At 35.5% G+C, this 285,065-nt stretch overlaps 30 protein-coding genes, 1 non-coding gene and 3 pseudogenes across 51 annotated transcripts; 14 read left to right on the forward strand and 20 right to left on the reverse strand.

Annotated features, from left to right (window-relative positions):
* Nucleotides 1-10,075: 10,075 nt before the first annotated feature.
* LOC114720752 (histone H2AX) lies at nt 10,076-10,814 on the forward strand. The gene is made up of 2 exons (XM_028906445.1): nt 10,076-10,354; nt 10,435-10,814. Exons 1-2 carry the CDS (start codon nt 10,151-10,153, stop codon nt 10,654-10,656), a joined length of 426 nt encoding a protein of 141 aa, XP_028762278.1. The 5' UTR covers nt 10,076-10,150; the 3' UTR covers nt 10,657-10,814.
* A 2,857-nt stretch (nt 10,815-13,671) lies between these two features.
* Nucleotides 13,672-15,235, forward strand: LOC114720754 (histone H2AX). Its single transcript, XM_028906446.1, has 2 exons — nt 13,672-13,966; nt 14,736-15,235. Exons 1-2 carry the CDS (start codon nt 13,769-13,771, stop codon nt 14,955-14,957), a joined length of 420 nt encoding a protein of 139 aa, XP_028762279.1. The 5' UTR covers nt 13,672-13,768; the 3' UTR covers nt 14,958-15,235.
* A 1,818-nt stretch (nt 15,236-17,053) lies between these two features.
* On the forward strand, nt 17,054-19,038 carry LOC114720751 (protein SLOW WALKER 1). The gene has a single exon (XM_028906444.1). The coding sequence runs from the start codon at nt 17,170-17,172 to the stop codon at nt 18,754-18,756; it is 1,587 nt and encodes a 528-aa protein (XP_028762277.1). The 5' UTR covers nt 17,054-17,169; the 3' UTR covers nt 18,757-19,038.
* Nucleotides 19,039-20,516: 1,478 nt separating this feature from the next.
* LOC114720759 (sister-chromatid cohesion protein 3) lies at nt 20,517-29,859 on the reverse strand. The gene is given in 23 exon segments (XM_028906457.1): nt 20,517-20,617; nt 21,777-22,073; nt 22,310-22,434; nt 22,524-22,701; nt 22,704-22,788; nt 23,381-23,518; nt 23,636-23,742; nt 24,001-24,145; nt 24,253-24,456; nt 24,541-24,678; nt 24,788-24,988; nt 25,080-25,241; nt 25,528-25,701; nt 26,794-26,921; nt 27,023-27,159; nt 27,261-27,439; nt 27,572-27,716; nt 27,824-28,060; nt 28,138-28,301; nt 28,401-28,493; nt 28,666-28,778; nt 29,356-29,575; nt 29,664-29,859. Coding segments are annotated over 23 exon segments (3,429 nt in total). The 5' UTR covers nt 29,709-29,859; the 3' UTR covers nt 20,517-20,603.
* A 1,602-nt stretch (nt 29,860-31,461) lies between these two features.
* On the reverse strand, nt 31,462-34,721 carry LOC114720770 (NPL4-like protein 1). The gene is made up of 2 exons (XM_028906465.1): nt 33,532-34,721; nt 31,462-31,943 (listed from the first exon to the last, which is right to left on the reverse strand). The coding sequence occupies exons 1-2, from the start codon at nt 34,510-34,512 to the stop codon at nt 31,689-31,691; spliced, it is 1,236 nt and encodes a 411-aa protein (XP_028762298.1). The 5' UTR covers nt 34,513-34,721; the 3' UTR covers nt 31,462-31,688.
* Nucleotides 34,722-49,018: 14,297 nt separating this feature from the next.
* LOC114720755 (uncharacterized) lies at nt 49,019-56,706 on the reverse strand. The gene is made up of 6 exons (XM_028906447.1): nt 56,485-56,706; nt 56,168-56,359; nt 55,417-55,977; nt 50,209-50,463; nt 49,895-50,086; nt 49,019-49,755 (listed from the first exon to the last, which is right to left on the reverse strand). The coding sequence occupies exons 1-6, from the start codon at nt 56,695-56,697 to the stop codon at nt 49,183-49,185; spliced, it is 1,986 nt and encodes a 661-aa protein (XP_028762280.1). The 5' UTR covers nt 56,698-56,706; the 3' UTR covers nt 49,019-49,182.
* Nucleotides 56,707-63,498: 6,792 nt separating this feature from the next.
* LOC114720746 (rho GTPase-activating protein 2) lies at nt 63,499-66,208 on the forward strand. Its single transcript, XM_028906436.1, has 4 exons — nt 63,499-63,872; nt 64,538-64,658; nt 64,766-65,116; nt 65,267-66,208. The coding sequence occupies exons 1-4, from the start codon at nt 63,556-63,558 to the stop codon at nt 65,873-65,875; spliced, it is 1,398 nt and encodes a 465-aa protein (XP_028762269.1). The 5' UTR covers nt 63,499-63,555; the 3' UTR covers nt 65,876-66,208.
* Nucleotides 66,209-68,032: 1,824 nt separating this feature from the next.
* LOC114720772 (uncharacterized) lies at nt 68,033-68,440 on the reverse strand. The gene has a single exon (XM_028906468.1). The coding sequence runs from the start codon at nt 68,438-68,440 to the stop codon at nt 68,033-68,035; it is 408 nt and encodes a 135-aa protein (XP_028762301.1).
* A 1,885-nt stretch (nt 68,441-70,325) lies between these two features.
* On the reverse strand, nt 70,326-75,276 carry LOC114720737 (RNA-binding protein BRN1). The gene is made up of 9 exons (XM_028906421.1): nt 74,928-75,276; nt 74,677-74,759; nt 73,699-73,750; nt 73,380-73,505; nt 73,183-73,262; nt 71,423-71,602; nt 70,929-71,259; nt 70,657-70,800; nt 70,326-70,576 (listed from the first exon to the last, which is right to left on the reverse strand). The coding sequence occupies exons 1-9, from the start codon at nt 75,094-75,096 to the stop codon at nt 70,449-70,451; spliced, it is 1,293 nt and encodes a 430-aa protein (XP_028762254.1). The 5' UTR covers nt 75,097-75,276; the 3' UTR covers nt 70,326-70,448.
* A 10,542-nt stretch (nt 75,277-85,818) lies between these two features.
* On the reverse strand, nt 85,819-91,805 carry LOC114720750 (mitochondrial substrate carrier family protein ucpB). Its single transcript, XM_028906443.1, is given in 12 exon segments — nt 85,819-86,345; nt 87,006-87,046; nt 87,454-87,510; nt 87,512-87,590; nt 88,165-88,214; nt 88,368-88,538; nt 88,622-88,764; nt 89,659-89,692; nt 89,694-89,733; nt 89,805-89,898; nt 90,942-91,055; nt 91,689-91,805. Coding segments are annotated over 12 exon segments (960 nt in total). The 5' UTR covers nt 91,729-91,805; the 3' UTR covers nt 85,819-86,248.
* Nucleotides 91,806-93,203: 1,398 nt separating this feature from the next.
* Nucleotides 93,204-96,404, forward strand: LOC114720749 (U1 small nuclear ribonucleoprotein C). 2 transcript variants are annotated; one of them, XM_028906441.1, is made up of 7 exons: nt 93,204-93,413; nt 93,518-93,576; nt 93,660-93,702; nt 94,907-94,948; nt 95,047-95,317; nt 95,731-95,988; nt 96,155-96,404. In XM_028906441.1, exons 2-6 carry the CDS (start codon nt 93,569-93,571, stop codon nt 95,982-95,984), a joined length of 618 nt encoding a protein of 205 aa, XP_028762274.1. In that variant the 5' UTR covers nt 93,204-93,413; nt 93,518-93,568; the 3' UTR covers nt 95,985-95,988; nt 96,155-96,404. The 2 variants fall into 2 exon arrangements, with proteins under 2 accessions (XP_028762274.1, XP_028762275.1); XM_028906442.1 differs by having other exon boundaries at nt 93,205-93,413; nt 93,514-93,576.
* A 300-nt stretch (nt 96,405-96,704) lies between these two features.
* Nucleotides 96,705-100,600, reverse strand: LOC114720747 (uncharacterized). Of its 2 annotated transcripts, none has more exons than XM_028906439.1 (7): nt 100,030-100,600; nt 98,461-99,838; nt 98,117-98,386; nt 97,953-98,033; nt 97,688-97,799; nt 97,534-97,600; nt 96,705-97,171 (listed from the first exon to the last, which is right to left on the reverse strand). In XM_028906439.1, exons 2-7 carry the CDS (start codon nt 99,220-99,222, stop codon nt 97,057-97,059), a joined length of 1,407 nt encoding a protein of 468 aa, XP_028762272.1. In that variant the 5' UTR covers nt 99,223-99,838; nt 100,030-100,600; the 3' UTR covers nt 96,705-97,056. The 2 variants fall into 2 exon arrangements, with proteins under 2 accessions (XP_028762272.1, XP_028762271.1); XM_028906438.1 differs by having other exon boundaries at nt 97,498-97,600.
* Nucleotides 100,601-102,340: 1,740 nt separating this feature from the next.
* Nucleotides 102,341-104,633, forward strand: LOC114720748 (zerumbone synthase). Its single transcript, XM_028906440.1, has 4 exons — nt 102,341-102,515; nt 102,869-102,940; nt 103,280-104,083; nt 104,197-104,633. Exons 1-4 carry the CDS (start codon nt 102,496-102,498, stop codon nt 104,222-104,224), a joined length of 924 nt encoding a protein of 307 aa, XP_028762273.1. The 5' UTR covers nt 102,341-102,495; the 3' UTR covers nt 104,225-104,633.
* A 590-nt stretch (nt 104,634-105,223) lies between these two features.
* Nucleotides 105,224-111,783, reverse strand: LOC114720771 (auxin response factor 2-like). Its single transcript, XM_028906467.1, has 14 exons — nt 111,081-111,783; nt 110,595-110,707; nt 109,998-110,093; nt 109,697-109,753; nt 109,346-109,492; nt 108,965-109,049; nt 108,121-108,211; nt 107,618-107,788; nt 107,366-107,482; nt 107,183-107,258; nt 106,933-107,101; nt 106,196-106,770; nt 105,822-106,012; nt 105,224-105,520 (listed from the first exon to the last, which is right to left on the reverse strand). Exons 1-14 carry the CDS (start codon nt 111,202-111,204, stop codon nt 105,421-105,423), a joined length of 2,112 nt encoding a protein of 703 aa, XP_028762300.1. The 5' UTR covers nt 111,205-111,783; the 3' UTR covers nt 105,224-105,420.
* Nucleotides 111,784-120,021: 8,238 nt separating this feature from the next.
* LOC114720767 (protease Do-like 2, chloroplastic) lies at nt 120,022-128,767 on the forward strand. The gene is made up of 21 exons (XM_028906462.1): nt 120,022-120,297; nt 120,573-120,749; nt 120,825-120,875; nt 121,307-121,380; nt 121,450-121,513; nt 121,954-121,998; nt 122,195-122,302; nt 123,180-123,257; nt 123,382-123,448; nt 123,560-123,618; nt 123,873-123,972; nt 124,541-124,620; nt 125,358-125,414; nt 125,760-125,863; nt 126,089-126,176; nt 126,265-126,350; nt 126,458-126,482; nt 126,569-126,640; nt 126,770-126,820; nt 127,916-127,976; nt 128,063-128,767. The coding sequence occupies exons 1-21, from the start codon at nt 120,109-120,111 to the stop codon at nt 128,305-128,307; spliced, it is 1,881 nt and encodes a 626-aa protein (XP_028762295.1). The 5' UTR covers nt 120,022-120,108; the 3' UTR covers nt 128,308-128,767.
* Nucleotides 128,728-130,644, reverse strand: LOC114720766 (probable indole-3-pyruvate monooxygenase YUCCA10; annotated as a pseudogene).
* A 5,854-nt stretch (nt 130,645-136,498) lies between these two features.
* Nucleotides 136,499-137,150, forward strand: LOC114720757 (classical arabinogalactan protein 26-like). Its single transcript, XM_028906455.1, has one exon. The coding sequence runs from the start codon at nt 136,619-136,621 to the stop codon at nt 137,021-137,023; it is 405 nt and encodes a 134-aa protein (XP_028762288.1). The 5' UTR covers nt 136,499-136,618; the 3' UTR covers nt 137,024-137,150.
* A 300-nt stretch (nt 137,151-137,450) lies between these two features.
* LOC114720756 (protein NETWORKED 3A-like) lies at nt 137,451-156,376 on the reverse strand. 6 transcript variants are annotated; one of them, XM_028906448.1, is made up of 6 exons: nt 156,275-156,376; nt 149,630-149,748; nt 145,713-145,766; nt 144,651-144,746; nt 138,983-139,121; nt 137,451-138,430 (listed from the first exon to the last, which is right to left on the reverse strand). In XM_028906448.1, the coding sequence occupies exons 5-6, from the start codon at nt 139,068-139,070 to the stop codon at nt 137,631-137,633; spliced, it is 888 nt and encodes a 295-aa protein (XP_028762281.1). In that variant the 5' UTR covers nt 139,071-139,121; nt 144,651-144,746; nt 145,713-145,766; nt 149,630-149,748; nt 156,275-156,376; the 3' UTR covers nt 137,451-137,630. The 6 variants fall into 6 exon arrangements, with proteins under 6 accessions (XP_028762281.1, XP_028762283.1, XP_028762286.1 ...); XM_028906450.1 differs by lacking the exon at nt 145,713-145,766; XM_028906453.1 differs by lacking the exon at nt 138,983-139,121 and having other exon boundaries at nt 144,651-145,766; nt 156,275-156,375.
* Nucleotides 156,377-158,092: 1,716 nt separating this feature from the next.
* Nucleotides 158,093-164,639, reverse strand: LOC114720760 (sodium/hydrogen exchanger 2-like; annotated as a pseudogene).
* Nucleotides 164,640-188,136: 23,497 nt separating this feature from the next.
* Nucleotides 188,137-191,898, forward strand: LOC114720768 (protein TRANSPORT INHIBITOR RESPONSE 1). The gene is made up of 3 exons (XM_028906463.1): nt 188,137-189,087; nt 190,063-190,552; nt 190,661-191,898. Exons 1-3 carry the CDS (start codon nt 188,624-188,626, stop codon nt 191,456-191,458), a joined length of 1,752 nt encoding a protein of 583 aa, XP_028762296.1. The 5' UTR covers nt 188,137-188,623; the 3' UTR covers nt 191,459-191,898.
* A 4,788-nt stretch (nt 191,899-196,686) lies between these two features.
* On the forward strand, nt 196,687-197,730 carry LOC114720736 (CASP-like protein 1E1). The gene is made up of 2 exons (XM_028906420.1): nt 196,687-197,011; nt 197,128-197,730. Exons 1-2 carry the CDS (start codon nt 196,779-196,781, stop codon nt 197,468-197,470), a joined length of 576 nt encoding a protein of 191 aa, XP_028762253.1. The 5' UTR covers nt 196,687-196,778; the 3' UTR covers nt 197,471-197,730.
* Nucleotides 197,731-199,105: 1,375 nt separating this feature from the next.
* On the reverse strand, nt 199,106-201,174 carry LOC114720740 (zinc finger protein CONSTANS-LIKE 13). The gene is made up of 4 exons (XM_028906424.1): nt 200,500-201,174; nt 200,200-200,412; nt 199,570-199,835; nt 199,106-199,449 (listed from the first exon to the last, which is right to left on the reverse strand). The coding sequence occupies exons 1-4, from the start codon at nt 201,085-201,087 to the stop codon at nt 199,359-199,361; spliced, it is 1,158 nt and encodes a 385-aa protein (XP_028762257.1). The 5' UTR covers nt 201,088-201,174; the 3' UTR covers nt 199,106-199,358.
* A 4,962-nt stretch (nt 201,175-206,136) lies between these two features.
* On the reverse strand, nt 206,137-209,458 carry LOC114720742 (E3 ubiquitin-protein ligase MIEL1). Its single transcript, XM_028906427.1, has 12 exons — nt 209,368-209,458; nt 209,172-209,259; nt 208,974-209,030; nt 208,811-208,843; nt 208,648-208,725; nt 208,481-208,524; nt 208,309-208,349; nt 208,149-208,231; nt 207,972-208,063; nt 207,817-207,886; nt 206,754-206,792; nt 206,137-206,481 (listed from the first exon to the last, which is right to left on the reverse strand). Exons 1-12 carry the CDS (start codon nt 209,418-209,420, stop codon nt 206,356-206,358), a joined length of 804 nt encoding a protein of 267 aa, XP_028762260.1. The 5' UTR covers nt 209,421-209,458; the 3' UTR covers nt 206,137-206,355.
* Nucleotides 209,459-211,155: 1,697 nt separating this feature from the next.
* LOC114720773 (putative B3 domain-containing protein At5g35780) lies at nt 211,156-211,992 on the reverse strand. The gene has a single exon (XM_028906469.1). It carries the CDS (start codon nt 211,990-211,992, stop codon nt 211,156-211,158), a length of 837 nt encoding a protein of 278 aa, XP_028762302.1.
* A 6,525-nt stretch (nt 211,993-218,517) lies between these two features.
* On the reverse strand, nt 218,518-219,282 carry LOC114720764 (glutaredoxin-C13-like). Its single transcript, XM_028906460.1, has one exon. It carries the CDS (start codon nt 219,108-219,110, stop codon nt 218,808-218,810), a length of 303 nt encoding a protein of 100 aa, XP_028762293.1. The 5' UTR covers nt 219,111-219,282; the 3' UTR covers nt 218,518-218,807.
* Nucleotides 219,283-221,899: 2,617 nt separating this feature from the next.
* On the reverse strand, nt 221,900-222,552 carry LOC114720763 (glutaredoxin-C11-like). The gene has a single exon (XM_028906459.1). It carries the CDS (start codon nt 222,493-222,495, stop codon nt 222,187-222,189), a length of 309 nt encoding a protein of 102 aa, XP_028762292.1. The 5' UTR covers nt 222,496-222,552; the 3' UTR covers nt 221,900-222,186.
* Nucleotides 222,553-226,019: 3,467 nt separating this feature from the next.
* Nucleotides 226,020-228,852, forward strand: LOC114720762 (deubiquitinase OTUD6B). Its single transcript, XM_028906458.1, has 3 exons — nt 226,020-226,139; nt 226,629-226,745; nt 227,598-228,852. Exons 2-3 carry the CDS (start codon nt 226,639-226,641, stop codon nt 228,472-228,474), a joined length of 984 nt encoding a protein of 327 aa, XP_028762291.1. The 5' UTR covers nt 226,020-226,139; nt 226,629-226,638; the 3' UTR covers nt 228,475-228,852.
* A 1,763-nt stretch (nt 228,853-230,615) lies between these two features.
* LOC114720774 (monothiol glutaredoxin-S1-like) lies at nt 230,616-230,936 on the forward strand. The gene has a single exon (XM_028906470.1). It carries the CDS (start codon nt 230,616-230,618, stop codon nt 230,934-230,936), a length of 321 nt encoding a protein of 106 aa, XP_028762303.1.
* A 6,027-nt stretch (nt 230,937-236,963) lies between these two features.
* On the forward strand, nt 236,964-238,096 carry LOC114720738 (monothiol glutaredoxin-S1-like). 2 transcript variants are annotated; one of them, XM_028906422.1, is made up of 2 exons: nt 236,964-237,268; nt 238,069-238,096. In XM_028906422.1, the coding sequence occupies exons 1-2, from the start codon at nt 236,964-236,966 to the stop codon at nt 238,094-238,096; spliced, it is 333 nt and encodes a 110-aa protein (XP_028762255.1). The 2 variants fall into 2 exon arrangements, with proteins under 2 accessions (XP_028762255.1, XP_028762256.1); XM_028906423.1 differs by lacking the exon at nt 238,069-238,096 and having other exon boundaries at nt 236,964-237,450.
* Nucleotides 238,097-240,670: 2,574 nt separating this feature from the next.
* On the forward strand, nt 240,671-241,288 carry LOC114720776 (monothiol glutaredoxin-S6-like). Its single transcript, XM_028906471.1, has one exon. The coding sequence runs from the start codon at nt 240,720-240,722 to the stop codon at nt 241,035-241,037; it is 318 nt and encodes a 105-aa protein (XP_028762304.1). The 5' UTR covers nt 240,671-240,719; the 3' UTR covers nt 241,038-241,288.
* A 1,825-nt stretch (nt 241,289-243,113) lies between these two features.
* On the reverse strand, nt 243,114-243,186 carry TRNAR-ACG (transfer RNA arginine (anticodon ACG)). Its single transcript has one exon. It is a non-coding gene; the product is annotated as a tRNA-Arg (tRNA).
* Nucleotides 243,187-243,704: 518 nt separating this feature from the next.
* Nucleotides 243,705-247,580, reverse strand: LOC114720735 (BTB/POZ domain-containing protein At1g03010). 2 transcript variants are annotated; one of them, XM_028906418.1, is made up of 4 exons: nt 247,239-247,580; nt 246,108-246,174; nt 244,542-245,738; nt 243,705-244,451 (listed from the first exon to the last, which is right to left on the reverse strand). In XM_028906418.1, the coding sequence occupies exons 1-4, from the start codon at nt 247,328-247,330 to the stop codon at nt 243,912-243,914; spliced, it is 1,896 nt and encodes a 631-aa protein (XP_028762251.1). In that variant the 5' UTR covers nt 247,331-247,580; the 3' UTR covers nt 243,705-243,911. The 2 variants fall into 2 exon arrangements, with proteins under 2 accessions (XP_028762251.1, XP_028762252.1); XM_028906419.1 differs by lacking the exon at nt 247,239-247,580 and adding an exon at nt 246,293-246,482.
* Nucleotides 247,581-253,352: 5,772 nt separating this feature from the next.
* On the reverse strand, nt 253,353-273,965 carry LOC114720743 (zinc finger CCCH domain-containing protein 32). 12 transcript variants are annotated; one of them, XR_003737992.1, is made up of 9 exons: nt 258,981-259,373; nt 258,695-258,837; nt 258,276-258,338; nt 258,007-258,126; nt 257,642-257,932; nt 257,203-257,514; nt 254,233-254,858; nt 254,107-254,154; nt 253,353-253,729 (listed from the first exon to the last, which is right to left on the reverse strand). XR_003737992.1 is itself a non-coding variant. In XM_028906433.1 (7 exons), the coding sequence occupies exons 1-7, from the start codon at nt 259,072-259,074 to the stop codon at nt 253,721-253,723; spliced, it is 1,032 nt and encodes a 343-aa protein (XP_028762266.1). In that variant the 5' UTR covers nt 259,075-259,373; the 3' UTR covers nt 253,353-253,720. The 12 variants fall into 12 exon arrangements, 7 of the variants coding, with proteins under 7 accessions (XP_028762266.1, XP_028762262.1, XP_028762261.1 ...); XR_003737990.1 differs by having other exon boundaries at nt 253,353-253,568; nt 253,655-253,729; nt 254,107-254,858; XR_003737993.1 differs by lacking the exon at nt 254,107-254,154 and having other exon boundaries at nt 254,323-254,858.
* Nucleotides 273,966-284,369: 10,404 nt separating this feature from the next.
* LOC114720775 (E3 ubiquitin protein ligase DRIP1-like) overlaps nt 284,370-285,065 on the reverse strand; it is a 1,845-nt pseudogene continuing 1,149 nt past the window's right edge.

The raw sequence follows: 285,065 nt of genomic DNA on the forward strand, positions 1-285,065 counted from the left end.
AAAAAGATGAAGGGGGGGGGGGAGGACAAAAATGCGGCGGGAGGTAGCTAAAATCCAGAACCAGAACCGGGGCGATTGAGGGGGATCATAAATTATTAGGAAGAAAGGCTGTAAAGGATTTTTTTTTTTTTGGGGGGGTGTTAAAAAAAGGGTTGTGACTTGTGAATGACTACCACCGTTGTAATATAATAATTAAATGGAGACAGGTTGGGGGGCATTTATGTAAAAGGGCATATGGAGTCCGAATGGAAAGTGCTAAAAGTAAATGGGGAGCGCCCTGCATTTGTTGACCACCTCTCTCTATTCATTGAAACACCCCATATGGTAGCTTTGTCGGTTATTTCTCTCAATGTTTTCTCTTGCGTCTCAACATAAATATAATTATATACTCATGAAATGGAATTTTGTGTTCTTTTTTGTTTTTCTTTTGTTTTGGTGGGGGTTGGATTTGCTAAATCTTACTACCTCTGGTCCTAATTATAAGAGCGAGTTGACTAATTTGAGAAGATTAAGGAAGTAAGTTGAGTTAGTTATTTATCCTAAATAGGTGTTGTTTTCCTAAAATATCCTTGCTAATTAAGTGTATTGATTAGAACTATAATTATTAGAAGGACTATTTTGAAAAGAATTGAGTAAATATGAGAAACAAAGTGAATTGGAGTCTTATATTTAAGATCAAAATAAAAATCAAATAAAATCTTATATTAAATAAAGTTAATGTTAATAGTAGCAGTAAGTGGGAAGCTTTCTTTGGGGGGAAGATAACGTGGGGGGCACAAAGGAGGGGGTTTTGGCGTTTTGTGGGTTTAGGTCAACAACTAGGCAGCCGTTTTGGCTTCTTTTGGCCCTTTTGTCCCTCTACTACCTACCTCCTCCTCTTTTTATCCCCCCCCCCTGTTTTTAACATCTTCCTTGCCAGCGTCCAATTAGGTTATAGACACACACACACACAGCACAGACACAAGCAATTTACTACTATTTATTAGTTCCTACTTATCATTCTAATTATGATGGGTAGGTATTAATAGTCTGAAAGCCGCTAAATTATAAAAGAAATTTCATGTCATCAGATTACACGGTTGTTACTCCGTAACAAGATTTTCTCGCTGTGCTTTTGTGAATGAACGGGTTAGATGATATACATGTGTACGTCATATATAGCTGGAGGAATGTTGGTGAAGTGCAGTGGGGGGGGGGGGTTGGTGACCTTATGATGAGGCTCTCGGGAGAAAGAATGGGGTTTATTTCCAATTGGGCCACGTTCGATGTATCGAGTCCATTCCTGTGTGTGTCATTTATTCACCTAATGTCCGGTACACTGCATCTCTCCTCCTACATAATACATTCCCTCTCACGCTGTTTCAAATGACTTGGAATACTTTTATTATTCTCCCCTCAAAGTATTTTGCCCCCTCCTTTACTTTAAAAACACAAAGCATCCTCCTCCTCCGCTAAAATCAGCATTTTTATCGAACGTAATGTAATTGCAGTTGTTGAGTGTTTGCAGCGTCAAATCATCCAAAACATTGAAAGAAATTATCGAACCCCGCACCTCCCCCCTTACCCTTGTGTCTCCCCCATTTTTCTGCACCCTTATTTTTCCCGAAAGAAGGCAGAATCCAAAAGTCTTTGACAGGACATTCAAAAAGGCATCACTTTTCACGCATAAAAATTGTTCTCCCCCCAAATTATTAATATTCACAACTCCTTTGACTTCCTGCATGCACATATAATTTTTTTATATTTTCAACGACATTTAAATAATTTATCAATTATCAATTTACCAGGCAAATCGGCATTACTCTGTCATGCAAGTTGTATGTTAAACTGCCATCATCACATTGTCGACCTCGTTATTGTTATTAAAAGAGAGACGTCCATGGATGGGACGGAATCAATTACTTGGAATTGCATCATTTCCCTCTCACCATGGCTAAAGCTACGAGGCAATTCTGGGGATCCCTGTTGAGTTTTATAAATCAAGTTCTTCTTTGACGAACGGCAGCCCTTTGATGTAAGGCAATACATTTCGAGCACATATCCAGTGGAAGCAAAACTCTGTCGCGCAGTGCCCGAAATCTTAATTCCCTTTAATGGTCAGACAAAATTATGCAGGAATCCTTAGCTATTAGTGTCTAAACTTAAGGAAGGGATGGATGTGAGAAATTATTTTTACTTTTTAATTCATATTGTTTTAAAAAATAATATATCATGGCACCTTCTTGTTAATCCTATGCAATATCAATGTCCTTATATGCACGGTGCGTTGTGATTTTATTTTCTAAAATGATGAAGATGATGATGGAGGAGGAGAGGAAGACGGGGGTGTCCCTCTCTCTATATATGAGAAAACGACTCTAAATGATTGTGGTGTGGATCCATCTGCGGATGCTTTTGTGGAGCAACCGTCAATCTTCAACACGCTGATTGAAACACCATTTCAAGAATTATTCCCCATATTTTCCTTATGCCACAACCATTATTATATCCCAACCACATTCGATATCAACACGTAGACCCTACATTGCCAACCTTCAAAATTTTCTTCTCTTCTCTTTCTTCCTTTTTCTGTCGGACTCAAACAATCTTTGCTTAGATTTTTCTCCCATTTTTTCCATTCACACACACACACACACATGTGGATCTCTGTTGAAACGCAGGCCCAAAAGAGGACCCATGTGCAACCAAATTTGAAAAGTGGATCAGAACACAAAAAATTGTGTGATGGGCTTGAATCACATTCAAGAGTCTTTCTTTTGTTGCTGGAAGCCACCTCGATTACGAGTAGTACAGCCATTGCACAGAATCCTGAATAATCAACATAAAAGGTCCCTGAAAGCAAACCCCGTCCTATTTTATTCCTGTCTCTTCTGACTGCACATGAAGGAGGAATCTACATTAGATTCATTGGAGTGAGTCTATTCAGCTATAGGAAACAGCCCAAGCACTAAGCCAATGCACAAGCTTCACCAAACCTCCTGCTGCTCCCTTTATGCTGATGGCAAATATCTGAAGCAATCCTCTATCTCTTTCACCGACTCTTTAGGTATTAATTAAAGAAAATATTCCAAAACAGAAGAATAGTAACGGACCTCAGACATTACAGTGGCAGCATGTAAGTGTCTTCCGTGGAATATAAATCCAGCATTCCAATTTTTGGCATGCACTCACGTTGACTTTGTAGGTACTCCTTCCGAGATATAAACCATTAGTTCTTGCTTTCACATATATCCTCCTTGGCTGTACACATAAAAGGTGAGAGACAAAACCTGGATTTCAGCTGCTTCATGTGAAATGTTAGCATTACGAAGCTTTCTTAACTTGTCTATAAACTCTCTTTGATGTCCAGCCTTTGCCTGCTAGCCGAGGTTAACCAAAACTTATAATGTGCTTCTTCAGAAATAAAATTTCTCATTGAATTGGATTGGTTATCACCCACCTGGGAGTCTCCGGATAAATATAAGGCCTAGGAGGACAACCAGACAGGCGATAATACCATCAAAAATATCAGCTAATTAGTCTATTTGAATTTTTTGAGGGGGAAAGATGGGTTGTGTTCATTCACTGTCTCTGTGTGTGTGTGTGTGTGTGTGTGTGTGAATATTATATATCTGTGAGAGCTAGTGTGTGCCATGTTACTACAGTTCCAAGTATGAGGGCAGCTGCATAAGAGGAAAATATAATATCTTAGTTCTTTAGGGTCAAATAATCTTCCTGAAGTGGTACAACTTCGTGCCTGATTCAATGTAGCTAGGCCACCTCAGAGTTCTTTCGGTGCTATTTCAGCAACATAGATAGGTACCAGATTATATTAGGACTAACATTTTCGAATGCACATACACAAGAAAAGAAAGAAAGAAATTCTGCCATTCACAACAAACCACACAAGAGAGAACTCCAATGCCGTACCCGCTGAAGAACCTCCCAACACAAAGCAGTAAAGCCCCCTGATATCAAATAAACAAGAAATTCAAATTATATTGGTTAATTAGTTGGGTATTAGTTGAGGCTCAATAAGTTCTTTTAAGTGAGAAAAAACTCCACATCCTTGAAAATTATATTGCATATGAAACAGAACAAGCGGATATTCTCATTTCCCGCTTGAGTTAAACTGTCACAGAGGAGATCAACTTCAATCTCTAAAGTCTTTATTTTCAGTTTTTTCTCACCCATTTCCGACCACATTGGTCTGCCACATGTCCATTTGTGATTGCACCAATTACTGCACTGACAGGAACTAACGAGCCAAATGAGGATAACAGCATATGAAACAGAACAAAACACAGCTTAATAACTAAGAAGAATGCATGCTTGACTAAAATATGGAATAAAGAGGATGATTACGCTCAGTAAAATCTTACATCTTGGATGTCCTGAAGATGCAGTAGCAAGAGTTTAAACAGGAAAATTTAGTCATTTACTTGAATTTTTTCAAACTCACCTCTGCTACGCATAATTCAAGATCCTCACTGATGGCTGACTGTACTGGTGCTGAATATGCCATTGAAACAACAATCGATTTATTGTTTTATTAGCTAGCACTTTTAGGTGGTTGGACTTAGCTAAACAGAAGAAGATAGTTTGAATTCATGATTAGAAAGACTGGAAAAGATAAAGGTGACTCACATAGGAACCAAATTCACATGAACCAACAACTACTACAAGAGTACTTGCTCATGAAAGCATATGATGCTATTGATTTTTCCCTCTAATCTTCTCCTTAGAGGAGTCTTCATCGTTGGTTGATCTTTCCTTTAGAAATGGTTCTCCCAACTCAGCCGTCATTCTATTCTGCATGGCTTCGACTTCATGGTTGATTGCCATGACTGATACAACTCAGACGAAATAAGCGCTATAGCTTTGAATAACAAAAGCAAGCTATGGGATCGGTTTGGTTTTGTTAAAAGTCAACGCTAAACACATTTTTCAAACTTTTGATCACGTGCTCTTTCCAGAGCCATGAGGTATCAGATGTTCAAGGGGCAAACAAGAAATTTTATACTACCTCCGGTCTTTAATATAAGACTTTATTTGACTTTTATTTTGGTCCTAAATATAAAACTCCAATTTATTTTATCTCTCATATTTATGTATTTTTTTCCAAGATAGTCCTCTTAACAATGTTAGTTATAGCCAATACACTTGATTAGCAAAGATATTTTCGGAAAAACAACACCTATTTATTACAAATAATTAACTTAACTTCTTTTCCTAATTTTCTCAAATTAATCAACTAGCTTTTATAATTAGAACCAAAAGTAGTATCCTGTTTGAATAGGACCAAAGACAAAACCAAGTCAATGAAGAATCGATCCGAAAGGAGGTTACGTCTCTGCAGTAGGGTGTAGCCTTGTGTGCATGAGAGGACGTAGCACCATGTGAGACAGCAGCGGCAAATAGTTCTCTTGCAAATAAATCTCTTTTTGAGAATTTTTATATTATACTGATATATAGTAACTTAAAGTGAGAATGACCATTAAAAATTTTGTAAGAGAATTAATCCAAAATAAGGACATTCAAGTTAAAAATTTGATTAACCAGACAAACAGTCAAGATTCTCAAACTCCCATTCTCGGCTTTTTTACTCAGATACGATGAACAATAAAATTTTTTGCTCAGATATGATAAGATCAAAACTATTTACCAAGACACTACACCTGAAATTGTTCAGACCGTGAATGACTTTAAATCGGTACAGAACTCGTTCTTGGTCTGAACAACTTTAGTGGGACCCATATCAAAAAATGAAAGTTGTTCTTGGTCTGAACAACTTCAGTGGGACTCACAATCTATATTTGTCTTATGCTTTATGTGAAATTACTTCCTTCCATGCCTTTTTTATTTTCATTTGACCAGATCAGACCATACTTTTGTTTTTTCTTGCCACATGCAAAGTCACTCAGGAATTAGCCTTTCATTGTTTTAAGCTCAACTCACGCGTAAGGATTCCTTCCCTACATATTCCTATCAGTATAGGACTCAGGGAGTGGTTATTCATTGTCTTCAGCTTTGTTTTGGCATGTGAGTGTATAGTGTAATTTTGGTCTATATAATGGCATTCGACATTCTTACTCTATATGCCTTCTCATCACTTCTCAAATTGTTCTTAAACTTGGCTGATTCCTTCCATGTAAATTTACCTTTATGTGCTTATCATTATTCAATGTAAATTTACTTTTCTGTGCTAGTCAAAGAATAATTATATTCGTTTTAGCCTCTAATTTCTAAAATATATACAATTGCAAGACCGCACACACCACCTATTTCACACGAAAGTGTGGAAGGAGAAAGAAGAATAGAAGGAATCAACCAAGTTTAAGAACAATTTGAGAAGTGATGAGAAGGCAGATAGAGTGAGAATATCGAATGCCATTATATAGACCAAAATTACATTATACACTTACATGCCAAAACAAAGCCGAAGACAATGAATGACCACTTTCTGAGTCTTATACTGATGGGAATATGTACGAAAGGAATCCTTACTCGTGAGTTGAGCTTCAAACAATGAAAAACTACTCCCAAAGTGACTTTGCGTGTAGCAGGAAAAAACAAAAGTATGGTTTGATCTAATCAAATGAAAATTGAAAGGGCATGGAAGGAAGCAATTTCACATGGAGCATAAGACAAATATGGATTGTGGGTCCCACTAAAGTTGTTCAGACCAAAGACAACTTTCATTTTGTGATGTGAGCCCTACTGAAGTTGTTCAGACCACGAACAACTTTCATTTTGTAATGTGGGTCCTACTGAAGTTATTCAGACTAAGAACAACTTTCATTTTTTGATCTGGGCCCCACTAAAGTTGTTCACAACCAAGAACAAGTTCTGTACAGATTTAAAGTCGTTCATAGTCTGAACGATTTCAGGTATAGTGTCTTGGTAAATAGTTTTGATCTTATCGTATCTGAGTAAATTTTTTTATTGTTCATTGTATCTAAGTAAAAAAGCCCCCATTCTCTCTATGCTATCGAACATTTGTAACATTAATAGGGAACGAACATCTCCCTCCTTTTCCAGTAAATACAAGCTCTGTGTGATATCGAAAGAAAACACTGTTTTCCATTGCTCCCATTAGGACATTGGTTGAAGTTATTGGATTGTACCTCCGAACTTGCCCATCTTCCATTTCTAGTCTGACGTCAAGATTCATCCTTGCACCTAGTATGCGAGCAGGATCTATCACTTCTGTTGTTATTTTGTAGACATTTGTCCATGACTCGTGATTAGCATATTGTTTCATAATCCACAGGGAAAAAACACAAGGTCCTCTATGATCTGCTATTGTCTTTTCTTGTATAGTAAGAAGAAAGTCTCCCGTTGTCACAATAGAATTCCAACTAAAAGGATCTGTACAAAGAGTTTCCGGAAGTAATATCTGTCCAAACACTTCATGTGTCAGATCAAATGTAAGTATAAAGTCATATTCTTCTTCTATGTGTGTGGCAGTCCAATGAAGCACACCATTGAAGAAGACGTGGGGAAAGGCAGGACGAATGAAGCATGGAGGGATGCTACATATGAGACGTTTCCATGAGAAAGAAAGCCCAAGCTGAATCAATCTCAGCGTAAATCTGAATCTTATCACCAGAACGATGAACAAGGTTTACAATCTTAAAGTCATTGCTGTTACGATCAAATCCAAAGCCTACATTATGTGCTCTTTCATCCCAAGTCATGACGCGAGGAAGCCACACATATTTTCGAACACTTGGGTTCCAAAGAATAAATTAAGTCTACTGACAAGACATACTAACCCATTATTGATGCCTATCACTTCTGTGCCTTTAAACTCATTGATGGCAGGACTCCCTATTGTGCGAATCAAATCAAATCGATCGTTATCCCAATGCAGCGAATACGTTAGTCGGTAATGTGGGAAATAAATATATGCCCTTTCACCATTTGGTGCCCTCTTTTTGCAGCGACAAACTTTAATGAGAGTACTTGGTTTTTGGAATCAAAATTTCGGTCTGAGCAGCGAGTTACGAAATCGGAACTAGTAATAAGGACATTCCAGTCTCTACAAATGAAGGCGCGTCGAAACAGGGTTGAGGCGTCTAGTCTGAGCAAAATTTCTTAAAAGGAATGCTGGCATTAGAGGCTGCAGCGTGTTTGCGACAGGGTTTTGCTTCCATGGAAACCGCTATGAGTTCGACAGCGTTGAGAGGAAGAAGAGAAAATATATAATAACAGGCGCCTGGGGTTTGGGGGTTCACGGCTTGATGGTAGGTCAGGCTTGGAATGGGGCCGCATCCGTCTGTCTATATTTTGCGATGGTTATTATTTATATTAATTGATATTAATTAATTTTATGATTTGCTTCAATTTTTTCCAAACTCACCTCTGCTGCGGATAATTCAAGATCATGTTTGGCACTATTTAACATTAATGCGATCAAAGACACACCCAAGTCGATGAAGATTTGATCCAAATCGTAGGGAATAAAATAACTTAAACAACAAACTGCTACTTACTATCTTCCGTTTTAATTATAAGAGTTAGCTGACTAATTTGAGAAAATTAAAAAAATAAGTTAAGTTATTTATTGTAATAGATAGGTATTATATTTCTTAAAATATCTTTGCTAGTTAAGTGTATTAGATAGAATTATTATTACTAGAAGGACTATCTTAAAAAAAAATGCATAAATATGAGAGATAAAGTGAATTGGGATCTTATATTTAGAACGAAATTAAAAATCAAACAAGGTCTTATATTAAGAACGTGCTTGTGCAGCCATCGTGCGAGACATCTGCAGCATGTAGCTCTCTTGTAAATATCTTGCCTGATGCATTTAATCAACAAAGATGGTCAATCCAATAAATTGGCTTACCGTTATGTTACCTTCCACTCTTAATATAAAAACTAAGTAAGTAATTTGAAGAGATTAAATAAATTAATTAAATCGGTTAATTGTATTAAATTGATGTTATTTTCTCCAAAATACCACCACACATCAATCATGCATTGAAATTACCCCTTTATAAAAACTCTTTAACATATGCAATCACTAAACAGATTAATTGGGAGTAAAATAGATAAATATTAAAAACAGATTGAAATCTTATAATTATGGTTAAATTAAATCTCTGAGTAGCTTTTATAATATTAAGAAGAAGAGGTGGGATTAAATATGACCTGCTGCCAATAGAGTATTATCCCTTGTGATTTGAAACGGGCACATGGCTGCTAAGTCTCGTGTCATTACTTTTAAATGTGGAATGTTTGGAAGTCAAAAGAATAATCTCCCAGCGAATCAAACTTGTGCCCTGCGTGGAATAAACTCTCCCGGCAAGAAGTATGAGCTGTGAAACATCACCAAGGATCGAGGGTAAGCAAGAGATCTCTTGTTTAGAAAACAGAATATGGCAAGTCACGACGTGATAGAAGATTGGAATAGTCAATCTTTTTGTAACTCGGCCTCCACTACAAAAACAATAATAGTTCAGGTCACAATGACCTTTATGTGGTACTGACATGATCTAGTTTGGGTTTCCAAAACACTATTGGCAAGTTGAGTGATGACCAATGATAATTGCGTAGATTTGTCTTTCACCTGAATTAAATGTATTTTCAAATATTTCACCTTCAACTGACAATGCTCACCTAGTTAAATTTAAGTTGAATCAACGTGTTATGCCATTTTATTTTCATTACATTTAATTTCAAGTGAAATTTATGGCCAATAAAAAAGAAGAGAAATCTGACGCCGGGAAAATGCCAGACCCTTATCTCAGAGACACAAAAAAAGGTGCCCGTCATTTCTTTAGTCCTGTCTAGAAAGTAGAAACGATGTTGTGGATCAATCATGTAACTTGGAATGGGGTATACCAATTTGCACCGGCGAAGCCTAGTGACCTCGGAGGCTCAAAACGACAATTCTTTTTGGTCCTGAAAGTGAAAACTGGATGACGAGGCTCCAAAGCACTGATAATGATATTTCCCGCTCCAAAGCGCCCACTCAAATAGTCTGCCACGCTGGCGATCCGCGAGCTCCCCCGCTCGGCTAATCACAGGGCAGCTCGGGGTTCTATATAAAGCTAAGCCTCTCACACGTCCTCATAAATCCCTGCCCTGCGAAGCTTCCTCAAGATCCTGCCCAATTCAGACTTCTCTGCAATTTCAAATTTAACATTCCCGCCATACCATGAGTTCCGAGGCTACCGTGACAGCGACCAGGGGTGGCAGAGGCAAACCTAAGGCCAAATCCGTATCCAAGTCCCAGAAAGCTGGCCTTCAGTTTCCCGTTGGACGCATCGCCCGTTATCTCAAAGTTGGTCGCTATGCCCGGCGCGTAGGGTCTGGGTCCCCTGTTTACCTCTCCGCTGTTCTTGAGTATCTCGCTGCTGAGGTTTGTGATTTTTGGACTCCCTTGTTTAGTTTTTGTTTTGTTATTTGAATTTTCGTATTGATTGTTCTTTGCGTATATAGGTTTTGGAATTGGCTGGGAATGCGGCCCGGGATAACAAGAAGACCAGGATCATCCCTAGGCACATTCAACTTGCTGTGAGGAACGATGAAGAACTAAGCAAACTGCTGGGGGCTGTGACCATTGTAAGTGGGGGCGTGCTGCCGCAAATCCATCCCACTTTATTACCCAAGAAGAATCTAAAAGATAAGCCTGAAGTTGGCTCTGCGAGTCAGGAGTTTTAGACCGCATCCAGACCTTAGCAATATATCTATGAAAAGTTTAAAGTAAATTATCTTTTGTTTCGTTCTCCTGTACTGATAAGTAGGATGGAATGGCATTAGAATTCAGCTCTGTAAATCCATATTTCCTTAAATGAAAGGAGTTTAATTTGTTTTGTCAATGCATACGTGTGCATTTTGCCGAAAAGCTACACAACATCGTTTATGACTTCAAAATAAGCTTGTTTGAACGGAAATACTGAAAATCGAGACTTGTTAAACCTCGAGTTTGAGTGAAGTCGGCGGAATTACTAAGAACACAGGTTGAAAGATATCCTATCATCTTTTGTTTTAATCGCAATATAACTTTGTATTGTTTTTATGTTGCCGTGAGCTTGCAAATGAATCGGTAGTTTCTATGGCGATCAACATTCGAATGAGGGCGCTTGTTTAGTGCTGATACAATTCTTTAGGCGGAACACGAATTAAGCTTTGCATTTTAAATTAAATTTTAATGTGTCCGATTTGTAACAGAAGGATAAACGATCCCCGCTCGATTCTTTTGCTGTTGGGCTAATTGTTATTTCATCTCAATTGGTGGCTTATTGGCTTATGACCCTTATTTCTCTTTTTAATTTAAAAGATATTTAGATGGAATTAAAATTCTGATTTCAAAAATATTTTTACTGTTTATAAAATAAATATATAAAAGAACTTGTCTTGATTTAAGACAAAACACTTTAAAAAAAGCATTTTTTATTAAAGTCAAACACCTTATATTTGTCAAACCTGATCAACACCCTCTTTGCCGCACAGTGTCAATGTCATGGCGGAATATGGCATTTACTTGTCCCAGAAAAATGTGGCATTAACCATTAAGGGCTCGTTTGGCATCACGTTTGGGTTTCCAAACATGGTCAAACGAGCTTCTCCACTGAGCTTCTCCACATGAGTTTGTTTGGATCCACATCTACACAATTTGACTTTTAAGCTCTGATGGGCTTCTGGCAGAAGCTCAATACAAGGGCTTTTTTTTGGAGCACGGTGGCGTTGAGGAAAAAAACGGTTACATATTTATTACCAACTTTAAATTTTATTACCAACCTGCTGCATGTTTATTTTCTCTCAGCTCAATCTTAAAGAGAGTTCGGCTTTACACAACACACACAACACATGATCTGAAGCCTCTCTCACGACTGCAAGTCCGTGTTGTTTTTTAGTTATTTGATGTATGGCATCTAATTAATTATTTGATGTATCGTGTGTAAAAATACTATGTTTGTATAATTTCTAATTTATATATTTATCCATTACATATATTTAATTAAGTATTTTATTATTTTTCAATTTCTTTCTAATATAACTTAAAATTTTTTTAAATTATTTAATTTTTAATACTTCATTTAAAATGATCACATTATATATATAATTTCTTTCTAATAATAAATTAAATTTCTTTATTTTTAATAATTTTCTCTTCCTTAATTCTTAAAAAATAGTCAAATTAATGAGATATATATTATTTAATAAAATTCATGTCCTTTTAAGTCATTTTACATGTAAACTTACTTTTACTTTTATCATCCAAACAAGTTTTAACCTCTCAAAGTGACTTTTTTGAAAACCCAATCCAAACATAAATTATATCACCCTATCTGACTTTTATTCAATCTGACTTCTGCAAAAGTCAGATTGAAAAAAAAGTTACTTCTCCACCACTAATCCAAACACACCCTAAGCTATTAAGGAGGCATTTGGGATCACGTTTGGGATCCCAAATGTACGTCCCCACCTCAAAAGCTAAGAAGCAGAGAAAATATTTGTTTGGGTTCATATTTGGCTAATTGAGTTTCTGAGGTTGAAATGGGCTTCTGAGAAAAGTAAACTTTTGGTGCGTTTTGAGGTGGTGTGGGTGGTGAAAGAAACCGTTGGAAAATTTATGGCTGTGTTAAAATTTTTTACCCACCTGACCTTCACCCTTGCATGAATATTCTCTCACCTCAATAATAAAACAAAATCACAAGTTCACAACACACACTCCTCGGTTGAAACACGTCTTGATGAAAGAAGACGAGAGCCCCTGTATGATTTCTAATTTATATATTTATCCATTACGTATATATAATTAAGTATTTTATTATTTTTCAATTTCTTTCTAATAATAAATGAGTTTTTTTATTTTTAGTAATTTCGTTTTCAATATTTCTTTTAAAATTGTCACATTATATATATAATTCCTTTATAACCATAAATTAAATTTTCTTATTTTTAATAATTTTATTTTCATTACTTTTTTTAAAATGACCACATTATACATATAATTTTTTTCTAATAATAAATTAAATTCATTTACTTTTAATAATTTTATTTTCCTTCTTAAAAAATAGTCACATTATATATATCTAATATTAGATATATACTATTTAATAAAATTCATGTCTTTTTAAGTCATTTTACATTCAAACTTACTTTTACATTTATTATTCAAACAAGTTTCAGCTTCTCAAACTGATTTTTTTTCAAAATCCAACCCAAATATAAATTACATTACCCTTCTGACTTTTATCCAATTTGACTTCTGTAAAAGTCAGATTGAAAAAAAAGTTACTTCTTCACCGTTAATCTAAACACACCCTAACATTGTTAGATATATAATCTTGATGACTTTCCTGTCTTTAATCTTGAAAATTGTGGCATGATTTAAGGATATCCTAAAGCAAGCTTTCATTTTGTATGCCTTTTAAAAAAAGGTTTAGCTGTGGCGTTCGAGCTTGTATTTGGTTGATAGTAAGAATGAATAAATTGCCTATTTGTATTTGGGTCAATCTTCTGTACAAGACATACTCCGTGAGTTGTGGCCCATTGATCTTTAGGCGATTCGAGTCTCTTCGTAACCCCAGGATGGCAATCCGAGCGTATATTTCTCTGAACCAATCAGATATCACCATTTGTTGCACAGGTTTGCGCCATTTGCGTATTTCCTTTTTCGCCCTCTCGCTTTTAAATCAATCCCTGAGCGCTGAGCTAGAGCTAGCTCCTAACTGAGAAACCCTCTGACGGAAGCGAAACCCAAAGTTACCTTCAATCTCTGATTGCTAAACCCTAGTTACGAATTTCGAAAGCCGTCTACGCGACAATGAGTTCGGCGGGATCGACCAAAGGTGGAAGGGGTAAGTCCAAATCCTCTAAATCTGTTTCTAGGTCTCAGAAGGCTGGTCTTCAATTTCCCGTTGGTCGCATCGCTCGCTTTCTCAAGGCTGGAAAGTATGCCGAACGTGTTGGTGCCGGTGCTCCCGTGTACCTCTCTGCCGTATTGGAATATCTTGCTGCTGAGGTCAGTCTCCAATTCCTGGTGCGATCTTTCGGCTTTTGTTCTCCCATCAATCTTTGATTGTTCATCTTGTTGCTGCTCTATTGTGTTCTTGAAAATGATAGTGTATTCGCATTAGAAGAGTTACGACTCTTCAATCCACCCAATGTAACTGGGGTTCTGTTTGTTAGTTGTCCTGTGTTGGATTCCTTGAATCCAAGTACTGCTGCTACCCTTCGTTTTTATGGGAAGGATTTCAGAAATTTCATATACGGGGAATCGGGGAGTTAATCTAAAATGATATTCGGTCTTTTTTTTTTAAATCATATTTATGATTGCGAGGGTGGATTCGATTTCCCTGTGATGACTACTGACGTAATTTATGTGGTACTGCTGTAGCATTTATCATAAGTCAGCAGGAAGCAATGTAAACATGACAAGATATGAATTATGATACTAAGCAATCAATTGCCGTCTAGGCATTTCCGGTCTATAGTATAATTTGCTTTGTCTTTGTATGTTTTTGACTGGAAAACTGAGCCTTGTTTGAATGTTCTGGTTATATGGCGTTTCTGTCTAGAGATTATTAATGAAGCCAAGATGGGGAGGCAATGGGAAGGTGTTTTGTTGGTTTGCTAAGTTAGGAACTTGGAACTGTCGTATAGTCTTCTCTAATCCTTTCTTGATATAAGCATATTTTTCAGTCTAATCTATGGGAGCATTTTTTCCCTAACAAACAAACTGATGAATGGTGTAAAGTCATTTATTTGTTTTATGTGTTTTTGTGTTACAGGTTCTTGAGCTTGCTGGTAATGCTGCTAGAGATAACAAGAAGAGTCGCATTGTTCCAAGGCATATTCAGCTTGCTGTACGTAATGATGAGGAGTTAAGTAAGCTCTTAGGATCTGTTACTATTGCCAATGGTGGTGTCTTGCCAAATATTCATCAAACTCTTCTGCCAAAGTCAATGGGTAAGGGAAAAGGCGATATTGGGTCGGCATCCCAAGAATTCTGAGATTCCACCACTCTGGAGTTAGATTTGGAAGATGGAGTTTGTTGCCACCTGATCTATCTGATTACATTTTACATATTCCTATGTGATAAGAACATACACTTCACATAAATTCTTTGCTGCCTTTTCATGCGGAAAACATGAACTTTACGGTGTGGATCACATGTTAGAAAAATATGATATTCAACAACTTAGGCGGTTTTTTAATGAATTGTAATCCATATGATTAGTGGAATGATATGCTACATTTTGGCCCCCGAAGAAGTTTTCACCTTGCTTTTTTAAGTTTTTCGTGTTTTAATAGTGGATTATTGTGTGAAGAGTTATGGTGAATGTATAACTACTATCTGGTTGTTGCAGCGGGAGCAATAAATAATATAGGTTCTCGCTTTGAAAATGTTTGGTCTGTACTTTCTTCTTGCTAACTTTTTCTAAAAGCTAGTGTGCGTCAGGACTGTTCTGGCTTTGTTACTTGGAGTCCCCCAGATTCTGCTAGCTGTTGGGGGCTTTCCATTTTCAGTTAAGTAATTGATTTTCTCAATTCATGGCTTGTGCATGTGTAAAGAAGAGTTGTTACAGCTTAACTGACCATCTGGCGCCACCATGTTATGCTATAATAATTTTCCTAGGAATGAAAATGAAAATAAAAGCCAATATTAAATATAGAAGGATTAAATTTTGTGAATCATAAATACCACTCAACATCAATTTATATATATGTATGTATGTATATATTCAATGTCCATATTTCACACGCTCACGGGGGTATAAGTCTGTTTAAAATACTGTAGATAAATAGTTTTTTGATTAGTAACGTTTTTTGAAAAAAAAAATTTCGTGTGGAAGACAGGAAGAATAAAATGTGGGCTGTAGTAAAAAAATATTGGTGCCAGATCCGGTGCAAAAAATTTGAGATGCAGAATTCATCCCTTCTTGAATAAACTTGTGGATGATCTTTGTGGTTGTTTATTTAGTCTGAAAAAACTATATTGTGAAACCAGTTATATGATCAGGCAAGAGAGAGGGGGAAAAAAAGGGAAACAAGTTCAGTGAAAAGTATATGGTTAGCTGATTTTAGGTTTCAATGCGGGGAGGATCTATATGTGTTGAAAGATCATTGTTCATGCAAAGGCTAACAAGCTCATTTTCCAGGCCAGTAAACTACAAACAGAGAGATAAACATAAACCAGGAAAAAAGAAAACCTGGAGCAACCTGAGTTGATCAACAACGATCATCCACGCCTCCATTGTTTCTCCATGCGGGCTCTTTGGGGAGAAGGCTGGCAGGAGCGAGTGGCAAAGACCGTTTCCTCCATGATGCCCAATTGCCCATACCACAACGCTTCCTTTTACGTCCTCCACGATTCCACACAGCCCTGTCCAATGCACAAATGCTCATGCGGGAAGGATTGCAGCAATTTTGTATAAGATTAAAAAAATATAATTTTTTGTGTTGGCAAACAAAAAAGTGTTTTTTTAGAAGCTACAACATTTTACGTAATGAATCGTAATGTAATGTAATTAGCTTTGATGTTCATGATGATTCCCTGGTGAATTCTTCCCGTTTTTAAGTGGCCACCCTCCTCGCCGTCGCAGCGATTGCTCTGCCGAGTGCCGACGGCAAGCCCTGCATCAACCTACTTTCCACTCCAGTCGGTTCGTCGTCCCTCCTCCGTTGCTCCTCAGTCTCTATTCTCTCTCTCTCTCTCCCGACCCAGTCATCGCCGGCACGGGAGCGGAATTGGGTTGACCGTAGTGGGCATATATTGGATTTGTCATCCAACTGACTAGAAACTGATTGTTTTTGCGCAAAAAAAAAAAAAAAGAGAGAGAGAGACAATCGAAAGAAGAAGCCACGGTTGAGCGGTCCTTTTTTTTTGGACCGAAATAGCATCGTGCTAGATTATACAGATATTACTATATATTTATTTATTGGATTAGTTTATATAAGAATTTAGGGTTTGTCCAAAATTTCCATGCTGTTTCTTGCATTTGTTGGAAATGCATTTTATTGTTACCCTTAATTATTTTGAAGCTCTAATTTTTGTAGCCATGGGATCATTCAAATGCCCCTCTTGGCACACCTCTGAGGCACCGCACCAATCGCGCTGGAGGGGATCTGATTTCTAATAATAATAATTTGTTTGGTATATATACTCACTCCTGATTTTCCCCCCTAAACCCTAAAACCCCTCCCTCACAGCTCGACTGTGCCATGGCGGAACCACATCCCTCAAAGGCATTCCCCGTGAAACCCAAGTTGAAATCGAAACCCAGAACCCCAAAGCAAACCTCTGAATCCAAATACTGGTCCTCCTTCAAGACCCACCAAATCCCCGGCCTTATCTCTGTTCGATCTGTCTCCTTCTCACCCTCTCCTGCTCATCCCTTCGCCGTCGCTCACTCTGCCCACCTATCAATCTACAGCTCCGAAACCCTTTCTACCACCTCCACGATTTCTTTCTTCAAAGATGCTGTTTCCGGCGCCTCCTTCCGCTCCGACGGCCGCCTCATCGCCGCCTCTGAGCTATCCGGTCGTATTCAAGTGTTCGACCTCAATTCTCGAGGCCCACTTCGTCAACTCAAGTCTCACGCTCGCCCCGTTCATTTCGTTCAATTCCCATTGCTTGATAAGTTCCATCTGATCTCCGGTGGGGACGACGCTTTGGTTAAGTACTGGGATGTGGCGCGTCAAACACCGATATCTGAGTTACGGGGTCACAAGGATTATGTGAGGTGTGGTGACTCTTCCCCTGTTAATATGGACACGTTTGTTACTGGTTCTTATGATCATATCGTGAAGCTATGGGATATAAGGGTTACTGATGGGAGGTCAGTGATGGAGGTAAACCATGGGAAGCCGGTGGAGGATGTCATTTTCTTACCGTCAGGGGGTCTAATTGCGACGGCTGGTGGGAATTCTGTGAAGTTGTGGGATTTGTTGGGTGGTGGGAAGCTTTTGTTCTCAGTGGAGAGTCATAACAAGACTGTTACTTCCATTTGTGTGGGGAAAATTGGGACAGATACAGGGGAGGAGTCCAATCAATCTAGGATTTTGAGTGTGGGACTGGATGGGTACATGAAGGCCTTTGATTACGCCAACTTGAGAGTGACCCATTCCATGAGGTTCCCTGCGCCTCTGGTCTCAGTTGCATTTTCACCAGATTGTTCCACACGGGTGATCGGGTCTTCGAATGGGATTATATTTGCTGGGAAGAGGAAGTCAAAGGAAAAAGAGGAGGAGGAGGAAAGTTTATCAAATCTGTTTTGGAGAGTAGCGCCAGTGGAGCAACCAAAGAGGAAAGTATTGAGGCCTTCACACTTCCGATATTTTCAGAGTGGGCAAGGAAGGAAACCATCTGAGGGAGATTATGTGATTGTTAAGCCAAAAAAGACAAAATTGGCAGAGCATGATAAGCTGTTGAAGAAGTTTAGGCACAGGGAAGCTCTGGTATCTGTGTTAAGCGCCAAAAGTCCTGAGAATGTGGTGGCTGTGATGGAGGAGTTGGTAGCTCGGAGGAAATTAGTGACTTGCCTTAATAACTTGGATGTGGGGGAACTGGAATTACTAATCATGTTCTTGCAAAGGTATTGTAGCGTGCCAAGGTATGCAAGTTTGCTATTCAAAGTGGCAAAGAGGGTTATTGAAATGCGGGCTGATGATATCAAGGCTTCTGCCTCCTTGAGGAGTCATATGAGAAATCTCAGGCGATCTATTGAGGAGGAGCTCCGGATACAACGGTCATTGTTAGAAATACAAGGTATAATAACTCCTTTGCTAACTAGTGCTGCAAGAAGGTGAAATTTTTTCTCTGGTGTTTTTGTTGATTCTTCTAGTGCGACTCTGGCGAATTTAGAACTTGCATGAGCATTTTTTTTCCACTTAGGAACGTTTGACTTGTTCTCAATGTTATCAATATATATGGACGCAATGGATTAATGCTTTTGAATCCCCGTTCTATGTGGAATGGTTCTTCTAGAAGAGTACGTGTTTTTTTTTTGGCCTGTAGAATATTGCATATTGCTGGAAGCTTGTTTTCATGAGTTATAATCGTGGGGTAGATGTTCCCACAAGTTCAAGACTTCCTTTTCTTTTCCTTTTTCTCCTTTTTTGGGCCAACGACCAAGCTTAAAGCTTTTACAGCTATTCAAGAACAGCTCGTAATATTATTATAGTATCATCTTGAACTCTAAATCATTCCCAAATCACGCATCCGCACAAATTGGCCTAGCTACTCGCAGGAATAGGAACAAAATCCAAACAAGAGGTCTCACAATGAACCATGATACTGCCTCCGATTTTAATTATAAGAATTAGTTGGCTAATTTAAAAAAATTAAAAAAATAAGTTAAATTAGTTATTTGTAATAAATATATGTTGTCTTTTCTAAAATATTTTTACTAATCAAATGTATTGGTTAGAACTACTATTGTTAAAAAAGTATTTTGAGAAAAAAATATATAAATATAAAAAACAAAGTGAATTAAGATCTTATAATTAGGAGTAAAACTCAAATAAGGTTATATGTTAATGACCAAAAGTAGTATTTTAGTTTAAAGTGAAATTCAATTTCGCCCGTAGCCGTTGCCTTATGTCCTCTAATTTGCTTTTCACGCTTTAATTTAAAAAACAACTGATTTCCGAATGCATATTTTGTGTTAGAAACTAAATAGATTTCAATTCTGAAAGTTGCAAAAGTCCTTTTTCAATAAAGTACCGGTTATTCGCTAAATAGCACCGCAAGAAAAGAGAGAATTTTTTAATAAATTCAATTTAAAAAAAAGAAAAAATGGGAAAAAAAGACCACCAAAATAAAAAAAATTGTACACAAAAACCTCATCATAAAATTTCCTTCTTTATATCTGCTCTATTTTAACAGTCTTTTTTAACTATTATTTCCTAAATAAATAAAAATTTAAATTTTCCGTAAAGATTTAAAATAAAAATATTAAAAATTAATTATAATTTTACTTTTTCAATTTTTTAAAATTTACTTATTAAATTTTTTCCTCCACTCTTCTCGCGCCAATCATAGGATTAATCCGCAGCGCATGAATCCCTTGCCCGCAGTGGGGGTGCTCGGTAAAGAGACAGATGTTCTCGAAAATGGTCTTCGATGTGTTTGGATGAAATCAAACCGTGGTTTAGAAAAATGATTCTGAAGAATAGATTTTGTAAAGAATATATTCTAGAGTGATTTTGAAAAATGAGAGTGTTTGAATAGTTGTTATCAGAAGCACTTTTTATATACACAAATTACTAAAAAAAAGACATAAGTTAATATGATAATTACAGAAAAATAGATTTTATAATATATTTTAATTTGAAGGAATAAAATTGTTAATAATATATTTTTTACCAACATAATTAATAATACATAAGATAATATAATTAATAAATAATTAATATGTATATATATTTATAAAATATAAGATTAAATATGTTTATAAAAAAAATAAACAAAAAAAAAAAATACATATCTTATAGGCTCTCACACTCTCTCTTTTTTCTCCAAAAACAAAAAATTTATTTCCCAGAAAAAAATAAACAATAAACAAGGAAGGGGGCAAAATAAGAGATATTAGGATATATGGACATAACATACAACCAATTATAATGCGCCCAATATGTACCCATGGACTGCAACACTAGCTAGATGCCCCTGCACAATGTAAGACAATAGTCACATGAAAACATTGCATCAGCCAAAGCGGGGGAGCATCAAGTTCAAGACATTTAAATGCAACATAACAAAAAGAATCCTAGCAGAATGTTGTAATCTTAACCAAATGATTAAATTGCTAAAATTCTAACAAAATAAAACAAAACATAATTTCTATGAAATAAACTAAATTGCGCAGAAGTTTTGAAACGTGCAAGTAATCCATCAACATCCAAAACTCAACAAGAAAGACTTCTGAATTTGTGCACATAGTTAGGCCGAGAACAATTTGTGCAAATAATCCCTTATCTTAATTAGTCCGTTAATTCATTGTGAGAGCGTGATATACTATTAACCACACCCCATTGAAATTTTATTCTGCGCAAATGATCCCATAAATTTTGTTTTGCATGTAGATCACCCGCTAAATTAGGTCATGTGCAAATACATTACTTTTCATGTTGAATTTTATTAGTAAAAGACTGGACAAATTAACAAAGGAGCTACATACATTGAAATTTTAGTCAGATTCGTTATCTCATTTTGATGGTTAGAAGTATTACATGCACATAACCTGGAGTTTAGATAATTATGTACTCCTCTGATCCTAAATGTAACATTCATTTTATCATGTAATTTACATTACAAAATAGGTATTTCATTTAGGACTAGAAGAGTACAATTGAGCAACCCGCCACGTATACAAGCAACTAAGCAAGGGCCAACAATGCAAAAAATATAAAAGCAAAATTTCATAATAATATAATGGAGGCTTTTGGTTTTGTATTTATATGACCTAATGATTTTTACTTAATTTACAAATAATTAGTATTTCTTTTCTTAATATATACTTTCACCCTCCATTATTTTAAGTCTAGGACTAAATGTTACAAAAATGTCACCAAAAGTTACCAAAAAAATACCGACCCTTCTGATCTGATCGCTCCAAGAAAACTAACGCACGCATAACGACCACAAAAGTGACCCTATTTAAAAACTTCAAAAAGCAAAAAATTTAAATAACACTATAAACTGCCTCGACATTTTTTTTTTTGGGGGGAAAAAACGACTTGAAGGCATCCAAACTTAAGTTTTAATGCGCAGTACGGTTATTTTTATTCCAACTGGGCAATACAGGAAAACGTTGAGCATTTCATACCTGATGTTCTAGAAGCAGATATATTATCTGTAGCTTTACTAGAACTACCAGTTCTAGTCTGGCCTTTGTTTTCTTCCCTGGAAGCTCCCAATGACCTCAACTTCGATGATGCTCTAATTGACTGTATCAAAGGAGCATCTTCATCCTCCTCCTCTTGCTTCCCTTCATCTTGTTCAGATGCACTAATTGATTCTTCATCATCACTTGAACTGTGTTCTTCAAAAAGTTTCTTTCCTGTCATGTTAGGCCTCTTACGTGGCCGACCCCTGCGCCTTACAGGAGTCCCTTCTTTCTCATCTGTGGACAACAGTTTTGTTAGTGCTGTCATGACATTCACGCTCTCTATTCAAAGTCGTATGATATGTTTATCAGCAGAAAAGCCGTGAATGCAGACATAATTGCTGCCACCGAGTTCACCCAAATTTCGAGAATATAAACCCAACAAAATGCTACTATTTAACGAAAGAAGCATTTGAAAGTACAGTGAACGAGAATGGTGCTAGAATTTTTTTTTCTTTTTTAAAACTACATACCTTGAAATCCCTCATTCTTTGCATACTTTTCACGTAAGCAATCAATAAATATGTTGTAGGGGCGCCAGCCACTGGGATCCTCATCAGTATTAACATTTTCTGTACGTCTTTGAACATCCTTCATGCTATTCATAGAAGGACGCAACAAAAGGAGTCATATTTCAGGTATAGGCTACAGGGATTCTAAAATCCACTATAAGAAGCAAAATCTTACACATCTAGCACATCTGATGCAGGGAGTTTTGCCACAAAGGGAAGTACCCCAACTTCCAAAAAAGCCAACTGTTTTGGGGCATCTACAAAAGCATAATCAACACCATCCCTTACAATTTTGAGAATGTCTGACCTGTGCTTGTTTCTTGCAGCTCCAACAAATGTTCCTGAAGCTGAGCAGCCAAATCCTTGCACCCGGAGAAAGATTTGCTATCTGAAGCAATCTTCTCATTTCTAGAGAGCTCCAAGACATGCCTTTGGTAGGCCTAGCACCAAAAAAGCATTAGTACAGTAGTTAGAAACAGAAAAGGGAAAACATAACCTGGTGATCTTGGAGTAAAAGACAGGCCCTCATTCACTGAGAAATATTACCTACATGAGGTAATTCAAATGCACAAGTCCAACAGGTTCTATTCAGGATCAAAATAACCACACTATTTGTACTTTTTTCTTTCCTAAACATAATCTTCTTCCAAATCAAAATCAAAAGGAATGCATAAAAACCGCTCAACAGGTTTATTCCATTGCTGAGTAAAGAAAGGCGGAAGTTTATATTCTCTTTCAACCTCATCATCGTGCAAAATAATCTGTAAGGCTCAAAGAAGCCTTACATTGACAATATAGACGGAGAAATGAAGCAGAACATGAAGGCACACTGGAATTTGCCCATTCAGTGTAGAATAAGAGCACAAATAAAAGGAAAATGGGAAGAGCCATAAAATAATGGGAAAATCATCTGCCGGACATAGGGAAGAAAGAGGAGTAACAGAGATCCTAACAGAATTTAACGAGTTTTCAAGAAAAATGTACAGCATCCAAGGAAAATCAATTAATCACTTTCTTTGTCACAAGTCCGACCTTTTTAAGTGCTTCCAGAAAAATGCCTGCCAGGTCATCATCTTTTTTCTTCAGAACAGTGATCAGATGCTTTACAATCTCAGCCACACTTGTCCCATGCATTACATAATGAGAAACAATCTCTGAAGCAAGATACTCCTGCAATAGAAATAGCCAAACTAGCAAAGAAATTATATCCCTTCCAGCACTCCTCGCATCTCAACATGTTTCTGCTAACTAGAACTCACTGTCATAAATTTAAAGCGGGAAAATCACCTTTGGAACAACATCATTGGCAATCAACTTTGCAGCAGCAATCATAACAGCATCTCTATTTGTCTCCTCAACATACTCCCTGTTCATGTCTTCATCTTCTGTCTCATCTGAGAACCAGTATGAAAAAAAAATGAATTCCAAGCATTAGTGGCCAGATAATCACACAGGAGATTCGTGTACCCTTACTCACCAAGAAAAGTTAGTTATTATTACTATTTAACTCTTGATAACTCGGAATAACAAGTTCATAATCATAAAGACAGCAGACTCATGACATTTATCAAAATATAATTCAATCTGCTTGAGAAACAGATGGTTCTTTGCATTATTAGCAAACCATCTTGCTGGTGGGAACTTGGAGTAACCTGAACTATTGAGCTGCTGTTGACACAGTTCCCAGAACTTCCGAAGAACATCTGCACCTGGTTGATATCCTAATCTTTCCAGCTTTGTCTTGGCAAAATTCTCCCTTCTAAATAAGAACCATGTTTCTGCAAGTACACAGCATACCTTTGGCAAAAACACATTTTATCAGGACAAATCTGGGGTCATGTCATACAATATATCGATGCTTGAGGTAGATAAAGGAAAAGAAACTAAGACCAAAATCCTCTTACCCTGCAAGTTAGTTCACTTGCATGTTTATTCCCTTCCTTGTAGTCAGTAGCTGAGTTAAGAAAGTAGCCAAGTTCGTCCAACAAAGTATTGCGCCTAGAGAGAAGAGAAGATAAAGATGCTTCTGAAACGGTTTCTTTGCTTATGATAGAATGCAGACCCCAAGCTAGGTGCATATACATGTTCAGAAGCAGGAAACCAACAACCTGGAAATATAACTAGCAATAGAATCATCAAACACAGAATGGCATGCAAAACAGAGTGGCCAACTCAAGAAATCATTTACACACCTCATCCTCCAGATTTCTGAAGTTTCGAAGTACCATGAGAATGTCTTCATACAGACTTTCAAAAGGCACGGATCTCGATAGTTGGAGTTCATACAACCTCTTCAAGTTTACAAGAAGAGAGTATTCATCACCGCCATCCTGCAATCAGCATATGTTTGATTTCTCCAATCTCAGTATGTGTTTCATTTCTCCAATGAGACTCAAAAAAATTTTTTTAAAAAAAAAAAGGCAGTCCGTCGAAACATACCACAACTTCTTTAATAGCAGACCTAAGTTTGGCAATCAGTTCATCCTCAAGTTCCTTCAACTTATTACGGGCAAAATCTTGCAGTTCCCCTAGACTTTCAGATGAACAAAAATTAATTGCCTTCACACAAGATCTCAATGGCTCCTTGTCACCATGTTTAAAAAATGCTTCTTCCACAAGCTGAAGGACATTTTTGAAGTTCTGGAAAAAAAAAAAAAGGAAGAAGAACTAATCAGTGTCTCGGAAACAATGTGAACGATCTAAAAATTGCCAGCAGCAACAGTTAATCCACCTGTTCCTGTCTCTTCAGGGAATAAAGCTCAAGGTTCATATGCAAAACAATCTCAATGAGTGACGGCACTTTTGCTTTATCTGAAATGAACTTCTGCAAGAGCAGTGGATAACTCTTCATCATGGCAACAGTTAAATCTCGTCTACTATTTTCAAATAATTCCTGTCATTTGTTAGAGGGAAAGAGATTAGCCTCAGGAAAAACACATGAACAGGAAGAACACATTACTCTCAGAAATGTTACTAGTGAAGTAACAAGTAAACAAAACTGGCTCACAATACGACCAACCTACAAATGCTTTAAGAAAGCAGATATTTCTACTTTGCAAATAAATATAAAAAGACCACATACTTTCCTTTGAAAGCCCAAATATTCTTAAAATATTTAGGATCAAATATTAAAAATTCCCCCCAAAAAATTAAGAATTGGAACTCAAGGAGGCACAAACTTTTTGGGCTTTGTTATAATAGGGCTTTCTATTATCAGTAGCAGGAACAATCCTCTCTCCAACAGCCTTTTTAACAGATGCACAGAGGAGTCGCACTAGATTTGTTGCATCACCATCAGTGAGCTCCATTGAGGGATTTTCATCTAGGAGCATAGATATAATGCACTTCCAATCCTGAAAGAAAAAGATCACACATGATCAGGCAACTGCCAAACATTACTTAGAAATCAATACGAAAAAGTAATATATCCTGGATGGAAAATTTTTTCTGGGAGCTGTCCGCACAGTCTGCCAACTACAACAAGGTATAAAACCAATTCAAGTGGAGAGATAGAATATAATATGTGAAAATGGAAGAGTAAGAACATATTTGAATCTATAGACCCAGAAATCTGCTTCACTTGTATCAGGAAAGAACAGTAGCCTTCAGTTTATACATCAACCTTGTTACGTAGAAAAGTGATTATTCTTGTAATGATTGCATTACTGTGGACAAAATTATTAGGCATAGCATCAAAATATCCAGGTTCCTCGTGAAATCCAACCCAACTGTTTAAATGCATCATAAGCCATCAACATTCCTGACCAGTCCCTAACCATGTTTGAGCAGACCCAGCTTGGAAAGATCGGCTAGGTTACTGAAAATTACATTTCAGAATCAGCATGTATGCTAAAATTAAAAAACTATTTCGATGTCTCCATTGTCCGTTAAATCTGGCTTTCCAAATTTATTAAATTCAAAAAAAAAAAAAAAGGAAAGAAGGAAAAGTAAACATGGGAATATTGGTGCCTCTTCCTCATATAACATAGTTAGGACTTACAAGGTAAAGGAATAGGTCATGGGGTTTAACACACCCTTGGGCATTCGGCTTATAATTTGAAATAAAACTAAGGGTTCAAAAAATTTTCAATGAATTTTCAAATGAAATAAATTTTCATGCTACTGAGTTCAAATTGACATATAACTAAGTGTACTTAGTAGATAAGTAAATGGGAAATAAAAAGAGAGGGGAAAAAAAGAGAGAGAATTAGCGTATCCAAAGTCAATACAGCCATTTGTTACAACATCTTGCCAATATATCCGAATTTGGACATCCTTCCTAATTTCCTTCCTATCCTTCAGGCAACACTCTAGTTCTAGAAAACTTAAATCCAGAGATACATGCACAGACAGCCACCAAAAAAAAAATGTCTTGATTAAGAAAGAAAAGCTACCATTTTTGTCACACAAGGAAAGTAATGTTCAGATGGATAATATAGGGATACCTTTATAGCCTTCATATATTCCCAAACATCGTCAATGACATAAATGCTCAAGATAGGATCTTGGGGGAATTCTTCCAGAATTCGTAACATTCTTTTAAGATGGACCTCAGAAGAACTGCCACTTTCACCTAGACAAAATATTATCCGGATCACATGCCTGCCATAGTCAAGATAAAGATATCCAGCTTAAAGTGAAAACGCTTGTGAACAGCCTTGTGATCTTTCATACCTGATTGGGAGCTATTAAATTTTTGCGCAATTAAGTGATCGTACACTAACGCTCCAATAGCATGCCTGATTTCTGGGGGATCATCAATCAACAAATCATACAAAGGAGCCAAGTCATCTTCAGGCAGAAGTTGATGCCTGCAAGGTACCAAGAAGCCAAATCTCAATATACAATATGTTACATAACAATTCACTAGTGAACAAGAAGTATATAACCTGAAAACTTTTTCAAAGCAGACCTTAAAAGTTGTTTAACAAGTCCTATGGCACAAACAGCCACAGAAACGTCTATGTCATCAGCAAGCTCAATCATCCTGCCTGAAAATCTTTCAGTAAATAAACCAAGGGTTGGCACATTATCATCCACCTCATAAAGATTTTGAAGTGCAGTTATAGAAGCCTTTCTTACTCCCGCATTCTACATAACAGATAATGAGAGAAAATGGTAAAACATCCACACAAAAAAAAAAAAGAGGCAAATAACTTGTGAATTGTGATATATGAGAAATTATAAATTCCCACGATCATCAATTTAGAACTTGCTCATTACTTTGTCATTCAACGTCCATCCAAGATACTTCAAGTACAAATCTTGTAAGAACAGTGATGGGTAAGATAGAATCCATACACCCAGTGACTCTATGCAAGAAATTCTAATAGTTGGGTCAATGTCCCTGTAGCGATGCACAAACAAACTGCAAAAGAACATTATATGAATGTATTAGCAACACTGATCAACAAACATGCTATAGTTTATTTTCCTTTAAATTTAATTTGTTTCTTCAATTCAGCAAATTCATACCCGGTAAATATTTTACGCATCATCTCTTCCAACATAGTTATTTTCTCATGTGTAGTCGAAAATCTTTTATTTAGAGATTCTACCCGAGGCCCCTCAGCTCTTTTCTTTTTTTCAGCATCCAGCTGCCTGCGAGTAGTCTCTCTCTGCGCACCAAGCATTTTAGCAACAGTTATGTATGATGTAACAAGTTGAAGACCCATCAACGAAGCAACTTGACGATAAACTCTTGGAGGGGTGCTGCATATGTACAGAGGCATATAAGTAATAGTATATGTTTCAGAAAATTTAAAAAGCTTTAACAATCATATACTAACCATGACAGTGCAATAATATAGTCCATGCATTTGTCAAACAAAACCTGATCAAACAATGGTCCATGTTGGCATTCACGGACCAAAGTATCCCAGAATGATTCAAGATTCTCTTTGAAGTTCTTAACTTCCTTCTTTTTCGAATTTTGATAATCTTCAATTTCACCCTAGAATTTCACAAGAATTAAAACATGAGCTTCAGGGTCTGAATTTAAAATAGTATGAGGACGAGTATGCAAGAATGAGCACAAGTAATCAGTACATACCTTTTTAGCACAGTTGACAAGAGCAACCACAACATCATCTACATCAGTCTCATCCAGAAGATCTCCTTTGTTATAATACTTGGCACCACATGCCTAAAAAAATTTGGATCATTCCATCAATCTGAAATAACTTCTAAAATAAAACATAAGTATTCTTTATTTGAGAATTGAAGCGCCAAATTTTCGAAGTTTCTTTGGATTTGTTTCATATGTCTACGTCTAAAACATCTCTAAACAAGCAAATACTAAATAAATTTTTAATTACCTCAAACAGCATTGTCAAGAGTTCAACCATTGCAGGTTTAGGATCCTTTTCATAGCGTTCAACCCAATTTTTTACAACATGGGGAATGAGCTTGCCATGTCCCTTGACAACCTCTGCAAAAATCATACAAGAAAATTAACCTCAGCCTTGACCCAGTTATGACAAAAAGGCAACTCCAAAGCTGATCAAAAGTCACTCTAAGGAAAAGAGGCTTCATTCAGGGATTGAGTTACAAAATTATCCACTCTTAATATAAATCCCCACAAATCATGGTGCAGTTCACCTCAAATGTTGTTAATGCACAGAAAATTTCATAACCCGAACTGATGCATTCCATTTACATGAGTCTGAAGGACCCATTCATAAGGTATGAGAAAGAATACCGGGCTTCGGCCATTTGACCCCACAAGCTATACCCTAAGTAACAAAGATATGCCTAATTCCAAGTGTAAAGAAGGATATGGGAAGTAAACCCACAACTTAAACACTCACGAGTCAGTCAGAGAAATGGCCAAAAGGATCGAAATGAAAGTGATATGAACAGAAAAGTATAAGCTGCCAGGCCCACTACATTGTTGGTCTAATAGTAACTTGCCACAAAGCCGCATCTAAATTATACGGCGTCTCCAACAATATAAATCTGATCAACACGGATGAATAATCTTTAATATGAAAGCCTCAAGTGTGTACCAATCAAGCTCTGATCACTGGTTTTGTGCGCCATCCCAGAAGCTCCATTTGTGGGACGACCTCGCTTAGCTTTTGGACGAATTTCATCGAAATCATCAGGAGAACTCTCCCTGTCCACTTGCTCGCTAGTATCGCTGATCTTGGCACGGTGATCGCCATCCCCGTCCTTTTCCACGTGGAGTTGCTTCCCAGTGTGTTGACCCTGAGCTCTACTCCTCTTCTGCATAATTCGAACAGCGGAAAACCAAATTACAACCAGCACGAGTATGTAAAGAGAGAGAGGGACAGAGATGAAAATGAAAACTCACGGTACGGCGAGGTGATGCTTCAGAGGGTGCAGCTGAACCTTCCATGACCTAATCTTTTGGAAACGGGGAATTTAGCGGAAATTTCACAGGCACGCTGAGAGCGAGTATTCAGAGACAGTCTTTTTCAAAAGGCATGCTTGCCCTAATCCCAGGATTTTTGCAGAACACGAACAAACAGGGACAGGCAGAATGTTTAACGCTTGCGAGCCAATACTCCAAAAAGAAGTCTCCCGCCAAATAGTTATATTTACCATTAGCCCATTTTTTCCCCAGGCAGGGAAAATCATATTCATATGTACAATTACAAGTTGTTGATTGCTGTATCAAACTCGTAAATTTAAGCAAATTTGTGATGGGAATGTAAACTTGGATCGCCAATTAGGATTGTAAACTCATAAGAATTTACTTTTATTAATAAATTAATATTAACAGTATATAATTAAATAATTAAAAAATAAAAATGACAATAATTTTATTAAAATATATTTTAAATTTAAATAATTGAAATTAAATTCATTAACATTCATAATTTACCATGCTTAACAAATAAATTTTTATGAAATTCATATACAAAATTACTAAACATAATTAAATTAAAAAATTTAACATGACTTTAAAAGCCAGTTAACATGATTTTGTAAACTACAAATGTAAAAACAGTAAACTCACAAATTCAATTGAGTTTACAGCTTGCATGAATTCAAGAGTGAATCAACATGTTTTTGCAAGCTAAAAACGTAAAAATATTAAATTTGGAAAGTCAACTAGTGAATTTAATAATAAAACTATAGATAGCTTTTTATTTTTATTTTTTTTACCAAATTGTTGTTGATAACTAGTATTAACTAATAACAATATCATAATTGTGATCTATAACTAACATTAACTAATAACAACCTTATCTTTCAAGAGAATAGCATGCGTTTGAATTTCTGCCACAAAATGACTAATTATATTACTCATGACGACATCATAATTATGATAGATGACTAGTACTACTTCCCGTCCTTAATATAAAATATCATTTGACTTGTATTTTTATCTTAAATATAAGATTTCAATTCACTTTATTTTTCATATTTATTTATTTATTTTAATAGAGTCATTCTATAATGGTAGTTCTAGTTAATAAACTTAATTAGCTAAAAGTAGTGTTAATATTTTTTCCCTAAAAAATTGGAAGTCGGCATTGACCGAAACCCAAGATAATAGTGATATCATTTGGTAAAATAATTAATTACATAAAAACAATCAGACAATATATAGTTATTTTATTTCAAATCATATAATGGTCTTTATTTTTAATAGCAAAAACATAAATTAAAGAAATATGTATTTTTTTACACCAAAAAGAAATATGTATTATTGACTAATGAATATTATGTTATATTAAAAATTTTATAATTTATATGGCTATAGATGTATAAAATAGGTGAGAATGGAAGATCCGCTATTGGCTCAAGCATAATTCTTCCAGAATCTGAGAAACAAAGAACTTCATGAAACGACAACGTCATGCATTTCTCGAAGGAATGGAACTTCTATTGCCTGTAACTGGCTTACTGGTATAAATGCAACTCTATCATTCCACGATGACAAAATGGCGCACTAAAATACTTCATAACTTTTCCAATTAGGAAGACTCACGAGAAATAATTATATAAAAAGTAAAAACATGGTTAAATTGCTGTTGCAGTTAGAGTATTGTCACGCTTTAGTGAGGATAAATCAAAATAGTCGTCTCCACTTGGTTTCGAACTCCAAAAGTCCCAAACAAACGAATCAGAATAAGAATTCACTTTTCCAGTGAAGAGAAATTCAAAGCTTTCAGCAGCATTTATAGATTAAATGAACCAATGTACAAGTAACCAGGCATACAAGCATTGTATAACTCAAAGCAGTCACAAGGCAGGAAGGGGCTCGGAAGCTATAAATAGCATTGTAAAGAAAATCACATAACAGCGGAGGACCTTAAACCTAAATGCATTAGAAGCTCATGGTACATCTGGTTTGCTGCACACAACATCAAGCAGTATTGGCCATGGACTCAATCAGGATCTGGTAACCTTCTGGTACAGCACTCTGTGTCTGCACGCATTCCATCAATGCCGGTACATCAGCAGCCACGTCTAAAACCCTTGCTAGGACGAGGAGAAGATGAAAATCAGATATTCTCTTTACAAATGGAAGATTTTTTGTGCGCTCAAGATGATTCTTCAGTGCCTTCATTGTAACTTGAGTGTTCCGGTTCTCAATGGGAAATATGGATGAAAGTGGACCCTGCATTGAGGAAACATCACGCATTAATAAGTGCAAATTGGGAAGAAGCTATGTTAGAAGGATAAAGTATAACTCTGGCCTATATGACACAGCAAGAAGTAGAAGCTGCAGCAACGTTAGATTGACATTCAGTACACAATTATTTACTCAGTACACCAAATTCCCAGGTTAATACATCATTCAATCAAAACCATACTATTCTCAGATCAAGTTATCAACAGCTCTCTCATTGACTTTTTTAAAGCCAGAATAAGTGACATGTTTCTCTGTTTGAGTTCGCCTTAAAAAAAAAGACGAAGAAGAAAAATCTTTCCAGATTTTGCATTGTTAATCCATTGATCACAAAATGTTTTCCTACAAGCCACAATCATTCCATGTGGCTCAGGCGGTCTAGAAGTAGAGGATTAGCCTCCTATTAAACGGCCAATCAAGGCACTAACTTAAATGCCGCCCAAAAGAGCATATGCACTCACGGAAAAATTTCTTTATCAAAACAAAAGAAGAAAAGTAAACGGTAAGAGTATAATACATCCTTTTATACTGTATAATTGAGGGCAAAAAAATAAAAGAGCCTGGCAAAACATGAAAAGAGAAGAATCGAGCATTTGAACAAGTTACCTATTCTCTCTGTAAAGTCCAAAGAGACACGCCTCTTTAAAGATGCCATCATATGAAAACCATAAGCAACTATATAATAACTAGATTTAACTTAGGTTAGACACAACATTGGTTCATATCCCATGTCCATTTTCTTTCTTCTTTTTTTTGGAAGGGGGGCCAATCAACCATATTTTCCCTTAATAAGAGTAACAAACCAGTGGTGCACTTTTTTTCAATACATTGGTCAGGGGATTCGCTATGTTGTTTCAAACAGAAAAAGGCCATGAATTCAGCAATAGACCTGGCAACAAATCAAGCTAATGCTGCTCTAAGGGAATACCAAAACAAGGATCAGTTTCTCAGACCAGACCAATTATTCTACGGAGCAAGTCCCTACTGTGACTTATAGCAGCTAAATCTCAAATATGGATTCAAGACCCAACCCTCCAATTGTCTCGTTCATGCCATTAAAAGATCGCTTAATGCATTCACCTGATTGGTTTAACGTTAAAGACTATATATATTAATGAACTATGGAAGCCTGTTTACACTTTATAACTCTCAGCACCACAACTTCATGGACCTCACGAGTTCAACGCTGAAGAACCTGAGCCTCAATCAAATAATCATCAGCTTCACTATGAATAATTGAAAAAAACTTACGATAGCACCACCAGGTAAGCTTGCTACAGCATTCATCTCATAACTACATAGGTACAGGTCAGAGCCATATGCGCAATCATTTTCTACAAACTGAACTCGATGAGTACCGTCACTCCAAGATACTGTCAGGTGCATGATTAGATTTACATATTTCACGCCAAAACAAGTTTAGTTAACACATAGGAAAAAATTATTTTTATTCACCTAATAACCTAAAAAATTCGACCCTAGGGGCCTAATATAAGAAATACAACAACTAGAGATGTTTCATGATCCATTCCCATTGATAACAGATAATGAAACAATGCAAGATTGAATCACATACCTGATGATCAAAGATCTTTACCACCACCAAAAAGAAGTCATTATCAACCTCTCTAGTATCTTTAACTCCAACAACTACATCTTTCTTCATCTTTGACAACTTGGGATCGTCATCGTTACCAATTTCTGTTTCAAACCATCCTTCTTTGAACAATTTAATGCACGTATCACTCATCTGAAAAGCTTCAAAGTGAACATCCGCACCAGCATCCTCATTCACCTCCAGCTTCACTACAGCTGTCACCCACTCATTCAACCCACTCTCCGCGTGTAACTCCGCAGCCTGAAGAACCTCCCTGTTTGACAAAGTATAATCTTTTTTATCCTGACTGATGGTCTGTGTGAATATAAACCCAACTTTCCTCATCCCCAACCCTACCGCAATAGCTTCCACTAACTTCTCCTCATCGGGGTCCCTGGATAACAATAAATTATCTTCCGAACCTTGCTGGGGTGGCTCGTATATGAAATTCACCTCAACCTTGCCCACCTCCGAGACGGTACCGTACATGAATCCCCCTCTTTTCACCGCGAAAGCGAGGGTCTCATTCACATAATGCTGGAACGCGTTGGCACAATCCCGATCGAAGGAAACCAACTCGCAATGCGGGTTTTCCTGTCGGCTAACTCGCATTTGTTTGGCGATTAGATCATCCATGGTCATCTTGCGGCCGAAGGAGCCGGCAGGGCTGAACGCTGGCCCAGCAACCCTACGTTCTCCCTCGTAGGCCAGAAATACGATAGACCCGTGAGAGAGATTGAGAGCAGAAAGAGGGGTATTGGGGTTAGACATATCAGTAAATCGGAGAAGATCTTCATGAGTTTTAGCAAGCAGGAGGTTTTGGTTGGTTGAGAGAGTTTGATTGTGTATGGGAATTTGAAGCTGGGATTGAATTAAAGACTGGAGTTGGGCCACTGTGATATGCGGGTTATCAACAGAAACTCGCTCCAGACCATCGCGACTTCGAATTCTGAGCATCATGGTGAAGAATTTGGGATTGTTAGAAGACCTTGGCCTTCACCGGGAAACTTGTGGAGGTGGGATCGAGCAGTAAAAAGGTTTATATAGATTAAGGAGTTGTAGAAGAAAGAGTATTTGAGTTGGAGTAGAATTTAAGTAGGTGAAGGTGAAGGATTCGGTTCTGGAATAGCGAAATCCTTGTTCGAGTGGGAAAGCTAAGCGAAAAGAAAAGAACTCTCGCCCATCAGGAATAGGATACCAAAGAAGAAGAGGAGAATTGGAATTTAAAGGACAGTCACAGGCGACGAGCATTGCCTCGGCTTTTAAATGGAAAGTAATTGCAGTTCTCAATTTTACCAAATTTTATCAAATTTTAAATTTCATCGTAATCTTGCTATAAAAAAAAATCAAATTCATCATAGTCTTTCCAACTTCTGAGATAAGATATGGTAACTAATATCCTAATTCTTGCCCCGTTGAATAAATAAACAAAAATTAATAATCTTACAAATTTAAAAGTTATCTCATTGGTATTATTGCGGATTAATTAATTTAGTAATTATGATAAAACATTTTAGATACATTAAATAAATAATTATGATGGTAAAAATTTTTGTTATTGAACATATAAAAAGTCACAACTTTGAAAAAAGTTATTTTAAATTATATAAATGGAATTTTATAACAATACTTTAAATAGACTCGGCCACTTGGAAAATTTAAGCCAGTGTGTAAAAGATAGGAAGTAAATATTTAAGTTTTTCATAATTAAAATATCATTAATAATTAAGAATAAATATTCACAACATAAAAAAATAAAAAAAAATTTATCTCAAGGTTTAAAATATTTATTTTAAGATTATAATTTTAACCGCTCTGTTGAGGTATTTTAATAAATAAAACTTATTTTTTGAAAAATTTTAATTTCTAATTTGTTAAATAAAAACATTTTTCACGTTGTAAGGATTAATTTCAAGCCTTGAAGGTAATTTCATTATAATGATAAGCTTAATCAAGACATATAATAGTACTAATTGGCGTGGTTTTTGAATATGTGAATTATCATCTTTCCTTCTTTTTTTTTTTTTGCCAAGTTTCATCATCTTTCGTTAAATAATGTAAAAATATTACAAATTATGATATTTTAAATTTTTTTTGACCAGCTGATATTTTTAATTACTGTGTTATGCAAGTTAAGGAATTAATACGAGACTTGATGAAATTAGATAACGATATCGATCTGAGATTTTATATTTTGTTTTATTTAGCTTGATCGCAAAATTTATTATAATTATTATAAATTGAGTCTGCATTTATTAGGTTTTCTATTCTTTTTTGTAGCAGTCATATTTTCTTATTTTTACTGCATTAAAAAATAAACACCCACATTTTATCGGAAAAAACTGAACATCAACAAATACTTAGGAAAAATTAATCGCAGGTCCCTATGTTTTATTGAATTTTTAATTAGTTTTTTATAATCCTTTAGTCAGATTTTTATAATTTTTTTATCAGGTTCATATGATTTTGCTTGGTTTTTAATCAGTTCAGGGTTTTTTTTCCTTTTTATCAACTGAACCTCTTGTAGTTTTATTTGAATTTCAATAAGATTTCTGCAGTGTTTTGCTCTTGATCAACGAACTAAAACTACAAAAATCTAATTAAAAATCAAATGAAGTCATGAGAATCTAATATAAAGAAAGAATAAAGAGCTAATTAAAAATTGATAAAACTATAAACACACGGTAACAAGAAAGAAAGTTCAAGATCTAGCTTGATTAAAAGTAAAAAATGAGAATAGATTGATTTTAGCTAATTTTAATTAATTATTTTAATTTATGTAAAATTTTTAATATATATTTATAAATACTCTCTTTCATTTTGGTAGGTACAGATATTTTTTTGTTGGAGGTAATTATATTCGAAGCACTATTTGGTACTAAATATGTACACCTCTCTCAGTGGAGATTTGAACATTAATTCATCACATTGTATTATAAATACTCTCTCTCATTCATAGTATAACAAGATTTCCAAAAAAAAATTTAATCTAAAATATAAGAAATTGACGGGGTAATTAATGATAATTTTTTACTTTTATCTTTTGCAACTCTGTTATAAGGAAAATAAAGGGTTTTAAATGTAAGAGAGGTTTTTTCAATTCTTTACTAAGAATAAAATATTTGGATTTTATCAATTTAAAACACATTTAATTATTTAATTAATATTTAATACAAGAATGCTTTTAATAGGAGAAAATTTGTGACTATAGAGAAAAATATTTATTAGTTGAAGCTCAACAAACATGTTATACTACTTCTGATCATTAATATACAAGAGCTAGTTTAACTTCTAATTTGGTCTTAAATATAAGACCATAATCCACTTTGTCTTCAATATTTATCTATTTTACCCTTAAGTAATTCCTATAGTAGTTGCATATATTAAGGATTTAGTATCAATATTTAATTCAAACATATATGATTAATAAGAGTATTTAAGAAAAGATAATATCTATTTACTTTAAATAACTAATTTATTTAATTTATTTAATTTTATTAAGTTAGTTAATTAAGTTTTATATTAAAAACCAAGAATTATGAAGCAGTAAATGAAATACTACTTTATTTCAGTCTGTAATTCTGTTTCTTCTGGTGACATTGCAGTCTGTAATTCAGTGAAAGTGAATGGCATCAGTGTTGGGATATCATTAGTGCATAATACTGTACAATTTTTTTTCAATTTTCAAACTTGGAATTTGTACTGATTGGTACATTGACTACTTTAAATAATTAAACTTTAAGTATACAGTAGTAATCCTCAATTCTAAAATAGCTGAACAAGATTACTTTTATATCCGTTTGAAATACCTGGATCAACAAATAAAAGAACACGGTTCGTATAGATATAGACGGGCGTGTACCCATTAGTTTACTTGTTTTATCTTTTTTTTATGGGAAAATTCCAATTAAATCTATCTAAAATAATGAAATTCCAATTAAGGTTTATACTTTTAACAAATTCCTAATTAGGCTAAGAGGCCTTATTAGGGATTTTCAAACGTTGCTAAAAGATCGGAATGCCTCTTTGTAATCAAAAAGGAAAATTGAATGTAGGTGTAAATCTAATTTTAGTTTTAATTATTCTAGTAGATTTACTAATGAGGACGTGGTCTTTCTTAGATTTTATGTCAAAGGTGTGTTTTGTAATTGTGAACCTTATGTCAACTCTAGAATTTATAGCCTTTTATTTTTTATATAATAAAAATTTGATATTGAATAAATGTTGAAGACCGGAAAATTGAAGATGAATTAATGAGTCTCACTGTAAGTTGTGAAATAGTAAAATTAATTTTGATAGATATTCAAGAATTCCATGAATCTTTGATTTGGTCTTTTTCTCACACAAAAAAAAAAAAATCTTTGATCTTGTTAATCTTTTGCATTTGAAATCGTAAAATTTTTATTAGTTTCCATATTTTTGCAATTCTATAGATATCTAGAAATTATTTATTTTTTTATCTTGAATTTTCAATTATTTTTTATTGGCTATAATCGTTATTTTTCTTTTTTTGTTTTTTATATGATAATGTTTTTGGCCAAATTTTCATGTGATAATGTTTAAAGAAAAAAACATGTTAGTTAAATTCAATTAAAAGAATTAAAACTAAAATTAGGCTTTTTAATTATGAAGGGCATTTTGCTCTTTTAGTAACATTTAGAAATCCCCAGTTAGGTCTTTTGGTCTAATTAAGAATTTGTTAAAAGTGTAGGCTTAAATTAGAATTTTTCTATTTCAAATGGATTTAATTAGAATTTTTCCTTTTTTTATATCTTATTATGAAAAAATAGCCGTCACCAATGGATCGATATTAAGTTAGATCAAACTAAATGGATCAATATCTTGATATCTAATCATCCAAATATATGCTTTCGCTCAATCACTACAAGAATTTGTAGAAGTAGCAGCGGAACCTTTCTAGCGGTTAAACAAAACCGCTAGAAATTTCAGTATTTCTAGCGGTTCCTATAAAAACCGCTGCAAAATACAGACGGTTTGACCATTAAACGCACATTTCTAGCGGTTACCCCCTAACCGCTAGAAAATTAGAGCTAGAAAATTCCCCGGGCTTTGGCGGGAACTTGGCGCCAAATTTGTAGCGTTTACTTTCTAGCGGTTCAGGCTAATAAACCGCTAGACACCGAAAAATTCTAGCGGTTGATGCATGAAGCGCTAGAAATTTTTTTCATTCCCCGAGGAGTTTAGAAATTTCTAGCGGTTCGGTCCTTAACCGCTAGCAATTTCTAGCGGTTCGGCTAGAACCGCTAGAAATTGCTAGCGGTTCAGGCCTAGAACCGCTAGCCAATTCCCAACGGTCATATGACCGTTGGGAATTTCTAGCGGTTAGGCACAAAACCGCTAGAAATTTCTAGCGTTTTTGTGCCTAACCGCTAGAAAGTCTCGGTCTATATATACCCCCCCACACTCTCACTTCTTCAATCGTTCTGGAAGCGAAGCTCTGCTGAATTTTTTTCACAAACATATTCGAGTTCTGATTCAGTTGCAGATCCTTATTTTCAGGTAAAAATAGTAATTTATTGATAAATAATTTTTATTTTATGTTTTATTTTATTAATTTTATTATGTTATAGCTTATAAATTAATTTTTTATTTCATTTATAAATAATTACTATTTGTTGTTATTAGGATGCCTCGTCGACACGGGAAAGACCCAGTTGATCCTGAGAGAGCTGGACCCAGTGAGGTTCATCATGATGCTGATGAGCCATTTCCCAGCATTCATGACTACGATCTGAGCGAGGAGGATATCCTCAGTTTTATGGAGCAGGATGGTGTTGAGCGGACTGAGGAGGCTCATTTTACTGGGGATGAGCAACCCCATGCTGATGCTGCTGACGAGGAGGAGGAGGAGGAGCAGGATCAGGGGAATGAGTATCCCCAGGCTGCACAGCGTCCTGCTCCGAGACGTCAGGCTGGTTATGAGGTGGAATTTGTCGGTAAGTATTTATTTAACTTTTTAAAGTTTTGATCAGTATTTAATTTATATAGAAATTATATTAATTTATTGATATATAATTTATTTCTTAATTAAATTTTGCAGACACTGAGGGGAACAGGTCCTATCGGAGGCTGACAGCCAGAGAGCTGTCTATGATGACGGGCGGACGAGTGGTTGTGCCGCTCAATGAGTTGGGCCAACCGACGAAGAAAGGTGGCCAGTTGTACAACAAGTACGTGCGCCTCCTTGGTCAGCAGTGGACGCTGTTCCCCATCTACGTGCAGGACTGGAAGAAGATCACCTCAGACAAGAAGCAGCAAGGCTGGGAAATGATGAAGGTAATATAAAATTGTTATTTATAATTTTTTTTAATTTAAATAAATGATTATATATTTTGTTTTCAAATAATTTAATTGTTTGATTATAATTTTTTATTTATTTAATTTGTTTGTTATTTATAATATTTTTAAAAGTAGTTAAATGAATATATATTTTTAATTTAAATTATTTAAAAGTAGTTAAATGAAAATAATTTGTTATTGATTTCATTAATTTATTACTTATAATAATTTTAAATTTAGTTGAGTAAAAATATTTTTTCATTTAAATTACTTAATTGTTTAATTATTATTAAACTTTGATTAATTTATATTTTATTTATAATATTGTTAAATTAGTTAAAAACTAATTATTTGTTTTTGATTATTGAAATTGCTTAATTATTTGTTTATAATTTGTTATTTAGTTAATTTATTATTTTAATCATAGAGTAAATTTATTCTGGGGGAGGAGTTGAGGGCTGACACGATCAAGAGGCTTGGGATGGCATGGAAGAACAGGAGGGCCGACCTGTGGAGGGAGAAGAAAGGTGACGGGACGAGGCCCCTCCAGGAGATACTGGCAGATGTACCTGGTGGAGTCCCGGACCAAGACTGGTCCACTTACGTCTATTTTAGGATGACGGCTGACCAGATGGTATGATAATATTGTATTAATTATAATTTCTTTATTTTTTATCCGACTTGACTCATTTAATTTAATTTTTTTACATTTTGCTTCAGGCTCTTTCTAGGAGAAATGCTAGGAGCGTCAGGCATCAGACGATACGTCATAGGGCTGGATCCAGGAGCTTTGCGATCACTTATGACGAGATTGTGAGTACTTGAAATAAATTTATTAAATATGTAGATGTATTTAATTTGTAACTAATTATTTCTTTGATTTCATTTACAGATGGAAAAGACGCAGCAGGAGCGGGGATACACGCCCACTTATGGCGAGATGTGGCCGATGGTGTATAGACCCCGAGACGGGCGTGCGTCGGATGAGGTTGAGGAGATAGCGGTAAGTAATAAATTAAATATTAATATAATATCACAGTGTAGATATCATTATATTATAATTAACTTCTTTATATTAATTTTGGTAGGCACGGATGACTCAGGTCGATTCCGAGTTGCGTGAGTCTCAGGGGTCTGCCTTGGATCCCACCGCCTCACTTTTAGCGGGTCGTGGCCGGCCGCAGCACCCTGGTCGAGTTAGCGGGCTTGGACTTGGACCTACACCGACTAGGTTGCCCCGCTCAAGTGGCGCTGGCCCTTCATATACTGCTGGGAGCTCTCATGCGAGTGCGAAGCGGCCGGGTTCCTCATCTTCAGAGGAATTGCGAGAGGAGCTCAGACAAGAGTTCGAGGCCAGGATCGTGGAGCGTGATCGTCAGTTCCAGGAGCGTGATCGTCAGCTCCAGACGCAGCTTGACCAGCTCTTGGCAGCTGCTACGGCTCTGCGTCATGTGGTGGTCAGTATAGCTCCAAACATCTCGGTTCCTGACATCCCCGACCTACACATGCCACCAGTCCCGCCCCTACCCCGCCATCCGCCAGTCCAGTCCCAGCAGGTTGAGCGGCCTGCCCACCGTCAGCCGGAGGATTCAGCAGAGGATGATCCCGATGATGCTGCTTCTGCCCCCCACCCATGATTTGCTTTCATTGTATCGGATTTTATTAGAATCTTGATTTTACGGTTTTATATATTATTTAGATATTTATCTAAATTTTATATTTATTTGTTTCCTTTATTGATTTATTTCTATAATTTTATTTATGTCAAGTACTAATTAATATTGAAATATTTATTTATTTATTACAACATCAACATTACAATTTATTAAACACGTTAAACATATTAATTACTCGAAATAATTCTATAATCATTTATTAATTTAATAAATATTTATTTTCGTAATGTTATTAATTTATTGTGCGGTTTTCTAAAAATAATAGCGTTTGTAGCGGTTCAAAAACCGTTAGAAAATTCAACTGGTAGAAAATTATCAAATTTGACCGAATTTTCTAGCGGTTATAAAACCGCTAGAAAATTCAAAACAGATGTAGAGAAAATTCCCGTTAAACCGCTAGAAATTTCTATCGGTTTGTAACCGATATTTAGAATTTCTAGCGGTTAATAACCGCTGGAAATTGAAATTTTCCGTTAAAACCGCTACAAATTTGTAGCGGTTTTGTAACCGCTACAAAAAAATGACCGTTCCTCCACCCTCCTTTATAAGCTGAAGCACTTCAACTGAATTTCATTTTAACTTCTCTTTGAGCTCTGTGGCATATTTTCACGAAATTTGAGCATTATTAGTCATGGATAGGTCGTGGATCAACTTGCACCGGTCGACTCCGCAATACTTGGCTGGTCTAAACTATTTCTTGGATTTTGCTTTCGCCAATGCTGCCGTAAATGGTAAGATTCAGTGTCCCTGTCCTAAATGTAATTTCAAAAAGTGGCATCCCAAAGATATTGTTAGGGAACATTTAATCTTTAAGCCTTTTCCGCGAGAGTACGTATTTTGGCACCTACATGGGGAACGGCTAGATATGGGTGCTGAGTCAGTGCCAGTAGTTTCACGGATGGGAGTTCGAGTGGATGAGGCCGATGCCGTGAATGATGCTGTGCGTGATGCTTTTGGTGTTCACGAAAGCTCGAATCCCAACGAAGATGAAGTAGAGGGACCTCAACCGGAGTTTCTAAGAAACGAAACTGCTCGGGAATTTTTTGACCTCATGACCGAAGCTGACAAGCCTCTTTATTCTGGGTGTACAAAGTATTCGAAGTTGTCATTCTTGGTGAGGCTGTATCACATCAAATGCTTGTGCGGTATGACTGACAAGGCGATGTCTATGTTGCTGGAATTACTGGGAGATGCTTTCCCCCAAGCTGAATTCCCTCCGTCTTTTTACGAAGCAAAAAAGATTATTAACAAGCTTGGCTTGAACTATAAGAAGATAGATGCATGCCCAAACGACTGTATGCTATACTGGGGAGATGATGCCAACAAAGAGATTTGTACGAGATGCAAGACGTCACGCTATAAGTCGGTACGAAAGGGCAAGAAGCAAAAGAAGAAACCGGCCAAAATTCTCAAGGTACAAATTATTACAGCGTGTTACTTGTTCCGTCTCTAAAAATATTCGGTATTTTAAATTTTTAATATATTATTTTCTTAGATACTTTCCTTTGAAACCACGGTTGCAAAGAATGTATATGTCATCAAAAATGGCTCAGCACATGAGGTGGCACGCGACTGAGGAAAACCTAGATGGTAGGTTAAGGCACCCACGAGACTCGGAGGCGTGGAAAGCGTTTGATGCGAAATTTCCAGACTTTGCCAATGATCCTAGAAATGTACGTCTTGCATTGGCAACCGATGGTTTTAATCCCTTCGGAAACATGAGCACAAGTTACAGTATCTGGCCGGTGGTGTTAATTCCATACAATCTACCACCTTGGATGTGCATGAAGCAGAGCTCCTTTTTGCTTTCCATGATCATTCCTGGCAAGAAAGCACCAGGAAATGATATTGACGTATACCTGCAACCGTTGATACACGAATTGCTCGACCTATGGACGAATGGTGTTGAGGCATATGACTCACATGACAAGCAACTATTCAATCTCCGTGCAGCCTTGATGTGGACAATAAGTGATTTTCCCGGTTTGGGAACTTTGTCTGGCTGGAATGTGCATACTGGGTTGGCCTGTCCTGAGTGCAATTTTGATTCTGTGCCATGTCGCCTTCCACACAGTCGCAAGTGGTGCTTCATAGGACATCGACGGTTCCTTGATTCCAAGCACAGACTTAGATTGCAACGGATTCGCTTCGATGGGAAACAGGAGAAGAGAGATCCTCCTGTTACTTTGTCTGGTATGGATATTTTGCGGCAGTTAGAAGATGTTCATATCGAGTTTGGTAAGAGTGTGGATCCCGAACGATTGGGACGACGATCTCGTGGGACATCTGATACGCAACCTATGCAATGGCGGAAGAGAAGCATATTTTTCACTCTTCCTTATTGGGAATCTAATTTGCTACGACACAGTTTGGATGTTATGCACATTGAAAAAAATGTGTGCGATAATGTGCTATATACGTTGCTCAATGAAGCTGGAAAGTCCAAAGACCATCTCGCAGCTAGAAAAGATTTACGGGCCTGGGGAATTCGTGAAGAGGCTTGGCCTGATGAAAACGACAAGTTTCAGCCAGCTAAATTCACCTTGACAAAGCAGAACAAGGATATCTTCCTCTCGACGTTGAAGAACATAAAAGTACCAGATGGATATTCTAGCAACATCTCAAGGTGTATCGATCTGCAGGCTCGAAAGGTTACTGGGTTGAAAAGTCATGACTCTCATGTTCTTATGCAACAGTTACTTCCATTGGCCTTGAAAAACACACTTCCTTCTGATGTATCGGTGGTTTTGGTAGAATTATGTTCATTTTTCAAGAAGTTGTGTGCGAAGGTCTTGGTAGCGGAAGAGCTTGATCAGCTGCAAAATAAAATTATTCTTACACTTTGTCACTTGGAGATGATATTTCCTCCATCATTCTTTACTGTTATGGTTCACTTGACTGTCCACCTTGTTCGAGAAGCAAAGGTTGCTGGCCCAGTTCACTATCGATGGATGTACCCTATAGAGAGGTACTAGATTATCTTTTATTCCCGCCTCTTTAAATTTCACATTGTTCTTTCATTTACTCGTAATTATTAATGCAATTTTAACTTACAGGTACTTGGGAAAATTAAAATCATATGTTAGGAATAAGGCATGGCCTGAGGGGTCAATAGCAGAAGGTTATTCCGGAGATGAGGTCCTAACTTTCTGTTCGAGGTACTTTGATGACATGGAGACATCTTTTAACCGCCCGCGTCGCGTAGATGATTCTCCTCCCGGTCCTTCCACGTCAACTTTATTTCCTCCTGTTGGGAAACCAGTTGGAGGATATGAATTCTTCAGACTCACTCCTACAGAGAAACTCCAGGCACACAGACACGTTTTGATAAATTGCAGCCAAGTTGAACCCTTCATGCAGTAAGTATATATATCATATAAGCTCACTAGCTTTTACACTTTATATTTGTTTCTTACTGACTCTTCTAACAAATTACACTTTACTATAGTGAGTTTAGGAGTTATCTCAGGCGTCAGCTACGGGGCCGTGCGCGTTCTGCTGACATTGATAAAAGAGTCCACAAAGAGTTTCCCAGTTGGTTTACACGTCGAATACGTAATGACAACAGCCCATACACAGATGAATTCAGAGCTCTTTCTCTCGGTCCGTTAGACCATGCACGAAGGTTTACCGCGTACAATGTCAACGGCTTCAAGTTCTGTACGGTTGCACGTGATCAGGGATTGCTCACACAAAACTCTGGAGTTTGCGGGACATTCGGAACGAGATGTTATGCTAGCAGTAGTGATGGCGATATGCGCTTTGGAGGCGTCACTTACTATGGAAAGCTAATTGACATTATTGAGTTGACTTACCAGCTTTTCACCGTGACACTGTTCAAATGCTCCTGGGCAAATACGACAACTTCACGGGGACTCGCTACTGACCATTTGGGCATCACCTCAGTCAATTTCTCAAGACTTATTCATACGGGGGCATCTGAAGATGATGAGCCATATATCCTTGCTTCTGAGGCACACCAAATTTACTATGTCGAGGACGAGAAACATAAAGACTGGAATATGGTCGTTCACCTCAAGCCACGGGATCTTTACGATATGGGTGATGGTGACATTATTTACGACAGTGAACCCTTCCAACCCTCGAATTTTGAAGACTTCTTTCCTCAAGGAGATGATAATTTGCCACTTATCAGGTACACGTCTTTTCTTAAATTATTTAAATAATTAACTACTAATTACTAATTTTTTCCAAATACAACATAAATTTAACAAATTTTTTTAAAATATGTCCTTTCAGGCCGGATGATGATGGAGAGTAGCAGCATCCAAAATAAATTATTTAACAAATTTTTCGTCCATAAATACATATGTATAAATTAAAATTCGTAAAAATTTTTTAAAAATAAAAAAATTTTCATTTGTAGCGGTTCATAACCGCTACAAAATACATACCTGTAAATTAAAATTCGTTCAGATTTTAAAAATAAAAAATACTAAATTTCTAGCGGTTAATAACCGCTACATATGTAACCGCTACTAATTACTAGCGCTTTTATATACGCTAGAAAATGAATAACAGCTACAAAATGTTATAAAACGCTACAAAAACACCGCTACAAATGTGTCGCTGATCTCTATAAATACCATATCTTCTCTACATTCATTTACTCCATCTCTTTTCCTTCCTCTCCTATTCTTCTTCATAATTCTTTCTTTTTTTCTTACTATCTCATATTGTGGTTTTTTTCTCTTTACTCTATGGTAAGTGAATTTTATTTTATAATTCATTGTATCTTTTATTTGTTTTTATTTAAAATTTACTAACATATTTATTTCTCCTTTCCTTTCAGATTTTTCTTCTCCACATTTGTCATGCCCTCCTCAACTGATTCAAATACTCATCAACTTAATACTATAGGTTCAATATTCCAAAATATATCATCTTCAATTCAACTATCTTATTAAATATTCAATTAAATTATCTTATTAGATTAAATTCACTTCTTTTAACACATTCATAATTTAATTACATATTTTTTATTACAAAATTTGAATATATAAAATGTAACATATAACTAATTATACAAATTAACAAAAATTCTTCAAAATAATTTATTTAATGGTTTTTAAAATTATAATATGAAAAACCATAAATTTTTTTTTCTGCGGTTCAGAACCGCTAGAAATATTTCGTCAAATTTAAATTTCGCGCCAAACTTTCTAGCGGTTAAAAACCGCTAGAAAAGTTTCCCGCCATTGTAAAAATTCAATTGGTGTGAAAATTTAATTTCCCAAACATTTCTAGCGGTTCTATAACCGCTAGTAATTTTCGCGCGCTACTGAAATTATTTAATTCCCGTTTTAGCAGGTTTGTAGCGGTTATAAAACCGCTAGGAATTTTTTCCGGGGAAAAGTTTCTAGCGGTTTTAAAACCGCTAGAAACTTTTCCCCGGAAAAAATTCCTAGCGGTTTTATAACTGCTAGGAATGTGTCTCCTTCAGATATTTTCTAGCGGTTCGGAACCGCTAGAAATTTTCTATCGTTTTGACCATGATGTGTAGCGGTTGCGATAACCGCTAGAAATTTTTTCTAACACCTGTTTTTCTAGCGGTTTCCTTAACCGCTACAAATGTTATTTGTTGCGGTTAAAACCGCTAGAAATGTAACACCATAACCGCTAGAATTAACATATTTTTTTGTAGTGAATCTAACATAATTTAATGTCGTTTAACATATATATCAAATTGATGGGCATGTATAATATGCTAGGTACTCATCCTGGTCTTTATTATAAAAGCCTTATTAGAAGACATTTTTTTTATCCTGTTTATAAGACCGTATGCTAGTTTTAATGAATATTAAGTACTCCTCCGATTCTTAATATAAGATTTATTTAACTAATTTGATTATATTAAATAAGTTAGATAAGTTAGTTAATTATAAGAAATATGACACGTTTTTCCTAAAACACTATAATCATCTTTCTTAATATCTCTTTTCCTCTTCTACTTGATTATGGTTGAGGAAGTATCTATAAAAACAATTTAAAAAAAATTGATAAATATGATAAATGAGTTTTATATCTAGAACTAAAACCAACTCAACAATTGGGTTCTATATTAAGAACCGGAGGAGTATTTTTTTTATCCATATATGTCAGCATTTAATAAGGGTAGTGAGAAAATAAAAACTAATATGAAGTTGGATAATTTATTGTAGTTAATGAGAATAATATTGAAAATCACTAGAATTTTATGGCAAATGTAATATTTTTAACTGTTTATTTAGTGATGATATGTGTGGACTAGTTAGCAATTTCTTCTAATAAGAGGAAGAGTGTAAATAACTTTCTACTCAACTAGTCATTAGTCTATTTCGAATCAACAGATCAAGGCCAAAGAAAATCAACAATGGCTAGATTAACGCATTTGCAATTGCAAGGGGGATGATTTTTATTCTTCACATGTACAAAAATAATATTACAAAATAACTTGCGCATTTGGAATGGAATACTTTTTTAATATAATTTGATAATTTGTCAAAGTTTATTTTTAAAAAAATAATCATATCCTAATAAAATATAGTAAGGGTCTTATATTTACAATTGAAGAAGAATCTACATACATATTTTCAATCGATAAAATCTTATGATGACACCTGAGACTTTGACTTTCACACATGTAAAATAAATGAGAACGGCATAAAGAGTTTTAGTATAAGGCAAGCCCCCAGATTCGTGAGCTTTTCTTAATAAATACTCCTCTAGTCCTATTTATAGAGTGGAGAGAAGGTATTTTTTAATCTTATTTGTAGGGTACTGAGAGAAATTTTTTGTATAGATGTACAATTTTACCCATTATTTATCATTGTGTTGACTTTGTTTATATTAGGTATAATATATATTAAATAGGGATAAAGTTGAAACGTCATTAAATTTTAAATGAGAGTTAATGAAGTTTAAGATTTTTCTTAATCTATATGAAACATGTTGGAAGTATCTTATAAATAGGATCAGAGGAGTAAGTCTTATAAAATTATTTCAATTTAAATGTAATACTCCCCCGGTCCTTAATATAAGACCCATTTAACTAGTTTGATTAGATTAAGGAAGTTATGTAAGTTAGTTAATTATAAGAAAAGTGACACATTTTTCTTAAAACACCATAATCATTTTTCTTAATATCTTCTCTCCCTCTTCTACTTGATTATGGTTAAGGGAGTATCTATAGGGGTAATTTAGAGAAAATTGATAAATATAAGAAATGGGTCTTATATTTAGGACCAAAACCAATTTAAGAATTGGGTCTTATATTAAGTAGCGGAGGAGAATATATAAATATATATAGTAAGCAAAAAAACATGGCCTTTCCACGCGACGGCGAGAGGTAGAGGAGGAAAATGGGAACCAGTTTGGGGGCTCCGGTACAGTCACAATAGCACGGAACGATACAAGTATGTATTCCCCGCTTCAGAGTCAAACACAAACAATTTTTTTGGGGTCAACAGAGTGAAACACAAACTTTATTCAATGAATAAAAAACATGCATAACTCTTCGAGCAACACAATAGATGAAATCAGCGACACAACACGCTAGTTTGACAATCCCACGTTTTCAACTGAAACTTCAAAACAAAAAAAAAAAAAAAAAACGAAGACAAAATCATGAAGGAATAAAAAGTTAGGAGCCAGTTTAAGAGTTAACAACCGAGCATTTCTTCCTAATTTCTCCACTGTTGCCGGTGAGAACCTCAATATTTCCGAGCCTCTTCATGGCCTGCGCGAACTCGGTGAGGAAACTCTTTTCGTCAATCAGTTCATTGGCAGTCTTTGTGGCCTGCTTGTCGGTCAAAAGGGCAGCATCTGACTGGAACAGTCCCTTGTTCTGGACAAGGTTGGAATAATAGCTAGAGTTAAATGTGGTCGAGCTGTTTGGATCCATTTCCACGGCGGTGGTGGTGTCACTGAGGCCCTTGCATTTGGACTTGAGGAACTCGGCGTATTTGGGGTCCAGAGAAGGGTCCTGGTCGCCTTTTCCTGTGAAGTTGAAGAGCCTCCGGCTGAAGGTGTTGCAGTGAGCTGTTCCGATGGTGTGGGCCCCTGACAACACCACAAGCTCGTGCAAGGTGAGGCCTTTTCTGGTGAAGATGGTTCTGAGCTGAGTGAAGTTGAAGAACGGTGCTGGAATGTTGATCAATGCTTCTTGGCTTATGGATACTCTCCCATCTCTTCTACCAGTAGGCACATCCCATAGAGGGTTCTTAAACTGCACACATACATCGAGAGAGAGAGAGAGAGAGAGAGAGAGATTACGTACGCATCACAAAACTAACCAGCCACCAACTTCTTATTGCTTTGCTAAATTATTATATCATTTATAATAACGTATTATATGCTTCACTTACCGGGATGGAGACGGCGTCTCTAGTGGCCAGTGCGAGGATGTCTGAGCAGGAAACAACTTCTGGGCATTGCGCCTCGACGGTTGCTTTTATGTCATCGATGGCTTCGAAGCCTTTCAAAGTCAGATTTGGGATTGAGTCCCTTTCTGCAGTGTTATTAGCAGTCGAGCTCAGCAGGACTGATGCATCACAACCCTGAAATTATACATATTGTTTTGCAAGCAGGTTATATATATACAGATGCCCAGAAAAAGCCATAAAGAGAACACGGAATAATGAGAAGTACAAGAAGAAGTTGTGAGAAATGAAATATGTACCCTGACGAAGCAGTCATGAAAGTGCAATCTCAGTAACTGGGCTGGCAAAGCAGGGTTAGAAGACACAAGCTGTGTGGTTCTTGTTTTGATGATGTCCTCAGCTTGAGGGCAAGAAGCTCTTCGGTAGAAGTTCTTCCTTAGTTTGTCCCCTTGTCCAACCACAAGAGAAGCAAAAAGTAGCAGATAAGCCAGTAAGCATAATGTAGACCTCATATTGGAAACGGTAAACCTCCTTAACGGTCTTACTTTTCTCCTTCACTTTCACAAATGGAGAACTTGATCGGGATGCATTAGCTGGGTGGCTATTGATGTCCTTTTATAGGCCTTCTTGTCTTCTTTTCTAAGTTAAGTACAGTTCAGCGTTTCACATTTTAATTGTCTAGTAACACTGATTCAATGCTGTACTTTCATCTACCGTGTTATCATAAATCATATACTTGATCAATTAAGCTGCCATAATTGGACGGAAAGAGATCAGATTTGGAATAATATAAAATGATATTTTCCATCTATGGAATAATCAATTACTCCTCCAGTTTTTAATATAATACCTATTTAATTAACTTGATTCGATTAAAAAAGTTAGGTGAGTTTGTTAATTATAAGAAACATAACATGTTTTTTCTAAAATGCCATAATCATCTACCTTAATATCCTCATTCCCTCTTCTAATTGATTATGATTGAGAGAGTATTCATAGGGATAATTTAGAAAAATTTGATAAATATGAGAAATAGGTCTTATATTTAGAATTAAAATCAACTTAATAATTAGATCATATATTAAGGGCTGAAGGAGCACTATTATATAATAGACCAACTATATATATGAGGAATGAATACACACACGGGGATACAAAATAAGGGTTGTTTGAAATATAAATAGTTGGATTATTATATATGGCCGGTCTGGTTAGCTGCTAGAACAGTGCTTGCTTCCTTCGGCCATAACCACAGCAGGCCACACTTCTTATGGAGTTTTATATGTGTCTTTAATTTGACTTGGCAATTCTTCTCTGCCAGCTGATTAATTGGTTATTATTAAATGCTACTATCATGCACGGTAAGATGCAACTGGGGGAAGCCCTGTCTTGGGGCCTGTCGCTCAACTTTTACCGCTTAGACCTTCATATTCTTCTTGCCTGGGAGTAAAACAGGCTCAAACATAATAAGCTACTAAATTCTTATATAGGGTTTGGTTCTGTTCTTGCCTTGACCTAGCAATCCCAGCTTTATATCACAACATTTCCATCTATATGGCTCGTTTATGGTTACCATATCTGAATTACTCCCCCAGTTTCAAGTACAAATCACCCACTGCTGAGTGTGGTTAATCCATAATAAAAGTTGTTTTAATAAATGGTCGGTGCATTTTCCTTGGATACTATTTGTTAAATTTATGACAAAATGAAGCTTATATATATATATATATATATATACACACGAATAAAAATCCATTCAATTAGACCTAAATCTGAATAATCGTGTTATAAAACAATTAACTGAATTTTCTTAATGTGCACGACGTAGGTTGGTGACACCTATAAGGGAGTGATATTGCCGTCCAAATAGAAATTACAATACCATTAAAAGAAGAAGAAGAACACAATAATATGACGAAAGTCAATGCTTTTGTGTGCGCTTAAAGCATCACAATGGCCTCCCAAGTTGGCTTATACAAAAGGCTTTTTTTTTACCCAACATATTGCCAAGATCCCTACTGATGAAATTAATAATGTATATTAATGGAGTTGCTTTAATTACTTTATATGTATATCAATATTTTCAATATTAATTAATTAAACTAATTAAATGCATATGAATGTCAAAGAAAACTTCAAACATGTTCCTGAAGGGATTGAAGCGATGTAATTAGGGCGGGCGGTGACTACTTAGTCAAGAAGATGCTTCATATGCATGTGACATAAGGACAAAAAAATGAAGAATGGTATTGGTGGCATCTAGGGATTCAGAACGTGATCTGGAATCAAATTTCTCCCTAATCGGTGCCATGTTCATTGCTATATGTACTTCGGATAACTACCATCTTTGTAATAAATTAATATTGGAGTACTAAATACGAATATAATCATCATCATAATAGATTACGCTAACGAGTAACGAGTAACGAGAAATATATGAAAACGAATTCCTGCGCTGAGTAAGATTTAAGGAATCGTGAAATAATTGACTGAATTTTTAACAAAACCGTATAATATTAATGCACCTTTCTCAACTTCAAAACAATTAGATTGTACTACATCTGATCCTTAATATAAGAATTTGTTTGATTTTTAATATAAGATTTCAATCTACTTTGTCTTTCACAAGATAGTTCCTGTAATAATGATAATTATATCCAATATACTTGATTAGCGAGGATTTTTTTAAAAGATAACACATATTTATTACAAATATTTAACGTAATTAGTTTTCTTAATCTATTCAAACTAGTTGATTAACTCTTATATTAAGAACCAGAGGTACTGCATAATACTATTATGATAAAGAGAGAGATTAATTTCGTATTTCACCAGAATCATGTCGCTTGTATTTTTCCTGAAGATAATAATGCATGCGTATATTTGGCAAAAAAAAAAAAGCATTCGTATAAATTTCACCTACGTCTAGTCTATGTATTCTTGTGTTATATAGAGATATATCATATATGTTATGATGATTTTTTTTCCAACGGGATGAACCACCTCGTGCTTTCAACCTATCGAAGTAATTTTATTGTGAGTTCTATATTCGATGCGGTGTCATTTTGTGTAATTTTATATACAAGGCAAGAGCGCTACTCGTCGGAATCTATAAACGAATCTCATTCTTCTTCTCTTTGTATGAATTCCTTGGCATTAATTAATTAGGTCCATCCAGCAACAAGCTTCCTGCATCACCAATCCAAGACAATTATTTTATTCTATCAAACCAGTAATTATCATCCAAAACCCTACTATATATTCTTCCGGTTCTCAATATAGAATCCAATTCTTGAGTTGGTTTTGGTCCTAAATATAAGAACCATTTCTCATATTCATCAATTTTCTCTAAATTACCCCTATAGATACTCCCTTAACCATAATCAAATAGAAGAAAGAGATGGGGTATTAAGAAAGATGATTATAGTGTTTTAGGAAAAATGTGTCACTTTTTTTATAATTAACTAACTTACTTAACTTTCTTGATGTAATAATCAAATTAGTTAAATGGGTCTTATATTAAGGACTGTAAGAGTATATTCAATCACTCATGTGAGCCGAGTCACATGGATAACGAAACCAATATGAATGGTATTTACAGTCTTTACGGTATGTTTGGTACGTTTGAATAAGTAATTAAGCGACTGGAAATGGGAATATTATTACTACGGGTATGTATGGATTAACGGAGGCAAAACAGATTTTTATTCTATTTGACTTTTAATGTGATTTATATTTGAATTGACGTTTATAAAAAATAAATTTGAAAAGTTGAAATTCATTTGGATGGATAATAAAAAAGTAAATTTAAATATAAAATGACAAAAAGGCATGAGATTTTATATAAGACTTAGATAACTAATTTAGAAAAATTGAGGATATACATAAGTATATTTAGAAAGATTATGTAACATATAATATAATTAAATAATTTATTTATTTAATTTGTTCAAATTAGTCTACTAGAGTTTATATTAAGGAGCAAAAGTAATATATTATCCATATGCAATTTCATAAATTTTAGAAAAATAATATATTAAATTAATTATAAATTTTATGAGTTAATTTTTTTCTTCTTAAAAAACCAAATTATTGGATAAAGATAGGACCCACTTAAATATATTTATCTTGCTTCTCATTTTCATTATTTTCTCGCTCCATGACTCCAAATGTTACTCCATGTTACCCGTGGCAAAAGCTAAAAAATTTAGCTTCCTACCACACTTGGCTCTTTTCACAAAAGTTGGTTAAACTAAAAGCCCACTCAAACAACTTACGATCTGGAAAAGTTTATAAATAACTTTTTAATAGTGATTTATGGAATACGAGACAAGTATACTGGAAGAATTTTGTCTTGGTTTATATAAAACGTACTTATAAGGTATTTTCACCACTCTACTGAATGGGGCCTAAATTAACTTCAAACCAGCGATGTACAGGCTCCAAAGCATGTTTCCTCATTTAAGCGCCCATCCAAACGCATGCTTCATGTTCAGTATGTTCAAAACAAGATACTTGTATTCTTGTATTGCTATATTTGGTAGAATATAAATAAGATATAAATATAATTCACCAAAAAAAAAGTAAGATATAAATGAAAAAGCAAATTATTATTGGCCTTAATGTCCTCTTTATACGTGTGGACACACCTAAACTCCATAAATATACTTAAATTATACTATTTCTGGTCCTTAATATAAGACCTTGTTTGACTTTTATTTTGATCCTAAATATAAGATCCCAATCCACTTTGTCTCTCATATTTATTTATTTTTTTTCAAGGTAGTCCTTTTAACAAAGGTGATTCTAACCAATACACTTGATTAGTAAAGATATTTTAAGAAAGATAATCCTATTTATCATAAATAACTAACCTAATTTCTCTCCTTAATCTCCTCAAACTAGTCAACTAGCTCTTATAATTAGGACAAGAGGTAGTAATATACACTGCATGAACTCTTTATAACATGTGCATGTGAGATGTGTCACCAATAAGACACGTGGTTTCTTTTAAAAAAACAAAATGTTGACTTCTTGTCATTTGATTTTTTTTTTTTAGGGGGGGGGGAGATGTAGAACGTGATGCATGGAAGTCCACACCTACAACACACGCACAAGCACCAACCCATTGTCTTATTCGGACTGATTTAAGGTGGTCAACGACAGCCACTCTGTTTCAATCTCTGTATTCTGTAAAGGGTACCTAAAACTGTTAGTTTTCCTTCAATAAACAACATATCATCGTAGATAGCCCCGGGGGGGGGGGGAACCACGCATGTCACTGCCAGCGATAGATCAATGTATTCAATCCGCCTTTGGGTCAAATATGAACTTTATTCATTAAACAACATAAATAACTCTCCCATCAATACAGATCCACAACAAATAAAATCAGCGACACGATGATATAGTTTGACAATGCCACGTTTTCAAGCGAAGATTGAAAACAAAGAACAAAGACAAAATCATGAAGGAATAAAGAGAGACGAAGCATTTTAAGAGTTAACAACCCAGCATTTCTTCCTAATTTCTCCACTGGTGCCGGCAAGAACCTCAATGTTTCCGAGCCTCTTCATGGCCTGCGAGAACTCGGTGAAGAAATCCTCTTGGTCAACCAATTCATGGACAGTCTTTTTGGCCTGCTTGTTGGTCAGAAGTGCAGCATCAGACTCGAACAATCCCTTGTTCTTCAGAAGGCTGGAGTAATAGTCAGAGTCAAATGTGGTGGAGCTTTTGGGATCCATTTCCACGATGGTGGTATTGTCACTGAGGCCCTTGCATTTGGACTTGAGGAACTCGGCGTATTTGGGGTCCAGAGAAGGGTCCTGGTCGCCTTTTCCGGTGAAGTTGAAGAGCCTGTTGCTGAAGGAGTTGCAGTGAGCTATTCCGATGGTGTGTGCGCCCGACAACACCACCAGCTCGTGCAAGGTCAGGCCTTTCCTGGCGAAGCTGGCCCTGAGTTGAGTGAAGTTGAAGAATGGTGGTGGAATATTGACCAATGCTTCTTGGCTTTTCGATACTCTCCCATCTCTTCTGCCAGTAAGCACTTCCCATAGAGGTTTCTTAAACTACACACACACACACATATTAGGCATCAGATAAGCTAAACCAACTCGCGTGTAGCATTACTTTAGTTCATATGTTATACTTTCTAAATCTCTATATTCACCGTTTATTTTCTAAAATGCACTATATAAATATATGCATATCACTTCTGTGAATGGAGTTAAATAAGGTTCAGATTGTTCAGGTACTTACAGGGATGGAAACGGCGTCCCTAGTGGCCAATGCGATGATGTCAGCGCAGGAAACAACTCCTGGGCATTTGGCCTCGACGGTTGCTTTTATGTCATCAATAGCTTCAAAGCCTTTCAAAGTCTGATTTGGGATTGCTTCCCGTTCTGCAGTGTTATTAGCAGTCGAGTTCAGCAGGACAGATGCATCACAACCCTGCAAGTATTTAAGTTTTGCAAAACAGGTTATATATATTTACAGATGCCAAAAGAAAAAATCCATAGAGAACAAAGAGCAATTAATAGTACAAGAAGTTGTTAGAAATTGTATGATATATGTACCCTAACAAAGCAGTCATGAAATTGCATTCTCAGCAACTGGGCTGGCAAAGCAGGGTTAGAAGAGACAAGCTGTGTGGTTCTTGTTTTGATGATGTCCTCAGCTTGAGGGCAAGACGTTCTTCGGTAGAATTTCTTCCTTAATTTGCCCCCTTGTCCAACATCAAGAGTAGCAAAAAGCAACACGCAACCTAGCAAGAATAAAGCAGGCCTCATATTGGAAATCTCCCGTTTACAATCTCACTTCTCTCCTTCACAAATATGGAGAACTACTTGATCGGAATGCATTGGCATTAAGGTCACTGATCTCTTTTTATAGGCACGCTTCGTCTTCTTTTTTAAGTCAAGTCCAGTTCAGCATTGCATATAATGTTAATTGTCCAAGACAGGCTTGATGCTGTCAAATAATTACCTACCCAGTATCAGATGCTACGGAGCGTAACTATATAATAACATATCCGCTTCAATTAAGTTGCTATGATTGGATGGAGAGAGATTCAGAATATCAATTTAATATGGAGATTTCCTTCGGAAGAAGAATCAATTATATGAGAAAACTCCAACCAGCTTTGATCGTGATGAATATTATATATTATATGCGCGTGTATGTGTGAATGTATATGTATAGATATATATATGTATATATGGACGTACACACACATTACTGTATGCATGTATATACTAAAATTATAGGGTTATTCGAAATAATTGAATTATTATGTGGCTAATATGGATACTTGTTAGATATAAACTGCTTCCTTCGGCCATGATCATAGCAGGCCATCATTCTTTTAAAGTTTTGTATGTTTTTAATTTGACTTGGCAATTCCTCTGACAGTTAATTGATTATTAAATATATCATACTTAGATGCAAATGTCGTAAACCGGTCTTTATGAAAGCCTTCAGGTTAATAATTAGAGCTTAAACAAATTCCAAGTTGAATTTTTATGTATAACACCGATCAGTTCTTCTTTTCTTGCCTAGCTATTCCAGCGCACTTCGTGGAAAACGCAGTATATAATATTTTCCCTCCACTTGGCACCTTCACAGTTACCATCATGTAAAGAGTGATGTGGAAGGGTTATTATAATGAAAATAGCAAATGTATACGAAGAGATCAGGAGTTAAACTTAATTTAGAGGTTCAAGTTTGCAGGCTAATGTTCGTCTACTACTTAGAACGAATCGAAGGCACAAATAAATGATCAACTACAGCCTGTAACTTGTTGCTAGCTAGGTTGACATAGTACATAGTTATAAAAAAAAAGTCAACGAAAACATTTACAAACAGGAAAGGGAGAATGTTTAATACTACCTCCTGTCCAATGAATGTGTGTTTTTTTTCTTAAAATATCCTTGCTAATCAAGTTTGTTATTTAGAACTACCATTAGTAAAGAATTATCTTTAAAAAAATAGATAAATATGAGAGGCAAAGTAGATTGAAGTCTTATATTTGAGACCAAAATAAAAATTAAATAAGATGTTATATTAAGATTGGAGGTAGTATAATAAAAATGTATTAATAAAAGAAAGAAGAAGAAGAACCCAGCAGTGACGAAAGTCAATGCTTTTGGGTGCGCGTCAAGCATCGCGAAGAGCCTCCTAAGTTTTGCTGTCCAGTTTTTAAATTTCTCCCTCTCTCCCTCTCTCGTAACGTGTCGTCCAGATCCATGTCATTGAATATGATTATAAATAAAGCCATATGCTAATTAATTACTTAATACTTCTTCTCTCTTGTAGAAGGTCTATTTTTTATTATAATTTATATCTACTATAACATGGGTCATATATTTAGAACCGGAATAGTATCAATCAATAATTTAATTAATATATTTAGTATATATGTAGTACTACATCCAGTCCTTAATATAAGAACTAATTTGATTTTTAATTTAGTCTAAATATAAGATCCCAATTCATTTTGTATTTCATATTTATCTATTTTTTTTCAAAGTACTCATTGTAATAGTTGCGTATGTTGAAAATTTCATCAAATGATAATTCTAACTAATACATGTAATTAGCAAGGATATTTTATAAAAATAACATCTATTTATTACAAATAACTACTCCCTTCCTCCCTTATTGAAAGATCCAATTTTTTGAATAGGTCTGTTTCTTTTTATAATATTTTTTTTTAGTTTGTCTGAGTATTTAATACATTATTATCTATTTTACCCTTAGTTTAATGTATTTAATACATTCTCTTTCTTTATTTATCTCACTATTACTCTCACACACCTACCCATTTATATATAGGGGTATATTTGAAAAAATTGCATTAGCTACATATTAATTATTTTTAACTAATTCTAACTGTTTTTTTAAACGGTACAATTTAGTTAAAAAGATCTTATAATAAGGGACGGAGTAGTAACTTAATAAGGTTTCTTAATTTGCTCAAATTAATTAATTAATAGATATTAAGGAAAAATGAAAACATGTTCCTGAATGGGTGCCGGTGGCGTTGAAACTTAGACATGAAGATGTTTGATCGCGTGGGGACAAAAATGTGGAGGAATGTTATTGGTGTGACAGGGCCTGAAGACGCGATTTCAAGATTCAAAGTTCTCCATGATTAGTGCCATGTTCATTGCCACTTCGGATAATTGTTAATAATGTTAATATTTTTTTCCAAAAAAAAAAAAAAGATATGTGCTTTGCTAATGGTCAACACGAGGTTTCCGGCGTCAAGTAGAACTGAAATGAACCGTGACCATAGTTAATGGAGGGTATTACCACTGGGGTTTTTATTACCAGTACAAGAAATTTTTTTGCCCCGAGTATAAATTGCCTGTAGGATATTTAACAATGAGTTTTTAATTTCATTGTTATTTAATTCTCCTAATAAAAAAGAAAGTGGGAAGAGAGTGAGAATTATTTACAAAGGCAGGGAGATGAGTTTTAATAACGATACATTTAAAAAAACAAATTTTATTGATTTAATGCATTTCTTGTAAGAATGAGTTACATTGACTTATAATAAGGTCAGAATAAAAATTGATATGTATAGCTTTTTCTGATAATTTTGACCAACTGAATGAAATTAGCAGTCGCCCTCCGTGTATATGCAAATATAAAATCAACAATCACGTTCTCAAATTTCGGAATAACCAGACTTTACGCGTGCCTTACACACGATTTGAAACCGATCATATCGTTATAGTTCATATATTTTCATAATATAGAATTGATGCTAATGCCGTTAGATACGTCTTAAAAAAGTGTTTTTTTTTTTGTTTAAGAACAAATTAGGTGAGTTGGGCCCGTCAGGATATACTTTAGATTCAGAAAATAATTATAAAAGTATTTACAGATTTTCTACTAATAAAATAATCACATCAACAGTAGAATTTAAACGTATAACCTTATAGGTTCTAAGCCCGAAGAAAATAGTTTTCAGTTTAACCTGAGGGGGTTGGCCGTTGGGCCCAAATTCGTAACAGGATGCCCAAGTGGTAAATATAAATTCTAGGCCACATGCCTGCACAGAGGCTTGCCTTTCATTCACCCACAACTCATGCAGCAGCTCCTCGTCCTCCCAGCCCTCAACGTATCTTGCTAAGACTTGCATTTAAAAAAAAATGCTTAAAAAAGTACAGCCTTAAAAAAGTGTCAAATGTTTGTGTCCCCAAACTTTATAGTATGAGAGAGAGAGATGGGAAAACAGAATCCTTAAAAGTGATAGGGATAGCGGGGTGGTGAGAAATACGAGGAAAAATATCAAGACAATTTTCGGAACAGGATGAATAAACATGGGAGGGTGAAGGTGGAGATGGAAGCAACGCTGTCGCATACATCGCACTGCCCAAAAACCAAACAAAATACAAAGAAATGGGTCCCTTTCCATGTCCCTCTCCGCTCCTTCTTATCTCGGATTCCACCAGTGACGCAGACCTCATTAAAAGCTCCCATGTCCATATGTAACATTAACATTACCCCAACCTTGTTGTCTTCTTATTCACATGATTCACACTCCCCCAGCGTCTTTCCCGCTGCACGTGTGCCCCCTTCTTTTGCCCTCCCCTGCCATCCCAAACTTCTTACTTTTACCCTTTTCTCTCTTCTTCATTCTTCGCTCCATTATACGCCAACAAAACCACTCCCTGTACCCCACACTCCATTAACCTCAAAGCATACTATATCCAATTCGTGATACAAGAGTTAAATATAATATCTAATTTGTAGATATTAAAAAAATTAGTTAAGTTAGTCACTCATAATAAACATGTGTTGATTTTTTGTCAAATATTGTTGTTAATCTTGTATATTCGTACTGCCGTTTGATATTGTTTGATAAAAAAAACTCTTAAAATGTGTAATTACATACTATATGGATTATTTGACAGCAAAATAAATAAATATCCGAGATAATATAGATTGGTGCCTTATATTTGCAATCAAATCAAATTTATAACTCGTTTTTACATTAAGTATGAACAAGTGATTTATCATATCTCAAAGACGGTTCTTCCATCACCATTCTTCATATGCCCCACCTAAATGCCTGATTGGAATCACTTTCGTCCCGGTGAATATCATAGTCTGGACATGGCCTACGTGTTTCCAGACATGTTCTAACTTTGCCCAATTCTACTTAAAAAGAGCATGCTCAAATTCAAAAATAACAAAATTGGATACGGGCAGAAAACATGCTGTGTTTGTCTGGAGCCAACCCGCGGCATATCATTATTACTATTTTTTTTTTTAAATTTCATGCTAAAACAGTGCCTTCCCTTCCCTTCCCTTCCCGTTCGCCTCTTCCCCAACACCAAATGGGGGCCATTTTATTTTATGTTTTCAAATTAGAAGGGGGCTAAACTAGTCTTGTGGGGGATTGAACCTACCATCTCCCCCATGCAAAGGCAGAGTTTTGTCTCTGGGCAATGCCCTTATGCGGTCATTTTATCATTTCTTTTTTTATATTAAAAGAACATGAGATTATGGTATGTTTGTTGGATATATGAATTGTGCAGTGAATGAGAGAAAGGTGAGAGAAATGGCATAGGATCCGAATGGTAATACAGAGAAAACAAAAGGACAAGCAGTTTTGGGGAACCAATAAAAAAAGGGACATTGAAATCTAAAAAGATAAAATAAGAAGGGAGCGGTAATTCCTATAATCACGCGAGGCACATAAAAAAGGCCCCAGAGTTGTTGGGTTGGGCGTACCAAAGTTGTCTGCATTCTCAGTCTCACTCTCAGCCTCAGACCCAAAACATAAAAGGCAAAGCGAGAGCGATGAATGAGTCAATCAAATCGACATGTCTGTGCTTGTTGGTCAACCAGATCTTCGCCTTTTGGCAACGGTCTTCCTTCGTTTCGATTACTACCCCATTTTCCAACCAGCCATCTATCTATTCTCTCGGAAATTGTTTTTATTTTTTTTTACTACTTATCTTATTTCTCTTCTTCCATCTGCATTAACTTTAATTCTGAACTAGTATCTTCTATTACATCTAATCTTATTTGGTTAGTTATTAAAATCTTTAAAAGAATGCATTCGAGCTTGACATTTGTCAGGGGGATAAAAACTGACATATGCTATGCTAACCTGCATGTTGCCATACAAATCACTTATAAAAATGCTAATCCATGGATCTTAGTGCAGAACAGCACATGGCGAAGGTAGCTTTGTCAATTTGCTGGGTGAATTATATAATCATAATGACAGGGCGGTGGAAAATTACGTGTACTAATCTTTTCACTCTTAGTAATATTTGGTGTATTTGGCTCACATAACGTAGATATTATTACATGCTCTATGACAATAGCATTTTCTCGAACGGTTAACCCCCAAGATTTCAAATAATGCCAACATAAAAACCTATGTTCCCGCTGGTCGCCTATAATATTCCGGTGGAGAAATCTGACGGCCACGAGCTAAGAATTTGTTCTTTCGTTTCTTTCTTTCTTTCTTTCTTCTTCTTTTTTTTTTTTTTTTTAAAAAGGTCACAGAGCTGGTGTAAAAGCTTTATGTTATAAAAATATATAATAGTAGCTATGAAAGAGGCGACCTTTGGTTATTAATGATGGGAAATAAAGAACCTCCATGATTGGTTTATGCATTTATAAAGAGCCAACCTTTCTTTCACCTGATAATAATTATCATCCTTTTTTCTGGCAGCAATCATTAACATTGCAGTACTTGATTAATAGTATTAATTAAACAGTGAATCATTCCTGTTTTGTAACAAATCCAAAATGCCATCCGTTCAAATTCAAAATAAAACAACATAAAATTATAGAAGTGTATCCATTAAGCGGTAGTTAAGGCTAATCAACTCCCGGATCTTTCCCTTTGGGAACAATGTTGTACCATCGGCAGCAATAATGACAATTGACAAGCGATTAAGTGTGAGTGAATTGGGGTTAAGGTTGTCAACCTCACGAGTTTAAAAAAACTCGTGATAATGATTTAAATTTGGATCATAAACTCGTAAGAGTTTATTTTTATTAATAGACTGGTATTAAAAATATATAATCAAATAATTAATATATAAAAAATGAGAATAATTTTATTTAAATATATTTTAAATTTAAATAATTAAATTTATATTCATCAATATTCATAATTTACTTTGATTTCACGTTTTTGTGAAATATATATATACACGAATCGTTTCTGGATTATAACTAGAACCCTATCACATTTAACATAAATTTTTTTTATAAAATTCATATATAAAGTTACTAAACATAATCAAATCAAAAAATTTAGTACGAGTTTAAGAACGAGTTAACATGATTTTGTAAGCTAAAAACATAAAAACGGAAAATTTGATAAATAAACTAATAAGTTTAATTGGGTTTATAATTATCACGAGTTTAAAAATGAATCGATTGAGAGTAGTTTAATGGCAATTTAGTAATTGCGGGAAGTATCTCAGGACAGAAGTGTCAGAACACTGTGGATAAAGGAAGGAGAATTTGAAATGAATGGCCGTTTGAAGTTCAAAACTCTTGAATGCAACCCAACAAAACTCATAAAATCCACAACCATCCCTCAAATTTAAAATCTCTTGCTGAAGACAGAGAGAGAGAGAGAGAGAGGGGGGGGAGAGAGAGAGAGAATGGCGGGGCTTGTGATGGTAACGAAGGGCGGAGGTTGCGGCGGAGGGAAAGGAGCGAAGAGAGGAAGAACTGCCGCGGAAGAAGAGCAGAACCAGTTGTCGCTCGTCGCAATCCTCTTGGCCGCTTTGAGGAAGTCCATGGTGTCGTGTCGGGTGGATCGACCCGACGAGGTTAGACCCTCTGTTCATCACATGGAAATAGGATGGCCCACGAACGTTCAGCACATCACTCATGTCACTTTCGATCGTTTCAATGGTTTTCTGGGTCTTCCTGTTGAGTTCGAGATCGAGATCCCGGGCCGGGTTCCCAGTGCTAGGTACTTCATCCGGTCCAGGTTTATTTCATTTTTTGAAGATTAGACATGGGTTCTGCTTAGCTTCCTTTATAAGTTCAGCTCTTTGGCGCTGAATGAGGAAAGCTTTGGTTATTGGTTCAGCTCTTTGGTGCTGAATGAGGAAAGCTTTGGTTATTGGTGGGTTTAAGCGTGTGTGCTGGAGGAGGAAGGAGGCTTTTGTGATTGAAGGAACTCTAGGGCTAGTAAAGGACACACTTCAGTGGTTAGAATTTAGAAATAGAAGAATAATGCATCAAATGACAACATTTAGGCCGTGCATTATCCTTCGATGTTATTCGCTTATATTAAAAAAAAAAGGGGTAATTTGGGGCATTTGTCCATTATATGTTTCATTTTATAGTGGGGAAGCTTGTGCTAGTCTTGGGTTTGAGGCATATATCCATTATATGCTTCATTTTTTTCCCACGTCGTTGTGGATAAAGAAGGCGGTTTCATTAATCAACGTATCAATGTCTCGGGACATTAGCTTAGTAGGAAGGTCTGTGCAGATATTAACGTTACATACTGTCTTGCATAAATTCAAGCATGTAATGTTCTGTGACATTTCCTGTTTCTTTGCGTTTCCATTCTCTAAATACAATTTCAGTCTTTTTCTAATTTGTGATTACAATCATCAAAACTTGCAGTGTAAGTGTTTTTGGCGTGTCGGCAGAATCGATGCAGTGTTCTTATGATTCAAAAGGAAATAGTGTGCCCACTATTCTCTTACTTATGCAGGAGCGTTTATACTCACAGGGGGGCCTAAAGGTACCAATTTCATGATAAATATTAGCTATTTGTAGCGCTAAGATGTTGCAATCACAAGCATTTAACATCATATAACGTATCTGTGTTTAACTTTGATGATTTTTCAGCGGGAAGGAATATTTCGCATAAACCCAGAAAACAGTCAAGAAGAACATGTGAGAGACCAGTTGAATAGGGGGATTGTTCCGGATGACATTGATGTGCACTGTTTAGCAGGCTTAATTAAAGCCTGGTTTCGAGAGCTTCCTTCAGGAGTTCTGGATGGACTTTCACCCGAACAGGTTCTTCAGTGCAACACAGAAGAAGAATCAGTTGAGCTCGTGAAGCAGCTAAAACCAACTGACGCTGCCTTGCTCAACTGGGCTATTGACCTCATGGCTGATGTTGTAGAGGAGGAAGAATTCAACAAAATGAATGCAAGAAATATTGCAATGGTCTTTGCTCCAAACATGACTCAGGTATTTGTCTCCTTAATCAGTAAAAAAATAAAAATTACTTCCTAGGTTCTACATTTTAGCTCTCCTATGATTCTATTCTTACATGCATGTTTGAACTCTTATTATCATCTGTTCTTAATTTTCCTGTCTGATTTTGGTCATCTGTTACAGATGTCTGATCCATTAACTGCTCTGATGCATGCGGTCCAAGTGATGAACTTGCTGAAGACCTTGATAATGAAGACACTTAGAGAACGTGAAGAAACAACGACAGGAGGATATTCACCCATGTCATTTCGTTCATCAGATCGCCAATCTGAGGAGGGATATGACAGTCAGCAAGAAATGGAGACGAGTGGCGAATTAAGAAGAAGCAAGTCAGATTATGATGAACATGCACACTACAGCCCCAGCAGTGAAGAGGAAGAAGGCAGTGCCGAGTCTCTGAGTGACATAGAGGAATGCTTCTTGAAGCAGTTGGATGAACACACAAAAGAATACTCAGAAGAACCTGCAGGAGATTTGCGGGAGGACTGTGCTAGCCCCATAAGTCGCTCTGGCAGTAACATGGAAACTGCTATGTCATTTACTGATAGCAAAACCGAGAATTCTTGCTTGAGTTGCTCGCATGGTGAAAGATCAAGGACAGCTCAGACTGCCAGGGGATCAAAAGTTGAGACCAGTAGTCCATCACTAGGATGTACAGGCAGCAATGATATGGAGATGATGGTTAAATTTACAGGTTCTGTTTCGCCAATGCCAATGTTTCCCTCCATTTAGGAACCTAGATTTCTGTTTAGCAGCGTTTGAGGACCATGTTTCAGATTTTGTCTTTACAAGCAGGGTTTGCTTGTGTAAATTAATACAAGGGGTAGGAAATGTTTGGTTGGTGTGGGCTGTGTGAAGGGTCTTGTTCAGTTCAGGGCTGAACAGGACCTGGTTCTTGTGTATGTTCCCCAGTTCTGAAGTATTCCAACCATGACAAATGAGAAGGGATGGGCAGCAACAACTTCATGTTTCAGAAGGGTGAAAACTCGGTTTTAGCCTGGGATGGATGTGCTATGTACGCTATGTATGATTAAAATTTAATGGATTCCAGTTCCACTTTTAAGCGTACCAAGGTTAGAATGTAGGAATCATATGACATCCCTTGGAATCATACCAATCATCCAAACCCAGACTAACTTGACTGAAACAAGCAATCTTGGAACGTTTTGGAGCATTCCAACTTTTCTGCTCCTTGACTAGCAGGAACTATCTTGCCGTTTCAATTGTATCATCGGCGACTAACTTGACTGAAACAAGCAATCTCTTCCATATCCTCTGTTCAACCTCTGAAAATCACACCCTCTCCTCTTTTTCCCAACCCCAATCCTTTGAACAGATCAGTTCTATTTCATTTAAACGATTTGAATAGACTGTATAATACGTGCGCATAATTTAGAATTCGGAATCTCTTAAGTTGGTGAGGTTGAGTGCAAATTATCAGTGATATGCGTTCATTATTATATCTAGTATGTCTTGTTTTAGCACGTTCAATTTTACAAACTTGGGGTCCAAAGTTCTGTACTTTATACCTCTATTTAAGTCGGTGTCAGTGGGTGGTCGGAGGATGCAGTTTCTGAATTCTGATGGGGTGGAACATACAGAGGCCATTTAAGTGGAAGTGCAGACACAGAGAGAGAGAGTATTGGGCTTATTTTTACCAGCAAGGCAATGATTCCTCTTAATGTTTAGTTTTTCCGGCATAATTTACAGAATATAAAAATAAATATTTTTTCGATTCTAAATATAAAATTTTTTTATAGTGTAAATTATATTATAAAAGAAATCTTATATTTAACTGTCTCAATTTATATAAAAGCACTCGTAAAAGCAAGTAATAAGCTATTTGTCTTTATCCCCTCAGCAACCCAGAAGTTCATTGAGTTAAAAGCTGTAAAATTTTCTTCTCCTCACTCCCTTTTTTTTTTTTGGAAAAAAAGGGAAGCTTTCAAGATTGAATAGTCCTTGCAGTTTTAATTATCAACGAGAGAGTTACCTTTATCTTAAGTTATATGATTTCCTAAAATTATAAAACATTAAATTAAAAAAATAACATGCTCCAGAAATTAATATTTATTTTCAATTAAAAATATATTCTTAATAAAAAAATTCATTATCAGTTATTATGAGTTTCAAATTACAAATTTACTCTTTTAATCTCAGAAGAATAATAAAAAGATAATTTGTTTTATCGGTTAGTTCAATTTATATTTAACAGGTACCCTGATGTTAAAAATAAATATAAGAACAATTCGGTCAAACTATATATAAGTAGCATTTTTTTGTTGTTTCGAAAGATAATATAACTTTCTAGTGTGATTCAGAAAATCAGAGCCAACTGACGGGTCGGCATTAAATATCAAAGAAACATCCCTAATTTTAATTTAGCTGACTTCATAAGATTGTAAGACAAAAAAATAGTTAAAAATAGACCAAACCAATAAATACATTAGCAAATATAATACTCTTCGGGTCTTAAATATAAGACCCGAAAGAATAACTATTTAAAAGATATTTGGATAGAAACCAAATCATGATTTTAAAAGTGCTTTTACGGTTTATAAAGTAAGTAAATATATGAAAGAATTTGTCTCGTTTTGTGAAAAAGTGCCTCTCAAAAGTAAACACCCTCTTAATGTATAGCTGATCACTCTACTGTTTAAACTTGAAACAAATCATCATCATCATCGTAAAGGACCAAAAATGCCCAGAAAGAATGGCAGCACTTATTACCTGCATCATATATACAGTTGGGGGCATCAGTTCAGAAAATTACATAAAAATGCGAGCTTTTAGCCATACCTAGAATCCACTAAACGCCTTCTTCACAGAACTTTTTAACCAATTACACAATACAAGCCAGAAGAATCTGTGAGATGATCTGATGGAGTTTTAAGATGCCAAGCAAGCTTCCCAGAAGAGTCTGTTCTTTTCCATCTCATCCATCTTCTTTGGACCTGAATCTCCACACACTCTGACCTTTTTCTGCACTTGAATCTCACAATCATCATCATCATCATCTTCCTCTTCTTCTTCTCTGTACGTTGTTCCATAAACACACACCTCCTCCTCATCTTCATCTTCTATCCTCTTTTCGTCAGGCTCGTACCCATTGATGAGTTGGTCAGAATTGACACTCTCAGATGAATCGTAGCAGCAAGACTGAGCATCGTCATCGTCACATATGGAAATTCGACAAGCAATATTAGGATCCTTGATGGGGTCACAGGAGGCTTCAGAATCCCCAGTGGCTTCAAAACGCAGGTAACAAGATACATCTACAGTGCCTTTCATGTCCATCTTGTACAAAAGAGAGAGAGAGAACGAATGGAAGGTTATGTGGAATTCTGCAGATTTTGTATGCGAACAAAGTGCACAGTCGAGAGAGAAACGTGACGCTTTTAGCGAAAGAGATACGACTCAACATTGTTGTGGGCGTCTTCTAGAAAGATAATGGAATGATTAGCTCATGCCCAATTGCGAGTACAGGGATTTTCACCCACCCTTCTAGAAGATCCATCGCACAAACGGATTACTTTACCATCTTGAGGAAAGAAACAGAGACAACCTTGTCCGGTTTCAAATAACTTGTGTAACTTGATATACATCATAGGGCATACAAGGCAGCCGCCCCACGAAATATTCTTTTGTAGTTTTAGACTTAATATTGGTCACTTTGACAACGGAAGCCTCCCATCTGAGATGGTCGAAAAGTCCGAGATGACAAAAACTTCCAAGTTATGAATAATCACAAAAAATCAATTAAACAAAATACAAACAACACGTTTAGGGCATGTTTTAGACAATTCTGTGTCCCTGTAATACAGAATGGGAACTGCAAGAAGCAAATTAGTGGAACAAGAAATGGGCCCACCGCACCACTGGTGGTGGCCTCTGGATTCTTCACAAATACTCCTTTGTTTTCCGCTAACCATGCTGACAATGGCATCAGCATGCCTCGCGTTTGTGGCAGGCAGCACATTTCAAAATTGCATAAACCTAACTTATTTGAAACAAGTTACTATTGATCACGATGTTGTTATGATGTAGTGTTTTTCTTAAGGAAGAAAAAAAAAGAAATTATATTAGTGGCCTCATATTTTATCACTATAAAGGAATAAAAAAAAAAATGCGCCATGAAAAATCACTGAAGCTATGAGGAATGAATTTAATTATTAGAAAAAATCTTAAAAGTAAACTACATGAACTTCTTATCATTTTTTAATCCGAAACATATTATTATATGCAATTTACTTTTTTGGGGATGACGTTACTTTCTTGAAATTTTATAATAATTTTTCAAACCAAAAAACAAACACAAAAGAAACCTAGGCCTGACGTGGCCCGTGCAAACGAATATTAATGTGCCAACGGGCCATTTGAAAGCAAAGGAACATTGAAAACATCGGCCTGCTTTCAACAAAAAAGCGAAATTCCAACTCAAGCCAGGCAGGGTCGTGCATTAGTTAAGATACTTGTAAGATATTTTAACCATTAAATTGAAGATTGATTGTGACAAAATTCAGCCTTCACGTGTTCCACGCTTCCTCGACCGCATAAAACTCGTTAAAGCGGCGTGATATGCTCAAATCATGCGAATCGAGTTCTCCGTCCTAATACTTCAAATGCTTTGAGCCTTTGAACGAAAATACAGGATTTTTCTTTGTAAAAAAAAAGTCATATAAAATTTGAAAAACAAAATTGCATTATTTTTATTGAAGTTGTGAATATATTAACTAAAAGTTTTATATTTTTATTAATTTTTTTGTGCCAACTTTATGCTTTTATTAAATAATGTATTGATGATTACGCTGATTATGACTATACCCGAAAGCCTTGAGCCACTATCTGTGCATTTCTAACCACAGATATCCATCGTCCACTAAATCCACTTGCTAAGAAAGGATCCTTCCCTCTCCCACCACCGCGCTGAGAAATAATTGCTTCCGTCAATCCGACCAAGAGGCATGGACCCAGGCTGAGGCTATCACGCTCAACAAGTGACGCCAGCAGAAGCAAATAATTTCTCACAACTACATGTCAATTATGAGAAGGAACCTACAAAACCATGATCTAAATTCTATAACTAATATTTGGTGGCTGAACCAATGGTTTGGTGCCAGAGAAATATGTGCCATCCTTTTTCATGGTTGAAACCAGAAAGTTAAAATACAATCAATAGGCGTGGAGGGAAAAATCAATCAATTAATAATCAATGTCTAAATGAACTTTCATGTTACAGAAATTACAAATCGTATAAACATCAGATGGATCATGAATTACAATGTGGATTCTACAATGTTTTGCATCAGTAAGGCTTATTCTGCTTGTTGTCCCTCTTAAGCTGAACCTTTAATTTCTTACCACTTAACTGAAATCCATTCATCATATTAATGGCGGCTTGTGCTGCTTCTGGAGAGTCATAACTTACAAACCCTGAAAAATTGTAGCACATAAGACACCAAAATCTCCAAGCAAACCCATCAAATTCACTAACAGAGAGCGTACAGGCTTACCAAAACATTTGCTTACACCAGTTGCTTTATCAACAAACACTTTGGCACTCAAAACCCTACCAAAAGGCTGAAACGCATTTGCCAGCTCTTGATCTCCATATTCAGGAGGTATGTGATAAATAAAGAGATTGGCACCAGGTGGTCCTGAGTTGGCGAAAGACAATGAAAAAATTGACACACTTATCGCTAACTAGACATTCAATTCTTTTTTCAGAAATAAAGAATAATGGAAGAACAAGGATGGTAGATGCATAAATACAGAGACCACAGACCTTCAACCTGACTAGAATTCTTATTGGCACCTGAAGATGTGGCAGAGTTGCTACTTCCACCTGCTGGTGAAACCGAACCGGGAGAGCTACTCACAGGCCTAGGACTTATCACTCCTCCAGGATATGCCATTGGATGCTGCATACCTGGAACTGCAGGATAAGAACCATAGTAACTTCCAGGAGGCACAGAATAATTTCTAGGGTTCATATTGGGACCAAGTTCAGGTCCCAATGCATTTCCTTGATTCATGTGAGGCATCATATTATGGTAACCAGGTTGATTCTGCAATGGTGGCAAGCGGTATGGCATGAGCCCATAACCCCCAGCAGCCTATCAACAGGACATTGTCATTGGTCAAATATACGCCCCCACAAAGATAACAAACTGATGAAGGTAAGATTTGTGACAGGATGATATGATAATGCTAAAGAAAAATTGCCTGAAAGTGTCATTAAGAGTATACATTGCATCACAGAAGATGTATCTAATTCACCTGATAGCCATATCCATTGTATTGTGGAACATAACCCATTGGCAAGGCTCCAAACAATGACTGATGCTGAGAGTCATTATGTGGCACATTAGAAGCTTGGGACTGTGCTTTCTGAGCCCTCCGAGCTTGTCTTTCCTTTTCTGTATCTGCCCATTTGACCACCAAAGGAACACTTGAACCCTATAGAAGGATAATCAGATAGCTATTAAATGGATTAACCCAAATGCCAATGTAGCAACATCATTGGCAATCATAATCTGCACCAGCTCATATCAGCCGAAAAAGATCAACTATATAAGCATATTGTATAAAGAAAAGGGAAGCATAAAGTCCAGTGTTTGATTTTAACTATTGACAGATAGGAGATGTAATCCAAGGTACATCCATGTTCCAATTGATTGCGTATGAGACATGAATGTATAACTCTAAGTTTGTTTTTGCACATTCACAAATATTTATGCCAGCGCAAGTGTATTCTCGTGTAGCAATCCCAAGCTCAAGATTTTTTAACTTAGGCCCACTTAATGCAGACAGTATAAGCCTCAGAGACCAGAGTAATTTCTTGCCCAGACTTGGCTTCAATTCAAGTCTCATCATATAAATAATGAGTAAGGATTAAGCATGAACAATCATCTTGCATATATTAAGGGCACAAAACCAGGTTTAAATTTCCAAATTCAGATAAGGTCTAATATACTAAGTATTAGCGCTTCTGCAATTACATTCAACACACAAGATTTAATGTTGATGTCCCTCACCAACAGGATTTTGTGGCTGAATGCCGCTTGAAGGTCCAAAATGCTGCAAGCACAATTTACAACTAAAATCGTAATTGTGTTTAAAAGCATGCTCTCTCCATTCTATCACACACGCACACACAACCAAAAATTTTATGAATCAACACCAATGAATAATGTTCATGGATGAGTAAGCTTGCCATGTGTGTTTGTCAGTAGTGTAGTTTAAAACCATGTGTTTCTCCACCAAAAATAAAATAAAACCATGCCTTTCCATACATCTTGCCAGTTAAATTGGATATTACAATTAGAGTGAGTTTGGTTCAACAGACCGGAGAAAAGAGGGGAGAGATTTTAATGTTCTCTTATTTGGTTTAGAGGGAAGAGGAGAAAAGGGAGATATAATTTTTTTTTTTTTTGGTTTAGGTGCCCTGAGGGATAGTAAATTGACCGTTATAACCCTTTCAAATTTAAGTTCTTTTTTTCTCTCTTTGCCCCGGGAAAAAAAAAAAACAATACGGTTATATTATAATTTATCTTGAAATGTAACAACTTTCACCTCACTTGTTATACCCATTTATTATTTACTAAGTATTTTTTATTAATCTATTTTTAAAAAATTATTTAATTAGTTTTATCGAATAATCTCACTATAAAGGTTGGCATCGGCTAAAGGGAAAGAAGGATGAGAAGAAGCTACAGAGAGAGAAGCACGGTAAGAGACAGGTGATGTTTTTGGGATATCATAAGGGTAATCTTGAAACTAAGAACACAAGGGAAGCAAAAATTTCAATCCCTCCAACCAAACATAAATTAGTTCCAATGTGTTGGCAAGTATTTTGATCAGCTACTGTAGTTGCAGCACGTACTTTAGATCAAATTTTTTCCTTGCTTACAGTTACAGTTATAATACAGTAGCGGATGGAAACATTTCAGCCCAGATTCATAGTGTAACAATTGACTCCATACAACTAAACAAATTATGTAATGTCTGGGATTCAAGAATAGTTCAATTAAACTAACCTCCATCTTGTATTTTCCATTGATTGCGTCCAGAGCAGCAAGGGCCTGTTCTTTGGTTTCATACTTCAAAAACGCACAGCCTACCACCAAGGAGAACATGTAATAAGCCTTTGTAGTTCAGAAAAACAAACAACCGGAACCAAAAAAAAAAGAAGAAAAAAAAAAAGAAAGGATATCTTTAACTTCTAAAGCAGCACCTTTACTTGTTTGCTGAGAACCTCTCAAAATCTGTAAATCCTTTATGGTTCCATAATTGGAGAAAAGAGCGGAGACTTCAGCCTCAGAAACATTCTTTGGAAGCATGCCAATAAAAAGTTTGTGTTCTGGAAAGGAAGCCAAGACTTATTTATCAAGGCACGTGTACGCATTCACATATGCCTCCAGGAAAAAAAAAAGGAAAAACAAAAAGAAGAAACAAAGCATAACAAAGGAAAACTGGCTCACAAAATTTTAAATAATTCTGAGAAAATATTTGATAAACAAAATTTTTAACTAACTAATGGAATTATATTACACCTAGTCTTTCCAACTCGCCATCCGCATACTTCACTTGCAACGGACTCGATGCCTGAATTGGAAACAAAGAATAGGGTGCTTCCCCGTTAAAATAAGAATTATAAGAGGATATAATATCATACAGTAATGCAAACAAAGACATTCGTAAAGTTATCATTAAGGGTGTTGAGGGGTAAGAATAAGGCTAGTCAAGGAATCAAAATATTTCAAATCCTGCTAAGTGTTCTTACAATTCCATGGATCACAACTCATAAGATTACCTTAGCAACCACCGGTGGGTCAAGACGCACAAAGTTCAAAAACAAATATTCTAAAAGAATAGTTCACTATGAATTCTCCAGTGATAATTTATACTGAGGAAGTGGTCTTAAAGCTTGGATCATTAAAAATTAACCCTTTCCTCTCCTAATGGATTTTTTATTTTAGTTTCTACATATCTAGTTAAAAAAAAATAAAGTTATTGCGCCCGCATTTCTCATGTAAGTTGGAGTAAAACTAACTTAAACTAAATAAAATGATGTTCCGTTTCCCTCAAAATCACCACATATGGGCTCCACGTCTATTCTTCCCATTCTACTGGGATTTTAAAGTAAATTCATAAGAAATTAGTAACCCACATTAATACTTACGGTTAGCATCTAGTTGGTGTTAAACTACACTACATTGTTGATGCAAATTTATCGTAAGAAGCCTAAAATAGGTTTCAGTTAAAGTTGCAGTCGTGAGTTCGGTACCCAAAAATAGTAAATGCCACGCATAACACTAAAATCAGATCATTCTTGTCCTTTTAAGATACCCAGAAGTAGGTGGCCCTGAGCATCAGTGAATATTACGGCACTAGCCTTTTAGTCTGCTTCGATCGAAGGCTTCACTTAGACATTATGAATGTTCAAAACAAATGCTAATCCAGGGAAGAGAAAAGAAGAAAACAAAAACCAAACACAAAGTAGGGTAACAGGACATGAAAGTTGAACCAACCCCAGGTAGCGTCTTCTTGTTATGACACGCATTGACCGCCTTGTCTGCCTCTTGCCTCGACGGACAAATCACGAAGCAACAACCTGCAACGGAACACAACGAAACAGCAAGAAATTAGGGTTGGAACGAGACGCAGAGGAGCAATAAGTCTACGAATCTGACCAATCTTGCAAATTTAGAAGAGAAGCACATTTGATCGAATCAGAGAGAGAGAGAAATGCCAGATTTGAAATTGAGAGAAAGAAGAGAACCTCGAGAGGACCGAGTGACCTTGTCCTTGATGATGTTGACCTCGTCCACCAGAGCGAACTCCTTGAACATTGTAAGAAGCTCGGCCTCCGTCATATGCTTGGGCACTTGACCCACGAACAATTTGACACTCTCCTCGCTAGATTTACTCTCCTCCTTCCCCTCAGCCATTAATGCCGAAACTCTCTCCCCACAGTCTCACTCTCGTTCTGTGCTTCTCTCTCGCGTACCAGTGTTTCAGGCTCTAAAATTCTGGTCCTAGCTATAAAATTTTTCCGTATCTCTCTCCAAAGTCTGGTTGTTTTCTCTCAAGAGTGCGAATTTTGGACTCGTAGCAGGGAAATTGGGGACTTTCTGAATGGCAAAGTTGGATCTTCAATGGATATAATTTTATTATTAAAATATTATACTAAGGGCATATTTCACACCGTTATTACGAAACTGCCATTACAGCTGTTCAAGAAGCTTGTCTTTTCTGGCACTTGGGTGTATCTGGCTCCCTGTCTCCTGCCCTTCCACATTTCCAAGTAATGGCTGCAACTATAAATAAGGAATCCATAAGAAAGTTAGTTTCTAATTCTGCCGTTACAGAAATTTTCGGTCTTAAAAGTTTATGTCTGAACAAATAAATAATCAAATCTCTCGCCTCTTCCCTTTTTTCAATTAAAAAAAAATTAATTCAAAAAATGAATAAAATTCTGATAATAAAATTAATTAAGAAAATTAATATACTAGTGACCAGTTTATTTATATAAAATTTATTTAGAATAACTTATAAACAATTTTTTAATCATGATTTATAAAACGAGATAAATATAAAAAAAAAAAAACTGTCTCAATTTACGTAAAAATATTCATAAATGTTTATACATCCCAGATCCAAACAACGTAATATTGTGCGGCTTGGACTTGAAAATGAAGGAAGAGCACAGCATAGTACATGGCACACAACTTAAACATTACGCTCCAACATCACGTTCTTACATTTGCAGCAAATACTCTTTAAATATACACAGGACCACCTTGGTTCTAACGAAATTGCCCGTATGGAAACAAATATAGTGAATTTCTGTCTAAAATACCCTATCTTGCACCGGTTTTTGGTTTTTCTTTTTTTTTATTTTTCTGCGTTTGACTTTGAACATTGCTTGAAGCACAACAATACGTAATCCTATTGGCTGCATGTACCACAACAATATAAAAATTTGATTTCCCTCAATTTGTATTCTTTTTATATTATTCTCTTGTTCTTAAATTCCATGCGACGCACTGGGATCCCAAGTCCGTTTGATTCAATTAGTCCCATTTAATTTATTTTTTTTGAAATAAATATATTATTATTTTTAATGTAAAAACCGTTGAGATCCTTTCCATTTCATCTCCAAAATTTATAAACAGATACAGTACGTCCCTACTTTTGAAGGCAAATAGTGCCAATTATAAATTATTTTTCCGACAAATAAAAACGACAACAAATTGACGATGCTTGACATAAAAATGCGGCTTACTTATTACATTATGCGCCAAACATGCCTCGGTGGTCCACCAGTATTATGTGAGCACATTGAGGCGGGGATTATAGGCCGAGTGAAGAAAGAGGAAAATCAAACCAACTAATTAAAAAAGATTAAAAAGACGATAAAAAAAACCTTTTTCTCCCGGAAAAAAAACTTTTTCTCCCGGAAAAAAATACTCCTCCGGTCCTTAATATAAGACCCAATTGGTGAGTTGTTTTTGGTTCTAAATATAAGACCCATTTCTCGTATTTATCAATTATCTTTAAATTACCCCTATGGATACCCTTTCAACCATAATCAAGTAGAAGAGAAAGATGAGGTATTAAGAAATATGATTATAGTATTTTATGAAAAACGTGTCATATTTCTTATAATTAACTAGCTTACTTAACTTTCTTAATCTAATCAAATTAGTTAAATAGGTTTTATATTAAGGACCGGAAGAGTACCACTAGAAACAAAAATAGTTTTTTCGCCCCAAAAAAATTATACTGCTGGCAGATACTTATAAACTAAAAAGTTACCTAATTAAGTTGTTTTTTTTTTTCATAAGTAAGAACTCTGGGATCCAACTTTAAAAAAATATTTTCCAGTGATGTGAATAAGAAATCGCAATTTTTTAAGTTTGATTTTCCTGACTCTGTTCCCCTAAGTGGCCTGTAAGACCAATGATGCAAAATGACAGGACACACGCACACCTTCTAAATGTGAAAATCATAATTTAAAGTCCCCATGTATCCTCTGAAAAAACTCTGGGATACTTAATTTTATTCTAAATAAAGTAATACTACACCCAATTGTTAATATGAGAGTTAGTTAATTAATTTAAATAGATTAAAAAATTAATTAAGTTAGTTATTTGTGATAAATATGTATTGTTTTTTTTAAGATATCTCAGAGTCAGAGTTGATTGGAGTTTTATATTTATGACTAAATTAAAAGTTAAATTAATTCTTATATAAATCAGAAATAATAATAAAGATACATCTTTACTTCTACGACTTTCTCCCTCAACTTGAGTCAAATATAGTTAAAAATTGAATTTCATATGTGTGCATATAAATTTTAATGCTGCTACCACCATTTATGAGTCGCAGATAAAGACTAATCTTGGCATGAAGTACCGTTTTAGTTTTGTTGGAAGTATCGTGTTAAGTAATAAGCATCCTTTTCACTTTTTTTAGTCATTACTTAATCAGGTGAAACGACATGAAGAAGGATTTTTTCTGTTCAGTAAATATTAAAAAAGAATTATACATTTTTAATTGCATTATATAATTATCACAATATTATTAAGAATACCGGCTATGTTTAAAATGTTTTAGTTAAAGGCATGATAACAAAAGCGTAAAAATTGTATTTATGTCTAATCGCACTATAATTTCTTATTTCATTACTTAAAAAACGCATGAAGAGTTTTTTGTTCATAAATATAAAAAAAATTATACATTTTTATTATTATATAATTATCACAATATTATTAAGAATACCGGCTATGTTTAAAATGTTTTAGTTAAAGGCATGATAACAAGCGTAAAAATTGCATGAGGTCCACCATGATCTCTGAGTGAGTACGATGAAATAAATACGGACATTGTTTTATTATCATAGATAAATGAAGACCAGGATTAAAAAATATATATTCTTCCGATCCTAAATAAAAACTCTTATGTTAGTATGTATAAAAATCTTATATTTAGAACCGGAAGAGTATATTAGGATTTAGTGGAGGAGCTTTTTAATTGTCCACCATATTTATAGTACTAAAGAAAAAGTACTCCTCCTCCGGTCCTTAATATAAGACCCATTTAACTAATTTGATTAGATTAAGGAAGTTAGGTAAGTTAGTTAATTATAAGAAAAGTGACACATTTTTTTCTAAAACACCATAATCATCTTTTTAATACCCCCTCTCTCTCTTTTACTTGATTATGGTTGAGAGATTTCACAAGATAATTTAGAGAAAATTGATAAATATGAGAAAGGCTCTTATATTTAAGACCAAAATCAACTCAAAAATTGAGTCCTGTATTAAGGACCGGAGGAGTATTTAACTTCGGGGAGCTTTAAATTAAATTTCACAATCTTGGTCTGCAAAAGCACCTTCAAAATCCTTTTTTTAGCACATACATTTTTCTATTAGATATGATTTTTTAAGATATTGTTGTCATGTTGAAAAAGATTAGCCAGCTCATTCTTAGACCTAACTCTGTTGGTAAGCATCTTCAAAATTTGTGTGGGAACTGAAAACACATTTATGGCAGCTAACATTCAATCCCAAATAGTCCCATGCTCAAAGTAACAGATGAAAATAATGAAAGGCATTATTGAGTGAGTTAATATTGGGTATGATTGTCATTTTCAAGAAGACCCGAAAAACTTCATGAGCACGTATTTTTTATATATATATATATATATATATATATTTTGCCTGACGCACGTATTTATATAACTCACACTGAATATTGCCAAAGTCCTTTTTTTTTTTTTTTTTCAGAATTCGCGCATTCATCACTCTTCAGTAGATAATTTTAAATTTACAACCCTACACATTAAAATACTCCGCCCAAACTTTTTAATAAGCAAGTGTTCACGTTACATAAATTAAAATGTTAGTTATGTATTTTTTTTCCAACTAATCAAACTTTAGTTACAAAATTAGGAGTGTTTGGATACTCTTAAAAGTGTTTTAAATTTTTTATACAAGTCCAAACAAATTCCTTCACTATTTATTTTGTTATTTTTAAACTTATAATTTGATTTTCATCCAAACATCTCTTTAATCAAAAGCCAAAATTTGTAAAATATATATGAGGTGATACAAGTTAAGATAGAACTCTTTTCACATAATTATCTTATACAACATTATTTTTAAAAAGCTGATCTAAATACCCCATAATGTTCTTTCTTTTTCTTTTTTGACCAGCATAATGTTCTTTCTTAAACATACCAATATTTATGTAGATGATGAATAAGAGATAAGGAGAGGCATTGAATATGAAAAGACATGAGAGAGAATGAGGAGAAAAATAATAAACGAGAGAGATATGCACTCAATTAAAAGTAAAAATAAAAAAATGCATTAAATTCTTCTTTTTTTTTTTCCGCCAGCGCATTGAATTCTTGAACCAACCCTAAATACTCGTGCTACCTATATGTAGGATTGAGAATCCCGGAGAATTTCGTGGTAAAACAAAAAATATATCCAGGGGAATTTGGTATCACTCGGATCACAAAGGCCGACTATTTACAATTTTTGAATGCCTTAATTATTCTCTATATTTTTTTTTTATTCTCTACATTTTTTGTTTGGAAATCACATAACTAATACGAAGCCAATCTTTTTTTGATCTTTAATTGTTTTTCTATTTAAATTTAAAATTTTATTTTTTAGAATTTTAATAAATTAATTTATTCCTCGATTTAAAAATATTTTTCATATTATTATTATTTGTTTTTTCCTTCCACAAGATGAAAGTGAAGTTAACATGATGGAATTTGGACTCCCCAATTGAGTTTTTCTAACCGAATTTTAGTTGAGAGCAATCATTCAGATTGTGATTTGTTAATGTTAAGATAATAAATATTTCTATTTATTATTATTATTATTATTATTATTTTATATTTCAAATGTTGGCACCTCCCTTCTTGACTGCTGCTGATCTGATAGCTCATACAATTCGAGGATTCCAATACTAGTAATATGATCATGGTAAAAAAAAATATACTGGTAATATGATGGGTTGGCGCTGGTTAAAAAAAAAAAAATGATAGCTTGGCAGAGTTTTGGGGGCGGGGTAGAATAGTAAATAAGGAAGGACGAGGGGTGTTTTGGTAGTTTAGCGGTGTAAACAAGGTACAGAGATAAGGACGCCAGACTGTCCCGCCAAGACCCCCACCAAATTGTTCAACCATCGTCACGCTCTCCTCTCTCTCCCCTCTCTGTATATTACTCCCTCCGTTCCTTATTATAAGAGACAAATAACCGAAGTACATTGATCAAAAAAACAATTAAATTAGTTAAGAACAATAATGTATAAAAAGTATAATTTTTTTCCAAAAATGTCCTCATTAATAAGGAGAGAGAGCATGAGAGAGAACAATAAATTATTAGTGGAGGGAGAGAGGAGTGTGAGTTGAGATAATAAATATGGGGAAATATAAATAACACACAAAAGTAGAGACACTTGTAAGTGTCTCTATATATAGGAACATGACATAAGCATCAAGTGCTCTTATAATAGGAACGGAAGGAGAGTAGTAGTATTTATTTTTGTAATTATAATTATATTTATTTTAAATCTGTTTTTCTAGCCAATAATAACAAAGTCACTATTCTCCTTTCTTGCAAGCTGGATGACCCCCTCGTCCTCCATTGGCCAACCTAATAAGACAAAAGCCCGACGACCCCACCTTTTCAAACTCTCTTTTCACATTTTTCATCTCAACTATTCTTTTCAGGAAAAAATACAATAAAATACCACTTGAATTCTAAAAGACAAATAAGGGACCTGACTAAGCAAAAAACAAAATGACAAATAAGCATGGGTATCAATCTGGAATTCATATTTTCGGCCAAAAGTAAAAACGCCTGATGAATTGCGAGAAGACCGAAAGCTGAAAGTGAGAAAAAAGAGGAGAGGAAGACCGAGCGCTGATGAAATGCGGGAAGAAGAAAGAAGAATGTTAGAAATGCTATTATCTTACTCCTCGCATCACCATTCTGTAGAGATTGTTGATTTTGGTTGTGGGAAAGAGGATTTGTAGTGAGAGAATGAGTGAACCGAAGCGGAAATCAGCAAGCATACGTAACGTAACTGCTGTGATGTGCCTGCTGGTTTTTGTAAATCCCATTACGTGAATGGTAAATTTCACTATAATGTAGTTAATTATGAATTTTACAAAATACATATTGTGATTACAACTTTTGTAGTGAACAGTGATTACTTTGTTAAGGGGTTTTGCAACCTGTTTTCAGGGATAAACAACTTGTTTGTAAAAACTAAATAAAAGTGACAACTTTTGTAGTCACGTTGAATTAACTGGTTGCAAAAGCCATTTAAGAAGTGGTCATTTTCACTATAAAAGTTTGTTGTAAATATCACTGTGTATTTTGTAAAATCAGCGTCAAATTTTATTGATTTTTAGAAACAAGTGCTCATCCCCTGAAAAGAAGTTGCAAAACTCATTTAAGAAGTGGTCATTTTCACTATAAAAGTTGTAAATATCACTATGTGTTTTGTAAAATTCAGCATCAAATTTTATTGATTTTTAGAAACAAGTTGCTCATCTCCTGAAAAAGAGGTTGCAAAACTCATTTAAGAAGTGGTAATTGGTAATTTTCACTACAAAAATTGTAAATATCACTGTGTGTTTTGTAAATTCAGCATGGAATTTTATTGGTTTTTAGAAACAAGTTGCTCATCCCCTGAAAAGATGTTGCACAAAACTATTTAAGAAGTGGTAATTTTCACTACAAAGTTGTAAATATCACTCTATGTTTTTGTAAAATTCAGCATGGAATTTTTATTGGTTTTTAGAAACAAGTTGCCAATTCCTTGAAAAGAGGTTGCAAACTCCTCATTTAAGAAGTGGTAATTTTCACTACGAAAGTTGTAAATCTCACTATGTGTTTTGTCAAATTTATAGGAAATTTTATTAGTTTTTAGAAACAAAGCTGTCCATCCCTGAAAACAAGTTACAAAACCCATTGAATAAGTGGTCTTTTTACTACGGAAGTTGTAAATCCCACTATACGTTTTGTCAAATTTAGCGTGAAATTTTTATTAGTTTTTACAAACAAGTGTTTTATCTCCTGAAAACAGGTTGCAAAATCCATTAACAAAGTAGTCACTTTCATACAAAAGTTATAAATCACACTATGTCTTTTGTAAAATTCATAATTAACTACATGTATAGTGAATTTACCATTCACGTAATGGGATTTACCAAAAAACCAGCAGGCATCACAGCAGTTACGTTACGTAATTGCTTGCTGATTTCCGCTTCGGTTCACTCCCTCTCTCACTACAAATCCTCTTTCCCACAACCAAAATCAAAATCTCTACAGATGGTGGTGATGCGAAAGAGTAAGATTAAAGCATTTCCAACATTCTTCTTTCCTTCTTCCCGCATTCATCAGCGTCGGTCTTCCTCTCTCCTTTCTCCACTGCGTCGGTCTTCCTCTCTCCTTTCTCTCACTTTCAGCTTTCGGTCTTCCCGCATTCATCAGGGCGTTTTGGTCTTTTGGCCGAAAATATTAATTCCAGATTGGTTCCCAGTGACCTCCTTGTCATTTTGCTTATTCAGGTCCCTTATTTGTCCTTTTAGAATTCAAGTGGTATTTTTATTGTCATTTTTCCTTCTTTATTCAGATCATATTTTTTTTAATTTAAATTAGACTTTTATCTTGAATGAACATGATGATCAGTATTATAAGCTTTTTTTTTTTTTGGGGGTGGGTGTTATTTTTATCGTATTGAGTAGATGGTAGAATGAATTAGGGATAAATTAATATACGTCCCTGTGACTTCATTTTATTATAAATATAAGGGCTAATGTCTGAAAAGGCTGTAAAGATTCAATTAGAAACCTTTAAGAACCTAATTAAAAATAAGGTAAAATTATGAAAACCAATAAGCTATTTTTCACATGACTTTATCAAAATAACATATTTACATGTTTATGGAAGAAAAAGTCTGCCATTCTTGCTATTCTCCCCGATTTTAAATATATGAGTTAATTAGGAAACTTATTGTGATCATAAATATAACAACATGATTCATTTTGTCAGCCAAATATATAATTCTTTTTTTAAACTATCTATATTGATTGCATATGTTGTGGGAACTTCTATTAAGATTAATTCTAATGTAAATAATTAAAAGTGTTATTTTAGGCAAAACCAATACACATTTTTAACAAATAACAAACTTAAGTAATTTTCTTAATCACTGCAAATTAGTTAGTTAGCTTTTATATTAAATAATGAATGTAGTATTTTCTTTTGCTGTTGTTATATATACAAAGGAAGGGTAAAGAGTCTCTTCGCTTCTCTTCCTCCCCATTTCCATTCACTTCCCATCTCAACGTTAAAATTAAAAGTTTAACAGTTCAGATTTCATGTTTTTGAAAATAATTTTATAAAGTATTTTTTTGTTGTTGTTTTGAATTATACTAACTAAAATTTAGTAGTCTTATTTGATTTTATTTATTTTTTAAAATTTAACATTTTATTCATAATTTTATAAATATGAAATCTGAACCATCAAATCTTAATTTTATGACTGAGATGAGAAGTGAATGAAAATGGAAAGAAAAGAAGTAGAGACACACCCTTGCCCTTGCCCTTGCCCTACAAGAGAAGCTATTGGAAATCAAGTGTGATGGGAAAAAATAAAGGGGAGGGGGGGGGTTATATTTTAGGATGAAGCAAAGGCATAGATGTGAGAGAGGATGAGAGTTGGCATTAAGCAGAAATGAGAGACAGCTGATGAGCATTTGCTGAAACAAGGAAAGGGGAATTCCCTTTCAACCCAAAAAAGGACAATAAAGCCTTTTTATTGTTCAGTTTGAAACCTTGTATACATGTAATATTCAAGACACTAATAAAACATTCAAACGTTACTTACATGCCTTTTCTTTTGAGGTTTGATGTTACAACACACCAAAATGGCGGCCTCCAAAGTTATGAGTAGGCCCCTCCCTTCAATGAGTTTGCCTCCACTTCCTATCATCACCCTCTCATTCCCCTCAATCCACACTCACTTGTTTTTTTCCTCTTATATCCAACCATCTCTCCTTTCCGATTTTTTGCATTTTTCAGATGTCCCTGCGTGCACAAGCACCTTCCCCTCCTCCTCTTCTTTTTCCCAAGGCCAATTTAAGTTTGGTTGTTATAATTTTAATTTTTGTTAAAATTCCGTATCTAAATTTTAATTTGATGCAATTCAATTACTATAATTTAACTTGATTCAATTAAAATTTGGTTTTTAAATTTTAACTTGGAGCAACTTAGTTCATATAGTTTAAATATTTTGAATATTAATATCTGCATCTTAGAAAAACTAAAATTATTTTTTAGACGATGAGAACCAATATTTTGAATGGTTGAAATATACAAACTAAACTGTATCAAATCAAGTGTTAGGAATTGAGTTTTAACATAATTAAAACTGTAAAGATTGATGAGTCAAATACCAAGAGAATAGAAGCTTTTGGACCATATCCTAAATTTTTTTTCCCTCTTGTTCTTTTTAGCAAATTATTTCAGGACTCATTCAATATGCATAGTGGAATGAATTGGAGAAAAATAATGGAATAAAAAGTGATCATAAGATTCTACAGAAAGAAAAAAATTAAATAATAATTACGAGAATAAATTAATATTATGCACAAATTTCGTCACCTTTCTTTTTCCATCATGACACCAAGAATGGCCTTTATTAAAGAAATTGTTGGAGTATGTGGCCCAGTGGGAAAATAAAGAAATTGATGAGGCAAAAATTAACTTGGTATTCAAGGTGTCCTTAATAGCACTCACATGATTAAAGATATGCAGGAAGATTGAGTGCGCTTGTCCCATTTCAGGCGATTGTTTAAGGTGAAAAAACCACTATCAATATGCATAAAATGAGGTCTGAGGGGCCGAAGGAGATCGTAATAATAATGACAATAATAATAATTATAATGATAACGATAATGAGTATTATTATTAAGTAGGAGCATGATTAAAGAGGGAAAGAAATAAATTATTTGGCTTTGGTCATTTTAGGTCTGAGGGGATTGAATTCTTAGATAGACGTAACGTAACAGAAAGAGGAAAGCATCATTGTGGAATCACTACGGCTGAATCCTGATGGCAGAAACTTCTTCAGCCTTCAAATGGTGGAAGTTGGTTGCACCTAATAATAATGCTTTTATCAACAAAACTCAAAGAGCCTCGCATTTCTCTCCACATTTTACCTGTTGGATGAAGACACAGCCATTTATAATATGCAGCATGAAAGGCCAGCATTTGATCCAATAGCCAACATCATCTTTGCATTTAAAGGTAGGTGTGTAAAAGTTTAATTTACTTTTGATTCTGATTCAAAACTCAATCAGACTGTACTAATCAATTATGCACAAGAAAATTTACGTTTGATTTAAAATTTTCAATTCTACTTGATTTTAATTTGATCCTTTCATTTTTTCCCCCCCACGATTTATTAACTTCGGCTGTCATTTTCATGCAATACTCGTGTGATGATAAGAACTTTATATGATCAGACCGATCTCTCTCTCCTCTCTCTCCTCGCCGCGCGCGCACACAATATCTCCTTACAAGTTACTTCCTCCTCCAATCACTCAGTAACCATATAGTTACCCAGACATTTATAAACATCAAATTAAATATTCAAATAGCCAACTTTGATCTGTCATTCATTACATAATTCTTCATGAGACGTACCAAAGTTGCACGTGTGACAGAGAAAAACCCAACCCCTTTTTTCCCTGGGCGGGTAATCCCAAATCATACCCATTTTTCCCCTTATACAATGAATAATTGAACATAGTAATACAATCACGAGTACCAAAGTCAAAAAGGGACCCAGTCCTTCACTCTGATTGGGCAGGAGGACTATACCGCGGGAAATGGGGAACATGGAGGCCATATGAGAATTAAATAGAGCCTCTTTATGAATTGTGCATATTAACTGCGAGCTAAAGAGAATAACAAACTGAAAGAATCTTCCCGAAGAGGGACTCGTTTACTAGAAGTCATTTGCTTGGGCACTTCAATAATCATTCGAGGCAGCCGGTCACTAGATTGCCTTCAATCCAGCAAGCTTCCGTAGCTCCTCGCATAACATAAACGTAATTGTGGTTTGAGGCCCTAGTCTTGCGAATATTGCAAATCCCCTGACAAAAATATATCTTGTGAACAAACTTGATATGCATAGTTATAAATAAATTTTTTACCCCACACAAATAAAAGCAAGTTATGCGTGTGTGTGATAATATTACTCCTCCATAAAGTGGTTATGAAGGTGATTCTAAGAGTTATTTTAAATAGGGGAAGTAAATCATATAGTTGCAGTAGTTTTGACTCATTTAAAACCCAATTCCTGGACTTTAACTCAGCACAACTCAACAATCATCAATTCATAATATTGTGACTTGGTTTAAACTCAGTCCCTAAACTTTGTTTGATACAACTTAGTTCCTATAATTTTAGTCATTTAGAATGTTGGTCCCTACATTTTAGTAAGATAAAATTATACTACAGTTATTTCTTGAACCTGTTAACACTAAAGAGATTGAGTTGTACTGAATAAAGTTCAACGACGGAGTTTTAATTGAATCAAAACTATAGAGACTGCGTTACAATCAAATCAAAATTATAGGGACCAGATGATTAATTTTTCCTTTTACAAGGTAGTAATCCTGACATGCTATTTTTGCTCCCAAGAGGCCAAGAGACATTACAAAAAATCACAGTAGCTCATCTTAAAAGATCCGGAGATGATTGAAGGCAAATGAATCGACTGTAAGAACTAAGAATGCAAATCAAATATAAACTCACCCTTTATAAGTCCTCTTGGGCCTTCTGTAAGCAGGACCTGAAGCCACACATCACAAATGCATTGCATAAGAAGGGATTACAACATCGCAGGCATGAAATAGAATGACGTTCATAATTAGTGTGCATACAAAACACAATATACTCATATTTGAGTAAGCCCATCGCTTCATTCCTCTGTATCTGGTTTTAATAGGGTAAAAGAATTACATGGGAACCAGTTAAATTCAAATTTGAGTGACTTGAGCCGTTGCATGCACACATACATACATACATACAGACAGACAGACAGACATATATGTAAGTATCTGTAAAAATTTTGTATCCATAGCCAAGGTACTCTAAGCCCAAGTTCGAGCAGGTAAAGAAGCGTGGATTTTTATTTTTTTTTTTTTGGTTGGGGAGTGGGGAAGCTGCTAGTTTGAGGACAAAGAAAAAACGTAATACCTGATATGCACAATGAAACGCGTTTTTATAGCCTCCAGCAGTTTTGGATTCTCGTTGTTGCAAACATGAGACGAGTTTTAATCATATCCATAGGAGCAGTTATGAGGGTGCTCATTATGCCTGCCACTGTACTCGAGCTTCATAAGATACAAAGCAACATTAGTTTTTGTTTATATCAAAATAAATTTAGACCAGATTTGATAAATAGCAAAATGGGGGCGCGAATTTGAATTCATAAAACAATATTCTGAATAAACTCCATGTGTTTTAGTTCACCAACTTCTGAGTACATGCATATTCAATACTTGTTATATTGAATAATAAATAAGGGTGCGTTAATATTGGCAGAGAAAAAGGGTGCTTTATTAAGAGAAAAAGGGTAATGTTAGATTATTTTTGTTGTAGGAAATGTCAATGTGCATTGTTTTTTTTTTTTTTTAAAAAAAGGGAAGAGTGTTATTTTTTTGAAACTGAAAGAGAAATCATGTATTTTGTATACCTCTGTGGAGGAAGAAAGAATAATTAAACCTATTATAATGAAAATTTATCACATCAATAATATTTTTTGTTAGTTTTTCTTCAAACCCCAAATCTTCTCTTTCTACTCAGTCAATTTTGTTGCTTCAACCGTAGATGATTGTCTCTATTCAGTTTGCCCACTGAAGGGAGAAAAGATTGCAAGAAGAAATCGAATCAAAAGAAAAGCCATACATCAGGTGCAGATTAAATCCTTCTTCAAGAGGGGTCCACTTGATTAAGATCTGCATCAATGAAAAGGAAACCGGATAACAAGGGGGGAAACGAGAGGACTGATAGTGAATATCAATGGGTCTGGAAAGACATAATATGATTCATGCTTTAAGACAGCCAAGTAGCACTAGTTTAATAAATCAGTAGTTTGATCACAATTTTACTTGCTTGGTTTCGTCATATGTAGCCAGCTGTGATGCAGTCAAGGAAGCTGCTCTGACCATAGCAGGGCCCATGCCCTTCCAAAGGCCTTTCATTCCCTCTTGAGATATGGTCCTTCGAAGCTCTAGAATAGGTCCTCCCTTTCTCTTGTCTGGATTCATTTGCAAACGCACCTGATTGTGGGAATATGATCTTGAAGAAAAATATATGGAAAAACACGTGCTTGAATGAAAATGGAAAATTACGCTACTTCTACCTTTAGAACCTCCATTGGATTGGTCAGTGCGGTTGCAAAAGCCCCAGAAAATGCTCCAGATGCAATTTTAACTAAAACATTGGTGGAGCCAAAAGCAAGATCACAGGCATGCTTAGAGGGTTCATACAAGCCCAAGCGGAGGCCTCCATAGACACAACTGACCTTGTCAATGAAGGTGTCAAAAAGGGAAGAGTGTTATTTTTTTGAAACTGAAAGAGAAATCATGTATTTTGTATACCTCTGTGGAGGAAGAAAGAATATTAAACCTATTATAATGAAAATTTATCACATCAATAATATTTTTTGTTAGTTTTTCTTCAAACCCCAAATCTTCTCTTTCTACTCAGTCAATTTTGTTGCTTCAACCGTAGATGATTGTCTCTATTCAGTTTGCCCACTGAAGGGAGAAAAGATTGCAAGAAGAAATCGAATCAAAAGAAAAGCCATACATCAGGTGCAGATTAAATCCTTCTTCAAGAGGGGTCCACTTGATTAAGATCTGCATCAATGAAAAGGAACCGGATAACAAGGGGGGAAACGAGAGGACTGATAGTGAATATCAAGGGTCTGGAAAGACATAATATGATTCATGCTTTAAGACAGCCAAGTAGCACTAGTTTAATAAATCAGTAGTTTGATCACAATTTTACTTGCTTGGTTTCGTCATATGTAGCCAGCTGTGATGCAGTCAAGGAAGCTGCTCTGACCATAGCAGGGCCCATGCCCTTCCAAAGGCCTTTCATTCCCTCTTGAGATATGGTCCTTCGAAGCTCTAGAATAGGTCCTCCCTTTCTCTTGTCTGGATTCATTTGCAAACGCACCTGATTGTGGGAATATGATCTTGAAGAAAAAATATGGAAAAACACGTGCTTGAATGAAAATGGAAAATTACGCTACTTCTACCTTTAGAACCTCCATTGGATTGGTCAGTGCGGTTGCAAAAGCCCCAGAAAATGCTCCAGATGCAATTTTAACTAAAACATTGGTGGAGCCAAAAGCAAGATCACAGGCATGCTTAGAGGGTTCATACAAGAGGCCTCCATAGACAACTGACCTTGTCAATGAAGGTGTTCAAACCCAGATACAAGGACCTTGGTCCTTCATTTTCAGGACTCGAAAAAATAGTTTGCCCTGAATAAATTATTCAATAGAAATTCGGTAATATAATATGACAAGCAAGTACATTTGGAGGACGGATTGAAGGAAGCAAAGTACCATCCCACTCAAAGGACCTCTCTGGCCAACAAGTTGCATTTGCAGCCTGACTTTCAGTACATCTGCAGAGGATGTAGAACAAAGGTAAAAATAAATTTTTGATGAATTATTTTATATCTCCAAAACCTAAATACTCAATTTCTTTCTTTGTATTTCCCCCTTTTGATAAGAAATGTTTGATTTCTTCTCAGTATGGCTCAAGCACAGGTAATCTTCACCATCTTAAAAGTTAAGATATTTTCTAAAGCTCAACAAAATTTCTGACATAACTTCTACTGTAAAAATGTGTACCCGAGAACAACATCCAAAACTAATACACCAGTGAATCCTCTCCTTTATCATTCATATAAAATCTTTCATGCAAGGCATAGATGATTCATTAGAAACATAGCATAAATTTTCATTTGCTCCGACTAATTTGCCAGGCTGACTGCTAATGTATAATTTCTTGATAAATAAATATTTTCCTCTGGATGAAAATCTAGACACAAGAATACCATCAATCCCCACGCTGCAAACAGAACAGGTCAAACCATTTTTTGAGAATGTGATAGCTATTCCCTGTCAAATTCAACCTACAGCAATAATTTGTTGTTTTCAACTACTCTAAGGGGGTGTTTGGATGAAAACCAAATCGTGGTTTCAAAAGTGCTTTTACGGTTTACGAAGTAAATATGTGGAGGAGTTTGCCTCGTTTTGCGTTTTGAGGGTTGTCAAACACCTCCTAAATCAATGATTTCTAAGTAGCTAATTAATACATGGTTCCATTCTCAGCTTCTCTTTCATCTTTCATTTTGCCATGCATCATGAATCAATGAACTGCATTCTCTGTTGATGCTACAAAGAATTCAACACCCAATTTTTTTTCAAAAAAGATTGTGACATCAAATGCAAAATGATCTAAATCAATGAAATCCCATCTGAACTCTTTTTTCTGCAGAAGAAATGATAAATCTTCGATACGACACTTGCAAGTGCGTTGGCAAAATAGGTAAACAGTTTATTAGATTCAATCATGGGCAAGCATGCGTGAACATTTCTCAAACTACGGTTCCGTAAACCAAAATCCACATTATTGAAAGGGGAAGAGAAAGATAGAAAGAACCTAAAGGATGAGTAATTGCAGTTGCCACTGCGACAGAAACTCCGCTAGTAGCAAAGTGATTGAAAGCCGAGGAAGGGGAAACAGCCCAACTCAACTTCTCGCCATTCGCAGGTCCTGAAGATTTTCCACCATCTCAGCAAACGCAATTAAACGTTTACAATGCAAAAGAAATGACTTGTAATGGTGGCAGAAAGAAAACTTAATACACGCTAATATAAGGGGTCAAGAAAGTTTTGAGCAGAAGTTGGTAGATAGAGGATCGACATGTTCTTCACGGAGGTAATAAACCCGCAGTCTACGCTCCCATCATCATGCTGTAAATCATTTGGAGCATACATATGCGACCTCAATCAATTCTTAAATGAGGGGTTCTCAGAGAAGAAAACGTACCATTTGAGTTCTATCTTTCTGCATCGTTCATTCGTCCCCCCCCCCCCAAAAAAACAGAAAAAAAAAAGACGCTAGGATATCGAATGCTTGCTCTAAAGCTACAGGGGAAAAAATGCTAAGCCTGAACCTTCAAATCTAAATCAACAGAAATAATAACAGATCCAGGGAATAAATCCTTAATTCAACTGCATTCAATTATACGAAATAGGTCAGCGAAGGCCACCTTCGGCATAATCCGAGCAAATCTCAGCGGAGGAAATCCATAAAGATTTGAAAAGCGGGGCATTTGCCGTAATGTGTCAGCAGTGAAATAACGAAGATTGAAAAATAGTCCAGCGAAAGAGAATCTAACATAACCTGAAGGTCCCAACTTGTTGGAGGCAGGATTTCCAGCCATTTCTGCTTTCACCTGTTTCCTGCTTTCAGTGTTGAAGATCAAAACCGTACATAATGGGGAAGAAAATAACGAGAGAAGATTTTGGATCAAACAAATCCTTTGCTTTTTGGGCAAAAAAAACAAAACAAGTCCTTCGCTTCGTTAGAAAAGGTCCATATAGGGGGGGGGGGGTTTAGAGATGGGTCTGGCAAATGGGTCAAGTAACCCTGAGAAAATTAACTGTTAAGCTGCAAATAATTTACAATTTATGATCTCATTTTTAGTATTTTTTCCTGACAAATTTTTTTTAGTATTAACTCTAGTTTCAGTTAAAAAAAAATTAAAATTCACTTTGTATCTTATATTTATTTATTTTAAAAAATTTTTGTAATAATTGTACATATAATTAGCCAATACATATGATTAGTAAGAGTATTTTAAAAAAATAATATTTATTTATTATAAATAAATAATTTAATTAATTTTTTAATCTATTTAAATCAGTTAATTAGTTTCTATATTAAGAATAAAAGGAAAAGTAGTATTTTATATAAACAATAACATATGATTATATCATGAAAAATCAAATACAATTATAGCGTTGTTGATATATTAAATGAATAGTGAAATAAAATATAATTACTTTATTTGACAAAAAAAATATGATTACCTCTTTTGTTTTGCTAGAGAAATATTATTAGTCAAACAAGTCTTTTTGGTTTTTGTTTTGAGCCTGCTTGTTTTTGTTCTTTATTTTCTTGTTTTATAATAATTTTATAAAATTAATTTTTAAAATAAGTGTTGAAAAAAATTTGTTTAAATAATAATTTTTAAAAAAATCACATTTAAAAAATTATAAAAAATTACACTTGACCGTTGATAATAGTAATAGTTGCTGTTAACAGTGATAAGTGATAGATAGCAAGTTAAAAAAAAAAGTATTTCTTAAAAATTTTGAGAATAAAAAATAAAAAAATAAAAAAAGGAAATTTTGTCAAAATTATTTTAGTTTATTTTTTAAAATTGTTTTTCTATTTTTAGAAGCAAATTTTAAAACCAGAATCCAAACAGCCCTTTCATCATCGATTCGGAGAAGGAACATTTATTTTTATTGAATGAGCCATTGCCAACCCTAGCGGACCTTTGCCTCCATTCTTCTCCGATTCCCATTCAATCTGCTGAGAGGTGCCGTCGTGAACTCAGCTGCCGTCGTGATCTTCTTCGACCTACATTGAGGTGCGTTCTTTCTTTCGCTTGCTTTTTTTGTTTTTTCCGTTCGCGTCACTTTGTTACCCCCTGGTTCGCTGTTTTGCTCTGTTTCCTGCTTGTTATAATTCGGGTTCCTATATATGACCGATGTGTTTTGTTTTTTGTCCTCCTTTATATGTATTTTAGATTTTATCAGAAAAATGAATTTATATTAAAAACACTTGTTTTTTTAACGTTTCTGAATTCCAAACAAACTAAATAACCCTGTAACCCGCCTCTTACGTGCCTGACGCTGCAGTGCCTTCTCTGCTTGCAGAACTGAAGTCGACGACCACGCCGGAGCCAGATGCGACTTCTGTTGCAGGGTGCATAGAAGACGTGGCGGGTCCTGTGTCGAAGTCTTCTAGCGGCCATCCCGTTTGTGGCATAAGCATTCCTTTCAGCTACGAGCCCAGATACGAATTCGTACCTAGGGCTTGATTTTATTGCAAACTCAAGTAACATTCTTCACTTGAGCTTGTCAATTTGGCAAAACTTTGGGTTTTTGGACTTCACTTCACTCAAGTTCTGATTCTTCTATTTTTTTGGCTTTTGTTGCTAGGGTTTTTTTTCTGGCTCAGCAATTGGCTGCAGAATTGTCATAGAAACATCGATGCCTAGGTATGTACTCAGTGTTCTAGGTGCTTGATTATAGAGAAACTTATCAACAGTTTTTTTCTTCTTCTCCCCAATCGGATCTGCAGGTACTACTGTGACTACTGTGACACTTATTTGACCCACGACTCTGTAAGTTCTGTGACTTATGAATACTCTGCACCAGTTCTTCACTGATGTAATTTTGATTGTGGTTTTGGGACTGCTTTACTATTGTTTACTCAAGCTTAGCTTGTCAATGCTGTTATTGTTTTCCGTTTGCAGTCAATCCATGTGTTTATTCTGACCAGAACGCAATAGAGATTGATACAAAAGGTAGACAATGTCCCTAGGTGTGTTTAAAGCGTTTGACCTCTAAAAAATCTTAGGGGCGGTGCATAAGAAGGCATAACCCCTCGTGAAGCAAGGAAAAGTGCAAACGCTCATTAAGTTGGTTGTTAAAGCAGGAAAAATGTCTGCTACATAAATAATAAAATAATACGTGTAAGTTTTCACATATGATGCATCAATGGATTTTATTCTGCAAGCTCATCAAGTAGATTGAATGACTTCAAGAAAGAAAATTAGGGGGGAAAAAGCCTTCGAGATTGGATTTATCTGTCTTGTCCATCCATTCAACATAATGGAGCACCTGTGTCCTTAAATCTTAGTGATTTTGCAACATAACTTGGGGCTCAAATTTTGGGCCATATTGCCCAATGGCTTTAATCATCTGCTTAAAAACGTCCATTCAAGCAACATTGAATGGAATCCTAGTTTGCCATATAAGCCTACTAATGCATTGATAAGCCAGAGTCCTTTTCTCATATAATTTAAGTTTAACTACTGCGACTCCCCTTTCCATAGTAAAGCCTACTCGTTCAATTTTTTGTCTTACAAAGGAATTTAGTGGACCCTTTTGCCTAGGCTTCTTTGACAACGGCACCACACTTTAAGCTTGTCTGCCTATGTTCTCGTCAACACTTTCAGTCTCAATTGAATCATCAATCGTTTCAAAACCAATTTTTAAAGGCGTATCCACATGTTGCTTGGTTCTGCTTTTTCCCTCCATGTATCCTTTCAACTCTTTCCTAACATGCTTCGGAAAAATGAAAAAAAGTGCTGAAGGTGGTTGCTCCACAAAACTAGTTGAAGGCAGCGCCTCTTATGATGTGAGATACTCTGAGGCACTAGCCTTCCATAGCACCCTGCCTTGTTGAGACAAGCATCTTTCACTACGTTCTTATGCCCACCTTTCAGAATGTTGTTCTTATGCCAGATGTTCATGTTTGGTATACGTCCATGAGAGTTCTTGCCTGCTTATACCCCTTGCTTACAATATTTGTCTGTATTGCAGCCATCAGTTAGAAAGCAGCATAATGCAGGTTACAAGCACAAGGTATTGTGCACATATAATTTCCTCATTATTGCATGATGTATATACTACATGACATCTCTCTCTTTTTTGCTCATTTTCTTCCCTATTCTTGATGCCAGGCAAATGTGAGAGCCTACTACCAGCAATTTGAGGAGCAACAAACCCAGAGTCTAATTGACCAAAGGATCAAAGAACATCTTGGGCAAGCTGCAGCATTTCAGCAGGTTGGTGCAGCTTTTAATCAACATTTGTTGACTCAGAGGCCTCGCTTTCCAGTCTTGCCAACTCCAGGAGTGCCGATTGCTGGAAATGCACAAATTCCAGGAAGTCAACCACTAATGCCAGGGATCAGACCTCCTGTGTTGCCTAGACCAGTTCCTGGCGCTCCAGGTGGATAATACTTCTAGGCAATCATTTCTTGACTCAACTTTTTTGGCCCTCCCTATCTAAGCATTGGTCTTGCATGGGTTGTCATGTAATTTGCATTTTACATTCAAATATCTGCAGTTACCTATGCTGTTGCCGGTGACTATAATTATGTACATAGTACATGATTTTCAATCATAATATATTCTGGTTTCCATTACTACAATTGCCTTTTCAGATGAATTTCAGTTTGCTTGTGTGACCATCTTTATTGGTGCTAGTTCTCTCAACAATTTTAGTTTTCTTCAAGAAGTTTTCATTGTTTAATCTGTCAATCTTTGTTAGTATGACAATCACCTTTCATCTCACGGCAAAAGGGAAATTGGTTGGTCATCTAGCGATGTGGGATTTGAATGATTTTCAATGGGTGTTCACAGGATATGCTTCTGTACCTTCCATGCCCCCAATGGTCCCTCCACCAGGTGCTCCTCTGGCCCCAGGTCAAGCAGCTCTACCCAGGCCTCCTACCCTAGCTCCCCCAGCCACTGCTCCTGGAAGTGCCACAGCACCAACGTCTAATGGTGCTCCTGTGGCTTCATCAGCTATGTATCAAGCCAATCCACCAGCACCATCTTCTGGCGGTTATGAGGGTTTCAATGCTAATGCTCAGTCAACTGAAGGCAATCACTGACGTGGTAATATTGATGCTATGCTGTAATTTACAACTCATAATGCCATAGTGATTTTATGATCATGTTCAACCTGTTACTTTTATTTAGTTTATTTTTATTTTTGTTTGGCCCCCTGTTCTCTGCATAATTCCAGAGTATTGTGATTGAAATTATTGTGTTCTTCCTACAGGTATTCGATCGACAGATTGCCCCTTTGGCAATATCAGAGTAATCACGTGCTGATAATCTTGGCGCCTAGAATGTAGAGATTAGTGACTGTATTTTTGGACTAAAGAAGGAATTTATGTATTTTACTGCTGATTACTCGTATTTATGTTGACCTTGTTTTGTTGATAAATCCTATCTTGATTGGAAGGGCGAGAAAGAATTGATATCCAATGCAGTTATTTTAATTGTCATTTAATTCTGTTATTCGGAAAGAATAGGATTTGCTATCATGCATGATTGTGTAGTGCTTCGGAGGTTTTATTTGGCAAGAGGCTTCTCTCCCATACAAGTTGCTTCATGCGCAGAGAAAGAGAGGTGGATTCCATATCCTCTTTTTTTGTCTCTGCGCAAGATGTGGAGAGGCTCATAGGCTATGCCCATCTGACTTATTTTGTCAACTATCAATTTCTGGCGTCCAATTATTTACTTGCGGTAAATTTTAGTGCTACATAAAATTTCCGAACTCCAAGTACGCTAATGAAAAGGAACCGGCCCAGCTGGTAGATTCTTTATGATTTCACTTGCAGACTATAATTTCATGCTAGGCGAATCCGACGTATTCAGACTGAGATGATACATACAAAGCAATTTATGGGCTGTGGTCAGTGTCTATATAATTTATGCCCCTTGTCTTTACCCCCATCCTCTGCTATAATTGTAATCTGCTACAAGTAGGATGTACAAAAAGGCCAGTCCAATTCTGGCCGAGGACCGTTATATTCCGAGGTACAAAAAACTGCATAGGGACGCACACCGAAAGTCAAGCAAATGAGAAAATAGTACCACTACAGAACGTCAAGGTATGGATCAATTCGATCAGTTTAAATGGGCTCCACATGGACAAGAAAGCCGTTATCTTTTATATCAGCTGTGAATTTGATGCACGTACAAGTTGCGACGCCTTTGGTAGGCCTTGCCAAAACGGCGGCTTGATGTGTTGTGGCATTTCCTAGCAACCTGATTTGCGAAGAGTGTATGCCTGCCATTGGCCAAATAAACACCTGATTTTCCAAGCAGAATAGACTATGCACAAGCATTTGCAATCCAAAGGATCCTACTTTGTGCTACAAATTGATTCAGTTATCAATCCAGAAAGTTACGTATTAGCTATCTCGATAACTCAACGCACTTGATGCGTGTTCTTTCCTTTTCTTTTCCCACTTTTAGACGCAACAAATTCCTTTGAGTGGCTGACAACCATGTGTGATTCTATTATTACATGCCAAACCAAGGAAAAGGATTCTAATGCATGTAGACTAAGGAAAAGACGACAACAAAGAAAACACAGCTCAGATTCTATCATACCTCTTCTGTTTTTTTGGCCAAAAGATTCTATCATACCTCTCAAGTTCCAGTTTCTGGGTCACTATTCCACTCAGAAGAAGCTCTGAACCGTAAACTGCAATTCCTGCAAGTTTCATGAATTTCTATATTGAGATCCCACATAGAATGATCTCAATAATTCTGACAAGATATAAATTGTCTTAGTGGATACCTCTCTGAAAGAACGGGCGGCATACTTCACGGTCTTCTTCACAAGAAATAATCAACAGATTATCTAACATCTCATCATTGTTGTCTGCATGAATCTGGCTTTCATCCACCAACTGAAAATGTCAACAGTTTCTTCAGAAATTTATGGTAAAAGACGAGTAGGGAGAAAAATAAAAAATTAAGTTGTCCAAAATGGCTTATCACCAACACGGCAACCACAACATAATATCATCGACTGCAGAGTGATATGCATTGGAAATGCGTACCTGACCGCGAGCAGCCGTGACTAAGCTTGTGATCACTGTGTTATCGGGTTTAATGTGAGGGGTAATGAAGACACTTTTACCCTACAGAGGCCAGCAAGAAGAGATTAAGACATGGATATCAAGGTGTTTGAAAATTTGGCTTAAATCTAAGTGTGTATATTCACCTTTAGAAGTGGTTTCTGTTTTGCTCGAGCAAGAGAAATAGGCATGGTAAAGCCCATCTCCTTTTCCTTTTTCACATCTCTCAGAATATATTTTTTCTCATCAACTAAACAGTTGGCTTGTCCACAACTCTCAAGCCATAAATGCGTCACCACCAAATTCCCAAGAGCCATGGTTTCCAACATATTCTTTGTACGTGTGAATTTGTCTGCTACAAAATGTGTAGCCTCCATAGGGCTTGATGCAATAGATACATTCATCCGTGCCAAGATCTGCAGGGAAGAAACAACATCTTCACCCTTATCGTTTAACAAGTCCCACAATGTCTATAAAAGCAAGATCTTACCTTCTTTTGCTGCTTAATGATACTGTCATCCAAATGTTGGCTTAAAAGAACTCGAACATGTGACATATCTTTTCGTTGTCTCAGATTTTTCCCTATCAGATCTGGTGCGTACTCAGAAACGCCTAATCTAATAAGCTCCTTTAAAAGGTAGGATTTTGGCAGGTTTTTGTTGCTTGGCTTTTTGTGATGCTTATAGCAAGTAGCATTGGCATTCGAAACCTCTCTGCCTACATTGATGGTGCCACTGCCGATACATTTAGCATTATAAAGAGGATGGATGTTAGGAAAACATGCTTTGTTCTCAATATCTTGGCCTTCTATATCTCCCCGAATTCTGTGATTTGCGATAGAGAAGATACTACTTTCATTTCCATTGACAATGATAGACTGAGTACCCCAACTTCTAGCTGCATCTGGATAGCTTTTTACGTCAGGACATTTTCTTTTCCCTCTTGGTCCTTTCGGATAATGCCACAAGTTAAGACTTGAAAAACTGCTGCTAGTGGACAGCCGGGGACAAAGTTGAACCTGACAATTCAAACTTTTCTTCGTAGCTATCTCAATTAAACTCGAAGGCTTCATAAGATATTCAGCCTTACGAACCAGCTTGAATGGATCGGCTGTTAAACCAGTCCTTGTCCTTTTGGATCTCACAATACCTCCATCTACAAAATTATTGTTCCTCTTTCTTTGTTTATTTGATTGATCTTTGATACTTGTGCATCGACTATCAGGAGGGGGCAAATAAGCTAAGGCCTCCATAGCTTCAGCAGCTACCTGGGTGTCTAAACCAATATCAGAGGCGTCCTCCGTATGTTCCACACCAGGATACGCGTCAATGTTCTTTCCTGCAGCATCTGACTGAACATCCAGCTCCTTGATAGAGTTATTATTCTCAACTGTTCCTAGTCCTTGAGCTAACTTCTCTTCGCATCCATTACTTGTGATACAGATTTCTCGATTCTCAGGATGACCACTTTTCTGTTTTCTTCTTGTGTATGTCTGTACACAGACCCCAAAATTAGAAGATGTTGCAATCCTATTGGAAGTACCAGCTCCTCTGTCCTTTCGACCGGCGTCAACCCATTCGAAGGGTCTTTTTTCTTCATGATGGATCTGAACTTGAATTTTCTCCGCCAAATTTCGTACCCCTCTCGCACTTATCAGAGGTGGTGATTTATCTCTACTGGCCTTTCCATGGCAAATTCCTGGAAATAATTCTACTTTGTTGACTGACAAGTAGTGATCCACATATCCCAGTGCATCGGCTTGGGTTAAATCTCCATGTCTGGAGACGGTATTTGACTCAACTTTGTAGATAGATGTTGATGATTTTTGTGATCAGAGCTCTCAGCGTCAGTTGATGTTTCTTTGTCCCCTTCAAGGATATAGGATGTTCTCCAAAAGTTAATCATCCATGAATGCCTTAGAACAAATTACTTCCGTATACTAATTAATGTTAGACAGAAAGTATATGTTATAATAACAGTAAAGAAACACTGGCAAACATGAGTAACAAGATGATTAATCGAATAACTTGAACTTCTGATGCAGATAAAAGATGCTTACCAGTAACAGATTTCCCAGAAGAAAGGATATCTGTGTTTGCTGCTTCCTTCTCCGCTTGCTTACTAGGTGAAGGTGGCCCAAGTTGCCTCCTCTGGAACTTTATTCTTGGATTTTTAACTGTTCGATAAGCTTTCTTGTTCCGCAACCCTTTGGAAACAGTCACAACTTCACTGCTGTGCATTTCTTCATCCTCACTGTCAAGCACTACTTGTTCAAATGCACTCATTGGACCAGTGGTCATGTTTTCTTCAGGGTTTGAACATTCAATGAAGTCAGAATCACGTTGAAGGTTTCCAACTGAGTTTCAACTAATGGACTAAGAAGCATTAGGTGACTAAGAAGCACTACTTCGAAGAGTCCAGTCTACTCAAATTGCTGGTACAATCTTTATTTGCAAATTTGAAATTACCTCCTGATTGTAGCCAAAGTGCCAAACAAAATTCTTGTCAGACAATTTATCATACATATCCAGAAGCAGCAATAAACGCATGCTTCTAGCATAAATTCACTCAAAAACTCATCTGTCAATTCACTTTGTGGCATGCCGGCCATGCCCTGATATTCCTTCTAGGTACTTGCTATTTGCTCAAACAGTGTGCATGTTCTAAAGATAGAGTCTGAATACATAAAACATTCTGTATTATTTTCTGATCGACTTATGAGTGGAATTCGTGGGATATATGTTCCAGAGTCTAGCGCCATTTGAAGCGGAAAAATCACAAATAGCGATATCGGGAAAATCTATATTTGGCTAGCAGTTGGAATACCAATATATACCCAAATGATTAAAGAAACAAGAGATTGTCTGGATAACGTCAACGAACACAAGAGGATCGAAATAACATTTTTGCTTGCAGTCCTTTATTTTGGTGTTTAAGAGCGAACAGAAAAGAAATAAAAACTACCAGTTGGGGATGACTGTGGAGACAGAATGAGGGGTATGCGCCTCAAGTATGTTCCGTGGCCAACGAACTCTGCGTGCGTTTGGTTCTTCCTCAGAAATTCGTCGAAAAACCTAATAGAGTCAAAAGGAAAGTACTGACGGCAAACAGAGAATCGATGGAAAGTAACATAAACGTTGCAGCCAATTCGACGAAATGCTTGAATTTGGAGGGAAAATGAAAATGGAAGACGCCGTCTCAGATAATCATCACTTCGACACTCCGCGGGAAAACATATATTTTATTGCGTTTAAAGTTATAATTAATGTTTTATAGTTTGTTTCTCCTATTTATAATTTTAAGTCTCCAACAAAATTAACTTAAGACATTGTTGTGATTTTTTTTGGGTGGGGACTTCAATTTTTTTTAGAAAAAAGAAAAAGCTCCCAAGAACTTTTAGTTATTTTCTTACGGTTTAAATTAATTGCTAATGAGACTTTGGCACTTATTACCAATTATGCAAAATTAAGGTATTTAATGAGGAATAAATCTGTCATATTTGTCACTTGGTCTTGTGCTCTCGTCTACATTTGGCGTTGATATGATTTATGATTATTAGAGTTAGAAGCAAAAATAGGTCAAGTAACTTGTCAGGATCTGGCTTATTTTAAAATAAAAATAAGCTTAGACCTTTTTGAAAGTTTGTCTAGTTTAATAGGTCAGGCCTAGACTTTTTGAAAGTTTGTTGAGCCTGTCAACATAACTTATCTTGTTTATTTATCTTAATTTTAATTTTTGTTTTGTATTTACATCTATTATTATTCCAATTTTTAACATATAATTACAACTTGTTTTTAATAACATTAAGTGTAATTAAGATTTAAAATAATACCTATGACATTAAAATTTAAATAAAACCATATTAAAAAATAATTAATATTTAGTACGCATATTTTTCTTTTTTATTGTTCTATGTATTTTTTATTATACATTTTGAAAATTTTAAATTACAGGTCTTTTTAAAAGACTCAAGCCAAGCCAGGCCTTTGTATGAGTCAAATTTATATTAGAAACAAAGTCTATAACGAGCCACAAGTCAGGCTCAAACTGATTTGTTGCCAAATAAATCTGTCCTATTAAGAGTAAAGTTTGACCTGTTTATTCTCACATCCCTGCTTAAAACCAAAATTGGTAATAGTGAGGTTTAAATTAAATTTTATGATTAAAAAAAAAACACAGAAGAGCTCCAGATTAGGTAATATAATATTCAACTTTGTCCCCCCGCCCCACAAACCCCCTAATGTAATTAATTGGTAGCCTTTTTCCTTTTTGGGTCAAAGGTGGGCCTAATTTAAAGTGATATCTTGTTTAATTTTCTGGGAACTATTGGGAAACGGTTGAATCATCTGTCATTCACGTCACATGGGCTTGTCGAGCTGCGTATTGCCACTTTCCAAAGCTCCAAATTTGAGGGCATCTCTTCAATTGACTGCCTGCGAACTCACCTGAAGCTCAACTCAAACTACTCTGCAAACTTACTTCCTTTGTTATTCTCTGGAATTGATCCATTCTTCTGCTATAGATCATGTTAAGGACAGTTTTGAGGTCGGCTTCTCCTCCTTCTGGTCCTTTTAGTTGGCTTTATATCCTTCTTTGTTACTAGAAAGTTTGTTGAAGCATGAATGGTTTTTTAGTTGTACTTTTGGTCTTTTCTCCATCTACAGCTAATCCCCTTTTAATTTTGTACACAAAATCGGCTTTCTCTTACTGGGGAAAAAAGGCTTGTAAGATTGTCTTGCCTTTCTGCTTTTGCCAATAGTTATATTGAAAGGACCAAGACCAACTTTTTCAACTTATAGTTTTGTATTCCCTGATCCTGTGAATTTTCCTTTCAACTTTGAGCAGTTTTGAGTTCTGAATATGTAGCTTTCAGTATTTTTTGGTGATTCTGAAAACAGTAAAAAGGTCTTTGATTCGGGGGCTTTGCTCGCTGAGAGCTTCAATAGGTTCTTGTCTACTCTGCCTAGAAGGTGTGGCCAAGTATCCTTCATCTTCTCTTTGGGTTTACAGCTCTTTTTTATCTTTTTATATATATAACCCTGCCACCATGTAAACGCTAATCGTCAGAAACAGAAATACCCCCCCCCCCCATATGCTCACATTGGCTTTTTCGGTTGTTGCCACCATGTAAATGCTAATCGGGACAGAAATATCTCCCCCATATGCACACAATTGGCTTTTTCGGTTGTTCTTTTGCTGTAGAGACAATGATCATTTGTGCATGAAACTTTCATAGCATGTTGATAAACCTTTGAGCTATGCAAACAGCAAATGTTTAGCATTTGATATGATATGATATGATGGTTTAGGAAGCTAGAAGACAAGGTTGCATTGATCACTGGAGCAGCAAGCGGTATAGGAAAGGCTACAGCAACAAAATTCATCAACCAGGGTGCAAAAGTCATAATTGCTGATATCCAACAGCAGCTTGGCCAAGAGACAGCAAAAGAACTAGGCCAAAATGCTACCTTCATAACCTGCGATGTCACTAAAGAATCAGACATATCCAATGCTGTAGATTTCGCCATTTCTGAGTATAACCGACTTGACATCATGTACACTAACGCAGGGATAGCCTGCAGAACTCCTCCAAGCATTGTGGACCTTGACCTGACATCATTTGACAAGGTCATGGACATCAACGTTCGAGGAGTCATGGCAGGGATGAAGCATGCGGCACGTGTGATGATCCCACGTGAATGTGGGTCCATTCTGTGTACAGCAAGTGTCACCGGGGTGATGGGTGGGATGGCCCAGCACACGTACTCAGTGTCCAAGGCTGCTGTGATAGGCATTACGAAGTCTGTGGCATCAGAGCTGTGCAGGTATGGAATCCGTGTGAATTGCATATCACCTTTTGCTATTCCCACTCCTTTTTGCTTAGAAGAATTGAGTCAGATATATCCACATTATGATGCCCACCAACTTGTTCAGCTTGTTCATAGTTTTGGTGTCTTAGAGAGAACGAATTGTGAGCCCGAGGATATTGCCAATGCTGCACTTTATTTAGCCTCGGATGATGCCAAGTATGTTAGTGGGCAAAATTTGGTTGTGGATGGAGGTTTTACATCTTTTAAGAGTTTTGTGTTACCTGCTCCAGATCATCAAGTGCGGTAAAAAATCTGCATTGCTTATATATCCAGAAGAATGAATATATATTTATATAAATAAAGTAATGAGCAACCCCTTTCATTTCAACTGTGAATAAATTCCTTTTGAAACTCAGTCAAACATGGAACTTGGAGCCTTCCTAGAGTAAAAGGGACAAGGTCTTAGCTCTGATTGTGGATAAAATGGCTGCAAAATCAGGATCGAGAGGAGATGATAATGGAGCTAGCATATATTCTGATAAAAGAACAAGAACAAAAACCATTATCTTCATCAAAGCTGAAGAATTGTTGAAATGACAGGCAATGGTCCCTCCCAGTGGAGGGATTCTTGTGCTAATGTCAAATTAGGTAACTCTCTGATTTGCACAGGACTTTTATAACAGCGTCTAAGAGGCGTGTTATCTCTAGTTCTTTGCTTGCCTCAATTGCACATGCTTGTTTTGCTTGTATTCTTTGTTAAGTGTGCGGCTCTGGAAATATGACTTTTTGTGTCGTTTAACTTCAGAGACTCTTGTGTTTTTCTTCGTGTTCACATAAATGGATGATAAAAAAATAAAATACGTAGATGAACCTCCTGCAATTCAGAGGCAATTTATTGCGGCAACTATTTGCAATAGGACTCTCATTTGAATTTGGATCCATTTTCTGATGGAGGGTAGCAAGTTATAATAATAAAAAAACTTAGGATAAATTAAACTGATTTTCTTTTGAACTTCTAGCCATGTATTGTTTGACAATGAATTCTACCTTCTTTTTTTTTTAATTTACGATATAATTCTCTTCCACTAGTTTGTTTTTCCTCTGATCTCATGGAAGGAAGACGCTTTAAAAACAAATTCTTCACATTTTATTTTGCATAGATAATTTTTGATGTATTATATTTTCGTTAGTATAATAACAAGCTGAGTAGAGATGTTCATTACTTTTAAAAAAATTAAATAGAAGGAAATTTATTTAAATTTAAAAAATTGAAAACCGTCTGCGAATTAATTCAAGTTTCAAAAAATTTCATGTAATCTCAACTGGAATAAACATACGTCATTTTCGTCTGACCAATCCAATACCCAAAAAATACTTAGAAGTTGGAAGCTGCAAATATATCTACTTTCCATAAGTTGAATGGTAATAATAAACTAGACAATATAAAATAAGTAACTTGTTATTGTTAACGACATCAGCTAAGTCGAGATCATCACATTACAGAAAGCCAAAATTTGTCCGGAAAAAGAAAGAAATGTAAAAGAGAAAAACATCACAAGGCTGCATCAATGCGATATGCCATTTGGTTCCATAGGCAACAAAATGGCTGCATTGTGCTGCAGGACTCGGAAACGTCGCGATTACAAGGTTGTTGAGTCTGCTGTGCTAGCAATAGCACTCCGGTTGTTGGAGTCCTCCTTTGGACAAATGATCATCTTTTGCACCATGGACTGGAAATCCCTGCGCAAGTTTATGGGAGAATTCAAACGAGCGGTAAGTAAGAAGTTCAACTGACCCCACGCATTTCATCTAAATTGGTCGAGTGCAATATGCTGATGGATTAGCTGCAAAAATTGCCCAAGTGACTTCCCAAAAAAAAAGAAGAAAAAAGAACACTTGTAGCTACCATGCATGAAGTTTTACTTACCGAACTTAGTTTAGTCAGTAATTTTAGATATAAGTTGAAACTGCAGTACAGAGACAATACCAAAGGTGGAAAATATAGAACTGTTTTCACACTATCATGGATTTCACACTTAACTGCCATGGGAAATCTCCAAACAGCATCATATCCCCGTCATCATCCATGGGAACAACATGCCATCCGCTGCTTCCATCTATTAAGCTTCCTTTGAAATCAAACATCAGGTCCAGTTCAGAAATGAGGTCATCGTATCCAGTAATATGTGAGAGGTCAATCGATCTACCAAGTGCACTTCCACGCTTAAGCACCTGAAATAGAAATGTTACCATTGTTGCAGATTATTTAGCATACCTCAAAAACTTGTTTCAGCTACAAGCTACCTTATGTCATAAGCACAGTACTATAAATCAACTGATCTTAACACAGCAATGAGTTACATACGACAGGATTCGAAGAATGCAAATCAATTTATAGTGAGAGAAGCAAATTACCTTGGTGCAAGTCCTGCTATTAACAGAGCTACATTTCTTGCATTTTTTCTGCGACGTAACACCTGAAATACCCTCTGATGGTTTGGAAACCGGGATAGTCGCAGAAACGCATGACTGAGACATTGGAGGAACATGAAGGGTTGAAGTACTGCTAGAAGCAGCAACTTGTGGTGAAGGGAGCTCCGGGTGGTTTAAGCTTATCCCGAATAGCTTGTGCTCAATTTTATTATCATTCTCATCCTTCGATTCAGAAGCCCGCCACCCCTGGGATTCAGAGTCACTGGAATTCACATTTGAGGGTGAAAGGTACCTGGCGACGGGCACATTATTACATGCGCCATAAGTGGTTGGGATTAGGGGCTGTTTGGGGTGACTTGAAATTGAAATGTCATCATCTGGAAATGGTGCTGAGCCACCAAGAGAATGGCAAGGAGGGATTCGCAGTTGAAAGTGCGGTTGATTCTTCGTCCTGTACTGTGAGTCATAGTGTGGGAAGCCTGCATCTTTGTAATCTTGACCTTGTAAGTCCCTTTCACATCTCTGAGATGCATTGTTGGCTGAGTTCAGATCGATGCCTGATAGTGACAGCCAAAAAAAAGACGACAAGAAAACTTAATATACAGAAGAAACATTTTATGAAATTTAACAGGTCACAGAGTACTACGTTATAAACAATGAGACATTATGACTGAATTTGCAGCTATGCAGAACCCAAAAATAGACGGATAGCTACTCACCATCCTTGGTAAAATCGCATAATCCAGACATCGATGGGCCAAGTAAACGTGACCTCTTTGGTTGCGGTAGGTTAACGGTATTCTTCCCGGAAGATTCCAGGGGCTCAATGTTCCAAGGACAAACCATTTCAGGACGCATATCTGTATCAAGCTTGGCATCCCATTTCACCTATGGAGAAATATAAACGTATCTTGAAGAGCTTGCAATTACAAGGAATCAGAAGTGAAAAATTGGAATGGACCGTGCTACCTTGAGACATCTCCATTCTGAACCAGGCCACCTCATGCCATCAATATCGTCAATACCTATTATGGTTCCTGCATATCTGGTTATTCAAACAAACCACAAAATATCTGATGATCACTTATACAGGCATTTACTTATACAAAAGGAAATACTTATAAATTGCTTATCAAGTTCCTTCATAATCACCTCTTTGTAGATTCTTCGGCTTCAAACTGCATTTGTATCCTCATTCCACATGAATATTTCATTTTAGTTGACTTCATGTACTGATCCAGTGGAATAATGAATTCAGAGGGACAAGTCCTGCAGAGTATGCGTCCTTCGACATAAATTTGGAAAACCATGCGCCCAGAAAAACAAGGCTAAGCATGAAATGCGAAAGATGTTGATGCTTAGCCTCTGACATTAATATGGGATGAAAAATCTTGAAGGACTTACCAAGGACGGTAGTAGACAGTAAACATGGATCCTGTAGCAACAGCATAAGAAGCAGTGGCCAATATTCCGAGTTGCATGCTATGGCCAGATATCACGCATGTGGATGGGGATGCTTTATTGTGTTGTTTAAGTGCTCGACGGATCCCAATACCAAGTTCTCCATTTTCTCCGCTGTAGTCATACAAGTAGCATCCTTGTCACTCGCCCTTCGAACATGATCCTCGTGTTTTACTTAAAAATAACCATACGGCTTCTTTATATTTCTCATCAAAATCTGTATTCTCTAGCTATGATGTCATTAAGATTGAGATCCCTCTTTGTAAAAGTTGATATCAATCCTAGTTGTTATAGATTGCCCTCAATTATGCTAGAAAAGCAATAGAAAAACACTGTCATACTTTAAATCTTTAACTGGGTTATTTTCCAACATTAGTTTAACAACAAAAAATATTCTCTGATCTTCACTAATATGCTTTAGAAGAATGTAATAGAAAAAATATAACCAAAGAAAAATGCATGTATCTCGGGGCTCAAGCTTTTTTGAATGCAGGAATGAACTCCAGCCACCCGTAAGCAGGTGTCGTTTCGGCTGACCTGCAATCGATTTTATAAACATCAAGCTCCCAAATAAAGATAGCCCGTATGAATGTATCAAAAATAAAATGATAGCTCGTGTGGCTATCCGAAAGAGAATATTTTTGCAAGAAAAAATGGAAGTGATCCTCAATAACATATTAATATTTCATCATTGATAAATGGAAACGGAAATTTCTGAAGAATCCTTCAACTAGTTGGGCGAACAGACTGCTTCCTATTACTCCTCATTTGAATTGGCACTAGGCAATGTATGGGATGAACTAGAAGTAAGAAGCTCAACAACTACCCTACCATGCATATTAATGCTCATTGAATTACTAGCTTCAAATTATTAAAATTGTCAAACAGTCAATACTCTAGTCTCTAGACCAAGTTCATGGGACAGGCTCGTAATGCTGTTAAGTTTCTGCATTCAACAATTTTACAACATCCGAAGCTATCACACGAGTCTTGTTTAATCTCTGCCATCAACGTAAGCCCGCTAGCTTGTTTGATTTTTAAATAAGGTACAATTTGACAAGTTTTATTGGGGGGGGGGGGGAAGGGATCAAAGTCGAAGTGCTGTCAAAATAAGTCAAAGTATAGCGAGTAGCTTAATTAGAGGCGGCTAAGACGCCCTCTATATCGTCAAGAATTGATGTGAAGCGATAATGGCTCTGTTATTAAACAAAAGAGTTGGACTCAATTTAATTATGGTTATGACCACATTGTTTTAACCAGATCAAGAGAGCGCAACGTAAGATAACTTACCCCGATAGGTATGGCGGAAGTTCCATACCACACCATGCAAGTCCTTCGCAACAAGCTCTTGTCCTGGTGGTTGCTGAGACATATCCTGCGATATTGAAGATACACAAAGAAACGGAATGGTCAATATGGAACCTCGCGTGTTAACAAGCTGGGTACAATGACCAGCCAAAATCAATAGGAACCATTTAGAATTTTACAAAAATGAACGTCATTTGTTGGCAGAAGTAGTTTTATATCCTTGGTGAAAATGGAAACTCCAACAAGCAGGTCAAAAAAGCACAACGGAAAAAAGAGTTCATTCAACAAGTTTGAAAATAACTGAAAAAGAAATAATTTGTCAGACTACGTAATTAATTTAAGGTCAAGGATAATATCTCCAACCAGAGGTGGGAAGCATTCCTCGGCAAGTTTCTTAGGAATGGAGAATCCACCATGTGCACCTGTATCTGATAGGGTGAGCGTCTTACTAAAGCATCTGGAAGTAGTTCTGGGCCTTAGTCGAGACTCTTTATCATCTGAACTAACTTGCTGCAAGTTACGAAAAAAAAGAAAAAATTTATTCATCACAATGGAGGCGGTTAACATCGGATAAACATGACACTATATTGCATCAACATCTGCAGCACGTTAATTTAAATTTCATCCAAAAGACAAGCTGTCAAAAAAGAAAATGGCACGGCTCAAGTGAGGGAAAAAAATACGGTAGAGAAAAGAACAAGGATAGCTGCCAACCTTTGACTCAGGAATTAAGGTAATTTGAGCGAAAACCTCGTCTGTGTTGGCTTCAGCCTGTAGAAACAGTATTATATTTATTCAATTTTTTTTTTTGGTGAATAGTACGGGGCTCTAAGGCCCAATATTATTGAATCCTCACTGATCTTGGGAGAGCAACACCCACCCAATCAGCAAATAACAACCTTCTTACAACCTGGGGAGGACTTTCAAAAATCATCTCCTCCACCCAATATTATTCAATATATTATTATTAGGTAAATAAGTGAAGAACACACATCCCTCAGAAATAATATTTTACCTTTAGTTGAACACCCATGACTCTGCAAAGGATTTTATAAGGCAAATCACTAGCAGGAAGTTCCATGTGACCATCTTGCCGAGTAAAGTCAGCCACCTGTTCCAGATGTCAAGATGAAAATACAGATTTCACTATTTAAGAGATAAACAAACAAGCAATGTATTAAATAGGAGGAACTTCAGCGTTGTAATTAAAAATCTTATTCCAAAAGATTTTAATCATCGTTTAGTTTTTATATAGAAATCCACACAATTCCTTGTCGGGTAAATGAAAATTTCACGAGATACTATTATAAAAATCGCATAGTCACTGTTCCATTAAATGACGAAGTAGAGAATAGTTAATATCGTCAATTAAATTCTCATAACGAGTTCCGTCCCGAGATGCGGCCTTGTCTTGTTTCCATAAATCCGATATGTGACAATCTCGGTTTCTCCCGGAAGTATTTTCTTTGTGAGCAGTTGTTTCGCCTTTCAACTTCGCTCCAATGTTCAGCTAGAAATCTCCACGCAGAATTTACAGAGTAGAATTAAGATAACTAATTGCAGAAAATAGCAGATTGGATGGGGTGGCCCAGAAAATGGCAAAGGAGATAACCTGTTCCAGGTGGCCTTGAGGAAAGTAGTAGACCAAGTCCCCAGTGCGAGGAACAATGACAGAAGCGCCGGCGCATGCTTGCCACAGTGAATCATTCAAAACATCTTTCTCACCTAAAATTATAACGACAATTGAAGAATTAATTAATTAACCAATTAATAGATGAACCAATCATTTCTGGAACGGGAGTCCTGACATTATCAGGGGTTGATTAGACCCTGTTAAAGGATGAAGTAAATTCAAGACATCTGAATGACGACCAATCGTCGTCGCGTCAGAAATGAGAGAAGCAAGAATGTCCCATAGGTTTCTAAACGTAAAACTCGATATAATCAATCAAAACTTCAAAGACAATCCATTCATCCAACGTATCCGCCGTTTGATCAGCAGGTTTCTTCTTTCCTTTACCCACCCACAAAATTAAAAGGAAAAAGAGAGACAAAGAAAGAGCAAAGTCCTAACTCTCATATTGGTTATTGTGATTACCTTCCCGGGAGAGGCCGCCATAGCTAAATGTCGAAGTTCCGTCACCATTTTTTGGGGAGTTATTCGCTGGTGGAGACCCTTTGTTCGCAGCAGCTATACCGTTCATTCTCCTCTGGCGCCTCATGGGAAGTAAATGCGGGGCAATGAAGAAATGGTTAAAGACCCAGAAATTAAGAACAGAAAGTTGCAAAGCGACAAAATAGAGTAATGAGAGGCGTCGGGTATCCAGCACAATCTAAACGTTTCAGTCCATAGCATTCAAGCTTTTCACACTCACGCACCCTGTTTCAGATTCCTCCCCCTCTCTTCCCCCAACGAGCCTCATCACCATTACCACGCCAGCCGGGGGGCCCTCTTCTCACTCTCTTCGTATTGCGTGATGCTGTTACTGTCGCAGTAACGCCTGTAACTCTGTACGTGCGCAATACAGTACGCGATAGCCAGGCAAGAGCTAGGGGGGAGAGAGAGAGAGAGGGTGGGGTGAGTTTGGCTTGCGTTAGTACTCCTGGTGCAGACTGGTTTGCTTTATTTTCTTGCGCTGAACGAGTCGCTGTGCAGCTTCTCAGATGTCTACAGTAACCGTACTTCCTTCATGCCTGCTAAAGCCACCACAAAGTCTCTCTCTCTCTCTCTCTCTCGTCTTGAATGATGCTGGTGGCGATGTTTGCTAATTTGCGCCGATATGAACGAAGCGCCTTATCGCCTGCATGCTCATGCACCGGCGATTCTTCTCTCTCTCTCCCTCTGTCTCTGTGACTCCGCCACTTCGTCTGATTCTGCTTCCTTAGTGCGCAGCCTATGTTCGTTAGACTGTCCTCACTCTTAACGGCCTCGGGCGATCCATCAATGGCCGCCGTTGATTCCAATGAATTCGTGCCTCACTTTGATTTTTGCCACATTAATTAATAATTAATAGGAAAAATTAATTGAAAATAGTAATATTTTAATTTAGGCACTTAGGATTTCAAAATCCTACTGAAAGTGGAATCTGATTTAGTATTTTGCAGACGCAGTTAAATAATTAAAATATCTTCTATATTAAATTAAAAAAAAATTATAAATTTGTTATTGTCAGTCCATTTTTTATTATTAGCTGTTTAGTATTTATTATTATCAATTTACAACTTGTTAATAAATAACTTGTCATTGTCAATATATTTTTTTGATTTAATATTCAACACTTATCATTATCAATTTACAACTTGTTAATAAACTTTTTGATATAAGGACATTTTTATCATTTAACTATATTTGCAAAATACCCGGACATCACTTTCTTTCTTAGGATTTTGAAGTCTTAAGTGTCTGAATTAGAATATTACAATTTTTAACTTCTTTTTATGTCATTTTTTCTAATTAATACTTCATTCAATTCAAAATACTTAAAATATAAGCATCAAATAACTCATTTATATATTTTAAAAAATTGGTTAAAAACAATAAATATATGAAAAATGTAACTTATTTTTTTTTAAATACTTTTATTTAAGAATAGAGTGTGTGGGAGAGAATGAGGGAAAAAAAGAGTGAGGAAAAAGGTATCAGAGAGACATATAATTAATTCAAGATAAAAATAAAAAAATATAATTTTCTGGTGTTAAATATAAGACATATTTTATAATGTAAATTACATTATAAAATATGTCTTATATTTAGAATCGGAGAAAGTATTAAATTATCCAACAAATCTATTTCAAAGATTTGATGTTTATATTTTGAATCGGAGGAGTAAATAATAACTGGACTTGTCACCAAAAACAAATCTAATTAATTGACGTCACAGACACTCATATTGTATGTTGAGTTTTAATTTATTGTTTACAAGAGAAATTATTTAATAATTTTTATGCCTTTAAATCTACATTATTATTATTTAATTAAAATATGAACAGCCATCAAACCATGATGCCTTTGTTTTTTTTTTGTGAAATGCGCACTTAAAGTATTTTCATTAAAAACCTGATAAATTATAAATTGACTGAATTTACCATGATATCATGTGAAAAATATGTGCACGCATGAATAGAAATGATACGATAGGTACTGAATTATGGGGAGAAAAAACACAAAGTTAGACACATACATTAACGGGTATTTTATGTTTTCTGTTTTGTCCCCAATAGAAATGTGCAATTGGGCTAACGATTATTTCTTTCCATTGAAAAATGGGCAATAAACACCACTAAAAGTCTGCGATATTTTTAATATTTGATAACAAAAGATATTCTTATTTTTTACTTATATTTGATCACAGATAAAGTAGCCCCCTTGAAATAACTTTGAAAAGTATGTTTTACCTTTAGATCAATAGATCCCTCAGCTTATAAAAAGAGACTTTAAAGAGAGAACATGCCGGTTCATACCCTTTTTTTTTTCTATCGCTATATAAAATAGAATAACATATATTTTTTCTTTTTTCCCCCCTTTAGTATTATCTTCCCTTAATTTTAAAAACATTAAGGATAATAAATGGTAAAGCAGGGTGTTTGGCATCTCTTAATAATTTACTTTTATATTTTACAGAATATTTTTACAATATAAAAGGTTTTTTTCCCCCCAAATATGTTCCAGTGTTATTGTTAGGTTCTGCTCGATGATTCTGGTTCAGTCAATACCCGGCGGATTTGGCCTCTCCGTACATGTACCAAGTCGCACGAGTCACTGCCCTGGATCGATCGAGCGCCGGTGCTTCGCGCCCTGTTGCCATTTGCAAACAAATTGCACGCTTAAAAACGGTACAGCTTCGTATTGTGGATATTATATTTTAAGCTGTTTTATTTTAAGTTAGGAACAAATATTTTAAAAAAAAATACTATCTCTGCTTTTTAATATAAGAATTAATTGGCTGATTTGAGTAGATTAAAAAAACTAGTTAAGTTAGTTATCTGTAATAAATAGGTTTTGTCTTTTCTAAAATATTATTGCTAATCAAGTGTACTGGCTAAAAATACTATTATTACAAGAACTATCTTTGAAAAAAATAAATAAATATGAGAGATAATATAATTTGGATCTTATATTTAGAACTAAAATCAAAATCAAATAAATTCTTATATTAAGAATCAGAGACAGTATATTTAAAGGGTTAAGACACAAATTTATCTGTGAAAATTTTCACTCATGAGTGATGGGATCTTACAAATATTTTTGAGTGCTAATTTGTTTTACAAGTTTAAAATCGTAATAATATAGCTTAATGTTACAAAACTAACATTGATCATTAAAATAATGATGTCGATTGTTAATATTTCCAATCATAAGGACAACATTGTTACAATTTCAAATTTTTTGAAGTAAATTTACACTCACAGAGTTCTCTAAATGTATAGCTAATGAGTGAAAACTTTGTAGATAACCTTATTTAAAATTAATATTAGAGCTTGGCTTGGTGTTGACTATTGTGTCACATGTCACCCCGATGTAGCATCTGAGAGGATGCAGAGAAGACACGTTGAATGAATTGAAAACTCGCGAATTTACAATTACAGATAACAATAATATTTGAATAAAAAACGACAAAATTATTTTAATGCAATCGCCACAGGGCTAGTTACCAGGAACTATTTTGATACTTATAAAAACCCATCAAATCCAAATCATTCATATCAGATTTAATTTTTTTTATTTTTTTTATTCAAAATAATTATTTTAATATGTATATAATCTAAAATAAGAATAATCTCTTAACTTTCATTTTTTTAAAAAATAATTTTTTCTATTTAAAAGTAACTAATTAAATATGTTAAATTTAAACCATTCAAATGAGATATAGATGGTTCAGATCTGATGAGTTTAAGGTACTCATCAAAATAATAAGCACTAAAATTGGTTCCCTAGTTATGATTTATGAATCATATAAGCCCTTGTATATAAATCGAATGATTAAGAGCAATTACAAAAAATGAAATATTGATTAATTGGGAATTAATTGTAAATTAAGGAATATTCATGTATCTTGACTATAAATCTTATAAAGTCGCCTGTAAAAATCAGAAATGTATATAAATTGTGAAAGCTCACTTCCAATTTTTACAACTGAACTTTCGGAATTTATAATTACACTTCTGTAATTTAAAAAATTTCATCACCCACAGTTTACTTGCAAATTGCAACTAATCTTCTCGTTTCTACTAATGAGGAGTTGATTTTCTTTGCCGACTAATGAGTTATTGATTTACAAGAAGCTTCAAACATTTATGATTGAACAGTACATTTATTGCCTAAGAACATTTTAGATCGTTTACTTTTAAGTTTTCGAATCTGTTTCGGAAGAGGGGTTGCAATCCCAAGGATGCTTTTGCATCTTGCCATAGGCAAAACGCAAGGGGAACAAAGCTTTAATGCCATTATTTCTGCAGTTCTACTCTTTTAATGTCATTTTTTTTCATAATTTTATTGTCTCGTTTCTCTCTTTTCACTTTTTAAGACGTACTGTTCTGGTACTATTTATAAAACAGAGAGAAATTTTTTTATTTATTTATAAGTTACTTTATTAAATTTTCAGCATGAATGTACTATTTTGTCATTTATTTATTGTAGTGTGAGTAGTTTTTTTTTAAAACGTGTATATATTAAATATGGGTAAAGTTAAAAAATTGTTATATTTTAATAAAGATTTAATATATTTTAAGGTTTTTTTTAATTTGTATAAAATATGTTGAAAGTATCTTATAAATAAAACTGGATGAGTATGATATAAAATGATTGTTTTGTATTCATTCAATTGTCCTCTGTTTTGCACTTATTTTGACCTATCTTCAACTTCTGGTAGCTGGACAAATTTTGACTGTCATCTTGAGCTCTTATCAGACCAATTTGATTGTTACATTAAATCCTGGCAAGATAAATGATAACATAATAATGAGGGGGGAAAAAAAAACAGATGAGATGAGACCGAGAGGTTCGGTGGGAGCCACCCACTCTCTTAACTACTGTTACAGAGATTTAGTGTCTGTTTAAAAACTCTATAATTGCTTTAAAAAAATGTCCTTCTCGAGGCTAATTAGCTTATTTTAATTAAGTGACTTAATAACTCTCCATGTATAAAATTTGTTTTAAAATGAATTAGTCGTTTGTTGGTTGGGTTAAATTAGCTTGTTCACATCGATTAAATACCTTATTGCCATCAATTTATATTTTCTGACAACATAAATTAAAAAGTAAGAGTCGGAAAAGCATGTGAAAAAAAAAAAAGATAATAGAGCCAATATGACCCATAATTAAATTTAAAGTCGTAACTCATAACATCTCGTCCCTTTTTTTTTTTTTAATGGAATTCACAGATAACTGGTCCATTATTATATATCTTTGCGGTTTCTTTCAAATCAGCTAAAGTGATTTTATTGTATTTAACGCACAACGCATGGGGTGGCCTTTTGGGGTTTGATTCACGCCACTTTTGTTATGCTTTTTGTGTCTGCTTTTCCTTTTCAATCACCTTCTTCCAACCCCCCCCCCCCCCCCAAAAAAAAAACTCCCTCCTTAACATGCCTCCAATCCCTCCTTCACGCTCTTCTCGTGACATCGCCTATCTCCCTCCCTCCCTCTCCTGTGTGTGTCCACAGCAGAATCATCAAACGGATTAGTTATTTTTTTTTCTCCCGTTGGGGGGGGGGAGGGGGGATATTCTAACAACATTGCATTCAAATTTAAGCTGTTAAGAAGTATAGTTTGATAATCATTCTATTGTCAAACACACTTAAGAGCCCTGCCAACGGATACTTCGTAGGCTTGTTTTGGATTAAGAGCCCCAAAACTCAGCTGTAACGTGGTCTCCTTGGTCAAGACAGAGACATCATCTTGAGAAGCGACTCGTCAGAGGTTGTGGCTCTTATCTCAGGTAGCGATAACGGTGCGCGTGCGGATTGGTTGGTGATACAGGAAATTAAAAGCATGCTCGCATGGGAATGTGAGGTTGAACATCAGGTTATTAGCAGAGAAGAGAACTATATGGCTGATGCACTTGCTAAGTTCGCTTTGAATGGAGCTAGAGGCCTTCAGATCCTGAGTCCTAGTTCGGTGACAACTGACAAGGATGATAACGTTTGTTATTGTTAGTTAGTTGTTGTTCTTCCAATTTATATATATATATAAAAATTAATAAAAGTGACTTTTATCTTGATTAATTTTTTGCATATTGGAATTGGGGTAAAAATTAATTAATATCATGTCATTTATGTTCAGATTACTCATCAACAAGATTCTCATATTGACAGTTGGATTTAAACTCACAACTTTATAAATTATGAGTTAACCTTTTAATTATCAACTGAGTTAACTTTTAATTTGTTAGCAAAGTAAAAAAAAAGAAGTTGTTTTAACTTTAAAATGACTTTTGGCCAAAAATCTGTTACTCCTAAAATCACACGAAATAATTATTTTCGTCTAACTACTTCTTCCCCCCCCCCAAAAACAAGAGGGGGGGGGAGTGCAGGCATATTTAAGTCAATAAATTAGAGAGCTACACAAGGAATTTGATAACTTGCATGATCTGCTTGATCCTTCTACCTGAGGTATAGATGTTCCTTCTAAATCTCAAGATCCAACACATTTTTAAAATTCATGATATTCCTCCCACATCCTTTTTTTTGTTACTATTAGAGGTAATTTTATTCGAGATACTATTAGGTACTAAATGTGAACACCTATTCCAGCAATGATTCAAACATTAGTTCTTTAAATTGTAAGGGACTAGCCCCTTCCACTAAACTTAACTCCTGTTGATATTCCTCCCACATCCTGTCTCAATTGTAAATAATTTTTTTTTCAATTTAACTTTTTTTTTAATCCACACAAACTTAAATTTGCAGGCTTTTGTTTCTGTTGGGCGGGGTATACTGTAGATTTAGTCTGGATTTTACCGGATCACAAATTGCTTTAGCTTTCAGAGTAGAAGTCAAACAGATTAAGAATCTATTTAGAATAACTTATAAGTAGCTTTTTAATCGTGATTTACAGAATACGAGATAAATATGTGAGAAGAATTTTGTCTCGGTTTACATATAGTATGCTTATAAATGATTTCAATCCTGATAATATACAGGGCATAAAGATCTTTTGCCTTTTGTATCGAAAGTTCTTTTTCCCTTTTCTTTTGGGCCAGCATTAAATCTCTCTGTCCTACATACACAAAGTCGTAAGCAAAATATAGTTACGACTTTTATCCCAAAAAAAAAAAGTTATGCCTTTTAAATGGTATATTTTATTACAAGTTGAAAAACTTATTACTCATATTGATGACCCAGTGCTGTGCAAAATGAAAAGGGCTCGGAGCATGCAAATTCGTTAAGAGCCATGCGATGACTAAAAAAATATAATTATTAATATGCTGACTTTTTTTAATCTTTTTAACATGCCTTCATTTTATTATAAGTAAGTAATGTTCTCTTAAAATTTAAAAATGAAAGATAGATAAAAATAAGATTATTCCTTAGAAGCACTGTTAAAAAGTATGAAATTAGTAAATGTAAAGGATCATAAAGCATTGTATTACTATTTTTTTAATAAACATTGAAATTACATTAAAACCAAAATAAAGAAGTATTTTCTCTGATTTTTAATATAAAAACTAGTTTGACATCTAGTTTGATCCTAAATATAAGATTTTAACCCATTCTGTCTTTAAAATTTATCTATTTTTTCAAGTTAGTCCTCGTAGAAACCGTAGATATTAAATGTTTCATCACATGGTGGTTATAGCTAATATACATAATTAATAAAGATATTTGAGAGAAGACAGCACACATTTATTACAAATAATAAATTTAATTAAATTTTTTAATTTATTTAAATCATTTAACTAGCTCTTATATTAAATACATGAAGTAATACATTAAAAAAAAATTACACGCATAATGTGCAAAATTGGGCCGCTGGCACAAGAAAAGATGGATATGCAAGATTGGGTAGTTTTCTTCCCTGCTTATGAAAAAGGTCTGTACCCAAAAAAAAAAAAAGGTAATACTCCTCCAGTCCTTAATATAAGACCTAATTATTGAGTTGGTTTTGGTCCTAAATATAGGACCCACTTCTCATATTTATCAATTTTCTCTAAATTACCCCTATGGATACTCTCTTAACCATAATCAAGTAGAAGAGGGAGAGGAGGTATTAAGAAAGATAATTACGGTATTTTAGGAAAAACATGTTACATTTTTTATAATTAACTAACTTACCTAACTTCCTTAATCTAATCAAATTAGTTAAATGAGTTTTATATTAAAGACCGGAGGAGTACCATTGATGAGTTGCATTTAATTGTGGAAAATCTCTCCGGCGCTAAGTAATCGCACAAGCCGAAAAAAAAAGGGGTAAAATTTGAGTTTTTTTTTTGGCACCGAAAAATTGAGCATTCATCATCAGTTTTTTTTTTTTTTATAATAGTGACATGTCAAAAATGAATTATGTGATTAGTAATAAACATAAGGACAATACCTATATAAGTTTGTTATATTCATTATATCAAGTTCTCTAATTACATATGACCATATATTTTATTTAAAATATTAAAATTTAATGATAATTAATTATAAATTCATGTGAAAGGAAAAAAGATATATAATTATAAGTGACTGAAGAATTTAACATAATAAATACTCCTCTGGTCCTAAATATAAGACCTTTATACACACTTGTATAAGGGTCTTACATTTAGGATTGGAGGAGTATAAGAAAATTTACCTAATTTTTTTTTGGTACACATAATCATCCGATAAACTGCCTGAGTATACTTCGGTCAAAGGAAAAGCAGGCATGTATATGTGGATGTAGCATAGATTTTCTGAAAATATACGTATTTTTTTTCAATTAACGTTGTGCCTTTTTCTGTCTACTTTAACAGTGTGATTGGTCAAAAGAACAAGGAGGCGCCAAAATTGGAGGCCCAATCCAGTACAGCGATAAGCTGATAACCATGCTGGCAGGAAGCAGAGGATAAGGAAAAAGAAGAAAGCAAAGCATGCTTTGAAAATTCACTTCGACACCAACACTCTCAACTTGCTTCTTCTCCTTCTTCTCCGGCCCCCTTGAAATGGCCGTTGCTGTATCGAGCTTATTCTCCGTGCTATCCTCCACCGTTAAGTTCAGCTGCTCCATTTCCTCCCAGTCTTGCTTCCCCTCCTCTCACGCACCCGTCACTTCCCGCGCCTTTGTACTCGGTCACAAGCGCAGAGATTCAAATTCGGAAGGAGCCTCCTCCTCACCTAAATCCAACACTCAAGTAAACCCCAGTTTATTTATTACTGCATTGATTCCTTCAATTTTGTTTTTCATCATTCTTTATAGTAAATTCACGCTTTCACAGTACGATCTTTGTCCACAAATGTTGCACATTCTCATGCGGTTGCTTAAGTTGAGCTTAGATGAAGATAAAACGAAGTTGAGGATTATTGGAGACACAGCAATGAGTTCTAGCACTTGAATATATGTTTCCCTTATCTATAATGAAAACGCACGTGTTATTCCATCTCAACAATCTTAAGTTTGTCATTCCTGATAGAAGCTTTTGCGCAGAAGAAGCATCCAGGGCGATCAAAAGATGAAAGGCTTGCTCTATATGCTGATGGAGGCAGTGGTAGAAGGGATATGGTGGGACTCCAACCAATTGCTCATAAACCATTTGGCATGCCAAGGAAAGATAAGGAGTTTCTGATTGATTCAAAGGAGCAGCTGGTACTAATATCTGTGAGGAATCTTGAATAGATTTTCCCTCTTTGACGTTTTAAGACAATTTTATTTTAATTTCAGGTTGAACCAAGCAGTATACAAGATGGAGATTTCCTTAACGCCGTTGTGAAGGTAAAGATTTCACTCTTTTACTGTTTTTCACTTAATACTAACTCTTTTTAAGGAAATCAAATAATCAAATTTCAAAGTTCCAACTCAAATATGGTGTTTGCACTTTTTTTTTTTTTTTCCCCTCCTTTCCCCAACTTTGTCAATTTTCATGTTTGGGCTGTTTCAACTTGGGACTTTTCATGCAGTCATCAGTTCGTCAAGTGGATTTAAATTCAATTTTTTTACTTCCATTTATATAGATTGTCAATAATTTCATTAAATAAAATATAATTAATGTTGTTAGCAGTTTATGGTGCCTTAAATCACTTTTCCTGGAATTGTAATTCAGCGGTCATCATCTTGATTTGTTATGTTATGCAGTGTTATTATTCCAATTGCTTTTTGTATGTAACTTCTCAAAGATAAAATCTTTCTTTTCGTAACATTTTAAGGTTTACTGCACCCATACCGCGCCAGATTATTCACTTCCTTGGCAAAAACAGAGACAATACACAAGTACTGGAAGGTAAATATTTGTAATCAACATATATGAAGGATCTGTTTCTCTTAATCTTACGGGCTACATCTTGTGCAGTGCATTCATGATTGAGGGTAGGAAACTTCTGACCAATGCACACTGTGTGGAGCATGATACCCAGGTAAATTTCTTGAGTACTTAATCTTTATCAGATCTAGTGACAGAAGTTTCACCACTAAGCTTTGTGTTAACTTCTAGAAATTGGTAGCCAAATAAGCCATGTTCATGAGATAGTTCATCAAAAAGTGGAAATGTGAGAGAAATTTGCCCCTAGTACATACTGAATGAAAAGAGAAGTTATAGAAGGTTATTTCGTAGATCTTATGATTGTCTTAATAACTGGCTATGCGATCTAGGAATGTAAGCCTGGAACTGCCAACTTCGGCTTGTTTATGACTATTGCAAATTTGAAACTCTGCTATAAAGTCATCCAGTTACTAAAATTATATACTGCTCTTCTTTCACCATTTCTGTATTCTAACATTCCAATTATTCTTAGTATATGATGCATATAACAAACTATGATAATCATGTTGTCTTCAATTTTTGGGGTGATTGCAGGTAAAAGTTAAGAGAAGAGGCGATGATACAAAATATGTGGCTAAGGTATTGCTCCTATTAAACGGTTGTTCCTTGGTCCCCCCTCATATGATGCTCCTGTCAGTTTTTGAGTGTTAAGAACAGCTTGCTTTAACATGGCTTGCTGCAGTTTTACTATGTCGGAATTGCATTTTCTCTATTATCTAGGGACATGGATATTTGGCACATGTTCATGTAGTCATGTTCAATGCAATATGTGCAGGTTCTGGCGAGAGGTATTGACTGTGATATAGCACTGCTTACAGTAGAAAGTGAGGACTTTTGGAGAGAAGTAGAACCTCTCAGATTTGGACGTTTGCCACATCTTCAGGTTTGGAATATATCTTTTCATTTTTGGAGGCCTTCATTGATTGTCTTGTTGTGAATGCTTTTTATTTCCTTTCTTGTGTCCTTCTTCAATGTAATCTCTCCTGAAGAGATGAGTGACTAATTTACTAATGAAATTGAAGTCAATTGAGTTACTGGTATTTCAGCACTCTCGGAGAGTTTCAGGTGTCTTGTTGGACCTAGGTTGAAACTTAACTTTATTGTGAAGTTTTAGGTAAATGATGATAGTCCTAACTTTATCATTAGATATTTAATGCTTAAAATCTGTTAGAAGTACTTAGAAATTTGACAAATAACATCCAGTGTATGAATTTAGAAACTATACTGACGGTCTCCTACATAATGATCCATTTATATTAAGCAGATGCAGCATGAAAAGGGAAGTTGAACCATATTCCCATTTTCCACCCTCTCTACCACATCTGTTGACAAGATAACTATTTGATTTCTTCACTACCCATGCCAACTATGTCAAGGGAACACCTGGAAAAGAGTGGATAGATGCTTGTGCAATAAAATAATATTTTATGCTAACCTGAAAGATAATTCTTAATTAAATCATTTGATTTCAATGATAATGTGTTTGAAGAAGTAGTAGAGATTGAAAGAGATTAGGTGTTTCTGCTCCGATAAGGAATAAGGAATAAACAATTGAGGCAAAATTCTTTTTGCTCTTTATGGGACAATCTTCAGCAACAGGGACCTAATAAAGTTTTGGTTCGAGAGAAAGAGCTTCATTGCTATCTTCAAACCCACTAATTTTTTCGGCCCTTAGTTTCCATCAATGTTGAATTTGGATTTAGGGTTCTATAGTCGATGGTTGAAAGATTTTATTGATTACAAATTTTCCATTCTTGTAGGATGCTGTAACTGTTGTGGGATACCCCCTTGGAGGAGACACAATTTCAGTGACAAAGGGAGTTGTATCTCGTATAGAGGTTTGGTAACCTGAATGTGACCATTCAAACCTCTTAATTAGATCAGTTGCGATATCAGATCAGTCCTTGACGTACTAGGACCTTACTAAGTTCTTACTGCCAAGTTATTTGTAAAATTTAATAGGTCACATCATATGCTCATGGATCATCTGACTTATTGGGGATACAAATTGATGCAGCAATAAATCCTGGTCAGTAGAGCTTACACTTTAGTTTCACTCCACCCTCAGGGTTAATATTTCTCTGATGATTTCTTTCCTATCTAAATCATGATGCCCATTGATGATACTGATAAATTTTAGGTAATAGTGGTGGTCCGGCCTTCAATGACCAAGGGGAGTGCATTGGTGTTGCATTTCAGGTAGTTATATGGCCTACTTTCAGTTGATATGTCAGTGGTTACGTGGCTTGAAAATTTCTGTGAGAAGTAGCTTTCCTGGGCAAGTTATTAGAATTCCATTTTGGGAGAATAACAACCCTAGTTGTGTAATGGAAAACTAGATAATACTGCATAATTCTGATCCTACTTTTTTTTAGCTTTTGCTATTTAATTAGTAGCTCACATATGCTGCCTGCTCTTTCTTTTTTCATTTACTAATGGGATTCTGTCTCTAGGTCTACAGATCTGAAGAGGCCGAGAATATTGGATATGTGATACCAACCACTGTTGTTTCTCATTTTCTGGATGACTATGAGAGGAATGGGAAGTACACTGGTAAGAGGCCCTTATTAAATCTGCTAATATTTGGTAGCTTTAAAGTGTCCCAATGTTTCTGGAGTCACTGCGTCAAATTGCATGGTTAATTTATTGTTATATGAAACCAATTGTTATTTTGTATTACTCTAAGAACATTTTCCCCCTATTTCCGACACCAAGTGGCAGCTACTTAGCTTAAGACTTCTGCATTCACAATTGTACCATTCTTTGATATCAAGTTTGCAGGAGTTCTTGGCAATCCTCTTGACAGGCTCAAAATATTTCACGTATTTTCTTCTATTTTATGTCCATACATTAATCTCTTAGTATCTATGCACAAAACAGGAACTACAGTTATTCTTAATTGGGAGTCACAATCTGTTTCCTTGTTGTTTTATATTCGTGTCCTATGATGTCTATAGCATCGTTTAGCTTCAGGATTGCATGTTCAAAATTAGTTTACAATCACTCTTTTTCAGTAATTATTTTCATCTGTTACATCCATTGTGATTCTAACATATAAATCAAACATAACATGCATATGTGTTGTTGCTGTTCTTGTCTGGATTTGTGTTTTTACTGTCAGGTTTCCCTTGCCTTGGTGTACTTTTACAGAAGTTAGAGAATCCTGCTCTAAGAGCATGCCTGAAAGTACAATCTAATGAGGTTGGTCTATATACAATTTTAAGAGGGTCGAAAGCAGCTTGCATACTAGCATTATAGCCACATTCTTGACATCACATGATCACATCTGATATTTTTCTTAGATTAACTCATAAATACCATGTTCTTCTTAAATATCACCTAATCTTGGTTGGTTGTGCATAAATTTTATATTATGGGCCTTGTCATGAGAATAAAATGTTATCCACTTCCATAAGAATGTGAATATGGTGGCTTTGTGTGTTTGAAGAGCAGGAAATGGAAGGAATTGACCATGGAAGGAAAAGTATTGGAAAACTGCCAGGTGTATGGTGAAGATAGAGAGTAGAAAAATAGAGAGTTTTGAAGATGGGATGCTATAAGCTTTAAACAATTGGAATTGGGACACAAGGATATTAATTCCTATTATATGGCTCATTCATCTATGGTTTGGAAAATATTACTTATTGTCTAGATGGACATACCGGAAACATTATTGTCTTCACTATTAATGTTCAATGATTGATGATTGAATTCCACTGATTTAATGCAGTAGTTATTTGTATTCCCCTCCATATAAATTGCCCATAGTCGATAATGTAATATATCACGTGTTGACATTTTTGATCGCATGGCTGCATATGGTTGAAAAGCAAATGTTTGTGTCAATGGTATTTCTGATTTTGTAATATGATGGAATATAAAAGCATAATTATGTTGCCCTCGTAAAGAGCTAATTATATGTTGTTTATGTGATACAGGGTGTCTTGGTACGCAGAGTTGAACCAACTACTGATGCTAACAATGTGTTAAAGGAGGTATATTGGACAATTTTGGCTTCCAAAAATATGGTCTCTTGAATGGTAACTGAATTGAGAGTCAAACAAAAAGCTTTTAAGAAACGTGGGATTCTATAGGATTTGAACTGTTTGTCAGAAATTCTGTTCCATGAGGGATGTCAATTTTCAATAGCTGCTAGAGTGACCTCTGTACCATCCTTGCTGAATAGTCTGTCAACTTATTTATTTTGAGATCTTTTTCGGATTCTTTTTTTTTCAAAGGAAAAGGGCTGGAGGTATGGCATGCCTGTGGACCCAAACTTGTGGCTACTTCAAACCCTTTGAAATGTGCGTTAACATTTTAAATAAAATCTTCTGTTTCAGGGTGATGTCATTTTCAGCTTTGATGATGTTCATGTTGGTTGTGAAGGAACAATTCCATTCAGATCAAATGAACGAATTGCATTCAGATTCCTCATTAGTCAAAAGTATGGTCTTCCTTTTTTCTGAATTACTTGAGATCCAGTGTACAGTTTATCACTACTTTTCACTTACTATAAATATTGCAAAATATTTTTGTGAACTTTGACCTTTAATTACATGTTTACCTCACTTAAATTGCTGTAAGTTGGTAATTTATCTGCAAGATCATGTTTCTGTGGGGGTACAAGTGTTTTGTTTTGTGGCTTCTCAAATTTAATGTTGTTTTACAGATTTGCAGGGGACACTGCAGAGCTAGGCATCATTAGAGGGGGAAAACCAATGAAGGCCAAAGTAGTTTTAAACCCACGAGTTCATTTGGTATGTTGTAGTAATCCAGCATTAATCAATATCGCTATTCCATGATGTGGAGTTCTTTCTTTTCCTAATTCTTATTTCTCTTTTCAAGGTTCCCTATCACATTGATGGAGGTCAGCCTTCCTATCTAATAATTGCCGGTTTAGTGTTCACACCCCTCTCAGAGCCATTGATAGAGTATGTTGTCTGACTCGTTTCTGTTCTTCACATTGGGCAATTTTTCTTCACTTTTCCCTCCTGAGGGTGCACGTCTAATTGAACGTTAATTATTGATCTTTTGGCAGAGAGGAATGTGAAGACTCCATAGGGGTAAGTTCAGATTTATTAGCACCTGAAAGTTGTTAATGTGATGCAATTAGTCTGTTGAGTTTTATTTTCCTTTCCCCCCTGGCCAGCTGAAGCTATTGACGAAGGCACGCTATTCTCTAGCAAGGTTCAAAGGGGAACAGATAGTAATCCTTTCCCAGGTTGGTTGCTGGAATTCTTCCTTGACAATATTTTATATGATGTTTAGTTGTATTGCTAAAAGTGTAGCATAGCATGTGGCACTGAGTTGTACGGTATGATTTTGCTTCACTCCTCTTTTTGATTGACAGGTCTTGGCGAACGAAGTCAACATAGGTTACGAAGATATGAGCAATCAGCAGGCAAGTCATTTATATGCGTGAGAATAACTGCTGCTAGTTTAGATATGTGATTGCATTGCATAGATGTATGTTCTCTGAAAAAAAAAGTAGGAGGTTTTGAAATTCCATTGCCCGCTGGACTTGAATTAAAAATATCCCTCACCTAGCATACTTCAGTGATTGTATTGTACTACCTTCAGTTCTTACTATAAAACTAGTTTAACATTTAATTTGATTCTAAATATAAGACCCCAGTTCACTTTATCTTTCATATTTATTCATATTTTCGAAAGTAGTCTTTGTAGGAGTTGCACAAGTTAAATATTTCATAGTTCTAACTAATATACATGATTAGTAGGGGTATTTTATAGAAGATAATGCCTATTTATTACAAATATGAAGTTAATGAACTTTCTTAATCTACTCAAATTAATCAATCAGCTTTTATATTAAGTACCGGACGTAATATTGTTTTAGACATAGACATATTTTCTCACAAAGAAAAGTTGCAGGTCTTGAGATTCAACGGGACTCGAATAAGAAACATCCATCACCTTGCTCATCTTGTTGATTGACAGGTCTTGGCGAACGAAGTCAACATAGGTTACGAAGATATGAGCAATCAGCAGGCAAGTCATTTATATGCGTGAGAATAACTGCTGCTAGTTTAGATATGTGATTGCATTGCATAGATGTATGTTCTCTGAAAAAAAAAAGTAGGAGGTTTGAAATTCCATTGCCCGCTGGACTTGAATTAAAAATATCCCTCACCTAGCATACTTCAGTGATTGTATTGTACTACCTTCAGTTCTTACTATAAAAACTAGTTTAACATTTAATTTGATTCTAAATATAAGACCCCAGTTCACTTTATCTTTCATATTTATTCATATTTTCGAAAGTAGTCTTTGTAGGAGTTGCACAAGTTAAATATTTCATAGTTCTAACTAATATACATGATTAGTAGGGGTATTTTATAGAAGATAATGCCTATTTATTACAAATAATGAAGTTAATGAACTTTCTTAATCTACTCAAATTAATCAATCAGCTTTTATATTAAGTACCGGACGTAATATTGTTTTAGACATATTTTCTCACAAAGAAAAGTTGCAGGTCTTGAGATTCAACGGGACTCGAATAAGAAACATCCATCACCTTGCTCATCTTGTTGATTGTAAGTTGTAACATCCTCTATCTATCATCCTCTGTTGCTTATTTAAGAAGCATCGCGTTCAAATTGTTCTTTCTGCTTGTGATCAGCTTGCAAAAACAAATATCTATGTTTCGAGTTTGAAGATAACTATATTGCTGTTTTGGAGAGGGAAGAAGCTGCAGCTGCTTCATCCTGCATACTGAGAGATTATGGAATCCCATCTGAAAGATCTTCTGATCTTTTGAATCCATATGTGGATTCATTGGGAGATGATCAACCACTAGACTGGGACTTGGGTGATAGTCCAGTTTCAAACTTTGAAATTGACTTTGATGGACTGCTCTGGGCGTAAATTCTCACTTTTGTGGTTGGAATATGAAATTCCTCGCGCATTAGCAGCAGTGCTGGAAAACACATTTCGGGCCCCCATGATGCGCTGCAACAGTACCGGCGCAGCTAACCTTGGTGGCAACGGGTGGAAATTGATCAATCTAGATTCTTACTAGGGGGATGCTAGAGGGGATAATTTTTTTCCTCCTTTTCTGTTCTCGCTCCAAAGTCTAAATTACATGCTTTTCTTTTTTTATGAATGGGGTGAGAAATGGGTTTTTGTCGTCATGTTATTTATTATTTATTTTACATATTTTCCCTTCTTTCTTTTGCTCACTCCTGCAATTGATTACAATTTTGCATGTATACTCAGTATTGTTTTAGGGAAAAAGTTGTGTACGCAAGAGGGGTTCTTTGATAAGCCTGGAGGGCATTGATGTAATACATAATAATTTCATCCTTTGTAGTTCCTGTTTCTCAGACATTGAAGTTTTTGTCAAAAGTCCATGAATCTGCATATTTAGGGCCCATTCCAAGATTAAGGTATTCTAATATCATAATCTAACCTTTTGCTCTATGACACAACTGAGCTAATATGGTTAGCTATATTTTCAGCATCTGCGGAAGCTCCATAGAAGCCTCTTCTTGATAATCCAACGCAATACAAGCCATTCTTTCCCTTCCAATGGTTGGGGTAATCAAGCTTGGGAATCCCATCATCATTTAAGAGATAATCGGCCCCCTATCAAACAAGCCGCGTGATTATCGGGTTCTTTATGAGTATAATATTGTAACGCAAAGATTAACAAGTCGTAAAACGCAAAGGTGAATCAGTTGGGTTGAATTGAATCCCATACCTTTAACCACTTGTGCGTTGATCTTTTGAAGCCAGTGCAGAAAACGATGGAGTCAAATGGTTGCGACCTGCCATTCCTGAACACGACGTCGTTGCCCTCCACGCTTTCTATTTCTTCTTGAACCACCTGCGTTCTCTAGTCAAATTCACTTTACGTTTCGAGCATGGAAGCAAAAGTGCAGAATCATTCGAGAAAAAACCCTTAATAATACTAAAAAGAATATAAAATCTACAGGTTGAATTATATCTATATTTTTTTAAAAAAAAAAGGGGCACTGTTTATGTTCCCAAGTGTCTACGCGAGAGTTTCTAAATTGAAGAATTCTTCCGTAATATGAATTCATGTCTTTAAAATATCATTTTCTCTTGAAGAATATATATCAGCATGCTGCCTGCAAATGTAGGCGAGCTAACAGACTAGAGGACTGTTCCTAATTGAATAACAATTAAGAAGGTGAAATAGATGCAGGCCATGATTGGCTTGCCTGTATCTCCCCAGATTTGATCTTCTGGTAGGTTCCAACATCAAGGACTGGATACTTGCCATACTTGGTCTTCATGAAGAAAGAAAGACCTTCCTGAGGCCTCTCGATTCCACATTTGAAACATCGCCATAAACCATTTTGCTAAGAATCACCAAAAGTGAGTCCACTATGTTCAAAGGCAAATATTTCAGTAGCATCAATCCAAATTCGCCATCTTCCTTGACAGCAAATGTACCTGCATTAATTAATTCAACCCCTCTCAGTTAAGCACACTGATCACAAACAAACCATGTATAAATACACACATTTTCCAGCTGAGATATAAAGAAATGACTTATATTACCGGGCTTCGGATCAAGATGGAAGTTCTGGCTCGATGGTTGGCTAGGTCCAATGCAATTTCCATACCAGAATTGCCAGATCCAACCACCAGAACATGCTCATCTTTGAACTCCTTCCCTGACTTGAACCCAGTTGAATGAATCACTCTCCCTTTGAACCCAGCTAGCCCCTTCACCTCCGGCACAAAAGGCTCGCTGTTTTCTCCCGTGGCCACCACCAGAAACCGCCCGGAATATTCCTCCACCTCCCCGGAATCTCCATTCCTAGCTTTCACCCTCCATTCCCGGCCACCCTCATCGTACTCCGCCCTCTCCACGGCTCTGCGGTAGAGAGGACTGATTCTGAAGTGCGACACGTAGTCATGTAAATACTGTAAAAACTGCTTCTTTGGTACGTACTGAGGATAAGATTGTGGGAACGACATGTGAGGAAGCTCACAGAATTGCTTTCTGAGGTGAAGGTGAAGACGATCGTAGGAATATTTGTTCCACGAAGAAGCAAAACAGTCATCTCTTTCGAGGATTACGAAGGGAATAGATCGTTGAGTTAAGCATGCAGCCACAGAGAGGCCAGAAGGGCCTGCTCCGACAATGATCACACAGTGATGCTGCATTATATATGTCGTGGGTAATGTTCAATGTGTGTGGAAGCAGTGCGAGAGATCAAGCATATGGAAGAATATTTGTAGCTTGAGAGAATATATATATATATATATATATATATATATATATATAAAAGCTACTTAGTTTCTTGCTCGTTTCTGTTTAATGGCTTGAATGATGTCGTGGGATGTGAGAAAATTTCTAAAGTGAGCTTCAAGTGGCTGCTGATGATCTCACCATACAAGAAATTGAAGGCATTGTGTCGGCTCGAGAGACACAAATTGTCACGCGGTTTATCTTTTCTTGATTATTTTCATACGCTCGCAATTTACTTTAATATAATACAGTTTTACTTTCTTTATTATTTCGATAATCTCTAAATTTCTCTTGTCTGCGGTTAATTAAATTAGCAAGAGAAGCGCCGACTTTGAAGGTGCACGATGTTACGTGAGGATGAGGATAGGTTGCTTACTTGGGAGATAAGAAAACAATTTGGAGGCAACTGTATGTGCGGCATGATATTATTCACATCATATTCAGTCACTTTTATTTATTTTTTTGGGGGCTACTGAATATATATATATTGGCTTCATTGAAAAATACGACTAAGCAGTAGTTCAACGAACTCGTTAGATTTGAGATATTTCTGTTTTCTGCTCAACTTCCTTCTTTTGTTTTTTTTTTTTGGGGTCAAGATCAAGTGACCTTAATTACTTTATGTGCATGCCTTAATTAAATTAGCTTTTATATATGAGAGTCACAATTTTTATTTTTTTTGGGACCTGCACATATTTTATGACTTAAAAATGATAAGAGTTGTTATCAGTTTATTATAAATGAATTGCCATATTAGTATATTCTGTTATGTGTGTATATATAGTGGACGTGATATATATATATATGTGTGTGTGATTGCTTCATGTCTATTTCTCAAAATATAAATGGCGACATCCAATTTTCAGTACTATAGATAAATATTTTCATTTATTGTCTATTCCCATTGGGAAATAAATAGAATTGAATTAAGCCGCATTCAATATTGGTTTAGAACATGTAGCACTTTGCTACTTATTATTTGTCATTTGTAGGGAGGAATTTTGGTCATTTTTATTCGTCACTTCTTGTACCTGTTTTAATGCTTCATCTACAATTGTGCCCTTATTAATTATAGTAAAGATAAAGAGAAAGAAAATGAATGAAAAAAAAAACTAATATTCAATGTTTTTCTAGTAATACCTAATGTCTTAAAAATATTTTTTCACCTACCTTTTTGGTGGGAAAACTAATGCTATTTAAGTACGTCAGATAACTGTTATAAATTGCTGCCGAGTGATGTTACTGGGCATTTAAAAATGTTATTTTTAACTGTAAGACAAATTATTAATTAAACTCTGTAACATTCATTATTGAAATTTCATTGATTATTTATACAAAACTGATTAAATATGATAATTAAATAATAAAGTATTTATGAACTCACAACATGATACAGCTGGATTGTGACTGTGCAACTGTCTCCTGTTGGTGACTGCAAATTATGAGCAAGTGAAGGCTGCCTCTTCAACACTTTCTGAAACCAATTATTGTAACTTGCTAGGCACTTGTATTGATTTTCCTTTTTCTTTTTTGACCCACATAACCCAACAGAATTATATACTCCCTTCAGTCTTAAATATAAAATTTATTTTACAGTGTAAATTACACTACAAAATGAATTAAAAGTGAAGGAGTATTATATAATTATTACAAAAAGCGGTGTTTGCTTTATTTGGATGGATGAAATGCAGATAAGACGCAATCCACAATACTAGGGATAGCCCAAGTGAATTTGAATGCTTTCAATAAAATAAAGCCCAAACACTAAGAAGGATGTAAGGGCTTCGGGTTTTGGGTTGGGCTTGTCTTATTCTGTAGCCCAGCTACCTTTCAAAACTTTAACTCCTTTGTGATCGTTGCCATAGCCCACGCTTATCACTCGTGCACGAAGACACATGTTATGTGAATGAGTGCCTTTTTTTTTTTTTTTAATGAGAACCTAAATTTTGTATTATTTTTTAAATTTTCCTTTTGAGTCAAAAATTTATTTTTCATAAAATTAACACCAGAACATTGTTTTCCTTTGTTTTTGGCTACCGAGAACTGTTTTCATTTTACATTCTATGCCTATTTTTTGGGTAAAAAGAAGTCAGTTTTATTAATCACAAATTCAGATTACAAACACTGATAGCAAAAGAAGGCCGAAGAGAGCAAACACTCAAAAAAAAAAAAAACACTATCAATACAACCTAACAAACTACTCAAATCAGAAAAGAAAACAATTTGCAAAATAGCGACTCATTACAATATTAGTATTGGTTTTGATAACAATTAATAAGTAAATGACCGACAATTTTTGTGAATGGATTCCTGTATGTAATTTTTTAATTTTTAACATTTTTTTTTATGATTTTCGTTAATGATTATGCTTATTGATTTCAAATACTTTCCATTTTTAAAAGCAAGGAGTATTTACAGACTCGTGAAAAAAAAATGCCGGAAGGGAAATGCTTTTTGCATAATGCTCTAAATCAAATTCTTGCTTCATATGCGCATTCCGTGATGATTGAAACCGATGCGGGAGATCCTTTTTTTTTCCCCTTTTTATTTAATATTTTATAAGTTATTTCTTTGAAAATTCCTCTAATTTCAACGCTACAAAGTTTACCAAACTACATGATTTTCTTTTAACATCAAGGAATTTTCTGGGGCTAGCTTTAACATCAAGAAATTGGGAAATTTTTCCCATGGAAGTAAAGTTATGTTAGTAGGAAGTATTAAAAATGAAAGATTGGAATTAGAATTGCATTGAGAAATTTATTAAAGAATGTTTAGTATAAGAGATGTTTGTATTAGATAGATGCTTGGTATATAGGATTAGCGAAACCTATGTATGTGGGATTGGCGAATACTATGGAGAGAAGTGGTATTTCCCAATCTCGCCTCTATGGGTTTGCCCAATCCCATATAACAAATAATTACTTATGTTAAGTATTTTTAATGATTTTTTTCAATTGTAATCTCAATTCCAATCCCAATATCTCATTTTTAATATTCTGTACCAAACGGGACTAAGAGACCAAATCTAGTGCATTGAAAGCCATTAGTACAAAGACAATGAGATTGCACTTGTGATCTTTATTATTAACATTTTATCATTATTGTTATTATTAGGCCAGAATACGTATAACTATAACCTTCTCAGACCCATGTCTAAAGTATACATGAAGTTTTCAACGTGTAATAGTGAAATTAATTAAGTGCATGACAAGATCCTATGATTTTGTTTTGTCTTCTGGCCTCTGTTTTTCACTGAAATTGAGTGAAAGCTTTATCATTTGGGTCTGAAAATTGAATAGGTGATTGTGCAGAGTCGCTAATGTTTTAATGACGTTTTCCTTTCTGTGTTACTTCTTACTAGTTATTTGGTGTTTATTAAGTCTTGTTTTTTTTAATTGTTATTGTTATTATTATTCACGTTACTTGCTTTCCACAACGATCATGTACGTTATGCTTGCAGTGGGTCTCTTTTTTGTCAAATGTACTGTAAAAAAACTTTTGGATTTATTATCATAGTGAAAGGAATAGTCCTTTAGGCAAACCAAAATTTGAATTTCTGATACAAGAAGTATTCACATTTAGTATCTGACAATATCTTAAAAATATTTCAAATCAGATTGTCCCCAATAAAATAATATTTATATATAGCAAAAAAATTTAAATTTTTTTTGGATGTACGCATCTTTTATTTACAAAGGCATGCTTTTTTGGGCTTGAAGAAACACTAAGAAAGGCGCTTAGGGCGCAAATCATTAGAATTTGAAAACAAAAAATGATGGATTTTGAGGAACTCTCAAGAAAAGTCATCGATGGAAGTGAGGAGTTGCTGGAAAAAGAAAGATGGCGTTAAATAAAAGTGAAAATTAGGGATTGCTTAGAGGAATGATAAAATTACCTTTAAGCTTTTTTTCTTTTTGGCCAACGGCCTATGTGTTTGAACTTGAAAAGTAAAAATTTCAATGTCATTTTTCTAGTAATTTTAATTAATCTTATATGGCATATAATCTAGATTAGATTTAATAGCAGGGAGTTTATTGTCAAAATTTAAAAAATGAGGGTGTCAATTTTAAACAAGAAGGGTGGCATTCCAAATTTAAGGAAAGTTAGGTGTATTTTGGCTTGGCTATTAGCATTAACAGTTTTATTTGTCCTGCTCTCTCTTTTTTTCCAGGTTCTCACCTATACCTAGTTTTTACTTTTAGGGTCTGTTGGTTAGAACGAATTAATTGGAACGGAAAGAAATAGAAAAGAAAAGAATGAAATAGAATAGAAAATGTCTAAATAATGGCATATTTGGTAAGCATTGGAAAGAAAAATGAGCTGATGAAAAATTTATGTTTAGTTAGATGAAAATGGATTGAAAAATTGTGCAATTTACCATGTTAGCCTTAATGGAAAAAAAAAAGATATTAAAAAAAAATGCTTTTCAACATTAAAGAATAATAATAGTATTAAAAAAAATTCAATAATCCAAAAAAATAAATTAATAAATAATCATTTAAATAAATAAATAAATAAAATACTCAATAAAATATAAAAATCATCATAGATTTTCATAAAAAAATCATAAATATTAATTTTTAATAAATAAATAAAAATAATAAATAATACAAATATAAATATGAAGATAACGTTTATTTTTAGTCACTATACTTCTTTCCTATATTCTCTCGTAGTTGCAGGAACTTCCTCTTTCGAAAGCTTGCAATTCTAAATGTCTCAAACGTTTTGTTTTTAGTCATTATATTTCTCTTGGCTTTTATCAATTCAGATTTTTACTTTTTACTTAAAACTTCTCGTTTCCAAGTCATGAGGTGGATCAAATTCAAATTTGTGAATGGATTTTTATTTCATTAAAAACTAGACTCAAATAACTTTTTAGTGATAGGTGACTTGCCTAATTGATATTTAAATTGATAAAGTTATGTCGGATGAAATTTAAGCTTCAATATAACAAGGAAAAGAGTTAGCAAAATTGAATTTGATACTGAAAATTGAAATATTCTTGTAGCAAATTCGAATCTACACAAAAAAATATAGATTCCCTTGTATCAAATTTGAATGTGCTCATTCACCAAAAAAAAAAAAAATTGAATGTGCTCATTTCGTATGAGTAGGAAGGATCAAATTACTTCATCTAAAAATGCCCACTCATTATTCAGTGGTTTTTTTTAGAGAGTATTTAAATGTGTTTCCTCTCATTTCTTCCTTTAGCTGTATAATTTTGATGTTCCATCCAGCTCTTTTCTCCTCTTCCATCATCCCTGTCCCTTGGTGCTTTCTCTTTAGGGGGTAAAGTTGTCCCAAAAATTTTTCCACAAAAAATGATGGGAAGCCATCTTCCTATATTTAAAGGAAAATGTCCCCACCGTCGGAAAATGGTTTCCAGGAAGATTGAGCTACCAAACCTCTTTAGTTGATGGCCACGAAAATGCACTTCACTTTATGCTCGTGTTCTCCGGTCTCATCAATCCCTCTGTATTCTTTTTTGAGGCAAGAAAATTTCGGATACATTTAATGGATACTAGAAAAAGGTAAACAATAGATATGTTAAATACACTCTTACAGCTTTCACCCAAAAAATACAAAGGTTTATTTTCCCACAACATACTCAAAAACTCATAAAATTTTTATTTTCCATCAACACATATTATTATGAAAAAAATTTGATAGAATCAAATATTATTTTCTTAAAAAATGAACAAACATAACATATAGCAAATAACAATACAACCACAGAAGATAATCAATAGTGAGGGCCATGACAAAAGATCAGAATAGTGCAGAGCGAACCCACCACCACTTCTCGTAATCCTCTTTTAATTCCTCAATCATCAGCCTCTTCAGATTCACTTTCTCCACCAGCCATTCTTTTCTTCTTTTTGATCCTTTTCTGTTCTTCTTTCTCTCACAGACACATTCATTACGGAGCAATTGATTTTGTGATCATTCATGGCTTCCTTTTGCTCATTCTGGGCTATACTATTATCATTCGCCTTAATGGCGGCACACCCTTGTCCATCATTAGCTCAAGCATCTCCATTAAGTACTCATGTTTCTACGATATCAGCATCACCAGCAAGCTCTGAAGAAGCTCCTATGTTATCCCCAGATATTGAGCCTCTGTTTCCAACTCCAAGGGGAGTTGCTTCTTCTCCTTCACAGTCCTCTTTGCCCACAATCCCTTCAAGTCCTAGCCCTCCCAATCCTCAAGTGTTGGACACTCCTGGCTCTGTACTGGCTTTTCCGCCATTGGCCTCCATGCCTGCTGCTTCCCATGCTTCATCTCGCTCTCTGATTTCTGTTTCATATCTGGCTTCACTGGTAATTTTCTTGATGCAATTTCGTTTTGTGTAACTGGATGCGGATGTTGCTTATACTTCAGTGCTGCTTTCGTTTGTTCTTTTATGTTCTTTGGGCATTTCATGTTAGGTATAAGGCATTGTTAACTCCTGGTAAAGTTAATGTCCATGAGGTTAGAGAATGGCGAGGCTTGTCACTGTCCATGTAATATTGTCTATTACTGAACTGAAAATTAAAAAGGAATACTCCCTCCCACATGGTCCTTTGTTGCTATTAATTGTTCTATGCAATAGAGATCCACTAAAAAGGCAAAATGCACAACCAAACTGACCTTAGAAATAGCATTAGCTGAAGATTCCTCGAGGGCCACCAATTTATCCGGTGTTGCACAAAAACCCTTTTGGCTCACTCTGTTCTTTGCGCACTTTGCATTAAACGAATAAAAGAAATACAGTTGATCTATAATAAAAGCCACTCGGGATTTATACTACAAGGCATTACGTGCGATCTGCTCTTTAACTATTGTAATTAAGAGAAACATGGTTTATTTACATTACAAGAAGCTCGGGATTCTCAGAACAGGAACGAAACTATTGAACTACTGGATTACAAGACCACGTCATGACAACCACAACTAGGAAGCTAGAGTACTAGGGTTCCGTTAACCATTGAGCAACTTCCATGACAAGGCTCCCTTGAGTTTGTTGAACCCAAATGGGTTACTCCACTTCTTGTTGTAGTCCTTAGCAACATAGATTCTCATCTTCGCATTCTCCTCCCTCAGCAAATCTATTGCTAAGCTCAGATGTCTTATTACCTTTATTTTCTCTTCGTCTTTCTCCTTGAGTTGATCCCTCTGTCCTCTATTCTCTTCTCTGAATCTTTTTATGTCTTCCCTCAATATCGTTACTTCATTAGACAAGGCATCTTTCAGCTTCATTTGATCCTTGTAAGCCATGTTCTCTTCTCTGAGTCCTCCCACTAGTTCTTTCAGGATCATCACTTCATCATTTATGGCATCTTTCTGGTTGAGTTGATCTTTATAAGCCCTGTTTTCTTCCTCGAGTCTCTCAATTTCCTCCCTCAACCTCATCAGTTCATCATCGTCAGCAAATTTGGTAGTTAATTTCAGCTCAGAATCATCAATTTCAGACTCCACAGATTCCTCAGCATCACAATGCTCGGAATAGCTATCATAACTTCTATCCTCAAGACCCTTTACGTTGTCTGGTTGGTATTTGGTCTGCGGAAATGGGGATACACCTGTCGTGAGGAGGCGAATTCCAGTATCAGATTTGACTTGATCATAGCGCTCAGCTAATGACCGCTGTGTCCGATAGAAATCTTCGAGCATGTGGATAAGTTCGGGTCGCTTCTTGTAATACATTTCTGCACGTTCCGCAAAAGAATCTGCATCTTCCTCTATCAGTTCTAATATTGTCTTGGTCTTTTCATTCAGCTCTGCCATCAACACACAATACACAAATTCATCAAATCACCCTACCTGTCTTAATCTCAGAGTTATTACTAAAATTTTATGTTTTAATGGCGATCAAGTATAAGTTCATAGTAAAGTCCAGAGAAATAAATAGGAAAAAAGTTGAAAGGTAGCACCCAGAAAATTATAAAGGAGGCCCCAAAACTTTTCACGTTCACGGTACTTGTGTTCCTCTAATTTCTCCATTCCCCGCTCCCCCCCTTTTTTAAATTTACCCGGAACTTTAAGAAAGCAAATAATGATACTTAAACTTTTTCCTAAAGCACAAACAAGGCTAACAAGAGACCGTTCACAGTCTGCTTGAGGCAAACTAAGAAATTAAAAGACAGCGAACCAGAGAATGATTGAGTGGTGGACCCGAGTCATTCATTTTCCACCACCAACCTTCATGCTATAATGCATCGCTGACCTGAGTGAACGCTTTGTTAAGTACTTTACACTGAAAGTGCCAAAGAGCAATAACAGAAAGTGCAGCAAGAAAGGAACAGATGACCGAGAAAGGATTTAGTAGGCACCAGCGATAGTGGATTGGAGCCAAGGGGATTGTCTAATGGTGCTATGATTGTCTAGCCACCACCAGTGTGAGGGTTGATCCTTCGTCATTTGAGCTCTCTTTTGCTTCACTATTCTCTAGTTTATCACCAAAAGCATGCTCTGTATGTATATGTTTATATAAGCTCATATAGGACGAAACAGAAGCGAGGATAGGAAATGCAGAAGCATTTAAGAGCAATACGGCTTAATCGTAAACCCACAGGCCACAGCCAAAAGGATAAAGAACAAAAGGCACCAAACTGATCGATCAGTTTCGGCACAGGGACAATGCGTTAATGCACCGACTATGAGACTGAATTCGCCTCTTCGTTGTTTACAAGAACGCAGGACATGACGTCAGAGGAAGGTCATTCCCGTCATTCCAACCCTCGTAGCCATTACCCAATATGGGAGATGGATGCAATCAGATATGGAAAAACAAAAAGAGAAAGAATCTGACGCAGGCTTGAATTAAAAACAATCTGAGTCTCACGGAGAAAATGGAAGGGAATTAAATTTCCGTTGAGATAATCATGATAATAAAAATAAAAGATAAAGACGATGCTAACGGGCACCGATGGAAAGAAAGATGAATGACTGCGATTTTGCAATAATGCGGAAGGGACAAAAAGGCAGTAAGAAGAAAGAGTGGGAAATAGAGGGAAGAGGATGGTTCAATTGTCAAGAATTAGAGGAAGGAAAAAGACGTCGAGGACATCTGAAACGTGGATGGGTAATGAACCGCCATAGAAAGAGAAAAAGCGTCCGCGTTCAGTGCTCATCCGGTGATCAGCAAACGATGAGCAATCTCGAGGTCTAATCTGAACAGTTTAGATTTAATATTTTTAAATAATTATTTAAAAATAAAAAAAATTATATTTTTAAAGAATAATAGTTAAGAGATTATCTTTATTTTTTATCCTATATATATTAAAATAATTATTTTAAAAATTAAAATTAAATCTGAACTGTCCAGATCTGATGACTATTGGGTGCTCATCAAAACTGATGAGCAGCCAATGCAAATCCGAAAAAAGGACAGAAAGACTGCGATGATGAAATAGGAACAGAACAGAGAGAGATAAATGAGAAAGAAGACAGGAAAATACCTGATTCCAATCATCCTCTTCACCACTGCGGTCTCTACGAGAGCAGAGGGAAAGCGCGGGGAGTAAACAAGTATGGGAATATGTAATCTGTATAATTCCATACCCCAAAAAAACAAGTTTTTTGTTTTTTTTATATTTACAATTGTTTTTCTAATTCTAAATATAAAACCCTTATACACACTAGTATAAAGATCTTATATTTAGAGCTGGAGGAGTAATTATTTTTCTTATACATGCCAACAAGATCAATTTGAAACCGAATTTTTTTCGCCGCCAAATTGAAATTAAATTTGAACTTTATTAAGTGAGTGTGTGTTATGGTCTCTCTTTTTTTTTTGCCAACTATATATATAATTATATATATTTTGCCATGTGTGTATATATATTATAGTCTTTTAAGCTAATATTTCCATTCTTCTAATTTCTACCGTACATTTCATTAAACTTGGTGTAACTTTAATTTTATTGCTTTAGTATTTTTTCCAAGAAAATGTATACTTAAATACAATTTTTTTTTTGTTACATACTTATACTGTTACAAGCGAGACAAATGCTAATGTCAATTAGTCAAATTTAACTTAGATAATTTACATATGCAAATCGTTTATGATGAAATTAATAAAACATCTTAATTATGAATTTGAAAAAATATTTTTTTTAGCGGAGTAAAACCATAAAAAATATTTAAGATGTAAAACTTAATCTGTTTTTATTGAAATGTTGACCATATATAGCTTTTTTTCGCTTCAGTTAAAAATTAATGAACCGCCTTCAAGACTTAAATATAGCGAAGTTATGCTGCCTATTTAAAAGATTCCAACTAATAAGGATTAAATTGAGTAAAAATGATTAATTTCTCATAATAGGATAAACTAAGGATTAAAATGCTCATGTTTAATATACAATTATCTCTAGTAGAAAGGGAACACTTGTACCTAGCAAAAAAATTCATACTTAAAACTTTGCTGAACAAGCATCATATTATTTTTAATTTCACGGAATTTTAGTTGGTTTTATTTATAACTTTCCTTCGTTAAATGTCATGCACATAAGAAAAAGCACGAAAGAATAAACATGCACGTTGATTATTTTAATTTTCATTCTATTCATTTTTTTATTTCCTCTCTCCCTCGCTGGCTCTCACTAACGGCCTGTTATCCAATAAATATTTCAAAACAAGAAATTCTTATGAGTGTGGGATTTCAAAATGAGATTTTGAAATGCAGGTAAAAAGTCATAAATGTGCGGTGCGTTGTCTAAGAAAACGTTCCCTGTGCTTCCGGATAAGTGCTCGTTTTGTTCAAGGAGTGTAGTTTTTTATATTATAAAATGAAATGTTAAAAACAACTTTTAAATGTGAGATAATATTTGAGTCTCTATATAAAAACTATAAATAAAAAATTATTGTTATTAAGTATTACTTCCGGTCTTATTTATAAGATCTCATTTGTAAACTATAAATGAGATTTTATAATTAGAATAAGAGATAGTAGTAATTTATAGAGAGGTATTTTCTCATGTTCAAAATATACGGTAAACTTTCTCCATTTATGTTTATTAGAAAATTAGTTAAAATCAGTTTAAAACAATAAAAATGCAATGCATGTATTTTTTTTAAAAACAACACTCTTATTAATAAAGATAATAAATGAATCAAAGAGAAAAGAAAATATATAGAGACAAAATTGGAAAAAAAATCATTAAATGCTTAAACAAAAATAAATATTATCTTGTAAAAAATCAAACCTCTTCAACAAAATTTATCTTATATTTTAAACTGAATGAAGTAATATCTTTTACATATCTCATTTCTCACAAGAAAAATGCTTTCCATTAGCACTAATTAAAAATTCTCTTACTCTTCCTTTTGGATGGGAAGAAAAATTAGAAGAAAAGAAAATAAGAAAAGAGAAAACTGGAAAAAAATGCTATTATTCCTCGTGGATGAAAGAAAACAAAAAAAAAATCTAAATGACTAAAATATATCTATTTCTATATCAAAATATATCATGTCTAGAACCAAATCAAATATCAAAATGAAAAGAATCGTACTTATTGCATCATCAAATTATTTGATGATTTCATATTTTTCTTTCTTTTCACTTTTTCTCTCTCTTGTTTTTCCCTACCCGAATAAAAGGTCAAAGAACACACTTTTCAAGGAAGTGAAGAGGAAAAGAAGTGCAGATAAACCAATTGTAGTTGTTTGTTCACAGTTAATAGATGACATTTTTGTTTTGAGCAAAATCATACTCACAAAAAATACATAAAAAAATTAAAGATTACAATATTTCTATTCAGCCACTTAAGAAGTCAAAATTCCAGAAGAGGTAAGTCTTACCTGATCTAGCATTTTGCAACTATAGTTAAATGACAAAAATACTCTTATATCGAAAAGTTTATTAACAAGTTTTAAACTGATAATGACGAGTGTTAAATAGAAAATGACAAAAAATATAATAATAATGACAAGTTATTTATTAATAAGTTGTAAATTAACAATGATAAATATTAAGCAACCAATGATAAAAAATACACTGATAATAACAAGTTTGATTTTTTAAAAAAAATATGATACAAGAGCATTTTAGTCATTTGATTATATTTACAAAATACCAGATCAGGCACCACTTCCTTCTCTAAGATTTTGACCTTTTAACTACCTGAATTAAAATATTGCAATTTTCCACTTTTTTTATATCATTTTTTCCCACAAAAAAAGACTTGAGAGAATAAGTAAAGTGAAAAATCTCAGCAAGTATGATAATCTTATAAAATTAAACTGCTGTTATAATTAAAATTTCTTTTATTTTTCATGTAAAGCTTTAAATGATTTGAGAGTAACTTTTCAAAATTAATACGTTTTTCAAATTCAGTAGTAAGTCATCGAAAACAATATCTTCAATTAAAAATAATAATATTTCCAATATAGATTTTAATATTTAAAAAATTTACAATTTTCGAGATTCCTTGGCGCAAAATTTTCAATACTTAAATGGAGAACCATTTAAGAGTAACGGGACTTGGGGAATGTTAAACACTTGATAAAAATGTTTCTAAGCAAGTCGAAAATACTTCATAAAATCATTTATAAAAAGCTAATCTAAACACCTCTTAATCGCGTCACAGGCTATAGGCAAAAGGATTAAGAACAAAAACCACCAAACTTATCAATCAGTTTTCATGCAGGGAACCATGCGTTAATGCAGCAAATGAGACCGAATACTCTTCGTTGATCCCTATTTTCCCCTCCTATTTTATTCTCTAATCCAAAGAGCGAAAAGTTCTTTTTTCTCCCTATTTTCTCTTTTACTTTCCTTTCTAATTGTCTCTCCATCCAATCACACCGTTAGATAATTTCCACATTTTTTTTGGCCAAAGAGCAATTTTCATTTTAGTCCTTTACCTTTAACAAGTTCCATGTTATTTTTTAAAATTTTCTACAGTTAATAACTCCCTAGTTATTAGTTGTTAATGGGATTAATATGTATATTTACCTTAAAAGTTTTCACTCAAGTTTTTTAGGTATAAATTTACCTTAAAAGTTTCAAATCATAATAATTTTAGCCCCTGTTAAAAAAACTAACATTAACCTTTAAAATAATAACATTGACAGTTGACTTTTTAATTGTAGGGCCAAAATCGGTACAGTTTTAAATTTTTTGAAATAAATTTGTATTGAAAAAAACTTCCTAGTACCTATTGCTCTTGCATGAAAACTTTTGAAATAAATTTATATCTTAACCCTTATTCATATTTTTAAATAAATTAACAAAAAATCATAACTTGTATACTCACCATCTAAACCTGTTAGTTAATCTAATAATTATTATCAAATTAAAGGCTTAAAATAAATTTTTACCATCTTTTTCACTATTTTAATTTAATACATCAATTTATTAATTTTTCAAAACTTTTGTTAAAATGTTTAAAATTAAAATTTTAGTTAAAACATTTTTAAAGCTTAAAATAAATTATTACTGTATTTAAAATATTTTAACTTAATACATTAATTTAAATTATATACGATTCATTTTTTTAAAAAAATTAGTAAAATGATTAAAACCACAACTTTAAACTAAGCTAGACTTTTTAAAGAAACTTTAAAATGAAATTATAGAACCATATTCTAATCCAAAGTCAGAAGCCTTCAGATTCCCAAAGGCATCAAGAACTAGATTTCCAGGCTATAACAGGATAGATAGCAGAATTATAATCAAGATTAAAACATGGTATACTAAATGGAAAAGAAAATTAATACTAGTCTTTAAAATAAAACCTAGTTGACTAATTTAGAAAGATTAAAAAAATGAATTAAATTAGTTTTGTTTTTTCTAAAATATCCTTACTATGTATGTGTATTAGCTAAAACTACTATTTGATGAACATTTAACATGTGCAATTACTACAAAGACTAATTTAAAAAAATAGATAAATATGAAAGAAAAAATGAATTGAGTTCTTATATTTAGGATCAAATTGAAAGTCAATCTAATGTTTATATTAAGGACTAGAGATAGTACCATATATTTCTCCTTACCTTTTAGGTCTCCACGGTACACACACTGTGACAATGAGCAACATCATCTATGAGTTGTTGAAAGTAGTGCCTGGATTCATTTTCTGAAAGCTTCCCCTGATGAATTTAAACGTCCAGAAAAGGTATAGAAACATGGAAGATGAAAAGGAAAATATGTATATATTTATATCAGCATGAACCAAGAATACATCTAATCTCTCTCATAATAAGTGGGTCATCACTTAATGTTACCAACTTAAAATGGACAGGCTTGATATGATCAACATTTTTTTTTTCAAAAAAAAAAACCATGATAGCTTCAGTTGTAATTCTTGACTCCAATGACAAATCAGTGAAACTATTTTGCTACTATCCTTACATTGACCACAGGGGTTCTGTTTAGAATATCCAAGATGCTTGGATCTGAGGTAATTATAAGCTGACCAAACCAACCATAGATGAAATTCTAATATCAACTTAACACAGCTCTAAGACATCAAGTGATCAGTGGTTGCACTATCACACTGTCTAGTATATCTAGATAGACAGAGGCTTTTGAAAGATCTTGGGCATGCTGCTATTGGAACAATTCATACGGAGGTTTTAGAAGGAATAAAAAGAGCAAGACTTTGTCGAGGCAAGCATCTTCGCAGTAATAGTCTATTTGGTTTGAGCTTACTGCAATAACTTCTTTCTTTTTTTTCCCCCCTGCCATCTAATGCAATAACTTCTCTTAACAAAGAACCCAACAATTTCTGTGCTACAAGGGGTTTTTTTCCTTTGTGATTCTTTTTTTTAGCATATGGGTGTAGTAAAGGTTTTTCTCTGAGAGGCTATTAGAATATATGTTCTCTTTTTTACTTGCCTTTTCTCTGTTCGGTCCCTACTCTAATCATCCACCAGTTAACCTTCTCCTTGTATTTGATAAATTATCAAAAGACTAGCAGGCCACGTTCTTTTGACAGATCATACACAGCCAAATAGAAGACGGAGCGTGGTTGGCAAGGTACAAATCATCAAGAGACTATCATAGAAGAAAAGAACTGTTACAAGAACAAACCAATGTCATCCGATGCTTCTTACCAGAATTCTGTGTTTTCTCTCCTCTTTGCTTTGAACAACAAATATTAGGTGCTCCTATATAAAAGTCAATGACCTTTGTCGGAGTACCCTTAAAAATAGAAGCTCAAATACAAAGCAAGTATATCTATTTACATCTAAAGACTGTCATTTCTCGAATAAGCCACATGCAATTTCAAAGGATTAGAAGACATGCAAAAATAACAAAGGCAGCTTTGCAAGCACTGTTCAAGCTTTTGGATCAATCTTGATTTTCCCAAATTTGTAAATACACATCAATCTCAATTTCCCCATATTTGAAAAGAGGCATCAAACTCAAGCTTCAAATGACAGTGATTTTTAATCATTGCAAGTACACATGCATAGGAAATGCGCCAAAGTATATGTAAGGGGGCTATAAAGTAACAATGACATAGTAGACTACTATAATTATATTAATGCACTTTTTAAGATTTAGCAACAAATAATATGAATATCAAAGAGCCTAGTAGGATTGCATTAAATATATAAGCTCAAATACCAAAGCAAGCACATCTGTTTACAGCAAAAAACTATGATATCAAAGCAAGTAATCTATTTACAACCAAAAACTATAATTTCCCAAATAAGCCACCTATGCAACTCCGAAGGATCACAAGGAATGCAGGAATAATAAAGATGGCTTTGCACACAAAGTTCACGCCTCTAAATCAATATGAAATTTTCCACATTCTTAAAAAGGCATCAATCTCAATATTTCCGCATTTGTAAATAGGCATAGAAATCAAGTATCAAATCATGCGGTGATCATTGATCTTTGAAAATATGCATGCATCGGAAATTTGACAAAGTATATGTTAGTGGCTAATAAAGCAACAAAGACATGGAGAGTCTAAGCTAAATAGCAAAACTAGACTCCTGTAATTATATTTATGCACTCTAAGATTAGGGATTGAATAATATGAATGACAAAGTCTCGCAGGAGTGCATTAAATATACAAACTCAAACACCAAAGTAAGTACATTTATTTACATAAAAAAACAGTCATTTCCCAAACATGCCACATACGCAATTATGAAGGTTCGCAAGGTATGCAAGAATAACTACGGTAGCTTTGTATGCCAAATCCAAGCCTGAGTCAACATAAATTTTCCTATATTCATAAATATGCATCCAACTCAAGCATCAAATGATGCTACGATCATCAATCTTCGTGTGTATGCATAAACTAAAAATTTGCCAAAGTATATGTAGAGGGGCTATAAAACAGCAAAGACATAGAGAATCAAAGCTTAAGAGCAAAAGTAGAACCCCTTAATTATATTCGGGCACTTTGAAATTAGGCATCAAATGATGAAAATGTCAGTGAGCCTCAGAGGAATGTACTACATGTACACGCTCATATACCAAGGTGAGTACATCTATTTACATCAAAAAATTATCGTCCCTAAATAAGCCACATATGCAACTCCAAAGAATCATAAGATTTGCAAGAATAGTTAAGGCAACTTTGCAGGCCAAGTTCATGCTTTAGAATCAACCTAAATTTTCCCACATTCATCAAGAGGCACCAACTTCAAATGTCCTACATTCGTAAATAGTTATCAATCTTAATCTTCCCACATTTATAAATAGCCATCAATCTCAATCCTACCACATTCGTAAATAGGCATTGAAATCAAGCATCGAATGATGCATTGATCATCAATCTTTGCAAGTAGGCACACATCGAAAATATGCCAAAGCATAGTAAGGAGGCTATAAGGCAGCAAAGACATGGAAAGTCTAAGTTGAAGGCACCCACAAGGTCCAAAAACTGTGTGCATAACTAAACATAAATATGCACATCTGAGCATCTGTGTCATAATGTCATCTTTTATGGTCTTTCATTTGAAGAATAGAATAAATGTGCCCAAAAAAAATCAAACAGTTGATGTACAGACACCTATGTGATGGGCTAGTGGCAAGCCAATTTTTCTGCAGTATACAGAATCATTTGTTATGCTGGGCTAAGGTAAGCTTTCTTAATAGTTTGGGGTTTTAGGTTTCGCTCAAGTATGAATGTCATAAAAGGCGTGGGATTTAACAGCTGCCTATATTAGAAAATGCGCAGGCAGAGAGTAATGGCTTGAAAAATGACTTCATCCTGCATAAATAATAAAGAAAAGGGCAAAAAAAAAAAAATTTTGGGGGGGGGGGGTGGTTTGTGAATGCGTCATTACAAGGATAAAGAATCCTTGAATAAATGCATGAATAAATGGTATGATGTACAATTGGTTAGACAGTCCTTATGTCTCTCTCAATCTGTGCAAACAAAAAATCCATGTCAGTCAGATGACTTTATGAAACTCTGTTTCCCTTTCCACGTGTACTTTTTCCTCTTGGGATACAGATGGTCGGAAACCCCAGGGGACTTTATCAGTTATCTGGATTCCGAACCTTTTATAAAAACATATTGCTCGTTATTTATAGAGAGAATAATGGCCTTAAAGAAAATTATTAGTGCCTTGCTCATATTCATGAACCCTTCCGATCAAACTTCCTCAACATCTGCAGACTGCCGTACAATTCCTTCAACTTTAGTTCTTGATAATTACACATGGCAAATTAAACAACAACCCTTTACTGAAGAAATCAGGGTAAACATTACTCATGCATACAACTTATTCTCTGATTGTAGAATCTCTCATTGTAGAACTAGATGAACAGCAATCAAGTGCAAAAAGCCCCAAAAACACCATGGCAGAGGCCAATGTTATGTGGCATATTGCCAGGGCTAAATTTCAAAAAATGTTTGAATGATAAAAGGTTTCACAGAACACAAAATAGAAGTAAATAAACAGGTGCAATACAACAATTATCAGCATAACATGATATCCAGGTACACAAATCAGCGAACTCCATCTTGATGGTGCAGATTAAGATCAAGCGTCTACTTATGACCTAGGGAATCATGGGGAGGGGAAATAAGATCTAGATTTTAGAGAGCTGTGTATTTAGGACTCTAGCACCAGAGTCACATGTTGGCTTCTAATTATTGGCATTTGGCAATAGCAAGGCCTTCAATTAGACACAAAGATTGTAAACATGGAGATTTGCTAGAAGGAGAAACCAAATGGATCTACTACTGAATCGAGAATATGGGAAGTTATAGGGGTAAAAGAAGTATACGGTTCAAAACAGTTGCATGCATATAGTTTGTATAGTTCAATAAATGATCTCAGGCATTGGGTTGAAAAGTGAGATTATACGTCGTGGCAGCATGAACTTAGTTTCAGAATTAAATCATCTATAATCACATAGTCATGTACTAGGAGACAGAATAACACATCAATGAAAATGTACAAGAGGCCCACTTTCCTTTCCAAAAAAAAAAAAAGTTCTGTTTTCTCTTAATCTCTTGTCGACTGCAGCATAAACAGTCATAAATAGTCATTTTTATGAGTGCAAAAGATTCCTATTGCTTAGTTTCAGTCAAGAGTAACATAAAAAACAGCAATAGTAGCATGGCGTAATACTGAAGCCACGTGCTGCCACAATGTAATAGTCCAGCTGTCACGTGAGTCTCATATAAATAATAAACTTAATGTTCCATGAGATGCTATTAGAGACAATTCACCTTATTTCTATTTCTGTACCTTAAGTAAGAACATGGGAACAACAGGCAGAATTTTCCACAAAGAGTCTCTTACTTGGGTTTAGCTTAGGATCAATTTCATATCTAACAAAATAGAGCAGGGCATAGCCTATACTCCAACTAGAGGCAAAAGAATTATGAGAACTAGCTAGGCCCATGTTAACCCTATTCAGCATGAATAAAGATCATCCATGGCAAAGGGAATAAGTCTAATTAGTCAGGTTAGTGATTCCCACCTGAGGGGCATTAAGTTAAATGAAATACAACTATATTACAAGGTCATGGCAGTAAAAGCCTCCTTACCATGATTATCAAGAAACCAAAGAGTTTTTCAGGGACGGATGGACCTCCATCAATATCCTGTAATGCTAGAAGAATTTGTCTTCGAGCAGCCAAAGACTTAACAGGCCGCTCATCCCTCCCTGGAAGCCCAATAAAAAAACAAGTGAATATACGGATGACAGGAAGCTGGATAAACAAACAAAATAATGATAAAGCATAAACTAAAAATACGAAGTACATAAAAAAACCACAAGGAAAGTTCATATATAATTGAATTGTGCTATTAAAATTGAAACAATAAGCTAAAATGTAACGGCAGTGAAGGACAAACATTGATTAAAGGACCCTTCAAGAGAATTACCCACATCACTCCTAAAAACAGCATTTTGACCCATGACACGAGCAACGCCCAGTGCTTGCACTAGGGCTTGTTCAAGAGTTGTCTTCCACTCATACAAGTCTTCTGACGTCTCAGCCTAACATTTGATAAAACAGTGAAGAATGTGTATATAACCAAACCATTCCAAATGGCAGGTAGAAGTAACGGTATCTGAATTTCCATCCTATCCTATTATATAGAAATTTAGTAGTAAATGAAGAGCCTTAACAGTGAATGCTCTCCCATCACTTCCACCAGGAAACAATACAGTGGGCAGTTTCTTGTCTTCTTTAAGAACACTGAAAGATAAAATTCATACTATAAGACAGATCATCAGAATGCTACATAAAGAGGATTTCGACAACAAAACTTAACTTCCTGAATTGTTTAAGTCAATACCCCTAATGTCGTATTTACTTCACCACCTTTCTGTGGAAAGGCACCCCACACTACAGATCAAAATAAGCTCCATAAGTTTATACTCTGTGGTCACCTCCTAATCTCTAACCACAAATGCGACTGGACAAAATGCCATTTGTCATGGAAATCAGAATAAACTAACGGTATTTTGATATTGATAGAGGGAGAAGTTTAATCAATCACAATTTTACCGTTTGCAAAATTATGGTATGCGCATATATCCAAGGCCGATTCATACAAAGAAGCAGAAAAAGAATTGAATGAAAGGGAAAAAAGGATTCCAAGTAAAGATAGGTTAGATTTGCAAGATACTAACCGGATCAATTTTAAAGAAAACCAATGATGTACGTGTAAGTATAAACCACCGCTTCTTCCAAAACTTCCAGCCTATAATATACATAAACCACTCAAAGCCACATTATTCACAGGGCCATGAACCATGCAGTTTTAAGCCTCAGATTTCATGCAACAAACTAGGCCCAAAATCTAGTTTAATTTATTTATAATCTAACAAAATCCATGAAAACAAAAGGTTACTAAAATTAGAAATAGCCTCCTTCCTCTTTTCAAAAGAAAGAAAACAAACAAGGAAAATGGATATAACAACAAAACTTTAGAAGAAATGAAAAGTGAGGAAAGCTTGCAACAACAATTTAAGCAACTTTTTGTGCCAAGTTCAAGCCTTTTAATCAATCTCAATTTTCCCATATTCGTATGAAGCCATAAATATCAATTTTCCCACATTTGTAAATAAGTATCAATCTCAATTTTCCCACATTCCTAAATAGGCATCAATTTCAATATTCCCACATCTATAAACAGGCATCAATCTCAATTTTCCGACAATCCTAAATTGGCATCAATTTTCATTTTTTTCGCATTTGCAAATAAGCAGCAATCTCAAATTTTCCCACATTTGTAAATGGGTAGCAATCTCAATTTTTCCGACATTGTAAATAGGCACCTATCTTGATTTTTCCCACATCCGTAAGTAGGAACCAATCTCAAATTTTCCCACATTCGTAAATAGGCAGGCACAAAACTCAATCGTCCCACATTCATAAGAAGGCATCAATCTTAATTTTATCACATTCTTAAATAGACATCAATTTCAATTTTCTGACATTCCTAAATAGGCATCAATTTTAACTTTCCACATTTGCAAAAAAGCAGCAATTTCAATTTTCCCACATTTGTAAACAGGTAGCAATCTCAATTTTTACCACATTCGTAAATAAGCATCAATCTCAATTTTTCCCACATTCATAAGTAGGCACCAATCTCAAGTCTTCCCCCATTTGTAACTAGGCACCAATCTCAATTTTCCCACATTCATGAGAAGGCACCAATCTCAACTTTCCCATTAATGAGAAGGCATCAATCTCAATTTTCCCACATTTGTAAAAAAGCATTGAAATCAAGCATCAAATGATGCAAGAGCGGCTACAGTAGAAATTTGGCAAGTTATATGTAAGGGGGCTACATAGCAGCAAAGACACAGAGAGTCTAAGCTGAGAAAAAGCAGACCCCTATAATTATTTTTATAGACTTTGACCATGCATCAAATGATAATAACCCTTGTAGGAGTACTGTGATTTCCCAAATAAGCCACCTACGCAATTTCAAAGGATCAACAGACAGCCAAGAGTAATTACAGCACCTTTGTATTTCAAATTCAAGCCTCTAAATCAGTCTCAATTTTTTCACATAGGTAAACCATCTCTTAGGCGTAAAGAAATCAGCGGTTTTTTTTTTTTTAAATTTCTGACATCCCTAAATAGGCATCAATTTTAATTTTCCGCATTTGCAAATAAGCAGCAATTTCAATTTTTCCCACATTTGTAAACAGGTAGCAATCTCAAGTTTTACCACATTCGTAAATAGGCACCAATCCCAATTTTTCCCACAATCATAAGTAGGAACCAATCTAAATTCTTCCCACATTCATAAGTAGGCACCAATCTCAAGTTTTCCCACATTTGTAAGTAGACACCAATCTCAATTTTCCCACATTCATGAAAAGGCATCAATCCCAATTTTCCCACATTTGTAAATAGGCACCAATCTCAATTTTTCCACATTCATGAGAAGGCATCAATCTCAATTTTCCCACATTTGTAAATAGGCACCAATCTCAACTTTCCTACATTAATGAGAAGGCATCAATCTCAATATTCCCACATTAGCAAATAGGCATCAATCTTAATTTTCCCACATTTGTAAAAAAGCATTGAAATCAAGCATCAAATGATGCAAGAACGCATACAGTAGAAATTTGGCAAGTTATATGTAAGGGGGCTACAAAGCAGCAAAGACATAGAGAGTCTAAGCTGAGAAAAGGCAGACCCCTATAATTATTTTTATAGACTTTGACCATGCATCAAATGATAATAACCCTTGTAGGAGTACTGTGATTTCCCAAATAAGCCACCTACGTAATTTCAAAGGATCAACAGACAGCCAAGAGTAATTACAGCACCTTTGTATTTCAAATTCAAGCCTCTAAATCAGTCTCAATTTTTTCACATAGGTAAACCATCTCTTAGGCGTAAAGAAATCAGCGGTTTTTTTTTTTTAAATTTCTGACATCCCTAAATAGGCATCAATTTTAATTTTCCGCATTTGCAAATAAACAGCAATTTCAATTTTTCCCACATTTGTAAACAGGTAGCAATCTCAAGTTTTACCACATTCGTAAATAGGCACCAATCCCAATTTTTCCCACAATCATAAGTAGGAACCAATCTAAATTCTTCCCACATTCATAAGTAGGCACCAATCTCAAGTTTTCCCACATTTGTAAGTAGACACCAATCTCAATTTTCCCATATTCATGAAAAGGCATCAATCCCAATTTTCCCACATTTGTAAATAGGCACCAATCTCAATTTTCCACATTCATGAGAAGGCATCAATCTCAATTTTCCCACATTTGTAAATAGGCACCAATCTCAATTTTCCCACATTTGTAAATAGGCACCAATCTCAATTTTCCCACATTTGTAAATAGGCACCAATCTCAACTTTCCCATATTAATGAGAAGGCATCAATCTCAATATTCCCACATTTGTAAAAAAGTATTGAAATCAAACATCAAATGATGCAAGAATGCATACAGTAGAAATTTGGCAAGTTATATGTAAGGGGGCTACAAAGCAGCAAAGACACAGAGAGTCTAAGCTGAGAAAAAGCAGACCCCTATAATTATTTTTATAGACTTTAACCATGCATCAAATGATAATAACCCTTGTAGGAGTACTGTGATTTTCCACATAAGCCACCTACGCAATTTCAAAGGATCAACAGACAGCCAAGAATAATTACAGCACCTTTGTATTTCAAATTCAAGCCTCTAAATCAGTCTCAATTTTTTCACATAGGTAAACCATCTCTTAGGCGTAAAGAAATCAGCGGTTTTTTTTTTTTTTTAAATTTCTGACATCCCTAAATAGGCATCAATTTTAATTTTCCGCATTTGCAAATAAGCAGCAATTTCAATTTTTCCCACATTTGTAAACAGGTAGCAATCTCAAGATTTACCACATTCGTAAATAGGCACCAATCTCAATTTTTCCTACAATCATAAGTAGGCATCAATCTAACTTCTTCCCACATTCATAAGTAGGCACCAATCTCAAATTTTCCCACATTTGTAAGTAGACACCAATTTTCCCACATTCATGATAAGGCATCAATCCCAATTTTTCCACATTTGTAAATAGGCACCAATCTCAATTTTCCCACATTCATGAGAAGGCATCAATCTCAATTTTCCCACATTTGTAAATACAGCACCTTTGTATTTCAAATTCAAGCCTCTAAATCAGTCTCAATTTTTTCACATAGGTAAACCATCTCTTAGGCGTAAAGAAATCAGCGGTTTTTTTTTTTAAATTTCTAACATCCCTAAATAGGCATCAATTTTAATTTTCCGCATTTGCAAATAAGCAGCAATTTCAATTTTTCCCACATTTGTAAACAGGTAGCAATCTCAAGATTTACCACATTCGTAAATAGGCACCAATCTCAATTTTTCCCACAATCATAAGTAGGCACCAATCTCAAGTTTTCCCACATTTGTAAATAGACACCAATCTCAATTTTCTCACATTCATGAGAAGGCATCAGTCTCAATTTTTCCACATTTGTAAATAGGCACCAATCTCAAATCTTCCCCCATTCATGAGAAGGCATCAATCTCAATTTTCTCACATTTGTAAATAGGCACCAATCTCAACTTTCCCACATTAATGAGAAGGCATCAATCTCAATTTTCCCACATTTGTAAAAAACGCATTGAAATCAAGCATCAAATGATGCAAGAACGCATACAGTAGAAATTTGACAAGTTATATGTAAGGGGGCTACATAGCAGCAAAGACACAGAGAGTCTAAGCTGAGAAAAAGCAGACCCCTATAATTATTTTTATAGACTTTGACCATGCATCAAATGATAATAACCCTTGTAGGAGTACTGTGATTTCCCAAATAAGCCACCTACGCACTTTCAAAGGATCAACAGACAGCCAAGAATAATTACAGCACCTTTGTATTTCAAATTCAAGCCTCTAAATCAGTCTCAATTTTTTCACATAGGTAAACCATCTCTTAGGCGTAAAGAAATCAGCGATTTTTTTTTTTTTTAAATTTCTGACATCCCTAAATAGGCATCAATTTTAATTTTCCGCATTTGCAAATAAGCAGCAATTTCAAGTTTTCCCACATTTGTAAACAGGTAGCAATCTCAAGTTTTACCACATTCGTAAATAGGTACCAATCTCAATTCTTCCCACATTCATAAGTAGGCACCAATCTAAATTCTTCCCACATTCATAAGTAGGCACCAATCTCAAGTTTTCCCACATTTGTAAGTAGACACCAATCTCAATTTTCCCACATTCATGATAAGGCATCAATCCCAATTTTCCCACATTTGTAAATAGGCACCAATCTCAAGTTTCCCACATTTGTAAATAAGCACCAATCTCAATGTTCTCACATTTGTAAATAGGCACCAATCTCAATTTTCCCGCATTCATGAGAAGGCATCAATCTCAATTTTCCCACATTTGTAAATAGGCACCAATCTCAACTTTCCTACATTAATGAGAAGGCATCAATCTCAACTTTCCCACATTAGCAAATAGGCATCAATCTTAATTTTCCCACATTTGTAAAAAAGCATTGAAATCAAGCATCAAATGATGCAAGAACGCATACAGTAGAAATTTGGCAAGTTATATGTAAGGGGGCTACAAAGCAGCAAAGACATAGAGAGTCTAAGCTGAGAAAAGGCAGACCCCTATAATTATTTTTATAGACTTTGACCATGCATCAAATGATAATAACCCTTGTAGGAGTACTGTGATTTCCCAAATAAGCCACCTATGCAGTTTCAAAGGATCAACAGACAGCCAAGAATAATTACGGCACCTTTGTATTTCAAATTCAAGCCTCTAAATCAATCTCAATTCTTTCACATAGGTAAATCATTTCTTAGGGGCAAAGAAATCAGCGGTCCGCAGCAAATCAGCAAAACAATTGAGAACAAATATAATAAGGGTGCCAGGAGAAGGAATTTACGATCGAGAAGTAGACGATTTCCAAGCATCAGTAAAATCGAGAATATCATATCAAACTAAAATGTCAAGAGTCAAATCCAGAAAAATGCTAGGGATCAGCGAGGGACGGGAAATGAATAGTAAATAAAAATGGCTTCTTTGATTTTGGAGAGAAGGAAAGTGTCCGACACATACCCCAAAATATATATACAGACATACCAGAAATATATATATGTATATATATCAGGAAAGTCGAACACAGAAAAAAGTGGTAAAGAAGACCCCCAAATGCGAAAAACGTCTACCGTTGCTCAGCCGAGTCACCCACCCACTGTTTCACCGTCATTGTATGCCTAGCACCGTCCTTCAAGAACGTTTCACGGTCAGGGGACTAATAATTTGTCCCGCGCCCGCGAAGTCGCCACCTCAGAATGACCGTTGGGACTTGGAATTAGGGTTTTTTTAACTTTCCATTTTTTGGGCCAAATGGCGGTTCTGCGCTGAAATAAAAATTAAATATTTATCAATTGCATTCTTATGATAATTATATTAGCGCTTATAAAATACTACTATCATGTTTATTTATTTTAAAAAATCTACAAATCATGGTATTCTCCGTAAAAATATATTTTTACAATGTATCGTATTTATGTATTTTTAAGAAATTTTAGAATAAATTAGAATTTTTTGCTAATTATAATTATTTATATGTAATAAGTAAAAAAGTTAACACTTTCAATGAATATATTCTATTGTAAAACATGTAACATACTAAATTATATATGATTTCTTTTTGTAAAATGTTACTTGCCTCCTATAAATCAATATACATTCTGGTTTTATTACTTATTTTTTTTATCAACAAAAGTTTTCCTCTTTTTTTTTTGGGACATGAACCAACAAAAATTTACTTTGAAATCAAGAAAGCGGGACATGACGTCATAAGAAAGAGCACAAAAAAATAAAAATATATGTTAAATATTTTTATTTTAATTTTATTCATTCGTTACTCTCTCTCTCTGCCTGCCAGTTATTGAATAAATATTTTTAAGACATTTAAAAGAAATATAATTTAACAGAAAAAATGAAGTAAAACAATCTAAGTATACTTATTTTATAAATTTTAATTTTTATTATTTTTCATGTAAAGCTTTAAATAATTTAGAACTTTTAAAAATTAAAGTTTTTCAAATTCAATAGTGAGTCATCTATAATAATATATCTAATATATATTTTAATATTTAAAAAATTATAATTTTCGATATTCTTCAATGCACAATTTTCTATGTTTAAATGGTTAGATATATTTATCTTATCCAAATAATCCGCTACTCTTCACCAGTTAATATGCATGGACACGAAGCCATCATGAGTAAGAAAATGGTAATTTCATACATCTTAATTATAACAATAGGGACAAGTTCACATTCTAATGCAAACAAAGCAGAATTTTGTTTTGAGTATATTTTTCAGCCCCTATTTCACCATGGTTGAGCTTTATATAAATATATATATGAGATATTCATGACAAAACAATAATCATTCGATCTTCAATATAGGACCTAATTATTAAATTGATTTTTGTTCTAATTATAAGACATACTTCTTATTTATTAATTTTTTCTAAATTACCCTTACAAATACTTTCTCAACCATAATCAAGTAGAAGAGGGAGAAAGAATATTAAAGAAGATGATTATGATGTTTTAAGAAAAACATCATATTTTTTATAATTAACTAACTTACCCTACTTCCTTCCTGATCAAATTAGTTAAACAGGTCTTATATTAAGAAATTGAAGAGTATCATTTTTGTATTAAGCCTAAGGTATTTACTGCTGATAATGATGATTAATCTCCCCCACCATGAACTTCCCAAAGAGACTTTAGTGTTAGTCACGGGACCTAAGTCTCCAATAATGATGTTTCTTCCAAGTATTGAGAATTAAAAAAGTTATTCAAATTTAAATTGAGAACGTGATATGGTAGTAATCTATTGTATAGAAATTGGACAGGATTGAGAATTCTTTCTCAAATAAAAATAGTAATTGCTAAATGTACATAAAAAGTTTTTAACCAAAAAAAATAAAACTCATATAAACCAAAAAATGTTTGAATCCTAGATTAATCAATGACGGTATCAAATACTCAATGAAGAGAGGGAGTCACAAGCATCAAAATGCAGGGCCGCTAGTCCCTTGACATCCCTCCAATGCCATTTCTTTATGGTAACTTCGTTAAGGATGACGGGGACAAAAAGCCTTCCGTGCTCCCCTTAAGAATTCTCTCTTACGGGCATAAAAAGTTAATAAAAAGGGTACTTATCCTCTTCTTTGGTCAGCCTAACGTGTTAAATCCGAAGTTAATTTTTGCCGCTGAACTTATCTTCATCGCTCCTTCACTCAGATCAAATTTTAAAAATCAATCAAATTAATCCCAACAGTCTTCAGTCGTAGTGGAGTCTCCACTTGTTGGAGAGGAGCTACTTCCGTTACATCTTTCTTCTGCTTCTTCTGGGGGATGACAAATACATACTACCACATTCCCTAAAGACAATACCATATTACACAGCCAAACAAAATGAATACATTAGTTACTGGGAGGAAAGGGGAAAAAAAAAAGTATACAGTAGTGACATATTTGGTAAATTATATACACACTTGCCACGCCAAACAAACAATTAGGAAAAAAAGAAAAAAAAAAAAAAGAAAGAAAGAATAGTATATGCAAAATTGAAAGTGGCCATTTTCATGGTGCAATCTATCCTTTGAAAAAAAATAATTACTAGATACTAACGCAGACTGCACATTGTTCGGATGGGAACAACAGGAGCAAATCCTCTCCCTCCAAAAACAGGACGCATAAATGAATCGTCGAAGATTCGCCAATAATGATGAACAGCACGATTGGAATCAAGGGGATTACCGATGTCAACGTTAGATTCGGAATCATGCCCGCTGGAGAGTAATGGTAGAGTCAAACGCTTACTGGGTAATGAATCTGAATCCGTTGAGATACCCGAATGCCTAGGGGGATTCAATAATAGCCTCATCAGAGGCTTGGTCAATAATCCTCCTACCTGCGTTTGCCCAGAAAATTCCCAGGTTAATAATGCCATCACATCTGGACATTAATCTTATTGCAGAACAAAGTCTAATGCCTTTAAAAGACAAAACTTCGATTGTTCATATGTATATGTGTGTTTGAGTGTGTGTGTGTGTGTGTGTGTGTGTGTAAGAATCTGAAAGCAAAGACCCTAGAATACCGCATTTGAGCTGTGGAAATTCAAATGGGCACTCAGTTACCAACAATTCTTACCACATTAGTTAAGAGAACAACTATGATGGTGCTGGTAATCATGATGGCATTTCCGGGCAGTTGAGTATGTCCTGATCTAGTAAACTGCGCATATGAAAAGTTACAAGCTTTTAGCCTTGTAAAAGATAAAATGAAGAGAAATATAAACAACTGGTCACAGTTCTCCAGTCTTACTTGGTGACGGCACAAAACTCATTATTGTACCTTATTGTATGCAAGTGCCACAGATACAGCACCACGCATGAGCCCAGCCCACCATATCACAACCTGTTTCATCATGCATAATTATTTCAGAACTGTTGGTCAGGACGTTTTTTTTTTGGGGGGGGGGGGGGTGGGGGATACCTCAAAGCACTTACCTGCTGCTTGAATGTAATTTTCTCGGTGTTAGACTTCCTAAATAAATTGGCTATGCTTGACAGGGGAAACACAAAAAAGCTGCTCTTCCAAGGAGAACCAAGCCTAGCAGCATTCCACTTGCTCCAACTAATGTCCAAGGACTTGAAAAGAATAGAAGTCAAATTACAATATTGCTTCCTCACGCCAGAGGTACAATATGTACAATTTTTCTTTGATAAAATACTCCACTGGAAAATGTCATTACAAGGTTATAGGACAACTTTGAAATAACGAAGTCTCAAACCAATACCTCTTGCTGGCAAATTTCCATTTTTCAATGTCCAAGGCATCCATGCCGACATATAAGAAGATAAAAATCTCAGAGACAAATGAGAAAGTTGCAAAAGCATGCCTAGAAGTACAGATAAACATCACAAGGAAGATGGTTAGTTTTGCTATTTTATTGGAGTTTAACGAAGGAAAAAAATATCATCTACACTAGCAAATCATAGCACCTAATATACCTGCTTGTAACTTTAGAACAATCAGAAACATTATGCCAAGTGTAGTGTGACATGGCAATCCCACAAAAGAACACGGTAAGGATCCCACTTAAATTAACAAGCTGGAAATTGAAGTTGCCAACGTTTAGATTATGAATATACTGGGCTGTTAAAAACATGCATAAACTGGAGAAGTGCTGACAAAATTTATAGCATTAGAATACTCACTTCAGCCAACATATAAGATAAATAAGCCATCAGAAGCATAAGAGCAATTTCTCGATCTGTAGAATGCCTGCAATTGAGTGTAAATTTTGTAGGTTCAGTTTTCGGCAACAAGATATTATAACAGCTGGAGCATGCCAATTTTCTGCTGATTACAGCAGGGAAGGACCTAATCTAAGCCAGTCAGATGAACGTTAAATCAATAAATAGCATCAGTCCTGAGTTGCTAATGCAAAATATCTGGCACAAGAATAAAGACTCGTTAAAGGCAGGTGAACAAGGTAATTTCATTGACGGGTTAAGAGCAGGAGTGGCCATTACATGTGATCATATTCAATGGAGTGGTCTATAAATTCTTTATTAGTTGCTGACTAAGAGAAATAAAGCATGACAAGAAAAAGACAAATGAATGAACCAGTGTAGAGAAATAAAGGATGACAAGAAAAAGACAACATGAATGAACCAGTGTAAAATAACAATGAACTAGTACCTGGCAAAACACAACTTCTTTATATATATGCACTGATCAAGCCAACCTAAAAGATCAGAAATATAGGTTTGTTAAAAGGGAAAAAATATAGGAAAGGCAAGAGTTTTCTTAATCCAGCAATCAAATGCAACTACTCAAGGATTTCCACAAAACAATATGGTGAGTATATCTGCCGGCAAAAGATTTTCAAATCCCAGGCTTCTATCTACATTTATACTTGTCAGTTTGTTTCTGTGGGTGTGTGTCGATGTAGGGCATGAATGATACTAAGAAAGAAAAGAGGCAAAAGTAATCCAGCTACTGATAGAGAAAAAAGGAGCAGCACAATTGTTGTCTGATTACAGTAATTAAAAGGCAGGACAGTAGTTCTCATTCATAAGCCAGTATGATGCCGTATATCGACCATGATTACGAGCATGCTACCATCTAGAGAGGAATAAAAGGAAAAAAAAAAAATTAAAAGCCAAGGACATACCCCTACTCCCAAAAAAGTGCTGAACAGGAACAAATATAAGAAATTGCCAAAAAACTGCAAGATATTGACCGAGGTGATATGAGAGAGGTCAAATCTCTGGATTGCGTTAAAAAGAACCACTGATGTTGCATCATTGACAACACCTTCGCCAAAAACTAAACTGTACAGAAGAGGTGTCTCTTCCTGATTAAGAACCTGCGACATCAGAATCAAACTAAGAAGCCGGTATCCAACTATTCAATAATATAAGCCCTCTACTTAGCAATTCAGGAGTTCATACCTGCAATGTGCAGACAGAATCCGTAGCTGAAAATACTGCCCCAAGTGCTACAGGTAGAGAAGAGAATAACAGTTACACAGACAAGAAGGAAACAATCAAACCTCATAATCTATTAGCTTTTAAGTGAATATGTTGCTTTTGAAAGGAAAGAACAAATTACTGAACACGATATAATTAAGCATTATGTATAAAAACCATCTGGATGCCTGATTTAAGTTTGGATAAAAAGAGAAACTCATGGGGGAAAAAGAAAAATAGGCTGCATATTTCCGAGGAAAAGAAAGAGAAAGCAATAATGCAACCAAAAAAAAAAAAAAAAAAAGCTACCTCTGACATCCAAATAATTTTAAATGTTTTGGTTGCAGGTATAGTTATACTATTATAGTAAGTAGAAACCTTTAAATAGCAAAGACAAAGTTACCCAAGTATAAGATGCATCCAATATTAAAGGTGTAAGGTTAAGAAATACCAAAATAATCTCCCAGATCCAATATACCAATGTCTAATCCTTTCAGCAATTGAATTGAACCTGGACAACAATATTAGACGTTACAAACATGCCCAATAGTATATATGCACTGCCAATAGAACAAGCCTATCATGCAAGTCTGGAAAAAAATAAGCCTATCATACTCAGACAGTTGTGTCAGGAAAAAGAATAGGAAGTAATTAAAATGACAATCTGTCTGACACATGAAAAGAAAACCCTCCATTGCCTGTTAAGTAATAACCTTCAAAATTAGTATTTTCTTTGAACAAATGCAACTGCTCTGTTTTTGAACTTGTAATAACTAATGCTGTTATTTCCACCCAGTTTTTCCCCCCAATTTGAGATAGACTGAAACCAATTAAAATTAAAATCGCAACACCAAGGCCTAAGTTAATCTATATATTAGAGATTAAAACGCATTTTGAGTCTGCTAGGAAGATGCTCAGGCGTGACAAAGAAACTTTCTCACAATATCCAACGTTTAGATAACATAAAATGTTTGAGCATACCTAGCGATATGATGACAAATGACATCATACTCCAATAACACCATACAATATTATTGCCATGAAGTTCTTGAAAAATTGCTTCTTTTTCACCTGAAATCTGATAAAATATCAAAGAACCACACTTAGAAGCAGAAAGATTAATGGAAGCAAGAATTTTTTATTTGATAACCAACCAGAAGAAGATTGCTATAACCAACAAAAATCCCAAATTGTGCATTGGAGATGTACTTGGGGCTTTCAAGAAAGAAAATGCAAGTTTTCACATATAGCAGAAAAAGCAATACATTGAGAGTACAAACCGTAAGCAACAGGGCAGTTTTTTTTTTTTTTTTTGTGGGTTAGGGACAAGGGAAATTTATTTTATTGAATTCAATTACCAATATCGGCTTAAATTAACATTCGGTATGTACATTGACACATCAGTTCTACTAAATGATTAACATAGTTTCTTATACCTTCAATTGTTAAAATTGTCATAAAATATTTGAGCTCAACCTGTTTTATAAGGAATACAGCCAATGTTGTGCTAGTTGGTAAAGACAAAATCACAAAGGTAACTGATTTTAAAATCAGCATCATCCCCAAAATCATAATATACTCAATATGGTGACAAATGTTGAGTAGAAATATGCACCACAGTTTTTTAAGGCAAACTGAAACCAACCCAAAAAAAAGGTTCATGTTCTGTGAGTATGCACTTCGTCCATTTCACTAGATTTTTTAAACTCATATTCTGACTAACCCAAAAAAAAGCTCAAGAATCTAAGCATGAGTCGCACTGCCTAATTAAGATCCAAAAGCTACACAGAAGATTGGTGAGAAGAGGTGGATACAACATGGAGAACAAAACTTACCCTGCATTAAATATGATAGGTGGAAGAAGATATATGAAAAAAGTTCTTCGCTAAACACTAAAATGCGTGAACTTTTCCCCTTAGTTGTTAGTAGAATGATAGTTCCACTTAAAAGGCCCTGAGAAAAAATGAAGGAAGAAAAGGAAAAAAACAAAAAAAAACGTTACATGAAATATTATGCATCCTCACTTTTCGATAGACATAAATGACGATAAAGATCCTCACAGATAATAGAGTATAGAAAGCCATCGTTGATAGATTCAAGTGTGCTCCTTACAATGAGTAATGCGATGACTGACTCAGTCATCCACCGGCTCTCTTCCAGAAGATGTCCAATCACAACACAGGAAAGCACGAGAACAACAAATAGTGTCATGGAATTTACAGAAGCATCTTCAGGGGAATCAAAGCTCCCTATTCGAGTGAAAAGGGAGTTCAGCATAGAAAGCATGGCAACACCTTCTCCTGTAACCAACTCAAGAATTAAGAATAGATTGAAGATACAAATAGTATAAAAGGAAGAAGAAAAAAAAGTGGGAGAAAATTTAGGCTCCCTTGCATAAGTCATGATGAAATTAAAGAATGAAAACGTCCAGGCAGAATCGCTGCCTAGGATTCGGCCAACCAAAAGAATCTGATTTGGTCTAACTATGGGGTTTCGTAATACACCAAAGCTCGACTAAAAATCATCTAGAATATTAACTAAATTCAGTTTAGTTGCAGGTCATAAGCTTATCCTCATTCATCTAGGAGAAAATCCCGGAACACGAAGCCATTCACTGAAACAATTAAACGAGAGAGAAAAAAGGCACATTGACTATGAGTTGTCATCTTTTTGAACGCGGATTGATCATTTTTATTATCCTATCAGAAGTCAAAGAAACAAATTGAGTGATAAATTATCTTGAATCATATCCATGACCTTCAATTCTGATTCTTCGGTTTCCTAACAACCAAACGGAATGTACCCGCCCAGGGCCTCTCAAAATCAAACAGCTGAACATTTATCAGGTGAACAGTCATAAACACTCATCATGCTTCAAGCAAATAGGGTAAAGCTTAAAAAGCATACAGTTAACTTGTGACGTAAGATTTTGAGCGATCACCTGAAACTCCGTCGTAGTAGGTCCCCGGGAAGGGAGAGGAGGAAGTGGTTGGAGAGGAAAACAGGGGAAGAGCTGGAGAGGAAGATGAACGGGCGCCAAAAAGAGCAACTAGTAATACATTGGTGGCAAAAGTTTAAGAACAAGAAGACCGATCTGGGCCGTCGATGTACGGAGGGCGGGACCCTCCAAAAATTACTTATTGTGTCTACGCTACCAAAGACACGTGGCAACTGAAAATTCTCGTTCAGGTTGGTTTTTGTATTTTCAGGGTTCAGGGTTTTATGTTGGGTCGTTGACTAACAGATGTCGCTAACAGATGTCGCGCGTGATTGAGAATATAGGATATAGACTCTACTGAATCCTCCTGTTTTTTTTTTTTCTTTTACCAAACTCTCCTTTAGGTTATTATTATCATTCTTCCTAGCTTTAATTTAATATAAGATCTATTTAATTTAATTAAAAAAAAAATTAAATTAAAGAATTTAGTTAATTATAAAAAATATAACATGTTTTGTTAAAACACTATAATTATCTTCTTTAATATCTTCCTTTCTTCTTCTACTTGATTATGTTTGAGGGAGTATTTATAAGTAAAATTAATAAATATGATCAATATGTCTTATATTAAAGACTAAAATCAACTTATAATTAGGTCTTATATTAACAATCGGAGAAGTATTATTTATCATCCATAAAATCTAGAAGATAAGGTAAATATAAAAATGATTAATCTTCTTCTTCGTCCTTTTTCTGTAACGGAAAAAAAAAAAAAAAGGAGTCATGTACATGATAGATGATACATCAGCCATCCACGTCAATATAAAATATATAAGTTAACTAACACATCACATATGTTAGGGTCTTTCTTTTCTTTTACATTGTGCATAATGCGGTTGTCAATTTTACATTGTTCAACAATTTTTATTTTTTTTAAATTAATTTTTTTGTTCCGTAACTAATAAAACTACCGGATTTAAATGCTCAGGATTCATGAGGGGGAGTTAGAAAGTTGGATTTTATTCATTTTAAGCTAAAAATCATATAAATCTAATCAAGTTTGTTTTTATTCCATTTAAAGATATAAGATTGACGTGGGGGTGTGAAATCTTTGATTTTATTTTGCAAAGAGACTAGTTTGATTTGATTGGGCTTGAATTAATCTGAATCTAGTGCTTTTTTTTTTGTTTATATGATAGGACAATAGATTACTATCTACACTTACCTCGGGTATCATTCTAAATTATATCAAAATTATTAATAAAAATAATTTATTATGTTTAGTGATCTTCAAAGGTGCACAGCAATTACATCAAAACGTTGATTAAACTTTAAAGGCCATAAATGTTTCGTTTGTGTGTGTGCGGTGTTTTACTGGATAATCGAAAATATTTTTTTAATTTCATATTCTGATTATTTTCAGAAATTTAAATAGACATAATAAAATATTTTTTAAATTACAAATTGCACACAATGAATGATATGTTATATTCACGGATCATACTTACACTTACACAATTTTATGTCCTTTTGGCCAATAAAAATTTTAAATAGGGATTTTTACTAATTTTTCCAAAAATCTTTTAGAAGTAGCTTTTCTCAAAAATAAAATGTTTTTAATGAGAAAAGATTAAATAAGTTAGTCCTAATAAAGGCTTCTTGTCGTTCAAATCAAAAAACCAAATGAAAATTATTTAAACTGTGACATGGGAAAATCAAAGCAGACCGCAGTTCTATTGTTACTTTCTTCACACACATATCATCCATTCTTTTTAGCTATAAGCACAAAATCCATCGTTTAAAGAATAGGTCAATTTTAAAAAATTTCAAAATGGACAGTATCTGGTATGTTTTTCGTAAAACATCATAATCATTTTTTTTAATATCTCATTCCCTCTTCTAATTGATTGTGGTTGAAAAAGTATCTGTAGGGATAATTTAGAAAAAAAAATTGATAAATATGATAAATGAGTCTTATATTTATGGTCAAAATCAACTTAATAATTAGGTCCTATATTAAAAACGGGGGAGATAGTTAAAATAACAAGAAAAGGCTTAAACTATTAATTCAGATACTAGTTGAAATAAGATAATTATCATTCATCATATTCCTCGGTCCTTAATATAGGACCTAATTTTTGAGTTGGTTTTGATCCTAAATATAAGACCCATTTATCATTTTTATCAATTTTTCTAAACTACCCCTATAAATATTTCCTCAGCCATAATCAAGTAGGAGAGGGAGAGGGGTATTAAGAAAGATGATTATGGTTTTTTTAGGAAAAATGTGTCACTTTTCTTATAATTAACTAACTTATCTAACTTTCTTAATCTAATCAAATTAGTTAAATGAGTCTTATATTAAGGACAGGAGAAGTATATAGTAGCTTTTTAGAATCTGAACTTGTTTGAATCTTCATAAATCTTTTCATTTATTCACTGCTCTGATATTAAACTTATGCAATCATGTTCCTCACATGCTAAATTATTTAAATGTGGAGTTTAGATGAATGCACATGACTGCTTACTAATTGATAACATGGTGCAATAATTAAGCGTTCAAATTAAAAAAAATTAAAAATTCTCCATCTCATTGGCCAAAATGGATGTATAGTAACAATTTTCTCTGGCAACGTCGTTGGAAGCTCCAATTTTGTTTTGACAGGATTGACATTGACTTTTAATTTGACGCCAAAAATATACTTTTGTTAGTGCTTTGATTATATATCAGTTTTTATTTTAGTCTCATAATTTGTAAAAGTGTCTCTTCAGTTCTTTAATCTTAATGCTATTAACAAAATAAAGTGTTGTTACATTAAGTTTAATTTCAAAATAATAATGGTTATAACGATAATAATAAGAATAGTTATAATAATAAGAATACTAATAATTCTTTAAATTTAAGTGACGAAATCAAAATCTTATACACACCATGCCTAAGATGTTTTGGCGATAGAATATTCCTATACCAAAGCTTGGGTTATTTTTTTCCTAGTACATGAAATACTTAATATATTTTCATGTTTCATGGCTTCCACGGCGCTTCAGCCCACGACTACGAGTCGGGTAATATCAACCTATATAATAAATAAAAATCAGTGTCAAGCCGAGCCAATGTCGTCTTCATTACGGCTCCTCTCTCATTTTACTGTTCTATGAACAGTGTCGACTTAATGAACAGTGCCGGCTCTATTTTTGTGGCTTCATCACCAGGGCGCACATTTGGCAGATTTGAATTTCAAAATTTGAAATTCCCTCCATCCACATGATTCATTATCCTTCTTTGGTTCTTCTTTTTACATTATCGCTAGGGCACACGTTCGAGCTCGTCCTTCCCCCATTGTTCATTCACTGAATTTTTCCTTCCCGATGTGAGGCAAATTTTCTTTTCAAAGGGGTTTTCATTCTCATGTTCAAACGGAAGCTTTATCCTCTCCCTAGATTGTAAATACCCCATTTTCAAGAGCCGTCCATGCTGCTTCCGTCAATACATTTTCAAGTTCATTTGATAATTCTTTCTTTTATTCTTCATCTTTTTCTGCTTGTATCATCTTATATTCCTTACTCAAGCTTCACTATTCTGCAATAAGCTTGTCGAACTCAACTTTCATTACGTTGCGGCAGGAAATCATTCCTCTGTTGTCGCTCCGGTTCATTGCCATTGCTGCTCATAGGGTATTTTGCATCAAAACCTTCTCCCTCTCTTCTTCATTGTCGGGAAGAGGTAGGATTGGTCCAGCTACTACCTTACGCAGCTGTCGCCGCCGCCACTTAGTTAGAAAGGTCATCCTTCTCCTTCCTTTCCATCAATACATTTCTTCCACGGGAATGGTACCATTTGTTTTATTATAACTCCCATTTAGTCAGTAGGGATGGTTGCTGAATAAAAATCCTGCTTTTGAAGCATATACGGATGATTTACCAATTTTTTTGAGAATAAAGAGACTCAGTACATGGAGAGGGGACCGAACAAGGAAAGAAGATTTTTATTCAAACTACTTTAGAGGGAGGGGAGGTCTTAGTTTGTGTAGTTCTATGAATTCCTTGAATGTATAGGTCTTTATTTTTACTCTTCTCTTTTTGCTGGTTTAATCATATTCAACCATGAAGAGGAAGAATGTGAGCAAGAAGAAGCTGACAATAATAATTTTCTCATCTTTGGGTGCAATCTCCGTGCTGTTATTACTAGGCATTTGTTGTATCTATCAAGTCGAGAGGAAGAGGAAGATGACTGGTAAATTTCTTAATCACGTTATTTTTCTGTTTTTTGTTTCCTTGTACAACTTTGGCTGCTGTTGACTAATATAATGGTATGCACGGTAATGTGCTAAGCCACTAAATTTGAAGGTGAATAAAAAAAAACTAAGACATATTTTACTTTTTCATTTCCATGGTGGCTGAAAAGTCTAAGTTTTAATGTTTTGATTATGTTGTTCGGTGATGCCAGTGGGGACATAGTGTTGACACTGGTGTTCTTCTGTATCTTTGTTTTTGGGCCAAAGGTGTGCTTCCGAATCTCAGTTCCCAATAAGTCCATACGAAAATGCCAGAAAGATTGCCAAAGATATCATCCTTGATTTTTCAGAGAATTCAGATACGGTGTAATGATCTTATACTGTTTTATCTCCGAGTTAATGCCACACGTGACCGTTTGAATGTTGCCTTTGAATGGATGAGATCAATGAGTAAGTTAAGCTTGCCTATTTGCTATGAACTAAACCATACTTGTGCAGAGTTGGTGATACACAATCCAAGAAGTTCTGAAATTCTCATGCATGTTATTATCATGATTGACAAGTAACTCCTGCTGCAAAGTGATGCCAATCAAAACAAAACCAAATACTCTTTGGAAACTCCATGAACATTACTTGCACGACAGTTAATGTCAGACTTGCTATTCAGTATGCTTGACCTTCCGAAATTTCTTAATTTTATTGCTTGATGTATCCGATGGTAATAATGAAAGAATCAACCACTCCTATGTATCTCAGTGTTGCCATTCAAATAAAAACAAGACGAGTGTGGATGTTATTTGCCAATTAATTTCAAGACGGTTTATTTATTTTTATTCAGTTTTTTTTTCCCCCTCTCATGTGATTATTGACCTTCATTCATCCTATATGCATTGGTATGATAATTTTACTGGAACAAGTATTATAGTTTATCCTGTTATGTGATCCGCTATATTGGTTACCAAAATATCTGGTAATCATAAAAGGTAGTGATTAAAGCCATATATACACGAAGGAATGAGAAGACGATTCAATTCTTTTAATTATGAAAAAGCAAAGTATGGCCATCTATCTGTATCTATTTGGGGCTAGCAGGGCTAGAAGGATTTACCCGTTGGTTTTAGATATTACAAGCTGTGGGGAATTATTATTTCAGCATGCGCCACTTATGTAATAGCAGGTAGTGCAGGGATTTCTTGAGGGATTCATGGAATGATGGAAATGGGATTTCGGCCACATACCTATTTATTTCAATGTGCACTTTGGGCAAAGATCTCACTTGCGATTTTGTTGTGCGGCTTTTTGTGCTTTCTTTTCTATCTCTTCATGCTGTAATTGTTAAATCTTGGATTTACTAATTATCATATTTATATTGAAGCAATTATCCACTTCCTCATATGGCGTTCTTACAGAGGAGAGATGATGACTGTAGGATTGTGACAGATATCCCTCAAATTCTTGGATTGAATTCGGCCTACCAGGATCTATTAGTTGAGTATTTGTAATCTTTACAGGATCTGCATATGTCCTAAGTCTGATCTGTCATTGGTTTCTGATCAAGTTTCTAAGGCAAGCATTTTGGTTTTCTAGGAACACAGGTTTCAAAAACCAAAATTCACCGGTCCCTTCTTTAAGGCACATACAAATGAAACAAAATTGCTCAAGATTTCTTTATTGTTTTACTCATCTTGGTAATCAAATTTGTAATTGAAGTTATAATATTGAGCAGATCAAATGCAAATCAAAAGCATCTAATGCCTTGAATGTACGTGAATCCTTCTAATAATAGTCATGTGCCTTCCTGTATGAAAAAGAAGAGAGTTTTCAATTAATTACTCTTTCATTTGCAATTACCATTAAAATTAAGAGCAATTATTAAGCTATATGGGCTTGTGATGCTTACTGTTAATAAAAATTAAGGTTTCCAACTATATGATGTTCTTTTATGGGTGAAAAGTATTGAATGATGAAGATTTTTTTTTGCATGATAGGGACAACAAAGGCCAAGAACTACCAATATTGATAAACAGAGGTGTTTCGAAATTTTCATACAACAAATTGAATAATTATTTGATATTTGATGGAAACATTGAGATTGTATGTAAGGAAGTTGGATAACCAATATGTGTATAATTTTGCGCTTGTGATGCTTACTGTTGATAGTTATTGTGACATGATGAAATTGGCTTTTAGAAAATCTATTTGACCACTTACGATTCAAGTAAAATAGAAAGTATGTTATATAGTAATTTTTTTTTTAAGTGATATTTTTTTGTATTTACTATTTGTGAATAAAGATTTTATTGTAAGTTTGATTTTTAGGAAGTACAAGGTTATTGAGATTGAGTTGAGATTTAGTTATACGAAGGTGATTGTAGCATTCTTGGTGCATAGATTACAATGATATTGTGTTGATAATTTGGAGTTGTGAAGATTATAATGAATTGAGATTATTACTCCCTCTGGTTCTATATATAAGCTTCAAATAATTGAATCATATTTAATGAACTAGCAATTAAAATTAGTTAAAAGTAATAAATGAGTTAGAATTTTTTTAAAAAATTTGCCCTTATTTATTAAGAGAGTAAATAAGAAAAACAATAAATAAAAAATGATGAAAGAGAATATATAAGGGTAATATTAATGAGATGGAGGGAGTATACAAAATAGGAAACAAATAATAAATATTTAGACAAACTCAAGAATAAAGTTTATATTTCGGATCAGACATTTTTTTTAAAATAAAAATTATAAATAAAACTGGAAGGAGTAATTAATTGCATTGAAGTAAATTCTTCCCGTGCATCGCACGGGGATCATTGCTAGTTTAATTAATCTAAACTTTTGTGAGTGAATATTTATTATTCCATAACAAATATAGAGGACAGCGCACATCATCACTTAAAATGAAGAGTTCATTGTTCAAGCGGCAGATCCTCAACAAAAACACAACGCATTTGTGAATTTAACAAGTTCAAATGCTTTATAACAATGTCGCATAACATATAGATTCAAAAGTACATTTCCTATTTTAACCACACACAAAAAAAAAAAGTGCATTTCCCATTTAAGCATCAAAAATGCAGGAATACAACCACACGAGATATGATTACCGTAGATGAACGCACGTAAGCCGGCCCATCAGAAAGGACGTGGGCCACCTGGGCCGGCGGTCCTCCTGGGCCTGGAGGTCCAAAAGGAGGTTGACCACCGAAGCAATCCTGGAGCAACCAGCACAGCAGAGGCAATACAAGCTGCATTTTCCCCAAGCAACGGCAGAAGCATTATTTGAAAAGAAATTTTTGTTAAAAAAAAATTCTAGATTAATTTAACTATAGCTCAACTCACCAAGAAGATACCAAGCTGCAGATGCCGTTTGCAAATCCACCAAAGAAACCGCCAGGACCCCAGCCCGACGACCTCCAGGTCCGGGACCCCATCCAGGGCCCCCAGGTCCCGGACCCCACCCAGGGCCCGGACCAGGACCTCCAGGTCCACGGGTCCGCCGCCAGGTCCGCCGGGTCCCATGACAAAACGGAGAGAATCTGAGTATGAAACAGAGTTACAGGATTGCACTGCAGTGAAGGATAGATGAGGGTAAAGGGATGGCTTCTTCACGTTATATAGGGAAGACAGGAAGAAGATAGTTGCGTGTTTCCTTCTTATCGAAGTAACAGAGTTTAAGAATGCTCGCCTAACATTGGATACGGCTTCTTAGGACGCAGCTACCCTTCAAAACCTACGAATCCAAACATGCAGCTTACAATGGTCCGTGAAGATATTTTAACAAGTAGGAAACTCCTGAACTGACATTCTGGCAGGACCTACCAGTCAAATGGTAGCTTGTCATCAGATCTGGTGAAGTCGAAAACCACTTGGGCCCAATAACAGGCTGCTCATGCCCCTACTACGTCGTATTGTTTCCAGATTGGGCCTAGACCGAATGACTCTGGGCTCTGAAAAGTCCATTTGCATGGTGCTCGTCGTACTGGCGCATAAATGATGGAGTGGGATGTGGCTTGTTGTTGCCGTGAACAGAACATGGGCCGCCAGGGCTGTCATTAATATCAGCGCTTGCTTAATGAATTGCAGAAATGGGAATGTAAATGATGGGGGTAAAGAAAAGGATGTGTGAGGACAAAGTGAAACAGTGATGCTTGTTATTAACAACACCAGAGAGGCAGCGAGGCCACTCCATTAGGGAAATTGAAAGCTCTTGACGTGGCCCCCACTCTCTCTATCCACCACACACGTATTACATGGCGATGTTCCTTGTTCCCCCCAAACAGAACTAAATCGCACCCATCCATGATTTTATCTTTCTTCCCTTTTAATAATACTACGATACATCATTCGGTTATTCTTCATATATATATATCACACACACACACATATATATATAGAGAGAGGAGAGAGGCCATGCTTTTATGTGTACTGAGAAAAAGGTTCGAGTTTTGGGGGGATGAGCATGGGGTTAAAAGAGAAGGTTGGAAGGGTTTGGAGCGGGGCATGGATGTCCGGAGCAGATGATGGGCGGGTGAATCACAGCCATTGAGTCCACATCAGGCGTGGACCCTATACGGACCCCACCCCCTTTATACGCGTACGCCCCGCACAAGAAATTCATCCCTTGAAACTTCACCATCCCCACTTCATCTTCTTCTTCCTTTTTTGCTGTATTTTTGCAATATGGCAACTGCACAATAAATCAACTATAAAAAAAAAAAATCATTCAGTGGTCACAATTACTTTTTATTCACAAGTCTCCTTTTTTTTTTTTTTGCCCCCTCTTTAGTTAGTTGCGTGAGGTGGGTGGTGTGGTCGCTGGGCATAAGGAAGGGGTCGGGGACTTTCGGAGGGTAGTTCCCATCGTGGTCCCTGTCACTCCCAATGTTTATTCACACAATTTCTCAATCATATTTCAATCAAACACACTCGCGTAGTCATCCTTTTAATGGCCATATATCACAGAATTCGTTTTTCCCCACCCAATTATTTCGTGCCAATCAGAAAGACATAGGAGATTGCATTTTCTGCTCTCTTTCTTTCATCAACTCAGAACGTACTAACGTGTAGCGTAACAGCTAGTTAATAAAGAAAAGAAAGGAAGGGAAGCAATGTGTCTGGGGCATGTGGAGAAGAAAGTAACAGGAAGGGGAAACAAAGTGGAAGAAGGGAGAAAGAAAGTCAAAGGAATGAGAAAAGGAGAAGTGGTGGGCATATTAGACTTGTCATGTTGTGGACAAACTATGAACAACCCTTTTAGGCTTTGTTTTCTCACTCTAACACACATAGCTAATGTAGGTTGGTACACACTTGCCTCAGCTATGCAGCAACCCTGCTGGCCTTTTTCACTGTGTTTTGTGAATCACAATGTTGTCAATCAGGGCGAAGAAGAAGGCCCAATTATTGAGGTTGGAGTTAGTCGTTATCCTTTCGGCAGAGGAGGTTGTTCATGTTAGGTGAATCTCACCTTTGACCCTCATCACATCCTTATCTTCTTAACCTGGCTTAATATATATATATATAATATATATATATATTTGTATAAAATACTCCTTCACCTTAACTTTAATGTAAATTCTTTAGCTATGTATAGTAAGAAAAATAAATAAATTATTTAATTATAATAAATATAACATAATCTTTTTAAAATAGCTATAATGTTGTCAGATCATTTATGGATTTATAAGTTTAATAAATTGATTTGAAAAACAAATAATAAAAAATTAATTCTCCTACTTCTACATTTAATACACGAAATGAGCAATATCAGTTCTATACAGCTAGCACCTTTAGAACGTGACTTTGACTATTCCGCCAATGAAAATACATGCCCAATTACAATCAACTTATTCCTGTTGATACACATGCCTCCCATCCAATGCCCACTTCACCAAAAGAAAAGAAAAGAAAAGGGGGAAAAAAAGGGTGTGTACAAAATCCAAAAAGTCATAATCCCCCACCTTTTTTTTTTTTTTTCCCCGAATGCAAAATGGCAGGAAAGGAGGGTCGCTCATTCTCACGGAGTACAGTACCAATGGCGTACTGAAAGAGATAATTAGCAAAAGCCAGTTTATGACTTTACTGCACATGCATGCATGAAGTCCAAGCAGTTCTATTCATATCATGATTGCTTATCTCATCCAAGGATCTTAAGGGATTTCTTAAAGAGAAATGGCCATAATTAGATTACCAGAAGAGGAGGGATAGCTAGGAACATGGAATGTGGAACACTAATTATTACCTCTGGTCGTATTTATAAAACATCATTTATAAATTACAAACGAGATTTTATAATTAGAACCAGAAGTAGTATATATTAGGTGATAATAGCACTAAGGTGCGTATGATCTTGTTTACAAGTTATTACTAGTAATTGTTTGTTTCTAATTTTAAAGTCTCAAAAAATATAGTCACAAAAAATATTCCAAAAAAAAAAGAGCAGCATGGACTTTTTTTTCCTCAAACGTACTCATCAAGTATGATACTTCTTTGGATAATTATTATAGGTATGCAGAGTAATTGCGTCCCTTAAAAAAAGGGTTTTTGTTTCCGATTAACTCAGGTTGTCATTAATATCCTAAAATTTTTTCCCTTAAACAAAAAACAAGAAGAAGAGAAAAGGGACGGGGGAAAATCGGCGGTGCATATCTCCAATAATAGATTCTTAATTAAATTTGAAGGCTTTGTTGCATAACGTGTGTTTCCAAATTCATGAATCATGAATAATGAGTCAATGAAACATAATATTTGTGAAGATTCTCTCCCCTCTCAAGTGGGCTCCATATTATTAATACACTAATCTATCATTTTTTTCATCTGTTCTGTAAACTCATAACGTGGTCAACAATGTTGGCCGTGCCTACGCATTTGACTCCAAAAATAAACTAGTATTAAATGATGAGATATTTTAAACTGATGATTAAATACTATATTAACTCACCACAGATATGATTTTTAAAAAAAAAATCGTAACTCTCTTCTATAAGATCTTATTATACAACAGAAACTCCCACTACGAGTCTATGCCACCTAATGTCACGAATCATGATAAGAGAGTTATGACATGATACACAGTAAAAGTTCAATGTTCAATCCCCTTTAATATAATTAAAAAAGCATCAATATGTATACACTAATTCCATATACAACATGGGTACCGTAATAAAATGGTGATAACAAGAGGTTTTTTTTAAAAAAACTTTTTTAAAGATTTGAAAAAGTGAAACGAAAGATGGTCTTGGTCTAATGTAAAAAAATGCAGCTAGACGCAACATGTATGAGAAAAACAAAGTGTGTGTGTATATATATATATATAGCACAGTTAATTAAAAAGATAGTTATTCCATATAATAATACGTATTAAAATATCAAAATTGATAAAGGAGGAAAATATAGTGACCACGCAACGAGTTTGAAAATCTCGTTTAGGGCAACTCTCAACAGATAATGGAAGATTCATACATCGAGTGCTACGTATGGGCATAATCTATCGAAACCTAAAACACCTATTAAAAAATAAAAATAAATATGTAGAAGAATACTCAAAATAAATATTGGACATCAATTATAGATTTTTTGTTTGACATAACACGTCATAAATCTTCTTCCATGCTTATGGTGTACTAACTCCATAGATCTTTTTATTTTGTTACATGCCCCATTTTTTCACGTGGACTGTACGTAAAAACATGCACACGCACACATATATACGCATATAGATGGAAAGCTTCCATTTATACCCTCGACACTTTTTTTTTTATAACCAAACTCGACATGTATATGAACATTATAAGCTTTTTAATGTGGCAAATTGAAACCAAATGTTATCTCCTACATGTATTCCTTAAATCTCGTAGCCTTTATTAGGTTTCCGTCCCCTTAATATGTTACATATCATGAAGAGGAGATCTTGAGTTTGTTCGGACTTTTCTTGATGCCATGGACATCACATTGTTGACTGTAAATGCCACGTGGCTGTAATATACATATGATGCCGTCTTGATTGCCACGTAATACTTAGTTGTCGTCCTGGATGCCTTTGTTGAATACTGGGTATCACCCGTGCTCAACTCATTGACAGAAAAGGAAAAAGGAATGGCCAACCCAAAAAAAAAAAAAAAGGAAGGAGAGGTGAGGAATGAAGGGGCGCTTGGGCTAATGAAAGGCCGGGCTGACCCCCAAAAAAAAAAAAGAATGACATGGACATCACATTGTTGACTGTAAATGCCACGTGGCTGTAATATATATATATATATAATGCCATCTTGATTGCCACGTAATACTCAGTTGTCATCCTGGATGCCCTTTTTTCTTTTTGGCACATCCTGGATGCATTTGTTGAATACTGGGTATTACCCGTGCTCAACTCATTGACAGAAAAGGAAAAGGAATGGCCTACCCCCAAAAAAAATTAAAAAAATAAAAAAAAGGAAGGAGAGGTGAGGAATGAAGGGACGCTTGGGCTAATGAAAGGCCGAGCTGACCCCTCCCCCCAAAAAAAAAGAACATGATAAACAAAGGAAGCTTTCTGTCACGTGCCGTTAATTTGTGTGATTGGTTGCACTTTCATTAGAAGACGGAAATTATTAGCCTCCAATTACGTCCACCTCATGGCTCATGCGTATGCCCTCCCCTCCGACCAACGTCGTTTTCCTCAAATTGCCTTACCTGCCACTAGGAGTGGAAACAGGCCAGGCGGCCTGTCAAGGGCCTACAGCCTGGCCTGTACTTGGCCTGGTCTGGCCTGGCCTGTTTTCCAAAAGAGACAGGCTCAGGCCTGTTTAAGTTAATAGGCCAGGCTTAGGCTCTTTAAAATGCCTGTTAAGCCTGTTAGGCCGGCCTGAGCCTGTTAGAAACTTATAATTATAATATATAAAAAATTAGTTAATGGTATTGTTAATGTGTACTTTTAATTTATTTTTTAATTTTAATATATAGTTAATAGCTTAGTTCTTCCTTAGATTTTGAAGTTTAGTTGACAAGTAAAGATAAAAATATAATTTAAAATAAAAATATCAATAAATAATATGATCTTAAATCTTAAAAATAAATAAAATAGGAAAGAAAATTTTTGTTCCAAGAATGATAGATTAATTAACTTATGTATTATATTAATTAAATCATGATACTCTCTTTATTCATTGTAAAATTAATAGTTTTTTTTTTTATCTGTCTTAATTTTTTTTGGTACTTAAACATAGTTTTGTCCCAAATTTTAACATATAATTCGAATTAGTTTTCAATAATATCCTTATAAATTGTAATTAAGATTTAAAACAGTACATATGATACTAAATTTAAATAAAGACAAAACTAAAAAAATTAATTATTATGTATACTTTTTTTATTTTAGCTTTTTTCTAAAAAAATAATATAATTTGAATTTTTTAAAAAACAGGCTTTTAACAGGCTTCAGGCCAGGCCAAGCCCTTATACAGGCCAGGCTCAGGCTGAAAAATAAGCCTGTAATAGGCCACAGGCCAGGCTCAGGCCTATAGCTACAAACAGGCCTGGCCTGTTAAGAGTAAAGCCTGGCCAAGCCTGGCCTGTTTCCACCCTTACCTGCCACTTTAGCCTCCACATACATACAATTCCCTTTGCTTAATTGCCTCTACTCCTCCTTCCCTTTATCTGTATGCATATTGTTTTTCTAATTACACCACATGAATATTAGAGCTTTCGTGCAACCCTCCCTGGAAATTGATCTCTAAATTAAATTCTCTCCCTAAAGTGTCTTTTATTTGCGCATTTAATTATATATCAAAAAGAGGACTCGCACATAGACATAGGTTTTTCTTTTTCTACACGCGTTTTAGCGGAGATTAAGAAGCCTAGAACACTTACCGCCCAAACAACTTGCATATGCAATTTCTTTTAAGGTCAACCACTTTTCCACCAAAAAAGTTGCAAACCTAATTTTAAACTTGATTAGTAATTTTGAGATAATGACAGTTAAGGATCTTCATTATCGTTCTTCTTAATCAGAGTTGACTATTGGATGATGATCTACCCTTGATGAATTGAACTAGCTAGATGAGCAGAACCCCCAAGAACTCAATTTGGAGTTGGGTTAATTTTTTATTTAATTAAATTACGCTGGCTGTTATAAAACCGAGATTTTTTTACTACAAAAATTTTAGGTCCCAAATTAAGGGTAATTATTGGAGTAAAAAGGAACTCTCAATTAATACTTCATCCATCCATCATTACATTGAATATCAGCGGCTTAATAATTCAATTAATTTGTTCAGTTATAAAAATAAGCTAACTAAATCATGCAACATTCCATATTGATATATTCTCTCCATGACCTACTTAAAAGGATAATATTCGTCATAAATTAATTAAAATTATAGCCTCGATTCAATATCATGTACAGTTGCTAAATTGAGAGGAAACATTGATTCATAGCTGAAACAACCACCCTAAATAAACAGATAAACTTAACTTTTTCATGGTAACTTTAAGAAATAACATTTTATAACCAAACTATGCTAATACAAACTCAAATTATATCACAATCATCTACATTAACTAATTATATAATATTGTTATCCGTGATAGAAAAGAGCAGCACCCAATCATACATCCTATCACGGATAAAAGAATTTTTCTTAACCTATTCAAATACAAACTATATAAGAAAGGATTAATCTTATCTAATATAGTTATAATACAACATATAATATAGCTCATAAATCAAAATGTTAAGAATTAAATCTTAATTCATACTTTATAATAAATTTATAAGCAAATCACATGCGAATATGCGATCCTAGGCCTCTGGCCGCCTATCAGCACACATACCACAATAGTACACTCAAAGGACATAAGAAATAATAATGCATGAATCAATTAAAACAATTTATCCTAAGGTGGCAATATACAGGATACAACATAGCTCATAAACCGAGGAGACGCTACAAGTTGCTAATGTAGCTTTACTCCTCCTGAGCCTTCCCTGACGTCCCTCCTTTAAAGCTTTCACCTGAAAAATGTTAAACAATAGGGATGAGACAACGTCTCAGTAACTAAATCCCTACCTATCACACACCCTAGCATGGGCTAGCGAGGTGTCAGGTGGGATACACAGAGTTAATAATAATTGATAAACATTTATTTAACATTTAAACTCACAATAATCATATAAGACAAATATTTCCACCACTCTCATACAATTTATCATTTCAAAAGAGATAACACACTTGTCATTTATTTAAAAGATATAAATATCAATGAATATCTCATGTCATATGCAATTCCTGAACCCAAATCCATCCTTATATCCTCCTTATTTCCGCCGACTGGACCCATGGGCTAAGTTCTTTCCATTTGACTGGCAACTCTGACAAGCTCACCACACGAATGATGTGGACCGGCCAAAGACCACAGAGCACTCGGTGGACCATGGGTCCCCCCTCGAAGAACTAGTGGGGTGTCGCAGTCCCTCGAAGAACTAGTGGGACAATAATAGCAGCCAACCATAGAGCTCCGTATGGAGGCTAATACCACGTGGCAAGTATATGAATCTCAATAACTCCAATTACCTCCTTTCCCCACCCAAAATAGATGCACAGGGTTCAAAATGACATATTTATATGCATAATCAACAGAATTTCATAATAGCACATCATAATCATGATCACCAATTTCTTACAATACAAACTATGTCAATCCTTTTTAAATATAGCATCCCACAAGACAGTTCATACAAAACATAATATACTTTTATAGAATTAGTTATAAAGCCGCTCACCAACTTCATACTAGAGCATGCAACAGATAGAAATTTAGTTACCTGGTCTCCTAGCTAACAGTCAACTACAACCAGAGTCCAACCTCGAAAATGCCACAATAGAGTTTATATCTACAAACAAAATTAAAATATTATCTCTATAGTATTAGAGTAGGCTACTCACAAAATTCTAGCCTCTACTCCTCCTCTAAAACCTTTAATTTTACTCAGAACTCTAGCCTAAAAGACATTTCTCTAAGGTTTGGAATGAGAACATATATATATGATTTAGACTCGATTCCTAAATTTTCCTTACTTAAATATCCTTTAATTATTAGATTATATTATTAGAATCATCAAATTCATAATGCAAATAGACAAACTATAAATTTATAACTTATATTCCATCTCCGAAGGATTTAGACAAATAGACTTAGTACGAACCAGGTTATTCTCACTACAGAAGTTAAACCCTTAATCTAACCGTTGAATTTAATTTCCTATCTATCATGATACTATCCTCCAAATTATAGCTCAATCTAACGGCGACTGAACTTTAAAACACTAATTTACTATTCAGACTCTATATGCTAAATCCAAAAGATATAAGTTAAAAACGTACCTAATAACTTGCAACTCGGAGATCAAAATGATGATCCAACCGTTGAAATTAACGATTTGGATGTCTCCAAATGGGCTGACCAAATTTCAGTCCGATCCAACGGTTAATAAACTCAAAACTAGCACTTTTCTAAGACTACCTCAGATATGTGCGAAAATTATTTTCTCACTTCAAGCTCCACTCACTATCTCCTATATATAGGCTCCTCAAACTCCTTCACTCTAAAGATTAGTCGATGTGGGACTTCTTAACATTGCTATTTTATCTACTTCATATCATTTAATCAATGTGGGACTTCTTGACATCGCTATTTTATTCATTTTCTCATACACTAACACACACACATAAAATCAGAATTATTTTAATTACATATATGTATATTTAACCTCTACCTATTCTATAAAAATTTGTTTAAATATTAGATATATAAAAACTAGGATGTTACAATAGCTGTCATATCCAGTCACGAATGGAACAAAACAAACACTATAGGTGGTGGGGCTGTCTTTCTTTTTCTTTTATGATTTTTATGGGCAATAAGAGATAATGACTATTTGACCAAGTTAGCTAATAAAATCGTACTAATCATTTACGCGTGTAATTAATTAAGTAGCTTGTCGTACGAAAATGATGTATTATTGAAATATATTTTAATAATAATTAATGAACTATGGTTGCAAGTGTTTTTTTATTATTTTCTTTAGTAGAATTGGACTAATAAGTTGGGTTCGGTGCGTCCTGAAATTTAGTGGTTAGGAAAAACTCATAAACCTACCTCAGTGGCATGAAACTCCCACGTGAAAAGTTGTCCTTTTGATCGTTTTGAGTTTTATTACTCGCATTAATTTTAACTTCAATCGCCCTTAGCTCTTTTTATTTTATGCATGAACTGAGTGTTATTTTTGTCCTCATATACTCTTTCCGATCCTTAACACCTTCATATAGGAATAGTTATTGAGTTGATTTTGGTTTTAAATATAATACCTATCTATCATATTATCAATTTTCTAAATTATCTCTATGGATATTTTCCTTAACCATAATCAAGTAGAAGGGGGGAGAGGATTTAAGGAAGATAATTATGATATTTTAGAAGAAACATGTCATTTTTTATAATTAACCAACTTATATAACTTTCTTAATTTAATAAATTAGTTAAATATATTTTATATTAAGGATCGGGAGGAGTACTACTGACACTGCAATGCAATTTAACGAAAACTGCGTGTAATTGTTAAGGACAAAAGGGGGGTTGCCACAGTGTTATCGCTGCAAAAAACAAATAAAAATGAGAGATATATATTCTATAAATATATAATTATTTAATTTAATATATTTATAGAAGTTACAATTTTTACAAGCCACGAGTAGTGCAGCTTCTTCATAATATATATGCAGTAGTGCAAATAATCTTTTTGGGGCGCAGATAGGGATAAGGAATTAACTTTTAGGATGCGGACAAAAACGTATAAACTGTGTTTTTAAGATATAAGCAAATCAATAAAATTGTTGGTGGCTATAATTTAAATATTGCCCCCCTTAATTCGTTCATGTGATCATATGATTTATCAGAGCCCACGGAACGGAAGACTTGCAGCTTGTATAACAAGAAAAACAATAAAATACAATTATAAATAACGCTATTCTTTTTCTCTTTTTTTCCCCAACATAGAAACCACTATTCATATCACAAATTCAAACAGTAATTACTAATACTGACGCGCCATAAAGAAACTCTGGTATGTTGGGTAGGAAGCCCAATAACATCAAGCAAATATCTAAAGTTGTGGGGTTTGATTTTCTATGAACATGACACGTGTATAAGTTTTTCCTCTCAATGGAACATAGGAGGGAAAAGCTAATATGTTGAACCTTAACTAACTATGTGATCCCCTACAACTAACAATTAAAGCCTGAAAATTAACCAATAACTAGCACTCATTTCATGATCTTCACGAGATCAAACATCTTATAGTGACTGCACACGTATTAAAATCCAATTTGCAACCATGAACAAGAATGTCTGTGAAAAAAAAGGTAAAATACATCACATGCCTCTAATTTTCTATAACAGTAATATTTTAATTTGGTATTCTAATTTTATAAAATATATTTTCAGTCATCCAATCCTGATATCATTAGTGTCAAATAATAAGTTGTTTTTACACCTACCATTGTTACTTTCAAAAGAGTTAAGTTAATATTTGACAATATTTCCACTTCAATATTTTTCATTTATCAAACTAATAGTCTTAGAATTAACAGAGTGAAAAGATAGTTTCACGGCAAAAATAAAAATAAAAATGAAAGAGTGACAAGTAATTTTGTTTTTATAAAACTGAAGAATCAACTGTTGTTGAGGTGGTAAATAGGCTCACTTTAATTAAAAAGAGAATATAAGTTTGAATCTTTAAAACATATTTGTTGAGAAATACAAAAATCCTTGTATTAAAGCCGTGAAAGGCAAAACCTTTGATCAAGTGAAAAAAAGAAAACAAGGCAGAAAATTAAAGAATGAAAATAGTAGGGAAAAAGAGAGTAAAATACCCTCAAAATTACTAAATGACAAATTAGGATAGGTAAATTTCAAAATCTCAATTCAGACCCCAGCTATCATTTTGGAATTTTGAAATGTTGTAAAATTACACAAATGCCATTTGCTTTTTTTTTAAATACTGCCACATTAGCAATTCCGGCCGCCGGAGCTCCGATGCCAGCGACCAATCACTGGAGTTCCGGCGACCGGTTACCGGAGTTCCGATGACTACTCTTTCTTATATATTGACTACTATTTTTTAGCTATTGACTACATTTATTTTTGAACTTTGATAACACGTTTACCGGAACTCCAGTGACTGGTCAGGGTGCTCTAGTGAGTACTATTTCTTATGTATTGACTACTCTTTTTTTAGCTATTGACTACATTTATTTTTAAATTCTGATGACTACTTGCTTGCTTATGTATTCACTACTCTTTTTTATTTATTGACTACATTTATTTTTAATTCTGATGACTACTCTTGCTTATGTATTCACTACTCTTTTTAGTTATTGACTACATTTATTTTTAATTTCTGATGACTATTCTTGTTAAGCTATGACTACTCCAGTAATGCGATTTACTACTCTTGTGTAGTCAATAGTTATATAAAAATATTCATTGACTTTAAAACAAAAGTTTCATAGTTAAAAATAAATAGTCAATAGTTATATGGAAGTAGTCACTGACAGTAAGGACAATGTTATCATTTTACAAAATTTGAAAATTCCAAAATGGTACTTTGGAGTCTGAATTGAGATTTTAAAATTTACCCATCCTAATTTGTTATTAGTAATTTTGAGAGTATTTTATTATTTTTTTTTTCAAAATAGTATTCTTCTTTGGAAAAAAAATTTGGGGGACGGGAACGGTATGCGATGGCCTGAAGGCTGAGAGGTGAGAGGGGGGAAGGGAACAAGGAAGGGTCAGCAAGCGAGGCGGCACGCGTTGCGCTCCATCTCCCAAGGGATCCAACCCTCGCTGCTCTGGATATGCGCCTTCACGTGTACCCGATCTCCCTCCCGCCACCTCATTCCCCCTTTTTTATTTCTTAATTCAATTTCGTACCATTCAAATTCAACGACCCCGGCTTTTTAAATATTGTCAGGAGCTCACAGTTGTTAATACTGATTTATTTAATCACATAATTAAATGCGGGGGGGATTTTTGTATTGGCGTGCAGGTATTGGGGGGCGGTTGTGGTTCCTTAAACAACAAAAATTACAAATAAAAGTTGAAGTCAATTTGGGAGTCGATGGAGGCAGAGAGATTCCCGGGGGAACCATGCGTGGGCTTCATACTCTAATCCTCTTCTCATTAATTCCCCTCTTTTATGTCTTCGTCATCTTTCTATTTTTCCAATCCTCTTTTACGTGCATCCCAGCTCTGCTTCCCCCCCCCCCCCCCAAATCCTTATTTTATTCATATTCACAGGGAACAAGATTTATCAGCTATTACCGTTTTAGGTTGAAATATGCTCCATAACTATTTTTGTCAAGGCTGCCTTTTTTTAAACTTCATTGCAATTTTATCATTTGATGTCATTTTATTCTTTAATTATTCTTTTAATTCAGTGTCTTAATTTTCATAAAATACTCAAATACTTCCCCCGGTTCTAAATACAAAATTCAGTTTATAATGTAATAAGATTTATTTTGTGGTGTAATTTAAAACATGTGGTGGTACATTTCTTTCTTCAAAGGCTGTTTTGGTTAAATAATAAATAATTAACATCTTAACATCAAATTTCCTTACCAATTATTTTAATTTGATAGTTTTTCTTACCTAGTTCCTCTTGACATACTGAGAAGGAAGAATGACAAATAAATCAGCTGACAATTGAAATATCTTAATTCAGACAATTAGGGTTTTAGAATTCATATGAATGACATTTCATTTAAAATAAATTCGTTATATCAGCGTTGATTTGATGCAACAAGTTTTGGCTACTTAACCCTTTCAACATATCATCTCAAGCTGGACTCTGTATAAATATGAAGAATGTCTTCGAACAATACTTGAATTTGATGCCATAAAAAAAATTTATAATCAATTTGAAGTTTATATAAAATCAGGTGCAAATGACATTTTAGACCTTCTAACAATATTAATTACAATTAAAAAATTAAATTTTTGAGAGTTAATTAACTAGGATTTTGTCCTTTTTTTAATTCCCAAAATCTAAGGCTGTCGATCAGCTGACGGTATTTAATACTTTAGAAGATCCTCAGATGTAATTTTCCTTTTTGTAAAATCAAGAATAAAAATATTTTAAAAAATAATGAAGCGAGAAAAAGAAAAAAGACCCGGAAGAGAGACCCGAGGCATTTGAATGGGGGGGGGGGTTGTGTGGCGAGCAAAAGAAAATCAGAACCATTGATCTGGAGGAGGGAAGGGAGGCAAAGGCCAGCTCAGGAGGTCAGCTTTTGGGAGAAAAGGAGACAGCCCTATGGAATCCATGCCCAGGCAGTGATAGGAACCACATAATACCACGTCGTTTTCATCCTCTGACACCCTTGTGCCCTCCTTTCTCTTTTATTATTGCAATCCCGCCCAATCACCAGCCCCATTTCCGTCATTTCCTCTTCCCCCCAATAATTTTACCCCTCCTTCCACCCCTCTTTCTCTCGAAACCAATTTTTTTTTTAAACCATTTGAGGAAAACCGATAACTCAAAAAAAAAAGAAGAGAATTTGCCACTGGCTTCAGGTTTTTATTCGGGGCAGTGTCGTGTTAGTGAATTAGAAGCCATTGTTTACCATGTGACCGTACGCAGTTTGTGTATGTCTGCGTGAGAGAGAGACGATGATTGTGATGCAACGTGCAACTCTTTGTACTTTAAAATCAATTCCTCCCCAAATTATTATTTAATAATTTAAATTCACACACACTTCCACTCTATTTTATTAGAACAAAATAAATAAATTTTATTATTTTTTCTCAAAATTTAATAATTTTAATTTTATTTTATTTTACGCATGCATATTCTTCAAAAAATAAAATTTTATATAATGATAAATAAAAAGTAAAATAATGCGTGAAAATTTTAATAATATAATTTATAAATGAGATAAAAAAAATTTTATTTCTCTTGGACTAAAATAGTATTTTCCATCTCCCTTTGTAGTCAAAATTGCCACCTCACGTTTTTTTCCCCCTTGATCTTTGGTTCCTCCCCACATGATCCATCTGACTCCTCAGGTTTAATCCCACAATAGTGAATATCCAGTCGCTCTCTTTACTCTTCCTCCCAACCTTTATTATTCCAAATTGCGTTCTACACACGATGATCTGCTAGTTTGACTTGTTTGGTTTTCATTAATAGATAGATAGATAGATAACTTGCTATGATGGGATTCACCACATCATTGACAGGCACGAGAATACGACTGAATATATTCTCTATTATTAATAATAATTAGGAGATTAAAGTAAATGGATACTTGCCTTGTTAAACTTGTGCTCTCATTGACTTGTTACCGCAAGTTACCAAAAGTCGTTCTAATCCCAGCACTTTTCAGCCATTTCTCCACTTAACCCCCAACCTTTCATCTGTTTGGTGAGCCCGATGCTGCGTTTAAAGTTAAAAATAAAATATTCCTAATTAACGAACCCTACCATTCAAATCACCAATCGCTTCATCAACACATATGCTTGTTTACCTGATTGGACTATTTAACTCGATCAGCACACGTAACGTGCCTTATCCCTTCCCCCGTCTAAAGACAGAATGAAGGAGTGATGATGTAGGAGAATATAACCCCACCAGTTTTTTATATATTAAAAATTGGAATTCATGGGTTACTTTTTTTTTTTTTTGGGGTGCACTATTATATTGCCACATAATTATAATCTGATGACATGCCTGAGTTGTATAATATGGGGTGCACTATTTTCAGTGTTGCCCATGTGACTGATGATTACGTAAAATTGCAGATTAGATACTCAATTATGCTCAGATATTTGAACAAAATGGGACAGTGGTAGTGAAAAATCATTTCTGTACTTGAAAATAAATTAGCTTCTCTCTCTGTAATAAATCTGCGGGGAAAAAGATGTTGTTTGACGGGTAAACGCACAGCGACGGCAGCCATGGGCATGAGAGAGAGAGGGGGCTGAGTGCCTGAGTGGGAGAATTAAATGGTGATCCATGATTGGACGGTCATGATGTCATGATTTCCAGCGCTCGCCCACTTGGTATCATTCCCTCTCCCCCCTCATGTATCTAACCTCCGTGGCTTAACTATTTTTTTTAGCTAAGCTGGCTTTAATATGATCCGTCACTGGTGGTCCCTACCGTATCCTATCCCACCTCTCAGATCCAGCCGTGCACCACAAATCATGAGATTCCCGTTCCACACTCATCTCGCTGCACATCATAACACTTTATCACAACCCCCCCTTCCTTCCCGTCCAGCGATAATCCTGTCGGTCTCCTCCATGACTCGCGATACATTCAAAATATCGTGAATGACATCCATTTTGGTCCCCGGCCCTTCCCTCATCAGCCGTCGCTCTTTCCTCTTTACGTACACCCGTTTTCTGCGGCTCCTCTTCCGTGGCCCTCAAACGGATAACATCAGCTTCTCACCCCGCCCATCCGACGGTTCTTGTTAACTCTCCACCACGTGTCGCTGCCGTGATTGCTCGTCACTTTCTCTTGCGAACCTCCCCTTCCTATTTAACCTTAGTTAATTTCTAACCTTATTGGTCACAACTTAAAATCCTTATCCTCTCTCTCCCCATCACTCTCCCCAACATACACACCCTCGCGCACTCTCTCTCCGGCAGCCGCGAACTTGTCAATGGCGCTTCAGATCTAACGGTTCCGCCCTGTTGCTTCTACCTGAGGAGCTTGTCCTGTTTGTGCCGGCAAGGTATTCATTTTGCTAAACGACATCTTTGATTCCTTGGGAATTCTCTGAGCCGCTTCGCAATGCAAAGAATGGCGTACTCGTTCCCTGAGGAGGTCCTCGAGCATGTTTTCTCATTTATTCAGTCGGATAGGGACCGTAACGTGATCTCGTTGGTGTGCAAATCATGGTACGAGATCGAACGGTGCTGTCGGAAGAGAGTTTTCATCGGGAACTGCTATGCTGTTAGCCCTGCGATGGTGATCAAACGGTTCCCGGAGATGAGATCCATTTCCCTCAAAGGGAAACCTCACTTTGCTGACTTCAATTTGGTGCCGGAGGGTTGGGGTGGCTCTGTGTGTCCTTGGATCGCGGCTATGGCGGAGGCCTACCCGCGGCTTGAGGAGATCCGACTCAAGAGAATGGTCATAACAAATGAGAGCTTGGAGTTGATCGCTAAATCCTTTAAGAACTTCAAAGTCCTCGTGCTGTCCTCCTGCGAGGGTTTTAGTACCGATGGACTTGCCGCAGTTGCTGCCAATTGCAGGTCTTTTCATCCTCACTTCTCTCTCATTTTCCATGAATTTTGTCTGGGCTTTGCTTTTGGTCGGAGTGAGCATGAGAGGGAGAGAATTTAGGTTCCGAACATTTTCTTGCTCCATAGAAGATCGCAAAGTTCGGATCTTTTCTATGGCTGGATGGTTACACTTGGCTGAAGTTTCAAGCTTTCGACAACATTATAGCGCTATGATGCTTTAAATATATGGCCTGATGGTACATTCTGTCGGTAGGCTTGTAGTACTTCGTTCTAGGGGAACATTTGATACTGTCTGCAGAAGGTCTAATCTGTACTATATCTTCTTATGATCTTTGATCAGTTGTTATATTGGTTAACTATAGTTTTTGTGACAAACTTCTTCTCGTTATGCGTTGTCTCAGCTTAATGCTATTCTGATAACATTGCATCAAGCTCCCCCCCTCTAGTTATCACAGATACTACTCCTCTTTTGTCAAGAATTCTTAGTATTAACTTTGGAGCTACCTCTTCAAAATTTCCAAATATTTGGGAGTTTTAGGCTGTAGTTTACTCCGGTTGTCCGGTCGTTTATTAAGGTAAAGTCGAATCCGGGTGAAACGCACGCTTACTAGTTTTGTTCTTCTAATTTCCTATTACACTTGTATTTGAGGGAGGGAGGGAGGATGGTGGGGCACCTGGAAAGGGGGTATTGGAGTTGATCCGGCAGCCACATGATTTAAGGATTCGTATTGTAATCATGATTGCAGTTGTTTGTTTTTCCTTGGTTGTGGGTTTGACATATTCGTGGACTTTTCAAATTTGGGTAGTTGACGTCCGACAGTTAATTTGAAACAAGTCATGCATATAAAATGAATACTTAAATATTTTGGCATGGTATGGCTCAGTTTGTTTAATGCATCCTTGATTCAGACGGGCTAGTTTGTTTGTAGAAAGTGTCTTGCCATTGTCACTGATACATCCTCTCATGCTAATAATATATTGCAGGAATTTGAGAGAGTTGGACTTGCGGGAGAGTGAAGTGGACGACCTTAATGGGCATTGGCTGAGTCATTTTCCTGATTCGTGTACGTCATTAGTTTCTCTCAACATTTCTTGCTTAGGTTCTGAGGTGAGCTTCTCTGCACTTGAGCGCCTGGTCGGCAGGTGTCCCAACCTGCAGACTCTTCGTCTCAACCGTGCCGTGCCCCTTGATAGGCTAGCCAACCTACTTGGCCGGGCTCCTCAGCTAATTGAGTTAGGTACAGGAGCCTACTCGTCTGACATTCGACCTGAGGTCTTAAACTTAGCAGGAGCATTATCTGGGTGTAAGCAATTGAGGAGTTTGTCTGGCTTCTGGGATGTGCTCCCATCCTACCTTCCAGCTATCTATCCTATCTGCTCTAGGTTAACATCACTAAACTTGAGTTATGCAACTATTCAAAGCCTTGATCTGATCAAGCTTGTCAGTCAATGCCGTAATTTGCATCGGTTATGGGTATGCTTGATTTTAGATGATGTTACTTTTCGTTATATGTTTTCATCTCTGGTGCGACATCCAGAGTCCTACTGTGAATTCTGATGCTAACTAAGGTTGTTGTTATAGGTGCTGGATTACATAGAAGATGCTGGCCTTGATGCCCTAGCTGCGTCGTGCAAGGATTTAAGAGAGCTCAGAGTTTTTCCATCTGACCCATTTGGGTTAGAGCCAAATGTAGCGTTGACAGAACATGGGCTTGTTTCTGTGTCCGAAGGCTGCCCAAAGCTCCAGTCAGTTCTTTATTTCTGTCGGCAGATGTCTAATGCTGCTCTAGTTACAATTGCTAGAAACAGGCCCAATATGACTCGGTTTCGCCTGTGTATCATTGAGCCTCGAACTCCTGACTACCTTACCCTTCAACCGCTGGATGCTGGTTTTGGAGCTATTGTTGAACATTGTAAGGATCTCCAGCGTCTATCTCTTTCGGGTCTTCTTACTGATCGTGTGTTTGACTACATTGGTACCTATGGGAAGAAGCTCGAGATGCTTTCTGTGGCGTTTGCTGGAGAGAGTGACTTGGGACTCCATCATATACTTTCTGGGTGTGATAACCTTAGAAAGCTAGAGATCAGGGACTGCCCATTTGGTGACAAGGCCCTTTTGGCCAATGCTGCGAAGCTGGAGACAATGCGATCCCTTTGGATGTCCTCGTGTTTGGTGAGTTTTGGAGCATGTAAACTGCTGGGTCAGAAGATGCCCAGACTTAATGTTGAAGTCATTGATGAGAGAGGACCTCCAGATTCAAGGCCAGAGAGTTGTCCTGTTGAGAAGCTCTATATATACAGGACGATTGCTGGGCCAAGATTGGACATGCCTGACTTTGTGTGGACAATGGAAGATGATTCTCAATTAAGGTTTTCATGATCAAACGAATTGTACCTATCGAACCTTGGAATTGACATGCCTCAAGTGTTGGAGTTGGGAATTTCAGGTACATGCCTTAATGTGGTGGTCTCAAGTGAATGCTGCTCTTGTGTAATTGCTGTTATGGACGCTGTTTGAGCTGGCCACGGAGAGGTACACAAGCTTCAGCTCCATTGCCGTTCATTTTACAGGCTGAATACCTAGTAGCGATTAAGGAAAACGGACGAACTTGTTATATGCATGAGATAGAGCTTGTTATAATTCTTCATAGTGTAATATTTTGCGGACTTGTGCAAAAATTATGCATGATATGTTTTCCGGAGTCAAGACAATGTCATTGTTGAACTTAACCAATTAAATAATGAGAATTCGTTATCTAATTCCCTGTTGCGATAGACTTTTTGTAATTCTGATACATTGGATGTCTGATAATTACTTTATCTTGTCCGACTTTCTGAGTAGTAGCTGGCAATAACAAGAAGAACGAGCTTTTATCATTTGCATTACCGCCTGGGAGGTAATTGCAGTACTCCAAAAAAAGGTGATATTGGCATATTGCATTTCAGTTGACCGAATCGGCATCTTTAGCCGCTTTCTCGTTGGAACTCATGTAGATACTCCAAATCCTATTGTGCTTGATGAGAACCCCTAAATGAGGAACAAAAAACAGAGTCGAAGGCCCACCTAAACGAGGTAATAGGGCTTAAAAAGACAGGGGTCAACGTGGTTTTGCGGGAACTTTGAAGGGCGATGATAATGGTGTGGTTGGTAAATTAGTTGGACTGGGTTTAGAGAGCTAATGATAAGTGATTATGCAAAACATTTTCCCTCCTAGGCTATCTATTTTTAGCTTAAAATGAGGTACTTGTTGGGTTCTGCAACGTCCCATTATTAGAATACTAGTTGTCTTTCTTAACTAAACCAATTGATAAGAGCATTCAAGCCAGATATGCAGTAAAAATCTTTGTTACGCGCATGTGAGAACTTGAAGAGATGGTTTTGAAGAACCTGCATAACTAGTCTTCATTTGTGGAACTGATCTGAATATAAAAAGCGCTAATATCCGTGGCAGGGAGCATCAGAGGTTACTTAAGGCGAAGAACAAAGAGGCAGCTTGCTTGCAGGAAGTGAGTTTCTGGCAATGGCATTTAAAAAAAGTGGGGAAGTAAAAGGTGGCGTGGGAGATATATGAGAGCCTCGACTGGTGAGCCACGTGATAGATTCGGTAACATTGGATGGTGTCCCGGCTTTTTGCTCTTTCTCCCACCTGATCCCTCAAAGTAACCCGCCCCTCCTCCTCCTCCTCCTATTTCCTGAATCATCCATCCCTCTCAATTACTACTGCTAAATCTCTCTCTCTCTCTCTCTCTCTCTGAAACTGGACAAGTGGGCTCAGGGATAAAGAAAAAGGCAGCGTCAAAAACTACTGCAGTGGGGAGTAAAAGAGGGAGGCTTCATTGGTGAATGATGGCCGCACGTTTCATGTTCATGATCATCATCATTTATATTCCCTTATTACTATGGTCCTTTTTAATCACTCCCTCCTCCTGATTTTTCACTGTTCCACATCATTCCTCGTTTCCTTCAACTGTTGCTTCCCTCCCTCTCATCATTATATTTCGGTGCCCCAATTGATGGCTCTCTCTATGATTATTGCAAAAGCGAGCCCAATGACACTGCCACAGTCCCTTTGGATTTGGCATCTGCATTTTACTGACACTGAAATTCCAATAATGGCATGCCACACCCCAATGATTCCTATCATGCCCTCTCCCCCCCCCCCCTCACTCTCCCACACAGCCAAGTGAATCATCCCATACTATGAAACTTCAACTTCATTTTCCTGTGTCTATATCACTTTACTGTTCTTCCTCAGATTAGTCATTCAAACTTGAGATTGCTAATCTTCCACGGCTGATCCTCAGTATCAGAACATGTCTAAACTTATCGTTGACTCCATGGACTAGTCGCAAGAAATTGGGCACGAATCTACATTGGTGGGGACACAGTTACTTAAAAAAGACAAGTTTTATATTTGATTTGTAGGAATGTGAAGGGAATTTGCGTTTCAAAACCACCGTTTTTGCTGGGAAATTTCAGGGAAGTCTGGTGTGCCGTTTATTTTTAGTTTTTTTTTTGCCAAAGTATTTTTATTTTTTTTCCCCCTTCCTTTCACCTAGTGATAGGAATATTTGGGCTTGCTTTTACACTGCTTTAAGTTTTCAACATTTAAAAATCAGCAAGTGGGTCACTTTTGATTACACTTGGGACTAGAATTTAAATAAGGGCTCCATGATTTTATCGTGGATACTCATTCAGTCAGTCCAAACCTAAATATAAAAATCTTTGTAAAAATACGAAAAAGTAATTAATATGGTTTTTTTGTATCTAATAAGTACATAGAGATCTGTAACATTTTTTTAATTATTCCTATTATTTAATTATTATAATTTAATGCATATAGATACAAAAAATCTTGATAAATAGGGATATTATGGGAAAGAAACAATTCATATAAAAGATGAAAAATGTGACCCTGTACCACATAACATTCTAACTTAAGTGGTTAGCTTAAATAAGAGACGCATATAAACCGTTAGTATAGTGAATTTGTGATATTCTAGTATCTCTCAGTCAACATCGGATAGATAAGTGTTGACAACGTTGGAAAAGTATGCTGCCACTCGGAAACTTCATGACTAATGGTGGTGGAATTATATTGATGGACTTGACTTGAAACTAAATGACCAATGAATTTTTTTTTTTCTTTTTTGCCAGACACCAATGAAATTTTTCCTCAAAAGCATATTAATCCTGAAGTCTGAACATTTGTGCAAGTTGAGATTTCTTCCATTTCTTCACGCACCGGCAGAGCATTCAACTATGGGGAAGACGATGTGCATAAAATTATGTGATGGGCTAACAAGTGTTCTTGAAGGACTACTCATTGCAATGGCCATAGTTCTCATTCTTCTGATGATCTGTGTCCTTCCACCAAGGCGAAATCTTTTGGCTCTGCGTCGCTTCCCTTAGCAATGATCTTTGATCACTTTTTACCACTTGGGTTTTTCTGGGATTTTAAGATGTAAGAAACTAAGAATCTTTGCTTGCTCAAACCTCTGCTTGTGTCGTTAGTTATTCTCAACTCTGTTGCTGATAAACATTTTATTATGAGTTACTTTTTCGGTCATGCTTTGTTCTGTTTTTGTTTGTTGCCAACAATCATGCTTGCTCTTTTTTGCTTTCCCTGTTCATACAGTAAAAAAAGGGGCTGCTTCTAGAGCCTAAATGAAAGTAGGGTTAAAAGTGCTGTTGGGAAATAATTTTACTTTGGTTCCTACTGCGTGAAGCCTGAACTAGCCTCGTAGAGCAGTAGCCTTTCACGCATTTTGGTGCAAGCTAGATTGTAAACTTTTTAGATTCCAAAGGCTTCCTTGATGATTTGCTGCTGATTTCTTCCCAACCCAAACTGTTAACTGGTAATCAACCTTATGCTTCTCAAATCTGCAATAGCAGTAGTGATGATTTAAATTTCAGCTCTTGCGTACAGACATGTTCTGATAATCCATCTTAACATCAGTTTATACTTTCGCTTAACGTGAGCTTGGTAATTAAAACTAGTTATGGCATAAGCTTCGATACACATATGACACTGTTGAAACTGATTATTTTATTGTCGAGTGAAAATTGTGATAATTTCAGTATAACATGATACTTCGCAATCAATATGCCATAATACATAGTACTCCTCCGGTCCTTAATATAGGATCCAATTCTTGAGTTGGTTTTGGTCCTAAATATAAGACCCATTTCTCATATTTATTAATTTTCTCTAAATTACCCTTATAGACACTCCCTCAACTATAATTAAGTAGAAGAGGGAGAGGGGGTATTAAGAAAAATGATTATGGTGTTTTAGGAAAAATGTGTCACTTTTCTTATAATTAACTAACTTACCTAACTTCCTTAATCTAGTCAAATTAGTTAAAAAGATCTTATATTAAGGACCAGAGGAGTATCTTACCATGTTTGAAGAGCGCATGGCTCTCTTAATAACTGCTCCAATATTGGATCCACATATTTAATATATGTGCCCGGTTTTAGCAGAAAGAATAAAAGTAACGGGACGATGAAAAACAAGGACTAAAGACAGTTCCTGAAATGGACACACTTTTCACTTGAATAGATTAAGATTTATGTTCAGCTGTGTCTCTAGGTTTTTTTTTCGGTAAAATAATTTTAGACAGGGGTTTGGGCTCAAACTTAAGTCAAGGGTCAAGCGCTTGAATGACTTCTTCTACGTGATACCAATGTTAGGCATAGTAAAGTTACGTTATATTTTTAGGTGTTAACCTAAATACCCTCATTCTAGGATAGGGAATCAAATCCCCTCTTTTTTGGGTGAGAGGGTGTTATTCATACTGTTGAACTCGATAGCTGGGTCTCTAGTTGAACCCCTGAATGGTCTATCGATAAAGTTGGTCCATTCTGTTCTGTACTCAGTTACAGGCTAATCTAAGTATCGGCGGACTCATCTTTTCTTGGAGCTTCTGCTCCTTTTTTTTTTTTAAAAAAAAACCCCTTCCCTCTCAGGCAAAGTCAACTGAGCCCAAAGATTATAGGCCGAGGATTTGCTTAAACTTTAAATGAGCAAGGCCCAATAAGAATGGGCTGGGCCTATTTTCACAATTACTGTTCTCAAATTGAACAAAGCTTGGCCCACCATATGTGGTTCACCACAGCCAGAAAACGTTACTCTAATTTACCCACCGATCGATGCTGGCAATAAAGAGAAAAATTTACCCACCCATAGATGAATTTAGAAGAAATGTTATATAGAAGTTACTCGTTTAGTATATCCAAAAATTATTATTTTTTCAAAACTATCCCTTTTAAATTCAAATGCGCTTTAGATTTTCAAGAAGCTACACATTTCCTTACAACGGTGAGCTGAAGAGAAAATTCAACGTGAAAATTGTATTCTAGTGCGTGAAAATTGTATTCTGGTGCATGAAAACTTGAAGAAAAAGACACTTACGTATATACACTAAAGTAAGATGAAAGAAATAAAGCAAGGTTGATAACAAATTTGGAAGTACGGTCTGATGGAAGCGGAGGCAGGGCATGGAGTGGGGATGGTTCATTGAATTAAATGATGGCCGTACGATGTGGCTTCAATGCGAATCAACTCCCCCACCTTTCTCATTCAACAACGTTTCTCCTTCAGCCTCAGCATCCGCCATTGTTATTTGAACCCCCTTCTCCTTTCTCTCCTCCTCATATACTCCTTCTTCTCTCCTTCTCCTTCATCTTCAACGACATGGTGAGCCAGAACAAGCCCACCCCCTTAGACGGCGTCGATGGCAAGCTGGTGGACAGCCCTGCTCCAAACAGGCTCAGAGCTTGCCATTTGTTGCTCCGATTCCTCGCCGTCGCACTCACTCTCATCGCTACCTTCATCGTCGGCGTCGACAAAGAGACCAAGACCATTACCTTTTTCGCCGGCTTGCGCTTGCAAGCCACTGCTCACTGGAAATACATGTCTGCTTTCGTGTAAGTTCTAGGTTTCTCCAAATGACTCATTTCTCATCAACCAAAGCATTGTTGCTTTGTAAGTTTGCTTTAGTATAAGCTTCCGCGCTATATATATTTATGTGTTACCGGATCAGGTATTTTCTGGTGTCGAATGCCATAGCATGCTCCTACGGGGCAGCTTCTCTGGTGATAACAGAGGTGGCGGCGAGAAGAAGCAACAATGGCAACAACTTGAAACTGAAGTTGGTGGTGACGATGTGCGACCTGGTGATAATGGCTCTGCTGTTTTCGGCCGACGGAGCGGCGGCCGCAGTAGGAGTGATCGGACAGAAAGGGAACGCGCACGTGCATTGGATGGAGGTATGTGATGAGTTCAGCGCGTATTGCCGGCACATGACCACCGCCGTAGTTATCTCTCTCGTCGGCTCAACGGCGTTTCTCGGCCTGGTGGCTCTCTCTGCTTTCAGACTCAACTAATACATGGAACATCCCCCTTGAAGCCCACTCTGTGTTTCTCTTTCAGGCCACCGGAACTCTCTCCCTGTCTTTGAAGATGATGCCATATCGTTGTTAAACGCTTAGTTAATGTAATGCTTTTGCTCTGTAGTAAATTCTCAGACCAGTTGGTGGATAGGTCTATTTAATTAGGTGCCGTAGCACTGCGTAATGTTGAATATATATAAAAGCTAGGTCTCTTTAGTTTAATTGATTCTGAATGTCCTCTATGGTTGATGATCCATGAATTGTCATACTTCACGTTCCGTTTTAGGTCAGTGTAGTAAAATCCTAATTACCAGCAAAGCAGAAGGGTTGTTCACTTGTTCAATGATATAAAATATACATAAAGATGGCGTCATGCGTGACCTTCTTTTTTTTTTTGGTTTTCTGTCTGGAGTAAATGAAAGACGGGAAATCTAGGGTGGCCCTGTCAAGAATCCAACCGAGATAGGTTGCTGGAATAATGAGTCTATTCTGAGCCCTTATATTAATTATAGTACAATGAAAGGAACAATGTGGGAACTAGACTGGGGGACAAGTGGATAACTACTGATTACTGAACAGGTCATTTCCTACATCCTAGCGTTTACACTCAGCCATCTTGACCCCTCGCCAAGGGCCGCCTCCTCAAAGAGTCTTTGGATGTAGTGGTTACTCTCATGGGGCCCAAACCAATCAGTCAACTATCATGATTCCCCTCTGCCCCTTTCTTATTCCAGATTTATGGGTCTAACTGCTTGGTCTCACAGCAGCTCTAGAGATATCCCGTCTAGAATGTTCGTTTTGGCAGAAATCCTAAGACTCCAGACATGAGACAGTGAAACCAGCCAATGCTAGTAAATTTCTAAACGAAATGATCTTGTGAAAAGAAGGCCCTTTTCACTGTAACATAAAGATGAATCAACAAGGAACGAAGAGGTGGAACTCAAATCAAGTGCAAACCTGCTCCTATCGTTTCTTCTAGCTCTAGCAGAGGAGCAACATGGGATTCCAAGGGTTTGATTGTTCAGCCACATGCTAACATGGTTGAAAAACAATTTATGTTTAATCATAGTGTCGTATATTAGGTGTTTAACTGCAGACGTGCTCGTTATCTATAGCATTTTCTGGTCATGTCCGAAGTCACGAATCAACATTATAGTTTCAAGATGTATGGTAGAAGTAGTGGGTTCGAGCCATAAATCGTTCCTTTGCATATTAGAACCATGAATATATATATATATATATATTCTTGCCGCCTAGTTCAACAGAGGTAAAACCATATCGGAGAGATGATACGTAACGCAAGCACGCGAGTGAGGTTGAGCTGACAAGAAAGGGAAAGGAAAACCTCTGTTTTTGCCTTAAAACGGGACCAAATAGGTTGAAAAGGCTTCTTTCCGCTCTGAATCTCCAACCCAAAGGGGCTGTTGTCTTATTAGCCCATACAGGCGAGTGACCTACTTATCAAAGCAGCATTCCAGAAGAGGATCTGGGGCTAGCAGATACAGTAATCGAAAGCATTTCTTTTATCTAACTCCCTTGACTGGTCTATATTTTAACTCGAAGGCAACAAAAGGGTTAGATTATGACGATGGAAAAAAGAGAAAGTTAGACTATGACAAGATGCAGCCAGATTATGAATCGTATCCTGAAAATTAGGGGGGGAAAACTGAGCTTTAGCTCCACATAATATCATTACATGGGGACACTGTACTGTAACTCTATGCATTTGCTAGCATAGCTACATGTATTATCTAAGCTTTAGCTCAAAGGATAATTATTCGACGCAACGTCATATACAAGTACACTATATACAAAATAGCTCGTAGAAATAAATGACAACCACCTTGTATCAGTGTTGCAGTTCTGACGTTATACCACAACTTCAGTGTTCTATCTTAGCAAAACGACCCTTGATTCTTGTCCTGCTTTCTGCCCGAACTTTTCGTGATTCATACCTTATGTGCCTGTCATATCTGTTATTTTTTTCACACAAAGGGTGTCAGCTTGACAAGTCAAATGATAATTTTTTTTTCTAGCATTAGAACATTTAAGCCCGGATTTATGCACATCAAAAGCAATGGATTCCCCTATACCTTCTTGTTCTCTTCTTCTCCTTGTAACGTAATAAGGCAGAGTCTCTTTCTTGACTTGTCAGCTCATACGAAGCAACTTTTGGGGTCGTCGATGAGTTTTCAGAGTTAAAAGAGTTCAGTTGTCCTCCACTGCTAAGATAGGTATGATTCCCACAGACAGTGGAAACTGAATGGAAGTCAAGAGCTTCTTCTTTATACAACGATGTATTAGGAGGAACAACTTGATTTGCAGTCTCACTATCTCTATGCCCCTCTAAAACATTTGTCTGCATATGTATTATTCTTTAGCAGAAATGTCATACCCACAATTAAGAAAGCAGCAACCAGTAGTTCAAAATCTGACATAAGCTAAACAATAACAATCCAAGGTTAACTGGGACAAAAACTACGACAGAGTAGGACATGTCAAAGCAGAATCTCAAGCATGCTTCAGTAGTGTTCTAATATTGAATGAGAAGTCAGAAATCAATTTCTCACCAATTACACATATAACAGAAATGGTAAGAACAGCACAACAACAAAAAAAACAGATGCAAATGCAACCAAAAGATAGAGTTCCAAGACAAGCGTTGCACAGATACATGTGTAAACCCATTATAATGATAAATGCCAACATAATAGAAGCTTTACCTCGTACGAAGGAAAAATATCAGCCTCGAATTCATGTTCAAAACCTGTGGACAAGCTTGCCGACTTTAAATACTGTTCAGGGACTATGGGGTGCCTGGAGCTCACTCGTTCAGTATCTACATCTCCAAAATTCAAGCTGGGCTCCGATTTTGCTAGCTCACGAAGCTGACTAATGATTTCTTCCTTGTGTTGCCCACAAGCAGCCTTACGGTTCTGATTCAACAAGAAGAACCTGAACAAGTCAAAATTCTGATAATACATGGACTTCCAATGTTTTTCAAGCATAAACTATTGATATACCTTAGGCAGAGGAGGAACCTCCATGGCCTGATAATTGTGAGACGAGCTTGTAGAACTTATCAAATCGTCAAGGCTAACAACAGCAGGAGCATCCCACACGAACAAGTCCGAAAGGCCCTCCTCAAGCTCAGATCCCACAAATCCATCGCCACTACCGACGTCACACACTCCACTATCCTCAGTCGAAAACAGGGCTTTCTTGCCCAAATCTTCAAAACCCAGAATCGATAGCAACTCACTCACGGAAGGACACCCAGTGAAGCCCTCGAGTGGCCTCCTATCGTGCACCAAAGACAACGAAAGGTTGTGCCGTTCCCAATCACAATTCTGGCAGAAAACGGAGCTTTCGGTAGAACAGAGTATTGTGGCCGGCGAATCGTTGCAGGCATCACAGAGCAGAGCTCGAGTGTGCTTCGAGAAGAGTTGGTTGGTAGAGTGAACTTCACGATCACAAGAGAAACAGAGCTTCGCAGAATCAGCTCGACAATAGAGAATACCAGTGGAGTCGCCACAGTAGTCGCATGGCCTTTGAGCTTTTGGCGCCCGATCTTTATCCGGCAGATTGGGGTGCTTCGGAGAATCACCCATATTTCCCGATGTTCGGAAAATGAGAAAGGCTTCAGATTTCTGAAGAGTAAAAGGGTGGGGAAATATGGCTTTAAAACAGCGCTAAGGAGAATTTTGGGATAAAAGCGAATGAATGCGCAAGAGAGGTTATCCTTTCTTGCTGATCAAGAACTAGGTTTGAAAACGATACTTCAATCTTGTTTTTTCCTACACTGCTAAAAATCATTTTAACACCAAGTTGGATACCATCAAATTCCAGTTTCACACTGCTAAATTGAGCTTTATTACACGAAGACTAGGAAAGATTCTTTTTTTTTTTTTTGGCTGCTTACTATTGCATAGCGTCATCACTTGCTCACCATTCAGGCACCCGCCAATCAATATCCACTCACTTTTCACTTTTGAATTTTATATTGGTTTGGTTGTAAGTCAAAGCATTATTAGGAATTAAAAATTAAAAAATATTTATTTTTGGTCTTTGCCTGGTGATCTTAAATTATAAAAAATTGCTCATTTCCATTCAAGGAACTTTATCTTTTCGAGAAAGAGCTCACGCTTTCCCCAAAAATTGAGGAGCCAAAAATAAGGAACCAGTTGTGAGTTGGGACAGGAATATTCTCCCTTTGACCTTATCAGCAGGATATGCTTAGTGGCTTTAAAATAAGGAAAAGTGATAAGAAAAGATATTACATAAATTTGTGTCTTTTTACATAAAATAAAATAATAAAAATAAATTTTATGAAGAATTAAAAATAAAATATTACGATTTTTTCCAGCATCACTTCCTTTTTATTTAATAAAAATAAATTAAGAATGTAAAAGTAAATAAATTTTACATAACCAAATAAATTTTCTCTGGTCATACCGTTGCATTGACTATCTTTCCCGTTGCAATTTACCATACCAACAAATGATAAAAATTAAAACTTGCAATGTTATATTCTCATAAAAGGTTTTCAATCATGCTTTAGTTTATAATTAAATATTAAATATAAAATAAATATATTATTATATATTATTACCAAAAAAATTTCAGCTTTGGTTTAGTTATCTTTTCCCGTCTGTCAAAAACAATATTATTATAAAAATAACGTAATATGTATCTTCATAATTTAAGAGTCACCCCAAGAATTGTTTGTAGAATGAAAGGGAGCTTCTTTGGGCAAAAATTGAAGAAAAAAAGGGAACTCCAGTAATAATGGGTCAAAAAGACAAAAAGATAAAAGATAAAAGGGATTTTTTTTTAATATACACACGCCCCCCTAAATGTGTGGGTGGTAGTTTTAGAAGACACTAACAGTAACCTTCCCCCCCCCCCCCCAAAAAAAATTTACAGTCTTCATAAAAAATGTTTTAGCTGTTGAAGTACATAATCATTATTTTTATAATTTAGTAAGCCCTAATATAAATTATAAATACTACATATCCCTCAATTTTTGTTGCCCCTTCTAGATAGAAGGATGAATAAGCAGGAACAGTAGAGGGGACGAGGATTTCATTATCAAAGGGCCAAATGGGATATTTATGGGGGTGGGGGCAACCAGACCTGTCTGCTGAATTCGCTGGAAACTCTGCATCATCCATCAGAAAGGCGTCCGTCCAAAGAGTGAGTCATCAATCAGATTTTGTGATCTTTCTTGATCTCACCTCTTTACTTAATCATTATCTCTTCCTCCAACCCTTTTTTGTCTTCAAAATTCAAAAGTCTTGCCAGGCCCCTCTCATCTCTTCACCTCCCCACTGTGATTTTGGATGTTGCTGTCAAACAAAACCGTGACAAATTTTTAACTCTGACTTCTTACCCATTCTAGCATCCACTCCCAAGCTTCCTGTGAAGATAAGGCTGGTTGCTCTTTCATTTATTTCATCTCTCATCATGCTTTCATTTCATCTCCATAAATACATAATAATGACCTTCTTCCAACAATTCACTATCCCACAGAAATCTAAAGACTCAAACTTTCCATAGTTCTCTCGTCATCATTTGACCTTCGCCAGGCATTTCTGCAATTCTACTGCTGATTTATGATGAGTGGGCTTAGTTCTGTTCAGGAGATCCTGAAGTAGAGTCGGGAAAACGGGCCGAGCCTGTCAGGCCGGCCCTTTTAGGCCATGAAATTATGAGGGCCGGACTTGATATTTTTCTCTTAAAATGAGAAATAAGTCCTGAAGGGCTGGTCCTGGAGGGCAGCGGGCCGGCCCTTTTAAGCCCTTTTATAATTTTTTTTATTTTTAAAATTTTTTATATAATATTAATGTTATTAATTTTTTACATTGTTAATAATATTTCAAATATTTAGTTATTATTATCATTTTAAAATTAAATTTATTTTTAGACAATAATTTATCCAATTAAATTTTTAAAAAATGGGTTAATTTGGACTTTAATAATGATTTGATTTATATTATATGCGTTGATATTTTTAAACTATATATATGTATTTGATAATAGAATATTTTTATACTTATATAACTTGTGATTCTATAATTTGAATTAGAAATTCATGAGTTTCAACAATAATGTTTCTCACATTAAAGTAAAATAATAGTTAGATTGTAAAATTTAAAAATAAAATTCTTATAAAGAAGAAAAACTTGATATTTTTGTTACGAAAGAAAAGCATGCTTATGAAGAAAAATAATTAATTATAGTGATGATGAAGTTTCAAAAGATTAATGATAATGTTTATTTATTGCACAATTGCATTATAGATAAAACTTTTAGATGTTGTTATCTTGTTAATGAATGTTTTAGATGTTCTTAGATGTTGATGAATATTTATATATGATAATATTTTATATTTGTGACTTAATTTTATTTATATTTATGTCTTTTATTAATAATTTCATTGGTTTATTTTTATATTTTTATAAAAAAAATTATAAATATAAAAAATAGTTTTTTTTCTTAAACGGGCCAAAAGCCCGCGGGCCGACCCTGGCCCTGTAGTTTAAGGGCCAGGCCTAACAAATTGGAGTATTTTTAAAATTTCAGCCCTGGAAGGCCGGTCCTTTTAAACCCGCCAGCTCTGAAGGACCGGCCCTGATTCCCGGTTCTATCCTGAAGAGAAGGTAGATATATGATACATTATCAAATGAAAACACAGTCCAACATATTTAACCCAAGAGGCAAAAATCAGACAAGAGAGAGGGGTTATAAAAGGTTTGCACACCTCAAGATCTTAATGTCTCCAAGTCTCTGACATATAGAATATTGAGTTCAAGCATACAGGACAATGGTATCTGATTAGGAAATCGGAAATCGATGGCCTCTTGTTTTTTTAGTGAAAAGAATTTCATTTCTCAAGAAAAATTATAAAGGCAGCACATGGCTGCGAAGCTGATATGTACAGTAGACAGGTGCGTGGTTCAGTTTGAAGGGGGCGGGTTAGAGATGACTGTACGGTTTAATTTTTTTTTTCGCTAGTTGTCTCTCTTCAGACTTTTACACCATTGCTTCCCCCACTCCAAAAAAAAAGCACATACACCTTCTAATCTTTAATATAAGAGTTTGTTTGATTTTTATTTTAATCATAAATATAAAATTTTAATTCATTTTTCCTCTCATATAAATTTATTTATTTTTTCTCAAGATAATCTTTGTAATAATAATAGTTTTAACTAATATACTTGATTAATAAGGATATTTTAAGAAATATAATATCTATCTATTACAAATAATTAATTTAACTAATCTCTTTAATTTATTTAATTTAATTAACTAACTTTTATATTAAGGACAGAAAGTAGTAGATATACAAAAAGAAACTCCGCGTATGCTTTATAGTTCGTCTTTGTATTAGGCCTTCGATAGTAAAATTTTGTCGAATCGATCAACGAATAGTTATACAAAAAGATGTAGCCTGCAGCAACAAGAAACGGCAAAGTAGAAGAGAAGAAAAGCAGCAACTTAAAATTCAAAAGAGGGAAATAGTTACGGTCATTGTTCTAATTGTGTGACGCATTAATGCTAAAACTTGATTCACAAGGCAGACCCTGTGAATCACGCAAAAGCAAAAAGTCTTTTGTATGACGGCTTGTTAATTAATTGGAGACTTGTTCATTTTACACATCGAATGTCTCGTAGGTTTTTAAATGATCGTCTCTTGATGGAACTTGTTCGACGACCGAATACTAAAGAAACCAGAGGCTTGTTTGCTCCACCGCCTTGGAGTAATAATCCGGATTATCATCTGAATTATGCGCTATTCACTGCATTCATTAAGGTTTTTGCACCTTCAAGATCTCCTTTAGTTGTGCATGTTTTATTAATGCATCAGATGCACCAGAGATGGAACTATAGGTTATGCTTCATAGTTGTTTCTATATACATGCACAATTTGAAAGATAAATAAAGGGCCAACCCTGAAAATCTGCTTCAAGTCTTTTTGTTAATGGTAACACGGAATTAAGCACAGATCGGGATATTGTGGAACTACGCATATGAGATCCTTTTCATAGATTACTGCTGCATGGTGTCCACTGCGAGGTATCTAGGCAATACGGCTCTCTTAATACTGGATACTTAAAAAAAAAAAAAAAAGCTGATAAACTCTGAATAAGAAGCCAGCTAAATCTCTTCTGGTCTGGAGTAAAACTTGGACTTCTAAGCAACGTTCTATACCTTTAGCCATGGAAAACAACAATATATAATCAGAGAATCCTGTGCTTTTGCTTCAGAGTGTACAATTTGAGGGAATTTTCTGTACACTGTTCTACAACTTTAGACTCCGTACAGTGACCACTATAAAGAAGAAGGGTTGTCCAGTGCTCCCAAATATCACTCATCCCCCCCCCCTCCTGAAAATATCCAAGGAAGTAAGTTGGCAACTGCACGAGGTTGAGACAAAGAAGATGTTGCTTTACACATATAAAAGGCTGCCCATGGTACCTCAATACGATTTATTCAGTGTTGATCCTAAATAACAGTGCATTGCAATGCGACTGGTGTACCTGTCTACTATTTATCCCGTCTTGACTTCATCAGCATAGATTTAAGCCCATACATTATTTTAACAAGATACAATTTTTTAAAGGCGATTTAATTACTCAATTTTTATTTAGAAGACATAAGAATCAATTTGAGATCTCTAAATTAACAGTTCTTAATTCTTAGATTATATAATAACAATCAATAATCAATGAATCAAAATACTTTTAATCAATAAATTGTACACTCTATACTGAAATAGTAATACAACATGAGGCCATACGTCAAACTGGAATGAGCAAAAATAAGTGAAAATGGTGAACTTGCAATCTGGTATGAGTAACTAAAACCATAAATCTTCATTGATCTTCAGGTGGTGATGAAATCCTACGGGTGTTGTACGAACCGCACCGTCTGCACTTGTGGCCTAAGACGTGAAACGACACTTCGCTGGTGGTATTGCAGTCATTGCACAGAATCGAGACCTGTAAGATATGCAAGCAACCTAGTGCTTAATTTTGCCTATGACATCACCTTTTTACTCGAATTCAATCTTCAGTTCAGTAAGCTAATTTGCCATTCCATATATACTCAGAAGTGTCCTATAACCATATGCGTATGATGCTATAAAATCAATTATATCATGCAGAAAACATTCCGTGAAGTTGCTTAGAATTCAAACAGGGATTTCGTCAGTTGTCTAGTTATACTCTTAGAAGACCAGCCAAGAGAGAACAACACAGATGTAAGTAACTACCTCAGTCTTGTACTCCTGAGGCATCGGAACAGCTTCAATCTGTTAACATTAAAAATAACCAAGTCAACACAGAATCCTCCATCTTCATAGATCAGGCCATGATCGTCAAAATCACACATCAAAGTTTGAAGTAGCAATCACTTAATGTTCAGCAGCAGCATGGAAAACTTCAAATAGTTAGGGAAATTATGAAAGGAAGAGCAAGAGAGACATCAAGTCTCCAGGGGGAGATGCCCCTTCATTATACTTTAGAAAGGGAAAAATAATATAAAAGATCAAGGAAGAATGCTGAATAATCCGTGCATGAAGATGCCACTTAATAACTTGTAATCCTTAAGCAACATCAGTAATGAGTAATCATTATGTGATCTTCATGGAGGTACACAATATAACTTCTTCTGCTATGTGTTCAATACTCAACAAGCTGGAACTTAAAAAAATTGGTTCTGACTAACTAATTGGGATAAGGAAGGCTTAGCACGTATTTGAATCTCAAAGGACAGTGATTTTGCGAAAGATTCATACTTCAGAAGTGTCAGCTAGAAGGGCTGAATGTAATTCAGAAAGGAATCAACCAGAGGTTAAAGCATACGATTCAGGGGGCTAAGGTGGATAAGGGCAAAATCAAAGAATATAATTAAGGAGTAATAACTTGGAAATAAAGTCATGATGAAAAATATTTAAGACGTTGCATGGAAAATCTATGACTTTTTGTTAACAAAAATTCATACACAGCAGAATCATTGTCAGCTTTTATCAAAGGCATGGATTAGAATCCTGAGTCAAGACAAATCCATTGGTTTAAAAAAACATTTTAAAGAATACAAATAGGGTAGCTGGAGCACAGATAACCTGAGCTAAAAGATTTTAATCTTTGCATTATTCCAAAAATGTTGGGATACCATTAAGCAAATATGCATTTCTTTGTTTCTGTCCTTTTCTTATCATGCCAACTATTGGAGACCTAAAATCTTCCAGTGAAATTAAAATTGCCGCCAACATCAGGAGATCAAGAGATCCTGTAAAGGAGGGGAAATTCGGTAAGAGAGAAAGGTCAGCACACCTCAAGATCCAGATGTCTCCAATTCTCTGACATATTGAATGCTGACTTCAAGCAGACAGGACAACGGTACCTGAATGGCAAATCAGGAGCCTTTTATCAATGATGAACTGTGTTTATCTAAAAGCAACAAAGAATTTAGTGCAAAGTGAGCTAACTGATTTTGGGCTGCCATCTCCCGAAAGCATTCCATATGCATTGTATGTCCGCACTTCATAACTGTGGTGCCTTGAATTGAATCGAACAGATACTATAAGAGAACAATACTGTCAGAAAAAAGATTTAATCACGATGGTTCTGGGAAAATGAGCAACTGAAAGAGCCAAAGTACAAACCTCATAGCAGACAGGGCACTGGCTCTTCATTGAGTTCTCTACACAAAAGTGCTTGCCTTTCAGTTCCACTGAATAGCACGATCCTGTACTTACAACACAAGATTTAATAATATATTCATAAAAACCAAGAAGCAAGCACAGTGTTGGTAAGAGGGCGCACCGCATTTCTGACAATGAAAGAAGTTATCACGACCACCAACCCTAAAAATAACAAAGTTTGTCATGACAAACAGTTCAACATTTCATAAGAAAATGTTTTAAACAATACACCTTAATCACAGTGATCCTAAACTCAATTTGTCATCTCACCATGTGAGTGCATGATTACTAACCTGCAAATACCACATTCCTCGCAATGGAATTGCCCTTTATCTGTCTGCAACAATAGAAACAATAATTCAAACGGGGATAAAAAAGATAAAGTAATGAAACCTCAGTGTAGTTCGCTTCATCGAGACTCTAGATAACTCATCTCCCCCCGGGGGGGGGGGCATCTTACATCATCGTCATAGAATTTGCAAATCTCGCAATAATATTCCCCCATGTTGACACCACAATTAGAACACACTTTAGCAACCTGAATTATGAAGTGATAGAAAAATTAGAAGCTAATTAGAGTCAATTCTGCTAAGTAAATCACAATAAAAGAAGGCATTAATTACCTCCTGCTCAGCATCACAGACTGAACATATAACCTGAAATAAACCCAACTCGCGACCATGTTTTAAAGTCAATACCGATGACAAATAAAACATTGAAAAAGTATATAAAATGTAAATAATTTAAGGCAGGGCAAGGAAAAAGAAGCAAAGGCGAGCTTCTTACCTGCTTAACATCACGCCTGACCAGCTCATGGCGCTCTTTGGGGTTGTCAAGCGAGCTCTTTATCACAAACACAACCGATTTCATTTCAAATAATGAAAAAAACTTAAGGTATAAATACAAAAGAACGGACAAGATACACAATCTAGAAATGAATATAAGTGAAGGTATAAACATAAGAAAGGACAAGGGAGAAGAGACCATGGCGTCGTTGTGGCAGTGGCGACATGGGAAGATCTGGTCACAGCATGGAGCTCGAATTTTGCACCTTCTCTTGTAGTGCTCGCATCTAGACACAGGGCAAGAACATTAAAGCGGGGGAAAAACATAAACAAGGAACGCAACAGAAATCAACACAAGAATCCAAACATTGCAGAGGTTGCGAGGGTGAAATTACCCATACTGCAAAATTCCAAAGCGCTCTGTGTTTTGCGTTGTAGGGTCTTCCATCGATTGGGGGTAGGGGGCGAAGAGGACGACGGCAACCAATTTAGGGGTGTTTAACAGGACAGAAAAGTACTTTTTCAAGAACACTTTTTCGCAAAAACTCTTTTACATATTTACCTTATACTATAAAAATATTTTTAAAATCATAATTTCATATTCATCCAGAAATCAGAATAGGGCCAACATATTGAGATGCTGCCGCAATCGTCATGCCGTAATTTTAAGACGTTGTTTTAGTTTTAACCCTTCGTTTTTTTTCATGTTAACGGGCTTTTGATATTAATTATTATTATAAATTATAATTATAATTTTTTTGATAAAATAAAATAAATTATAATTAAATAACTAGGTCAAAGTCTCATTAAAAGTTTTAGAGGTAAGGTGCATCCAGTACTTCAAAGTATTTTCTTAGATGCATTCAATAAAAAAAATATTTTAAGGTGCTGAATACATCATAAAATACTTTAAGGTGCTAGATGCACCTGAAAAAATATTTGGAGATGTTGAATGCATCTTAACCCCATTCAAATTAAGGCATTTGAAATTTTGAATTTTTTTATACATTAATTATTATTCTCTATAAACAAATTAGTGTAACTAATATTATTAATACTTTAAAATTCACTTCATCTGATTTGATTGGATACAAATATATCAATCTGAAAAAAAAAGATACAAATGTGTCAAGTATATAAGATTTTGTATCTAATTCTTCTCTTTTTGAAAATTAAATTTGTGCTTTGGGGAGATAAAGCATATTTGCAACAAATTTATCTTATATCAAATATCTCCCTATATGTACTGATTTTTTAAGTGAAAATCTTTATATATCATTCAAAGATTTATGCTGGACATATCTTTGCATTTTTTATTTTATATATAATCTCGTCTCATTGATTTTTATTTTTATTTAGTATTTTACTGTAATATATATATAAAGTAAAAATTATCTCGCCTAAGAGTTTGGACCAATTTATTGAATAATATAATTTTTATATGTTAATAGGAAGAGCTGCATAAGCAAAATATAAGCATGGAAGATATTCGATGGCCCAATATAAATACTTTATAAACAATTATTTCAATTGAATAATTTATCAATCAATTTCAATTTTGATTTGTCTGACGACGAAGATCAATTGGCCAGGAGAGTTAATTTATCTTATTAAGAATTTGTGAAGTTGACAAAAATTAGCTTCTTAAAAAACAGAAGAACTTTGAATGGTCGTGATTTTTTTTAATTAAACAACTATTTTAGAAACTTTGATTCTTGAAGGTTATTTGGCTTTGCTGACAAAAACTAGAAATTGAAAACAAAAGACATATGCAGTGTTTTGTAGGGTTATATGGGAAAGGAATCACGTAGGATTGGTAGTTTCCTGAAGACTCAAACTGAAGAGCAAGATGAGAATAATATAAACATCAAGCATCTATTAGAGACACTTATCTAATACATGGTTTCAAAATTAAAATTTCCATAATAACTTTGAAACTAATGTATATTCATAAATTTAAGAAGTGCCAAAAATTATAAAAATCGAATACTAAATCTTGAAATAATTATAAAACAATACTTAAATCAAGTTACTTATGTTTATTATATCGAGTTTTCTAATCACACATTAAAAAAAAAAGACATATAACGATATGTGATTGGAAAATTTGACATAATGACCATAAAAAAATTAATCCAAGTAATCAGCTCCGTAATTATACTGTTCCAATTTGTTGCCTCCTTTCACCGTCCAAGCTGAACAAGTGCCATGCAAAGCCTGTTTTGAATATCTCTGAATGCCCAGACCTCAACTGTTCTGTTTTGTTTGAGTCTGTCTTCAGAGACTATATTGTTCCAGCCACCATTCAATACATATTGTGAGCTCACTTTCCTTGGATCATCTTTGTTTGCATGCAAATTCCACTGTCCAAATTTTAGTATCGTCTCAGTAAGAGAAGGATCAGACACCCCATTATTCTTTTTCGGTTTATGAATCAATGGCACTCTAATGGTTTCTTTTTGCCTAAGTAATGTAATCTCATCGTCTTCCAAGAACTCAAAACTCTGTATCTGGTTGCAAGGAATGGTGAGTCTGCCATGTCCTTTACTTATATCTGTTTTGGTTAAAGTCTTTCTGATGAGACGAAACAATCGATCTGGTTCTGATCCGCCACATCTCACAGCAATTTCCCTTTGAAATTCTTCTGGCAAGCTTGACAATGATGCAGCAGCAGTACTTGAATCATCATCTTCTTCTTCTTCCCTCTTGGTCTTCTTATTCGTCAGACAATTTACCCATTCTTCATTTTTCATTGAATCAACCAGTTTCGTTTTCGAATTGCTATGTTTCAGCACCAGCAAAGATTTTTCCAGTGGTGGTTGGACTTGGATCTTCTCATCAGCACGAGATGACTCGTTGCTGATCAAGGTAGGCTTAGTGCATGTTGAATTGCCGTTAGCAGTTTCTTCCTCCTTAAACTTCTCAGCAGCAACTTCCAAGACATGTATCAGAATTTCTAAGGGGGTTCCATTTTTCAGTTCCTTGCCTTTAAAATCTTCGAGAGTTAATCGGTGGGGCATTTTCAGTTGAGCGATATAAATCAAGCAGCGCTTTTCTGTATTATTTTATACACACAAAAAGAGAAGAAAAAAAAACTGATCATAAATATTGTGATCAGAGTAAATATAATGCACCATACATGTAGAATGTGTAATTATTATAAATTTGGCATCGCAAGTTTTTCACGCTGTAATGTATTATAGATCAAGATATTAAAAGAAAGCTGCTGTGAAAAAAATAGACATTGAAAAAAGAACTCATCCTATAAAACATAAAGGTACACTATATGGCTCTTCACTATATATGTGTTATTTATGTGATTGAAGCATTTCGTTTTATTAGTGTGAGAAAAAAATAATAAAATCCAGAAATACTGCATAATATATATACTGGGTATACTACTTGAATTTTAATAAACTAAAAATATATATAAATGAAATTTAAAGTTTTGACTCTGTTACGGCTAAGTTTTTAAAGTTTGATTATGTATAACTTAGTCAATCAAATTTATTAGTCCTTTCAAGTCAATAGGAGTGGAAATATATTAGGCAGGAGTCTACTACGGCCTAACCTACACAAAGTCTAGCCTAACCTATTTAGTAGATAGGCTAGGTCTACTTAGTTAAAACCTAGCCTGACTTAACCTATTTTCATCCCTATAAGTCAAGACTATATAAGAATTGAATAATTAATTTTTTTTAAAAAAAGCCTTTTGTTTAACAATAGCTCAAACAGAATATATTGTCGAACCCACAAATCATAAGGGGAAAAAATGGGACATATTTTTTATAAAGCTAAAAAACTGTCAAAAAATTCAAACATATCTGCTAAACCTTCAACCGAAGAGAAAAACATGGAAGGGAAAAAAATGAAATAGAGAAAGTCGCCCTGACTTACCTATGAGAATGTACGATAGCTGACTCCTGCACTTCTTGAACTTTTATGAGAGACAGAAAGTAATCATAAATGAATGAACTATGAAGTGTTGAGGGAGCTTTAAGAATAAAAAATAGAAGAGGGATGACCATGAAAGAATGACGCGTTGAAGAGCTCCAAGATTAAATAAAAAGATTTAAACAAGCTCAAATTCAAATAGGATAGTATTACGGTGATAAATGATAGTTATCTTCTTTCAACTACTATGTGAATTAGTGCTTTCAGATTATTAAATTTATCTCATTCATTATTTAGAAATTATTCATAAATCAATAAATAAAATGTTATTCTGCGCGTATTGTGTGGCAGATCAGATTAAGATTGGGATTATCATTATTAAAAATATTGCCTTTTGACTGCATATTTAAAAAAAAAAAAAAAAGGGCAAAAGGATCTAATTTAGTACCCTTAATTTTCAATTAAATTTCATTTTGAACCTTTATTTTCTTTTAATTTTATAATATTGTTTTAACATTTAGGGTTAATACAAACTTTGATTCCTCAAGTTTGTCTGTATTTTGATTTTGATCTTTCAAGTTTCTTTTTATTTATAATATTAATCCCTATAATTTAATAAAAACTTAAGCTATTTTGCCCCTTGGGGGATTAAAACATATAATTTAAATTATGAGGGACCAAAATTAAAATAAGAGCAAACTTAAAAGATCGAATATTATATTAACCCTAACATTTGATATGCAGGGCGAAGTTAACCTAATATTTGACGCCATTAAAAAGGTAATGGGAGGTAGGGGTGTTCATGGGACGGGACGGGACCGGGACAGGCCCGTCCTGGTCCCGTCCCGGTGAACAAGGACGGGACAGGGATTTTGTCCCGTGTCCCGGTCCCGTCGGTACCAGGATGGAACCGGAACGGGACCGGGACGTCCCGCTTCCCCTTTTTTTTAAAAAAAAAAAGATACCATAATTTTTTATATGAATTTTTTTATGTTATAATACTTATTTTTTACTGGGCTTTTAAAGATAAAAACATTATGAAAAAATATTATGTAGAAAGCTTAATTATATAGCATAAAAGAGGTGTAAAAATAATAGTGTAAAAAAAATACCGTAAAAAAAACACTATATAATGACCTTATGAATTATTTTATTGAGGAAGGAGATTTTGTTGAGATAATACTACAACTTAAGAGCTACAAATCACCATAAAAATAAGAGTTATTATTAATAGGTAAATTGAATAATCTAATAATAATTTTTAATAAATAATTTTTAAAAGAAAAAAAAATTTCGGGACGGGACGACCCCGTCCCACATCCCGTCCCGAAATTTTTTTTGTCCCGTCCCGTCCCATCCTGAACTCACCGGGACCGGGACGGGACAAATTGAACACCCCTAATGGGAGGTGTTAACCCGCACATTATTAAATGTAATCATTACAATTAAAATATTTTTAAGTTTTAAAATAAATAACTACTATCTTACCTTGGAAAAAATATTTTAAGATATTTTAGTTGTAGATGTTAAAAGTTACAACTTAAAAAAAAACTTTTTTAACAATTATTTCAATAAAATACTTAAAATCAAAACCCAAGGTTTTGTAAGAATTTAATATTCACCTTTCCCTATAGTTAAAATATTTTTAACTCTGACCAAAATAAAAAAAAGGTGGTGATTATTTTCAAGTTTGCGAAGAAAAGGTCTAACAATGTAATTTCGAATGTTTTAATAAAATATCTGGTAAAGTTGAGAAATTTTTACGTCAAGAATTAAAATATTTTATGAGTGGGTGATTATTAATTAAGTCCCTGCTGCTGAAGCCACCACATGAGGAATGTCTTTGACTTATAAAATGAGCCTTAAATTTGGATTCTGCTACCATCCAGGAAATGAACGGTACAGAAATGGATCAGCCAAAAGGCTCAAGGAGCTAACATCAATCAGTTGATGCAGAAGCCGCGTGTAGGGCGAAAACTTGAGATCAGAATTCGGGGCTTGTGACCTTCGCGGGATCACTTCGATTCCCAGTTGGCTCTTTGTTGTAATTCCCGCAATGGTATCTGTTTGGGCTTGACAAGCCAAATTTGGGCCTCAAATTGACCCAATAAGTATTAACAAGGCCCATACATAACCCAAAAACAAACCATCCATCCTCTCCGGAGATTAACAGCCCAGTCTAAGCCCTTCTTCGCATTGTGGTCCCATGCGAAACAAAATGGAATGCTGACGTCTGATATGAAATTTTATTTCTTCGGTTTTAATTAAACTGAAATGTTATCACCCATGGTTTAAACTGTTTTTTAACCCTTCAGATCTCATACTCATAACTGTAATAAGCTTCACCCAGCTAATGAAACAATCAAAGAACCTAAACTTCACTCTCCTCTTCTTTACAGTCTTCGAGAACTGAAACGGAATTATAGATTATCTTAAAAATACATCTTCCTAAACATGATACGAAATTATTGGTCATAGCTTCAATTGCAGAGCCGATCCAAATCGGCGGCACTTTCCGTAGATGTCTATAGAAGAATTAGGGAATTATATGTCATACAGTTGGATGTGAATAGGCATAAATTGAAACTACAAGTGCCCTTGAGAGAGGTGCCTGTATTTTGGGGACTGCAGAATATTAAATTTGGTCACAGGGCGCATTTATGGTTTATCAAGGAATAGAGGGATTGATGACCTTTCTTGCTTCTTTCCTACATTCCTACATTGTTTTCCGAAGTTTTTCAGGCTCTATTTGGTAGAACAGTGAAAATCTCCAATAAGCTTGTTTTACGAAAGCAAAACTCTTCTCATATATTTACCTTGTGTTTTGTAAATCATTATTGAAAAGCTGCTTATAAGTTGTTTCAAACGGACGTTTAGTTTTTACCGAAAAAACTTATATGTGTCCGTCCCTTTTCTACTTTTGTTTGGACTACATTTTTTTGTTTGCTTCCTTTTTTTTTCTTTGAATCATTTTCTTCTACCTTGTTATTAGATATATATTTTATTTACATGATTTGATGTGTATTTATTCCTGTGTTTATTATTATTATTTATTTGGATTTATTATTTTTTTCTTATAGGTAATTGATATACCCATCTTATCTCAGAATACATATAATTTTTATCTGCAATATCTTCTCATTTTTTTTAGTGCTACCATGGTATCGGAGCTCCAACATAATATAAAGTTTGACTGTGTAAACTTTTTTTTAAAGAAAGAATACTGATATTAAAGTTCAGTTTGGTACAAGAAAAATAACAAACAAAAAAATAATTATTAAGCTCGATTTAAAAAGTTAAAAAAATAGGTTTAAAAATTTTTAATTAATTTTTCTCATAATTTTATCTTACGTATTTTTAATTAAAATTTGATGACCCCACTTCTTCAATATTTATTAGATCAAGCTCATTGAAATTTTTTCCCCTTCACTTCCCTTGTGCCAAAATACGCTTTCTAAATCATCCGTGAACACACGAGACCGATGGCGGCTGTTTCATGTGTTTATTGGTCCGACCACACAAGAAATCGCTTAGTCACGATTGAAGATTCTGACATGCAAATTTCATTTTTGAGCACTCAAATCAAAAAACGCACTGCAATGTCACATCTGCTAGCGTCGAACCCAAGCATCTTAGAGAGAATGTAAGAGATATATAGGGGACCAATTAATCTCTTGACGTAATCGCTTACTCTAGCAGGTTCCCTCACAAAAAAATCAAATTCTGTAAGACATATATATGCATTGTCATCTAGTTTTAACTAATCATCATCAATTATTTGGCCTCTAATTACAAATAATCAAAATTATGGTTTTAATTATTTTCAAGATAAAACCAAACATGTAACTGATCAGTATTGATGTTTTATAAAGCACTACCTTCTGTCCTTAATGTAAGAGGTAGTTTAACATTCAATTTGATCTTAAATATAAGACACCAATTTATTTTGTCTTTCATATTTATTTATTTTTTCAAAACAATCCTTATAGTTCCTGCATATGTTAAAAGTTTTATCAAATATCTAATACACATGATTAACAAGGATATTTTGGGAGAGATAATTCATATTTATTACAATAACTAACTTAACAAACATTTTTAATCTATTCAAATTAATCAACTACTCCTCTGGTCCTCAATATAGAAGCTAATTAGGGAGTTGATATTGGTTCTATATATAAAACTTATTTTACATGTTTATTAATTTTTTTTCAAATTAGCCCTATTGACATTCTCCTAACAATAATTATTTAGGAGAGGAAGGAATGGAATTAAGAAATATGTTTAAAGTGTTTTAGGAAAAACATGTCATATTTATTAATTTAACTAACATCTACTTAAATTAATTAATTAGATCTTTTATTAAAGATCGGAAGAGTAGTTTTTATACTAAGAATCGATGGTGGTAATTAGAGAATTATAGTACAAAATTATGGAGCCAGCACTTGTGACATATCAGCCAGGTCTCGTAATAAAATGGGACCTGATACTATATTACGTGTCAATAATCTCTCTCTTAACATGTAATTTGAAGCAGGTCATTTTATACTTCAACAGCATGTTGATAGCATTTTCATAAATATAATAACCGGTAATTTGTTAGTTACGTCATTAATTAAGCACTCTTTATTGAATATTGTACGCATTTTTCTTAAATGGCGAGCCCTAATAAACACCTCAGTAACGCTGTAACAGCATAATATTGAGTGGGGTTAGCGGGGACGGGAAGAGAATAAGTAAATGGAAGTTGAAAGAAAAGCGAAGAATGCGATACCCTTCTTTATGGGATGGGGATAAAGCTGAAGAATCTCTTGGCCGCACCTTGTGTGTGCAGAGAAAATATACGAATTTCCCTACTAACTTTTCAGCACACGATCAACGCAGAAAGATTGGATAAAGTAGTTCATAATTCATCAAGCATCCTTTAGGACTTCAATATTCTTCGGCTTATGCAAATCGCTTTCTTTATTATTATTATTTTTTTTTCGGGGCAATTTCTGGCCATCATCAGTAAAGAAGCCCTATACCTTATTGTTCTAGTAGTTTTTCTACTTTCCAAAGATATGGGAGAAAAATATGTTTTCCCGGTCTTTATTAAGCTACCAGAACATGTTAAGTTTTGCAATTCATCACTGTAAAGATGTGATTGGATATTGTAGAGTTAATTAACAAGGCATACTCTATTAATACCGTTTCAGCTGCTTAATGTTATTTACTAATACACAGAACCAGTTTCAGCGCTCATCATCTTGATAAAAACTCTAAATTTATCAGATTTTGAAAGAATGATAGTTAAGAGATTATTTTTATTTTAAATTTTATACATATTAAAATAATCATTGAATAAATAAAAATTAAAAAAATAAATCTGGACCATCCAAATGAGATATAACCAATATAGATCTGATGAGCTTAAGGTGCTCATCAAAGTGATATGGGCACCGAAACTGGTTCCCTAATACACGGAGTGAAGATTATATCACTGCATTTGCACTGCAATCAATCTTTTAATTAATGTGTTTTCTTACCGCTTGTTTTTTTCCCCCTTTGTTCATATTTGCTTCGGAGATATTTACATGTCATGATTTGAAGCTCACACTAGATACTTCCAAGTCATTAATTTATTACCGAAAACAGGTAGAGAAGGAAAGTAAACGAAGAAGAGGCGGAGCTTCTTGAGATTACATAAACATATAATGGTGCAACTTTCAGGATTTATAAATGAAACTCCATATAGAATATAATATACCAAGAGATTAAACTATAGCTAAATTGCTACAGAGAAAGTGATATATATATATATATATATATATAATCAAACATAAAAACGCAGAATACTACACAGACTTTTCAGAGAGCTTATTGGTAGGAGGAACACACACACACGCGTGTAGATGGGAATATTTGTGTGTTATTGTGCAGCGCGAACTGGTGAAGGGGGTTAAGCTTGTTTATAAGGTTGGATGAGTTGGGCGAGGGCTCCGCTGAGGTGGAGGGACATGACCTGGTTGGTGGAGCCCACGAAAATGCCTCCGATGAAAACGGCAGGCACAGGGGTTGAACAACCCAGACTCACCAGAGCTTTCTCCATTTCTCTGCCTTCAGGGTCAAGGTCTATTTCATAAACCTTGGGCCTCACCATCAGTTGTTGAAACAGAACTTTCACCGAGTGACACAGGCAGCATGAACTCTTGCTGAATATCACCACATCTTTTTCCGACGCCAACATCGTCACCTTCTCCATATCTTTTTTAACAATATGTTCACACAAACCCTAGAATTGGAGAATTAAGCTAAGCTACTAGCTAGGTAGGTGTGAGTTGATGGGAGGTTATCTTTGCACTTGCTTAGAAACCGAAAACCATCACACCTATCGAATCGAAGTCGGTCCAATGGTTGAGTTTGGTCAGGATTTGAATGCCTATAAGGAGGAAACTTGGGAGTCCAAGACTATTTATAGGGACTACTTAGGGATCTTTGAACGGAAGAGCATGTAAAAGGCTGTGCCAGCTTTAGTGATTTAGATGCTCCAGTAGTATAAAGCAAAACCCTTTGAGATCAGCATTGATATGAATCTGATTGACTAGGCCAGTTGGAATCTTGAAGAGATCACACTCAATTTACACGCATTGCTAGACGACATATAGTTTGGAGGTTAGTTTGTTAAACACGGAATGATCAAAACAGTATTTTCCTATGTAACAAGTTAGTTAATCATAGTTATAATTTATGGCAGACGTGTACTACTTATTCACCGATGCTAGCTCTCTCTGAAAAGGCAAGGAAAGTAGAAACTCTAGGCCATAGTTGGTCAAACAGATTCTCAATATATCGACTGCTTTGAATATTTACGCAGAAAGATTGTGACTGAGATGTTATACTTGCACTCAAACAACTTGCCTGATTCCTTCTCTCCCACAAGCAGGTTGTGGGATTCTACCAAGATGATGCTACAAAACACACACACACACACACATTCCCTCCATTCGTTATTATAAGAAGCTTTTGGACATTTTCATGCAGATTATTAGGAAACGTTGCACGTGTTTATTTGTCCAAAAACATTCATGTATTCCAATTACACCCCTATTCACCTTTGTCTTTGTATGAAAGAGATTATAAAATCTTGGTTCATTAATAAGTTGCGATATTATTGTTAAATTGTAGGGATAAAAAGGAAAATCATTTGATATTCTGATGACGTTACACCTTATAAATGGGACCAACTTTATTCTTCGGAAGATATGTATCTTATATATGATGTGTGGAGAGAGTTTGTGTGTGTGGGTGTGTATTATGGTGTACTCCCATTTGTGGATGACCTTACACGTGTATGACTGGAGTGGAAGGTCTTGTTTTGGTGAAAGGGAAGGGTTGGAGAGCACAACAGCCCTTTTTCCTTGAGAAGAGGAGGGAATGAATTCCCTCACCGTATAACACGATCCCACAAATTAATGAATTGAAGTATGTTTTTCCTTACCACTCAGAGAGCCTCCCTGATCATCTGGGACATGAATATTTCATGTAATACACTGAAAAACTGACACTTCCGAGGAAGAAAGACCCATTAGATTCAGAACACAGCAATATATATACTACCTCCGGTCCTATTTTTAGGACTTCGTTTATAGACTATAAACAATATTTTGTAATTAGGACCAGAGGTAATATGTACTAATATTCAAATATTATTTTGAACATGTATATGCTTCTCACTTGTTCTTTACTATATTTTTCTGTCCATATGTCGATATAAATCAAGTATACACACAAGGATATATAAATCATCCATGCTGTGCATGCATGTAGTTACTAGAGTTCAAAGAATTCCGACGGTTAAAATCATCCATGTTGTGCATACATCGAGTATATGCAAAAGGATGCATAAATCATGAGCACCGAAAAACTGATACTTCTGAGGAAGAAAGACCCATTAGATTTAGAACACAGCAATATATTACCTCCAGTCCTATTTATAAGACATTGTCTATAGACTTGTATGTACTAATATTCAAACATTATTTTGAACACGTATATGCTTTTCACTTGTTATTTACTATATTTTTCTGTCCGTACGTCGATATACATCAAGTATATGCACAACGATATATAAATCATCCATGCTGTGCATGCATGTCGTTATTAGAGTTTGAAGAATCTCAGTATAATTTTCACTGGACCTTTCTTTTAGATATTTCGTGAAAATTAAAAATATCTTAAGTGGGATTTATATACATTGTCTTTTCACTTAAACTAGTAAAACATTGAGTACTTATATAACTTCTGTTTTTTTTTAATATATATAAATACACACACATTTCCTTTTTAGTCCGACGATTTTAATGTAACCCAAGATTTTTCCTCGTCCTCATTCACGCTTTCGGTTTTCGATAATTTAGTTTATAAAACGATGCCCTGAATATATATCATATCTATTTATAGTGTAGAAGGAAAATAAAGTCGAACGGGAAACGTGTCATTGGGCTTTATGGGCATCGAAGAATAAACAAAGAGACACAACAAAAAGTTCCAGCATCACCTCTTTTTCTGAAGCTTAGCCACAAAAATTGAAATCATGCCTACGAATTTAAATAAGACCATCCCCTTGCACCAGATGCCCCAATTAGGAAGTGAAGAACAGCATCTACCTACTTTTCTCTTTACTACTCACTTAAAAAAAATGGTATTTTATATGTTTTCCATAGATTGGCTAGATATTTGATGACGCAGAAGATTCCTTTTATAATTATTTACTAAAGGTGATTTGAGGACTACTAGCTATTATTCCATCTCTTAATAATTGCGTGGGCATATTGAACAATGCATGAAGTCGGATGAAGTGTGTCGCTGAAGCATGTTTTTTAAAGGCTTTAGTATAATCAAAGATGAATATCTCAAGACTTCAAAGCTGCATTATTATACTAACTATATCATTGTTCAACGATATCACCTTTAGCGCGAGATCATCAAGTAATTAATTGACTGTAAGAGTAGTTATACCTTACTATCTGACTTGCAGAAAATATATACCCAAAAAAAAAAAAAGCACTGTTTTTGTATCGATTTGTATCATGTCTTTGCATACAATCAAAACGGGACACTCGAGAAAAAGCAAGAGTGTCCCTAGCTAAGCTTGACTCTAAAACATTCTTACAAGACAGAGCTCCATGGATATAGTATATACTTGCAGAGACCCATATATGGTATTAGTAGTATATACGACGTAGATATATATATATATATATATATATATTTATGTGCACGGAGCTCGGCTTCTTTATGTATATATAGTCTTTAGGAGTAGTAGTGCAAGTGGGTAGCTAAAACCATATGGCCTTAGCATCAATGAGCATTTGCTTGAGAGTGCCATCAACATGAAGAGAAATGATGTCTCTTGCAGAACCCACGAACTTGCCACCTATGAACACCGCAGGGACTGAAGGGTTGCAACCCAGAGCCCTTAAAGCCAACTCCATTTCCCTCCCATACGGTTCCTTGTCAAGCTCATGCACTGCAGGGCTTGCTCCTAGCTCGTAGAACAGCTGCTTAATGCTGTGGCTCATGTAACACGAGCTCTTGGTGAATATCACTGCTGCTTTCTTTGACGCCAAATCCTTCACTCTATCCATACCTTCCTGCTGCCGTCTGGCTAGTTTCTGCAGAATGATATATATATATATATATATATATATGAAACTTGATTGGTGAGTGTTTCTAGCTGTGCTGGACTTAAACAAGCGCATGTATCCTATTTATAGGGGCTGGTGTGAGGAAGTGGATAGCATTAAGTAACGGTTAAAGAGATAGGAGAGAGAAAGAGGGAAGAAAAGTAGCTTTCGCGATAATGGTTTGGATAAGAGGAATGCCCCTGCAGAATTGATCATGGTGACCCCAGGAATGAACAGGTTGATGCTTTAGCATCTCAGGCTTTACTGTGTATGATAATTGAAATGTTCTTGAGGGGTGGCGGTAGAAAGAGATCAATGCCGGAATAAGAACCTTGGATTAGAACAACGCATATATTATTGTTATATAGATGGGGGGGAAAACTCTCTTTCGGCCAAGTTCGGAGCATCAAAGCACATATTATTCTATGTAACATGAGTGTATATGCTAGCATGTTTGAGATCAAATAACAATGCTGCGTTGTCGATCAAATCTGCCACTGAGAGTGTGGAATCCAATATCCAATAGGGAATTATACATGGCCAAAGTCAAAGGCCTAGAAGAGGGAGGGAACCTTTATATTTACAAAGTCCAAGCTAAGCCTATCATTTGCATGCTATATATATCTCTCGTAGATAGATCAGCATCCCATATCTCATTAAAAGGGAAACGAACCAGAACAAATTACGAAACAAAGAGAATCAATAAAGAAAACGATGGTTATGCTACTGTTTTCTTTAACCTTAGATAATATATTGGGTGATTTATTGGTGATCTTCACACATTATTGACATGTGTTCTTACCATATAACACCAAGCTAGCTTAGCTATGCAGGTTCTGCTGAATGGTTCTGTGGGTTGCGTGGCTCGTCATCCGGAGAAAGATAGAGTTTATCCAATGTATCCCTGTCCCACTGCTCCTTTCGTCTCTCGCATCAGATTCATGGAATCCCAGAAAATATTTTTTTTAAGAAAGAAGTACTGGTAATTGTTTAGTAATGAAGTTACAAGAATCGTCTAGAATTTCTTACAGTAAATTCTGATCACTGACTTAGTTAATTTGATCGTTTGAAATTAAATAGAGATGCAGAGAAAAAGGAGTGTATGAAAACAAATCCCTCTCACACACGCGCACGTACACTGTTCAACTTGGGAGAATCAAATCATTAAATTAAAATATAATATAAAACTCACAGCTTATATAATAATGTATGGGATCGGAATTGACTTTAGTTTAAAGCTATCAAACTTTCGGCAGGATTTGAATACTGACGGCCATATTTTTATCTCTTTTGACTGCAAGAACGTCTGGACAACTTAGAAAAACTGAACTCTAAAACATGGGATGGTCATCCCGATTAGATATGGACTGATTTTTTTTTTTTTTTGGGGTTGATGAGTTTATAATAACTTTGCGAGTATAAAGGCCTTTTTTTTTCTCCCCCCCGGTTGGCTTAATCATTTTGAGGTTCGTGATTGAGAATCGTGGGATATATATATGTGAGGAAGCATATCCAGAACGTAAGGGTTCTTTGACATCATTTATGAGAATGGAAAGCACCAAATTATTCAGCGGAAATGGATGTCAACTTGAAAGAGATGATTTGATGGAAGGATAAGGTATAATTTTTTTTACTGTTCAATATTCCCAACCGTGATGGGCTGCAACATGCTCTAATAGTGAAACTCAATTTGAAATCCTACATATTTAGATATTCCTTCCGTCACCGCACACAAACTCAATAGGGAAATATAATGCCATTCGAAACCTTGGAATTTATACTTAGAGTCACACTCTTGATAAGATCTTTTTTTTTTATTTATAGTCTTCGGTTTAAGGTCAAATTTTGCTTCATAAAGTTTTTATGCAAGAGCTGTGGATATTGGGAAGTTTTTTCTTTTTTTGGTTGGAGGAAGGGTTTTTTGTCCCTCCCTGAATCAATATTGCCCAGAAATTGTCAAAAAAGGAGCAATAATCTCACCCATACCCATAAAAAACGTTAACGGTCAATGTTATTTTTTTAATGGTTAGGGCGAATTTGCTTCCTTCTTATATTTTTGACCTTTGAGGCCATATTGATCTTAAAAAATTTTTTTTTAGATACCCATAACTCTTATGTAAAAGCTTTCGGATAAAATTGAATCTTAACCCATACTTTATAGTAAGATTTCTAAATAAAAAGGTTTGAGGCGTGTTTCTTGACATTCAATCACGTGTTTTATATTATAAAACTAATTATATTTTGATATAATTTATTATATCTCTTGAATGATCTTTTGATAAAAGTATACTATGCATAAAAATTTATTGTAACATTTAATCGCATGATACTAAATTGTAATATGCTTATCTATTAAAATAATATTATGAAAAATTTTCAATAAACGAAAATATAAAACTGTGCCTAAATTTTTATCTATGTAAAAACTCTTCTTTTCTAATTTTATCTTGCTTTTGCTCGCAAGAAAATAGAAGGGAGAAAAAAGAAAAGCAAGAAAACATTTGAAATGAGCCGGAATTCTTACTTTCGTCAATCATTTTTTTGGTATACTTATTTTAGTAAATAGAGAACCATCTAAGCCCTTATACAAAATGGGCCTCCCTTTTTGTGATAATGGGCTCCTTATTAGCTTAAAAGAAATTGACCTCTCTCTACATTTTTTTTTGAGTGGGATCCAGTATAAATTAATAAAATGATTTTTAATTAATTTTGGTATTTGAGAAATTAATTTCCGACCGATACCAGATTCTCCCAGACCAGGACCGGCTTTCCTCCTCTTCTTTTACGGCCCTCTTCCCCTCCTCTGTTGGGTGCGAAAAAAAATGGACGCTTGTCATTTTTTTTTTTCCAAATCAATATTCATCACTTAATTTTTTTCAGTAGTACGCAGTATCTTAAAATAATTTTTAATATATATGACATTTTAAAATATTTTTTAGTAGCATCCAGTATTTACAAATTGGACTTGCAGTATTTTTTGTAGTAGGCAGTAATATTTCACTCAAAAATATTTTTTACTAACATCAAGTATCTTAAAATAATTTTTAGTGCACATGACACCTAAAAATATTAATATTAAGTATACTAAAAATTATTTTAAAATACTGTGTATATATGGATATTGGCTTTGAAAAAAAAAATGCCGAACCTCCATTTTTACGCCCAAAAAGTTGTAATTTTGGGTAGTGCAGGGGAAAAGAACGGTGAGGCGAGGAGGAAAGCCGGTTACAGGCCAAAATTAAAAAAGTGTTTGGGTAAGATCAATGGGTGTTTAGATAAAAACCAAACTATAATTTTAAAAATATTTTTACAATTTATGAAGTAAATATACGAATGAGTTTGTCTTATTTTGTGGAAAAGTACTTCTGAAAAGTACTTTTGAGAGTTATGAAATATCTCTCAAAATTATGATTTTAAAAGTACTTTTACGAATTCATTCGCTGCCCAAACACCCCCTAATTATAGCCCTTACAAAATATGATCTCGTGACTGACGCATTCACTTTTCTTGGTCTGCGTCTCTGCGAATAAGCCTTCCACACTCCATTCGACGCCGTCTACCGCTGTCACCCCTGCGTCGTTGCTCTCCGGCGAGTATCAAAAAAGGTTCGAACCCTAGGGCTTTTTCGACTCCCAATATCCGGTTAGATGGATTGGTTCAATCTGGCTTTGCATCTAGGCTTGGTTTTGTTCCCCGCGTCATTTTAATTTGGCTTTGAATCTGGTTGTGTAATCGTTTGAATATTGACGCTCTGGAATCTGGTAATATTTAGAGATTATACTTTTTCTATATATCCCCTGCCCAAAATTTTTCTGAGTAGTTTTTAATACTTAGAAAACTCAGATTCTGCTGTGCTCAATTCCAACTGGGTTTGTAATGGTACTGTGGTTGCAATGTTGAATAATTATTTTTTTTTGAATGTGTGATCTCCGCCCCTCAAACATCCATCTCACTTCTGTGTTTGTCTTGTTGAAAGGTCAGGAGTCTTTATAGCAGTATAATTGAGGGTGCCAATTGATATTTAATGTTCATATCGAATTAAAATTGCAGTTTTCCTGTAGTTTATTTCTTTAGCTATGGTTGTTGGTTTTAAGGGTTGCTCTGATGGAGGACACCCAAGAATTGGAAAATAAGGCGCATGAAGGAGTGATTTCAGGCAAAGAACCACAAAAGAAGGACGAAACCCTTGATGAAGTGCTTTCACGGCATAGGTAATACACTCCATATAATCAATGGTAGCAAGTCTCATTGTTTCTATGGATTCATTTATTCTTAAATATGGCTCATGTGATTTGCAATCACCTTCAAACATTGCTTTGTTTGCTCTGTTGCACTAAGTCATTTCTTTACACCTTTTTGGCCTGAGGCCAGACCTTATTATGCTTATACTATACCACTGCCTTCCCCCTCAGTCTTAGGATAGTGCTACCTTAGGTCTGGACTAACCACCATGTAAGAGAGTGCATTGACCGAGCCACCGGGTACCCAGGGGAGTTCCCAAATCTTTTTATTGGGGAACCTTCCAGTGCATATTTCTTGGTTTTCAATCCTATAATAACAGTTCAAAGGTTGCTGAAACTATGGTTTAGGTGTGCTTCACGGACTTAAGAGCTTAATGCATCTGTTTCTGTTCTTCGGGACAAGATCTTTTACATTCATTGTTTTCAACTCCTTTCTAACCTGTTTTCATCTTTGGAAAACAAGTAGAATCCTTCAAATTTTTATTTTAAAACAGAGCTTCTTATTCATTCAGATGGTTCTTCTTATCCATCTCTTGGGCATTGGGGGTTCTGAACTACCAAAGGTTTAGCAGTACACAATGACGTAGCATCCAAAGGCAGTGGATACCCTACCATATAACCTGTTATTTTCAATGTCCATAAATTGTTTGACTCTCAGAAGAGGCATGTGTTTTGCATTGTAATCATTGTATATGACTCTGAGGTACCTTTTGGGTTAGATTGTTAATTAAACCAAGCATGCTATCTGTGATTTAGGTCTAACTTTTATGGACTTTAGGTTCTTTATTGCTTCTGGTTATCCCATGATAAAAATGCGTGTAGGAAAGAGACATCGCAGCTGCAGAAGAAGGAAATTGAACTGAAAAAGGCAGCAGCTAGAGGTAGCAAGGCTGAGCAGAAAGCCAAGAAAAAGCAAGTGGAGGAACAGATTTCTCAACTTTCTGCCAGACTTAAGGAGAAGCACGCAGAAGAATTGTCTAGGTTAGGCTTTAGCAGTAGTAATGGAAATGAAAAGAGCAATTTGGATAGTTTGGTGAAGGCCATAGCTGGAGTCTCAGTTACCAGTCAACCTGATCATTCAAAGGTCAGCAAGGCCAAACAGAGGCGAGACAAGAGGGCTCAACAGGAAGTAGAAAGGGAGCAAAGAATCCAAGCTGAGCAGGATGACGTTGTAAGTGACCGTGTGGTTGAAAATGAGAAGTTGGAAAGAAAGCTGAAGCCTCTTGGTTTGACGGTCAATGAAATAAAGCCAGATGGACATTGTCTTTATAGAGCTGTCGAGGATCAGCTAGCCCTCCTCTCCGGGTCCACATCTCCTTATACATACCAGGAACTTAGAGAAATGGCAGCGGAATATATGAGAAAGCATGCACCTGATTTCCTTCCATTTTTCCTGTCAGAGAATCTGGTAGAAGGTGATTCCGATGAATCACTTGCCCAGAAGTTTGAAGATTACTGTAAAGAGGTGGAGTCAACGGCAATGTGGGGCGGACAACTAGAGCTTGGTGCCTTGACTCACTGCTTAAAAAGGCATATTATGATATTTTCAGGCTCCTTCCCAGACGTTGAGATGGGGAAAGAGTACAAATCTCAAGGCGGCACTGATTCCTTGAATTCCAGTATCATACTTTCATACCATAAGCACGCATTTGGACTAGGTGAGCATTACAATTCTTTGGTTCCAGACACGATAAAATAGGCATGAGGATGCTGATACTCGTGACTTGATTTGTAGTTAAGCTTTTTAGCGGAACAATTTATGCTTGAAATTGGAACTACTGAATCCCAAATGGGTATAACTGTACAGTTCTGTACCGTGCTTCCCAGCGGGCAATATATCAGTTAAACGACGATGAAATTCTCAATCCAGCCGATTCAAGTAGCTCAAACATTGTACAACATGTTACTTTCATTCTAGTAATGGATCAGTAATTTTAGTGTCAGATTCGCCAGTGTCATCGAAGTTTGTAAAGTCTGTCACATGGAACCGCATGATCGAGACTTGAAGGCAAACAACACATTGTACGAAGGTTCCAATTGAAGAATCCATTGAAAAATGACATGTGGTCTTTACATGGTGATCAATCTAAAATGCAAAGGCTAAGCATAATACTAGATTTTGGGCTGCAGAAAACAGCATCAGTCATTTGTTATAAATATGTAACCTGCGTCATTGAAGAAAATTGTGAAGTGAATATACACGCTGCCGAGCACTTAAAAAGGTGTTAAAGTGGAAGAATACAGATCTTGGTGGGTAACAAGCCAAGAGAGAGCGTTAGTGCCTATGTACACTGATTTAAGCTCATGATCCCGCATGTGGAGAACCGTCCTCGTTACAGTAGTACCCACCACCACCACCGCGTTTTATCAAAATATTCCCCCGTCTATTTTCTCATCGTCGTTCGCCATATATTCCTCTGATCCATATAACTGGACTAGACCATGCGTCACTGTGAGGCTTTGTGGTCTCAAATGCGAGATCAGGTTCCATTCGATTTTAGTGTATTTGAAGCCAATTAATACAAAATCTCTTTATTATCTTGGAATTTAGTGAAAACACCCCGATATGTTCGATTCTGTATGATGATTCTAAAAAGTAAGATGACTTTGCGAAATTTCACCATTTTGAAACTGATCTGAAGCCCATTTGATTTTAGCATGTTTGACGCCAATTGAGACAAAATCACTTCATTATGTCGGAATTCACTTAACTTCAAGATTCCAGACAGTTTTTTTGAATTTGGTGCTGCTAATTTAAGTTCGCCATTGCTCATTATCTAAGTGCAGAGCCCTTGACGTTTATGCACTTAAACATATCGTGGCTAGCGATATCTTCCAGCATGGTCATTACATCATGCAACTTGGCTTTAGGGGTTCAAAAGGGCTAAGCCGTTTTGTTTTTTCAAACAACATTTAATTCTCCGCAAGCATTTTAGTTTAGGAAAATTGTATTTAAGGATTTTTATCATATGAGAATTGATGTGGGCGTCATGTCAATTGCTGTGTACACATGCACGTGCGCACGCATGCTTGTGTGTTTCTCCACTTTGGAGCTCCAAAACACTAACGTCAAAAGATGAAATATTAAAATGTGAAGCGAGAGAGAGAAAACTCTCAAATAAGAAGGCCACATCCAGTACCAGTATATATATAATAAAAATTTTAATAACTATATTTAAAGCGAATTTCACTTCTCCTCTTTACTTATCCTAATTCAAGCAAGTTCATAAATAATAGAGCCTATTTTTAAGATACGTGCACCATTTGAGAAAACACGTCTACTATTACTAGATATTTGCCTCTTCCCTTGTTTTTTCTTAGTTGAAATTAGGATTGCGAATCTTACGATGAATAAAAAGTTGCTTAGTTATGTATCATCACCACTTTATCAATCGTACGTAGCAGATGTTCCGAAATACAGACATCGAAGAAACGCAGAGAACCCCATCATTAGTAACAGCAGCACATTGAAATCGTTTACGGGTTCTAAGATCTAAATCCTGATCGATGATAAGATTTGCCGATTTGGTGTGGACAAAAATAAATGCCTCACTGCACAACCATGAATCTTATTCTCCCAGAAAGTTTTGGAACCCTTGGATTGAACCAAAAAGCAGAAAGGAAGGAGAGGGGGAAAAAAAAAAAACCAGGCAACTTGTCATCCACAAAACGCACAGTGCAGGCCAAAGGGTCCAGTATTTTCAAGAATTTTCTAAAATTTTCTCTTCCGATTTTATTCTTTCTCCACTCCAATCCCCACCATATAAATAGACCATTGACAAAGCTCAGTCTCCATACATGACACATAGCCCACGATTCACAACTCTTTGAGCTTATCTCATGGACTTGATCACGAGCATGGTAGCAGAGAAGCCAGTGGTAATATTCAGCAAGAGCAGCTGTTGCTTAAGCTACTCCATTAAGTCACTGATTAGTGGTTTTGGGGCGAATGCTACTGTGTATGAGATTGATCAACTAAGCAATGGGAAGCAGATAGAGAGGGCATTGACTGAGTTGGGATGTCAACCAAGCGTACCTGCTGTGTTCATCGGGCAAAACTTCGTTGGTGGTGCCAACCAAATCATGAGCCTCCATGTTCGGAACGAGTTAGTGACTCTGCTCATGAATGCCAAAGCCATTTGGATTTGGAACAAGAAGTGATCTCTGGAAAAACCCAGTTTGTTGTATCATTGAAATATATATAAACTATATATAGGCATAGGCATGCATGTTTCTGTCTACTTACCACAAATTGAGAATCAGTGTTCTGTGTTTTAGAGACTAGAGTGCCTGAACTGGCACGTACTTTAATATTTTGCGTCTTCTAGCTAGGCAATATAAGCCGCCACCTTGATTGTATTACTTGTATACAACGATAATTGAATGCTTACAGTTTCTCCTCTCTCTTCACCTCTTTAATTCAATTTCATCTTCTTCTTATTCTTGTAGCTAGTTAGAATTTTGATGTTTCAATCACATACCCCTGTGTTTAATTGATTCTGCAGTCTGCACCCATCACGATGGCACTGTTTGTTCATATTATATATATTTTTTATAATCCTAATATAATAATGAAGGATAGAATACTGACATGATAACGATAAAACTCCTCGTACTTAACATTCTTGTTTCGGTTTTCTTTCTCTGCACTGCCAAGCATAGCCTAAAACGGAGCTCAAGAGGAAGAGAGAAGCAATCCTTCATGATTTGATGCTTTGGATAATTGAAGTGAAAAAATTAAACAAGCGAAACCTTCGCTTTAAAGTTGAGCCGTTTTATGAGGATTGATAGACCAGACAATAATATAGTACAGTTCAGGGGCTTTAATTCCCAGGCTGCAGGCACGTGGCAAATTGTGTGGCTCTACAAAACATTACGTACAATATTGTCTGCATGTGAACATGTTATTTTGATGTCGAACGTGCAATAATGCAATGGCTTCAAAAGATAACTTAAAGTAAGATCTCATAGGAGGATGCATAGGCGCTAAGAGATCATATCCTGAACTGATTTTTCTTTGATCAAAGGCCAAGGAATCTCTTTTTCTATTTTGGTTCACAGTACTCCTCCGGTCCTTAATATAAGACCTATTTAACTAATTTGATTAGATTAAGGAAGTTAGGTAAGTTAGTTAATTATAAGAAATGTGACACGTTTTTCCTAAAACACCATAATCATCTTTCTTAATACCTCTTTTTCCTCTTTTACTTGATTATGGTTGAGGGAGTATCCATAGGGGTAATTTAGAGAAAACTTATAAATATGAGAAATAAGTCTTATATTTAGGACTAAAACCAATTCAACAATTGGGTCATATATTAAGAACTAGATGAGTATTACTGATATAATGACAACGTTTGCTGACATGGGTGCGCGACATCTCTTGCACTATGAACTAAATCAAGCTTTATTAGTCCATTAATGCTTATCCAACGCCATTTTTAACATTAACAATGGGAAAAAGGTCACCGAAAGCAACATTTTGATTTTCTGGTCAAAGTTTGCTAGCTTATTACATTGCTCATCTAGTAAAGACTGACCTGTAAAATAGATTTTGATCGTCCTTTGAGACTTTGCTTTGATAAAAAATTTCCTCTTAGGTTTTCCCCATGATATTGGTCAACAAAAGATGCCCAGGAAAAAGGTTGTGATTTTGGGTAATTAAAGGAGGATACTCCACATAGATCTGAATCTTCAAAAAAAAAAAAAAAAAATCCCCAAACGATTGATGCCTAAAACATTCAACCTAGTTGAGAATATAACGCGCTCAAATATAACTACCCATCCAAGGGTGTGGTAAATAGATTATTTGGATGTTTCAACAGCTCAGGTTTGTTTTTATTCTATAAAAAAAGCAATATTTAAGCTTATATAAAAATAAAACATTTAGACTTGATGCAAAGATTTAATAGGGAAAAATGCATTAAACACTTAGAATCCGAAAATACAAACAATATTCTAGTAGTTCTTGTTTGGTATGTGTGAAGGGGGTGTCCCCAAGAAAAGAAAGAAGAATGAAAAAACAAATCTTTCTATATATATATATGGAATATTTGATACACGTTATCCAAGTTTCGAATTTATCCGATCTTATTTTTTAAATACACCGAACATCCTGATTTTTCTAATGGTATAATGCTACTTATAATCTTTTTTAATTTGTTTTGGGCGCAAATTTATCCCTGGCGTAAAATTACACTTAAAGATTATGCGTAAAATTGCAAAAAAAAAAAAAATCATGGATAATTGCACTATTAAAAAGATTGGAGTACTAGATGTACTTAAAAAATAAGATCAAAGGTAAATTTGCACATTTACCCTTTTAAGTTTTTAAAAAAAAATGATATTTCTCTCAAATAAAAGAAGTAGGCTCCTTTCACTGAGTTAAAGAAATGAGCTTTTTCTACCGCAAAACTAGAAATTTGTTGCCAATTTTATCCTTAGTTCTGAAATATTTTGACTATTTTATCTGAAAAAGCCCTTAGCCTTCACTGATTTTTTGAAAATATTATCTTTGATATTTTAAAAATAATTATGAAATTTTAAATTTAGAATTTTGGAAAACATGAATGGTAATATAAAAACGCTACAAGTAATTTTATAAAGAATAAGTAATACTGTTTATGAGTTAAAATATCTTAATTTTTTTTAAAAATGATTATTATATTATATAAATATTTAAATATTGCCTTCCATTATATATTAAAATAATGTCAACGCTTTCAATACAATATTTAAGTTCATGTTTTTATTTAAACACATCTTTATCTATCTTTGGCTTAAAAATCGCCAAGAAGCCTCTCTCCCTCTCTCTTTACTTTCAATTTTCTTCAAAAATTACTTTATTCTACCAAACATCACGTTGCTACAGCATCATCCGTGAACCCTGGTCTATACAATGAGCAAAGATTGGAGCGAAATATGTAACCTTTTTCTGTTTCCACTCAGCTCTGGGCCAAAGCAAAAGAAAAGCAGAGTGGGATTACCTTTAAATTAAATCAGCATGTTTTATTTTGCCACTCAGATTTGGGAATTTGGGACTTGAAGCGAATCTTATGATTAATTGCTCCATGGTACCCAATAAGATAAATCCAACGCGCCTCTCCAACTACTTAAGCTGATGCCCCCAAATTTCGTTGGTTAAAGCGAAGTTCGATGGCATTAGTGATTAAGTTATATGCATGCACTTCAACTTTGGCAAAAAAAAAGTACAAAAACGTTCTCATGCTTTCCAATACGTGCGGCACATTATTGCTCGCATTCATATTCGAAGGCCTGCTTGATGAATAACTCAAGGTTTGTCAGAGGTTGCAGAAGCATCCTTTAAGAAGAAAACTTGTAAACATTTGGTAAAGCTAAGTCTACGTCCGATAAATAAAGTTTTGGCTGGGTTCTTGCCTTGAAAAACTCGATCAACGTTTTTTTTTCCAAAGTAGCCCTTTTAATAATGATAGTCCTAGTCAATACACTTAATTAGTAAGGATATTTTAGGAAAGATAATATCTATTTAGGACAAATAACTAACTCAGCTTATTTCCTTAATCTCCTCAAATTAGTCAACTCTTATAATTAGGACCGGAGGTAGTATTAACTAATTATGACCCAGAAGCATAACGGATATATGTATTTATATATGGAGCATGTATAACAACCGAGACAACCGTTTGCCTCAAGATTGAGGCGTTTCATGGGAATTGACAGAACAGGAGTAGAAGTTTGGGATGAGGGATTTCTAATTCCCAAGCTGAAGGCACTGGGAAAAGCATACAAAATAAAATCTCTTTGGACGCGGAGCTGATAAGAAACTATATCAGCAACTCTTTCTGTAAATATATATAAAGCCAGGAATCTCTTCTTTTGTTATCTGCTTTTCGTGGTTCATGCTGAAATAATGACAACATTTACTGATGACATGGCGAAGCAGACTTCCGTCCTACCTTATATTAAATCAAGATCTAGTCCTTCTAATATTGTTTTCAAACACACCTCAAAAGGCATCAAAACTACACCACACACAGACAACACACAAACACACACACACATGTATATGAAGCGACAAAGATGGAAACACCCACCAATGGTACGTACGATGCTGCATGCTCATGCATATGTACGAAACACACAAGATGTACGACGTTCACGTACACCCAAGACAAGATCCTTAGAGTACGTAAAAATGCGCGTGCATGCACACGACACACGTCTACGCGAAACAACTTAGAACATACACGTGCTTGTGTAAGCCGTCCTTGTGCAATGCACGTGAAAGGGGGGTATCTAAGTTACTTTGTGTATGTTATTCACCACCGCATTCGTTTGTGATATATATATTCGTTTCATCTCTTCTTAACGTTGTCTTGTCTCTTTTCTCAACTACTTTTAGCTCATAATCTCATATATATTCCTCTTGTCGATATAAATATATATGTGTGTGTGTGTGTGTGTGTGTGACTTAACCACGTACGCGTCCCCGTGAGGCTTTGTGGTCTCAAAAGCTAAAGAGTGAAATTATATATGACTCCTTGGACCATGTTAATATTTAAAGTTCTTCGCCATTATTGCTTCCTGCAGATTTTCGCTTATTTTTTCTTGCTCTTTGGGCTTTGAAGTTTTCTGAGTTATTTGACTTAAGACTTCATCAGTCCTTGCAGATAGATGCTCCAAGATAGGCAGAATCAGAAGAAACGCAGAAAAAACTCCGTTATTGGTATATTATTGATGGGTTCTGATTTGTTACTGAAATGCTGCTGTAGTCTATCAATAATTATGGGAATTAATGAATGATTTGTAGGTATCTTTAATTTATTATGAGGGCTATTTTAGCTTTAAGACTGATTGTCTTAGTCCTTGATGAGCCTATAGTTCCAAACTCACTTATTTTTTTCCCCCTCATTATGAAAATATCAAGGTGTGATTGTTGATCACATTGAAAGAAAACAATGATGACTTGTTGAAATTTTCTCATGAAAATAATAGAAAGAAGCTAGCTCTCGGAAAAGGCATGAGAGAGAAACTCTGCGCAATTTGAGGGGAAAACTTTTTCTGAAATATATGTTCAAAAGAAAATTTAAAAGAAAGTAAAAAAAATGGAAATAAATTATAAAAATAAAATTCTATGACAATAATTCTCTTACTGGTGGTGTATTCCGAGAGACCTCTTGGTGATGAAAAAAAGCAAGAGAATAAAACTCCAAGGAAAAGGGTAATAACCATTATAATGTATGCTAATATATTATATTATTAACTTCATAATGTTAATATATTCATCTACCAAGTCATAAAATATTACATGCATGTATATATGTGTTATAAATAGATAGAACATATATCATATACGATATAATATATAATATATGTCATGTAAATAAATGGAGAAATAACGCGATATATAATTTACTAATTATCATTAAAAATGATACCAGGTGTTAATTAGCCTCACTTGAAGCAAGAGGTGGAGTAGTGTAACGACCTTACTTGAGTATCAAGTAGCATTGTAATTAATTAATTAGCTTCGCATGAATTTGATTTGGAGAGTGTTCACAGCTGAGCTAACGTAAACAAGGGTAGGTAGGATATTGGGAGAAAATACCATAAGAAATTGTTCTTTCATATTTTGCGATCTATTCTTTCAGAATATGTTCGCACAAAAAAAAAGGTGATTTTCTAAGAGCGTCAAAATAAGAAAATACCCAATCTAGTATTTTAATATAAGTCACCAATTATTCTATTTTTCTATAAACACTCTTATTAATTGAGCTGTAATTTTGAAAAAAAAAGTGCTGTAATTAATTATGAGAAATGATATGACACAAAAATTAAAAATAATTAAGATGAGTTGATTTTAATTGAAGGACAATCTATGTAAAATAGGTTAAAAGAAACTTGTATATATTAAAGTCTAAAGACTAGAAGAGCATCATGGTGATAAGATTTAGTATACGTTATTACCCACAACCAACCATGGATCTTATTCTCCCCCATAAAGCTTTGCATTCATTAGATTGAACTAAAAGATAGGGCAACTTGTCATCAGCGCCGGCCAAAAGGTGGTTCACCTTCGAGAGTTTTCCCCAATTTTCTTATCCGATCATATTCCTTGTTCCACTCCGCATTGAGCCACCATATAAATGAATAGCTCATGATCGATGAAACTCACTCTCAAGCTGACAACCCTTCATATATGATATAATGGACGTTATTAAGGACATGGTAGCAGACAAGCCAGTGGTGATATTCAGCAAGAGCAGCTGTTGCGTGAGCTTCTCCATTAAGTCACTGATAAGCAGTTTTGGGGCAAATCCCACTGTGTATGAGATTGACCAAATCAGTAATGGGACGCAGGTAGAGAGGGAATTGCTTCAATTGGGGAGTCAACCTACTGTACCAGCTGTATTCATAGGCCAAAAATTCATTGGTGGTGCCCACAAAATCATGAGCCTCCATGTCCAGAACGAGCTACCCACTCTGCTCCTGAATGCCAGAGCCATTTGGATTTGGACGCCAAAAAAGGATTCGTAGAAGTCCAGGTTGTCCCTGGTTGATCCTTACTAATTAATTATAGGCACACGCACGTTTCTCTGTAGCTGTCTGTCACAGAATGAGAATTGCACGCAGTTGTCTCTGATTATAGAGCTTAAACTATTCTGTACTTTGATGTTTTGCTTCTTCCAGCTTAGCTAGGCCAACAATGCACGCCATATATCACTCATGATTGTATTACTTAAATATTCGGGCTTCTTTGATTCAGTGTCTGTCCTTCGCCCCCTTTCCGTTTCATCTTCTTCTTTTATATTGATTCTGTATATGATGGCGTCGTTCATGCTATGTTTCTTTTAATTAGTTCTGGTATAATAACGAAGGATGGAAGAGTGATATAATAATGACAAAGCCATCTCTTCGTACTTTCATTCTCGTCTTCATTTTCTCTCTCTTTATGGCCAATTATGGTTAGAAGCATAGTTCAAGAAGAAGGAAAGCAATCCACCCAGATTTGATGCTTTGGACATATAATTGAAAGTGAAACCCATTGCTTCAACTTTGAGCCGTTTTTGAAGAACCGTTATAACAGCTGATAGAAATTGGGGTGCTTTCTGAACCTTCAGGCTCGTGCAAAATTCCGTGGCCACCATATTACGTACAATTACTATATGCGTGTGAACATGTGTTGTTTTGATGTTGTCATGCAGTGCAATGCATTCAAAAGATAAAGTAAGATCTTATTGGATGCGCAGTTAAGAGATTATACCCTGAACTGATCTTTCTCTAATCAAAGGCTAAGGAGTCTTTTTTGGTCCTCTTTATTGTCATTATGTTGGTTTTGAGGACCTTTAATAATGTCCCAAACCTCTACTACTTGCAACACCCCACCTTCGTCTTCTTCTTTTTTTTTTGGCTGCCTTTTGATCATTAACTTGTAGATGAACAAGAGATATTCTATCATGTTACAATCATAAAACGGTGCAATTTTATACTTGTTATACTTTTGTAAAGAAAAATATTAAAAATTGCATAATTTTATGGTATTTTTCTTTAAAAAATCGTAAAAAGTTGACATCGTAATGGGTTGTAAATTGATATTGTAATAGAAATAAGGGTACAACATGCATGCCTCATAAGTTACACCTCATTAATCTGCTAAAGAACTGTTTGATATCTAAAGTTTTGTTACAAAATTCACAAACTTCTCTCGTTTATATGACTTTTATACATCCTTGTTGATTCGTGTCAACATTCCTACGTCACAGGACCAGAAGTTGAGTGATCCAAAGGCATCAAACTGACTGTACTAAAGTTGAACTCCAAGAACTGATACATGCGACTGTACTTTAATCAATCTCACAGTTCATTATTTTTCAAAAGAGAAGTGGGGATACTGTTCTTCTATATATATCTTGATGAGAATGCTTAGCAACATGATATTCCAATTATGACAGTTACGCCTAGGGCTTGATGAGATGGATTTGAAGAGAAACGAAATTAACTTCATGTATGACAATGGATTATGAGAGATATACATGAAATCTGCAACAAAGAAAATATGAAGCTTCTGTTGCATGCTAATATATATACATATATATATTTATTCCCTTGTTCTGTAATGCATGATCAAAGTAACGTTCGCATAACCATATGAAGAAGAGCGATCATGTCTTGTAATGGATCATAAAGGCAGAAGGGGAAAAAGGAAAACTAATGACTCACCAAAGAAAACAGTAAGCTACCTGCCAGCCTGTTTTTCTGATCTTTTACCTTACATTTTTTTTTTTTAATGTTTCGCTTTGCGAACTTGATGCTTTAATTGATTTTAATGAAAATGTGATGAAGATGAAGGGATATCAAAGTCAACTGACCCTTGGCCTCAAGGTTGAGCCATTTTTATTATGAGAATCCGTGCAACAGACAACAGAATTTGGGATGAGGGGTCAACTGGGGTTCCTTCCCGAGCTGCAGGCACGTGGAAAATTCCTTGGCAACAACACTACCTTAATATTGTCTCTATATGAACATGTTATTTTCGATGGTGTGAAGCCAAGAAATTCCCTCAAAAGCAAAAATTGAGATCTCATTGGATGCTTACCGGATAAGAGATTATATGATGAACTCTTTCTGTAATCTAAAGCTAGGAATCTCCTCTTTGTTCTGTGTATTTTTTGTTCACTGTTAACTCTGTTACTGCTGAAATAATGACAACATTTGCTGACATAGTGTAGGTGAACGTTTAATTTTTATCCAACGCTATTTTTAACACTAAATGATGGGGGAAAATCACCAAAAGCAGTGTTCTTTTTTTTATTTTTAAAACATATCAACGAATTTTCATAAGTCATTTTGCAAATTGACTAATAATTCGAATAAATTGCTGGTTTTTTTGCATTTCTCATTCATTGTGACTTGCAAAACAGAATTTTATCTATCTCTATCAGACTTTTGCATGTCAACAAAAGATGCCGAAGAAAGGGTTGTGACTTGTGATTCTTATCTCGCAAATCTTAATTTTCTACCATATCGCAGGTAAAAGAAAGGTTTTAACTTTATATTCATATCAGTTGCAACTGCAGATTGAAGACATGACATGAACAAAGAATGGTGTGTCCAGAATTATGCATTGAGGTAGGCGTCAGAGGCTTGGGAAAAAGTTTATATTTTCTGATCGTAAATCATATGTTTTCAGCACAGAGCATCTTCCTTGATCAATACAGTGTGCGAAAAATGAAAGAACAAAAAAAGGAATCTTTTTTCTGTTTCCCTTTCCAGTACCCTTAAATGGATTTCCATGGTTAAAAAAAAAAAAAAACCAGAGCAACCGAAAAGAGAAAATAAAGAAGAAGAAGGAAAAAAAATAGCCGGGCGGGATTAATTGCCTTTAAATTAGCATCTTCTTTACCTCCCCATGATATCTCCTTTTCTATTTAGCTTTCAGAATTTGGGATTTGAACTCGATGCGAATTTTGCGAAGAGATGAAAAGTTGCCACCGCACACTCATTGGATAATCGCAAACTTATGTCTCCATCTTTTCAGATTCTCCCAAAACTTAACAGTCCTGTTTTCATGAAGAAACAGAACAAATGCTATGAATGATTAAATCGCAAGTATTTGATCATAAACAATAAATTTTATACTAAACCAGTATATTGTAGACTTGTTCTTACAATGGCAAATGACAGAGCTAGCTAACTTTCACATAGCCAGCATATCGGGCCAGATCCATTGTGAAACCCAAAAAAGCTACAGGAGGGATTACCAAAAAGGACGAGTTAGGAATCAAGTTAAGTAAAGAGTTTATTCTCTTGAATTGTTATTCTGTGAAGGAAATAATCCAATTTCATCAACCAGTGACCTACTATAAATAGATCAGCTTCTCATCACCACTCAACAACACAAACAAAACTCAGAGGGAAGCCTAAGCCTAACCCATCAATTATCTCCACCATAATCATTCAGAAATGGAAATGGTGGCAAGGTTGATTGCAGACAAGCCAGTGGTGATATTCAGCAAAAGTAGTTGCTGCATGAGCCATACAGTGAAGGCTCTGATATGTAGCTTTGGAGCAAACCCTACAGTTATAGAGGTTGACAAGTTGCCTAATGGGCAACAAATAGAGAGGGCTCTTATGCAGTTAGGTTGCAGACCAAGTGTTCCCTCGGTGTTCATAGGTCAGCAATTCATAGGAGGCGCTAATGAAGTGTTCAGCCTCAATATTCAGAATAAGCTTTCCCAGTTGCTTTTAAGTGCTAGAGCCATCTTCATCTGGGCACGCTAGCTATATGCATCTCTGCAGATTTCAAAATAAGCACTTTTTAATCTTCCTACTTCGCTTGTTTTCATGTTTTGATGTTTTGGTCCTAGTGACGGTATAGAGCTTCTTGGAGCTCTACTTTTTCCTTGTTATAGTATGGAGCTTCTTGGAGCTCAGTTTTCCTTTTGAGAGAGCATTGTACCATGTTACTTGAGAAACTTGTCATAAGACTCAGTTTAATGCGAATTTTAAGTATTGAGTTGCGTTGCTTCAGTCGCACATGATGGCTCCCAGATTATCATATTGATGCATGGATAAATTAAAATAATCCCTCAAGAAATCCAGTATATAAATATACCTCGCAAGTAAAAGGAATATAATACCTCTGTACGTATTTTAGAGTATTCCACTACGCCGTTTGATTACCTGATAGCAGAATGGATTAATTAAAAGGTCTTGTCAACAGTGAGTAATATGGAATTTAATTAAAAAAAAGAAAAACATCAGCGGCTTCTTATATATATTTATGCTATACTTTCAACTTATTCAGTGAAAGAATCTGATCTAAGGATATCTACATTGAACTTGATATGGTTGTAGTGTGATGAGGATTTTAAGTCTAGACTTACGCAAAACATGGTTGGAGTACGAATTTGGAAAATGAAGTTATGGTTAGGTCCATCCAAATAGGTAGTGATTAATAAGATAAGCTAGTCAAATCATGTAAAATTCGGCACCATATGAGCTTAAGGAGGTGTTTGGCAAGATAGAAAAGTGTTTTTAAAAAACACTTTTCCACAAAACGAAACAAATTCCTTTACATGTTTATTTCGTATACCGTAAAAACACTTTTAAAATCATGGTTTGACTTCCATCCAAATACTCCAAACGAAGAATGAAGATGCTATACATGTACTGCGCTTTAAAAACTTTCTTCACTAGTAGTACAAGGGTGTTTGTCTTTTGGCAAATAAATAGTACAAGGATTTCAAATGGAAAAAATGAATTAACACGTGGGATGCCCTGAGAACACAGAAAATAGTAGGACCAAAAAGAAAAAAGAAAGACATAAACGTCAATCAGAGGAATTTGTCCAAGAATCCATATGTTTACATATACTCCCCCGCTGTCACTGTATGTGATGCCAAGAACCGGCCCTGCACTAACGTTTCCATTCTATACTGCTTCTTTTAGCGAATATGCTAAACCTTCCTTTTCAATTTAGCCTTCCGCACAAAGCAAGGCTTAGGCTTCATGTTCTTTCATTCGGAATATATCTGTTTGTTTTGCTGCTTAATTTAGTTAATTGGGAAGTGCTTTTTAAGCGTGACTAATGGAATGGATCGCATAATTTTACACTAAAAAAAATAAACCAATAAGCAAAGTTAAGTTGACTCGGTAATTAAGAAAAATATCTTGACGTCTGAAGCCTTTGGAACCCAGATCAAGGAGTACGGTTTGCTTATAGCCTTTTCCACATAAAATCACCGAAAGCTTCAATTGTTTATATGTATATTACAAAAGCACTGTTAGACGGACTCAGAAGCCCATGTACTACTCGTACTTAATATAATATTTTGTTTGATTTTTATTTTGGTTTTAAATATAAAATTTCAATCCACTTTATTTCTCATATGTATATTTTTTTTAAATAATCCTTCTAACAATAATAGTTCTGATCAGTACACTTGATTAGTAAATATATTTTAAAAGAGACAACACATATTTATTATAAATAACTAACTTAACTTTTCTTTTTAATCTCTTCAAATTAGCCAACTAGTTCTTACCATTAGAATCAGAAATAGTATAATACAGAAGTGTTCAGTTCTCTCTGCATTTGATCAATAGATCTTTCACGAATTAATGTTTTGCCTCTTAAATTATGACATCTATAATATTAATATATTCCCCGTACTTTGGAAAACCTTTTTCTATATTTTTAAGAATAACGCACAAATTCATTGGAATAATGATTGCTATGCAGCAGAACGGTCCCGGACTGCGCAAAAGGTTCATGCCAAACGATGTCGTGTTGGTGTATTGTTTCCCGGGGAAACGCATTTATTTCTGAGAGGAAAAAGGAGAAACCAAAAAAAACGACTCCGCTGGGGATCGAACCCAGAATCTCTGGTTCCGTAGACCAGCGCCTTATCCATTGGGCCACGGAGTCATGTGTTGGTGAGTTTTTCATGTTTTTTATAATTTAAATTTAATATACAGTAATCTGGTTCCACAAGAATGCATTATACTACCTCTGATCCTAATTATAAGAGCCAATTGACTAATTTGAAAATATTAAAGAAGTAATTTGAATTATTTATTTGTCCTAAATATGTGTTGTCTTTCCTAAAATATCCTTATTAATCAAGTGTATTGATTAAAACTATCATTATTAGAAGGGCTACTTTGAAAAAAAAATGTATAAATATGAGAGACAAAGTGGATTGGGATCTTATATTTTGAACCAAAATAAAAGTAAAAAAAGGTCTTATATCAAGGACCAGAGGTAGTATATCTTCCATTGAAATCCATATCCTTAGCAGATCGTTACAAGCAATACCTTCATTGAATATGAATATTATCGTTCTGAGACCCATTTATGCCACCACTCTTCCCATCCCAAAGAGCAGACACTGAAACTGAAACTTTGTTGCCTGAGAGAGCGAGTTAGCTTGATATGTTATGAAGTAATGTCAAAATTCTCAATCAGAGATACTACTTTATTAAGCATCCACTCTCAAATAATCCAGCCCATGTTTGGTTGATGATACAATTTGAACACAACAAACTCAGCACCAAAATTCAAACTATCGACTGGAAAATAAACACAAAAATCACACTACGCATACTATACATCAATTCTGCCATACATATTTATATTATACATTCATATGATCATGAAACCGAGTGACGCCTTCTCTTTTGAAAAGGAAACCGATTGTCAGCACTACCTTTTGGTCCAATTGGCTTAATATTGTTGATCCGAAACAAAGCATTGAGCTTGCCAAGCTTTTTCGTAAATGACTTGAATAGCTTATTAGCAGGATGAGACCTCACAAGCTCCTGCTTCATAGACACGTGATCTTTCTCCAAGTCAGTCAGCCTCATCCTCATTCTTGCAACTTCAAGCTTCAGCTCTCTGTTCTCTCTTCTCACTGATGCATAGTTATCTCTTGGGGAAATGGCACCGCTCCCAGCACCACTTCCTGAACGTTGAGGAAATTGACCATTGAAACCCGCAAAGAATAACTGGTTGTGTCCCCCATTCATGGCGTTTCTCAGCCTGATTTGCTCAAAGTACAAGACTTGGACTGCCATTTGCACTGGAAGCCTTTCATTCTGAGCTGCATGGCTGCAAGCTTCTTGGGACAGTTTTTGACAATCTATGGTTTTGCAAAGCCGGTAGCGCTCTGAGTCCTTCATATTTGGATGAACCTATATGGAAATAAACATATGGTAATATACTCCCAGCAATACATAGAACTTGCAATGGATTTTTTTTTTGGGGGGGGGGGGTGTGCTTACCTTTAGGAAGATATCAACAGCTCTATAGAGTCCGTCGCTTACAATTCGGGCATGATCTGGGAGTAGTTCTGCAAGTGCTATGAACTTTGATGGCAGTAAGTTTGAGTCCAATGCTATTTCAGCAAGATAATTGTCTAGCAACTTAGACACCTTCAGAATTGAGCTTTGTTTTGGAGATCCGGGGCTGTCAAAGTCATATACCATTTCACTCTCATCTCTCAAGTGACTATCATCCTCATCTTCCTCGTCCAAGTTCAGAAAAATGGAGAAGATCCTCAGAATTGAATCAGTGTCATACATTGTACAGTGGGAATTCAGACCTGAGGTTGCAGGAATTAGGATGTCTTCAAGAATTGCCTGGTCAAGTTGAAGACCCATCCTCCTCTCCAAATCAGACCTACAAGAAGTAGATGCCGATGCTGCTATTGCAGCTTTCAGCAAACTTGATAGAAATGCCATTGGAACCGGACTCTTCCTTGACTGAGTTGGCAGTAAGTTAACCATGGCTTCGACAATGACCCTTTGTTTCTTCTGCAATTCTAAGTCCAGTGAACTTCCTTTTACCACTTTGGGGTCCCTAACAACAATCCCTTGAAGAGAACTGTGTGCATAGTTTATCAGGATCTTGCTGATCATGTCCTGCTTTAGTCCCTTTGACTTCACTGCAGAAAGGACTCGTTGGAAGAAATCAAGGTTAAGAGCATTCAGAGATTTTCCCCACCAATCTGAAGGTGTTTCTGGCTCCATGCTTGAGATGGTTTTAGAAGGAAAATTATGGTCAAGTTTTAGCAAGCCAGAGGTGAGCTGCTCTTTGCAGGCATTATTTGCTATTGCATTGATTAGCCTGTTCACGAGGTTGGTCTCTTCTGATATAGGCACAAGCATTTCACAGCGATGAAGAACAAATATTGAGCTTGAGATGTTTGGCAGCACTGTCTCCTTTAGATAAGCTTCAGCTCGAGTCTCCAAGTTTTTCTCAGCATATTCTTCAGTCATTTCCAGAAAATGGGCAACACAACGGAGCATAGCCACGTTTGAGAGAGTGAACTCAACAATAATTCCATAGCAGAACTTAGCAGCTAGCTCAAATGCCTCTGCTCCACCCGGTACAATTGGGAGACTTATGCGCGAAACCTTTGAATCTTTTGCTTCTAACAAGAGTTTCCGAATTTTTCCACTTTTAGAAACTAGAGGAAACTGCAAGGATAAACAAAGAGAAACCTCTTAAAGTTCACGACAAAGACTCCATATGCTTCCAACGTAATGATATATCAATTTATGCCTTCCTTTCAGTTTCCCATATGATTCAGAGAGAATTTTTGCAATATTGCACTTCTCTCTCTTTCCAGCTGAGGCATCAAGAGGTCATAAAGTATTCTTAACCTTAAGAATTACTAATGTCTGGTAGTCTAATGTGTTACATGGATAAATGAAATAATACAATTTTCAAGGATGTTATTGGTAAAAATCGGATTTAAATCAAAATAAGCAGCAAGGCAAAATCGTCGGACTAAGAAACCCACGATGAATACAGTAAGGATGAGATTGGCAGTTTGTTTTGTGTACCTTGTGAAGTGCAAAGCTTGATGCGCCAATTTCAACGGTAAGGTCGCTAGAGACATCAGAGATTGGCCTGTAACAAACAAGTCCATTTGAACTATTGTAGGAGACAGACATGGAAGTTTCAATATATAGAAACAACCGCAAGCATGCATATTATTATTCGGTACCAAAACGGAATAGTCAGAGACCTTGCCAGAGGAGCGTCATGTGGCAGGTACTGGGAATAATTAAATGTACAAAAATGTAGTTCAAATTTATGGGCTTTAAAAACCACAAACCAAAAGACAACACAATCTTCCTCGATCAAGGTGCTAGGTGAGAATGGCCCCAACTCAATTATTACAGAATAAGTGGGACTACTTAAGCCGTACAGTTTCACGAGTTTAAGCTTAGATTGAACATGGCAGGATTGGTTCAACCATTATAGTGGAACCCATCAACCCAAAATCATTGACTACCCAGGATAAGAAAGGTGGGGGAAAACATTTGAGCCACTCTAGCATTGTCAGATAGATGGATATAATTGTCCTGTTCTATGTGAAGAAAGATTTTCACAGAGTCGGTGATAAATCTTATATAACATCTGCTGCCTAATTATTGACAGACAAACATTAATTGGCGTTTACGTTGGTGACAGATAAGAGTTGGACACTGACTATACAGCTTCACGTCTTTGTCGGCTACATAAAGGACTACATCAACGTCAAGGTTACGTCCTTCTCTACAATCAGTGGTTTTAATTAATACCAGAACAGTGAACTGTTACTCTACAATAAATTTTTACAGGCTGTGATGGCAAAGAAATGGAAAATTGCTGGGCGAACCTAAGGCGAGTTCAGGAAAGATCGAAGGGAAACAGACCCTTCAGAATCCAACAGAAAAGGGACAATGAAATAGACCCACAACATGAAACTGCAGGGAATTCTCCGCGAAGAGCTAGATTCCAAGACAAGGTCGTGTGCTCTGTGAAAATGACTGCTAAAAATAACACTTACAGTTATTGGATCATTTTAAGAAGTTTTAACACCAACAGATCAGTGGTCTGGCACTTGAATCAAGCACCTGACATTCTAGATAGAGAAGCAGAACTGCAGTGAATAGTAAAGGATTCAAAGAATAAGAAGGATTACATACCATTCAGTGGCATGCCTTATGCTTGAATTTGGGCGAAAGGACCTCTTCCCTGAAATACTGGGCTTCAATTCAGCAACAGTAACAACACCCATCTCAACGAGACCTGGCAATTGTGAATATTCTACAGTCCACACCACCAACCCCGCTAAGAAGTGTCACACTACAATATCAAAGATCCACTCCATTACCACAAGAAAACTACCACTCCATTACCACAAGAAAACTAAGTATATCTCGTTGTTCTTCTGACAGATTCTTGGAGGACCACTTCCTGAGCTTCCCTCCTAGTATGTCTGGGGAAAGTTGCTGAAGTGAAAGTCACATGAACCCATGCAGGACTAGAAGATGGGGATGACTCTGAAACATACTTTACGGAATGTTTGTTTATAATTTCAACTTAATTTAAAGTCAAGGCAAACGCAGGTGTGCTTGCACTTTTCGGTGAAAGGTAGTGCCTAAGTCACCTTTTCCCCTTTTCACAATGGTTTTTTTTTTTTTTGGGGGTCATGAGACACTGCTGGAATCCTGAAGAGTTGCAGTGCCTTTTGGGGTTTGTCATCATGGCTAACGAAAGCTATTAAGCTACCCATACAAAGAGATTAACATAAAGTATCTCTAATATTATGTGTAAAGTTCATCAAAGTGGGTAATTACAGGATGGGTTAGATCAGCTCAAATGCATAATATGAAAGCACTAACAAGTGAGAAAAAGAAGGGTGAAAGAAGAGGAAGGGATGATGGATGCCAATGGAATTAACGTGAATTAAATTAATATCTGCTCATGATATGGACAGTGGTGTGGTCATCACAATTACTGTGAGTGCGACAACTGTGGGAGTAATCATGTAACTGGATTGCATTGGTTTGGTGGTCATAATGAGGCCATCAATTCCTTTTGTGTATGGCTGAGTAGTCTCTGGTAGGGTTCATCATTAAAAGTTTAATACATAAAATTTAAATGCTTTGATAAAGTGGTTAGTTGTGATGGACTGTGACTTTCTCCATCCATCCTCGTATTATTTTACCTTTGTTTATTTATACATGTCACTATTTTATCTTAGCAGACGAAAACTTAACAGTTGGCACGTGGTCCTATGTTACTCTGGCAGCTTTCAAGTTGATCTTTCTTTGGGTGTGAAAATGGACCGCATTACTTGTTATTTATAAAGAGTAGAGTAGTATGATTTATTATGTTTTTGAGGAAAAATAACATAAAAAGAAGTTACTAATTGTAATATTCCAATTCAGGCATTTAAGATATTAAAATCTCAAGGAAAGAAGTAATGCCTGATCTAATATTTTGTAAATATAATTAGATAACTAAAATACCATTGTGTCAATTTTTTTTAAAAAAAAACTATCGGAGTTTTATATATTGACGAGAAAAATAGATAAAACAGGATAAAATTAAGATTCTGATTTTTCTTCTGTTCAAACTTGTTGTCTTCTCATGTCATTTTATTAGTGCAACATAGTAATTGGGTAATTTTTTTAGGGATTTCTAAAAATGTCTTTTGTTTTTATAAAAGATTTACATGTACTTTTTTTTGCATAATTTCTGGTCCTTTTAAGTTTTAACCATTCTATCTTCAAAGTGGACCTGGTATGATCCAAAACACAATTAAAATATGCACTTGAAGGGGAAAAAACAGAACAAAAGCTTCCTCTTTTATTTGGTGGGAAACCATATGTTGTTATTTGCTCTGTTGTGGATTTGCAGGTCATGCAACGCAGAAGATTCCTGCATGAAGTGTGGAGACAGAGGAATCACGTCTCCATTAATCTGTGCCAATTTGTCTAAACTGAGACTAAAATTGTGTTTCCTTTTTTCTCTCTTTTCATTTCAATTTAGAAAGTAGCTTTGCTTGTGCTCGCTAAAGTTCATGAAAATAAATAGTAGTTTAGCTAAAGAAAAAATGCTAATTAAAGTATAAGCATCAATTATGAAGCACATGTGGAAAGCTCACAGAATTAATCATGGACCTAGTTTCATTCAAGAAAAGGCAAAAATGGGTTCTATTACAATTTAATAATCTCACCTTACAAGCTTTAGTTTTTGTATTATTGGTGACCTCAGATTAATAATTCAGGTTGAATAATTAAATTTAAACAGTTCAAATATAATATTCAAAATAAGTACAATGGGATCATCTTTGAGATGAGTAAAATCTCGTTGGTGAATGGCGTAAATTTAACTCCAAACTAAACACATTATTTCTCTGATTGGAAGGACAATTAAAGCTGAGAAAAAAATAATATGAAATAAACTAACGAATAAATGTTTCTGTAAAAAAAAAAAAACAAATGAGTTGATGCATTTACCAAACAAATGTATCTGGCGTGTTTACATAATCTTGTTTGTAATTAACTTAATTACACTAGGGTTCATAAGTTATTACTCTTTCAATTTTTTTCCCTAAAAACCATTTTGCCTCTTTTCATTTAGTGATGCCAATGCTATTATTATCAGCATAAGTGCGATGTGTGGAAAGATAGTGACCACAATTATAGCTCAAGGAAGACGAGTGACCCCATCCTTTTACAAAGTGGGGACTAGAATTAAATTGGACACTTCATCGCCTTCATGACATTATTATTATTTTTTTATACACTCATGGCATCATAATTAATAATAATATTTTACTTCAACAGATTGGTGTGTATGCACTACAATTATTTATTACACTTAAACTCGTGAATTTTCAAACCAGACGTCCCTCCATAATTAAACAGAAATAAAAATAATAAAATAAAAACATTGTTATTTTTTCTAATTTTAAATATTACGTATTTTGCGTGCTGAATTTTGGGCCCGTTGATTTGTCTGGGCCGTGGGCCCAATTGGGGCGCTGTAACGGAATTGTTGGGCCGTACGAGATTCTTGAGCAATCAGCATGGGTCCCAGTCTCATCAAACAAAGAGCAAGCGTGCCTTCTCATTCAAGGAACTTAGCTGGTTAGGATTCAATCAAACTCGCTTTATCATCAAAATAAAAACCAAGTTTGGGAATATTCATGATGGCCCTAGTTTTGCATGTAGAACTAAGGTAAAACTTCAGGATTTGTTCTTTTCCCCTAAATTGCTTTGTGCTGGTCACACAGATTATGTTTGCTGTTGCCGAAAATTGACCAAAAAGGAAGTTGAATTAGGGGGTGTCGTCAAAATTGTTTGAAGGTAAAGCAGTTGGGCTTTGGGGACTAAAGCTTATGGCAATGATTAGCTTTTTCAAATTATTGGTGAAACAGATAAAGGTGCAAGAGACTAACTTAGAAACTATTCATGGCAAATGAGTTATCTTCTATGATAGTTTAAGCAATTTGCCTGGAGAGATTAAAAACGTCAATTTCTTCTCCAAGTTCAGACACAACCTAATTTTCTTCTTATTTGGGAAAGTACTTCAAAATTATCTTGTCACAGCCGTTTAGTATACTAGGGGAATTTGTTTTTAAGTATTTATTAAGTTCTGTTGTAATCACCATTCGACAGTTATTACTTTTTGAATGATAGAAACATGATGGTTATTTTCCTCTGAAACTAGTTTATTTTTCATCTATTTTCATGGTATGTATTAAAAAAAATTCTACTTGCCGCAAGTGTTAAACAAGTCTTTGTAATAAAGAAAAGAGTAATATTTTATGGAAATAAAAAAGGGAAGCAAATTTAGGGACAAAGCAGATGAAAGGCACATAGGGCATGATGGCAATGCCACTTCCTGCTTATACACACACACATATATATTCTACAAGATGCAACGGAAAAAAAAAAATTGGGGTGGGTATAGCATTAATTTTGAAGATTGAGCAGGCACTCGTGTATTTCAGATATTGATGTTTGTGGGTTTTTAAAGTGCGAATGATTATTGCAGGTGGGAGTATTGTTTTAGGGATAATAATGAAAAGATGCTACCACATAGAGTAGAGGCATTGAAAAGGGCACACCTGTGGCTGTGTGTTCTCCCCAATCAGAGGCAGGCATTAGAGTTCCGTTTAGTATAAAATATTAAAATTGAAAGATAGAGAATGAGATTATAATTAAAAAATATATTTAACATGAGTAATTACTTGTTACATGGATTATACAAACCATTGAGATGGGATTGGAGAATACCAGCTCCCATCATGGTATTCTTCAACCCCACATATATGGATTTGTCTAATCTCATATAGTCAAAAAATCTTACATGTTAAATATTCTTTTAATCAATTTTTTTAACTTCAATCCCAACTCTTATCCCTCATTTCTAGAGGTTTATGATACTTACAGCAGCTTAGGATTAGGAGGTCAGCATAACATAGACCCTACAAAGGAAAAAAAAAAAAAGGAGGGAATTGACTAGACCCAAGCCTGGGAAAGAAACCTAAGCTTAGGACACTACACAGATAATAGAGATGGAGGCTGAGTGTTAAAAATAAGCAGAAGAACTTCACTTTGTTACGAAACCTTGCTGGGGAAGGGTATAGTAATCTGCTTAATTATGGCTGGGAATGTTTTGAAGCAGGCCTACAACGCCACACTGGGGAATGCAAAACTCTCAGATATATTGATAGAGAATGAGCAGGCAGGCTGGCTTATAAAATCTAATAAGATAGAGATTGGAAACCCAACGCTGCACGTGAGTGTGTTTATTTGATTCAAAGGCACGTGACATGTCTCAGTGAGCCTACTACAACCCTCTGATACACTACCACTTTCTTATATTGGAATGGAAGGGACATGACATGTGGCATGAGCCCATATAGTTGGCATTGGATCTCCTCCAACCCAAAAAAAAAAAAAAAGGGGGCTCCCTGATTTGGGTGGAAAACCCTTCCCATAGGTGACACCTACTGCCAAACACAAGAAATAGAGATTCTCCCGCTACCAAACTTACAAGAGCAGATGAAATTCCTTTTATTGCATGCGGCATCAAATCTTTTATTATAATTATTATTAACAGAAAAATGCATCACCACCGGAAGAACATTACAAAGTTAGTAGGTCACGAAACAAGAAAAAGCAGGACAATCACTTACAAAAACCGAAGAACTAACCTTGGATCACAAACTCTCCTTTCTTTGATTCCTCTATCAGGGAAGTTTACAAATAATCAGTATCAGGAAGAGGCTGGCCGTGTACCCCAACTCTCAACGGTGGGATGTAATCGTCTCAGATATATTAGGTTTCTCATCCATCTAACTTTATTAGTTTGGTTGTAGTCCCGTTGTTGGGTATGTTTGGAGTCTAAAACGTGCTTAAACTTAATCACCTTACTTATAGCTGAAATTCCTTGTTTGGATAAGCTTTTAGCTTATTTAGCTTGTATTCACCTTACTTAAGTCAAAAAACCAGTGAAAAGCAGAAGCAGAAAAGAGATGCTTGTGGATTCCTGCGTTTGCTTTGGTAAAAGGCCTGAGGACATTTATTGCAAATTTAATACCAAATTTGCCCTCTGGCTTTTCTCTCTCATGCATTGATTTTGTGCATTTTCAAAATTTTTAATAACACAATTTTTTAAAAAATTATCATATTATAAATAACTTTTTTTTATTAACGGTTTTTTCCTATATTTTACCATATGTAAACGTAATACACGCATATGTATCACTCCCTCCTATTCATATTATAAGAAATTTTTTAAAAGAAATTTTTTATAAGGTTTATAAAAAGCTTTGATGGTTTTAATGAACATTAAATATATTTTTTTGCATATACGCCCATGTTTAATGAGGGGAGTGAGAGATTAGTAATTAATAAAATTTATGTCTTTTTTGATCATTTTACAACTAACTTTACTTTTTCAATAATAATCCAACTAGCTTCTATTTTTACAAATTAGCTTATTTACAAAAACTAATCTAAATATAAATTACATTACCTAATCTAACTTTTATTCAATCTAATTTTTTTTAAAATCAAATTAAAAATAACGGGTCAATATCATCAATTCTTTCAATCAATTTAAACCTTACTGAGAGCTTTGGACCCTCTCGTCGGGGAGGGAAAAAAAATTCCTAAGTCAACCCTCCCTCCCTCTCCCTGTTATCTCTTTTTTTTTTTTTTCAATTAAAAGAGTAGATATGAAGAGCACGCAGCAGCTGGTTAAAAAAAAAAAAAGAGAGAGAGAGAGCACGAAGCAGAATCCAACCCGCAATTTCCAACTCATAGAAGGGTTTCTGACCTATACCAATTCTCACATTTAACCACTACCTTACCGTTCAAGCATTCTTTTTTTTTTTTAACGTTATTGTCTCATTAAAACCGAAAATCTTACATATGTAATCTTCTCAGAGTTGTATTAACAAGAATGGGAACGACAGAAAGGTAGAACACCAACTGCTCCAAAATTAGATTCTGCGTAACATTCTGTTTGATTTTAACTTAAGAGGCGTAGGTATCGGTTTCTTAGAGCGTAAGTCAAGAGTCATTTCCGTTGTTACCTTTTCAGCAGTTAGATTCTTAACAGGCGCGGGTCGTGCTCTCATTCTCCCTGGGACCTGGTGGTGTCAAATAACCTGCAGAGAGAAATTTCCACATCATATTATGGAGTCGTGTTCTGCCATTCGATTTATATTGAAAAATTTACCAAAGGTTTTATTAAGAAAAAGCTATGAAAATAAATATATTATTTTTCACATGGATATCTACAATCCAGCAAGAAACAAGAGGTCTAACCCCTCGTACCAAGCTCCCTAGCATTACGCAAAAGAAATTGTACTCTTTGCATTAAGAGTGTGTGAGGTGAGAATAATCCCAAGGGCAAACACATGCCAAAAACAATTTTTAGTTCTTAATCAACACTAAAAATGAACATCACATTAACATGTAACGAGGAGAGAAACTGCCAGTTATTTTTCATTGCAGTGGCAAAACTGTAATCTGGGCTCTCAACCTGCGTATGGAGTAGTGCATGGCTTTGGTCTCGCATAAGAGCCCCCATCTATAATATACACATGGTATAATAAACATCACACTAGTACCAAAAATAAAATAACAGAATCCACGGCCGAAGACAAACCTAGGGAAGTTGTTTTCTGTTAGAGATTATTTCGGATGATATATAATCAGATGAGAATAGCATTGAAGAGAATGACTAATATCGGGTAACCAGAACTTGATGAATCGTCGGCTGTGACTGTGAAACTATGAACAGTTGCCACTAGGAATTCACTAAGATTACCAACAGAAGCAATTGAGCAATGGAAAATCACGTCCAATAGATAATGAGGAATCAGTTTAGCATTAGACTGATCATCGTATGTCGCCATTTTGTCTAGTACTTCTGCTACTGCTTAAAGGAGTAGGGCTTTGACTTGAGAGTTGCACATCAGAAAGAGAGACGGTTCCCCCTTGTGAGAAAATTAAACTGACAGAATTGCTTGAACCATTTCCAGAGGATGGCATTCTAGTGGAAAAAGATTCCATTTCTGAGCCTGACATCAGTTCAGGCTGAAGCTCTGAAGATGCTGTTGAAGGAGACAGGGTAGAAAGCAAGGACCCAACAGGGTATGGAGTTACCGGCATATCAGTGAGAGAGGATGCGGAGGGACTGTATCTCACAGACGCCAAAGGATGGTCAAATTTGCAAGTGGAGCCAAATTTGCAATGCCCGTTTTGTAAATAAAAAACACAAGGTTGCACCCCCTGTTTTCTAGAAAAGGAATTAATTAAGAAAAGTTCCCAAAAGAAAGAACATTAATTGTATAGCTGCAAAACAACATAAGAATGTCATTAAAACTTAATCTTCATGTTATCCAATTGCTAACTTTGATATCAAACAAGAGCATAAATGAAACAACAAATAACATGATATAAATAACTAATGAATCAAATCCATTTACAAGTCACTATTCAGCTATGGCTAATCATCATCCAGGCATGATTAACTAAAGGAACGTAAATACAAAGCATGTGTGAGGCATAAAATCAATACATGAAGTGTAATCATGAAGAAGAAAAGGGCAGCCTCAGCAAATAACTCAACAAAACCGATTACAAAGTGGGGAGGGGAAACAATTATAGTGCATTCTTTCGCACATGAATGCAACCTAGTCTTCCATAAAAATCAACCCAAGTTATTTCTTTGATGCTGAGACAAGATGCTAATTCGCTTTTATAAGACTCGAGGAAAACAATGCTTCATTGTCAACAATCTAACCATATCAATCAGTCAGCAACTGTTGGAACCCAACTGTAATTCAGTGTTATTTATGATTCAAAAGCAGAGATTCACCTCAAACCAATGTAAGAATAAGAGAATAAAGCTCAGGGAATTTAAGAGTTGCAGTCTATTAGGATTACTTTTCAGGAACTTAGAAAAATACATGAAAAAGGAAAGGGTGCTTTTGTGGGTCAGAACTTGGACTTCCTATTTTGGAGAAAGAAGTAGAAAAATAGGGTGGCTGTAGGGAGACGACAGTCAAAGGCTATGAATGGGTTATTTGGGAGAGTGCCAAGGTCATTTTTTGGGGCCTATAAATCATCCCATTTGAATTCAGCCAAGGGAGAAAAGGATTTGGAATTGCACTTGGTCCTTGGGGAAGGAGAGAGCCAGCTTCTTGAAAGATTGGCAACCTTGTTCTGTTTTAGAGTGTGGTGTCATTGTGTTGTGGTCTGTGTTCTGTTTTGTCTGAGTGTATAGCTGTTAGTTAATTGTTGTTTGTGTATTTAAGTGTGAGAGTATGATGTGTGTTAAATCACCCTACCCTTGAAATCTGACATATTATGCAGTAGCGTTATAATCAGTTTTATTTATTCCAGTCTTTGTTATCTATTTCTAGATTTTAAGTCCTCCTATATATTAGAGGGTCCTATCACAGTCACAGATAAAAGAATTGAAAGGGCTCTCACACTGCCGTTCTAGCACTCAAGAGGCTAAACTCTCCTCAACCAATTACCTACTTCCTACGCTCCCCTTTCCTCCCTATATCCCCTTGTCAGAGCGAGTTACAACTCCCTTGTCCTTTCCCTTCTCGCTCGCTCTCTCTTAGCTCACCATTTTCTTTCACACTATTCTTTCTCTAAAAACATGTTTTGGCACTGAGCCATATCCCATTAGCATCTCCAATCACTAACCAAATTGATAAGTCCAGCTATAAATAACAAGCTACCATGGTGGCCAAAAAAAAAACCTACCTTACTTAGGTGACCTCCAATATTCTATCTATATTAATCTCAATGGCATCAAATACCATCCAATGACATTATATTTGTTCCATTTCTTATGCTCTCTCGAAACACGCTGCTGCACAGCAGTCTTGGAAGTAATCAGTCACAGCACTTGTTTTCAGCAAGTACGTAGCATCAAATCAAATTAAACGGCAAAATTAATAAATCTCAAAACCTCAGTTACAGAACGATAAAATGCAGAGATAAGAAAAGGCTAAGAAAATCTGGGCAAATACTAGCACGCACGCAAGTGAATAGAAAACCATATAAATGGTCTTCGTGATACCGGCTAGGCATTTAATTGCAACCAAATCATAAATTAGCTTTGAGGCATATATTAAAAGAACATAATCCAAATTCTAGAAAAGGAGGGGAAATACCCAATTTTTTAATGTGATTAAACATCAGTACATCCTTCAATGCTCATAATTTTTTTTTTTGGCCAAAAAACGCTTGTAAAAGCAGCTCACTCCATTAAAAAAAAAAAAAAAAGTCATAAACATGAACAGCAACAGAAGTGGTCAAGAAAAATGAAAATAAACAAGTAAAGCCATTAGACTTCAGATTAAGTCACTACTGCAGCTGAAATGCGAGTTTTCCGTCAACAAAACTACAGCCCCAAAATGTGTTAAGCTGCTTCCTGTGTTCCCCATCCCATTACGACGCAAAAAACTTGAGCGCAACCAAAATTTATAATGTTGTACATGTACATAAACCTCTGACAGAATATATACACATCCCTCCAGCTAAAAGTTTCATCAGTCCTCATAGGAGAACAAAGCAAGTTGAAGACATCTTTGATGTAAGTGACCACACTTACCGGACGCAAAGGAAGACCAATGGGGCTGAGATGTGGCCGGGTCACAGTCCGGTCCCTGGGATGATGAAATCGACATGCTGATCCATATTTGCAGTCCCCTGTTCTCAGATAGTATTGGCATTCAGGTTCACCAGGTCTTTCAGGAAATATCGGTTCATTCAGGCCACTGCCTGAAAGGCCAGTAGTTGATGGAAGAGGAGTATATGGCCTAGCAAAAGCTGATGTTGATGAAGACAACTGGGTCACTCCATACAGAGAAGTAGCCCCAACACCAGATTGAGCACCAGGAGATAACACAGGACTCAGAGGTGCCTGTGCCAATTGCACAATTCAATTATCCCAACATATGAGAGTTCTAAAGAACATTGACAATTTATTCAAAAAGGCAAGAAAAAAGGTAAGAAAGGATGACTAGCTCCATAATGCAGAGTGATTATACCGTATAAGGACTCCATCCTGGAAAGGGAACAACCCCTGGAGAAAGGAGGACATGACCATAAGCCCCTTGCACATATGAACCAGGCAATATTGAGGGCCTGGCCACTCTCAAATTGTTGGATGCGCCCCCATACTGTTCAGCCAGAGGGACCGTAGGAGACTGCACCTGTTGATAAAACTGAGATGCAGAAGCCGGCATTGATGTGCCAGCTGGATGGGGATGATGGAATTTACAAGTTATGCCAAATTTGCACTGCCCCGTTTTCAAATAGTAGGAGCATTCTTTCTCACCCTGTAAAAATTAACACATGATTTAACTATTGCATGATTTGCCATCAATTACATGAGAAGGAAGAAGAGTCAAACCGGGCGTAAAGGGTATCCATAAATATTTAGAGAAGCTTGGCTTAATGATCCACCTCCATGTTTTGGATGGTGAAATTTACAGGATGCACCAAATTTGCAGGTTCCCGTTTTCAAATAATACTGATCATGAGAAGAGGTCCAGATTAATCCAACCAGAACAAAGCTATTTTAAATACAATGTAAAGATACGAGCAACAATTGGCCAGAGAAAGCAAAAAGTGTGAGGCAATTCCAGGAATCTACAATGCAAAGATCATAAAGAACAAAACCTGACATGAAGGTTCCCCCACTCGTTCTGGGTACTCCCCGGTAGCTCTCACAGCTGCTGCAACCTGAGTAGTTTTAGCTCCGTTGAGATTCATACAAACGAATATAACCATTTTAAACCCCATGGTGACATGAAAATTTATTTACATTCACTCTTTATTCTTTGTCCTCTCATTGGTAAGAATTTATGCAACATGAAATAAATATCCTCTCAACCAATTCTTGTTTGAAAGATCAATTAACAAGAAAAGAACTACGTATCTCAATCACGTAAAAATTAAACATCCATAAAGCTTTCAACACATTCCACTGAAGTCAGCAACTCGGAAAGGGTATGTCTACTATAGAAATATTGATGCAGCATCAGGGAGACACTATGATCGAACCAAAAACAAACCATATTAAAATGATCTATGTATACCGCAGCACGATCACGAGGATGATTGTAACGGCACCTGCTACCGTATCCACAGAACCCGGTTCGCATGTAATACACACAATTGGGTACGCCGGGTCGCTCCGGGTAAGATTCGGTGCCGCCAATAGTTAAGTGCCACATCGATTCTACAAGAATACCAAATTTGAAACAAAAAGCGTCATAAACCCCAACTTAACTTCCGCATTCAGGAAACCCTAACTGAGCAAGATCGTAAAAAGACCAAATTTGATACAAAACGTGGTAAGTTGAAACTCATAATTCTAAGCACCTTCAAGCCCAGGTTCGCCACCTGATGTGCGCCATTCAGATTGACTGCCCGCTTGCGACCCATTCCTAACCGGGTTCCGACCGTACAACTCCATGGAAATGGTTGTTTGTACTAAGGATCCAGAACAACTCAGACCTATGGTACTGCACAGGAAATTTACAGTAGTCTAGAATGTTCTGAGAGATCGGAGACGCTTTTGCCCCTTGCCCGGCTGCGTCGCGAATCCGAGTAACGGAGATGCGTTCCCACAGGAACGGAGTCTCTGCTCTTTCTTTCCTTTCCACACTCTCGCTCACCGTCTCACTCACTCGCGCACACTCACATCTCTAACTAGGACTGTAGTGTACGGTCTGGCTTCGGGGTTGGGTTTCAGCTTCTTCCCATTTCTTTTATATTTCTAACTTGATTTTTCAAATTTCTGCTTTCGTTTTTGGCTCAAGCCTTGTCCATGTGCGGATGTGCCTTGGTCGTTGGGTACCCGCCAAATAGCGCGCCCCAGGAAAATATTGGAAAAGATATAAATATATATATATACACACACACATATTTATATTATGTCCACCAGCTGACTTGTGTCTTTTTGGTTTATTGCTGGGGCAATGGGACTGGGACCTGTTCAAATGCTGTTGACAAAAATATATAGAAATAAATTTATTTATATAAATCTCATAAACTCATTGAAATATTATGAATTTTTTTACAAATTAATGGTAATTAATTTCACCTTTATTATTTTAATTATTCAAAAACCCTTTCTCTTGTAAGGGAATAGACTCACACAATGTCTTATTTCTGCAACTTTTTACGTTAAATTAGACGAGACGGAATAAGGACAGGCTCGTCCCATTGAACAGGGACGGGACAAAACTTTTGTTTTGTGTCCTGGTTTCGTCCCAATCCCGATAAGATCAAGACAGAATCTCGTCCTTCTTTTCTTTTTTTCCCCCTCTCGGTTTTGAGCCTTCAATTCAATCTTTTATTAGGCCTATCCAAATTTTGATTAAAATTTCTTCTTGTTCTTTTTTTTTTTTGGGCCTAACATATTGCTTTGAGCCAAAATCAATATCGATATAAAATTTGGGCCTTTGAAAATGGACAATATTTTTAATAATTTGTAATAAATTGGACACTTTCAGTATCAAAAATTAATTCTGCAGGCCAATTAGATGATAATCTGACGCCACAAATTGGATAAAACAATAGATGCAAAGATTAAATGCTAAAAGTGTAAGCATCTGTCCATCTTCCTTGAATTCCCTGCATTATTTTAACATATTTACAAAAAAAAATTTAAAATTATATATCCCGGGATGAGACAACCCGGTCTCCTGTCCCATCCCATCCCAAAGTGATCAGGATTAGAACGGACCTACCGGAACGGAACAATTTAAACACCCTTATGTTAAACTAACTTTTTTTTAATATATTTACCCGTTTTATCAGGAAAAACCACACGCCTTCAATTTTTTTTCTTAGTTTTTATATACAACCAGTTAGTGCCCCCATAGGGGCAGTATTTTTTTTTTTTTTTTACTACTTGAAATATGAAACTCACAGTCTCTTCTGCAAACTCTTGGCCCGTGCTTAGATGAAGAGAAAATTATAGAGGAGAGAAAATGAGAGGAAACATAAGAGAACGAAATGTATTTTCTCATGTTTGGATATTTGGATGGGAGAGAAAATGCAACAAAAAAAAGGAGGAAAAAAAAAAGATAGATTTCATGTACTCCTCCGGTCCTAATTATAAGACCCAATTGACTTATTTGAGGAGATTAAGGAAGTAAGTTAAGTTGGTTATTTATAATAAATAAGTGTTGTCATTCTTAAAATATCCTTACTAATTAAGTATATTGGCTTAAACTATCATTATTAGAAGAATTATCTTGGAAAAAAATGCATAAATATAAGAAACAAAATGGATTGGGTCTTATAATTAGGACCAAATAAAAGTCAAATTGGGTCTTATAATAAGGACCGGAGGAGTATTATTTTATATATATATTTTTCATATATAAAGAAAGTTGGGAAGAACACGAGATTTCCGTGATTCCCCCTCCTCTTATATTTTTTTGTTCTTGAATTTTTTCTTTCCATATTTAATTTTTTATTATGTTTAAAAAATTATTTACTTTTTATTTTTTTCAGGAAAACTAATTTTGAAATTTGTATAGTTTCATCAAGTTTTGAATCGGGTCCTAAGCTTTTTCTTTATTAGATCTTTTTAGTTTATGCCATTAAAGTAGTGAGTCCCTTAAAACTGTTAAATAAAAACTAAAGGTGCTATAACTTCCGTTAAAATGTACACATCTGGCAAATACTTGGATCATCTTCGGCCTATCTGGTTTGGCGTTTTGGAAAGGAACAAGAATAGCTTATAAGTATGATAAGACGGTTTATAAATTTGAAAACTGTGTCACGACTTTTAATCAATCTGACTTATGACTCAAAAGCTATTTTTTGAAGCATGATTATAAGAGCACCTAAAACTTACTTATAACTTATGTAAAAATAGTTTTTTAGAATTAAAAGACATTTTTATTCTTATGTTTATGTTGTTCTTATGCTTCTTTTTATAGATTCTTTGTGCTTCCCAAGCAGTTCTTAATTATTTATTTTTACTATTATCTTAAGTGAAAATAATTTTTAATAGTTTTATAATATTTTTCATTTTTAATATTATTTTTCATTTTATATTTATGTAAATTAAGCAAAGTATATCATCCAAATAATTATGTAATATTATTTGATTCAAAAATTTTCACGATTTCTAATTTAAATATATTTTATTCATTAAATGTAACTTTTTTCTATTATAATAATTTAAAATTATTATATTTTGTGAATTCATATTTTTAATCATTTTTTATTGTTTAATAAAAGTTATGTCCATTGTGGTCGTTCTATGAGTTAAACTTATTCAATCATAGTCCAAATAATTTTTTTACTTTACAAACAAACTTTTATAAAACTCAATTTAAACATAAATCACATTACCTAATTTAACTTTTATCTAATCTAATAATTTATTTATTTTAATTGATAATCCAAACATACCTCTTGACAGCTTGGACTCTACTGTGTATGTATGCGGCAAAAAAAAAGTAACTGAAAACAATTTTCTTTTACCTCATCGTTTGCAAACCAATTGTTATACTAGTCTTGGACTTTAGTGATTTAGTAAATTTAAATAGATTAAGAAAACTATTTAAATTATTTATTTATAATAAATAGGTATTGTTTTTCTTAGAATATTTTTACTATCTAAATTTAATTTTATGCTTCCAAGCAGTGATTATTTTACTATCTATTTTTTGTAATAAATTGATTTCGACCAGATAACCGTTTCATGTATATTTTACTTAATATAATATATAAGAATATTTTTATTTTGATCCTAACTATAAGGCTCTAGTTTACTTTTTTTTTTATGTTTATCCATGTTTTTAAAAAAATTATTATAATAATAGTAGTTCTAACTAATACACTTTATTAGCAAAAATATTTTTAAAAAATAATATCTATTTATTATAAATAAATAATTTAACTATTCTTCTCACCCTATTTAAATTTACTAAATCATTGAAGTTCCAGACCGGTATGATAATCGGGCAAAGGAGCAGTTCAGATTGTGACGTTGTGTTGACCAAAAAAAATAAAGAGGATTGCGACGTTGTGGTTGTGGCTTCGGAAAAGAAAAAATATCAGTTCTAGAAGCTATGCAATTGCATCATATACCCCCCGAGGCCTTCAATGGCGGCTAACTACGCAGGAAGGAGCAGAACAAGCTAGGTTTCTTTTTAGGAAAAATTAGAGAGAAGGACCTAAAAAAATTAGTATTTATTAAGAGGGATCTTAAAAATTGTAATTAATTTGAAAGATCAAAAATTAAAATAAAATTGTACAATTACCAAACTATACCTTATCAAATCCCTGTATTATCTCCAACACCCTTCTATCTCGATTTGATGGTTAATTATCAATTGAACTTAATTTCTCTCTCTCTGCGTATCTCTTTTTGATACACTCAAAGCTTCTATCAATAGCAATTGTCTTCTTGTAAATCCAGAATAAAGAAGACAAATTAAAAGGAATCAACTAGCAGACTATTTATTGGACTGTACGTATATTCTGAACATTATTTTTCCTCTTTTAGTTTGTTTGTACCGAATGTTTTCTTATTTTCTCATGGCCTCTATATAAAGACTTTTTGGATTAATATAAAAGTATATATTTGTACCTTCATTCAATCCCAACTATACATACATATGAACACAATCACACTATATATACAAGGCTTCTTAGATGAATATAAATATAGTTCTTTCTGTTAACCATAATATGAAAATCAGGTAAATACTACCGCTTCATAACCTAAGCTTCACTAATTATTTTTCCAACCACATCAGAATGAGGGGCAAAATCGCAATCACGCAGGCTGGAAATTTTTCCAGCCATGCATATCGGAATGAAAGGTTAGTAGATGTAGATATGAATGACTAAAAAATAGGACTCTATTTTTTTTAAGTGCTGTATTTAGTTTTTAATTTTAATGGGGGCAATTTAGTAATTATAAATTTATATTTCAATTGATAATTGATAGTCAAATATTGAGATGGGTGTTGGAGATAATGTAAGGATTTGGCCAGGGATAATTTCGTAATTGTAAATTCATATTTTAATTTTTGGTCGTTCAAATTAATTACAATTTTTATGATCACTCTTAATAAATACTCCTCCAATCCTAAATATAAAACCCTTTTCGTAGTGTAAAAACTTTTTTTGTAGTGTAATTTACACTACGAAAGGGATCTTATATTTAGGACCGGAGGAGTACTAATTTTTGTAGGTCCTTCTCCTCAATTTTCCCTTCTTTTGTGTTCAGGTAAAAAAAATTCCACGTAGATGTTCATTATGCGTTCAGTTGTTGTGCCATTGATCTCTAACAAAAGTTTTAACCCCGTTCCAATCCTAAATATAAGAACTAATTGACTAATTTGAATAGATTAAGTAAACAAGTTAAGTTAGTTATTTGTAATAAATAGATATTGTCTTTCCTAAAATATCCTTGCTAATTAAATTTATTAGCTAGAATTACCGTTATTACAAGAATCATCTTAAAAAAATGAATAAATATGAGAAACAAAGTGAATTTTGGTTTTATATTTATGATCAAAATAAAATTTAACGTGTAAAATAATAAACTAAAAAGGCCCAATGAAAAAAAAGTTCAGCAACCTAATTCAAAACTAGATAAAACTACAGAAATCTCCAAATTAGTTTTTGAGAAAAAGATAGAAAAATGACAAATGAACTTCATAATGCTAAAAAGGTCTGTTGAATTTGAGAAATCCTAATTTACTCTCAAGAGACTAATTTGGCATTTATCAATTTACTGAAATGACTATATTGCTGTTCATTTTATTTATTGTTTTTAAAATACCAAAGCTCTCCATTGGCCGATCAGTCGCAGGAGCTCCAGCAGCGGCAGTCACCGGAGCTTCGATGACCAACCGACAATTGGTCACTGGAGCTCCACCGGTCGGAAATAATTTTTTTGAAAAATTTTATGATTTCAGTATAACGGTTAACAATTTTTGTAACACTATTAACAATTTCAGTATCGCAGTTAACGACGGGTTTTCTAGGAAATTCAACAAGTTTCGACGGCTAGAAACAATTTTTTTGAAAATTTTTACAACTTCAGTATAACAATTAACAACTTTTGTAATGTTATTAACAATTTCAATATAGCAGTTAACAATAGGTTTTTTTAGGAAATTTAACAATTGGTCGCCAGAGTTTCGGCAGGTGACCGGAAACAATTTTTTTGGAAATTTTTACAACTTCATTATAACGGTTAATAACTTTTGTAACGCTATTAACAACAGGTTTTTCAAGAAATTCAAAAAGTAGCATTTTTACAACTTCAATAATGCCGTTAACAAGTTCTGTAACCCTATTAACAACTTCGGTATAGCATTTAACAATATGTTTTCTTAAAAATTAAAAAAAAAGGCATTTTTACAATTTTAGGAAATTTTTTTTAAAAAAATTTTTTACAACTTCAGTATAACGGTTAACAACTTTTGTAATATTATTAACAATCTCAGTATAGCAATTAACAATAAATTTTCCAAAAATTCAAAAAGTAGCATTTTTACAACTTTAGTAATGTCGTTAATAAGTTCTGTAACTCTATTAACAATTTCGGTATAATATTTAACAATAGATTTTCTTAAAAACTTTAAAAAAATGGCATTTTTATAACTTTAAAAACTACTTTTTTTAAAAAAAATTTAGAACTTCAATACAACAGTTAACAATTTTTGTAACGCTATTAATAATTTCGATATAGCAGTTAACAACAGGTTTTTTTGGGAAATTCAAAAAGTAACATTTTTACAACTTCAGTAATGTTGTTACAACTCAAAAACCTATTGTTAACTACTATACTGAAGTTGTTAATAGCGTTACAAAAGTTGTTAACCGTTATATTGAAGTTGTAAAAATTTTCAAAAAAATTGTTTCCATCCGCCAGAGCTTTGACGACCAATTGTTGAATTTTCTAAAAAACCTATTGTTAACTGCTATACCGGAGTTGTTAATAGTGTTACAAAAGTTGTTAACTGTTATACTGAGATTGTCAAAATTTTCAAAAAAATTGTTTCCATCCGCCGAAACTTGTTAAATTTCCCAGAAAACTTGTCGTTAACTACTATGCTGAAATTATTAGTAGTAATACAAAAGTTGTTAACCGTTATACTGAAGTTATAAAAATTTTCAAAAAAAATTGTTTTCGACTGGCAGACCTCGGTGACCAATTGTCCCGACCGGCCGGCCAGTGGGAGCTTTGGTATTTTAAAAACAATAAATAAAATGAAGGGCCATATAGTCATTTCAGCAAACTTATAAATGCCAAATTAGTCTCTTGAGACTAAATTGAGATTTCTCAAATTCGGCAGACCTTTTTGGCATTATGAAGTTCATTTGTTATTTTTCTGTCTTTTTCCCTTAGTTTTTCCTCTCTTTTTTTAATCACAACAATCTTTTTATTAAGTAATTTATTTTTAAAATACAATAACCTAAAATATATATAAACCAAACAACTTGATTTTAAATTATTTGATGATGTTAATGTTATTATAATATTTAATTTGATTTAATTTTAAATATAATATATTTTGATAAATATATTTTAGTTATTTAGATATTTATTTATTTTCATCCATCTCTATTTCCTTGCTTCCGTCCAAGTAAGAAAAAGAATAATATTTTCTTTTCAGCTTTTTATTCTCCCTATTTTCTCCCCTCCTTTTTTTTTTTTTTCTCCTCCTAATTTTTCTTAGTATCCAAGGAGCATCAACCAAGGGTCTTCGAGGGTTGGGCCCATTGCTGGCATGATCGGTGACCAATTAACGCTGATATTAACTAGCTGTTGTTACGGCTGATTAAGTAAAGGGAAAATGCTCTACCTTTTTTAAATGTCTCGATTAAAGTATTAACATATTTACAGGTCAAATTTTATAGATTTAAAAGTAAATTTTCACAAATTTAAATGTCAAATTATTAAATTTACAAGTAGATCTCTTAAAATATTATTCCCTCAATTTTAAATGTAAGAAATAAATAATTAATTATAGAAAATTGGGTGATTTACTTGTACTCATAGGTCATCCTTTTAAATTTTAAGAAAAATTACGAGTTTTACAACCTGGAAAGGCAAAGAATAGCTAGGCTCACTTGTAAATTTACAAGGACGGCTTGTAAGTCTATAAAAAGTTAACAAAATCAATTTGCACAATTTACACAAAAAGCAATAAAGAAATTATGTCAAATTTATTATATTGATTATGTCAAGTTCTCCAATTACTCATAGTTATGTGTTCTTTTTTGGCTTTATGTAGATTTATAAGTAAATGCTGTTAAATATTAATATTTAAAAAATAAGACGTGTTCATATATGATTTGAAAATTTGACATAATGAATATAAAAAACTTAATATAAGTATTATCCTAAAAAAACTTATGCAAATTCACTTATAAACCTACAATAACAACATGTAAATATAGGGATTAACCAACAAATACGGAAGTAATAATATTTTAAAGGCTAAAATACTTATTTTATCATTTAACTTTACATAAAGTTTCAATTTTATCCCTCAATATTAGAAAGTATATTTTTAGTTCTTTAATGTTAAAATTGTTAGTGTTAAATGATAATTCTTTGTAACAATAGTCATGATTGTTTTGAAAATTAAACTCAATATATTAGTATTTTAGAATATTTTATCAACATTCAAAATTTCAATGTTATTATTTTTTTGTTCACAGTTTTAGTGTTAAATGACTAAAAATATATTTTTAAAAGATAAAAGATCAAATTGAAACTTTATATAAAGTTAAAAAATTAAAAATATAATATTTTTGAAGGTTTAGGTGATTTACCTGTGAATATATTGTAGTAAGTGTCAAAGTACTAATATTTTAATAAAAAACTAAAAAGAGTATTCCCTTAAATAGGCCGTTAACAACAATTGGTCAATATCAATAGGAAACAAACAGATCGTCATTCAATGCAAGTCAAATAAAGGATTTATGGGTCATTTTTAATAAAAAATTTATTATAACCAAATTTTAAGAAAATTCAGAGCATTTTAATAAATTTGTAAGATTTATTTAGCATGGGTAAATTCTTCAGGTTAATTTTCACAAAATAGATTAAACGCGAGTTTTGACAGAGAGAAGGGCATCCGAGACTGGCTCTTTCGAAATGACGCAAATAGCCTCAAGATTCCAGAGCGATGATTATTACCTGGAAGTGTGTTTTGAAACGTGACAAAAGGAGGATTCGATCTTACCGTTCTAAAAGGATACATTGCAGAATTGGGCCTATTTGACATCTAGAGATGTTTTGGAATATTAAATTTCATCATCCGTTCAATTCCCGTTCTAAACATTCATCTCTTCAGTTTCCTCTTTGGGAATATTAAATTTCATTATTCTTTTTAATTCATTGATTTGTGTAACTTAGGATCTGTTTGGTGTGAGAAAAACAGAAAAAAAGAGAAGAGATAAATTTTTTTAATAAACTCAATTTAAAAAATTAAAAAAAATACAATCAAAAACTTTTAATTAATTATTATTATTATTTTATATTATTTCTTCTCTTTATTAAAACTTTAAAATCTCTTTTTTTTTTAATTTTTTAAATAGAGCTCACTAAAATTATTCCTCTTCTCCTCTCATATCAAACAATAATTTAGAAAGTGTTTGGATAGTATGAGAAGTACTTCTGAAAAACATTTTTCCACATATCAAGATAAACTCCTCCATATATTTACTTCGTATACCGTAAATCACTTCTAAAACCATATTTGATTTCCATTCAAACACTCTTAAAAGGTTTAATTTTAATCACCAACGGTATTCCACAAGAAGCAAGTTAAATTGCATCCATTGGCATTCCATATGATGATTTAAGGAGCCACAATTGGTCCCCCAGTCCTTTGCACATTTTACCGTTATATCCGTCCATCCATGCACTTCCGCAAAACCAGAGGAGTTACAAATGCCGTTTGTAATGAGCTGTATTTCCAGTTAATTTTCATTGTAGCAGTTAAAACTGTAATATGAGCTCCCAGCCTGCATATAGGGGTAGTTAATGGCTCTGGCCTCGCATAAAAGCCACTATCTTTTTATAGAATGAAAAAGCGCATAAAAGCCTCTATATATATAATATACACATGGTATGATAAATATCACACTAGTGCCAAAAATAAAACAACAGAATCAATCCAAAGAAGGCAAGCCTAGGGATAGTTGTTTTCTGTTAAAGCTTATTTCAGATGATATAATCACATGAGAATAGCGTTGAAGAGAATGACCTAATATGGGCTAACCAGAACTTGATGAATTGTCGACTGTGACTGTGAAACTTTGAATTGCCACTAGGAATTCACTAAATTATCGACATAAGCAATCCGGTGTTGGGAAATCACATCCAATAGGTGATAATGAATCGGTTTAGCATTAGACTGATCATCGTATGTCACCACTTTGTCTAGTGCTTCTGCTACTGCTTAAAGGAGTAGGGCTTTGACTTGAGAGTTGCACATCAGAAAGAGAGACGGTTCCCCCTTGTGAGAAAATTAAACTGACAGGATTGCTTGAACCATTTCCAGAGGATGGCATTCTAGTAGCAAAAGATTCCGCTTTTGGGCCTGACATCAGATCAGGCCGAAGTTCTGCAGATGTTGTTGAAGGAGACAGGGTAGACAGCAAGGATCCAACAGGGTACGGAGTCACTGGCATATCAGTGAGAGAGGATGCTGAAGGACTGTATCTCACAGACCCCAAAGGATGGTCATATTTGCAAGTGGAGCCAAACTTGCAGTGCCCGTTTTGTAAGTAAAAAACACAAGGTTGCACCCCCTGTTTTCTAGAAAAGGGATTAATTAAAGAAAGAATTCCCAAAAGAAAGAACATTAATTGTAATGCGGCAAAACAACATAAGAATGTCAACTTAATCTTTGTGTTCAATTACTAACTCTAATAACAAAGATGAGCGGAAACAAAACTAACATAAGATAACATACATAATTAATGATAAAAATCCATTCAAGTCACTGTTTAATTATGACTAATAACCACTGAGGTATGATTGACTAATAAAACGTAAACATGAAGCATAAATCATTAAAGGAACCGGGTTTCTGAAGCAGAAAAGGGCGAACTCAGCAAATAACATATCAACACCACTTAACAATAACTATGGGGGGAAGAAAAAGAAATGGTAGTGCATTCTACGCACATGAATGCAACAAAGTCTTCCATAAAACTCGATTAAAGTTATTTCCTTGATGCTGAGATAAGGTGCTAATTCTCTTTTATATGACTAGAGGAAAACAGTGCTTTCTCAACACAAGTATCAATCAGCCATGCAAGTGTTGGGACCTAGCTGTAATTCAGTATTATGAATGATTCAAAAGCTGAGAATAACCTTTAAGCAGTGTAAGAGGATAAAGCTCGGGGAATTAAAGGGTTGCAGTCACAGCCAAAGAAACAATGAAAAGGACTCTCATACTATTGCTCTAGCAGTCAAGGGGGTAAACTCTCTTCAACTAATTGCCTACCTCCTATCCTACACTCCCCTATCCTCCTTATGTTCCCTAGTCAGAGTTAGTTGTGATTCCCTTGTCCTCTCCCCACCTCTCTCTGCCAGCTTGCCCTTTTCTTTACTCTTCTTTCTCCGATATGTTTTGGGGCTGGGCCATATCCTATTAGCGTCTCCAATCACCAGGAACAAAAGGATCCAAATTAATAAGTTCAGCCATAAATCACCTGAACTTCAATACTCCATCTATAATCATCTTTGTGGCAACAAATAATATCCAATAACATTACATTTGTTCCATTTCTCACGATCTCTCAAAACATGCTGTTACACGGCAGGCTTGGAAATGAGCAGTAAGAGCACTTGTTTTCAACAAGTAGGTAAGGTCACATTAAACAGAAGAAGTAATAAATCTCAAAACCTTTACAGAATAATAATATGCAAAGATCAGACAAAGACTATGAAAATCTGGGCCAGCACTAGCACACATGCAAGTGAATCAAAAATCATATAAATGATCATAGCGATGGCAGCTGGGCATTTAATTGCAAAGAAAATATATATTAGTTAGAGGTACATGCTAAAAGAACATAATCTCAATTCTAGGAAGAGGGGAAAGCACCCCATTTTTTAAATGTCACTAGAGATCACTAACATCCCTCAGTGCTCATAAAGCAGCTAATTGCATAAGGAACAGCCCTCAAAACCACAACTATACACAGCTAACAGAAGTGGTGCAGACAAGTAAAAATAAACGAGTAAAAGCCAGTAGACTTCAGAGCTCAGATTAAGTCACTACTGCAGCTCTGATGCAAGCGTTCTGTTAACAAAATTACAGCCCCAAAATGAGTTAGAACTGCTTTCTGCGTTCTCTGTCCCATTACAAGCCAAAAAACTCGAGCGCACCCACAATTTATAATGCTGTACATGTGCATAAGCCTTTGACAGAATATATTCTCATCCCTGCTCTTCTTTGATCAAGCACTCAAAAACGGGGCTTGATGCTTTGGAATCCAGAAAAGTGTTAAGTGCACGATTGATGCCTCCATGGGTTTACTTGTCTCAATCATACTGCTAAGATGCATGCCCCAAAGTAAAAATGCACGTATTTACTATGAAGTTCTTTAGAATTTATGAAGGTGTTTAATTTGCACTCAACACTAAACTGTATAGATAAGGAATAAAAAGGAAGCCTTTGGATTCATGGTCAGTGTGGAGTCCAAGAAAAGTTCAGGAAAAAGGAAATTACAAGCGAAGCGTGTCAATGACAAATTGACAAGTTTATGTAATTATAACTGAGTCCAGTTCTTTCATTCAAAGCTAGACATAAGTGATTAAACATTCAACATACCACTGAAACTACACCACCCCCCCCCCCAAAAAGGGACGAGCTTACTTGCACTGTTGCACACATCACATATATCTAATAAAATCCAATAAATTCAGTAATAATTTGCACAAAGATAAGCACTTAGGCATGAACAACCAAATTGAAAAAGCTTTCGATACCATCAAATATCATCCATTCAACCTAGCATATAACTTAATTTAACCAATCTTCCAAGGAGCACAAAGCAAGCTAAACATGATTGGATTGAGTATGTGACCACACTTACCGGACGCAAAGGAAGACCAATGGGGCTGAGAAGTGGCCGGGTCACGGTCCGGTCCCTGGGATGATGAAATCGACATGCTGATCCATATTTGCAGTCCCCTGTTCTCAGATAGTATTGGCATTCAGGTTCACCAGGTCTTTCAGGAAATATCGGTTCATTCAGGCCACTGCCTGAAAGGCCAGTAGTTGATGGAACGGGAGTATATGGTCTAGCAAAAGCTGATGTTGATGAAGACAACTGGGTCACTCCATACAGAGAAGTAGCCCCAACACCCGATTGAGCACCAGGAGATAACACAGGACTCAGAGGTGCCTGTGCCAATTGCACAATTCAATTATCCCAACATATGAGAGTTCTAAAGAACATTGAAAATTTATTCAAAAAAGAAAGAAAAAAGGTAAGAAAGGATGACTAGCTCCATAATTCAGAGTGGTTATACCGTGTAAGGACTCCATCCTGGAAAGGGAACAACCCCTGGAGAAAGGAGGACAGGACCATAAGCCCCTTGCATATATGAACCAGGCAATATTGAAGGCCTAGGCACTCTCAAACTGCTGGATGCCCCCCCAAACTGTTCAGCAAGAGGGACTGTAGGAGACTGCACCTGTTGATAAAACTGAGGTGCAGATGCTGGCATTGACGTGCCAGCTGGATGAGGATGATGGAATTTACAAGTTATGCCAAATTTGCACTGCCCCGTTTTCAAATAGTAGGAGCATTCTTTCTCACCCTGTGAAAATTAACACATGATTTAACTAGTGCACGATTTACCATCAATAAAATGAGGATGAAGAAGAGTCAAACCGGGCGTAACGGGTATCCATAAATATTTAGAGGAGCTTGGCTTAATGATCCACCTCCGTGTTTTGGATGGTGAAATTTACAGGATGCACCAAATTTGCAGGTTCCCGTTTTCAAATAATACTGCTCATGAGAAGAGGTCCAAATTAGTCTAACCAGAACAAAGCTATTTTAAATACAATGTAAGCAACAATTAGCCAGAGAAAGTGAAAAGCGTTAGGCATTTTCGGCGATCAACAATGTGAAGATCATAAAGAACAAAACCTGACATGAAGGTTCCCCCACTCGTTCTGGGTAATCCCCTGTAGCTCTCACAGCTGCTGCAACCTGAGTAGTTTTGGCTCCATTGAGATTCATATATTTAAATATCACATCCCAAATTCGAAGATGGTAAGAAAATTTATCCATATCCACGCTCTTATTCTTTGTGCTCTTATTAATGTGCATTTATGCAACGTGAAATAAATTTATCCTCTCAACTGATTCTTGTTTGAAAGATCATTTAACAGTGACAAATTCAATAATCAGTTCCTTGATAATTGATGATTCAGACAAAAAATACTACAAATAATAATTTAAAAAAAACAGAGAGAATAGGATTCCATTAAAATACAAATGACGGAAAGAACTACGAATCTCGATTACTTATAGAAATTGAACATTGATTAAGCTTTTAACACATTCTACAGACATCAGCAACAAGAAAAGGGTATGTCCACTGTTGAAATATTCATAGTGATACAGCATTAAGGAGACACTATCACCGAACCAGGAATAACTATTTTAAAATGATCAACGTATACCGCGGCGCGATCACGAGGATGATTGTAACGGCACCTGCCACCGTATCCACAGAACCCGGTTCGCATGTAATACACACAATTGGGTACGCCGGGTCGCTCCGGGTAAGATTCACCGCCGCCGATGGTTAACTGCCACATCGACTCTACAGGAATACCAAAATTGAAACAAAAAGCATCACAAACCCCAACTTAACTACCACATTCAGGAAACCCTAACAAAGCAACATCGTAAAAAGACCAAATTTGATCCCAAACGGGGCAAGTTGAAATTCATAATTAATCGAAGCACCTTCAAGCCCAGTTTCGCCGCCAGATGGGCGCCATTCGGATTGATTACCCGGTTGTGACCCATTCCTAGCCGGGTTCCGACCGTACAGCTCCATGGAAATGGTTGCTTGTACTGAGGATCCTGTACAACTCACAGACTTTACAGGGCCGAAACGGTACTGCACAAGAAATTTACAGGAGTCTAGAATGTTCTGAGAGATCGGAGACGCTTTTGTTCCTCGCTCGGCTGCGTCGCGATTCCGAGTGACAGAGATGCGTTCACACGGGAACGGAGCCTCTGCTCTTTCTTTCCTCCTCTCTCACTCTCTCACACTCCCTCGCACACTCACACACACTCTGACTGGGCAGTGTACGGTCTGGTCTGGCTTTGGGGTTGGCTTTCAGCTCGTTTCTTTTTCTTATGTATTTTTAATTTAATTTTTTTTAATGTTCTGCTTTGGTTTTTCGTTCGCGGCAGGGCTGTTGAGTACCCGCCAAATAGCGCACCTGGAAAATATAATAATTTTCCGTAATAATTTAAACACGAGTTTTGACGAAGAGAGCCGTAACCGACACTCTCTCTTTTGAAATGACGGAAATAGCCTTAAAATTTCAAAGTGATGACCCTCCTTAGAAGGTTGGTGAGGTGATGTGACAAAAGTGGGCTTTGATTTTACAGTTCTCATATGGATGCATATGATCGGCTCGGACGATTTTGTCATTTCATCTTGCCGATGCTTGTCCCAAACTTCGTTTTTGCGGGACTGTTCAAAAGAGTGTTTGACAGTCCTCTAAACTATAGTTTTAGAAGTATTTTTTTTAAAATGAATAAATTTTTTTACACATTTACTTTTAAAATTATGATTTGTTTCTATTCAAACATTTCCAAATCGTCACTAGAATTTCTGACTCAAAAAAATTGCATAGAAGTATAGAACGCCCAAATAGCTCCGAAGCCTCCTGAATCACGAGTCATGAGATTAAAGGGGTGTTTGTTTAATTCAAAAAGCATTTTTCTCAAATATCCCCTAAATTGTTTTGCGACATGTTTAAGTTTTGCCTTCGCCGACCCCCCCCCAAAAAAAGAGAGTCAAAGATGATAATATCACCTTCTATTATTATCATTAATATAATAGCTAGTTAAATAATTTAAATAGATTAAGAAAATTAGTTTAATTAGTTATTTATAATAAATAGGTATTATTTTTTATAAAATATCTTTACTAATCAAGTATATTTGTAAAAACTACTATTATTACAAGAACTGTATTAAAAAAATAGATAAATATAAGAGATAAAGTGGATTAGATTCTATATTTAGAATCAAAATAAAAGTCAAACAAATTCTTATATTAAGGACCAGAAGTAATATTAAGCTACAACTATAAGGGTCTTTTATAAAAGTAACGTAGTTAATTTTCGTAGAATTTTGGGGCTGCAACATATTACTACTATTTTAAAATTTAAAATTTAAGTCTCCATTTGGTATAAGAAAAATGAAATTGAGAAAAAAAAAATTAAATGAGTTTGATTAAAAATTCTCCCTTCACCTCCCCTCTCCTCTCCATTTTCTTCATGCCAAACATAGGATAAATTTACTCCCAAATGAAAATCTTTTTCACTTAAAAAAAGGGGTGAATGAAGTAAGATGACTTAAATTTAGCCTGACGATTGTGGGGAGGGAAAAAAAAAAGGAAAAGCCCCTGTTCCCTGAGCTCTGCAATTAGAAATTAGAAAGCCATAACAAAAAGTTTATTTTATTTATGTTCAATATGGTGTCCCATGTCTGTCACTTTAACATGTGTAGTCAAACAATAAAAAACAAGAGAAGACACTAATGATATTGTTTATTTTAAAACGGTGGCACGTTTTATTTTTGTGTATGCAAACAGACAAATAATCATGAATGGATTTTAAAGACACAACAGGGACAGTGACGTCGTTGCTGTAGCGGCAGAGATAAGCCAACGATAATACGGCACGCGCAAACCAAGGTTGTGTTGAACACGCTCTGTTTTTGATTCAGCAATAGAATCAAAAATCATGATTTTTAAAATAGTTTCACGATATATATAAAATAAATATGTGAAAAAATTTATTTTAATATACAAATAAGTATTTTTAAAAAATATTTTTCTTAGTTGCTAAACATCTCTTTAAACCCGATGACTTAGAACCTTAAAATTCCAACCACGAAAAGCTACAACGCTATTGAGGTACAAGAATATGCGTGATGAGGGTAGGCATTGGCAAGTTGCATGTCTTTTCCCCTGTTGACCAAAAATAGGCTGCTTCTTTTTTAGCACATAGAAGGATTGATAGATGCGTGGGATTGAAATATTGAATTGATGTTTCGCACTAAAGGTTTTGTTGATATGCCCATCGGACTTTAAACATTTATGAAGAATTTGAAGCTTTATTCAAGTGTGGTATCTTTTTATTATTAAATGCGCGTGTGTCAATCCATCTCCATCTCATGGACCAGTCAATAATTGGAAACCAAATCATGCCTATTTGTCTTGTCTTGAACTTGGTTAGTTTGCTCACAGTGATTAATTAGTGTTTGGGAGATCATGAAACTAATAATCCTGACGGAGACAAGAATGCGTTAGAAGAGTAAAAGAGGAAGGATAGTGAGTAATTTTGTCTAACTTAATAGTGGGGTTGTTTGTGTAACCCTAGAGCTCCGTCAATTTTGTCTAACTTAGGGAATGTTTAGGTAAAAAAAAAATCATAGTTTTAAAATTATTTTTTACATAAATTTTAGTTTATCAATTTACAGTAATTTTTAAAAGCAAGTACAAACAACTTCTTGATCTAAACTAGCCTAAGAAAGAAGAAAAAAAAAAAAAAAAAAAAAAAAATTTCAAATTCAACATGTCTCAATAGAGAGAGAAAGTTAGAGAGAGAAAGAGCGTTCTGTTTCGTGAGTTTCATGCATTCGAGTGAAGATCCTCCTAAAACACAACCCCCTGATCGTCCAATGGAAGACCAGGGGCTAGTGGAAGGGAGTCAGAGTAACTTTCCGAGCCTTACTGAGAAAGGGGAAACTAGGGACCGATTGCCACTACCTTCGAAGAAGCAGGAGATAGATAATGGGGGAAGAGACAAGGTTCAAAGAAAGGAGGGAATGTTTACAGGTGAAAGTTCAATGTTACCAAGGGAAGAGGAATGGATGATTGCAGAAGAAAATAGACCTGTTAAGGTACAACAGACACTTCTAACATATAGAGAAGTGCTCAGACCAAGAGAAAACAAAGATATTGACCAGGAAGGAAGGACCCAGAAAAGTGAAGAATGGGATGGGAGCCTGATTTTTGGGGACCTAAAAGACCTGACAGAAGGAGTCACAGTTACTGAGACTGACCGAGGTGTGAATATTGAATTCTCAGAGGAGGAAAAAAGAAGACTTGAAAAGCATTGGCAACAATCTTTGATAGTCAAGCAACTGGGGGGAACGACGGGTTTCATGCAACTTAGGAGGAAGGTTCAGCTCATGTGGGGCAAGGTTGGAGCTGTAGATTTATCTGTGATTGGAAATGGATATATGATCGCCACATTTCAAGAAAGAGAAGACTACTTCTTCGCTCTAGAAGGAGGGCCATGGATGGTGCAGAATCATTACCTCACAGTCCAAATGTGGAAGAGAAACTTCAACCCCTGGAATGAAAAAATCCAAAAGGTTGCCATTTGGGTCAGACTACCAGGATTGCCAGGGGATTATTATGATAGAAAGTTTTTCTACAATCTGGGAAATAAAATCGGCACTGCTATTAAAGTGGATGAAATGACCCTCACCAAAGCAAGAACTATGTACGCAAGAATGTGTGTGGAAGTTGACCTAAACGCCCCACTTCTACCAGCTTACTCGGTGGATGGAAACAACCTCAAAATTGAGTATGAGGGGTTGCAGCTTATTTGTTTTAAGTGTGGACGGTTTGGGCATGATGCTGAACACTGCCCGTCGAAGATACAACAAGGGTTGAAGGAAAGTGAGAGAAAAGAAGCAGAAACCAGGCCGGAAACAGGAAAAGATCACCGGAAAGGAAGTGTGGAAGGAGGGACGGCGAAGAAATACGGTGAGTGGATGGTGGCACAGGAACCGAGACGTGGGAGACGTGCGGGGAACCGAGAAGGGAAGGCTGGAGAAGCGCCGAAGAAAACTGTCAGACCTGAAAAGAAACTAGCTACATCATCAAGGTTTGCAGTCCTAGCTGCAGGAGAAGCTGTAGAAGAGCCGAAAGAAATGGAGGTGTCAGAAAGAAGACCTTTGAGGGAAATCTCAACCAATCAAGGGGAGAAAGACGGGGGCCAAGCTATTTCTGACAGACCGAAAAGACAAAATGGTGGTAGAAGGGAACGATCAAGGTCGGCAGAGGGTAGGTTGAAAGCTAAGACGGGAAAGGAGAAAGGGAAGGAAATCAAAAAGCAAGGTACAGATGAGAGTTCAAGGGGAAATATAAGAGAGAAAGAAACAGAGGCAAGCCAGATGGGTATAGAAGGGAACACCGGGGGACCCAACAGTGCAAAGGTACAGGAGAAAAAACTGGGCCGAAAAGGGGCTTCTGGATATGGGCTGGCAACGACTCAAGAGACAACAAGAGATGGTACTGTTCGTAACCCCTGCACTGACTTAACTGGACCGAATTGTGGGCCTAAAGAGAAACAAGATAGAATGATGGTTGAGGAAACAATGAACAACTTTTTAAATAGCCTGCCCACAGATGAGGAAGAAATACGGACCAGTGAGGAAAATAAACCACCAGACCTAGTGGACAATCCAGAATTGGAGGGCCCACATGCTGTGGAAAGGATGATGGGGGAGCAAGAACAAGAGGAGTTGCTTTATGAAATGATTCAAGAGGGCCAGGGAGAGCATCCAGGGATCAACCAGGTAACTCGATAGAGTTTGCCAGTGTATTATGGAACTCCTTAACTTGTCTTTAATGATTATAGTATGGAATGCAAGAGGGGCAGCCGGAAGGGAGTTCGGTAATGCCGTTAAGGAATTGAAAAGGAGATATAAACCAAGGTTGTTGGTGTTAGTTGAGACACGTTGTAGTGGGGAGAATGCGCAGAAAGCTATAAGAAGGTTGAACTTCAATCATCATGAAATAGTAGAGGCTACTGGTATGTCTGGAGGTATTTGGATCTTATGGGATAATGATGAGATAAGGTTCAGAAGGATCATGACTCACAAACAACTCCTTCATGGAGAATTACTTGGAGTCGGACCCTACCCTTGGATGTTCACAGCCGTCTATGCAAGTCCTAGAGAAAGAGAAAGAAGAGATTTGTGGGAGGAACTACATCAAATTTCCATGACTACACAGTCACCCTGGATGTTAGCAGGGGATTTCAACGATATCATGGGGGAAGAAGAGCAACGGGGGGGAGGAAGGATAAATGAAGGAAAATGTAGAAGATTTTGCAACAACATTAGCCGGTGCAACCTGATTGATTTAGGATCAGAGGGCCCCAAATACACTTGGAAGGGACCCATGACCAGCCATGCATCACGGCTGTACAGAAGATTAGACCGAGCTCTATGTAATGTTGACTGGAGACATCTGTTTGGAGAAGCGGTCGTGAAGGTAGGCCCGCGTGTACAATCAGATCACCATCCCTTACTTATTACTCTGTTTGGAGAACAGGGACAGAGAAGAAATCGACCCTTCCGCTTCGAAGCTGCATGGTTAATGCATGAAAAGTTTAAAGAAATGCTGAAGGATAAATGGAGAGGGCAGGACGAAATCTGGGAAGAGTTAAATGAACTAGAACAAGAACTTTTGCACTGGAATGAGTTTACTTTTGGTCACATCATAAAGAAGAAAAAGGAACTATTGAAGAGAATTGCAGGGATCCAGAGAAGCAACCAGCAAAGGTATAACCCGTACCTTGAGGAACTGGAACTAGAACTACAAGATGAGTTAAATGAAGTACTGGCACAGGAGGAAGTGTTATGGTTTCAAAAAGCAAGGACCTCATGGCTAAGAGATGGGGATAGAAACACTTCCTTCTACCATACGAAAACAAAGATCAGAAGAAGAAGAAATAGAGTGACCATGCTTAAGGATGAAGACAACAATTGGATAGAAGGAAAAGAGGAGGTGGGGAGACTGGTTAACAGATTTTTCAAGAACCTCTTCACAGAAGAAGAGATACAACGAGAGTGGTGTGTGACAAAACATACTTGGGCAAATGTTTCCAATGATGACTGGACGGAAATTGGAACAGAAATCAGCAATGAGGAAATTCATAGAGCTATGTCTTCAATAGGAGCACTCAAGGCCCCAGGAGAAGATGGCTACCCAGCGGCTTTTTTCCAGAAAAATTGGGAGATTGTGGGAGAAAGTGTATGTAGGGCAGTGAGAACTCTTTGGAATCAACCAGAGAAGATCAAAGAAGTGAACAGAACGCTCATAACCATCATTCCTAAAGTAGACAAGCCAGAGCGGGTTAACCAGTTGAGACCGATTTCACTTTGTAATGTTATCTACAAATGTGTCTCAAAGATAATAGTACAGAGATTAAAGAGTATTATGCCAAAAGTTGTGTCACCGTTCCAAGTGAGCTTTGTGCCAGGACGTAATATACATGATAATATTATCATAGTACAGGAGCTGATTCACTCAATGAAGAGGAAGAGAGGAAAAAAAGGATTCATGGCAATAAAAGTTGACCTAGAAAAGGCCTATGATAGAATCAACTGGAAGTTTATGGAAAGAGTGCTGAAGGAGCTGAAGTGCCCAGAGGAGATGACCGAAAGGATCATGTGCTGCATAGAAACAACGTCTACTAGAATCTTATGGCATGGAGAGAAACTAGAGGAGTTCAAAACCTCTAGAGGATTGAGGCAAGGAGACCCTATCTCCCCCTATCTATTTGTGCTCGGAATGGAGAAACTCACACACCTCATACAAGATAGAGTGAGAGAGAAAAAATGGAGAGGAATGAGAGTGAGCAGAAACGGCCCTTACATTTCTCATATGATGTTTGCTGACGATCTTGTTCTTTTTGCAGAAGCTAACCTTGACCAAATTGAAACAATTATGCAATGTTTGCAGGATTTTGGTGACTTGTCAGGACATTGTGTGAGCAAGGAAAAAACACACATTTACTTCTCACCAAATGTCACGCACCAAACAAGGCGAACTATCTGTAGCAAGAGTGGATTCAAGCAGGTGGAGGAGTTAGGGAGATACCTTGGAGCGGACATGGTCTACCCAAGAAGGAGAAAAGAGAAATACAAGGCTACTATTGATCGGGTAAGACGACGATTACAAGGATGGAAAGCTGCAAGCCTTTCGTTAGCAGGAAGAATGACCCTGGTCAAATCTGTTACCAATTCAATGGCAATATACCCCATGCAACATGACAGTTTACCGAGTGGAGTAATAGCAGACATTGAAAAAGCACAGAGGAACTTCATCTGGGGGGAGCAAGGAGAGGAAAAAAAGTGGCATGCTGTAGCATGGAATACTCTGTGTAGACATAAAAATGATGGAGGTGTTGGGATTAAGGAGTTAAAAGGGATGAATGATGCGTTCGTCCTAAAATTAATCTGGCGGATGCATCAAAATCCACAAGATCTATGGGTCAGCGTGCTGAATGGAAAATATGGAAGAGGGGACCACAGTAAACCGGAAGCAAAAGCAGGGGATTCAAGATTATGGAAAGAAATAACCAAGAAGTGGAATATGTTTCAAAGTAATGTGGAGAAAGAAGTCAAGAATGGAGCAACAACACGAGTGTGGCATGATAAGTGGATTCCCACTGAACCAGAACTCATCTCATACCTGGGAGAGAGTACTGGGATCAACAAGAACCTAAGAGTGCGGGACTTGATAGATGAAGCTGGAGAATGGAGACTGGATGAATTAGAAAACAGAATTCCGCAATCGGTAATGTGTAAAATCAGAGAAATGATGCCCCCTCTGGAGGATGGAGAAGATGATGTCCTAAAGTGGAAAGTACAAGGAGATGGCAAGTTCTCAGTTGCAAGTGCCTACAAACTGATAAAAGGAGAGAATAGAGAGACAGAAGGTAATCGATGGAAGGCAATATGGAAACTGGAAGTTCCTGAAAGAGTCAAAATACTTATGTGGCTAGTAATGCATAACAGATTACTTACCAAGAGCATCACTGGAAGATGGAATGATACACCAACAACGTGTAGTATCTGCAACACTGGTGAGGAGGATATAGTACACGCTCTACGTGATTGTCCAGGTGTCATGACAATTTGGAAACAGCTTGTACCGGCCCACCTGAAACGAAACTTTTTCAATTGGGATAGAAAGGATTGGATACATAGAAATATCATGAGTGGAATTAATAAGGAAGAGAGTCAGAACTGGCCTGAGTTATTCGCCTGTAGCTGCTGGCATATATGGAGATGGAGGAACTTACAGACCCATAACAGTGAGTTTCAAATTCCAAGAGAGGCAGGAACCGTCATCAGGAAATATCTAAGAATATTTCAGGAGAAGTGGAATGGAGAAAAACTAGAAAGAGAGCAGAATGTTCCTCAAATTGTTACGTGGTCTCCACCATTACATGGGTGGTGCAAAGTAAATACAGACGGATGGGCCAAGAGGAATGGGCAAGCAGGATGTGGAGGAATTATCAGAGGAGATTGTGGAGAATGGCTAGCAGGATTCACGAGGAAGCTACAAGGGTGCGATGTTAAAACTGCAGAGACGTGGGGGATATATGAGGGATTGAAACTATGTAAGGAGATGGGATTTGAACGGGTGGTAGTGGAGAGCGATGCGGCCACGGTCATAGAGGAGCTCAATATGGGAGCAAGAATTTCGGGGTGCTATATCCTCTCTCGAAAAATCGATGAGATGAAGAAAGATTGGAATATTTGCTGGCAGCATATTTACCGTGAAGGAAATAGATGCGCTGACAGACTAGCAAGGATGAGCCTAAATCAGAAGGAACAGAGAAGAGTCTGGAATAGTCCACCGACTGAACTGATTGGACTATTGCGTGAAGACTTAGAAGGAAATGGTATCCGTAGAATAGGCTAATTGTTGTTTCTTGTTTGGGCTTAGCCCCTGTATTTCACCAAAAAAAAAAAAAAAACTAGCCTAAGAAAACAGAGGCTAGATAGTGGGCTATGGTTCACGTCAAAAGCATGGGGTATCAGGTTGGCCTACTACACTTTGATGCCTGGTCTAACTTAGGTGAATATGTATTTTTAATTTTATTTTATTTTTTAATATTCTGTTTTAGTTTTTCGCTCGCGCCAGGGGTGCTGAGTACCCGCCAAATAGCGCACCCGGAAAATATAATAATTTAAGCACGAGTTTTGACTAAGAGGCCGTAAACCCACATTCTTTTGAAATGACGGAAATAGCCTTAAGATTTCGAGGTGATGACTCTCCTTGGAAAATTGTCGAGGAGAAGAGACAAAAGTAGGCTTTCATTTTACAGTTCTAAAGGGATATATGATGGGATTGGACGAATTTGTCATTTCATATTGGCCACGCTTGTCCCAGGCTAAATTTTCATTGGTTTGTTCAAATCGTTGAGCACCGGGGCTACCTTTTTGAGAATATGGAGACATAAATCGGGAAAATTACAGTGTCCTGGAAAAGATTCTAACTCAAAAAACACATAAAATGCACAAATAACTCTGAAAGTCCCGTGAGTCTTAATTTTTTTCGACATTTTTTAAGTTTTGCCTTCCTCGGGTTTCTTTCCCGAAATACGTCGAGGATGACAGTACTGTGTTACAGTTATACGGGGCCTTTATAAAGGTAGCCTCATTAATTTGCATAGAATGAAAATCTTATTGACTAAGCGCCCCGTTTGGTTAAAAAAATTCATTGAAATGAAAAGAAATGTAAAAGAATTGAAAGGAAAAGAATGAAGTAAGAGTATTATAGTCCGATCGATATTTCATTAACGGATAAGAACAGAATGAGCATGTATACGTGCACATACGTGATTCTGATACATGCAGCATAGGGTCAAAATCTCAGCCACGGATGCTCAAACAGGGCATGAACTTTGATATAGTTATTCTTTTAAAATGCCTCTTGTTCCTTTTTTCTTTGGGACAGAAATGCCTCATGATTTTAACTAACACAGTTGACGAGTAATGCAAAAATCAGAGGTGAGGAGTCACAAATCTAGTTTCTTCCTGAGGTATCTTTGGATTATGTAACAGATGATTGCTGTATTACTATTCCACATGCGGTAAAGAGAAAGTTATAGTCTTTTATGTAAGTGTATTTCACAATTTTTGAAACACGAGGAAAGAAAAAATCTCCATGATAGTGCAACTCTTGGAGAATGGAAAATATACAACTGTTAAAGTCACCAGACAATCTCTAGCCTCCTCCCTCCCAGTTCTACGATTATGTGGATTATGTATTGCCATGATTTGCCATTAAATGGCAAGAACCTAGACTTTAATCATGTCATTCATCAAGGGGATCATTTATAATTTTTAAAAAAACAAACATGGCTAAGGAATGGTCTCCACGACTACAAATTGATGCTAAATTACATATAAAAAAGGGGTTACCCTGTCCTAAGAGTAAGATCTGTCCCATTATGGTCTCCAATCTTGATAAGCTGGAAAGGGTGGTGAACTCTGGAAGATAAATGCATGCGAGTAATTGCAAGTTTCAATATCCAAATTGAAACTAATAACAAGCAAAGATGAAATTCTCTTTATGAAAAACTTAGGGAAGACCACATGGAGACGCTTATCTTTGTATTATCAAATGACTGAAAAGACAGGAAAAAAATGAGAGCTTGCAAAAGAATTTAATATGATTTCCCTCGGAGTTCCTACTTCCTGCCCCATTATTGTCGCAATTTCCAAGTCGTCAACTGCTCATCATATGCCTTTCATCAAGTCAACGCACAAATATTTATGAATTCCATGCATGGCATGTAAAAGGAAAGAGATCTCTTGAGCAAACAAAATGGAATCAAGAAATTTATTCTCCTTGAACTGGATGAAATTCCAAAGCATCATTAATAAGAACCACCAATATTTGCTACTGTTACGTCAAAGATATTTGCATACTTTTTATTGCACTAAGTTTACTCCCTAGTAATAGGCTTAATCATAAAGGTTTGATATAATGGGAGGGTTATTAGAAAGGAAATCCTGATGATAAGGCAAGCATTAACAACTAAGCAATACAGACAGACAATAAGGCATATTAAACGCATATTCATGCAATTGAACATGTTTGCCGAAATGGTTAGCCAACATTATAGACATAGGAATTAAACAGCCAAATATGCAATTACCCTTCGATCCATCATTTACTTACTACGTATAGACACAAGATATTACTATACCAATATTACAATAAATATAAACATTCAGCAACAAGCAAGGTAAAGGATATAGAAAATTCTACTCAGTAATAAGGGATCATAAATTCCTATATGCTGTACCTTTTATCATAAATCAATGCATCAAACCAAGAATAGAGAAATAGTGTAA

Source organism: Neltuma alba, unplaced genomic scaffold, assembly GCF_004799145.2.
Source record: "Neltuma alba isolate B1F8T4 unplaced genomic scaffold, ASM479914v2 tig00011997_pilon, whole genome shotgun sequence".
Taxonomy (NCBI): Eukaryota; Viridiplantae; Streptophyta; class Magnoliopsida; order Fabales; family Fabaceae; genus Neltuma; species Neltuma alba.

Coding starts and splice junctions, on each gene's coding strand:
- LOC114720752 (XM_028906445.1), top strand. CDS start 10,151: ATGAGTTCCGAGGCTACCGTGACAGCGACCAGGGGTGGCAGAGGCAAA. Junction 10,355..10,434: donor TTGAGTATCTCGCTGCTGAG/GTTTGTGATTTT, acceptor TTGCGTATATAG/GTTTTGGAATTGGCTGGGAA.
- LOC114720754 (XM_028906446.1), top strand. CDS start 13,769: ATGAGTTCGGCGGGATCGACCAAAGGTGGAAGGGGTAAGTCCAAATCC. Junction 13,967..14,735: donor TGGAATATCTTGCTGCTGAG/GTCAGTCTCCAA, acceptor TTTGTGTTACAG/GTTCTTGAGCTTGCTGGTAA.
- LOC114720751 (XM_028906444.1), top strand. CDS start 17,170: ATGGCGGAACCACATCCCTCAAAGGCATTCCCCGTGAAACCCAAGTTG.
- LOC114720770 (XM_028906465.1), bottom strand. CDS start 34,512: ATGATGCTCAGAATTCGAAGTCGCGATGGTCTGGAGCGAGTTTCTGTT. Junction 31,944..33,531: donor TAAAGATCTTTGATCATCAG/GTATGTGATTCA, acceptor TCCTCAATGCAG/GGTCCACTTTCATCCATATT.
- LOC114720755 (XM_028906447.1), bottom strand. CDS start 56,697: ATGAGGCCTGCTTTATTCTTGCTAGGTTGCGTGTTGCTTTTTGCTACT. Junction 50,087..50,208: donor TTCATGACTGCTTCGTCAGG/GTACATATTTCA, acceptor GTATAATTTCAG/GGTTGTGATGCATCAGTCCT. Junction 49,756..49,894: donor GAGACGCCGTCTCCATCCCG/GTAAGTGAAGCA, acceptor GTATGTGTGCAG/TTTAAGAACCCTCTATGGGA.
- LOC114720746 (XM_028906436.1), top strand. CDS start 63,556: ATGGCGGGGCTTGTGATGGTAACGAAGGGCGGAGGTTGCGGCGGAGGG. Junction 63,873..64,537: donor GGCCGGGTTCCCAGTGCTAG/GTACTTCATCCG, acceptor CAAAACTTGCAG/TGTAAGTGTTTTTGGCGTGT. Junction 64,659..64,765: donor ACTCACAGGGGGGCCTAAAG/GTACCAATTTCA, acceptor ATGATTTTTCAG/CGGGAAGGAATATTTCGCAT.
- LOC114720772 (XM_028906468.1), bottom strand. CDS start 68,440: ATGGACATGAAAGGCACTGTAGATGTATCTTGTTACCTGCGTTTTGAA.
- LOC114720737 (XM_028906421.1), bottom strand. CDS start 75,096: ATGGCTGAGGGGAAGGAGGAGAGTAAATCTAGCGAGGAGAGTGTCAAA. Junction 73,263..73,379: donor TTCTCAGCAAACAAGTAAAG/GTGCTGCTTTAG, acceptor CCTTGGTGGTAG/GCTGTGCGTTTTTGAAGTAT. Junction 70,577..70,656: donor TGGTGTAAGCAAATGTTTTG/GTAAGCCTGTAC, acceptor ACAATTTTTCAG/GGTTTGTAAGTTATGACTCT.
- LOC114720749 (XM_028906441.1), top strand. Junction 93,703..94,906: donor CTTATTTGACCCACGACTCT/GTAAGTTCTGTG, acceptor TCTGTATTGCAG/CCATCAGTTAGAAAGCAGCA. Junction 95,318..95,730: donor ACCAGTTCCTGGCGCTCCAG/GTGGATAATACT, acceptor GGGTGTTCACAG/GATATGCTTCTGTACCTTCC.
- LOC114720747 (XM_028906438.1), bottom strand. CDS start 99,222: ATGGAGGCCTTAGCTTATTTGCCCCCTCCTGATAGTCGATGCACAAGT. Junction 98,387..98,460: donor TCATTAAGCAGCAAAAGAAG/GTAAGATCTTGC, acceptor TCTTCCCTGCAG/ATCTTGGCACGGATGAATGT. Junction 97,172..97,497: donor TGGCCAAAAAAACAGAAGAG/GTATGATAGAAT, acceptor GGCCAATGGCAG/GCATACACTCTTCGCAAATC.
- LOC114720748 (XM_028906440.1), top strand. CDS start 102,496: ATGTTAAGGACAGTTTTGAG. Junction 102,941..103,279: donor TTGTCTACTCTGCCTAGAAG/GTGTGGCCAAGT, acceptor ATGATGGTTTAG/GAAGCTAGAAGACAAGGTTG. Junction 104,084..104,196: donor GCTCCAGATCATCAAGTGCG/GTAAAAAATCTG, acceptor TTTGAAACTCAG/TCAAACATGGAACTTGGAGC.
- LOC114720771 (XM_028906467.1), bottom strand. CDS start 111,204: ATGAGGCGCCAGAGGAGAATGAACGGTATAGCTGCTGCGAACAAAGGG. Junction 110,708..111,080: donor TGGCGGCCTCTCCCGGGAAG/GTAATCACAATA, acceptor TTATAATTTTAG/GTGAGAAAGATGTTTTGAAT. Junction 109,050..109,345: donor AGGAATGCTTCCCACCTCTG/GTTGGAGATATT, acceptor TCAATATCGCAG/GATATGTCTCAGCAACCACC.
- LOC114720767 (XM_028906462.1), top strand. CDS start 120,109: ATGGCCGTTGCTGTATCGAGCTTATTCTCCGTGCTATCCTCCACCGTT. Junction 120,750..120,824: donor TTGATTCAAAGGAGCAGCTG/GTACTAATATCT, acceptor TTTTAATTTCAG/GTTGAACCAAGCAGTATACA. Junction 121,514..121,953: donor GTGTGGAGCATGATACCCAG/GTAAATTTCTTG, acceptor GGGTGATTGCAG/GTAAAAGTTAAGAGAAGAGG.
- LOC114720757 (XM_028906455.1), top strand. CDS start 136,619: ATGGCTTCCTTTTGCTCATTCTGGGCTATACTATTATCATTCGCCTTA.
- LOC114720756 (XM_028906450.1), bottom strand. CDS start 139,070: ATGACGAAGGATCAACCCTCACACTGGTGGTGGCTAGACAATCATAGC. Junction 138,431..138,982: donor GCTCCAATCCACTATCGCTG/GTGCCTACTAAA, acceptor TGTTGATGGCAG/AGCTGAATGAAAAGACCAAG.
- LOC114720768 (XM_028906463.1), top strand. CDS start 188,624: ATGCAAAGAATGGCGTACTCGTTCCCTGAGGAGGTCCTCGAGCATGTT. Junction 189,088..190,062: donor GCAGTTGCTGCCAATTGCAG/GTCTTTTCATCC, acceptor AATATATTGCAG/GAATTTGAGAGAGTTGGACT. Junction 190,553..190,660: donor GTAATTTGCATCGGTTATGG/GTATGCTTGATT, acceptor TTGTTGTTATAG/GTGCTGGATTACATAGAAGA.
- LOC114720736 (XM_028906420.1), top strand. CDS start 196,779: ATGGTGAGCCAGAACAAGCCCACCCCCTTAGACGGCGTCGATGGCAAG. Junction 197,012..197,127: donor AAATACATGTCTGCTTTCGT/GTAAGTTCTAGG, acceptor TTACCGGATCAG/GTATTTTCTGGTGTCGAATG.
- LOC114720740 (XM_028906424.1), bottom strand. CDS start 201,087: ATGGGTGATTCTCCGAAGCACCCCAATCTGCCGGATAAAGATCGGGCG. Junction 199,836..200,199: donor ATATTTTTCCTTCGTACGAG/GTAAAGCTTCTA, acceptor ATACATATGCAG/ACAAATGTTTTAGAGGGGCA. Junction 199,450..199,569: donor GAGAAGAAGAGAACAAGAAG/GTATAGGGGAAT, acceptor AAAAAATAACAG/ATATGACAGGCACATAAGGT.
- LOC114720742 (XM_028906427.1), bottom strand. CDS start 209,420: ATGGAAGACCCTACAACGCAAAACACAGAGCGCTTTGGAATTTTGCAG. Junction 208,844..208,973: donor TCAGGCGTGATGTTAAGCAG/GTAAGAAGCTCG, acceptor GGTTTATTTCAG/GTTATATGTTCAGTCTGTGA. Junction 206,793..207,816: donor GGAGACATCTGGATCTTGAG/GTGTGCTGACCT, acceptor TAATGTTAACAG/ATTGAAGCTGTTCCGATGCC.
- LOC114720773 (XM_028906469.1), bottom strand. CDS start 211,992: ATGCCCCACCGATTAACTCTCGAAGATTTTAAAGGCAAGGAACTGAAA.
- LOC114720764 (XM_028906460.1), bottom strand. CDS start 219,110: ATGGAGAAGGTGACGATGTTGGCGTCGGAAAAAGATGTGGTGATATTC.
- LOC114720763 (XM_028906459.1), bottom strand. CDS start 222,495: ATGGATAGAGTGAAGGATTTGGCGTCAAAGAAAGCAGCAGTGATATTC.
- LOC114720762 (XM_028906458.1), top strand. CDS start 226,639: ATGGAGGACACCCAAGAATTGGAAAATAAGGCGCATGAAGGAGTGATT. Junction 226,746..227,597: donor GAAGTGCTTTCACGGCATAG/GTAATACACTCC, acceptor AAATGCGTGTAG/GAAAGAGACATCGCAGCTGC.
- LOC114720774 (XM_028906470.1), top strand. CDS start 230,616: ATGGACTTGATCACGAGCATGGTAGCAGAGAAGCCAGTGGTAATATTC.
- LOC114720738 (XM_028906422.1), top strand. CDS start 236,964: ATGGACGTTATTAAGGACATGGTAGCAGACAAGCCAGTGGTGATATTC. Junction 237,269..238,068: donor AATGCCAGAGCCATTTGGAT/TTGGACGCCAAA, acceptor TCTTTTTTGGTC/CTCTTTATTGTCATTATGTT.
- LOC114720776 (XM_028906471.1), top strand. CDS start 240,720: ATGGAAATGGTGGCAAGGTTGATTGCAGACAAGCCAGTGGTGATATTC.
- LOC114720735 (XM_028906418.1), bottom strand. CDS start 247,330: ATGGGTGTTGTTACTGTTGCTGAATTGAAGCCCAGTATTTCAGGGAAG. Junction 245,739..246,107: donor CAAGCTTTGCACTTCACAAG/GTACACAAAACA, acceptor TTATCCTTGCAG/TTTCCTCTAGTTTCTAAAAG. Junction 244,452..244,541: donor CTGTTGATATCTTCCTAAAG/GTAAGCACACCC, acceptor ATTTCCATATAG/GTTCATCCAAATATGAAGGA.
- LOC114720743 (XM_028906429.1), bottom strand. CDS start 273,699: ATGGAGCTGTACGGTCGGAACCCGGCTAGGAATGGGTCACAACCGGGT. Junction 257,933..258,006: donor ATGGATACCCTTTACGCCCG/GTTTGACTCTTC, acceptor TAATTTTTACAG/GGTGAGAAAGAATGCTCCTA. Junction 254,859..257,202: donor TTGGTCTTCCTTTGCGTCCG/GTAAGTGTGGTC, acceptor TCTAGAAAACAG/GGGGTGCAACCTTGTGTTTT.